Source organism: Gallinula chloropus (genome assembly GCF_964237585.1).
Source record: "Gallinula chloropus genome assembly, chromosome: 2".
Classification (NCBI taxonomy): domain Eukaryota; kingdom Metazoa; phylum Chordata; class Aves; order Gruiformes; family Rallidae; genus Gallinula; species Gallinula chloropus.
In genome coordinates, this window is record NC_140086.1 from 146,515,131 (window position 1) to 146,803,488 (window position 288,358).

The 288,358-nt window shown below is 40.4% G+C and overlaps 3 protein-coding genes across 4 annotated transcripts; 1 reads left to right on the forward strand and 2 right to left on the reverse strand.

The window, feature by feature from the left end:
* Window positions 1-22,979: 22,979 nt before the first annotated feature.
* On the reverse strand, window positions 22,980-168,594 carry MPP7 (MAGUK p55 scaffold protein 7; the record flags this gene model as incomplete). Its single annotated transcript, XM_084279945.1, has 17 exons — window positions 168,559-168,594; window positions 129,163-129,329; window positions 115,793-115,911; window positions 86,020-86,097; window positions 81,748-81,828; window positions 66,081-66,212; window positions 57,800-57,881; window positions 56,783-56,868; window positions 54,897-54,971; window positions 54,099-54,295; window positions 53,516-53,580; window positions 34,795-34,965; window positions 28,394-28,474; window positions 26,446-26,539; window positions 25,284-25,392; window positions 23,626-23,769; window positions 22,980-23,159 (listed from the first exon to the last, which is right to left on the reverse strand). Exons 2-17 carry the CDS (start codon window positions 129,197-129,199, stop codon window positions 22,980-22,982), a joined length of 1,731 nt encoding a protein of 576 aa, XP_084136071.1. The 5' UTR covers window positions 129,200-129,329; window positions 168,559-168,594.
* Window positions 168,595-209,405: 40,811 nt separating this feature from the next.
* On the reverse strand, window positions 209,406-211,142 carry LOC311205538 (microtubule nucleation factor SSNA1-like). Of its 2 annotated transcripts, none has more exons than XM_084279991.1 (2): window positions 210,965-211,142; window positions 209,406-209,997 (listed from the first exon to the last, which is right to left on the reverse strand). In XM_084279991.1, exon 2 carries the CDS (start codon window positions 209,926-209,928, stop codon window positions 209,584-209,586), a length of 345 nt encoding a protein of 114 aa, XP_084136117.1. In that variant the 5' UTR covers window positions 209,929-209,997; window positions 210,965-211,142; the 3' UTR covers window positions 209,406-209,583. The 2 variants fall into 2 exon arrangements, with proteins under 2 accessions (XP_084136117.1, XP_084136118.1); XM_084279992.1 differs by having other exon boundaries at window positions 210,969-211,141.
* Window positions 211,143-211,541: 399 nt separating this feature from the next.
* On the forward strand, window positions 211,542-270,015 carry WAC (WW domain containing adaptor with coiled-coil). The gene is made up of 14 exons (XM_084260842.1): window positions 211,542-211,933; window positions 212,071-212,107; window positions 213,502-213,700; window positions 235,315-235,421; window positions 236,196-236,311; window positions 236,804-236,916; window positions 238,306-238,638; window positions 247,443-247,688; window positions 249,668-249,790; window positions 250,796-250,944; window positions 255,648-255,766; window positions 262,539-262,725; window positions 266,184-266,311; window positions 268,533-270,015. Exons 1-14 carry the CDS (start codon window positions 211,893-211,895, stop codon window positions 268,600-268,602), a joined length of 1,968 nt encoding a protein of 655 aa, XP_084116968.1. The 5' UTR covers window positions 211,542-211,892; the 3' UTR covers window positions 268,603-270,015.
* The last annotated feature ends 18,343 nt before the right edge of the window (window positions 270,016-288,358 follow it).

Sequence of the window (288,358 nt, forward strand, 5' to 3'; positions counted from 1 at the left end):
ATTTTAAGCAAGAAGTCGGTGGAGAAAGAAATAGAATTCCTAACTGAGATCACTCTGTTCCACTGAACAGCAAGAAGGAAAGATATTTTGGTGGCGAAGATAAATGGGATGATTTGCCCTCAAAGAATATGCATCTCCAAAGAGTATGAAGCTCCATAAAAGGAGTTTTGCTAACTAGCTGAGGCTTCATTACCAGTGGAAATTCCAGTGGGGACATATATAAGTCAAGAAATGAAAAAGCAGAATGTGTCCTGCAAGCCAGCAACAAGGAATGCTGCTGGGATCTGGCACTGGAAGTTGAAAGACTACATACAGATTGTATAGAGGCTGGTGGTGTTTTTCCCCTTTCCTTTTTCCTTTGTGGTGGGCAAATACTGAGTTTGTAGCTCTGCTGTACTCATAGAAAGATTGCTCTAACCCTTCTGAAGACCAGAAACCATCTCATTTCTAATCTCAGTTTGTATGACTAGTTTGTGCCTTATTTGTTCTTGCACCAACACTGGTCCTTTCGTTATTTTTTTTCAACAGCTACTTTTCCTCAGATTTTATGCCCAGTTTCTAAGGTGGAATATTTTCTCTTAGACTTCACTTTGCTAGGCTAAACAAGTTTAGTTTTTGTAGTCTCAGCCTCCAAATTCTTTATTTCTCTTACCATCTTAGTATCCCTTATTTTTCTTAAATAAATTTGACAGTATTTGAAAGATCATTTCACCAGGACCTATTACAGTGGCATTAATGGTCTTCATCTCTTTTGGAAGTTCCTCAACTACTGCATTCTAGGATTGCATTTGTTTTTCAGATTTTAGGGACTGTTGCCACCTTGCAATTGAATAATAAAACAAATTTTAATCCATTATTTTTATTTTCAACCTATGAGTAGGTAGCTTTCTACAGGATTTAAGCATATAGTATTGCACTTTGGCATTATAAAATCAAATTCAATTTCTAAAGAAAAATATTTATAGCACACAGTATCTTCTGGTCCCCATCCTCATGCTCATTCCAAAGTAATGTTTGAACCTGATAGCAAGCATGAACTGTGTTTCACAGAGGGTTTTGGTGTTGGAAATACATAAGCATCTACAAGTTTTGTAAAACCTCAGGTAGCTGAATGGAGGGGAAAGCAGAATAAAGGCCCTTGCTGAGGTAATGGCAGGTGTACGTTCTGTAGCAACCAGCCAGCTAAGTGTTTTGTTCATACTGTGTTATTTAGACCTGAGTAGCCTCAGCCTTGTCCAGTGGGAGTTTTATGGAGAAGGGGGATAGCAGAAGGTTAAGGAATGAAGCACGTCATTCCATAAGATATCAGATGTCATTAATTTTTCTGCTCATGAACTCTCTCCTTGACCTTCAAGGTCAAGAATTTGTGGGCGCAGGGACTTCCAGGGGGTGCCTGTTCATACAGAAGTACTGTGCTGTGCCTGCCCTACACCTCACTGGGTTCTGGGAACTGTATTCTTCAGTGCCAAAACTCTTCACTCGTTCCCTTATGTGATAGGAACTATTTCTGTACCTGCTGTCTGCTCCTAGTCTCTGCTCTGTAGTCTTGTGTGTGTTTTCAGACACGTATTGGCTGCAGCAAGTCATTACTGCAGTTATTGCATTGGTACTTGAGCTCTGGGTGATTCCCTTGGTTGTGTTCAGGCTTGTCTTGCTGGATAACAAGAAGTCATGCCTTCTTACATCAGCGAGCACTGAAAAATAAGCACTTAAGAACTCACTTAGCCACACTGAAGGCTATTTAATACCGCCTTTTGCTTTCACCAGGTTTGATTGATCAATGCTATTAATACCTCCTAGAACAAGAATATAAATGGATATCTTTGAAAATTTTGTCTGAAAGCTAAAGTGTTAAGTAATTACTTAAAGAATTATGGAAGTATTCTCTTGGTGACTCAAAATCAGCATGCAGAAACTTCCAGGCAATACAGTCATAATTCTCAACAGCAGCGTGCGCAGGAACTGAGTCCACCCAGAAATGGCATTTGCATCATGTTTGGCTAATTGTATAATTTAGTGGCAGTACATTTAGGTACTAGTGACTTTTTACTGTAGGTTGTTTTTAGTTTTTAATGTAAAAGACATTTCATAAAACAGTAGGTGAAATGTTTGCTTGAGCGTAGTCAAAGATGAGATCATTTGTTACTGGCACAAAGAAATGGGGAATATGAAGAATTTGTTAACATGGAGAGAAGGGCAACTGGAAATTTTGTGTTTTACAACCTCGAACTTGCAGCCAGAATGTGTAAGCAATTTTTGTTGTATATTTTTCCTCACATTATTGTACAATGGGGTGTACATTATTACTGCTAAAGTAGAACAGTAATACAAGTTGTAAAAAACAGTTGTGGAAGCTTGCATAATATATAAGAGCCGTTCAAGGTAAATAATACCAACTATTCCTTCTGCGAAATACTTCAGTGGAACAGCTTCATGGGCCGTTTGTCCGACAAGTTGAGAATCAGGAGAGAAGAAGATAATATCTATCGATTTCCTTTTATTATTCATTAGCTTTCTTTTCTTGCAAAATCTGTATATTTTTGGCATTCACATAGCAAAAAAAAAAAGCCCTACTGTTTCGGTGAAAAGGGCTGAGCTAGAGAAATCAAAAAGTGCAGTTGTGCTGGTTTGTTTCATTTTGTATCAGTACTAATGCAATGCTGAGGTGCCTGGAGTTATTAACATATTTTTATGCATCTTAAAGTCTTGTAATCCATTGTTAGTTTGTTGTTTGTCTTTTTAAATTAGGGACTAGTGTTCTCTGGGAAGGCAGGGTTTCAGCTCAAGAGATGACCTTCAGGAGAACGTAAAAAGAGGGAGAGGACGTGATGAATTTGTTGACATCTTTTCTTTAAGCATGACTTTATGGAAAACAATGTTCAAACCTGATCCTTAGAAAGCAAATGGTTACCCATTTTTCACTGAGACTCTGATTTCTGTGTTGTGTTTGTTTTTCTGTGTTTTCTGAGTAATTATGTGCTTCAAAAAATGCCATGTGACCTGAAGTGTTTTTAAAAATGGGACATTGTGCAACATATTGTCTTGGCCCTAGAAATTAAAAAATAAGACCATTTTTTAAATGGGACTTAATGCAAGGGAAAAAGAGGTGAGCAGTGCTTTGCATGGGTGTCTGGCAAGGAGGCAGTTACTCCAGAAATCTTCAAGGAAAATAAAGCAGGACAATATTTTGGTTAATAAGTTATAGATTAACAATATCTGGATAGTTATTTTCTGAACAATGACAATAACAGTCTTTTTTAGAAATGGCTTCCAGATGGGAATCATGGTTTACAGTCCAAGACTGAATGTGTTTTAATAAGCTTTTATCAGTAAAAATACAATAGTTCAGAATATGAACTGTGTTACTAGACTGTACTTCCCCCTGTTCGTAGATGGTTGTTTATTCCCTTTTGTTCATTCTGATTACTACTGCCCTGGTCTTTGCAATATTTCTGAGTGTAATTTGGAAGAGGTAATTTGGGACTGTGACTGTGCCATAATAATGTGTGAGGTACCAGGTTAGAAGAGTGAGATTTTAAAAAGCAGTAAATCCATTCATGTTTTGTTTGTAGCATCAGAACAAGATACAGATCCAGTTACCAGGGGCCTTAACATGGTGTGATTTATTTTCAGTGAATCTTAGGCTGTTTTTCCGAGGTTTGTAATAGTTTAGTGGGGGATCATTGCATTCAAGGGTTTTTCTTTTTAATTCCTGCATTATTTTTCTGCATCCTCAGCCTCAGATCTTCATGTAATATTTTGTCTTGAAATCTCTGCTACTAAAAGATGTGTACATCACATCAGAAATTCAGAGAAAGATATTCTGGAATAGAGTTATGTAAGTATATGACTATAAATTTTGAATTGTTTTAAAATGCTGGCTTTTACAGGAGGAGTCACCAAGGTATTAATTACTCCCTTAGCCAGCTTAATTTTTAAATTTTCTTATTGATTCTTCCCTCCATTAAAAAAAAATCACATTTCATATTTTTTCAGTAAGAAAGAATATGCATACTTGATGTTTATATAAAATGCTTTTTCTGAACTACTTAATTATTCTGACCTTAATAGTATAGCAATTCAGTATTCATAGTAGCTACATAATATCTTTTAAAATTTGCTCATTGGTTAGCTGAATTAGTTTTATGAGTGGATTGTAACTACAAAGTTAATACAGTTTTTCTACAGGCATCAGAAAGATACAAAAGTATTGTAAGGCTTCAGCACAAATCAGGCATTCTGATTTATGCTATAAAAATTAATGGAACTTCAACAGTGATATTGTTCTCCAAAGAAGTAAAGGTTCAATTAGAACAAAACTAAGGAAGAACAACAGAATATTTATCCAAAATAGTGTGTGCCAGGTGGAGTGGCCAAAGCAGTCACCCTGAAAATTACAGCACCTTACTCTAAGTCAGGCATATCCAGAAACACTTTTCACTTTTGCAATTTAGAAAAGATTTTGACTTTCTGGCTAGAAAAACAAAAAAAGGAGAATTTTAAAGTGCAGGAAGAAAAACTACCAGCTGCACTTATGAGTTACATTTTTAGCCTGTGGTGCTGGACATCTGAGATAACTTGATATTAAAAATAATCTGCAGACCAGTGTGTCTTGTACTGTGATTGAGAACTCTGTCTTTAGTCTTCAAAGATAAACCCTTTGCAAGTGCATGTTACTGACATGCCCGAATGCCTTTTGCTTTCCCAGTGGCTTCTAAAAATTACCTCCTTTTCCAAGGGGGAAAAGGAAGAAAGGATCTGGCTCTTTGCTTTGGGGTGGGAGTGTGAAAGGGAGATTGGTTTACAATTAGAAATAGAATGTCATAAGTAGTCTCCATTTAGGAATTTCTCTTCCTAGAAGAAAAATGAGAAGTATTGGTGGAAAGTATTTTGGACTGTATCTTGGTGGTATAAGTCATGAAAGAAGAGTTTGGCTGTTTCCTGCAGACCGCATTCTCACACCAGGTGCTAAGACAAACATGCAAAAGATACTACATAGTTAAAGGGAATTTTAAGTCCTTTTCACATGTTCAGCTTCTGGTTATTACTGTGCTAGTCCTATTTCACTACTCAGGCAATCACCAGTAGTAATTCCGGGTAATTCTCTGCATAGCTTTTATGAAAAGTAACATAAAAATACAAAAAGATCCAAATCGTTTTTCCCCCGTTATATAATCAGAAAGAAAGCCAAGACTGACATCAGGGCGTTTTCTCTTCTTTGTAGGTCATTTTAAAGCAGAAATTCAAGCACCTTGGAGCAATCACTGGTTTTGAAGAGACTGCTTCTATCATTTGTGGTGGTACAGTAATATTATATGGGAAAATGTGAAATTGTGAGAGAAGCGGAGATCAGAATAAAGCCAAATGGCTACAGGGTTTGAGCAGCATCTGGCTGTAAAATTAATATGGAGCAACAGTTGGATGTTGTGAGGTTGAGCATTAATCCAGTGCCCGGTAGAACAATAATTTATCTAAATTTCTGGTTTATAGTGATGATACTGTGCAAACTGTTAAACAAAACAAAATAAAAGAGCAAGTCTCCTTTGAGTCCACAGAATATCTTTGACGATACTGACGTCTTCACAAAACTTGGATGGTCCTGTGTGGGTGAGAATAGGGATTGTAGCTCTATTCCAAATCCACTTATGGTAAAACTTCAAATCGGGGAGGAAAGTTGCCTTTTTATCAAAATTACTTCTATTGAGAGAAGCAGAACTGCGTGTTACGTGTACATGTCTTCTTGCATAGTGTACATTCTGATACAGTTAATTCAGCCAATTTTCTGGTATTATTCTCAAGATCTGTGCCATGGATATTAGAGTCCTACATATGGGTACATTTTTCCTCTGATTTTTTCCATTTCTTCTTCTGGTAATAACTGCATAAAATCAAGCATTTTAGTTGAAATTTAGGATCATTAAGGTTGTTCTGAAGGATCTCATGCTCTCCCACATTTTGCTAGCTAGTTGTTTTGTTGTAGAAAAAGTCGCATCTAGCTGTTACATCTTCATTTCTTTTTTAGCTCCAGCAGAAATAGAGATTAAAATTCTTTTTAAAAACCCTCTATTCTTTTCACATCCAATTGATGCATAAATGGATATTTCACTTTACTACGAGAGCTGTTGATTTCCAGCAAGTATTCAGCTCGGAATGTAAATCTGGGGGGGTGAAACAGGCCACTTTTTCAAAATGCATAGGCATTGGGAAGAATAACACTGAATGGTTTGAATGTAATTTGGGGGGGATCTCAAGTTAGCATCTATTGCTTTGATATTGAAAAGATTGCTGATTATGACACCCAAAAACTGTCTTGCTGGGTAGTTTGCAATGATTTCTCAGAGATGGAAGGGGATTCTGCCCCTATTGGAAAATCACACCTGACTGTTTCACAGTTTGGTCCATCAACAATACTGTCAGATAGCAGGAAGTTAAACTTGCTTCAAAAAATCCAGTCCCCATGAGATTCTAAAATGTACTTTAGTTAGACTAATGACATCTTTCTGCTGAGATTTTAACGTAAAAGTTTTGTTATTTACTCTGGTTTGGGTAAAGCCTTCACACTGGAAATTATGGCTTTAGTATGCTGGGGGTCAGAAGTAATTAGGCTTAAGATTCTCAAGAAATCTCCTACCAATTAGCAGTTTGCTACTGCTGTCAAGTAAATACAAGCATATGCAAGCATGTAAGCCCTAAATTATATGCTTTAGTGATTAATTTATAACGGCTTTTTATTCTTTTGATATTTTGGTTCAGTAACACCACTAAATTTGAAGCAATGACATTTAAGAATTAGTAAAAGTTTCATACCATTAAAATGACTAAGTGCAGAATAAAATGTGAGGGTCCAAATCTGCAAGCAGCCCTTTGTATCTCCAACTAGATGTGCTGTACTGCACAGTAAGTACGATGTAGAAATTGGTGCCAAAGCTGGCTCATGGACTGGAAGCAGACTAGCCTATTTGTGAAACGCTTTGCCAAAGCTAATTTACTTTGCTAAAAACCAGGGTAAATTAGACAGTGTGCAGCTTTAAGCAGCGTGGTTAAACTGCTTCCAGTTACCCAAGCTGGCTCCTTCTGAGCTGCTTTGGCTATCTCTCCTCAGCACTGTGCTGTGCAGCACGGGCATGCCCTGACTAAAATTGATGTGTGTGAAATTTTATTCATGTAAGGAAGGACTGACGAGGCGTACGCATCCTTTCTTCTCCAGAAGTGCTCTCCTCAGATACACAGAGAATGTACAACTAAGCATGTCTTCAAATAACTACAGTATAACTGTCATTGCATTTGACCTCAGAAATGTGATTCTCTGAGTAAATACAGAAAATGGAGGCACTGCAACTGATTATAATTAAATCTAAGTGGCTAAGCACAGATCTGTGGTATAAATAGATGTGTTACAGCTGACAGTTGAAGTTTGAGTTCGGCTTACGTGTGAGCCTTTGCATTACTCATGTAAATCAATGTTCTCACTTACAAGAGAAACCTCATAATTTACCACTACCCATAAAGTATCCTCTCTGTAATTGATAGTGATTCCTATATGGAATTACTGCGCAGAGCAACCTTTCTTCCATCCGTATCCTCAGCGTGATTGCTGTATGGTTTGGCACCACGACAGAAGAATATCCAGTGAGCTCAGTAGTTTTCTGCGTGGAAGGACTTAGCTATCCTAATTTGGTACAAAATTTCCACTCAGTTTGAAATAAGTGAAACTGGAATTAAATACTCCAAATGGTGAAGGATTGAGTAGTAGAATCTTCAGGAGGGGTAGGGAATTGTTTGGAGCCTCGCTGTATTGAGACTTCAAAAATAAATTCAGCCTAACTTTATTCTATGTAGAAGTAGAATACAGTAATTAGAAATAGTGTTGTCTGTCATGCTGGTAACAATAAAAATTTTTTCCATCTCCATTTTTAGTGATAATTAGATAAGCTACACTGTGGGACATATTCAAATTAATCTCAAAACATTTTACTGCTTTCTTTGCACATACAGATGTGCTCTGCTCGGCTCTGCTGAGCAGGAATGCTGAGCACAGGGGTGTTTCTGACCTGTTCCGCCCCCCCCAGAGCCTGGAGGTGCCCATGCAGGTGCAGGGCTCTGAGGACTCTCCCAGAACACCTGAGGGAGACACAGTCCCTGTCCTCTGGGATTCTCATCTATAAAACAGGCCGACCCTTAAAACAGTAAGGCAGTGGCTCTGCAGCACACTGGAGTCACGACTTTACTAGACAACCCCACGGGTTCCCAGGCAATCGCAAAGTAGCCACAAGCCCAGGACATGCGTGGGATCCTTCCTGGAAGCTAGCAGTGGTGTCAGGAAGTGGTAAGTGTGCAAACTTGGCTTTTAATGGGGTTAAAGGAAGCCACAGCTATAAGTTGGGAAATCAGTGTACTCACAGAAACCTAAGCTTTGGCGCTTAGGAGACTGACAGGACCAAAACAACGGAGCCAAGTGAATTCAGGTTTTACAGTCAGTAAAGCAGAGGTTTTCTGAATTGCTTTTGTGGATTTGGATTGCCTGAATTCCACTTTCGGTGCCTTGTGTGCATCCTGAGTGTATGGCTCTGTGTTCCAACAAAAATATAGGCTACATCTAAAATAAACAAAATTTAGAAAATAATTGGGTTTCCAGTTTAGTATGTGTTTGCAATTACTAAAGTAAAAAAACTTCCTGTAATTTTCTAGTCACCTATGTAACTAACACCTTTGGTGGAGCAGAGTGTAATTCTAGTTACATAAAACAGACACTTCCAAATGTAATGTTGTATAAAGCTGTGATTAACTAATGGGGGAATAGAAGAGTTTTCTCATAAAATATGGTAAACATGCTAAATAAATGGCACTTTAAAAAAAAACAACCCACAAATACTTTTCCTTGGCATTGGATTACAGCATCAAGGAGTGACAAAGCATATTTAAGCTAACAAAGCTACTTATGCTACAGAAATACGTGAATTTATGTGCTTTCCACTTCTCATTGCTACATTTCTTGTATGAAAGCTACTTTTTTTTGCTTTGCCCATCTTGATATAAGGATAACTCTGTACTTAGATGCTGTATGTTTTTCATGTGATTTTTAAGATGAACCATGTTGCATAAACCATCATGTTTTACTTTGAGGGTAAGCAGAAGAGTAACTCTTCCCTTCAAGAAGTATCTTCCCATAAAGTGTCTTATGTGTCTTTTTCAACTTCTAAGAACAGGACAGTGTAGTACTTTTAACTGTACGATGTTACCTTTTTACTGTACGATGTTATGACAATGGGAAAATACACACAGGCTGTTGAATCTCTAGTGATTGCTTTGTGTATAGTGAGTGAAAACATGTATGTACTCACAGTATTGCTTTGTTAGTGGGTTCTTCGGTGACTTTTTGCTCAGTGGTACAGTATCATCTCCATTGGAAAAACGTAAAGAAAGCAAGACATGAAGGACTGGCAAGTGCTAAACAGTAACTTTATTAATTCTTGGATTAACAGAAGTATCTTAAACTCAGCAATTGTTCACAAATACTGCATCTGTATTGGCTTGAAATTTGCTGTTCTTACTTCAGGATCAAAGAAACACGAGTTTAAGGAGGACAAGCCCTTTCAAGCTGTTCCCCTGCCATATAAATTGAACTCAGGAAGACTTTGTGATCTCTGCCTCTGCTTTCCTTGACTGCCTCATTGAGATGCACGGTGCCTGATTTCTCAGTATTCGTTGCACAGCAGCACTTGCAGTCACAGCACAGCCCCCTCCCTACAGCTGGCAGTTGCAAGTGCTCAGCTCTTCCACAAATTATACTGCGCTGTACCAAGCACCAAGAAAAACACAGTTAGCAGCCACATGCACAAAGTGACGATCATCACACGGGAGATCTGTGGCAAAAGCAGGGATACGATCCAGTTCCCTAGGGCTGCATTTGCGCCTTAATCATGGAAACATGTTTTCTTCTCTACAGTTGTCTACTTCATTCACTACGTACTTCCCACAGCTGCCACAAAGAAAGTACAGATTCCACAGAGCACGCTCGCTTTTACTACACAAGGATTCATCCTCCAGCCCAGGTCTTTTCTGTGTGTTACAGAACACACAAGACCCACGAAAAACTCTCTGCTCCCAAAGGAAGCACACGCAGTTCCCTCACCCTCACAACTCACATAATCCACCAGAGTCCTTGTCCCTCTCTCTGCCTCTTCTACCACTGAGACAGCCGGCTGCGCAGGAGTGACAGGATTCCTGGTCTGATTCCTGCGCTTAATCAGGCCCCCGATTGCAGCAGCAATGAGCAGCAGGATCAGGGAAGACCGTTTTGAACGCCAGTAGCCCCAGGGCTGGAGCACACCCAGATGTTTCATAGAACGGCTCCGGCAGGCCAGTCGCACACAGGTGTTTATAGGCTTGAAGTAAAAATCGGGAATACCAGGAATAATTCATCCACCACTTGGCTCTTCAAACACAACAGGAACGAGCACAGCGTGCAAATCTAAAAGGCAGATAGCAGCAGCGATCAGCTAACAGGCATGCTTTCCTCGCCGAGCTGCTTGCGCGATGGACTTTTCCTGGAATGAACTCCCTTTAGTACAAACACTGGTTATGCATAAAGTGTTGTCAAAGGCATGTAGCTGAGCAACTGTACAACTCCTCCTTTTACTAATACCTATCATTTTTAGGAAGAAAAGATGGTGCTTGCAGTTAAAGGCTATTTAAAAGCAAAACAGAGCAAACCAAAAGTAGCATTGCACATTACATTAAACATAATCCTTTTCATACTAAAATTACTTTCAGGAGAAAAAAAAAAAATGCAATATGTGGAAAATCAAGGGAGAAATGTAAGAAGTTGCTCCAGAGAGGTTCACTCCTTAGCACAGCAAAAGCTCTGCACAGCCTCTCGGTTACCTAGACCACAGCCAGCTCACACAGTTTATTGGTTATCTTTAATAAAGCGAAATCCAAGCGCCTTTTCTGGTTTTGCTACTTCCATTTTAACACTGGCAGTAGCAGACAGACAGACAACGTTTAGTTTTAGCCTGGGAGCTAAAAGAAATACTTCTAACATACATATGTACTGTTACAGTCTGACTTATTAATGCTCAGTAGTAAAGTCAGCAGGAACTGAGCACTAAAACTGGAGAAGAGTAAATGGAAAGAGCCCCTGCTGTATTTGCAGACTTGTGGTAATGAGGAAAGCGCTCCCGACTGCTCTTGGAAACTTGTTTTGTAAGTCAGCAAGGGGAGAGGTCAGGCAGTGACAGACCTCTTGTCCAGCCTGAAACAGGGGGTTGCACCAAGTCTCAAAAACTGGAAACAGTTCTAAACATGCATTTGACTAAGAATGAAGACTATTAGAATAAATTATAGCCATCATTTATGAATGTAATATGAAAGTACCGTAGCTCCTGGCTTCCACTCTGATGGTGTCTGGCAGCACGCTGTGTATCATCCACAAAGTATCTTCCAGAATCCCCAGCACCCTGGCTTCAGGGTTCACTCTAAATCTCACTAAATTCTGGTGATTCTGATGTCATTTTCTAAGCTTAAAGTGTTCTTTCAAATGACATCAATCATGACTCAACCTGGCCTCTCCTGCCATATATGACAAAGGCTCCTATTTTTAAACTTTCAGACAACTACAGCCTGTATTGCTTTTTTTTTTTTTTGCCAAAAACACGTCAGTTTAAATCTCACGATTCTGAGCATATTCTGTTCTTTTGGAATACTTGTCAGCTGGCCTATTTATATCAGGTTTGTAAGAAATTAGCTGTTTTTCTAGAACTAAAACAACAGCCTTGGAGAACAGAGCTTCCACCTTGCATTATTAATAGAATTCACGATAATCTGTCGTTATATTGTCAAGAAGCACAGAGACTAATTGCACGGCGCCAACAATTCACTCAGCGTGGTGGTTAAAATGGATAAATGGATAAAAATGATTTGTATTAGTGCCTGCAGTCTCTTGTAAATGTCAAATACTTTCTTGACATTCTAAAACCCAGGCTGTACAGCAGAAGTGGGAGAGTAGCATTTCGTATTAATCTAAAAATGCATAAAACTGATTATCCTCTTCTAGCACTCAGTATTTCACTGTTTTATGAAGACCCTAGATGCTGCTCATAACTGGCTCTACTCTTTCAACTCATCACGTCTCTCATTTTTCTTTCAGCAGGGCAGTGCATGTTCTGCTTCAGATAGATAGATAAATAAAATTTTACTTCTCTTGTAAGAAGATATTTACAGAGATTCCCCAAGACCAGTTGTCCCACGTGGGGAAAGTTGTAAATACTCATCTCCTCCATTTCCCACGTGTGGCAGAGTCACCATTCCCAGGCACTAGCTGCTCCTTTTGTGTAAATCTCAATCACACACGTGGGTCTCCGTTTGGTTCAGCACTGTCACTTTAGCTTTTTACTGTTCACTTTAATTGCCTCGCAGGGTTCAAAGAACACCTGGACATACCCTCATCTGCTGGTCTTTAAAGCATTCACAGAACCTTCTGATATAAAGGATTTATGATATTTCCTCGGTTCAGCCCGTTTGTGTACTTCCATACATCTGTTAGGCTCTATTTTGTTGCTCTGCTATCGTAGAACGATGCACAGGTGCAACTGAACTGACAAAAGTGTTAATATTTTTCTAAAACAGATCACTTATATTTAGTACAACTGACATTTTACTCATTGTTCTCGTTAGTACCCACATTTATTCCAAAAGAATTGTGAAATGAAATCATCAAAAAGCTACCAGCTGCACAAGTCTTCTGAAACCTCTGTCGTCTGAGTCTGTCTTACACATTACAAAAACATGCAAAAAGGCTTAGAGATAGTTTAAAAAAAAAAAAAGAAGAAAAGAAAAGGAATATCCAGGTGGCTTTTTAACTGTGGAATACAATAAAATAGAGTTTGGAAAGTATTACACAGAAATACAATAACGAAAAAACAAGATACGCCGTTTACAAGTTGAAATATATGGTGCTGTGCCTCTGCTGGAGCCGAAATCAGTAAAGCAGACAGAGCTCCCTTTGTACCAGCTCACTAGCTGCCTGACAGCCCCGTTTACAAATGTGTGACTGGCAGCTTACAGGCTGCTGATCAACACTAGAAAATCTTTTAAGGCTTAAGGTTAATTAAGGTTAATTATTCTGAAACACTCTTTTAGAGATTTCAGTAATAATTGCTTAAAGTGACAGAGATTAATTGCTGCCTCCATTTTGGGAGCACTTGGAACATTACTTAAAAGTGTGTGAAAGATTTATCAGGAACACGTTGTGGGTGTAAAAGAAGCGAAAGCTGGGATGAGCAGCTAAGCCGTAAAGGGCATGCTGGTCGAACACCATCCTACTGTTTGCAGTAAGACAAAGAGTCTGTAGATTTACCAGCAATATGTATTTACTCTCATGTGCTTGACAGGACTGGATGCATTTGCATTGAAATTCACTCCCAGATGCTAATCTCAGATATTAATCCAAAGATAATAACCAGGCGGCTCTTACATGTTTGATTACTCACAGAATTATTTATCATCTTTGCTGATGGCGTCTTATCTCAAAGCCAGACCCTCAGCCCAGAAAACCATCAACTTGGTTCCAGGGTCGGAGCTGCCAGCGCCATTGAGAGGAGTGTTACTGGAGTCAAAGGGACCACACATGAAACGAGGCACTAAAGCTCAACAGTAAAAGTCAGCAAGACCTGGCATTAGATTACAAGGTCTTCAGAGCAAAGGCATTCCTCATTTCCCAGGACAGAAAGACAAGAGGTAAAACCCTGATACTGTTAAAACCAAACCAAAACTTTTCTGCCAGCTTCGCTAGCCCCACGTTTTTATCCACGGCCGCCTTGTCTGTGCCACACGTTTAACCACACGAACAGCCCCGTGGTTCTGAGCGCTACAGAGGAAAGTCACCTGAGGCTAGCTGTAGGAAGAGCTCCTACTGTCACTCACTTAGGGGTTGAAGTGGTGTCAGCTCTCTGCTGATATTTCATGCTTGTCCCGTACACGTAATACAGAAAGCAGCAGCAGCCGCTAGGAACTAATAGTAAAGCAATCCAGACTAAGCGCTTTCCAATAGCACAAAATGAGGCAATTTAACAGGAAGAGAGGGAGTTGCATTAGCATGAAAAAAATTCTAAGTTATTCACAAGATGCTAAAAGAGAAGGAAGAATCATCAATCCTGAACACTGGAACCAGGAGGATCCATAAGGATTTTACATGACGCTCGTGAGCCCATGCCAAGTAAGCACTGCTGTAAGCGAAGCTGTGCGGGGAGCTGAGCAGTAGCCCTGCCTCCCCGCAGCGCTCTTGCAGATTTAGAGGGGATCTGGCCTCTTGTGTTTTCCAATTAGGTTTTGTGACAGGCAAGTTACTGGAGCTGGGAGCAACCCAGGAGTTCCTGCAGAAAATCTGAGCACGAGCGTCTCGCTGGAGGAGCTTGACGTGGTTGCAAGGACAGTAGCAACCACCACGTGTATAAATGCATCACAGTCAGTACTAGTCAACGACATCTCTCTGGTACCAAGGAGGTGAATGTGAAGGAGGCTCAGGATTAAGGTGCACCCACCTTGTCGGTGATGCACAGACACTTCAACCACGCACGTCTTGGGACTTGTTGCTTTTGAACAGACGCCATAAGTAGGCAGGTTTTAATACCACTTTTCAGAAGATGGCTTCTGGACACCACAAAATCAAGAGCTACGTTCAGACTGTGACGGTGTGCAGAGCCTGCCACGATGGAGCAGAGTGCTTTTCCTGGCACAGAGGGTGACTTAACTGCTGCCTGCTAAATGCCTTTGAGTGAAGGGCACAGGGGTGGAGACTGCTCTTTCTCGTAGTTCAGAGGGAATAAATGACACCTTGCCGCTCAAATCATCTTCCCATGCAGTTTTCACCTCTATGTTGCTCTGTTTTGCACCAGGTTTGCAGACTTCCCGGTGGTTCGGAGCCCAGCAGTGCTGCAGCATCTCCCTTCCAGCTGTTCTGGCCAACATCTCCGTTCTGCTTCACATTGCCCTGGTTAGACTCTTAGCCCCTGACATGGAGAGGCTTTTTGAGAAGACTGGCATAGGAAGAAAGAAAACCAGATTAAACAGGTCACCTGAGAACAGTTGCAGAAATTTGGTCTTTATTTGCTTGGTCTGGTAGCTTTGGAAGATAGCAACTCCACATCTTTTACAGTTACATTTATATAAGGAGTAAAGGCTTTAATTACAGCAACTCTCACTTTCAAGCAGGCAGTAGGGAAGCTGAAAGAAAACTATAGGAGTTTGCAGCCAGAGTAACAGCGTCCGATAATCAGAAGTGTCACATAGACTTCTGAAGATTAAAAATGGGCTAATAAAGTATTTTCCTCTTTTACTAAGTTAGTGTACAATCTTGTCACCAACAGCACTTCTCATTTAGAGCACCGTGGTATTACTGGTGGCAGTGTGTACCATGGCAAAGAGAGTGGCACCTCCTGCTTTGCTTGGACGGCTTCCCTGCAGCTCCCCTGCCATGCCCCCAGCATCCCCCCAGCCCACGCGCCTGGCTGACAGTCATGGAGAGCGCAGTTTCAGAAGCGGGGTACATGTGTAGTTGGACTTTTGAAGGGAAAATAGAACTTGATACTTCAGTTCCCACAGGATACCACCACAGAGACTGTTTTCTGTAAAACGAAACCAGTGGAGTGGTGTTTTACACCACAGTATCGCATAAAAGGCAAGACAGTTGGCCCAGTGATACTCCTACACAGACAAATCCCTGTGTCTCCTGACAGGTTCACATTTCGTTATCTGGCAAACATAAAATTATGGTCTATGTACAAAGCAGCCTTTTTATTTAGGGAACAATTAAGCTGATCCCAGCAAGACTTCATGTTTAACTAGGTTTGTAGTGAACAAGTTTGTAGTCTGCATTCAATCAAGTTCTTTTGCCTTTCACAAAATAGAGGCAAAACTGTGTATTTGAAATGTAAAATTCTAAGTGTCCTGAGGTGTGGGAGAGTCCTGCCTGCGCAAAGCTATGGATCTGTTTGCTTAAACATTGGTATTGTGTCAGTAGTGTTCTTTCTTTAGCTGTCATTAATCTTCCAATTAAGCAGTATTGGTTTTGTAAGCCTGCTTTTTTCTTTAAAATAAATAGTTATATGCTACAGCACTTGATAAATACATAAACGTGTGCATATGCACACATGCACAGTAAAATGAAGTTGCTGTTGGCATAAAGGTAACATCAGCTGCATTCGTTACAAGATGCAGAATCTTGGTGTTCAGAGTCTCACCTAGTCAAGAGTGCAGCCGGAGTCTGTGCTCTTTTCAGTTTGGTGTGAGCTGGGGTTGGATCCAGCTGTGGCCGATGATGATCTGAATTCAGCGAAGCCAAAAGACGACAATAATTCAGGTTCAGTCCTGGTTTTTGACAAAACAATGGTTCAAATCAATCTTTGGTTTTGGTTCTACTTCCTGCTTAATAGCTGTGTAAAGAAAAAACATCTGGAATAATACCGCAGCAGGGCCAATAACTGAAGCTGCACTTTCACACAGCCCAGATAGCACCAATAATAACAAAGTTTTCAGGCCAGTCTTCAACAACAACAAAACCACCAACCAAACAGAAAGACCCCTTTTGTGCCTTGTGATCAGGAGAGGCCAGGGCTGCAAACAAAATGCCTTCATCTGCCCCAGTCAGTAAAAGGGGCTGAGACCTGTTGTGCTGGCTCTGAAGGAGAGAGGCCAGAGAGCAGCCAGCACAGCACAGATATGTGCAGCTGAAGCCTCTGCCCCAGTCAGGCTGGTCTCACTGCTGCTAGGACCAACCTTTTGCTCCCCTTACCTGTGTCTGGGCACCACCAGTATGGGCTGAAGCCCTGCCAGGCAGCCCTGAGCCACCCGGCCCTCCTGTGAGATGCTGAGTCCCAGATCTGACTGCCCTGTTACGCCAGCACAGCCTCTGGTGCTGGCTTGGTAAAAAGACTTGTGCTCACTGGATCTCTGCACCTTATGCTGGTCTGCACTGCTTTGCCACCTCTTTTCACAGAGCTGCTTTGACTCTGGGACTACATTTTGGTTCCACATTCTACCTAACACAGGCCAATGTTTAGGAGTAGGGTTATTGAATTCCAGAGCAGTAGGGGTTGGAAGGGACCTCTGGAGATCATCCAGTCCAACCCCCCTGCTAAAGGAGCATCACCTATAGGGGGTTGCACAGAATCATATCCAGGCAGGTTTTTAGTACCTCCAGAGAAGGAGACTACACAGACTCTCTGGGCAGCCTGTCACAGAGCTCTGCCACCCTGAAAGTAAAGACTTTTTTCTCATGTTGAGATGGAACTTCCTGTGTTCCAGTTTGGGCCCATTACCCCTTGTCCTGTCACTGGGCGCCACTGGCAGGTGTCTGACCCCATCCTCCTGGCATCCACCTTTTAGATATTTATAAGTAGGTTCAGTGAGGATGTGTACCCTGTACAAGGTGTGCAAACCTCTCAGTAAAATCGGAGATGGCCTGTGTGCCCTCTGGAATCATCTCAGCCCATGCTTTTGTCTGTCCAATTTCCACACCATAAATGTGTGCCTTGGTCACGGAACATGGTGACTACAGGACCACTTGAAGCCTATCCCAGTTTCAGGGGAAATTAAGCCCGTAACTCCTATCTAGGAAAGGGGACTTGCACCATGAAATGGTTGGAGGTCACACACAGAACAAGAACTGCCCTCAACTGCCATTGCCTTAAACAAGACCCCCTGAAGCCACCCTGGCTGCGTGAAAATTAAAATCACTCCTGGCCTTTTTTACCAGAGGCTGCTCCCATGTTGAAAAGACCGTGGGACCTCTCATGGGACTAAATGCTCCTCCTTTGCTTCACCACCTGGGCCAAACACCTGGTCTTTGTTTCAGAAACACACCGCCTCTAGTATCCCCTGGGAGGGAAATAAAAAGACATCTTTGTAATTTTGTGTCTCACTGTCTTTCAGGACGAGTCAATGGTCCTGTTTCCCCCCTTGTATGACTGAGATGACTAAATAAAGCGGCACAAGGGCTGACGGGGGAAAGATAATGAAACAGCCAATGGTTAAATGCAGTTTGGTAAGCATACATGGAAGCTGGGATCTCTCTACTCTTGCTGCAAGAGTTAACGACATCAAAAGAAAGGCACAGCTCTGCCAGCATCACCAGGATCTGGACCCGCAGTGCTGCTTCTGGGCACTACATTTCAACTCGCCGTAATTCCAACAATTTTGGCTTTGCTTACCAATAAAGATTTACTGGCGCTTATTTGTATTTACCAAGGAGGGAACAGAAACCACAGAACATTCGCAGCCAACTCGCTAACCTCCTTGTTCAGAGGCTTACAAAAACAAAGAGTCATTTCCAGGGTAGTACTTGCATTTGTAATATTCCCAGTCCTTCTCTGCCATACCCACAGACCCTGCCTTCAAAACATCTACCAAATCCCTTAAAACTAAGTTTCCATGAGCCCCTGTATAATCCTACTGAAAGCCTGTAACATCTCTGTGAAACCTCAGATCTGAATTTCACTTGAGGGCAATTAGAGCATGCCTCATGGACTTTTAGCATATTCATGTTGTGAATATTAATACGACTACTGAGAAGAAATAGCTACCAAAGAAATTGTGACCTGATTTTCTCTATTTATTTATTACCAAGAAGTTTTCAAATACTGTTTGTGCCACTGCAGCCCTTTTGGAGATCCTGAAGGTATTTCTCTCCATTCATACGTTGAAATGTGTAGCTGCCAGGTTTGTGCCCCTAAGCCTTTAAAAAATGGGTTGAAACACATGTGTAAGAACTAAAATAGAAGCAAAAGCAAAGTCTCAATAATCACAAGGATTTACCCTCTTTGTTAAATGTTGGATGTCAGCTGCACAGAATACCACAGTATTTTACTATAGCGATATAAAATCATTCCACAAAGTCTTCCAAATATCCAACTTGTATTTCAGACACAGATACTAAGAGGGAAAAAGTCTCCAGCTGTCTAGAACTCCAAATTCTCTCATTTGTACTGTCATTTAACGTAAGACAAAATTTAAGACCAGACTTTAACTGTTTCCAAATGTGTATGTTTCTGCTGAAACCTTTAACCATTATCTAGCACCAGAGTTCTTTAACAACAAACGGACCCACTGGGTTCCTGTAACTTTGTGGTCAGACATGTTCCTGCGAATGCTCGGTACCATACATGGTATCATACCTGGTAATACACAATAAATACTCCATTTGAGAGCTAAAGGGTCTTGGGAAATTTCAAGTACAAAATATTTTAAGCACTGATACACAAAAAGCTCTTAACCCTGTGGGGAAAGGACTGTAGCAAAAATACACTCAGATGGTACCTCTTGCTGTAAATCTCTGAGGAAACTGTTCATCCTTTGAAACGATCTCGCAGAAGCTGAACAGGAGCTTTCCTGAGGAAAACATTCTCCACACACAGTGGAAACCTGACCCCAAGTACATGTGGGGAAATGCAGATACTGCACAAGCCAGAAGGGGCTTGAGAGTCTTCACACTAATCCTAGTACGTGTTGGGCCTCTTTTCTGGAGAAGACAACACAGCACAAAAGGAACTTAGTGTAAGTATTGCTGCCTTTGTGTCCTACAGATGAACACAGCCTCCCATGGGACTGCGAGTGGACACAGAGGATACGTGACCGATGAAACACTCCGAGTTGGTATCTCAGATAACGCTCCAAGCTCTTTACAAGCTGATGTCACAGTTTGACCCTCTGACATAAGTGTTCCTTCTCAGAAAGAAAATGGATGTTTGGGGGTGGGCTGCAGGAAAGGGTAAGCATCTGCTTTTGAAGGAGAATTCAGCAACAGAAATAGAAATTCCAGAATTTTAGTTCTTGTTCTGGGTCACTTTATTTTTCCGTTTAAAGATAATTGAAACATTAATTTAATAGAGGGACCTATGAAATTATTCACTACTAAGGTGCTTTACCTTTTCAAGTCATTAAGTCTATTTGTCGTGGTGCAAATTACAACAAAGAAGAAATACACCATCAGTGATATATCAATAATTTATTGTTTTGCATAAGAAGATCAGATTGCAGGTAAGACATCAACCAAGGACCTGATGGCAAGTTCAAGTATAGAGCTTGGTACAATATGAAAAATACTACCGATTGTTTGACTGTGGCGAACAGCTAAAACACAATAAAAACATCTGGACTTGACTGATTAAACACACAGTTCTCTAAAAACTCACACAGCACAACCTGGGTATGTGGAATATTGGAAACACGTTTAGTCTTTGTTTGGAAATTGTTGTGAGTGGAAGGAACGATTTGCCCCCCAGCCCCTGGTATGACTGAGGAGTTCAGCCCATGGGCCCAGTGTCCATCACGAGAAGCAGACTCCTGTCCTGTTGAAACTGTTGGGCCAAGACATTTTTCCTGTCTTGTCCCACTACCATCTGCCTGACTCACAGAGACCAGGGACTTCAATTTGATTTGATTTGATTTTTTTTGCACTAACGCTGCAGTATTGTTGCTTTTCAAGAGCGATCTTGTAATTTAATTTAAATGATTTCTCACTCCTGAAAGAAACATTTTACTTTGCTGGTTGGATTTATGTTTTTGTGATTCCCTTTTCTTTTGCAGGTGTTACAATTCAGGAATTAGCTCCTGGCGTGGAGACGAGGCAGGCAGCCATCCGTCTAGGGAACTCCTGCCAGGACTGTGCTGGGGATCGGAGGGTCAGTGTCTCTGTAAGCGCAACAAAGCACCGCGCTGCTTTCTGCTGCCCCGCACAGCCAACCTGTGGGGAGAAGGTCCTCCTAGACCACACTGACCCAGGAGTGGGAATGAAATTAATTTCAAAAGGACAAAAAACCAGCAGGACAGCCAGAACTGTTTCTGACAGGGATTTTGCAGATTATTCTAGCATCTAGTTCTTAAAGAGAAAAGCAGGTCCCTTACACGAGGGTTACTGCACACTAATGTTCGGAGACGGCCCGGGTTGGAAGCGGTGTCAGGGGTGTTTTGTAAGGACTAAAGCCCCCCTCGTTGGAAACAGCCAGGTCCTGAGGGACACCGCGTGCCCTCTCGGTTTGGGTCGGTTGCCAGAGGTGGCGAGGGCAGGCGGCGTCTCCTGGGCAAACAGACCCGCGGAACTCCGGGTCCCCTGAAAAGCAGTCTGAGTTGCAGTAAGTAAAAAAAATCCAGAAAATGTTCCCTCAACTCACATAATCGCCGTGCAATTAATTCAACCAACATATTTGTGTTATAAAAAGGTTTCAGTCTACCAGGAAAAGAGTGAAATGTGACAAAAGTTCCGTTACAGCCATTCAGGCAGAGCGTGAATCCGTACTGGGATTCAGGACATCTGTAACTCCTGCATAAACATTTCCAGACTCCCAGGGATTTTGCTGTTGTTTCTTGCATTTCATTTATTTGATACGACTCTAAGCCAAAGGCAGTGACCCACACATTAAATACACATTTAGAATAAAACTGCAAAATCTGATGGCTTTATCAGCGCATGAACCGGAATAAAGTATTTACATGGAATGTTGAGCTCCGTTTACACCGACAGTGTTTCAAACTACAGACTCTGCAGCAGAGGAACACATTGACAAGAAATTAAAAATCTTAACGTCCCTTTTCAACCCTTTCATAAATATATATAAAGCTTCACTAAATTCTTTTTTCTTTAAACGAGACAGCTATATTCTCTTTACAGCTTCACATGAAGTAACGGCTTCATGTTTGAATGCCTCAGATGTGATGATCTGAAGCCAGTAAGTTCCTAAACACATTCTGTACTTACAAGACATACTTACAACACAACACACAGGTGTTACTTGGTCTTTACAGCTGTACTCATTTCCTGCATTTCAGTAGTAAATAAAGAAAAATACCAAATTATCTATATTAAAAATACATCATCTAATATACATTTGCTTACACTGCCACACTGAATTAAAAATGAGGTTTCCGACTGACCAGTGACAAGGATATTCTTTACAACAAAGTCTACAGCATTAATTTATCTCTGAGTGGTGACAAAATATCTGTCACATTACAAAAAAGTATCAGTACGCAATGAGCAAGAAAAAATAATAATCTCTTGCAACTGCATCCCAGATCTCCAAGGTTTCCTCACTAATTGTTCGCAAATTTCTGATGTGAAAATTGTTCTAAATGATGCCAAAAATATCTGACATCAATTTAAAGAGGAAAAAAAGTTACTTTCTACTTTGTTGCTATTCCTATCACCTTGCCACTGATTTTACAGAAGATTAATCCCAAAGACTTTGAAGTTATATACACAGTAACTCACATTTCCCCATTTAAATAAATATTTCCATGAGTTTTCTTTGTTGTGCCACCAAGCATGCGTGAAAACCTTTTCAATCCATGCATGCCCCCAGCACAGTATTCCACAATTAAGCCACTGAATAAATCTTTCTTTCCATGACTATGCAAGTGCAAAGGAATACTAAAATCACTCTGTACATGTAAGACGAGGTTCACATCTAGAAAAGTAAAAACACTTATCCTGATATGCAATTAGAACTACGATGTCTTCCTCATAAAAATGTTGGTCACTTTTGCCTGTTTCAGTTCTCTCAAGCACTTAAGGGGTAATAACTTCCAAGTGCTGATGTGCTCTTTATGGGAGCAGTTATGCTTAACACCATCAAAGTGCTGATCTCCAGTGCTAATCAGTATTTTCTGCAAGCTCTCTTAAATGGTTACCTTGGAATGCACAGATGATGGTCAAGAGGTGTTTGGCAGTTTCGTTACGCTAGGATTAACTCACCTTACGGAGAACTGTAAGACTTGGGTTTAATCTGACTGTTCTGCCCCAAAACTGGGGGCAGGAGGACTGAAGACACAGGAAAACAGGACCAGTTCCAAGTGCATGAAGAGTGTACCTGCTGCTCAGGTAGAGCTAGAAAGCCCTCCTACCAAGAAAACGGCCATCGAGTAACGCCAGACCCTGCCCCAGATTCAGATGCTGACAACAGCAGATATTTGGTCTGTTGAACACGTTACTATGAATGGAGCCAGCTGACAGGAACCCAGAAGGTCTCGGTCTCCAACCTGTCGAAGGTTGTTTTAAGCTCACTGTAAGCTGTAGCGAGGTCATCGTTGACTATCACCTTGTCGAAAAGGTGGCCGTACTGGCTTTCCATCACATGGGCAGATTTAATCATTTCTTGAAAATCTTCTTCCTAGTAAGGTCAGTGCAAGGCACAGTCAGTCCATAAGCAAGCAGCATCACATAAGCTGCTTCTGAGGTAAATGCATGCAAAGCTACTTGCTTAATAATTATTATTATTATCCAGTCAAGGTTTAGATTGGATATTAGGAAACATTTCTTCCCTGGAAGGGTTTTCAAGCACTGGAACAGGCCACCCCAGTGGAGTCACCATCCCTGGAGGTATTCAGAACATGTGTAGATGTGGCACTTAGGGACATGGGTTAGGGGCGGACTCAGCAGTGGTAGTTCGGTGGTTGGACCTGATGATCTTAAAAGTCTTTTTCAACCTAAGCAGCTCTACAGTTTGCAGTGTGAGAGGAAGATACTATGTGTAAGCCCTGACAAGTACTTTTATTTTCACCTTTATTTTCAAGGTAAACCACTACAACAAAGCCCTTAACAAGTTCTCATGTGTTACCATGTGTAAATATACTTACTGTAAAAGGTTTTGCAGTTCCCTTATCATCTTTGCTTGAAATAATCTTGGCATTTTTTCTGGTTTCTCTCAAACGGTCAAGTGGTGGAGGCTTTATAAATATAACAAAGGGTTTAAATTCGTATGTCCGCAAGTGTTTCACTGTCTGGGAAGAGGGAAGATTTTAATTAATCTCACACCACGGAATTTACTGCAATAAAAGAAACTCTCCACTAACCAAAATAAACCCATAAAGCACTCCTAGAAGGCTACTTTCCATTTACTGCCATCCCACTCTGCTGATCAGCACTGAATCACGCCAGAATTTTCATGTGAATGGCAAGAAAACCGTTTCTCCAAGAGCGACCATTTCCCTTGGTTCCCCCATGGGATGCTGGTAAACCCCACCGGTCCAGCAAAGGCTGGGCTGTGCACACCAGTGCCACTGGCAGCAGGAGGATGGTGGGGAGCTGGAAAGTGTCCAGGAGGAGAAAAGTTCAAACATGTTTTATCTGGAATAACACTTTCTGTACCCATGAAAAGTGCTGGAAAAAGGAGTCTATGACAGTTGGTCACAACTGGTCAGTGATTCTTCTCTTTGATACTGTGTCCACCACATAAGCCCCGCTGTTCACTCTGCCTGAGCAAGTCGAGCGATGCTACCAACGGAGCTAGAGGCAGGTCTGTGATTTGCATTGCAGCACAAAGTGAAGTAGGGATGGGCAGCAGCTGAAGGTGAAGTAGGGATGGATGGCCAGAATCTTTGCATCCTCCTCACATGGCCAGGGCCCACAGAAAAATGCTGTGTTGGCAAGCGGGATCCCAGAATGGTTCACAAGCCCAGGTCCCCCAGGCAACTGAGTACTTCACTGGAAAACAGGGCTGTGCTGGACATGCAATGAATGGCCTGGCAGAGCAGGAGGCCCTGCCCAGCTCCCCTCTTTCCCTGGCATGGTGTCTGGCTTCCCCTGCCAGTGCTCTGCCAGCGCAGGCCCCCTGCCCTGCTATCGAAACCGCCCTGGGAACTGTTTACAACCTGCCAGGGTTCACAAGTCAGAGGGTGGCCACCCTTGCAGAAGAAATACTTTGGGTTTAAACAAACTAGTTCAGCTCCTGGAATCGCTGTGGTTATTAGTAGCATTAAAATTCCCTGTGGAGCTGTTCAGCGGGGTTAAAAGACAAGGTCAAAGCAAGAACAAATAATTGAGAGGGGAATGTTTCTAACAATTATCCAGCCCACGTCACATTTAGAGCGTTCCTTGACTCATGTCCACCCTGCATGTAAACCCTTGGCACCAACGGCCTGGTTAATGTGTGAGAATGTGTTGCTGGAGCAGGTGACAGCTCAAAGCCGTTCTGAGTCTGAAGTTTCAGAGAGAACATCTAACCCTAACTGGCAGAAAGAAGAATGGAAATACAGGAGCATTTTGTAATTAAATCTTTGGTATAATGCTGCAAGCTTTCAATTCACTTAATTACTGAGCTGAATACTTGCCAATATATATTGAAGTTTCCTTCCTCTCCTTTCAGAGAGCCTTGCTGTGACAAAGGCACCCAGCAAGCCCACTCAACAGTCATTCAGCATGGAATGAAATATACCTTTTCAGACACCATTTTTTCCCTGGAATCCCAACACACAATGTGGGGAACTACGGGTGTCCACAAGCTGTGCTTACTTACATGAGGCTGTACATCCAACAAGCAAACTTTGTTTTTAGCTAGAACGGATCGAACGGAGTCCAAGCTCGTACCATAGTAGTTGTTCTTGTACTCGCCATACTCGATAAACCTGCGGCAGAAAACAACTGGAATCGTTTCCATTTTCTCCAGGAAAAAAAAAAACCCAACCAACTTATCAGTTTGGTTTATAAGATCTAATTCAGGAGCAAAAATATTTTACTTTACATGAGAGTTTTACCATGTTTTATAAAGGAAATGCTGTCAAGTACTTCAGCATGTCAATTTTAAGAAATCTTCTACTTTACCACTTTCAAATCAGTAACACCTGCTTGTATTACAGTTAAAGAGAAAAAAGTACTGTAGTCCAACAGCCCACTAATGTTTTCCATCACCTCTTTTTCTGAACTAATGCAATGCAATAAAACAGTGGATAAGCTAAACAATAGAAACTACTGAAATTTCATTGCACTCCACAGAATATCCAAATTCTCTGTCTCAGAAGAGGAGGAGGAGCAACGATGGTGCTAATGGAACCAAGGCGGCTGGTTATGTGCTATAAAAGTACAAGTGCTATTTGCCAAAAAAGCAAAGCACAGTTTGAAGTTTCAATAAAACCCACAGCTTTGTGTCTAATACACTTTTGCCCTCTGAAACACTGGGGCAGAATTTCAAGCTGCAGGATTTTACAGGCTGCTAGAGAGCATGATGCTACCATTGTCTTCATTTCAGTTTAATTTCTGGAGGGTTTACAGGCAGGGGCTTCACTGTAGAGCTCTAGATTGAAAAGCAGAGGAAGTGCCTGGCCTGAAAGAGAGCAGAACTACACAAACATTGACTCAGGCACGTTTGCAGCGTTTCCAGGGCTCCCCCTCCCAGAGCTCCAATGCTTTACTGCTCTATTAAGTGCTCTCCCATCCCACCTACGATTTCAGGGTCGTCTTGAGGAGCTGAAGTACTGACACTACTTAGGAGCTTAGAAACAGTTGTGGGTTTGCTCTGTGTTTTATCCACCTGCTTATATATTAAAATGTAATTCTAAGACATCTTCAAATCACGGCAAATTATATCCACGTTGACTTATTATCTAAAATTACAACCAGCCACCTTTTATAATACAGCCATTGTTTTAACTGCAGCTCTAGTTAGAATCTCTTTGACATACTTGTTATTCTGTACGTCTGTCTCAAACAAGTGCTTGGAAATGAAAATGTATTCGACACCGTCGCTTTCCTGGCTCCTCCTGGGACGGGTGGTGTCTGCAGTTGTGTTCAATGGGAAAAGAAGAAAAAAGGAAACAATGCACAAAACAATTTAATGCAAAGCAGTTCTGGACACACAGACAAGCCTACGACCCTCGTGCAATACTAAGCAAGGGGGTTGCTTCGCCTCTGAGGAGGATAAAGCTGCCTGGGATCCAACAGGTGGCACAAGCAGGCGCCAGGACTGATTTTTAAAAACATGCAGGAAAAGCAGGAGAAACCCTACTGGACAAGTATCAGATGATCATTTTTATTAACGTGGGGAAAAATCCAATAATATGAGGAGAGCTGAATAATAAAAGGAGCAGCAGTCCATAACAATTACCCAAGCCTGGCCACTTGTTAAACTTATTAGCATATGAGACCATAAAGGGAAACAAAGTTCACCAACCTGATTTATAAAGCCTTACGTTCATTAAGGACACTTGTAGCTGTGGTATGTGAAGCACGACAATAAAAACAGGGGGTGTGAATTTTACACATCAGTGCTTTTCGCTTTCTGGTGATCAAAACCCAACGCCTTTTTCTTTCAGTAGCCCTGTACTATTCCCACTTCTGCCCTTCCCCCAAGCACAGGTGTAAAGGCTTTGCTTATTAATGAAACTTATTTGTGGGGTTGCCACTTAATGGTTAATGAACCCACTCAAAAGTCCTGTTTAATACAAGCTGTATGCCACGGCATCACGTATTCTCCATCACATACAACTACACGCAACCTGCTTGCAGTCCCAAATGCCATTTGATAGCATATGCTCTTCTTAGGTTGACACAAAGAGGAACATTCTCAAGGCAAGCACCCCAGCTCTCCCTCCCTCCAAGTCCTGACCCGCTGAATTTCAGGGAGAGGGATTTCTTTACATGTTTCTTTTAAATTATAACCACAAATTTGGAAGAGAAGAGAGAGAAAGCAGCTTGATGAATACTGGCAATTTTTAGAGAAATATTTTTGGGCAGAGCATTGCATATCCTTCAGCGTGTTAAATATTTGGGAACATATGGCTTTTTTTTTTGTTTTTGTTTTCAATACCCAGCTGAAGCAAATATGTGAAAATAAAATGACTTGCCAAAACCAAACATATTCATTTTTCTACCTGACAAATTAATTCAAATCAATACTTTATAGAATACCTGCACTTTCAAAAAGCCTGTGACTATCTCCCAAAATCAGAATACTGGACCCCATGTTTGCACAGGATCCCTCTAGGAGGCACAAGTACTGGCAGAATGAAAACCAAGGAATGAAAGTCTGAAACGTCAAGTTGTCCACATCAAAAAAATCAAGTATTGTAGATATTAAGATAGCAAAATGTTATTCAGTGGTATATAGAAAAAAAAAAAAGTAAAAATCACACTACTTGGTCAGATTGGGGAAAGAAAAAAAAAATCCCTAAATCAACTTTTCTGAAGCTAATCAAAGGACTTTAACTTATTTATTCACAGGATTAAACTGTTTATCATCAGTCTTAATTTTTTAGCCTGTCTAATATATAAAGGGCATTTTGCTGAAAGCAAGCATTGCTCACAGAGCACTAGCAGAGCACATTTCACTGCTGTGCAGCCAAATCCAGGGTGTTCTTCAGCTGAGTTTCAGTTGCTAAACCTCGCTGACATCAATCACGTTAAACTTGTTCTAAAACTCTGCTGCAGTGCCTCTGAGCCAAAATGCCCTATCAGTTTAATCAATGCTATTTAAAATACAACTGCAGCAGCACTTTCAAAAATTAGAAACATAATTTGGATGCCAAGCATGCATTTAGGGACCCAAACTTGAAAGTGCCTTGAAGTAGTGCACTAATAAAGGATACTAATGCAAGCCCAGCATTAGGAGAGCAGAAGCGTGTTTGTACTTACGTGGCACTGTTACCCCGTAATGCTGCGTGTCGCTGATCAGCAGTTTCCGTTTCAGTTCGTTCAGTCCAACCCCCACAGGGCCTGAAAGACAAACCCCATATGCTGTACCCCAGCAGCCCGCTCCCTCTTGTCCCCAGGTATAAGGACGCTCCGAGATAAGGCTGGCTATGTAGCGCAGAGCGACAATACACACTGGCTTTTAATCAGTCATTTGGAAGCACACGTGGTTCTATTCTCTCCTAGAACATACAGTGCTGGCAGATTTCAGGGGGTGCAGTGGGCAGTTACTCTGCTCTGACTTTATTCCTGAGGAAAAGAAATCTCTGAAAAAATGGATATCTAACTTTTCTTCTATAGCAACTGCCCTCAGTGCACACTTGCCTCCATCCTCAGCCCCACTACAGAGCCCTGCAGCCTAACCTGCACCTTTCCAGCCCAAAAGCTGTTTTGGCTGTTCATGTTGACAGAATACCCCCAACTCACAGACTAGAGCACCAGCCCCAGCTGGGATGCACAAAGCCCCCTAGGCCTCTGCATCCCTGGTGTCAGCACTGCCTTTTCCTCCCTCCATGTGGCTGTTGCATCCAGTGTCTGCACCCTGAGGAGCACTGCTCCCACCTTCTCCCCATGGCTCCTTTCAGAGCCAGCTGCAGGCAGGAATACCACCAGGTCACTGTAGCTGTCACTGTCTACTTTTTGATGGTGTGAGAGTGGCATCGCCTGGGGAGAGGAAGAGCATGCAGCACTCCCCAAGTCACAACCTGTCTGGGATGTTTGGGTTCCTTTCTTTTGTTAATTTTCTTTTAAACTATCCTCATCTCTTGCCTGCTGCCAGAACTGGCATGAAGCAAATGTTTCCATCTTCACACAGCTGCCAGAGAGAGACCACTCTTGGAAACAGGACGGCAGGAAGAAACAAAGGCTGCGCCAAAGTTTTTTGACCCACCTCCCCCACCTCCATTTGTGTACTGCCATCCTAGAAGCTAGGACATTCCTGATGTTTTTCAGGTTCTGCCTAATTCTCAGCCGTTTGCCAGTGATGCTTTGGGTCTCAGCAAGGAGCCTGTCCCGTGAGGTCTCAAAGGCTCCAGAGGCAAGTGCTGCCTGTCCCCAGGACTGCAGCCGGCCTGGCTCCTGGCTCCTCGCTGGCATGTGTGGAGGGAGCTCAGCTCTGCCTCCTCATGCCCTTCTGATCATGGCTTCTGCAGAGCCAGGTCAACAGCAGCAATGCACAGTGAGTCACTGGAACCACATTCCGAAGAATACAAAGATAATACATGTGGTTTTAAGGAAAATTCTTGCTCTTCTACTAAAAGTGAGACATTTACACATGGAGTGCTTTTTAACAGAGATGTTTTAGGCATGAGGAGTACAAGACCTAATAAACATTTTAATGAAGCAGTGATATATTGGTTAATTACCAGTGTGAGCCTGGTATCCAAAAGCAAAGGCTGATGCTTCAACACCTTCAGGTGCCTGTTTGTAAAAATGCCTATCTGCCCTGTCCGAAGTTAGAAACACATAATGATGAAAAGCAAATGCTTGCGACTTTCCTGCTACCCCCAGACTATGGTCTCTCTGTAAAATCTGAAGAGTTTCTGCATTTATAATTTTTATATGTTTACATAAGTTAAACACACAACTACATTTCAAGTTCCATCTCTGACCTGCCTGTAAATTAATCTATCAGTACGTATAAATGTTTATTTAATATGGTGTACAGCAGCCTCTACTGGTGCATGTCTGCAGAGGAAAGCAATGTGTCATGTAGATAATGGCATTACTTTTGTTCTTCCTAAAAAAAAAAAACCCCAACATTTTTCCTTGCTACTTAAGGCAAATTCAGATTTTTATAGGAAAAATAATTCGAATTCTCAATACATCCTCACAAAGTTGAATGAAAAAGTTTCTGTCAAGTGAAAAAAATTATAACTCATGGTATTCTGATTGAGCAAAAGATTTGCCCCTTCAAATCTACACAAATATTATTTCCTCTGTCTACATGCTGTCAAATCACCAGTACGCTTTCAGCTCTATTTATATCTAAAGAATCCAGGCTTCGCTTCCTGCCACAGATGCTTTGGAAACTTAGATCAAATCTGTTTCCAGACCACAACCTCACTACTACCCTGTCTCCCCTTCCAGATTACCATTTAAAAATCATCTTTAAATGTATCCACTGGAAGGTGTAGCTGCTTCTTCGTCAGAGCTGTCTTGGCAGAACTCTCGGAACTGTAGCATATGGATGCTGAAGGCTGAGACCTAATTAGCAATGCCATCCATTATGGGGGTGTGTACACTACACCTCCCAAGTGTAATGTACACTTCTATTCCAAATATTCACTTTGATGTAACAAAGATACCAGTTTCTAATAATTATCAACCTGAACATGATTTGAATTCCAGAAGAGAAAACACCATCGGGATTGAAAATGACAATCCAGATTCTTACAGTAAAATGCCAGGTGTGTGAGACCCATGACCATAGCATCATTTTGGTTAACTATAAATCACCCCAGGTAGCAATATTTAGAGGTTTGGGGACAGATTTTGAGATGTTTTGCTTATTTTTTAAAGGAATATCTACGTTGCTTGCTGCTGCATATTGAGTCAGGTAAGCTAAGTAATGGTCAAATCCTGCACAAATGCACTGTACCTACCTCTCTTTATTGAGGGATGCTTGCAGAATTAAACCACCAATCATTAAAACCCACATTAAATTTTGCACCATTCAGATATGTCTGACAGAAATGGAAAAAATTGTTTGATGGAAGTTCTCAGGAGGGTTAACCCAACCAGCCACTTTTCACCCACAGATACACACTGAGCTCCTAGAAGTCTATTTGAAAGGAGAAAAAGAAAAAAAATAGTGGTCTCTTGGAATACACTTTGTGAGTTAGGTGACAACACCCCTGCTGGGATCATAAAGACCCTGTAGAAAACATACCTTGACAGAGGTTCTGTGGCTCAATTACTAGGACAATGGATCACCACAACGCAGTGACTACACACACATGTCCAACTGTAGCTCGATGAGGCATGTGGTAGGACAGCCAAACCTCATTCTTTGGTGTCACAGTAAATTACAACTACCAGTGGGAGTGTACTTCAAGATTTGCTGTTCATTGAAGAAGGATTGGTGAGTTCACATGGATGTTCTCATGGATAAAGCTAGACAACACGTTGCATCCTATGTCAACCATGCTGACCTACCCATGCCTTCAACCAGGAAGTTTTAATGAAGATCACAATTCCACATCTCTTTCTTCATTGTCCAGATAAGTTTAGTTGAAGTACTATGGCCATGGAGACAACCTGCCTGCACTACTGCTGTAGTCTTTGCAAGCCCTGACTGAATACATATCAAAGTTAAGTCAGGACACATAGAAACTAGGAGCTGCTTCCATTTCATCCTCCCCCGCTCTGAGACAGACCTGGCCTCCACATAGCTCCTTCATGATAAAACCAAAAGTGAGGGATTTTTTTAAGGAACACATTTTTTAAAAGGATTTTTTAAAATATTCTTTTAAATAATGTATTCTTTTAAGGAATTCCTTTCCTTCACAGTGGTGATCAAAACACCGATTTGGGGATTACTGAGTTTAATCCAGAGACAGAGAGACTTTTCTGATTGTGTCACACACGGATAGTAACTGCTCCTTTGTGGTTACACACCTCTGGTCCTTGCCTGCTTAGGGAAGTCACATCACCATGGGTGGCCACTACATTGGAAGGGCTTTGCACGCCTCCAGCGATCACACTGCATGTACTAACTGCCTGCACGTGCAATGACATGCTCATGGTTTGATACTACTGAACTTGCTTCTGCCCTTCAGAAAGCTCTGACTTAGCTAATACTACACCCTGTAAAGTTATAGTATGCCTCTGTGAGCAGGATGTAAATGATAATTCAAGCGTCTGAATATTATGTTTCATATTCCTGTATTCTGCCCTTGCCTGACAGGGCTGAAGGCATCTTGCTCAGGATGCAGGCAGGGTTTCTGAAGGAGGACTTCAAGACAGCCTGGGGAGAGTAAGTTACCAGAAGACAACTGGTGATGTGATAATGGATGATTTTGGTTTTAGCAGACTCATTACATCCATAACACCCAAAGGCACAGCAGAAGCATCTGTATTATCACTGCTTCAGATGATTGATTATTTTAGCCCCAAGGAGATGCAGGACTTCATTCAAGAACCTACATTTGTGGACAAGGTAAAATCTTGACAAACTAATACATCCAGCTGAACCTAAGGCTAGCACATATCACACTATGGGGTGCTAAAAATTCCTGCATGTGCAATTTGTGTTCTGTAAATTAGACCAGACCACTTTAAAGTGAAGCCAAAGGAAATTTCCACTTCAAAGCTGTCAAACTTCCTGCCCCTAAGAAAGGACAAAACAAGCCCTAAAAAAATCTTCAGCAGTAAATGATATGTTTAGACCTAGCAAAACAACAGAAATTCAGCACCCCCAGCAACTGCAGCTATAAATTAATTATCTGTCCCTTTATTTCCTCGTACTGACGTCCAAATTATATTTGATGGATTATATTGAATGCCACTACTGGCACACAAAAGCTGTTTAAATGTGCTTGCTCCTACTGTACCTGCATTGCTTAGCTCTGCTAGTTTTTCCACATTTTGCCCAAGACATTTTTATGGTATTGGCCAGACTTAAGCTGCTCTTAATATCCAGAGAGAAACATTAGAATTACTGAAGTCTGCAATAAATTTCTGAACTGCTTTTGTTACTGAAAAAGCACACGTTCTTCACTTGATTTATTACAAAAATCAAATGAAATCTCTAGGTATTCCTTAGATCAGAAATATGCAAGTCATTATCAAAAGTCTACTTATCACACTTTTGCATGGCACTCTGTTGATGCAAGTGGAAAAACAGCTCAACCATGTTATTACTTGTTGTATATAGCCCACGATGTCACAGTGATCACACTAGTAGGGGGCTGAATTTTAGTGCTGAAGAGTGACAAAACTATTTATTAAAAACTAAATTTGATGTTCCCTTGGATATGAGCAATACAAAAACACAGCTACTCAACAATTCGCAACAGTCCCTGATAGAGGGTCCTATTTCTGTTCTGGGACTTGCAGAATGGAGGAAACTTTACTAATGAAGCATCAACCTATGTGCTGCTGCAAAAGAAACGAAGACGCACCGAGACATTACTCGTTGGTAGGAATGGCTACTCATTACTCATTGGTAGCAATGGTTACTCATTACTCATTGGTACTCCAACTGGCATTCATCGATAGCTTTGAAAAATTTAAGATCATGTACTTTCCATTTCTTAGGAGACTGCAGCAATGCATTTTGGTTAGACAATAAATCCTGTGGGGAAGCCATGGGAGTGAGATATTATAGAACAGAGAGTTGACTAAGGATGACATCAAGTCTTCTGTAGCTACATTTACTTCCACTCTTGGCCTACAGAAGTCCACTTCTCACCAACCTTTCTGTCTACTTGTCCATCTACTTGTTCTGACAGAGTAGGATGGATTTGTTGCTTTCCACTCATATACCATGGGTATTTATTCTGTTCTTTTTGTCTTCCTTTTTTTTCCCCACATAGATATATTGATTGATCTCTAAGAGCAGAACACTGACCTAATTCTTAAGAGTTTTAGTATAGCTTGGCTGCCACATTCAGACTCATAACTATGGTAGTTATATTTTAATGTCATCTGCTTCTGTTTTAGCAAGGCTTTAAACATGATCTCCTAAAGCATCATTATATGCCAGTTGGGACATCCTCTGGGCCAGACTACTAGATTGTTGAAAAGGGGTAGAGGTTATTGGTTCATACTCTACTGGGTAACTCATTACAAGTGGAGTTCCACAGAGGTCCATGGTAGACTCTGGGACATGCTCTGTTTTGTCTGTAGCAATAACCTGAAGGAGGACACAGGATGGGTCTTCATCAAATTCGCAGACACCAAACTATGTGATCCAAGTGACTTGCTCAAGGGAATGGCTTCCATTCAGAGGGACCTTGACACATTGCAGGAACAGGCCAGCAGGACTTTATGAAAATACAAAGTCCTGTATCTGGGACACATCAAGCCCCACAGCAGTATAGGCTGGGGACTGACTAGCTGGGGATTAGCTTGCATGAAAAGGACCTGAGGGTCCAAGTGGGCAGTGAGCCCAAGTCCACAGCACATGCTCTCAGCCATGAAGGCTAACAGAAGACCGGGCTGTATCAGCAAAAGCCTAGCCTGCAGATAAAGGGAAATGATTCTTCCCCTTTGCTCAGAACCCATTTGACCCTGTGAGGAATAAATTCTCTGTCCATGCTGGGCCCTGCACTACAAAAAAAGATGCTGATAAACTGGAGCAAAGCCAGTGGAGGGCCTCCAACATAAAGAAAACAACTTACCAACCAAAACTACAAGCCGGTATTTGTCATTCGGTTGTCGTCTGTATTTTGCAACTTCTTCATATGTTGGGATATCTGCTGTATCATACTGATCGCTCTTCTTGCACTCATACATAGATTTGTTTGTTTTTTTATCTTTTCTGCTAAGACGAAAGCTTCTTCTAAAACCAGCTGCAATAAGAACAGGGTTTTTTCAAAGTAAGAAAACAAGTCTTCTCAAAATATTTGAAAAGTCTTTTCCAAGCATTGGAGGATAGGTGCATGAAACAAAAAATGGTTTATATGTCTAAAAAAACAGGTCATTAGAATGGTATTTCCCCACAGTTTCAAACTATATCAGGTGCCTATTTAAACTGTAAAAATAAGATTACAAATAAAATCATAACGGCTGCAACAATCAGTTGTGAGATATAATGGTAAGAAGTTGTTAACATATTTAGATCATTTGAGTACGTTACACATTAGTAATATGTACACAAGGAAACGCATGCAAGCTGGACTCTCACACCACACTTCTTGCATTTCATGTAAATCACCTTGACACACAGTCATGAAATACAAAATAAGGTAGAAACACATCTGGTGGCTGAAAAAGTTAATGAGAATTAACTCCTTGAAGAATATTTTGTGCTTAGCTCCATGCCAATAGCATAAAAAAAAATCACACAAAACCTTTCCCAAAGGCATTTAAAAACCAAACACTGTTAGTTAAATTCCAAAACACTATGAGGCATCTTAGACCATACAGTACCCATATATGGAGATGTTAGCATGACATTAAAATTTAGTATTCCTACTAAATTCACATTGACAATTGTATCAATTGTGTGACATCTACAGTGCCTACCTAGCAGATTGGAAATTTCACACAGCTTTTAAGTATTCTCAAAAGAGATAATCACAGGCATTTTTCAAGCAGAATAGCATAAAAAACCCTTCCACAGTATATGTTACAAACTAATTTACTCCTCTGTTCATGATTACCTTACAGTCTTGCAAATAAGTCCTTTGCATTGCGTTATATTGCAGTTTACTGGTATCTCTGTAGTGCTGCTTTTGTTCTAGGTGGAACTGTAAGAAGGACTGCAAAGCTGATCTCATTATTTGGGGGTAATAAAGTAAAACACAAACTACACTTTTAATACTGGGAAAATCCCAACACCTTATTTTTTTTCCCCCAGAACATTTCACAGGACAGTAAACGTGTAAACTTCTGGTGACCCCAAGATCTTTCAGCAATATGTTTTCATAAACTGGTAAAAGCACTTACGTTTAGGTGTTTGAGAAGTAATCATATTACAATTTTTTCTTCAAAGGTTGTATCTGGCAAATTCAAGGCTCAGTTCTGCAAATATTTAGAGCTGTATCTGAAGCGAAATCCTGCAAGGCTTAGTTACAGGCTTAGCGTTTTGCACACACACAGTTCCACTTAGCATAAAGCTTTGCAGAACCTGGATCACGGAGGATGTTAACCATATTTTTTTATTGATGTGAGCCCCTGTACCTACTGGAATCTACAACACATGCATGCACACAAAATGGGAAGAAAAAATTTATTGAGAATACAGTGAAACTGACCTGTTCATATTAAAAATATGAATAAATAAAAATGAAAATCAATGAAAAAAAAGAGACGAGCTAGCATCCACAGAAAAAGCGATGGCGTGTTTAAGAGCTACAGTATTGTCTAGACTGAGAAAGACATGGGCAGGGACAAAAAAGGGACCAAAATGTGATATATGAGAACATAATTAAATAAAATGGATTAGAGAACACTAACAGTGAAGTGTCTGCAGTCAGTTGGAGCTGATGGCTGTGAGCATACACACCCGAGAGGGTCCAGGAGATCTTGTCTGCTCTAGGGTGAAGTCTGTCATGATACGATGTTGTTTTCTTGCTACATAGCTACACCTAACTGTACAGACAGTGACAGAAAGAAAGGTTAAAAGTAACAGCAGCAAGACGGACACATGAAGTACACTAAAAGTGTCCTAAGTCCTAATATAAAAGGCTCCAGATGGAAAAAACCAAAAAAATAATCAGTGCCCTAAAAGCAATCTGGAAATTGCTCTGTATCATCATGGGTGGGAGGGGGGGAGGCGGGGTAAGGCATTTTTAATCATTTGCCAGTAAATGGTTGACAGAAGAAAGAGTTTTATCACAAAAATCAAGAGTCTATATATCTGGAGAAGGTGAAAAGCAAAGGTAGAGGTGAAATGAAGCTAAACCAATAGTCTCCATTCCAGTTTGGAGCTCACCTTACAGACACCAAGAGCTCTGCTCTGAGTAGCTATCTTGTAACTCCGTTACCAACAGCTTTTCAAGCTCAGCTTAAACAGCCAACTGTGGAATCTTTAGGAGAAATATCATTTTTGCAAAACCTTCGTATGAATTCAGTATCCGCTGCTGCCAGGTTTTAGAAGGGCATTGCAACTTGTTTCTCTTTCCTCCATCCACTTCATTCAGATTTCATTACCAAACTACCAGGTAGTAGGTTAAGAACTTCTATTCCTCCTTTTCTTAAAAGGGTAAAAAACAAGCAAGCCAAAATAGATGATTTTGTATGTGTGTGTCAAAAGGGAGAAAGAGAAGAAAGTATTTCAGTGCTGTCTTCAGGCTGATTCATCCCATTTCACAGGCTGCATATAAAGCATCACGAAGGCTTGGGTGGGTGATGCGGTTCCACTGCTAACACAGGTCTCCTTGACACCTTGATATCCTTGACAACTTGATATCCTTGACAACTTGATATGCTTTTTCTGTGATAAACTCACCAGTAAAGTGAAAACAGAAATGTTATCCTGCATTTTAAGAAGGTTCAACAAGTTCAGCTAGGACTCAGACTTCACAGAAAAGCCTCTATAATGGTTAAAAAGAACAGACAGGGGAGCCAAGGATAACGAAGCAGATTCCCAGTATGGCTGATTTCTCTGCAGTATTCTGGTGAAGATGCTCTGTAAAACTACCGAATATAAAACCACTGCAATAATACCAATTGCTCTGTCACTTTAAGACTGTTGTCACTCTGAAAGATGTTTTAAGTGTTCCTCAAAGCCCATGTGAACAGCCCGACAGAGAAGCCCAAGAACACTTGCTTTAAACAGCTTTGAAAACCAAGGTAAACATACAGTACAGAGAGAAAAGATGAGGCTGTTTCAAATATATCCAACAATTTTATGACACTGCTACTGCATTCCTGGAAACATGATTCTCTGTCTCTCACATCTGCCATTCTTTATCCCCATGTATGCGGCTTTACTTTACTGTGACCTTCAGAAGCTCTTTTACAAAGAACCATTAATAAGTATTTCTCATTGAAATCTGCATTTATAATTGCATGATCGGTTGGGCAGCTCTGACTGTGCAAAAAGATTAAATTGAACTGCAACACCATCATACTTGCAAGGAACAAAGCCATTTATGAATAGAAATACTCTGCTAATATTTCCATATTTTAAAGTTTAGGAAAAATGAAATACCTTCATATATTTAAGTTAAAATAGAGCATTATTTAAAATGTAGTGAAAATTGCTACCAAAACCCCAAACTGTTACTGATACACAATAGAAAAACAAAGTTTTTATAAATTGATTAAGCCTAAAAGTAAATTCTAATAAAGAACAGAGTGGAAAAACCTGCTTGCCCAGAATATCCGATAATTTAAACCTCAATGAATACAAAAGGAGCCACAGGCTATACTGTCTGCAGAATATGGATATCAGCAGAGATTAAATTTAGTTGCCAAGTATTCAGACTATAAAATAAAAGGGGAAAACTCTGTCACTAAAGCCACGTAAAATTCTGAACGTTGAGAAGTTTGCACCAGCTCACTGGCTTCAGCAACATGACTAGAAGCTTACTGAACATGCAAACCCATAAACTACTGCTGGAATGTAACAGTTTGGTGCAGTAAGAACAGCCGCTGGGAAGAAAATATGAAGAACAAATGTTTTCAAGCTACAAATGTCTCCCAACTTTCTAACACGTTTCAAGATAGAATGAAAATTACCAAAAGCTGCTACTAACAAACTTAATTAAGGCCCAACAGCAATCCAAGATCAACTATGTAGATCTCTAAGAAAAAGAATGGAAAAAACCAAAACCCCTAGCAGAGAAGCACGACTATTCTGTTAGCCACTAGCAATATACGTGTGGCCATCTCAGAGCGCCATGCTTACATTTACAGAGAGGAACCCACTTGGACCTCACACAGAAATCCAAACTGAAAACAGGCAATGCATGAACCTGTCTCCACTAAAATATTTTTAAAGGGTGCTGAGGTATAAAGCTGCACTGATTTAGATTTAATTATGTAATTCCAAAGAAGAAGCAAGCAACAGATTGTCACTATGTTGTGTGACTTCAAATCTAAATATATTTATGAAAGTAGAAAGTTAATTTCTTAAATTCAGAGAAATTATAGTGATGGGAAATGCTGTAATTTAAGTTCACCTACGCTTCACAAATTCACCAGTACGGCTCCACTCACACGCTTTTGTTAATCTTCATTCATTAAAACAAATGCTGATGTTTAAATTATGTATATTCTTTGCTGAATTTACTCTGATCTTACAGAATTCACAGCAAACAAATGCTGTTTCTTTCTAAACATGCAAATACTTTTTGTATTCATATTACTGAGAAAAGCAAGTTTGGCACCACAGTCATTATTTAGGTTTATATGAATACTTTTACTAGATATTTCTGCATTTTTTTCCCCAAAATATTGGGGTTTTTTTATACTGGCTTGTATACTAAGTATATCTATTGTTACACAGGAACTACACAATCACAGAGCAGACTTGTTACTCTGCTTGCTTCTGGACTCATTCCCAGATTGCACATTTAGACTGGGTTAATAAAAATTTAGATTATGTCTGGGTTTTTAAGACAAAATTGAGAATAGTAAACAGATGATATTCATCTGCATTTACTGTATGTTCATAAAGGTTCAAGTAATGTAGCTAGAATTTAAGCTTGGCAAAGGCAAACTCCTAATGTTCTCCCCAGCAATTCCTCAGGAAATTACTGCAGAAACACACAACACTATATTGCAACTTAAATATTAGAATTTGGTGAAAAATCATGAAATTTATCTTGAGTCAATTTGGAGTGAAGGGTCAAAATTAATAGTAGCATAACCTTGACATGAAAAGAGCACAGACATTCTGTTTTCTGAAAGTTACTTCTTCTGTTTCTCTTCATGTATGTCTGAAGTACAGATCCTTTCAGAGAGGGTCAGATGTTCACAGAATATCCTGGTTCACAGATTGAAATGCTAACAAATACAGAGCCCTAGGCCCATAAGAAGCCATAAAATAAACTGAAAATCTATTATCTGAATTTAAAATTCTTGATGTGATTACACACCATCAATAGCAGCATGGAACATGAGTTACTCCTCTTGCTTTCAAGAAGATGGACTGTTTACAAGGGGATGTAGGGATAGGACAAGGGGTAACGGTCTTAAGCTGAAGGAGGGGACATTTAAGTAAGGTATTGGGAAGAAATAATTCTCTGTGAGGGTGGCAAGGCCCTGGCACAGGCTGCTCAGAGAAGCTGTGGCTGCCCCCTCCCTGGCAGTGTTCAAGGTCAGGCTGGATGGGGCTTTGGGCAACTTGGGATAGTGGAGGGTGTCCCTGCCCATGGCAGGGATGTGGAACCAGATGATCTTTGACATCCCTTCCAACCCAAACCATTTGGGGATACTATGTAGTAACTGGCATGGCTACACTTTGAAAACTCTTTCTACAGGTTAAGCAGACAAATGATCTACCATACTTCAACTTACCTCATATTAACTCTCCGTACATACAAGGTTATACAGGTCAACTTCTCCATCAATGGCTAATCTAATTCAGGCTGCATTGTTCTTAGAACAGGTTACACCATGTAGACAGGCAGTTATACTGGTGTCACTAAAACTCATCAAACTTCTTGGTGTGACCCAAATCCTTCAGTGACAAGGCTTCATTTTTTGTTTTCAACGTAATATGTTTACCAAGACTTTATGCTATAATAATGAAGACACTTGCTAGAAATTCTTAGTTACTTAGTAATCAAGGAGTGCCATAGAGGTCTATCATCCTTCAAGAACATGTACATTCCAAAAAACTGAGATGCTTAGAATTCACTCCTAAGGAGTGAGCTGGAGTGCATGAGAGTTTGAATTACAAATCACTGGGTCCTGTTAACATATGCAAATAATGATAACACAAACTTTAAAAGCCTACATGCTTGATCAATTCTCATTGAAGAGCTCCAAGGGACCTCTAATTTCTAAACCAAACAGATAGCTATTCACAACCAGTGAATATACTTTTGTCCTTGCCCCAAAACTGGTTCCAGCCTTAAGACAAGTTTTTTTCTCCAAGTTTTTCCATCTTCTTGTTCTCCTCTCCAACATCTCACTTCCAACAGCACAGACCCTGCATGAGAAGGCTGAAGGTATCATCTCTGGACCAATAGCAGCACTCCACTCCATGGAAGCTCTCAAGAGATAAACTATTGCCTGCACTGTACAGTATTACTTTGATAATTTTTGTAAAATTTTGCCTAAATAAACTACATTTTCATTTTTTGTTCTTGGCATCTGGGACAACAGCAGCTTCTTCCACAGGATATTCCTTTCCTAAATGATTTGGCCTTTTTTAGTAACTGTAGACCAAAATTTTTCACTGAAAGGGCTACAGCACTGCATATTCTGTTTTGCCACCTTCATTCTCCAATAAAGCTGCAGCCCACTAAGACTTGATTGCAAAACCATGATAGTCTCATCTTCAGAATCTGCATAAGGGGAGATGGGGAGGGGAAGGGAAGGTCTTTTCTGTTTCAAAGAGATTTGATAACGAAAATGCAGTTCATCTGGATCACATTCCAAGTATCATGTTCCAAGCATACTTCAGTCTCACAATACAATTGTCATTCAACATTAATTTAGTTGCTTATCTAATAAAGATAATAAGTTTATTTTCAGCACAATCGGGTGATCAACTAGTTCCACAAATACCCAATGACATTAGGCCACACTAAAGTTTTGTGGAAAGGCCAAAGGTGCTTTGGTTACATAGCTTGTGTGTTTGTAGCTTATATACCCCATTTAAAAACAATATACTGTAATATGAAATCCATCTCTACTAGTACTGGTCTAGGGTATTTCAGGGAGCCCAGTGGCTTGGATGTACTAAAGTGCTTTGACGAGTTTCTTCCCATTCCTCTTGTAGTAGGAGGATGAAAGCCTTGGGAAAAGGGCTGGTTGCCACAAAGTCCACTCCAGCCAGCCTTCAGCTGGCAGGATTTCTGGACAATTTCAACTAAAATATTTTTACATGGCCTTTTAAATGGCACAAATTAAAAAGTTGAAATGTATCGTGGAACATTCACCTTTTTTAAATGTTACTTTTGTTTGAAATTTGGAATCTTGAAGCTGAAGCCAAAGGACTCCTTCCCCTCCTCTTCCCCCTCCCCGCAATGATACATTGAGCTCAGACTAGCTTTAAAGCTAAATTTAAGCTACTGAGTTATTATGACTTATTTTATTTTGTAATATGGAAAAAGAACTGGTGCCTGCAAATTTGCTTTGTACTCTCACTGAATCCTCCCAAAATTGTTAGGTAGACATGTACAAAGAAAGTGTAAGCAGAACTTGGATAAAACCTTGGAAGTGTGTCTTTAAAGCACTCAAACTTTTCACAACACATTAACCTTTTGCTTCATTAAATACACTGCTTACTTAATGCACTTTAAAAGTCAGTATTTTTCCCCAATTTTTTTTTTAATTTTTATTTTGACTTAAAAATCAAACCAGTATTTTAGTGGTTTAACCAGATAAAGGCATACACTACATAAGGAATCCTTTATGTCAAATCCAATGAGCCATTTTTAAAACCTTGATATTCATGCTTTTCTCATGCAGAGTAAGGACGTTTGTATGCAGATTACCCCCAAAAGCAAAGTGGACACAGTAGTTCCAGGGAAAAGAAGCTGAAAGAAAGAAAGAAAGAAATTGTCTTTTGTAACCAATTGCTCACCTAGATAGGATCCACTGTTGTGACCAGCACATTCAGCATCTTCTGGACGAAGGGTAAAAGCATACAGAATAAGAGCCAAGAAATAAAGCAGAATAGTTAGAAGCCCAGCAAAAAATACAGAAGAAAATACTTTAAAAATGACAACTGTACAAAGCATAGCATTAAAAAAAGCCTTCAATAAGCCATTTTCTTAAAAACATAAAACAATGTGTATTGTTTTATATTTTAGCTGGAGATATTCTGGAATTTTGCAGCATGCACACTGATCTTTTACCTTTCCAAGCAAAAACTTGTGATGACAGCAAACATTCTAAAAAGAATTCTAACACTGTATTATTCACACTTTACCAGTTAATAGAAAATACGATGCCACTTAAAAGAAAGCAAAATGTATTTGATGTAAATCAAGCTTTTTTTTTGTAAATTATACATTATCAGACTTTAGCTTTAAGTTTTGGCTCACTGGATTAGACAGAAAGGTTTTTGATCAAAAACACATACTCTCATTTGATATAAAATAGCTATAATGTATATTTTTACATGCCAGAGGCTCTTTGATCAAAAATATGAGCTACAATTTCTAATGCCTTTATAAACAAAGGCCTCAAGTTAGAAAAAAAAATAAAATACAAGAGATCAGCTGCTATTACTTTAACATATGCTGCAAGCATAACAGAAACCCACTACACTCCGAGGGAAAACAGTAAAGATGATACTATATGGATGAACTTTCTAACATATCACAGAAATACTTTATCAATATTAATTAGAAAGGGTACAGCTCTCACGGCCACGTAATTATGTTGGAACAATTGTTTTCCAACCCAGCCCACCCAAGTTTTGCTAATTATTTTCTTTTATGATACAGTTTTTCTATAGACATCTTCTGGAAGTTCAAGAAAGAGCAAGAAAGCAGTTTAAAACAATAGACCAAATTTCTGATCTTTACGAGAAGCACCTAGGAATACTCGTATTTTTATCTACTTTGAAAAAACAACAATTCAATGTATTTGGTGGCAATATAAAAGCATTATATGTATAACATCTCTTAGAAATGCTGGACTGTATTGTATTTAATTCTAAACACATGTTCTCTAAATAAAATTATTGGGCTATGCAGGGAAACTTTTGTACATGTACCTTCAATTTCCTCTGAGAAGCACAAAGGAAAAATAGGAAAGGAAATCATTAAATGGAGTGAAAACATAACTTAAGAAAGAAAAGTTAAATCGAAGAAGAAAAATGCACCTACCACACTCAACCGCTTCCTCATCTTAGAACAGCCAAAAAAGCAAAGTAGTATTGTTTAATACTATATAAATAGGAAAAAAATTAGCTATGTAAGCTATTCTAAAATCCTCTTGATAGCACCTATTATATTGAGGCATATACCAACATACTGGCACTGAGTTTAACTTACATGTTTAACTACACTCAGTTAGGAAAGGACCTAAAAGTCATTAAAATATTATATGCACTTTAAATTTCCTATATGAGATTCTTCTGCTATTCATTTGGTAGCAATGACCTTACCCAGTTGTCATGGAAGATCTCTTTGATATTAAATGCAAAGTTGACTAATTCCATTTAATCAGTCTTAAATTAGAATTTCTAAGAATCACTACCATGAACACAATCTCAGTATTTTTCTGCCCTCACAGTAAACAGCTGCTACTGCCCTTGGAGCTGGGTTTTGGAGAGGGTTTTTGGTTGTGTTTTTTAATGTCTATAGCTGTAGCTGAAAAAATGCTGAAAGAATTCATATACTGTGTCATATATATATCTAAAATGAACTTTTGTTCGCAAAGATATTATGTACTATAGTCTAGATTTATATAGAGATTTTACAATCTACATCTCATTCAAATTTCCTTTGGACTCTGGATGAAAGTAAGTATTCCAATGTGTTTCCATGAAGCATGATGTTCCTCAAAACGTGAAGAAGTTATTCAAGAGACATTTTAAAGTCTTTCATGTGTAACTGATGTACCGAACAATGGCAAGGTCAAAACTCTCCAGCTTGATTACATAAAAGAGCTTTTCCCATTTCATGTCATGAAATGGATACAAGTGTCTTTTCTGTCCAACTGTCTTGTCTGCCAGGGGAAGAACACCGCTTTGCAGAATCATTTCTTCGTACCTTGTTTCCCTGAGGACTTATGTTTTATAATATTAATTTGGAAGACTTTTCTGAATCCTATTTAAAGTTTATTACTACACTCAAAGTGACCATACAGTTTTAGGAGGCTGGAAAATCCTCTAAGGTGAGCACTGCTTGGTTGACCATATTGGGTGTCTTAAACGTGCCGACAGCTTTGTGAGTTGGGAGTGAAAGCATTGGATCCTGTTTTCTCTCCTGACCTTAAAAGCTCACGGTTCTTCAAGAGACAAACACCCTAAAGCTGGGCCTACCATGGCAGGCTGGCTTCCAGGTACCATTTCTTTCTCCTTCTCTGTGCTGAGACATCCTATACTTTCTGACAATGTATGACAAGTTTTTCTGTTTTTACATTTGCAGCCCATTAAAAGGCATGGAAACTCAACGTCCTCAACACAAGAAGGACATGGACCTGTTGGAGCATGTCCAGAGGAAAGCTGCTAAAAAGATCAGAGGGCTGGAGCACCTCTCTTGTGAACACAGGCTGAAAAGAGTTGGGCTTGTTCAGCTTGGAAAAGAGAAGGCTCCAGGAAGACCTTAATAATGGCCTTCCAGTACCTGAAAGGTGCCTATAAGAAAGCTGGGGAGGAACTGTTCACGAGGGCATGTAGCAATAGGGCAAGGGGTAATGGTTTTAAAATAGAAAAGGGTAGAGATTTAGGATGGATATTAGGAAAGGATTCTTCTCTATGACGGTGGTAGATCACTGGAACAGATTGCCCAGAGATGTAGTGGAGGCCCCATCCCTGGAGATATTCAAGGTCAGGCTTGATGGGGCTCTGAGCAACCCGATCTAGTGAAGACGTCCTTGCTTACTGCTGGACTGGGGTGAACTAGATCACCTTTAGAGGTCCCTTCCAACTCAATACATTCTATGACTCTATGAAATAGACATTCTGAAAGAAAGTCACTAACAATCAAAACCAGTTCATGTCAATCCATCTAAAAAGTCTCCAGAGGTTAACAAAGGGCTTTGGCTTAACCTGTGACAGTGGATTTTAAAGCAGTTTGGTATTTCGTCATCAGTTACAGACATGTCCTGACCTATGAGCATGAAAGACTGCACCAGGAGAAAAAGACGTCTGTGTGTACACATAGGTAGACACTCATTCCATCCTGACCACTGCAGACCTTTGGTGAAGACCTGCAGGAATGGGAGCAGTGGAGCTACAGCAGCAGAGCTGAGAAACGCCAAAGGGAACACAGGCTTCTAGGATACCCCTGCTAGGAAAGGGAACGGTCTTATCCGTCCATACTATAAATTAAAGATGTTTGGATTGCCAAGTGAGCCAGCTGATGCCAGAGAGCACAATCCATAATGTCTAAATGCTGAGGTTTAATTCAGAGATAAAACAAAGGAGATTTGATTTTTTTTGTGTTCTGTTAAAAATCTTCCTTCTTAATACTGCTCTTGGCTTCTCTGGGCTACTCCTAAGGTTGAACATAACAGCCTATAATAAAAGATGTGGGAAATCAGTGGGTCTTCACAGCTTCATGCAGCTGCGAAAGTGTCATCAACATGCAGGTACCAATTTGAGCTTTTCCAGGGATTTTAATAGGGTTACTGCCTGACCCCAGTAAAGCCAGAGGTTATTTGCCAGAAAACTGTACTGTGCTTCACCACTGCCTACTAGCACAGCTCTCTGTCTGAAGCAGTTGTATGCATGCAGCAGATATATGCCTGAAGTTTAGACATGGAAAATTGGGGTAGATGTTCTCAGACCAATATAGTTTTACTAAATTAAAAGGGTGAGAAAGGAAAATATATGAGTGTTTGTCTGAAAGGAACAAGTCAGAGACTAAAAGAGGACAGAGTGTGAAGAAGAGGAAATCTGACAGGAAGCAGGAAAGTAAAGGCAGTGACAAAATGAAAAAAAACCCAAACCAAACAACCAAAAAAGCAACCCCCAAACCACAGGGCAGCATGGAGCAACTAAAGCACTGAGAAAAAAAGAAATACAATCAAATAAATGCTGTGTGATGAGCAGGGAGAGGCCAGTTACAAAGAAAATAGTCATGGAACATGCTTGGGAAACAACAAAGCAGTACCAAGACATGAATGGGAAAAAGAAATAGGAAACAGGTGCAGTGGAAGCTTAGGAAATAGGTTTTTATTTATTTTAGAAATATTTTGGTGTAGCAAATATGCTAAATGATAACAGCGTCAAACAGCATCACATACATTGTATTTCTATATTCATTTTAATTTAAATATATTTAAATTTTCTCTTGGGGGCCTCACCTAAACTACGTTATTTATGAAGCTCAAAACCAATGCCACTCCAGGAACTTCCTCAACTCTTTGCAACAGATTAAATTTTTAACTTTTGCTAACTTAGTTTCAATCATATTTCCATCAAAGAATCTTATTTAAATATTTCTCAAGTCTGAAGGTCGATCCAACAGCTCTGTTCGAGTTTCTTAGCACAAGCAATTTACATTATCCATTAAATTCTGTTTGACTCTAGGTAAGCAAGAAATTGTGATATACCATGATCTGCTTCACAGTGAATGTATTCAAATGCTTCTGATTGTTTAGTGATGAACAGCCCCACAAAGCAATCAACATTTAGACTTGGTTTGCAATTTTTTTACTCTGTAGGGTTTTGTAGATCAAATAATATATATATTCATAGTATAGGAAATTTAAGGTGATATAATTTAATCCTCTCTTAATATTATCAGATAACAGTATCTCTACACCAAGACAATTTTGAAAATGAAGAAGGATAATCTTGCAGTGAAGGACACAACAGGAGTTTATGAGATCCGTTTCCACTTCTGTCTCATATGACCTTGACTCAAATATCATCCAGCTTCAGGTTTCCTTAATTTCTCTGTGGTATCAGGAAGTTAATATTGGTAAGGACAGGAGACTTCTGAACAAAGGTGCTAATGTGCTAATTTAACTCTGTAGGTCTGGTTTGATTTTTTACTCATGACTACCTGCAGGTTGGCAATCAGGTTTCAAATATGAACACAGAAAAATACTGAGAAGAAAGGCAGAGTTAAGATTGTGCAGCAATTTTAACAAGCAAGAGTCCTACTACACACTTATCCTAAATGGTTCGTCCTGAAATACAAGTGGTACAAAGCATTCACTCTTTTAGCCTGTTTAAATTCTTTTGTTGGCAGAACACGATCTTCAATTCACAAGACATTCATCTACGGATAAACTGGGCTACATCTCGTTTGAGTGAACACCATTTGGCTGCAGTTAGATATTTCCTCTTGCTCATACAATGCCAATCACATATGGTAAATCAAAATTGAAAGTAAAATGGGTTTTAAGCTCTAGAAAAACTATATGATGATGGCTTTGCCACAGTAAGCATTTACTTTTAGCATTAAATATACAGAACAAATGTATTTTCAAGGAAAAGGCATCTCTGAACAGCTCTGTCATGTATGCTACATACATATACATATTTATATATAACTATACACACAGGGTATGGATATACACATATGCAGACGTTGCAGAAGTTAACAGAAGTTACGGGCTACACTAGTATAAAATATAAAGTTACCAGTAATTTTCATACCAGAGACAACACATATATAATGCAAGAATAAACACAGTAACCGCTGTGAAAGCAAAATTATGCTGAAGGAATATAATGTCTTGCCAGTTTATTGTAGTTCATAACAACTGCAGAACAATAAGTTATTTGGTTGTTATTCAAAGAATTGTTTTTTTTCCTCAAAAAAAAAAAGCAATCAGTGGTTTATCTACAAATTAAAGTGAGCTACAAGTGCAAGAATGTTCATGTTTGGTGGCAGTGACTATTACAGTCAGAGCATGAGCGGCCTCTGTAATCATGTTAACAGACTGGGAGCTATTAAACAAATGAACTTTCCACACGTCATTTGTAATTAGCCAGGACACAGTGGCAGGAGAACTCACAGAGTCAACTCTGGCTACAAAGTTGTGCCCAAGCTAAGATGACATCCTAAAGCCAAGAATGCTGTGCAGTATTATTTGGGAATACCAGGTGAGCAGGTTTCTGCAGAGCTGGCATCAGTTGTGGATCACAAGCTCAGACACAGCAAAGCTGCCTGCATGCAGCCAGGCACCCTGCGCCCCACCGAGCTTCCCACACCCCACATCAGGAACTGTTCCAGCACACAGAGGGTTAGTCCTACCCACGCCATGCATCTCTATTCCTTTACTTTCATTCCATTTTCCTTATTTTCTTATCTATGCTTCTATTTTTAATACTAGTATAATTTTCCAATAGTATTAATGCACAAGTCTCACTGCATTTTGCTGCAAAGTCACTGCTGCTATATATTGGAAAAAATGCTGAAAATGTTTGTTATTCCTTCATCATTTCTGCACTAGCTCAGAGCCTGGGATGTTAAAGAGTCTTATCAGTGGGTCAGTACATCTAACTGCCACCTATCTCATGCTTTTAAATCTCATCAAATATTAATATTGAGGTTATTGAGGTTTTCTCCCAGGAATATAAACCCCAAACAGGTCAGAGTTCCTATTAGTAATTTTTACATTTACCATCTGAAACACTTTGACAAAGCAAGTATGTTAGTGTTTGATTTAAACAGAATCAAGGAACAACTGAAAGTGCAAATAGTGACTATAGTAAAGTTCTTGCATAAGAGTTTCATAACTGCATTCATCGAATCATTTCAAAGCCCATCCTCTATGGAATTTTGCCTGTTGGGGTCTATGGGCAGCATTTGTCCATCTCTTCTTCCACTGTCCTGTTGCAATACTTTTTTCCTTTCTTTATCCTCAATATAAAATTTCCCTCCCCTGATTTTCCCTTTCTTTATTTCTACTTTTTCTGCATCTTCCTTTCAATGTGAAAATCATCTCTTGTCAGCACAGGCTCCATCTATCACGTTCCTGTGACTTTATTCCTGGATACCATCAAACTACAGACCTTCTCCATCTGCACACCCATCAGTGTGATTTCACTTACCTTTCAGTCCCAGTGAGTACACTGTTTTGCCCCCTCCTCCAGTGTACATGACAAATTAAAGGCTTTTCACTTTGACTGATGCAATATGACTATGATTCTGTATTGTCTCTCAAGAAAAGAGCTAAATGCTGGGAGAGGCATGTGTATGTATCTTCCACAAAGCTATTTACTTGTATTTATATTCACTTTACACATGAACAGTTGACAGTGAAACTAAGAATTGGCATTTCCAGTACAAATAAGTCTTCCTAAAAAAGTTCTGTGGAAAATATCCTCTACTCCCTTTCCTTGATACATGTATAGATCCCAGCATCAGCAAAAAAAAAGCCAGCTTTTCTTCTGCTTCCAAATTTATGACACACAAATATGTGCATCTATTACCAGCTTTACCTGGCATGCATTGCTAGGCTGAAAAGAGTAAAAAACTCAAAGTGGGAAATAGAAAGAAGGGTTCCCAAAAGTAATCCTGCCTAGCTCCTTGCAGGTTTTGAAACATACTTAATTACCAAAGCAAATTGTAACAGATGTTAATGTTACTGTAAATACAGTTATTGATGATGTTTCAGAGAGATCATTTTCTAGACAAATACGACAGTCCTTCCCAGTTCCAGAAATGGCTTAAGAAGAGAGGAAAAAGGAGTAGTTGTAGGATACTTCTAGAATGTTACCCGATTTTGACTAATTTTTAGATTAATTTCAAGTAGAACAACACTACTACCCTGAAAGCTTACCTAAGGAACCCGAGATGACTCACATCTGCTGGGTATCCGAGAAAACAGTATTTCTCCTTAATTCTCTATACTAAAAACAAAGACATGTACGCAGATTTCTTCCTTGTTAAGAAACATGGGATCTATGGAATGAGTTGACTGAACAAAGCAGGCCAACATCCAGTGCCACTTACCATATCTCAAGAAAGCTTCCTAGTGCAACACCCAGTTCTGTCAGGAAAGGGACTCTTTCCACCTGCTCTGCTGAAGTCAACAGGTTTTCAACTTTGGGAAGCTATGAGAGTATCAGTTGGCAAACTGCCCTTTCCCTTCCAACTGCCAAGGAAATTCAGATCATACGACTGGATGCATCAACTACAGTAGCAACAAACTTCCAATATACAGCTAGTTCAGGAAGATCTACAAAACTTCAGTTTCCCCACACAATTACCTTTCCCAACAATGAAGAACCCTGTATCTAGCTGAAGGCTTAAAGTAGAGGATTAAAAAAGAATCAGATGAAACCAAGCAGTTCCAATTTCCCACCTCCTTACAAGGGAATTTGTTAGATACAACTTCAGAGGACAATCATCACTGGGATGTACATACTCCACAATACATAAAAAGGAAAAAAGAATAAATCAGACCCAGCAGTTCTTTGGAGTTTTCTGTTCTCAATGTCACCTTCCTTACATATTTCTGAGATAGGTGGTATGCTGTTCATTCAGCTGAGCAACGCATGATTTTCCAGCACCTCCCATTTTTGGCAAGGGGATTGCTTTGCACAAATAGAGACACAGCCTCCACACCTCACAGCTTCACTGCCATGCTTGATAACACAAAAAAGCTGCCTGTTTTTAGAAAGATCATCGGGGTGCAGAGTTTCCCGGCTTACATGGAATCTTCTTGAAAGCCAGGCAAGTGGAAAGTTTCCCTGAGAGCAGCTCAAGCAACATCGTAGTCACAGAATTTTTTCTACAGCTGAGCTCTGTTCCTTAAAATGCTTCCTTTATGAGGGATCTGAACTCACTAACAGTACTAAACCCATGTTTAGTCACTGAGTAAAGGGTCAGATCTCTACTCAGAAAGACACTCCCCCTCTTCCCAAGAAAATCTGGCAGATGTAGCAGCAGATTGTCCTAAGAAATGAGGAAGAGAGAAAAATCACAATCCTACATTACTCTTCACTCTTTCCTCCTTCAAGAGGCACCACTGCCTCCAAGATGGTATTTCACTGGACCTTGCTTTGTCTAAGGAACATGATAGTAGGTATACTGCTTCACCCTGAGGCTCTGTCACATTTTAAAAGAGAGTCAAAGAAGAGAGAAACTCTTCTTCCATGTTTAAGATAATTAAAGCAGTCAGAGGAGACAGCAGAGACGACAGTAGTAGACATCATACTGCGGGTCTTCCGTGGGTTGTAATTTTGGCAATTCCCAATCAAGTTCAGACTGCCAATTTGGGTGGGTGAGATGCATCTTGTAAAACCTTTCACTTGAAGGTCGCTAAAAAAATGCAGTCCACTACAACAGGAACCATGCAGTTTTGCTGCAGGAGCAGATTTACCTCTTCAAAAGCACCAGTGCCACATTAATTGAAGGCTCTTGTTGAGGGTATTATCCAGATTCAACAACAGTGGACAGAGAGAAATAGCTATACCCTGGGATCAGATACTTTTCCAAAACTGGGGTAGAGCAATTCGACCTAGAACCTAGAAAAACAACAGATTTACTACAAGCTGGAGGAGCTCCTCTTTGTTTCCAAGTTCTGTGCAAATTACGAAAAGCTACAGTGCAATCATATAGTCTGTTATTGTAATTACAAAGCTAATCAAGGGCTTTGGAGTTAACAATAGCATTGGGGCACGCAATCAAACAATGAAATGGAATGAAAGATAGAAAATGCAGATGATTAGAAAACTAACAGTAATTGTGGAACTTCAGAACACAAAAGCCATAGCAAAGAGTTAGAAAAATTGCAACGGAAACCTCTGTGAGAAGTTTTAACGTTAAAAGCATTTAGTTTGGCTCTTAGTGTGCCAGCATCTACATTTTGCCATAGTATCCATACCTTTGTTTTAATGTTAGAGAATGAAAGATGGTTGGAAATTTTAGACCACTTTCTGAATATTTCTAGTTGAACTCACAAACATGTTTGTATTTAAGATTTAGATCCTACTGAAGCGTGATAGTTTCTTACATTGTACTCACTTTGTTATGAGTCTGTACAACTGAAAGAAATAACAGGTCAAGTAAAGTATGCAATAATACTTAAAACAGATGTTGATGTAAATTCCAGTGGAAAGAAAATATTTGTTTCAATGTATGCACTTTCTTAGAGCTTATTTTTCTTATATTGTGCAACTACTGTATTTAAAAGCAGGGACTATTAAGAATCAATTTGTTTAAAAACCAGTAAGAAGTGGTTCTGTGAAAGCCTGTCAAAGAACTGAATGTCCTGACTTTTAAAAAGTTGCATTGCATCGTAAGACACACAAAAATCACCAAGTGTATGGAGGAGGGAAGGGGAGACTATCTGACCTTTTATCTCACCCAGTATAAATTTCACTTATTTTTATAGAAACTGCTGAGCCAATTCTGTACTAATTCAACAGGAGAAGAATGCTCTTCAACCTTTAAAATATTATATATGAAAACATTAATTTTGCTCGGTGCTGCAAAAACAAAGTCAGAGGGTTGAGAAAAACTGTTAACTGCTTTTAAAGGTTTTCATTTCAGCTCTTATATTTATTTTCCTACTGGTACAATGTGATCAAGAAGCTATTGTGCCCAAAAGAAATGCATCCTGTCGTCACAGGGCTGAAACAAACTGGTATATAGATATCAGGGGTATGATTTCTATTTTGGGTTAACTTACATGATTTTCTGTTGGAAATTTTCAGTGGCTGAATCTGCACTTCTGGTCTTCTTAGTGCAAATCTCCTATAAAATGGAAGGTGGTAGGGAACAGACACAAACTTCTCACTTTTCACTGTAAGTTCGCAATTAATAAATACTTAACATCTTGAGACTACTGATAAGTATTCAGAATATTTTACAAGAAATTATCTTAAAACAATGCAATCTAATCACAATCTAAAAAATTAAATCCACAGCTTTTTTAAGCTCTCCAAAACCTGCTGCAGCTCTTATTCCTGCATAGAACATCAGGGTGAATACAGATACTGATGTGCTATTTTCCATATGCTTTTTCTTTCAATCTGGATCAGTGTGATCCTATCAGTTTTTGTCATTATTAATTCTAGCCAGACCAATAAGGAAATCCAAAGTATTTCAGCAACAGGTTTCCAAGTTCAGCTGTCTTACTACAAATGCAGGTTTATCATATCCATGTAATCTATGAGCATTAAACACAACTATGCTAACTTAACAAGCTGGCAAATAAGTGTCATCTTTTACTAAAAAAAAAAACCAATGAAAATTCTCTTGTCAGTACTCACCTCTCCTGGAAATGCTTTGAAGGGATCAGTCCTGCTCTGGGATTGGCATCACCTTCGTGTTTGGCCTGCCACCAGGTTGCATCATCCTGGCTCATGATCTGAAGGATATCTCCTTTTCTGAAAGCAAGCCCAGCTTCTTTACAAGGAATTGCTTTATCCTCATTAGGATCATAGTCAAATAGGGCTCTGATAAACATCTGAAAAATACCGTGTTTTTTCTTTAGAATCCAAATATTAAATGCCATCCAAAGGTATCTCCCTTTTTCGCTTTTACTGTTCAAACCAATTGACCTAAATGTAAAGCAAGAAACATTTACTGCTGTAAAACATCTTTATGGATGTCTAACATTAGAAGTTCATAAGGGAATGTTAAATTCATTGCTTCTGGAACTACCACCCCAATGCAGGGACTCTGTGATTCACCAGGGATAGGACTTTGCAGGTGAATAGTGTGCCCACACAGGCAACAGAAGATAACTGTGAACCAAGGTGCTATCAAGTATCTTCTACCCAGTGTATGATGGAAGAGAAGGAGTAATTGCAAGCAAGCCAGATCACTGCAGAAGACCAAAGATTACCTATGTCAACTTCACGACTGTAGAGTTAGGGCTTAAGAACCATGTTACACTCACCTGTAAATCCAGCACAAGAGTATTGAAGATTACAGTGCGATAGACATTGTCACATTAAACTGAGTCTGGAGGCAGAAATCACATTCTTGGCTCTGCCATCCAAGCAAACAATATGTATCCTCAACATAACAGTTACTGCAATAGCTTCTGAAATAGTCTTTCCTACCTTGCCTTCCTTCACTGGCATTTCTTCCTTCACACTGGGTATAATCTTAAATGTAATTGCTCCTTGAGACTGAGCCTGGTGAGCATTTGAAAAGAAAATACACTGAGAATTAAGCTGTAAATTTCAAAGGAATCTCAAAGGGAAAAACAAAATTAATTTTAAAATACTCAAATCTAACAAACCTGTCCTCTCCCAAACATGATCTATGGAGTTTGATAGCTTCACCATACCAAATTTTGCATTGCTAAGATTAAAATACCCACTTGAAATGTTCAGTTTTATTTGCTTCACTGGTGGGAAGAGGTGGACCATTAACAACCGGGACCTGCATGTTTCACAGCCCTCACTTCTGTACTGAAAGCAAAAGCGAATGCTACAGCTAAAATGCATGCACATTAGAAGTAACTGCTGGACTCCTGGCACAGTTTGGACATCCCTGGAAAAATCCAACTAACATTTCATTTTTAAAAAAATAGAAAAATTCAAACAGGCTTGTGCCATATTTATCATACAAAACTATTTGGGGGGATTTATTCTTTTGGCAACTTTAAGAAACTAAAAAAGAAAAACATATTTGAATAGACTACAAGTACTAAATGGAAAAAAAGCCCTCCACTATAAATCTTAAAGCTAGTTAGCCATCATCAACCACCTCATCCATTCATCTTTCCCTATATCCCACTTAAAGTGTGTCTGGCTGCATTTTACTTATTAACCACAATATATTCCCACTGCCTCAGTGACATTTTGCTATTGAAGGAAGTGCTAATCAGCTGGAGCCTCTGCTACTATTGCATGCAGCCGACAAGTTTCATAAAACTAGCAGAGTGCAACAGACAGCCAATGATTTAAGCAAAATGGAAACAGGCCTGTCCACTACCAAGCGAGACATACTTCTGCCGGCATGTCTGCGATCCAAGAGCTCACTGTTTGACAAGCAGCAGCCAAGTTCTTATTTCACCAGCCGTAGGACTGGAATCAATAACTGTTGCTTTTGAAACAAGCTCTAACTAGCTTTTGATGTTTATATTGCACCTCGAGGAGGTAAATGGGGAAATTATTCACACCTTTTCTAGTGCTATTGTGTTTCTAGAGATTTTTAAATATTAATTTCTGCAGGAAAATATGTTTCTGTAGGGAACACAAAACCGTAAAGCAAATATGAATATCAGCGGGCTAACATTTGAAATGAATCATCTCGGTTATTGAACCAAAACTCTGAGGCAGCCACTTAATTCAGCAGGACAGAAAGGTATTTATGTATATGGAAATGCCTACACCATGCACATAACGACCTGTCACGACCCTCACCGGTTTCTTTGCTGTAAAAGTATTAAAATTTAAAAATACCAGTTTTGAAAAAGTCTAAATTATTTAATTTGCAACACTGCTCCATAAGTGAGTAATTAGGCTGACTTCAGTGATCGTGTAGTTCAGAAGAACACAAACATAATCATATTTATACTGCAAATCACAATAAAATACCATGTCAATACACTGGTTTATTCTATCAAGTACATGTATTATGAAATAATTTTCACATGGAGTTAACGCATTAGTAACAAATACATTTAAACAGCTCGAATCCAACAGATCATGGTGTGCCTTGAAAATTGTAGTTTATATATACACTGAGGTCTGCAACTTTTTGCAACATATTTATAGCCCTATTGCTGTCATTAACTCTTTTACAAGTAAGCTGTAATATATATGTAGTGTGTGGAAAATCATTCTTCAAGAGAAAGAAAACAGGTTTGTAAATGATGGCACTGAAAGAAAAAGATTATGGTAGGATATACTTTTTTCTAAGAAATACACCAGAAATCTTAAGTCTAATTACTTTTTCTTGACTCTCTGAAATTAATTTTAAAATGTTTGGTATTTACCAAAATGTGTATTATTTCTTCAGGTTTTTTATCATCTACAGGAATCCCATTGACTTCCCTCAGTTCATCACCAACATGAATAAGACCTACAGAAGGCAAAGAGGAGTTCTTAAACAGCAGCTATGTATTTTACACAAACGTGAAGCTTTTTTCTCCCTTGTTCATACCCTTTAAGCTCTAACTTAAAAGCAGGAATATCTGGTAAACACAGCAACAGCTACTGTCCTCACAGATAGGTCTGAGATGGTTGGTTTACTCACCTCCCTTCCTTCCTCCTGAAAATTAGTACCATTTCTCTATGACTTTTCCAGACTGTCTTTCATGCAGATGTTTGAAAAACATCTGTGCCAATTCTTTTCCTTCTCGCACTACTTTCTTATTGCTACACAGCTGTGAGTACAGCAAAGATCATTTAGGCTGAGAGTGCTAATTTGTGGCAGAAACGCTTCCTAATTGAACAATGCATATCTAGATTAACTCCATTACCCCATCTAATTGTGAAACACAGCTGTCCTAGATTCTCCCTTCAAGGAAAAGAGGCACTTCAGAGTACAATTCAGGACTCTTGCGTGAATTCTTGCAGACTTCAAGCAACCCAATCCAAACAATGGCAGTCATGGATCTGCTGGTATTTTGAGAATTATCAGCTGAATGTCCAAATGACTGTACTAATATAAAACAATGCAGCCATCCCGAGTTCCTCCATCATCAGGTTGGAAACTTGACATATCCTATCATTTCTAACTATATCTCTCCAACTGGAAACAAACCATGATACATTTCAAAAATACCTTGTCTCTGCTAATTCACAAGATACCTGATTGCAACTGAACTGGGGAAAAAATTCAGCATGAATACTTCCACCAGTACTAAAACATCACTTTGGAAAACTGTCCAAACGCCAAGTATTTTAATTTGGGATAATGATGTATTTAATTTCTAAAACCAGGCCATTTTATTTCACCTTTTTTTGAAATATAGAACTTGAATGGCTAGTGTCAAGCACCAACACCTTACCACTTCTATCCGCAGCTCCTCCACGCATTATCCTGGCCACCACAATCGCACCGCTATGTTCATCTCTTTTAATAGTAGCTCCCTTGGGGAAGAATTTAAAAAAATATATATTTGGTTAATTTTACCATAATTACAATTCACCACTAAAATATAGACATAGCTCCAAGGCATTAAAAATCACTTGCTTTGCAGAACTGCAAAAAGTTGACATTGTATTGATAGGTGAATAAGCCAGAAATGGTACTTGCTCGTGAGAAGAATAGACTAATACATCCCTCTATTACCATCCTCTTAAAATGTGACTTCTTTTCCATTCACTCATGCATTTTGTATGTACACAGCTTTTAAAAAAGGACAAATGTTACAAAAAGTTTACTTTTCAACTTTTTCAATGTTACATACTATGGGTACAGAAAGCTTATCTGTGTTCACAACAGCTGCACTTTCTGCCCAGAACTGCCTGTGAACCCACTGATCATTTTGCTTTACAGTGTTATCAATAAATAAACAGGAATTTGAGAAACGACCCTGCATGTCAGGGCTCACCTGGAATACCTGCGGGACAGAAACGCAGAGGAGGGGAACATTTCCTGAATGAGTCACCACTGTTTTCATACATTACACAAACACAGAGCAAGACATTTAGGCAAAATGACATCATGTAGTTACATTTCCAGCAAACGGCTGTCTAGATGAGAAAAATGCCTTTGTAACTAGAACTGTGCTGAGAAGAGGCACGGGGTGATGGGGAAGCGGCAGGCAGAGACAAGACCGGAGGGAAAGGAAGGGGAGGCACAGAGCAGCTTGCCCAGGCTGGGGTGCCGGTCCTTTCAGGCAGGCGGGATGCAGTGGGGGGGGAAATGCTGGCCCTGCACTGGCAGGGGGGAAACACAGAAACATGAGGGGGGGTTGAGAGAGGTAAGTCATACTGAAAAATCACCTCCCAAAAGTTATTTGCCTCCGTATCTTTAAATAACACCATGAACAAAGCACCTCCTGCACAACAGCTTTTTACCTGCCAATGACGACTTTGCCATGTTAATGTCATTAGATACCTGCAATAGCTCTGTTAATCAACAGAGATGTTTAGGACCCTGACTGGTAAGTCAAATTTCTGAAATATTGGCTATTTGCAATTAGTGACTGAAGAGCACTATCTCACCTCTGAGCACAAGGCAGCAGTACGTGCACTCTGCCACCACAGGTTAGAATCTCCCTTCATTAGAGAAGTGTTGTGTTTGCAGTAACGTACATAAGTACTTCAAAAATTTCCTTGAATAATTAAATTATTTTTTATAGCTACCTTTCTATATTTGTTTGAATTAAATATGAACATCATGTCTATCACTCCTTCAATTATAAAATGTTTCATGAACATAAAGCTGAAATACAAATAGGTTACAGGGGTGGTATTTTCTAACTGACAACTTTACTGATTGTTAACAAACTTGTTTTCCTTTTCCTCTACCTCTAAGATGGAAATACAACACAAAACATGAAGACATACATCGGAGATTAATTTCTATTTCTTTAAATGCAAGCTGCACTTACTGCAAATATGGAAAAAATTAAAACAGTCACCACATGATAGTCTCCTTAGCTGAAACTTTATAAGTAACCAGCACTTCATGGCAAAATTGATGTGCTGTGTTTGTGCATTTTAGTTTATATCTTAAATTTATTAGCATGAAATTTTACCTGTAAGTGCAGTAATTCTGCAATTTGCCAAGCTCACTGTTATGTATTGTTTATAATGTAATTATAGTGGTAAACAGTTGTTTGTGTTCTTTCCTATGCCCTCAGTTTCAAATGAGTCTGGGAGTTTCAGAAAGATAAAGATTAAACTGCGGCCAATCTCACTTTACAAAACTCATAATCACATTTCTGTATGAAAAAAAAATTGAGTACCATTAGGAATATATTAAACTAAGCATTAACACCTCCAGCCTGTATTTCAATATTAGGTTCTTACCTTGAAGCTATTAATTTGAAGTGTATAATTAATACCAGAAAGGTTACATTTCTTTAAAAGTACAAAACATCTTTCCCCCCCACCCCTCCCAAATTTATCCATCAAAAAGAAAAAAAGCAGGATTAGGATGCTAGAGCTAAATATAAACACAGGGCATTTCCACTATATTGTCCACATAGAAACCAGAGACTCAATTAATTTTGGAAAAAACATTGAATAGGAAACTTTTATTCCTTCTACCTAGCAGTCAGCACCTTTAAATGCCACTGAATACAAAAGGCAAGCAATAACTGACAGCTTTCCACTGTCATCTCCCAGCTATGCCAGCCCCTAACACTGATGCCTGAAAACAGGTTCTTCACCTTGGCTTTAGACAGAACCTTGTGTGCGACGGAGACCACAGTATTGACCCAGCCAACATCTGGAAGCGACGGGCAGGCTCTTGTCCAAGTGGAATGGTCACTTCGTGCTTTATGCGATTATCACTCTTGGCACAAAGGGAATTTTCCTAGCACAGATTAGCTGATTTGAAAGACGCCCCAGTAAAGATAACAAGTAAATTGGAACTTTCAAACAAAGCACAAAATCAAGTTTGAAGTCACAGGGAAATTATTTAACCCAAGTCATCTCTCTGTTAATAACTCCACTACGGCAAGCTCGAAGTGAATGGGCAGGCCAACAAAAAGCACTCACTGCTTGAGAGTCAATATATCTTTGCTGTACCTTTCATGTACCTTTTGCTGTACACAAAGAAAAAGGGGTTCCTAAAATTTCTCTTCCCTCCAATTTAGAAAGCTTAAGAAGAAATCATCAAACACACGTGGATTTCTTTTTGAAAACCTGAAGAGTTGATTTTCTGAAAAAGCAGCTTCTCTTGTAGTGCTGCCAGCCCTGCTTAAACTATGAAGTATATATAATCTGGCAAGAATTTCTCCTTATGAGATGTTCAGCTCCAGTACTTTCAGTTACATGTGCAGTGCAGCTCCTCATTTAGAGCTTTAAAAATGGAAGGAGGTTAGACTGGACCTTGAGAGCTGGAAAATATTTTCAGTGTTGTTAGCCAAAAGTGTAAGTTACCCTAAATGAGACATATACAGATGTAATAGCATAGCTCAGTTTAAAATACTTTTAAAGGGAAAAATAAGGAGTTTGGGAGCCATATGGTGATCAGACCGAGAAAATGTTTAAAGGTATACCATGCAAAAGCACTAAAAATAATACAAGCTCCTTCAGCAAGGCTCTTTCACTGTTTTTCGTGTTGGGTTTTTGGTTGTTTTTTGTTGTGGTGGTGGGTTTTTTTCAATTTTAATGCCGTAAAAGTGATTGGTGAACATCACTCACAGTTTCACAGATGTGAGCTTTATTAGTTCATCCATTTATCTGCTGGTTCCAGAACATAAACATTATAAGCCTTTATTTCTAAAGAAAGGCAGACCAGCCTGTAAAATAAATTACTAATAAGAGAGTTTGAAACATCAGTAATATTTTTGCATACCTTTCTGTTAAACAAAAGCACATGCAGATGTTGAATGCAAATAAGTACTTCAATAAGTCTTATTTTAATTAATTCGGGATTGAAGGTGCAAATACAAATATCAGTATTTGTCTATGCTCATGTAGACTATGCACATTAAGGCTATCCCTACACCCAAATTAATCCCCCCTATGAGGTACTTGGTTCATTCACTAATAAGAACTGAGTTGTAAGTACTCAGAGCAAGAGGCAAGGAAGAGCTGTGGAATCTGCACGGGCAGAACATGTAGATGACTCTTAAATCACCACCATTCATCTCACCCAAGTTCAGCTATGGAAATCAGGTATCTAGTTCAAGTTAGGTGTCTAGGCTCCTCCAATAGCTAAATGACAAGAAATTGGCAGCTCTAGAGAATAAATTAATCCTTTTGTTAAGACATGTATCTTAAAGAGATGGACATGGCTCACTCTTTGGAGCTGCCTATTCTTCTCTTGACACAGCAAAGAGATTAGTTTGCAAATGGCTAAGTTTATGTGAAATGAATCCATGGTGAAGAAGCAACCCTCTTAACTTGAATAAGTATCCTTTCCTCTGTCAACTGCATGAGAACTCTAACCACGTTGGAATATCGTTTGGGAGCTGGAAATAGTGGGATGCCAGGAGCCAAACTCCTGGTAGTGTGCCTGTACATCTCTGATATCAGGAATGCCAACCAAGAAAACAGCAGTGGCTGGCAGAGCCCTGGAGAGGTAGGCAGAAGTAAAACCTCTCCAAGATATCTGATAAAAAGCCCTATTACAGCTGGGAGAATTTTGGACTATCTCTTCATGTAAGGTTCAGATAGTGTAAATTACTTTGTTCAGATAAAGTCTCCTACCACAACTTCACCTCACTTGAGTAAGATGCTGCTGGAATAGCATTTTCTAATAAAGCATTAAAAAAGCCCCTAACACAACAACAAAGAAACTGTGGGAGGATTATCAAAAAAAAATAAAAATCTTTGAAGGATCTTCAAAAAAACGGGAGGAAAGTTCACCACTTTCTTTTGAACTGATGAAATCTGGCAAACAGAAGGCCCTCCCACAAACCATGTGTTTCCCTCTCTTTTGAGATGATTACCCCTGGGAACTCAGTGTTCATTAACGTGTGATGAACACTGGCTCAGAACACTCCTGAGGTGCTTAACGTAGAGAAAAGCACGAACAAGTACAAGAGGAAATGTGAGGCAGTTTTATATAAAAATGGTCACTAGATGTATTCTAAAGAAGTTTAAGAGAGTGCTTAATTTTCTTCACAGAGAATACTATTGAAAGTCTTCCAAAGGTTCAAGAAATTCAAGAACTACCAGGGTGTGCAGCTGAGGTAAAGCTTATTATTATGGTGAAAACAGTCTCTACTGTTTATGTAGAAATAGAGAATGAGAACATATCTGAGGTGAAAGGGAAGTTCAGAGAGCTCAGTATCTTCATGTCAAGAAATCAGACAATGTCCATCTCAGAATAAATATTGTATGGTGTCTCCAATCTCATGTTCAGTAGTAAGGATCCTGATATAACTATGCCAGCAGAAGTCAGACTTTATGACTGGAGAATAGTGATTAGATAAACTGAGCAAGTAGAGACTCTTTGATCTGTGCTCCACTAAGAACATCTAAGACTTTAGAACAACCTCTGAAGTTAAAGCAACTAGACACGGAAATGAACAGAAAATAAAATTTTAAATTAGTTTAGTAAACACAGATCGTGGCATATCCCTTCAACAACTTCAGGAAGCATAGATGCAGTAGATCTAATACACTTAACAGAAGCCTGTCTTTATTTATTCAATCATGCCTTATTTGGTAATACCTTATCTGAATAACTATCCATGTTTCTTCTCACCTCTACCTAAGAAAACAGAATTGATCTGGAGAAGGCAAAGACACCAACAATAGGTCTGTTATGTGTTGCAGTAATGGTGTCATAAGAATAACTGACTACCAATCTGCCACAAAGAATGTTTGATGTTAACATTAATAATGTCAAAATGGACTGGAGGAGGGTTATGGAAGAGGAAGAGGAGACTATACACTATTCTTCAAAGTCTTCCTAGAGAACAAGTAACATGCAGAACAGAACTCACCATAAACTTCTCCAAGAGTAATAAAACATCAAGAAAGGCTGGGGATTTGGAGAGACCACAAATAGTCCTTTCCCCTGCAGATAACGTACAATCTTTGAAATGTTGGTTGAAGGGCAGCTTTTGGAAATCACTTAGGCCAATCTCCTGGCTCAGAGCAGGACTACTGTTAATGCCATATCAGGTCACCCATTGCCTGCCTTTAGGTACAGGCTGGAGATTCCACATCTCTGGCCAGCCTGTTCCAATGCTATAATTCCCACTTAAGGAAATACTTTTTTTAATTCTCAGTCTAAACTTTCCAGGACTGCAACTTGTGGCCAATGCTCTGTATTTTAGTACCTTTCACTGCTGAGAAGAGTTTGACTCTAATGCCCCTGTGAACTCCCCAGTCTCAAGGAGTTGTAGGCTGCCATTAGCCCTTTGCCTTTTCTGAGTAATAGGTCTTTTACAGATTCCATTGTAAGGGTATATTCGCCTTGGTAATTGCACTAAACAGTCCCGACAAACTGAAGACAGTTCTCTCACATTTTTTATATTTGCCATGGCTGTGTTCTGTTTAGTTAGAGAAAGTTCTAATAAAAACCTTTATTTGTTACCTCCTCAGCAGAACAGTTCTATTAGTTGGATGCACCTTTTAAGAGACTGTACTAGTTTTGGGTGGGATAGAATTCATTTTCTTCATACTAGCTTTTAAGGTGCTATGGTTTGGATTTGTGCTGAAAACACTGTTGATAACACATGGATGTTTTAGTCGATGCTGAGTAGTGGTTACACAGAGCCAAGGCTTTTTCTGCTCTTCAGCCCACTCCACCAGCTAGTAGGCTGGGGGTACACAAGGAATTGGGAGGGGACACAGACAGGACAGCTGACCCTGACTGACTAAAGGGATATTTCAGAACATATGGTATCATGCTCAGCCAGGGAAGAAGGAGAAGAGGGGGGACATTTGGAATTATGGCCAGTTGTCTTCCCAAGTCACCACAATGAAGCATGATGGAGCCCTGCTTCCTGGGGTGACTAAAGGGAAATTGTGGTTGAATTCCTCGTTTTACTTTGCTTGCCTGCAGCTTTTGCTTTACCTATTAAATTCTTTAATCTCAACCCACAAGTTTTCTCATTTTTACCCTTTTGATTCTCTCCCCCATCCCACTGGGGAAAGTGAGTGAGTGGCTGTGTGGTGCTGAGCTGCCTGTTGAGGTTAAACCACTACAGACACACAGGTACCTGGAAGAGTTTAGTGAATAGGCAAGACTGGAATTTGAGGAACAGCCCAAGGATAAACTTTGGCTTTGGCAACTCTTTTTATCCCTATAAAAGGGATAAAATATCTCAAAAGCCAATATACAGTGTATCTATCTCATAAATTTTTTGAAAATCTCTGTTTTGTTTTCAAAATTGTTATTTATCAAGTTCATTTTGAGATACTACTAACTTACAGCATGTAACTGTCTTAGTAGCAAATGATGTTTGAAACATGAAACTACGTAAATTAAGATTTTAAGATTTTTCTGACACAAATTCAAGGAAAAAAGTGATAAGGCTGTTTCCATTAACATTAAAAAGAAGTTGCTAAATTAGAATTCATACTATATGGTCAATTTTCTTTATCTTTCAGAATGATATATTTCTGATACTAAATTCTGAAGTAAGTTTGTTTTCTTTGTCAAATAATTTATTTTATAATAAAAAGGGAAAGTTTCATGTTGTGATTTAAATATTTTGGGGAATGATGTTTAATAAGTTAAAAATAAAGTAAAAATTTTTCCATATGGTGAAACTTTTAATTATGCCCACAGGCACCTACAGGCAGTCAATACCAAAACCTATTTCTTGTTTTTTGATGCAAGAAATGCATCAGATGTAACATGACAGAAAGATGTCAACTGTGGGACAAGCTACCCCTGCATGTCTAGCAGAGGCATCACTCTCCCTCTGACATCTCAAGTACAGAATCACGGCTTTCTCAAAGTAAGCTTCCAGATATTTCTTCAGGATTGCTAGCCATTAAAACAAATATCCAGTACAACATAAAACAAGGCTCTTGCTGGTTTGCAGGAGAAAAATAATATAGTTAAATTTTATACAAGATGACTCCCACTCTACAGCAAATAAAAATAACCAAATCAGTAAAGCATTTTAATATTCTTGTAATACAACCTGGTTTAGTCCTTTCATTTTTCCAGATATCCCCATGAAGATATTAACTTTCTAGTATTCATAATCCAAAGTACAACAACAGACATCTTAAATTTGCCCAGATTTCAATTCCAGTATTTTAAAGTATGTTTTTATGCTTTCTTTTTCAGTGTATTGAAAGGTCACATTTTTTTTACCTGAATACTAACAGGCACAGTTCAAAACAGAGGTCAAGATTTCTTTGGGGATTCATTCTTGGTCTCTCATTTTAAAACAAGTTCATGATTTGAATTCAAGATAAAAGATTAATATTTTTCTGGTTTAAATGCTCAGACTGGCCCAAATATAATGCTCAAACACCACGAAGGAACAAATTCTCCTTATTCATGACATGTGCTGCACTAACGATGACTGCGAGTGGAAGTCACAAGTGTATTACTGGATGTAATGAATAAACACACGTAACGTCTGTCTGTCCACATTTCAAGTTAACATTGCCCATTGATATTCATAAGCTGAACACTCCCCACTCCACACACAAACACAAACACCCCAAGCAAAAGACAGGCTCACTTACCAATGGTTCCCTGTTTTTGACAAGCCTGATTATTTTAACGGAATCTTCTTCCTCATCAATATCATCAGGCATGGGGGGCAAGACAGGATCGTAGTTCTTCTGAGCAACAGTATCATGCACAGAGAGCAAAGCCTGGAAACATTAATAGTCAGAGTATTATTTGGCATCTGGAAAGTTCATGAAAGACAAAGCAGCAGGAATTATTGACAGCCTAACTCTACTAGCATGATGCATGTAGACTGAATATAACTTGTATACAATGGTAACGCATGTCAAACTGATGATGGAACTTCATGAAGCATATGTTTTTATATATGTAATGTATGCAACATGTAAACTACAGATATAGAAGTGTCTTCATACCCATGAAAATATCGAGTGCTTTGCACATTAGCTTGAAATTACAAGAACACAGATCAGGAGAAAATGCAAATCTCCTGAAGAACATCACCCTCCTTGTTCTAGATAAACCACTTCAATACAGTAAGCAGTCCTATGAAATAAATGAGGAAAATAAGCACCTTCCAGTACTTCTATTCAAGCATAAGACACATGACATTGTGTTGTTGTTGCCCAACCATTCCCTTCAGAGGGGCCCTGGAAGCTTACCCGGTTACTGACCCCTTTCATACTAACTCCCTTTCATACGAGCTCCAAATTATTTTAGGATTTTTTAATTTATTGTGGAAGTCATGTTTGAGATTGAGGAATATATTGCTGAAACAATTTAGTTCAGATACTTATCAACCAATCTCCTGTCATGTTCGGCCTCCTTTGTCTGTTGTTTCTGCAGTCCATGCATAACTTGGACAAAAGGTTTTTCAAAGAAAACCCTAAAACATCCTGACAAGAGGTTCAATCTTAAAAATAAAATAATCTGTGAACTTGCAGAAATTCAAAAATCTTGAAGGTCAAAAGAAGTTAGAAGGCTTATACTCTTAAGGCTCTAAAAAAGTCTCAGCTATGATCCAAAATTCACAGCTTTTTCTAGATACAGAACTCAAAATTGTTTTCTATTTTGAAACCTTTATTATTAGTAACACCTCAAACTGGTGACAACTGATTAGTTTTGTAGTGGAAACCATGCATTCTAGCAGCAGTAACAGCAACAGCCATACATACAGTTCTATCTATTGCTTTCAATTGCTTCTATTTTGAAAATACAAGTAGCTGCTCCCAGACACTTGAATATTTTACATTTTGACCTGATGTTCTTTCACAGAATCACAAGGTTGGAAGAGACCTCTGAAGATCATCGAGTCCAACCATTCCCATCCTATGCTAAACCATATCCCTGAGTACCTCATCTACCCTTTTTTTGAACACATCCAGGGAAGGTGACTCAACCACCTCCCTGGACAGCCTGTTCCAGGCCCTGACAACTCTTTCAGTAAAAGAGTTGTTCTTTCCCAAAGAGTGAATATTATAAATTTCTAGTCTGAATAGCAAAAATAATTCATAATTTGATAACCTTCCTGAGGATAAAAAATAAAAGACTTTGGAAAATATTGAGATCTTAGGATGAAGCAGAACACATAAATGTTCTTGACATGGATGAGAGCAGAAGGTATTATATTGATGACTGTAATAGTTAATCTATTATAACAACGATAATAATGATTAAGAAGAATCTCCTTAATAAGGAACAGAAAATAGTTACGTTTCTGATGCCAGTTTGCGTAATACTAGGCTGAGTACACAAATGAGCAGAAATGTGTGCTCTCAAGGATGAAGTAAATATTTTGAAAAAGCGTGACACTTCCATTACATTATTCCAGGATTTGTTTTTCTTGAATGGAGGAGACTAACAAAAGAAAGCAATTTCCAGGCAATGCTACAAGCTATCATGTCAAAACAGAAGGCACCGAGTGTATGGTAATCTTGAAATTCTGAAGTTTAAATCTGAAGTTAGGTCTTCAACAAAACAAACACAGAGAAAGATTGTGCCTGCCTTATGAGAACTGGCTATCATTTTACTAGTTTCTATGCAAATTGTACAAATTGATAAAAAACATTTCAACACACTCTAATTATATCTGGTTTTCTTCCCAATACACAGTTATGAATTTGGATGATTTACCATCAGAAATTACCAGCTCCCTCCCACCAAAGATTAGTTTTACTATAGATCTGAAGCTAGAAACCTCAGGCTAACAATTATGGTTCCTCCTGGAAATGTGCATTATGAAGCATTACATATGTAAAAGCCATGCAATCAAACACAGTCCTCTAAAGATGTATGTGAAATATCAAAGATACACTAAAACAAAAGTAGTGTTTGCTTTTACTTCAGGCTACTTGCAGTTAAGACTTCTAAAACTAGTCTTCTGCAATTACGTTTTTCCACATAAAGCTAGGGCACATTCATGGACTGGTTCAGTTTAATGAGGTTCTATATTGCAGTTTAAAAACAATCAGGCAGATAGAGAAAACAGATGAAAATAATCTAAAGCACCACTTCCAGAGTAAAAGGCAGCAACTTAAAGCACGGTGAAAAGAACCTACCTTGACACTGAAACTTGCAGAACAGAATCTGTCCAACACTACACTGAATTATGCCACCAGGGTTAATGAGACACTTCCCTGCTCTGACTGAGAGCTGGGGCTCCTGGACGCTGCAGGCAAAAGAATGATGCAGCCCAAGTATCACAAGCCAATGCCAGTCAGTGTCTGGTATTTACAATGCTTTTCTTCACTTACACCAACTGGAACTTATCGACCCCTTCCCTCCTCATCCCCCAAACCATATTAAATTGCAATGTACTACTGTTTTCAATGTAAGATCTTTTACCCAAACTCTGTTATTACAGGAACATACTAAGACTTCTTTCCTGTTTGTCTTCCATCACTGCTTCTAACACACTACTTTCTGTCCACTGTAGTCACTCTTGAAATAGGCAGCAGCACAGACATTGGGCAATCATTAATCTGTAAGTAAGACTTATAAAGCTATATTGATGTCACCTAACATATTCAACTAAAGGTGATCACAGCCCATCCTCGAGGGAACTCCTGTGTGTCCTGAACAAACAGAAGGATGGCCATTTCCACAGAGCAAAGGGACATTTCTTGAGAAGCTTCTTTGCACTGTGCACTTAACAACACATACTTAGTCCATGCAGCAAACACACAAAGCAAAACAAAGGCAGCAACATTCTCTTTTTGTAGATCAGCAGCGAGTGGTTTCTTCACTGCAGTTTTATACTCCATGACACTAACTTTTGCCTATCACGAGAAACTGCAAGAAATGCAGATGTCATTTTAATGTTTCTTTCTTTTTTTTCCCCCAAGGTTTTGTTTTTGTTTTCAAATACACGACTCTTCAAAACTATGCACATATGATCCAAGATTAAGGTCGTGTATATTTAAGCACCTCTGGAGAAAAAGATTTTATTTCAGCTCTAAGTTCTGTGCTTATGATTCATTAATGTAAACATACTCCATATTTAGAACTTGAAAGAAGGTATGATTCAAACTCCTGCACTACCTAAATATAAATATTGATGTTCAGCTAAATTCTTAGACATGATCTAGCTAGAAATGAATACTTTCATCAGACCTCTGAAATGTCTAATAACTAGCGCTGTATTTTTCATGTTAAAGCTATCACTGATCATTTCACAGTTTATAAATTGAAATTTTACACTATCAACTTTCACAAAGAAAATGTGACATTGGAAACAAAGTGTTTTTTTAAACTGTTCTGAAATTTTAAATGTTTATTTAAATTGAGAATGTTATTAATGAAAACAGCTCTGTATTTTGAAAAATGTGTATCATTTAACTACACTGACTCATTTTTGCAACTCTAAAACAATGACAATTTTTGTATTATTTTTTGCTTCTGTTGAAATTTTGATATCTGTAAGAGTAAAAATACGCCATGTAGCATGTGACGTGTGCACACAACTCCTTATGTTTTCAAATTATCAGTATTTTAAAAAATAATTATATAACTCAATTTAAGCTTTACTTTTCAGAAATATTTTGCATTTACTAGTCTAGAACAACATTTTAGAACACAGCAAGTTAAAAAAAGAAGCAAAACAGAATGGGCAAAGAAACAAAAGCATCCTCTTTCTTCACAGTACTTGAAAAAACAAGATTAGAAAATTAATTAATTAGGATTACCGACATAAAATGTCTGGGACTGAAACCTACTCTTATGAAAGCCAACAGCTGCAGCAGATGGTGACACTGCCAATGCAGCTTGCCTATCGAGGAGATCACTGCCCTGATTCAGTAAAATGGAACAAAGTGTCAATCATTAGCACAGACCACCTTCTCTGGTAGTTCAGCTTGAACTCAATCAGGTGAGACGGAGACATTTTCCCACATCTTCGCTTTCCTATGGCGACAGGAACTTCCACTGAGGTTCACCAAAGGAGAAAAGTAACTCAGTCAGCCACCACAGAAACGTGTCTCTGACCTTGCCTGGCAGAGCGGATCCTTCTGAGAGCTCTAGCCATATTAGGTTTTCCTTTGCAATAAGGTTAAAAAAGAATTGTGGAAAGACAGGATGAAAATGTTGGTGGTAAAAAATATCCAAGAATGGAAAGATTGATTAACGATTAACTTGCTTAAAAAGTCATCCAGCAACAGACAGCAAAGCAGGAAAGCTGAAAGACCTGGGAGGAGATTGAACCCAGTGAAGGAAAGAGAATCAAACTGGAGGGAGAAGCATAAGAGACACGACACCTAAACATGTGCAAGAATTTAGAGAACAGGTGAATGAAAGCAGCAGAAAGTTGAAGCTTAATGGTGATGGCATACAGGCATACACAGAAAACAATTTGACTTGAGAACACTTCAGAGAAGAAAGGGATAAAACTGTAAAGTTTCAGAATCAAGCTGGCTATTTAAGAAATGGTAACTAGCACAAAATTAACAGGGGGAAGAAGAGATAAAAATTTAGATAAGAGAGGTAGAGGAGAGAACATCTTTTATTCTTCTACAGAATGAGTGTTTAAACCCACTATCTTGCGTACATAAGCTAGATTTTACATTGATGGGCTAACTAATTTCACTGCAACTAATTCTACTTTCCAGCAAATAGGTGTCAAAAGAGCCAGCAGAAAAGGGCTGTGCCTGGCAGTCTCTTCACCACCACCACTGCCATCTAAGGGAGGATGTGCAACCCGATGTACAATAAGGGTTAACAGGATAACAAAAGGGCCCAAGATGAGAACAGGCATCTAAACTAACAGGTAAGAACAACTGTGTTAGCTCAATTCTCCTGCCTTGCTCAAGCATAATCTAGAAGCAGAAGCAAGCAATAACACTACAGGCACTAGAATCTTGGTAGTGCTGCTGAAGCAACCAGAGGATGGATGGGATTTTTTTTTTTTGTCCTTTTTTCTCCAGTGTTGTCATGATGATGGCTTTCTGCTTGAAAAAATATTCCAAGAGGCTGCAGTGTTCCCATAAAGCATTTGGGAATGAGAACAGCTTTTCATCAGGGGCTCACGGAATTCTGTAAGTACAGAATCACAGAATCACAAGGTTGGAAGAGACCTCTGAAGATCATCAAGTCCAACCATTCCCATCCTATGCTAAACCATATCCCTAAGTACCTCATCAACCCTTTTTTTAAACGTATCCAGGGATAGTGACTCAACCACCTCCCTGGGCAGCCTGTTCCAGGCCGTGACAACTCTTTCAGTAAAAAATTTCTTTCTAATATCCAATCTAAACCTGCCCTGGCACAACTTTGTGCCATTTCCCCCTGTTCTATTTTCTGCCATCTGGCTGAAGAGACCATCACGCACCTCTCTACAACCTCCCTTCAACACTTGGCCATGTTAAACTTCATCCCATTGGTTTCAGCCCATCAGTCCAGTCTGTTCAGATCCCTCTGAAGAGCCTCACTAGCCTCAGGCAGATCAACACTTCCTCCCAGCTTAGTGTCATCTGCAAACTTACTGAGGGAGCATTCAATCCCTTCATCAAGGTCATTGATAAAGATGTTGAACAAGACTGGACCCAGGACTGAGCCCTGGGGGACGCCTCTCATGACCGGCCTCCAGCTGGATTTGGTTCCATTCACCACCACCCTTTGGGCCCGGCCATCCAGCCAGTTTTTAACCCAGTTGAGGGTCCACCTGTCAAGGCCAGTGGCAGCCAGTTTCTCAGTCAGAATGCTGTGGGAAACCGTGTCAAAGGCTTTACTAAGTCCAGGTAGACTACATCCACAGCCTTCCCCTTGTCCATTAAGCAGGTCACCTTGTCACAGAAGGTGATCGGGTTAGTTTGACAGGATCTACCTTTTGTAAACCCATATTGACTGGGCCTGATCCCCTGGCCATCTCGCATGTGCTGCATGATAGCTCCCAAGATGACCCTCTCCATGATCTTCCCCGGGACTGAGGTCAGGCTGACAGGCCTGTAGTTCCCCAGATCCTCCTTCTGGCCGTTCTTATATATGGGTGTCACATCTGCCAGCCTCCAGCCGAGTGGAACTTCCCCAGTCTGCCAGGATTTCTGGTAGATGATGGAAAGGGGTTTGGCTAGTACATCTGACAGCTCTCTCAGCACCCTTGTGTGGATCCCATCTGGCCCCATGGACTTGTTAGTATCTAACTGATAACAGTGACCTGTTTTATTTTTTTTCTTTTGGCAGTAGAGCCAGTGATTGAGCACACGAGCTACAGTCAGGACTTACAGGCAGTAAAATAACAATATTCCTTCCGAAGGTGAAATGATCTAACCACTTTCCTACAGAAATGTCATACTTTTTGTTCTGAGTAAAATTCCTAAGTTAAATACGTACAATACATAATGTTAAAGAAATCAGTTAACTTCCAGCTAAATGAATGTTTTAGTTTTGCTACTGAAAATACATTATGCAACTGAAAAATTATGCAATTAACATAATCAAAACACCTTTGACAGTGATGGTAAAGAAAAATGAAGTAAGGTTCTTAAAGCATAGCATAATTTTCAGTTAGTAATCAGGAAACCAGTGGGTGTACGAATTCATGGGGGAAAAAAAAGAAAATCAAGGTTAGTTTACTTTCCATATTTCATATGCTATATTTTTCCTACACATTCTGTATAAAATTCCCAGAATTTATATACTGTGTAAGATGAGAGCAGTTACGTATGCAGAAAAGAGAAACAACTTTCCCTACTTCTAATTGTCCCATCTGTACTTCAACCAGAGTTGTCCTCTAGTTCATGCTTGTCCAGCTGGCAATTAAATCCCTTTCTCTTCCAATTTGACTTTGATGCAGTTGGGTCACAGCAGTGATTCAAAAATATTTAAAACACGTACTGTACATGTGTGGTTTTGTGTGCTTAAATCTACCATATATTAATGTACTTAGCATAGCAACATGGATCAATATTCAGTACATATTACTTTTTCCTCCTTTTTTACTATGGTGGACTTTATTCATGACTATATGAACTTCCTTTCACAAAAAGGTAATTTCCTTTCCTGAAAATGCAGTTTCTTGATTTCCGATTCACCAGTCTGACGTGATGGGTTTACCTGCAGCTGGGAGCCAGACGGCAATAACAAACAGAAAAGGGAACTTTCTGCATCTTCAGACTCCTGCTTCCTCTGGCTCATTGTTCACAGCCCCTGGAGACACTTCCGAAGTCAAACTATTCTCACTGTTCACAGAAACATGCAGCCTGTGTCATCTGGTAAAGGTGTTAATACTCTTCCAGATGACAGCCCTAGATTTTTCCTCCATTGTGGATAATGGCAGAATAAGCTCTGATTTTAAATCAATAGTGAAGAATCTGAACAAAGTCTCCTTTACATTTCAACATGATTGATGTAGCTAAAGAGTTCTTGAGGCTTTAAGCCCTATTTTAGTAACTTCCAGGAGCACCAATAGATGGTTTTCAGAGTGGAAAATGCCAAGACAGGAGCACTCTTCCAAAATCGCGGCCATCATTAATCAAATCCTTTTCTGAAGAAGCGATAGAATCCTAACAATTTGGTGTCTACAGCAGCAGCATGCATCTTTTCTTGGTTGTGAGTGGCCCAAAGACCACTCCCTCTGCCCCAAGAAATCATGAAAATATAAACTGAAGAAAAGTAAAAGCTGAGCTTGCAGTTGCCCTTTCTGAAAAAGAATCTTTTAGACAGGACCCAGATTTTATTTAGCAACAGTATGAAGTCTAAACTCTTAAAAGAAAAACATCTACTGATCCACAAGGTTAAAAGAACCTGGATATATGTAATTCCTCCAGAAAATAACAATATGTATTTGTTTATGATAAGGAAGTCTTAAATTCAGTTACAGGGTACCCATACTACATAGAGAGACCTAAAGAAAAACATTAAACCAGCTTAGTTTTTAAGGCAATTACTTTGCCTGCTTTGGGTTTTTCCCAAATTGAAACACTAGAATTTCTATATATCAATTGTATTCCAAGTATCATTCTGGAGAATGGAGAAGCTGCAGAGAGTATTATCTTCATCATTACATATAAGTAAATTTTCTATAAAAGTAAATCTTCTATAAATACTTTTAAAGTTTAACTCAACATTTGTAAATTATTAAAATATATTTTGTTAATAGAATAAATCCTGACTCTTAAATGGTAACGTGGCTTTTACGATGCCAGCAAAGTAGCAGGTAAAAGAAAAAAGCTCACACTCATAGAATCATAGAATATACTGAGTTGGAAGGGAGCCATAAGGATCATCTAGATTTACCAGTTACATACATGGGAATAAGCCATAAGCAGTCTTGCCACTGACTAGGAACCCAGGAATAAGCAGAAACACGGCATAAAAATGGCTATGAGATCACACTGTAACACTGTTGAACAGATCTCCATCAATGAACTAGAGGAGACTCTGGAAAATGTGTATGGAGAGGTCAAACAGAATATGGGCTAGCAAGTGAAAGGGACAAGGACAACTGGAGGAAAAGCAGCATAAAAAGATGACAACTAAAAAGCCCAGGCTATTTTCTTCATATCGTAGAGTATCTCCACTTTCACTAGCTGAACAGAATTGCAACTCGAACAAGATACGATTACAGCCATGGTGGGTTTTTTCTTCCTGAGTTTCCAGCTTTGGTAATGTTGCCAGCTTCTACACACTGCATGTGGACGCTACTGTTCCATGCATGGCATACAAGATTCTTACATGGGCTGTGGTTGGTCCCTTCATGTGGGAAGGTCTGTATATGTAACCAGAGAATTTCTTTGACTTACTTTTCAAATCTTTTCTGCTGCCAAGCTGCCAGGCTTCACTTTGGTTTATTATACCTATCACTTTGTTTATTATGCTGGCTGCTAGCAAGCATCCTCATATCCATATGTCTAAGATGACTGAGAGACAAGCCTTCCATTGGACATCAACTGAGTTATCATGAGACAGATGTGAGAGCATTCCAGGGTAACATGATGGCTGCTACCTAAATACATTCATGCAGTACTCTTTCATCTCCTTTGTATCAAGTTATATCTACATTTATGATACACTGCATATTGCTGTATGTATGCTCTGTCAGCTCCTACCACATTAAGAGTGTCACAACTGCTTTCTGATTTTCTCTGCCCGTCAGATGTGAAAAATCAAGGTTTTTCTTGCTGTTTTTAAAAGGGCTATTTTGCAATTACATTTTTGTTTTACTTACTCCATTCCAGTAACATGCAGCTTCCAAAAATAAAGACAGTAACATATTCTCCCAGCACTTCCCACTAAAAAATGTTTTCTATAAAAAACATTGAATTACACAGGCAAGTGGAAATGGAAACAGTAAGTCAAGGTCTAAAGCTGAAAGAAGTTAAGAATAAAACCTTTTCTTCCTCTAACAAGGTAGCTAAAACGTGCAATGGATAGCTTCTAAAAGTAGCAAACAGTCTGAAGGCAGGAAAAATGGATCTGATTCACTTGTCAACAAAAGTCTCCCCAGCACTGTCCCCTCTACCCCTGTTTCAGTGCTGATATGCTCAGAACACCTATGGGTTGTGTCCATTAACTAGTGTTACCAAACCATCAGTACTGTGGTCCTTGCTTATTGCAGTGATAATCTGGATATATCACTTAGGTGGAAAACAAGTATCAAGTAAGTTCAGCTTCCTGAACAGGTAACGTAGTCTGTGTTACCATGTGTGAGCATGAATAATTCATGAAGATGAGGAGAACAATCTCCCTGGACATGAGCAGAAATAGAAAATAAGGGTGCATTCGGGAAGACAGGTCTCAAAAGGAACAGGGCCAAAAGGTCCTCCAAGAGCTTGAAATACAGTTAACAGCCCCAAAGTAGCTCAGATGTTAATATCAGACCTGATATTTTTATTTGGGTTTTCCAGATGCAAAATCCGAACAGTTGTAGGCAAATCCCAACAATTTCCAGTGGAAAATGCTGACTTTGCAGAAACTGTGTATTTGAACGAAAAAGCCCTGATGGAAAATCCTCAGCAAGTCTAATTACAAAGGAAACATTGGAAAGGGGACAAAGTTTAGATTAAGATTTTTTTAATTGCATGTTATAAGAAATGCTTCATGAGCTTTTCAAAGCAAAACCAGATTTTGTTTTATATTATTGTAGCCTGATATTGTCTTTGAGTACTTTGTACATTAACGTTCTTGTAGAAGAATGCCTGCTGTTTCCTGCACAGTAAATTATATTGTCAATTTCTACCAGTGATTGTAAGGCAGCTTTACAAGGCTCTGCTGATAGAGACTTCAAGTGTCTACAAGTAGTGCTCTGATCAGAACAGTCTATTAGGCCACCATGCAAATCCAGTAAACCACACGTGGCAGAGACGATGGCATCTGCAGTTATTTATGAAATAAAGGCTAGAATTTACAAATTTACCTAGAAACACAAACACAGAAGATGACAGGACAATGGCAAAGGTATGCTTCAAGCCAAAAGAAGCACTACTTCTTTTAAGAAACCTAAACACACATACAAAACACTTACATGAAGAACAAAGTGCCCTGGCTTCATTATCGGCAGATTTAGGTTTAACTCAGGGTTCTATCCTGGAGAAAAGCCAAGGAGGTACTTTTAGATGAAAGTGTTTACAAATGCAAATTGATTGTGCTTTGTGAAACTGCAAGTCAAGTACACCTCAGATGAACTGCAAATAAAACATCAAGAGTAAATCCTATTTATAGTTTTCTGGTGTATGCATCCTTGCAATTTGAATGCTATTAAAAAAAAACAAACCTGAAAATAGCTTTAAAAAAATCTGTATTTTCTCTGAACAGCACGTTGAAGTTGTCCATGGATAAATTAATCTGAAAACATTCCCAGTCATACAAGAGAGGTTTTCCCTTCACTCCAAAATTCTACTCATGCTATGGTAATGAAAGAGAAGCCAAGAAAAATACTTCAAGTATGTCCACTGCTTGTTCCCCCTACAGCTACAGGTACAGTGCCCAAAGGGATCCACATACTTTACATTCTCGTGTTCCATGAGCCACTGAAATCATTCACAGCCCTGCCTTGTGCCCGTGTTTAGGCCCCTGGTTTATGTTTCAGATGAGCAGCTCACAAACCTTTCTGCACACGTAAACAGAAGATAAACCCCACTGAAACAGGCAGAACCTCCACCTTGCACACTTCAGACATGGAAAAAAAGCTTAATTTCCCCCAGGTCAGAAAAGGTATAAACATCCTTCAGAACAGTTTTAGCACAGTTATGCCCATTGCACTGATGGCCACAAAGGACATATTTTATATGACTTGAAAACATACTAATTTTACCCTAATTGGCATTAACTTCAAATGATAAATTGCATTTCAATACATAATGATGAAGAATGTAACGGCTGTTACAAACATGAAGTTAAGGGCTAGTTAGATCTGAATAATATATCCCAAGCCTGTAAGTTAATGTAACTGGGATAACATCACTCAAGCGACTAACAGATTGTCCATTCTTTTTATATCTTTTTCTGTTTACAGACACACCAACAAAATAAATGCCTAAAATGTTGATTCCAATAGTTAATGGTTTAGGTTTTCAAACTTCAAATAATTTTTAGAATAAATAACAATTATGTTCGTGTGCTATGGCACTGTTCCAAAAAGAACACAGCTTTTTCCAGCTTGTTAGAAAAGGAAGTGAAAGCTATGATTCAAGTAAGCTTTTTAATTAAAGTGGAAGAGAATTTGAAAGCTTTTAAGTCTTTCATGCTTAGTTTGATCATCTGTCACATTTACTTCTCCTTTCTCACACTGCCACCAGGGTTCTGCCCCCTGACTGACAGAGCAACTCCAGCACTCGCTTCCCTTCCCTTTTGTGTCCCCACACACGGATAAGACCCTTTTGCTAACCTGACTGTAACATGTACATGCTGGCATTTCACATCTCCCAAACATGTTGTCCTTAGGTCCAAACACCATTCAGACTAGAGCCACACAACACTGCCTGCCAGCTGACCTGACCAAGAATTTATACAACTTTAGCTGAATAAAACTAATCAGTCAGGCCTCCCTCCTGACATACCTCACAGGTTTAAGAAACACAAGCAGAGCAAGAGAAGTTTCACTACATTTAGTTCTGGTCATTTCTTGTCCTTCTAACTTGGACGTGTTAAACTTTTAAGCTGTCTTTTAACAAGCAAGTTAGTAGACCTTTTAACCTGTGTCCGTACACCCCAGAAGCATAAGCACTCATTAACAGCTATCTTCTGGAAAAAACAAAAAGAGCTGAAGATCCACATTGCTGTACTGAGGGTTTCTGAACAAGAGAGAACAAGATGCTTTTCAAAGTGTTAATTTCCTGGTCTGCTTATAAATAAAATACTGCGTTCAACTGAATTTGGATCCCAAGGTATGGAAATACTGTTCTACTTGTTGGTATCTTTAACAAGGTATAGCAGGATTATGGAATGTGCACTCTTAAGTCTCTATTCAACGCTGGAAATTAAAGCCAATAGATTTGGCTGGCCTGCATCCACGGGACTCTGCAATTACATTTTAAATCTAGAACACAAATACAATGTCTCATAGCAGATAAACAAATCCACTTGATTTCACAGAGCTACGTGCTCTGTTCTACTTCCAGAGTTCTGTTTTAATCAGTAAAGATAAACCACAACCACTATTAGTTCACTGAATTATGGTAAAGGTTGCCATATTTTAGAGCAGGAAAGAAAAAGCACTCAGTGTAACTGGAAATGGCATCCAGTTTTTAAAAGACTAGAAATGACCAATTTGTTTTTTTCCAGAAGAAAGTGCACTTGACAAAACTTTGGAATTACTTTTAGGGCATTTTGAAAATCTCAAGTCTGATAAACATAACTGCCTCAGAGAAATTATTTTCTTCTTTGAAACACCTCTCTATGGATTCAAACCACAAACACCACAAACCTGTCAAAGCTTTACTCATCAGATGCAAGCATTCAGAAATATATTCAACAAAGCATTTTTGTAACATAAAATGAAAATATAGAAATTCTCATTAACCAGTTGCTGGAAAACGTCTCCCAGCCTTATTTGGCATGTCAACCAAACCTGTTAAATTGTAATCACCTTTGCACCACCAAACTTATGGAAGCAGTGATGTAGGACAATAAACTAATTCTAACCATTGTTGTGCCCCGGACCTTAGAGCTGAGCTGTAGGGAAGCAGAAACTCTCCTGCTGGCTCCAGCTAACACTTTAGTTATAAGCCAGGTCAAGAGAGAAATGTTTCCCCTGCAGAATAATATACACCCAGCTTAAGTCAATCCCAAATTAAGCCACATATAAGTTTTTAGATAAAGTCTATGCAACGTTGGAAAAGAGGGACCAGTCCTCCCAAGTAACTTCAGATGTGTGGGAAAAGCTGTTCTAGACATCACAGTGTCCCAGGAATCCAGAAGAAAAAACCCAAATGTTCTCCAGCCATCAACTTAATAGCCAAGAGCTAGAAAATCTTATGCAATGTACAGCATGAGCTCAGATACAGCTGACCAGACCTGAGGGCATCTCTGGAGAAGAATTGGAAATATTGAGTCCCAGCAACAACTTCTCCTTCCTTTTCTGCCCAAGTGACAGCAGGGGAAATCAACAGAGGAATCTCAACAAAACAGTCTGACTCAGCATGCAGTACAAACATGCCTGGTCACCATGACTGAGGAGGGAGCAGTGATAATTTACCATCCCTCCTGGGCATGTTTGCCATGAGATGGCAGATGGAGAAGATAACGAACAGGCAAAAACCTCATGCACACTTCCAGTTCTTTCCCCTAACTCACACAAACACCTGCCAGCTCTGCAGGGCAGGGAAACGTGTGCCTTAGGCAGTCTGGCCATGCAAAGGGCTCTGCGCCCTGCAGCTGGTCAGTCTCCTCCAGCCAAGAATGACATTTGCTAAGTTACTGCAGTTGTTCAATCATCTTAACCACACTGAGGGGAAGGCACTTGTTTCCCTGAAAACCTGCTAAGATTATCACATTGCATTTAACCACTTCCAAGCAACAGACAATGGTGAGAGTGAGTAAGAGAGAAAGGGAGCGATGGAGGGGGAGCAAGAGAGCGAGGGGGTGGGGAAGGAAAGCAAGAAAGGGATTGGGGGGAGATGCAATTGTGTAAATGAGCTGCCTTCTGGCTCAATCCACTCAAACTTCAGAAGCATGAAACACATGTGGACAGTCACTAAGGAAACACCTACAGTGAAGCTTAGGATCTCTGGAATTTGGTGTTCCTCATGTAATACACAACTGTCACTGCTTCACCCTTCAGCAAAAAACAGCTTGTCACCTTGCAAGTGGCGGAATAACCAACTGTGTGAAAGCCTTTAAAAAGGTGACATAATGGATCTTTAAAGTTTTGTAGCACTTTGAAGATATCGTCACGTCTCAGGTTTTGAGATCAGGGAATATAAAGAAGCAACTATCTTAAAAAGGGCTCTTTTCCACTCTGCAGTTTTCCACTAAAATTATCAACTGCTACATATAATTCCCATTGCAATATGCATCTAGAACACCAAGGTCTCCCTTCTCTTTATAATGGAAAAATAACACCATAGTGTGCATTAACAGTGATACACAGGGGAGGTTCTGAGTGGATACAAGGAAACAGTTTTCACTAGGAGGATAATCCGGAATTGGAAGAGGCTGGACATAGCATTTATGGAAGGGTGTTCCGAGGAAATTTCAAGACCTGATGGGAGAAAGCCTTGAGCAAACTGCTCCAGACAAAATGTTCACCCTGCTTTGAGGTGCACATTGGACTAGACAACCTCCTTTCAACTAATGACTCCATAGTCTACTGTCAGATGTATCAAGTTCTGTGAATGCAACACAGAGAATGCCAGAAGTCCTCAAATTCAGATTTTTTTTTTCAAAACAATCTCCATGAGAAATTTTGTTCCAAGTAGCAGCTTCTGTTTTTTATGCACAGTGCAATTAAATCACTGGTATGACTGAAAAGCTTTTAGTAAGACCCCATTTTGAGCAAATTTATGAAGTGCAAGCAAAAAAAGTTAGCAAAAGACAGAAAAAAGAAATCAAGTGTCTACTTTCTGAAATATGCATTGTAAATAAATGACAGCTTTCCACTGAATTCCTTTTATAAATATCATCAACACGCATAATAATTTACTGGCAACATTAAACATGTTACTTCATAACAGGTATTTCCTATTGAACTGGCATCCCTTATTAAAAGCACTCATATTCATTAAAGCAGCCCAAGGAAGCAGACGCAAACACCCAGGGAGAAAGCACTTTGCAGGTGCAACACATCCTCACCTTGAGATTGGGCTTTGCGAGGAGTTTCAGCAGCTCTCTGATCTCGCTGCTCAGCGGCTTGCTCTGCAGCTCCTCAGCCAGCTGGGTGGGAGATGGAATCAACACAAAGACCATTAGGAAAGCCTTGTTTTACCCAGTGCATCAGTGACAACCCAGAATCTATCTTGTTCAAGGTTATTACTTTCCAGCGTGTTCAAACAGAAGCCAGCATGAAGAAAAACACCATCAATCACCGTGCTTCTTTTTCTGGCCCTCGGTGGACCAGATTTAAGCCAGGCCTTTTGGCTCAGTTTAACACAAGTAATCATTTCTGGCAAAGGTGCAGCCAGATCACATTCTGATTTATAGCGATGGGGGCAAATCCCAGCACTTCATTTTAGTGAATGGTCCTTTGCGTGCAGACAAAGGACTGCTTGTAAAAACGACTGGATCAAACTTTGACACTGTCTATAAAAAACAGTTTTGAATGAGGTGGTGAAATCCACACTGCTTCCAAAAACCCACAGTAGCTGTGCTGTTTAGGACCGGGATAAGAAAGCAAAGTGCCCCTACAGTGCAAGCAATCTGAACCTTTTATTATGTTTACACATACACTGGAAGGAGCTTGTTAAACGTGAAGCGGGTTAATCATAATATCATTTATAACAGGTCATCAGCAATTCAAGCCCCTAAAACACACAAACTATGTCCTAACAACAAGATCAGTAATTTATGTTTGGTTATACTACAAAGCTGTGGTTTGGTGAACAATAGAGCAGCAGTCTAACATTTAATCCCACAGCTATTTGGCTTCATGTCTTGAGTTTTTCTTATCATGACATTCTCAACTAATTTGGACTCAAGAGGCATATTTTACTGCAGGATTTCAAACTCAAACTATTTTTCCAGAAGAAGGAAAAGCTAAAACATATTTCACAACACTGAACTTCAGTTTTAAAAATCCTGAAGCTACAGTGCTCATAATCCAAAACGTGATTTCAGATAATCACTTATTTTCTTTGCATTAAATCAGTATCATAAAAATGTCTCAAAGAAAGATCGGTTATTTGCAGCAAGTAATTTTAGTCATCTAGCCTAATTTTAAATTTGTACTTTCATTTTGTATAAATTTTCAAGAATAAATGGATTGAAGTATATTTTGCATAGTTATATGTAATAGACAATTCTAGATTACAGACATCAGACATGGTTAGAGTAACTTTTTTTTAACCTTCCAATTAATACAGGGTTAACAGGACCAAAATAAAAATTCATCACCTAAAGTCCCACAGCCTTTTAGCTATAATTTATAGGTAAAAACAGCCATCAAATACATGAATGCTAATTTCAACAATATTTGTCTCTAAACACTGAAAGACTAGAAGAAGATCTCCCTAGGAAAGGTGAGAATTAAATATTTTAGGCACATAAAGCCAGGCATTGAGGTAATCTGACTGCAATCTAGTCTGCATGCTCTACAGAAGAGCTCTGCAAAGCTGAAAATAACCTGTGATGGGAATGACAGCAGGTATATGACGCAGGTTCCCCTTGGTTCTCTTTTCATTCTTTAGTTTGTACTACTCTTCACTAGAGAGTAAAATCTATTCATTCGTGCTTCATTGATGAGGACTACTAATCACTCAGGAAGCACAACTGCTTCAGCATTCCTCTCAGATTAATTGTGCAAAAGGATCTATTAACTTCAGCAGAATTAGCATTTGCTTTGGTGGTGCAAATATAAATGCAGGTACATAAGGTTTAGAACTGCAAGGAACAGAAAGAATTTTTTTATTGCTTTAACAAATGTTTTAATCTCATAGTTTAGAAAATATTTGTTCAGATAATTGAAAACTGTTTTCACTCATACAATTTACAACATTTCTCCAAATATTTGCATGAGTCTTAAAAGTACAACTAGGGCCTTTAACAGAAGAAGAGGAGGAAGCCAAAGATTGATAGAGAAGGAGGACAAAGCCATGTTTAGGCACACTAGATTGGGTACACTGACATTGTGCCAATCACTTCTTATGCCAAAACCTGCAAGAAAACTGTCAGAAGACCTCTTCTATGATTCTCTGTTGAGGGAACTGTAACATTTCACCAAGCTCTTTATGGAGAGCTGCCACTACAGAGAGGAGAAAACAAAGTGGATTGAGGCCAGTGAGATGTGGGTCTGGGGCTTTAAAACTTCTGGAGAAAGTTCTGAAACCTCTGCCAGAACAGTCTTTCTAATAACCTAGAGGCCTTATTTGCAGTATATACCTATACTGCCAGAAATGTTTTGACCCTTGCATGAAATCTGGAGTCTTATGTCAGACTTTGCTGCTCCAAAATAAGACGCAAACAGAATCTGTGATGGGAAATTGAGCCTGAAAGACACTAAGGGTGAGGAGAGCAAAGTCATGGCACCTAGGAAAACGAAAATGTTTAGAAAAGAAGCCCCCCCACAATTGTTATCTCTGACATTGCTTTAAAAAGTAACACAAGAATAAAAACATGCTCCTTAAACAGTTTTTAGTTAGATGAGTAGCACCTCAATTTTTTGCTTTAAATCCAACAGGAAATATTAAGTTACAAACCCCACTGGATGTAAATTTACTTCCTCAAAGTTTGCTGATAGCTACTGAAACAGAGGAACTCCTGCAGTGTGCTAGCCTGACTTCAACTGCCAGAGGACATCCTCACTCTGTGGGATGGTGCCCATAAAGCCAGCTGTTCAGCTACACATAAGCAAAAATGAAGAACCAGCAAAAGGATATTTGAAAAAAAGCTGTGCTTAAAAGGTGGGCAGATGTCTAGAGACACACATATCCCAACATATGCATATTTTTAAAATCCTACCGTATATACAGATTAATACATACATAGGGTTAAAAACCTTGACTGCTCTCAGTTGAAGAGTGACAGAGTACTTTAATTTGGGGATTTCCAAAACTGCAAGTTTTAAATGGGGCTGAACAAAGAATGAGATTGCTCAGCATTTTTGAAAATATCAAGAACTAAGTTTTGCATCCAAAAATAAGAAAAGTTTCTTATTAAGAATTTTAGCTCAGAGATCCATAACACAAATGTTAACAAGGATTATTAATATGTCACCAAGAACTTAATGAAGAGAATTTCAACCAGGTTTCTAATTTTCAAAATTACTATCAACATTATTCAAAGCTATTTGAAGGTTAAAAAAATATTACTAATATATGCCTGATGTCAAAGCTAATGCATTATTATATTTGGTATGTTACAGGATATAGCTCTCCTCCTACTGAAACATGATTAAATTACATTATATCCTTTTTTCAATAGGCTACGTATGTTTAATTTAGTTTTTCGTTAAAATGTTCTAATTCTCAATTCATAACTTCTACACATTTGTAAAATTAAAAAAATCAAAAGTTATTAACGATATAAAAAGATATTTAAGACTTTAAACCATCTATAAAGCGTGTGAAGTTTCAGACATGCTGTATTTGAAATGGATCCTGATACATACTGCCTTTTCCAAAAATCAACTTGAGATAATCAACTGCAACAAAGATTTCTGGATTTCACCTAAACCACAGTTTATTAAACATTTCTCTATCCTGGTCTACCTCAGGTTCAGTCATGGTTTATACAGGTGTGTGCGCAATTCATCGGAATCCCAGAATTAACCAAAGAGCAAGAAATGTCAGGTTGGATTTTTTTTGTTAAAATAAAAATTATAGTAACAGGAAATTAACTACTCCATCAATGCCCACCACTTCTACAATTTATTTTTTGGTTATGAAGGTAATTTGGAAAGCTCCAATATCAATAAATCACTACTGAATTTTTTCTTAAAGAGTTTTTGGTGGGGTTTTTGGGAGGTTTTTTTAAGCAAGCCTCCTTCCCAGGCATTTCATATGCTTCATTTCTGTAGCATTATCTGTCGTTTTTCATGTTCTGTCAGCAATGGTGCTATCTCATTTGTCTTTATTTTTCCAAAGCATTCCTGGTGTCTGTGACTTTCGCAAAATACTAACAGTTGACAGCTTTTCCCCTCCCAGTAGAGTTCCAACCTGTAATTTCTATTACGTAGTTACTAAAGCAGAACAAGAGGCTATCTAGATGCAATGTTTTTATAACAGGCAAGTGAATAAAAATCAAAGTAATATCAGCAACAAGCCCGCTGATGACAGCACCTTTGGAAACATTTGCAGCTTCTTATGATTTAGCTCAGAGGATTACATTCATATGTTTGCACTATGAGGAGTTCTGCTTGCAGACAGTTTTTTAGGAGACTTGGTACCAGTGATCTCAGCGGGGGACACTTACATCATCTGCCAAGGCTGCTGCACCGTGCAGTATAGGCACGGGGTTCTGTTTTTCATAATAATGCAGTTTTTCATGAATCTGGAAGACAATAGCACAAAACAGTAAGTTTATTGAGCAGCATGAGAAATGGTACAAAATAACCCTGTCGAGCTAACTGACCTGTTGAGTGTCTGTAACTAAAGAAACATCCTTATAGTAACCTACAGGCAGCAATCATGTACATGTAATTCATCATCATCCTCTGTTGAAGTGCTAAGAATATGAAATCAGATGGAAAAAATGCTCAGCATGTAGACCTACCCACAGAAAAACTAAACATTTGTGATTTTTCTCTCCTGGCTTTCTATGTCCATATTTCCAACATATTGCTTTAAGTATCAATTACATTTTATATTGCTGCTGAAAACACAAAGCATAAAGTGTTTATCCCCAAGATGGATATAAAAAACCCTGTAAATTATGATTTATGAAGTGAAATAATAGCCTGCCACCCACATCTTGACAGACAGCTTGGTGGAGCGGCTGCCGTCATTAAAATAATTCAGAAACAAGGGCAAACTAGTGCTAATATGAATTCTAACACATCTGAAAGAAAAAAGTAGTCCTTCAGCAAGTTCAAGTCATTTAGGAGCATTTAAAGTTTTTAATGGGGAGTTATCAACATGAAAGAGCCAAAGCACACTGCATTTTTTAAAAGGGGAAAAGATACACTATCGTTTACACATTCAGCCTCTTCCCTCCCCCACAAGTCATCCATTGCAAAATTTAGATTTTTCCAGTGTGAAAGCTTAAAAGAGGAAAATATTTTAAAGCCTAACAAGTTTTTTCAAAAGTTATTTGAGAATGGCATACAATATTAACCATTCAATGTTATTTACGTTATTTTCCTGAAGATACACAGATGTACAAATTCCAATTAAAATCTTTAAAAAGGCGACAACAGTAGTCTGAACTGATGCAAACACACCCCATTCTTAGATTTCCACTTTAGTCCCACTGCTCTGAAGGAGGCATGGACTCCAGATGGTTGGAGGAGTTGCAGAAGGAGCTAAATCGGGGACTTCTGTGCTTGGCAAGGAAGGGAACACAAGGTCTGGCAGAGGGGATGGGGCTCAGGACTTGGCTGAGGAGTCCTTCACATCCTTGGGGCATTGGGCACCCCAACGGTACCCTACTCCTCCCTGACACACTTGTGGGGAGAGGAACGGGATGGATGGCAGCCAGCAAGGACAGCCATAATGAGCAACCAAACCAGTGGTCTTTGCACACTGAAAATGGTGTTGACTGGATCAATACATGTTATACACTGACTGTTTCCTTCAGCCTTCCCTCTTGTTCCACACTTGCTTTTCTCCACTTACTTTTACCCTCGGCAGCACTCACTCCTCTCACTGCCCGTGACCCCCTTGGCCTTATTCCCAGCCCTTTCTTTTGAATTCAAACTGAACTCCCAACAACTACACTCAAAACAAGATAATGCCATGTCAGTCACATATGCATGTGCCATTTTTCTCATCTTCTGCTGCTTCATAATACTAAGTCCAGGCCTGTTTCTACTCATTTAGACTACAGGTTCTTTGAAGTAAAGGCCATACAGTACTCTGTTAATGCAACATGGCACAGCAAGACCTCAGTGTTGGTCGATTCCTTCTTCCTTTCTGTAATCTCAACAGGATTTCCGTATATCATTGGTTAAAGGATAGCAAAGTTCTGAAATGTCAAGATGAAGTGTGAAGACAACAGTTGCTCAATTGCTAAGTTGTAAAACGACTCATTCTGAACTGAGAGCATTTGCACTTCATCTGGATACTAAGTGCAAAGCACTATTACCTCCAGAACATGAGTCTGAATTTTACATGGCTTATATAGACATTGTTTACTCAGCAAAGTAAGACTAATTCATAATGGATGTCACCAAAAGTATAAATGACTGGAAAACTTCATATTTCTAGCTCACAAAGCACAGAAACTAAACAAAACAAGGAGCTGCAGCTCCCTGAGTTTAGCAAAAATTTGTCATTTACTTAGACTGTGAACTTGAATAACTAAAAGGCATAATAAATCAAAAAGTCGCCAATCCATCATTCTTTTTGATTGCTTCGGCCAACATCTTGATTTTATCCAGGCTGAGCTTCCATCAACTCTGAGGTTAAAAGCAGCTGCCTATGGTACCTTCTACTTTCTCAAAGGAAATAGAAATGCCACTGTCAGTGAAGCTGGTTTTACCCTGGACAACCTGCAGGTGTCTTTAGCAGTGAAATAAAAAAATAAAATTAAAAAAAAAAACCCAAACCAAACCAAATAAAAAACTTACTAATCAAAAAAATGCTGAGACATTCTCGCATAAGCCATCTTTGAAAAAGCATTCTGAAATAGTAAATTCATGCAAGAAAATATAGGATTTTAAGAGGAGGCAGTGTGGAACTTCAACAAGGTATTGGCTCTACCTGTAGCCAGCAGATAATTGAAAACAAATTTTTTATTTTCCTAAGAGTGGATATTGGAATTCGATTAAGCATTTAAAGAAAAATCATTATGTTTTTATTTGATTATGGTGGAGTTGTAAAGAGTAACTGCCTAACCAAATCTGGAGGAAACAACACAAGCTAACAGAGTAAACAAGAAACTACTACAAGACAGTTCCAGGTATTAGCTTTTGCTAAATCAGGTTGGAAGTTTTATCAATTTACTGTAGTGGCACAAGTGACTCTAGGGATAAACAAGTGACTCTAGGGATAAACATTACCTGTTCTATGGTAACAGACACTGCAATCTCAGCACACTTCCAATTGAGATGCAACAGACATGCTGTGTTGGTTTTCAGCTTCAGCTGTTGGCTTTTTTTTTAAATATCTGATTTTACTTCATTTAATAGATAGCATTTTTTTTATTAGCTGGTTGTTTGTTTTTTTTTTTTTTAATAAGACCCATGTGTCTTCCATCTCTGTGTAATTTCAAGGATTTACCTAAAAAAAAAAAAATTAAAAGCACAGGTCTGTGCACAAAGCTGTGCTCAACACAAGATTTACCTTTCATATCAGTATAAAATTATCACATGTAACATACAATGCTACTTCCTACTGCTGTCCTACAGTCACTGCCTACCTCTAACTTCTGATTAACTGACGTGCTCATAGCGTATGCAGCACTTCTCTAGAATAAATTCCCGAATGCAGTAAAACAGGAGATTTGGTGCAATTCAACTGACAATGCAAAAATTTCAGTGATGCAAAAATGAATTTTCAGGCAACTTCTCTCTCTGTGTCCAGAAATGTGTTCCAAGATGACTTGGCCCATGATTTTCCCACAGATCACAGCAAGGCTGACTGGCTTGTAGTTTCCCACATTGTATTTTTGGCCTTTTTTTGAAGACAGGTACAGCACTTGGCTTTCCCTAGCCACTGGGGACTAGGTCATCTCTGTGGCCTCTCAAGATGACAGCACACTTAAAAGTCTCATCACATAGCCTCTGAATTTCCCAGACTTCGTGGTGCTGAATTTTATGACTACCACCTTTATAAAAACTACCGTGGACAAAGCCAAACATTTTGGCATCTACTCCACACGCTGTCCTTCAGCTACTTCTGTTCCCAAATCTGAAATCTGTAAATCATGTTAACATGCACACAACTAGCATTGTATTTCATAAATTAAATTCTTATACAAGTAGAATTTGAAATTTAAATATCTAGGTTAAGTGACCACATTGATGAACATGAGGACACCATAAGCTGGGCAAACACAGAATTGGAGAGCAAAACAAGACAAGGTGGGGTAAGTACTTTGCCTCTTTGCAAATCTCACTCAACAAAATTAAACTGTAACAGAAATTAAAACCATCCTGAAAAAAAAACTGTAGAAGAGAAAGCGTTTACCTATTCAAGATACACCAGTTCATATTTGCAACCATTCATTTGAGTTTCATTCTAAAGAATTCTATTTAATTAAAAAAGTCAATTTCTCATATATTCTGTGGCTACACTGGATGTGCACTAACTTCAATGCTATCGCCTTCTCTCTAGTAGAAACGTATGGAAAGTATGGAGGGTATAGAACTGTACCACGCTTGAAAGGTAGAAAATAGAGTACACCTGTTTTAAGTTCTTCTGACATATAAGCACCAAGCTTGAACCCTGAAAATCTCTTCACCAATGAGACTGAGTCTGTTAAAGCAAGAGTTATGCATGGTAAATAAAACATATAAAGCTGTTCTGCTGAACAGATGACTAAGTTGCTAGGGTTTTGAAGTTTATTTTCTTTTCTTTATGACTACCTATCCTTTTCACTGTAGGGTACTTTGTGTAGACTTATGAGGTTTTGTGAAAACTGACAATCGATGGTGAAGATATGCCCCAGAGGGAGAAATAATCATTTGCAAATTTATATATTTTTGGCACATTTGTAGACAAGGGAAATTGTTTCTGGATTTTCCCACAGAGGTTGAATTAAGCTTTCTACAACAAAGTACAGCAGAAATACACTTTCTGCAGTGTCCCCAGTTCGGACTGTTTTAAAACCCAACAGGAGCTTTCTGAATCAGAAAACAAAAAATTTTAAGTAAAGAATCCTACAAAATAAGCTTAATTTCCCCTTTTAGATTTCTTTATATTCAGGTACAGTTTCAGTATCAGATGGCTGAAAACAACACAGAGGAAGGGGATAAGCATGTACACAGAACAGTATCAACCGTTTCCAGTACCTCTGCTCCTTCTGGAAAGGAATCCCCTTAATACAAGGATAATTTATTGGTATTTAGTCGACTATAAAATAGTTGTGTAAGCAGGATGTTTCCAAAAGGCTCTACAGAACAATACTACACATCTACAAACTACATCCCAAGCTACAGAAACGGTAGCTGGTTACAGTCCAAGATTTACTAGCAATCTTTTTGAAAGTTATCCTTCAAGTTTCTGGAAAATTTCAGACAGAGCTCCAAAATGGACTATTTTCATCAGAAGATGATAGAACCAAAGAGACTATTTCAGTCGGAAGGGACCTACCTGGTGTGGGTATGGTTTTACTGGTTGATATATCCTTTATTATGCAGTTAAAAGTACCTGAAAAAGTTTGTCTAATCATGCGCGTGCATGAAACATGCAACACCATCTTTGTTTGATGCACTAGAATGAACGGCACTGAGGACCTAATCACCACACCCTACACATTTCTGGGGATCTAGTCTGGATGAACCTAGTCTAGGCTCATCTGCTGAATACTCATTAGCAGGTAATCTCCTTGTTTGGTTTTGGCAGAAAGGAATCCATCCCATTTACTGGACTGCTGGTGCAAATCAAGGCAGCACAAGTGGAGAAGATGGGAAATTGCTCTAGAAAACGCAGTCCTGATCTGAACTGGAATGCCAATATAGACACACACACACATAAAAAGCACCTGGACTTACCAAGAAGACAGGTATTGAGTATATTGTTGTAGAAAGTCCCTAACAGTAAGCAAAATATCTCCCCTAACTGGTCCCTTCCAACTTCTAACATTCTGCGATTCTGTGACCTGCCTATATTATATTCTTCATAATGTAGCAACAACAAGTGTGTCTGAAGTCAAAAGCCATGCACCTTCTGTATTTACTGGCTTAGTCACTTGCAGGGATGCATAATGAAAGGCATTACATGGAGAACCTGCTAACTGTCCACCAAGGTTTCAGGTTCACCTACCATTTGGCAAAAAGAAAGCAAAGTCTTCGATTCCACCAGTGGCACCACAAGCCATGGACATGCTACTACAAAGAGGATCATGTTTACATTAAGAAGCCACAACAGGTGAAGACAATGGAAAAAGAGAAACTGGTGAGGCAGTTAAGGGCTAGTTTTGATTTCATGTGTAATATCTGGAGCAAAAGAAATCATTCCAAGGCACTCGTGACTGCAAAGGATACATTTATGAATAGCCCCAACATTTACACAGAGAGACCTTTCAAGATGACAATTAAGGTTTTCATTAGATCACTACTGGTACCACTTTAACTCTGGGTTTTAGACAGTGAGTTCTCTCACCAACAACTTTGAGTCAAGGTAAAATAAAGTAATTAGAAGGAAAAAAGAAATTACAGGCTACAATGAATCATGAAAATAACCATAAAATCATCCACAAGCTGTAATTGCATACTATCATCTATGCTATAAAAGTATGCATATTTTGCTCAGTGTAGCATTTTATTTAAAATATTATCATGGAATCACAAAATCATCAAGATTGGAAAATACCTACAAGGTCATCAAGTCCAATTGTCCCCCTACCACCTATATTACTAACTAAACCATGTCCCTGAGTACCTCATCTAACCTTTCCTGGAATACCCAAAGGGACAGTGACTCCACCACCTCCCTGGGCAACCTGTTCCAACACCTAACCACTCTTTCTGAGAAGAATTTTCTCATAATTTCTAATCTGAACTTCCCCTGGCACAATTTGCAGCCATTCCCTCTTGTCCTATTGCTAGTTATCTGTGAGAAGAGTCTGGTCCCCAGCTCACCACAACCTCCTTTCAGGTAGCTGTAGAGAGCGATAAGGTCTCCCCTGAGCCTCACACTCCCAGTTCTCTCAGCTGCTCCTTGTAAGACTTGTGTTCAAGAACATTCACCAGCATTTTTGCCCTTCTCTGAACATGCTCCAGGGCCCTCAATGTCTTTCTTGTAGTGAGAGGCCCAAAACCAAACACAATATTCAAGGTGGGGCCTCACCAGAGCTGAGCACATGTGCAAGATCACCTCCCAGGTCCTGCTGACTACACTAGTCCTGATACAGGCCAGGATGCCATTGGCTTTCTTGGCCACCTGGGCACACTTCTGGCTCATGTTCAGGCAAGTGTCAACCACCTTTTATTTCCCACTTCTTCTCCTCCCAGAACCCTACTGTATCAGACAAAAGGGCCTTTTTGATTTCACTGTTTAGGGGGTGTCTGTAGGCCTACTTACACAACAAAGAAATATGGATGAAATGCAAAACTATTAATTTATTCACAAACCTTCCTATAGTACTTACCACTGCATCTTTGGCACTATAAGGAACCTGAATATATGAACAACTCTGCAATAATATGGTACAATGAACACATGAGCTGCAGGAAAACTGAGCAGCAAATCAAATGCCAACTCATTTCAAACACCCAAAGCAGTGTCTTGAAAACTGACTTTCTCCAAACACGTACAGCCTTTAAATCACATTCTTTTCAGGACAATTGACTTGAATTGCAGTTAGAGGCATAGAATATTGCTGAGAATTTAGCATTATGTATTTTAGAAAAGACAAACAAAATAAAAATGCACAAATCATAGCTAACTACTCAAACTTTTCAGAGAGAATTTCATTCCCCACAGTAATATTAAATTGCCTCAAATATAAATTAAGTGACTGCACAGTACACAAAGGCTTCTGAGGGAATCTCACCAGACTCATAGCAAACCTCAGAAAATGTAAAACCAGATATTCAGATATCTCAATTCTGGCCCAATTTTCCGCAGCAAAATTTTAATCAACAGATGAGCAATTCTCTCTTTCAAGCCCTTGTTCCAAAGAACAGAAGCATTAAGTTGATATAAATGGTGGTGTGCTTTACATCTGTAACCAAAACCATATTGGTAGCACACCAATGTTTCAGCTATTGCTGAGCAGTGCTGACACAGCATCAAACGTTCCTCCCTTTCTCTCCCAGACCTCTCCAGCAAATAGGCTGTGGGTGGACAAAGGGCAAGGAGGGAATACAGCTGGCACAGCTAATGCCAACTGATCACAGAGATATTCCATACCATATGACGTCATGTTTTTCCAAAGAGGACTGGATGCCAACTTATGTCAACACTGCAGGAAACGTTCCAGCTATCACAGAAAAGAAGCCTCAAAATCCTAAAGTTGTAAAAAATTGATGGAATCTCTGCAGAGATCGTTTTTTATGCTACAGCAGCACACGTGAAACAAAAGAAACTGCCAATACACTCTCTCTTTTTCAGGTCACGTGCACACTTGAAGTCCGTTATTTGAAAAAAGCCAAGAAATAAACATCCAGACTGAGACCAAAGTGCTCTGAGACAATCAGAATCTTTGTGTTAAAAGAATATAAACCAGGCACCAAACACAGAATCCCTGGCTGGTTTGGGTTGGAAGGGACCTTAAATCTCATCTGGTCCCACTCCCTGGCATGGGCAGGGACACTCTCCACTAGCCCAGGTTGCCCAAAGCCCCATCCAGCCTGACCTTGAACACTGCCAGGGAGGGGCAGCCACAGCTTCTCTGGGCAGCCTGTGCCAGGGCCCCACCACCGTCACAGGGAAGAATTTGTTCTTTACGTCCAGTCTAAATCTACACTAGCATCTCTTCAGCCCTTAAAGATAAGTTTCCTAAGAATCCAGGATTATGCTGGATGACAAAGTATCCTTTGCCCCACATTCAGAAGACCCTACATTGCAAACAAAACTCCTCCAAAAATTTCTAATTGCATTGCAATTTCAGAAATAAATTTTCAGAACTATATGCACAATTACAGTAATTTTCTAAGTTACAAAATGTGGCAATAGAGTTATACTAGATCACATTTAAGGGCATTTTTTCTTGTCAGGCTGCGTTTTCTAAAAATTATACAATGGTGTGTTATCTACAGATTTGCAGAGTTTTGGAGTAGCATTTATTTTAAATTAGGTGCTATCAACACAAATCAGCAGTGCTGCCTGGAGAGGCCGCAGCTTCAACTTACACTCCCAACAAGCACTTGCTGCTTAAACTTTGATTCGGCAAGAACTTGGCTATGGAGTGCTTGTCTGTGTGACAGTGCTGCTATGGCAGAAGCGCCCAGTTAACAGTGATGGCAAATATTAGGCATTAGATTGTTAAAGCAAATAGAAGCAGCACAGCATGCTAGAAATGAAAGCAAGCAACCTTGTGGGAAAAGAAGGCAGCCCTTTTCAACAATATTAAGGGCAAAAAAGAGCCTTGCTAGAAGTTCAAGTCATGTGAGTTATTAGTCATTCCAGCCAAATAACTAGTTTTTATTGTCTAGTCAGAAATTGCAATGCAATTTACTGCCCATTGCAGTAAATTGTAGAGTAAAACCCTATTCTCTGTGGATTTATTTTTTTAATCTGCGGTTTCAGAATTTCCTCCTCAGTCATTTAACACTGTGCCTTACTACCTCATTTGTCTGTCCATTCCCCTTGATAGACTTTGACAAGCAGAGAACATGCGAGGAGGATGACCACGACAGGGAAAATGCAGTGCTTCAGGAAAGGCAGCACAACACCTGCACGTGGGCTTTACTTGAGGCAGTCTCATGGCTTTGCTAATCTGGCATGGTCAGGAGGGCAGTGTCAGTCTTGATTTTGCCTGAAAGAGATCTATTCAACATCTTGTGCCTGTAAGGACCCATCTCTTGATGGAGTTTTTATACTAAAATGATGACACAGCTCTTCTGCTCTTTCTGTTTCTTAACCAAGACAGGCACTAAGTGAGCAGTTTGTGATTCTGGTGATCCCGCTCTTGCATCTCTGTGCTGCATATGATATGGGGACACATGTAGTGTTTATGTGTTTCTACACTCACCTCCCCATCACATTTCTTTTTTGATTGGAAAAAGTACTTCATTAGGCTTCAAGTACATAGCTATTGACATTTTTAACAAACACCCTTCATGAACAGCAAGGTACACCTGCATGCCTGTGTCCTGTGCCCTACATCTATGTCTTACAATAGTTCCAATTTCAGGATTTCCTGTTTTCATTCTAGTATCGCCAAAGCATTTGAAAACCACTAAAAGCCTCCACTGTGCATGTATGCTGTACCTTCTCCTTATCTCAGAAGAAAGAGATGAGACCCATTAAAATTCATTTGGAACATTTCACACCAACAGCTATAACACCAGAGAATCAATTTTTCTCATCTAGAGAGCACAGTGTAAGCAAGCCATTGCTCACCTGTCAATAAGACTTAATGCAGAAAAAATGCACCTAACAGGGAGGACTGGTGAGGTTGGTTTCATTTGGTTTTATTATCAGTGTTGAGTAGAGAAGGGAAAGGGTGACTGCAGTTAAGGGTGGGATTACTGGCAGGGAAGTCCAGGAGTAACATTTAGTCCCGACGCAGTCATTTTAAAGCTGTTCTAGGTTGTGAGCTTGTTACAATGTGATGAACAACCAACCTCTTGCTTCACCACCACCTTCCTGAATGACAGTCTGTCCGTTCTCTAGCTGTACAATGGAAAGAGCAGCATTTCAGTGCTTAACGTGTGGTTAAAAGCAAGACCAGGTGAGTAACTTGAAAATAGTGTGCTGCATATTTAAATTCATTTGGGTGTTGTGGGAGTTGTTGAGGTAGCTGAAGACCAGACTTTATCAAGAAGAAAGGAACAGATGAATCCTGAAGGTTCCAGATAATGTGGAAATTTGACGATCACAACATCACCCTGTCCAAACCCTTCTGCCCATAGCCAAGTAACCAGAGATAAGTTCTATAGATTTCTAGTGACATAAAATGCTCCAAGTAAGGCTTGCTCATGAAACTATTCTGCCAACAGTTTTGTGGCAGCTCCTCAGGAGCGTGAGCAGAGCAAGTACCATGCTCAGAATGGGCATGACACCTCAACACAGCAGGAACCAGACATCCCTGCAACACACAGGATCAAACCACTGCTCAACAGATCAAGGATTTGGACTACTGCCTGAAAGGGAGAAATTTCTAACCTGGCTCCTAGCCCTTTTTTGAGATCCTACAGCCATAGGAGCAACAGCCTTGTGTTGGACTTTGCAAGCTGCTGTAAACTGATTTCCTGACTTCTCATCTGATTCTGGAAAAAAATTTAAAATTGCTTTGATTTTGTCATGGCCTCTTCAATATGAAAACTTCAGGACTTCTCAAGTCACTTTTAAGATAAACCCACACTCTTTCAACCTTCCCCTCAGATTATGTTTAGCAGCTCTCTCATCATTCTAACCAATGGTCTCCTGGAATTTCTAAAGTCTACTTAATTAGTGGCTGTACCTGCAATCTGCCTATGATCAATACATTTTTTCCTTAACTACTGATAATGAACAGCATGCCATACACTTGATAATTACTATTCAAGTGCTCAAAGATTAAAATAGCAATTACTTAAATGTTCATTTCTTAATGCATTCCCATTTACAGAGCGCTCAAACATGCTTATTTGCCATTCTAACTCCTTGAGAGCTTACCCCATGAGGTGCTGCCCTTTTTCTTTCTTCATTTTTAAAAGCTTTTTTAAAAAAATATTTTAATCCTGCAGTGATTTATTATATTTAGTCTGCATCACAAAAAAAAAAAAAGAGAAAGGATAAGAATAAATAAGCAAGTTTTGGTCTGAATGAGTATGAAAGCATATGGTAATAAGACTAATGTATTAGCTATTTTATTTTTGCAATGTTAAGCAAAACAGATTAAATATTGGCTACAAACCAGTTATTCCTTGCAGAGTTTCTTAAAATGTTTATTTTTCTGTAAGAAACACTTTTCACTTTGAATTCATTGTTCCTTATAAAATAAAATAAAGCTGCTATTATATGAGATTTCACAGGCTTCATTCAAATATACTTCTTTTTTCAGTAATAAGAAAAGGTTTTGATGACTTTGCTTATAGGAAGAGGGTCCCTAGGTAGACAAAGGAAGTTCAGACCAAAGCCAAACAAGTTGCACTTGCTCCAAAATAAATTTCCCTGCCCCTTTAGAGCCAAACAGCCTACATGGCTACTGTATACAGTATTTTCAACATTGTTTTTCTGTACTTTTAACCCCATTTCCAAAGGAAGCAGCATCAGAACAACTCCAAATTTGAATGAACACTCTCTTGAGTGAGCTAAGGACATGAACTCCTTGAACAGAAAGAACAGAAGACCATCAAGCTTTTTCTCCTTTGAAACAAGCAGGCTCCAAGCTAGAGTCTATGGATGCTGAAAGAGCCCTACAATTTTTATGCACTACCCCTCAAAAATGCATTTACAAGTATAAACAAAATCTGTGCAGTAAACCCATCAAGTGCCAGTCCAAACTGTACCAATCTGAATTTGCTAAAATAAAGTATAGCCATTCTTTTCTCCAACAGCACACACTGACCTGTACAAAACCATCTCAAATTTGGTGAAAGTTTGAGGAAAAAATTCAGAAGAGCAATACTGAACCCTGAATTCCAGGTCACAAACTGCTCTTACCAATTTATGTCTCTTCACCCTTCTGACTATACACTCCCACTCAGTGGTTATCTTTGCACACCCACCCCAGTATTATTACTTCAGCAAACACTCAGATTTAAATGAAAAAGCAATTCGAGGTCTATTTTTCCCTCTTCCTTTCATCAAAATAATGATAATGATTCATCATTCCGAACATAGAGGACGAAGTCTTCTATTAAAGAAAAATTTTATCTCTTTCTCTGTATAATTTACATTTCTATTTATGCTTTATAAGTGACCCGAGGAAATACTTCTGTGCAGTACTGCAGACATAGCAAACCGACCACACATTCAAAGCTTTCAAAGTCATATATAAAGGATAGAGTATAAAATGGTCACATTTATCACACTATTTTTTATCCAAGGATGTCAGAGCACATTACCACAGGAACTAAGTATGTTTCCTTATCACTAAAACAAAGACAAGGACTAGTCAGAGACATAAAATGTACTTAATTTTTCAAGCCAGTACTACTAAAATGATTTCTGAGCTGAAGAAAATTGTTATAAGTTTCAATTTGGTTTTGTCTTCCAACTACTGATAACAAGATACCAATAATCAATTGCAGGATTTTCCTAATATAATTGTCAAATAAACAAAATGTCTTTCTAAGCAACTTTTAAAATATACTTTTACTTAAAGAATAGTACATGTATGCAAGAAAGGAACTGCAACTCTCACTGAATGAAGCCCCTCAGTTTTGAAATCCAGCACTCAGTAAAGCTCCAGTTGTAATTAAATACAGATGGAAATAATCCTTACTGTGCTGATCAAACAGCTGATGGTTTTACAATGATTCTAAATACCAAACCTGAGTTAAAACTTACTTCATGCGAGACACTAATGAACTCAAATTGGTCAGGAAAAAAACTATACATGTGTCTACAGTATTTCAATCCCACCTTCTAAAACCAAACTTTTTCTTTCTTTGAGGAAATCTTCCATTATTTTCCCCACTTAAACATTGTGTTGATAGTTCCTTTTTAGCTATCACCTGACTCTACGTGTAACACAACAGAAACTTGCAAAATGTATGCCTAGCTAATTTGAATTAGCATTATGTGTAACAAATAATCCAATAGATTGATCTAAAATGTTACAACTTCAAAACTTAAAAAGTGTTCCTATTGGTCAGATTTTAAAAAATTTACAAGTTTCTTTAGCTTTATGACAAAACTTTTTCCAAAAGTGCAAGTATAATGATACTGTTAGACACTGCCAAAGTGTTTCTCCTCTTGAGGCTTAAATTTAAAAATAAATTTAAGAGGAAGATTTTTTTTTCTCAGAAAAGTCAGCTTTCTGTACTACAGAACATTTTTTCTTGCTCTTGAATATCAGATTTCAGTATTTCAAAGAAAAAGTTTATCTAAGAGAGATAAAAGTGACTATATTACTAAACCCAAACTGAAAAAGAAACTAAATGGATGCAGCTAGAATGCAAGGAACAAAGACCATGTCAACAGCTGACTGATCGAGCTAGAGCTGCAAACCTTATCACTTCATGTCTTGTGATTAAATTTGATCATCTAATTCAGCAATTAAAAAAAAAAACAAACCAAACCACAACATTATTTCCCAGTGCTTTATGCTGGTATGTTGATTAGCAAAGAGCCATAAAGTGAATTTGAACACAAATTTACAATACTTTTTGCCACTACTACTTCCCATTCATATTAAGTAATTCCCAGGGTCTGCATTAGAGGACTGAAGAAGTATCTTGCTAAGAATATGGAGATGGCACCCTAAAAAAAAAAACACTTTTTCAAATAAAGAAGCTACTGGGACACGTTTTATATGACCAACTGCACAGTCCTGCTCTGTCAAATACATGCAGCTGAAGAAGCAGCTTTAAAGCAAGACCGAACTGAAAGATGAGCTGTATTTGGAAACCTGCTAAGAGAAAGTAGCACCACACACTAAGAGCAGGTAGTCTCAAATTCACTGCTACCTAAGCACAAAATTTCATTTAGATGCTAGAAACAAAACATATATGTGCTTAGATTTAATAGTTTTCTAAAGAAATGCCTCACCTGCTCTTTCAGAAAAAAAAACCCAAAACACTTACAGAAACATTAAAAGGTTTTCATTTGCCCACAAGTATTGTTTACTTGCAAACAATTTGCTTTGTAATCTTCATTTCCCATGATACTAGTTTTTAAACACTCATCACAAATTTGAATCAAGATCTTTACTTTTACATCTTTATGCAGAACCTGATTCCCAGACATTTTTCCAAAAGCAAGTGATTTCCACTCTTCTGTTAACAATATAAATCCAAACAAAAGAACTTTCTTAACCCTGCTCACCAAGTGAACAGATTGCCAACATGATGGAAAACTAAACTGCTCTTCTCGTCAGATTATTTTTTTTCCACCAAACTTCATTCTCTGCATAACTCAGATTTTACAGAAATGCCAGTTAAACGTTAAAGAAAATAGACAAAAACCTAGGATTCGCTGCATACAGACTGAGAAATCTTGGCACAGACTTGTGCCTTTTCACTTTCGCTATTCAGGCAGAACCTGCTAAATTTAAATCACGAAGAGTTTGGTTTACTGCTGCTTAGTGCAGTAAACGCCATCCTTACAGACTCTACTCTATGCAAGTTAGTCCAGGATCCAATTCAGGTTCCCAGAGTTCCTAATAATATTTAAGAGATTATTTCTATATGGCTCAATGATACAGAACTAACCCATTCAAACTCCCAAATTTAATCACAGGCAGGGACATCTTTGAGTTGAAATTGTGTGTACATATATACACATGCACACACACACCCCAGACATACATTTATCAATTAGCACCATCTAGTGGGGTCAGTACAATTTATACAATATGAGAAATACGTAGCTCACTGTCAGGTTTTCCTACATTCAGTAGAAACATGTTATACTAAAGCACATGTAAGGTAATTAAGAAAATTCAGTTGCTTAAAAAAAAAAAAACCCCAAAAAAAACCCCCAGACAAACCCCAAACTCATTTTAATTCATACCATTATGTTATTCTACTATAAATTGCATTTTAAGAAATATCATAGAATCGTAGGGGTTGGAAGGGACCTCGAGAGATCATCGGGTCCAACCCCCCTGCCAAAGCAGCTCCCTAGGACATATCACTCAGATAGGCGTCCAGACGGGTCTTGAATATCTCCAGAGAAGGAGACTCCACCACCTCCCTGGGTAGCCTGTCCCAGGGCTCTGTCACCCTCACTGGGTAAAAGTTCTTCCACATGTTGGTGCGGAACTTCCTGTGCTCCAACTTGCAGCCATTGCCCCTTGTCCTATCCCCGTAGACCACTGAAAGGGGGCTGGCCATTTCTCCCTGCATCCATACTTCAGATATTTATAAACATTAATAAGGTCCCTCCTTAGTCTTCTCTTCTCCAGGCTGAACAGTCCCAGCTCACTCAGCCTTTCCTCATAGGGGAGATGCTCCCGGCCCTTAATGATCTTTGTAGCCCTTCTCTGGACTCTCTCCAGGAGATCCCTGTCCTTTTTTATATCAGGGAGCCCAGAAGTGGACACAATACTCCAGATGGGGCCTGACCAGGCCAGAGTAGAGGGGGAGGATCACCTCCTTTGACCTGCTGGCCATGCTCCTTTTGATGCACCCCAGGATCCCATTGGCTCTCAGCCACCGAGGCACACTGCTGGTTCATGGCCAACCTGTCATCCACCAGGGCCCCCAGGTCCTTCTCCACAGAGCTCCTCTCCAGCAGGTCATCCCCCAGCCTAACCACACAAGTGGTTATTCCTTCCCAGGTGCAAGACTCTACACCTGCATTTGTTGAATCTCATCTGATTTCTCCCTGCCCAGCTCTCCAGCCTCTCCAGGTCTCATACACAAGAAAGGCTCAAAATAAAAAGCACATGAAATGCAACAGGCAAAATCACTGCCAGCCTCTGCCAACAGGCAAGTGAGCTAAAAGCATTGCTGTTCCCTTCACCCCCTGCCTGCTTACAGCCTGGGTTAAAAATCAAAGAAAACAAATAATCACTAAAATTAAGTCCATACTTAAGGGTATTAGGACAAGTCATGAGTGTGAAATTAAGCATTTGCTTCACTGCTCTTAACGAAGCCGTGGTGATGAATGCAAAGAATGACTCGGAGGACACGCTCTGCAGCGTTTGGGGTAATAATGATGAAAAGTAGGTAAAAATTCAGGCAAATTAAAAAATACGGACAAAATTTGGTGTGGGGAGGTGTGGGGTGGGTGTGTGTGTGTGTGTGTGTGTGGAGGGGGGTTGTGCAATCATGCTTAGTAAAAGCCAGCAGTGGGAGAGACTTGAAGTGACTACAGAAGTCCCAGAACTAAGAACAGGAGATGCTGAGGACTGCACAGTACAGCCAGGTGCCAGGCTACAACTGAAACTAAGTGAAATCAAAACAAAGAGATTCTAATAAATATATATCAAATCCCAAGATTTATAGTAAGAAATTAAATTTTTTAAATGATTAATATATCATCTGGATTTTATTTAGAGGGACAGAAAGATGCGTTAGAGGTAAAGTGCCCCACAAGTACAACCAGATAACTGTATTAGTTATATATATACTAGTTATATATTAGTTATATATATATTAGTGTTAATGCATAACACTAATTCTCAACCTTCCCTGCAGAGGACAGAGAAACACCAACACTGAAGTGGAATGTGTGTTATGGGATAAAGAGGAATATGAAAAATAATGATAAAATATCAGGGGGAAAAATGCAGTAATTTAGGAGAGATTTACTGCCATTTCCCTGTCCCTTTTCAGACCACTGCACGTCAGGCTTTTGCACTAAATCATCCAAACATGCAATCCCATTTTACAGGAAACTTCAAATGAAAGCAAACATATTCATTTCTTATTCTATTGAGAGGAGTAGCACAAATGTATTTGTACAGGTGTACAAGATTACACCATGCCATATCTTTAAATTTTGGAAAGCTGGTAGAAAACAGCAGAAATTGCCTAATGACAGAGGAGATGACAGTAACAAAGATAAAGGAGCTGTACTGGCAATTCCACTTTTACAAAAAAGAATACAGAAATAAGTTCAGCCACCTTATTCTTCAAAAAATAATGACCTACGGAAACACAGACCAGCAACACCAAAGTATCAAATACCAGGATGCTGCAAGATTTCCAGAGCATTTCCAGGCACTGCCCACCCAGCTCCCCCTTTTCAAGAAGAATGCAAGAAAAGCATTAGCATGACCTAACCTGATTTACACTGCATTTGAATATGAATTCAGCAAAATTTTAAGTAATACCAGGAAACAGGGGTGGTTTATTACATTTTTATGCCATAGATGAGTTATAAAATTATCAAAGCCAAAAGGCAATGTATTTCCTTTTAGGTGATGCAAAAATTTCCTGATAGAACCAGAAATTACAAATGTTGATCTAGCTTAACTCAGTTGGGCTCCCTCAGTTCAAATTAAACACACTGAAGTACTCTCCAACTGTATCCATCTTCAGATGATCAACCTCAGTGTATGAGAGGTCACTTGTACCTGCATCCTTAAGGGTTTGGAAATCAGTGGAAAAGATGAAATCATAAAAACCAGCATGACATCGCCACAGAGAAGCTATTATAGAATGGCTATGGAAGTGTTAACAGGAATAATATAAGGAGAATAAACGCACATAACACAAAGGGAATTAAACGTGTCTTGTTTGTTAAAAATTCACTTAGCAGTAGAAAAGTAAATAGAAAATAACCCAGTTCTAATAAGTTAAAAGACCAATGTACATACACAGAAAACACAGACACAGAGTTGAAGCAGAACAGAAGATACGATGATCAACCCATAGGTCTTACTCAGTGGTTACCCAATATGCAACGAGGAAAATATTGCTTCCCCTTTGGGAGAAGACAATAATAAAACTTGGTCAGATTATTAGGTAGAATTATGTAGAAATTGGTAGAAAGTGGATGTTTCGAGATGAAAGCGCACAGGCTCTCAACTACAAATATTCTGTTGCTTGGCATGTGCTATGGTATGATTTGTAGTTAGCCTTTAATGACATACTAAACGTCAACATGACCAGCTTAGTATTTCAGATGCCGATTAACATGATTACAATCATGGGTTCCTTTTTTCCTATAATGTTTGAAACTTGGAAATTCAAAATTGCACTCTGATTTACGGTTTGATTCTGATTAAAGCCATGTATGTCTGCAGTGTCATTACTGGATTATTTAATCACTAAATCTCAACAAAACCTGCTCTTTTCCATGAAACGCAATCTGTAAAGCACACTAAAATTCAAGATAGTTTATGAAGATGATAACCATACTAAATGTAAAGCAGTACTGAAGCTATCCCATACATAATCACTACCATTTATAGCTGGCACGTCATCTTTTTCTTTTAACTCTTTGTCTTGGTGCTCAGCTGCTGTTTGTGCATAAACCATGACACTCTTTAATGTCAATATAATTGAGACAAAGTCATGTTTGTGAGTAATTTACACCATTTGCACAGGTTGTGATTTCTAGCAAATGTCAACAAGAAAAATTAGAACTTGAAAAGGAAACAATCCAGATTTACTTTCCAATGGACAGCAAGCAAGACTGCTTACCCCACACCATCCCCACCACTCAATAAAAATATTCTTCAGGAAGGACCACGCTGTACCAAAACCACTGGGGCAGAACAGAGGCCATGGCTTCAAGGCTCAAAATCTCCTCCTCTTGGGACCAATGATTTCATGTCAGAGGTCTATGAGAAAGGGTGAAGGAGGGAGGCAGCAGGATGGAAATCAGAAGAAAAGCAACCTAAAATTGAAGGGGAGAGGACAGTGCCAACTTGGCATTATTTTCTCTGAAAGAAATGGTTCTGAAGCAGAAACGTGTTCTTGCTAACCAGCTGATCCATCAGGAGGGGCATACTAGTGCACCTAGTACAACGAGTGAAAGTACAGCTAATGAAATTAAAATAAGAAATGGAATTGAGAAATCAAACCAGATTATGATTTTATTTCTTTTGTATCCATAACATTGGTGGGCGTATGTCTGTGTGTGTGAGAGCCAAGTCCAGTAACCGATGGGAGCAGGGTGTGTATTTCTCTAATGAATTTAATCATGTGTGTACTTTGCCTGCGATCTTTAAGATGGAGTAGCCAGCAGGTAAGAGGAGACCCATATCTGGAAGGGCTCAAGGTCTTAACCAGTGGCTGGGTAAAGGGCCCAGGGTCCAGGCCTGGCTATTCAGTTGCACTTAGAGACCATGCTGGTATTGGAGGAATTTGTAAATGTGGTGGTTCTTAGAAATCTAGAGAGCAAAAAGGGGTGTGTTTTTAGCTGTGAACCTTAGCCCTAGTCAGCTGCAGAGGAGAAACGGGACCAGGCTGTCTGCCTTTTGTTTATACGAGTGCCGTTGGTGATGATGTGTGTAAAGCCACTGCTTTTCCTGTGGCAGCCTTTCTGGCCAGGTGGGCTAGTGACATAAATGCTCAGTCTCGCTACTGATTGGACCAGCAAATGAGAAGAGCAGCGACCACATCCATCTCTCAGTCCACCAGACTGGGCTTCTGCATCCCAGAGAGGGGAGTCCTCACATCCTGGGGTAGCTACCTGGGATAGTTCTCATAATACCTTTAAACTTGGGTACTGATGGAACATGAAAGATTAAATATCTCATCTCGTTCGCATGTAATGAAATTGTGTAACTTTGCAAATACATGCAAAGTGAGTAATGTTTTCACTAGGAATTTATATGGCAACATTAACATGGCATACAAGTATCTTAATTTTCCCTAAGTGGCAAGAAATTAACCCAGTCCTTATTTAGTAGATGAGAATTACAAGAAGCCTGCAGACATCCATGGGAGGACACACCAAGGGAAAAATGGGGTCTTAGTAAGGCAAATGGAGCAGGGAAAGACAGCTGCAAAATACATGGCAATAATGCATGTGTGTGCAACTCTGAATGGCCCACTGAGGCACCAGTGCTTTTCTGAAAACAAATCCAAGACAGCTCTAACTTCAGACAATTCAACGTTTTTAAAACTGTCACTACAGGAAAGATTTACACACCACAGGTACCTTAAAGCGGTTCAGCTGGAGGAAAAAAGCACAAACCCCTCCTCTCTGTAGCATGGTTGTTTCCGTGGCTACATGTCACCACCCTGGAGATCCTATGTCAAAGGGAACCTGCAGAAAAACCTTAAGTTTTGCTATTGTATTGAAGGAGTAATCAAGCTACAGTGACTGCCCATTGCAAATTACTCATCCTTGATTTGCACAGACAAGAAAGGCTTATGCTTTGCATGTTTTTAAATCTTAGCTCTTCAGCACCGTACTGATTACTGTGCAGTGACTGAGCATCATGTGGATAGCACCAGTACATTAAACACTTACATACTGTGGCTCTCAACGTAACTTGATGTTTGAAGTGAACTTGCTCTGACATCACCACACCTGCAAAGTGAGTACTGGACTCTAGGACTCTACAAAGATACATGGCATTAGAGAAACAACCTGTGGTTAAGAGAACACTGCTATACAAACAATGCTACCCGTGAGCCTCCACCAATAGCCCACATGGAGAATACTATGCTGCTCTCTTCTTTCCATGATTTAAAAAGGAAAAAGAGGTTTACAAGAAAGATGACTGAAAAAAAGTTTGTTGTTTTTTTTCTTTAGAGAAGTGCTTAAGTCAGCACAAAAGAAAGAAAAGGGATCAGAAAAAAATGTTAAAAACTGTGCATGCATGCCTGTATTTCATGCAAAGGGGTAATATTGCATGTTACCAAACACTACAAATTAACTTCACGAGGATTAGCTGGAGAATTGACACATCCAAGATTTCAAAAAAAAGAAGGAAAGTTCACGTAGACAGTAACAAAATCTGCTGGTAGGAAACATCGGCAAGCTTTTTAAATATTTCTAATAAATCTTATTGGATCAGTTTCCATGCTTCAGAAAGATTTTATAACTATCACATCCCGTCCTTAGCTCTTATAATATTTTTACATTGCAGAGGGTTGTTTGGGTAGTTATGACTTTCTATTCTTAAAAGGAAAACAGTCCAAGACAGTAACAAAAAAAAAAAATAGTTTTAAGCACTCCCTCACATGTTCTGCCATGGAACTTCTGGTCCAAGGGAAAAGAACACTGTAGAAAAACAGTTTAAAATTACATTATCCTTGGATTTATCAGACTACTATTACTGAACAGCTTACGAGACCTTTGATTGGCCCCAGTATTGTAGAACAAAAAAAAATCTATCACTTTGGTTAAATAAATACTGTACAAGCTTCATAAGGCAAGAAAAATCTGGGTACGAGCACAGATTTGGGTTCTAAAACTTCTCTTCAAACTGTTGTGCCAGTTTTGTCACCATTGCCCCCTCAGTAACAATGAAATTACAAACTGTTTGTCTTAGAAAGATTGATTTACTTTTATGTCCAGTACATCTTGGCTGGATTTCTGCTACTCTTTGGAGATTTCCCAGCAGAAACTTTAAATCAATTACCACTGACCCAAAAAAATGCCTCTGTCTGGATTTTAACCTAAACCAAAGTTTTTTCACATTCCAAAGCACTGATTTATTCACAAGTTTCAAGTAATAGTCATAGACTAACACTTCACACCTCTGATTTAATAAGCTTATCTGCATTATTTTTTCATTTCAAAAGTTTGTTGGTACACCATACTTATAGAGACTTCTGATACCAACCCAACTTCTACAGCTTTTATGAGACTAAACTGTTAACAAGAAAATTTAATTGATACTTTGGAAACTGATCTTTGATTGGACTAGTTATTATTATTTTTAACAAAGTGGGCTGAAAGAAGGAGTTGATGACAAGAACTGGACTTCCTTATAAAAATCTAGATGAAAAAGCTGCAAGTGTCTATTACTAAACACATTAGCAACTCTGGTGTAGAAACCACAAGATGCTGGACAGACCAAACTTCTGACAAAGAAGTTAGCACCAGACATCCAGTTCAACTTCTACCAAAAAGTACAAAATAAAAGCAGATGAAAAAAACTACAAGAAAGTATTTACCACAGGAGAACCCATTCAGTAGACATCAGGACAAAGCTATTATTTATTTATGTCCAATAGCTGCCCATGTCCTAGGAAATGATCTACTAGCTACAGTTATTACAAACACTTTTAGCTGAACAATCACACAGAACCTGTATTTCACCACATCTGCACTAACCGTCAATTTTTGTCTTTAATTGGAGCAGAAACAGTAAATCTCTTCCACGTTACAACAGGTGGAAAGTTGGGATACCTAGCTATGCTTTCAGACAGGAACCTGTTTTTATTTTTGCTAATTTTTGCCCAGTTATAACCTGATGTATTGCATTTTTATACAATAAGAGCACAAACAAGCCAAAGGGTTCAACATACACATCAACCAGAAGCCCCCCCAAATCTCAACAAGAGAAGCAAGTTGCTCAATGCCTAGCTGCCGGCTACCTTTTCCCTAATATTTCCATGGAAGCAATACCAGCCTGAATAAAGTAAAGATCCTGCACTATTTTCTATAAGACTTCAAATACCTTATTTTGATCAATCTGATCGCTGTTCCCATGGAAATTAAGTTTAAAGGCAGCTGACTGCCTCCAGCTAAGAGCGATCTCTTTACTCACAGATTTCAGTTGCTGGCCATTGAGCAAGTCTCAGAAAAAAATCACTTTGGCTTCAAAAGTAACACTTTAAATTTATGTGGCATTTCATAAGGAATAACACCTTACATTACACTTTTTTTTCAATGCAATAATTTTGATGGAAGCAAAATGACTCATTGCTTCAGTGGTAATTACTCCAAATACGAATGCAGTCAGTCCAAATTACTCCAAGTCACTCCAAATACAAGTATTGTCAGTCATCAAGAGGCCTTCTTACAAAGAACTATTTTTTTCAATAATTTTCATCCTCAGGTAAGCAGAAAGCATGTAGAAAGTTTATACTTCAGTATGTGAATTAGACCATTACCTACAAATATTTTGGATGAGAAGAGTACTGAAATTCTAGCACTCCTCCATATATATTCTTAACATACAACTCAAGCAAAAAGCTGCAAAAATTCACTGGAGATCAAGCTTCTTCTCCAAGCAGTAAGAGAATATTAAAAGCCTCAGATTTTCTCCATGCAGTTTGAGGCAAGACTGCACCACGGGCCTCTTTCAACAAAGACATCCTTACCAAAAGAAAGATTTCCTAGATCTACAATGATCCGGATTTAAAGAATGACAAGTAACTAACATCTATTATCTTGTGCCTCAATATTAGTGAATTCATTTATAGTAAATTCCTTCTCTCTTTGCCAGAAACAGAGCAGTTTTCAAACCACCACAACGGACCACATCTGTGCACCGTTTGGACGGTCTGCATTACAAGAGCGATCGCTTTACTCTCGCCATGGGGAGGGTTTGTGTGCTTTCTCTGACTGAGAGATGTACTCCATAACGTAAGAAGCAACGCTGCCCGATTCTCCTCTAGAGCGTGAAGAACAATTATTTTTCATTGGCCATGAATTGCTACCAGCTGCCAACCACCACACTCACACCTCCTCCTCCAGATGGCCAGGTGGGAAGTGCTTACTCACACCACCTTTTCCTTCATGTTTCCCATCTCCAAAGCAAACAGCACTTCAGACCTCCACATGAATTTACAGAATTGTAGCCTGTTCCACTTACTGGGGAGTCACAGCTTTTTAAAAATAAATATGGCTGAGAACCCAGCAGTAAAGAACCTTAAGGACTTCAAGTATCAAAGCAACTCCTTAGTGAATGAGCTATCAGTTTCAGTAATTCCACCCACTCCAAGGTGGTCCGTACACTTCTCCAACTCTACAATGCTTTCCCCCAAAACCATAACACACTCCCTCCGTTTGATTTGTGGTTAGGTGCCACCTATGGTCTACCAATCCCCAGGCTCTCTTCTAGTGCAATTTCCAGGCTTGCTGCTCTGGGGAAACACAGCTCCTCCAAGCTTTTTCTGAGGTAGCTGGTTTTGTCTGCCCTGGAATCAGAAACCCTTCTCAGCCTTATCAGGTACAAGCACAGTAGTCATGAAAATCCCCTTACAAACACACCCTGCTCTCTCCATCCACTATGGTTAACAGAGAAAAGAGTATTCTTGTGACCTGAGGAATCAGGCAGGTCCAACAATAAACAACAAAGACTGTATAAATATTACTTCCAGAGAAGGTGTACATGAAGAGCATAACAATGAGAAAGTAACTAACTTTCTATGTTCAGAAAAAAAATATTTCAATATCAGCTGCAAAAGTGCAGAAGCAGTCAACATTAAATACTCAGGCGGCCATGAAGAAAGTCAACTCCATCTGAGCACAATCTCCAACCTTCATTCTGTATCATTTGTGTTACGCTCAGGTCTTACACTAAAACCTCCTCCTCGGCCAGCATCACCCTCCCAGTGCTTTGGCACATACACAGATACCATCCTGCCTATGGGTCACCCCCATCAAATGTTCAGAACGAGTTCAGAACAATTAGTTGTCACACCCAACACATCAGAACAACTCATATAATCTGAAGTCCATTTTCTCTACATTCTTTTGTGAAAATCCAAATGCAGGGATGCTCGAGCCCGTGTCCAGGCAGCAGCATTCATCACTCAGGTGCACGACATGGAGGTGAATGCACATGATCAATGCAGCAGTGCTGGCTGCAGAATGTCTGGTAGATCATAAGGGCAAGGGAAGCTGCAACATATGACCCCTCCATGGGTGCCAAAGGAACCTGCATGGCTCTCCCCAGATGAAAGCTGGACAGTTATGAACTAGTCTATCCTCTAACATAAAACAAGCCATGAAATCTTATTTACATTCTCTGATTCTGCACTGTAGATGCAAAGTCATTCATCCTACAGATTAACAGCTTTTTTCATGAAGCTTGTGAGTAAAGCTCTGGTAGAAAGAGCATTTATAAAACTACCAGTACCAGTCCAGACTAAAGATTTAGCACATCATCTGCAGATCGTTGATTTTACCTCCCTAAGTATGTGTGAAAATCAATCCCTTTTGCTTTGCCCTAGTCAGCTCACTGTTTTTTGAATGCTATCTTTATTTTTCTCATTACCAACAAAGAAACCACAGTAGCCTGAAAACATCTACATTTACATATTGAAAAATCTGAGTCTTCACACTGAAAATTTCCAGTACACCACAATGACTGTAAAATTTGGGCTATGTAATCATATGATTCAAGTTACATGCCAAAGAAATTACACCAGGATACACGCAACTTTTTATTTTTAGATATGAGATTTCTTAGAAAAAGCTGTTAGCCATCGACATGGACAAACATTAGTCCATAAAAGTGATTTCTCAGAATTTCAAGACAACTCATATCTAGGTGGAGCAAATAGGAAATTAGCACAAATTAAGGTCTTGCAGGGCCAGCTACCAAAATACAATGCATTTATTAAAAACAAAACAAACCCTCAAAAAACCCAGACTAGATTAATGTAATATTCTTTACTCTTGCAGTAACTTTCTTTCCCAGTGCCACATACTGCTTTTTGAAGGTTCAAACTCTTCCTTATCAAAGGAATAGCACCACCACTTGCTGTGGCTTCTTTCATAATATAAAGTACAGTACTAAAGGACTGTACATGTTTGGAGCTGGCCAAAATCAATCAGTACAATGCAATTCATTAAGAAATCCTTGAGCAGCAGCCCAACAGATAAGCTTACTTAGTTCTTGAGCATTACATCCACAACCAGAAATGTTTAAGGCAACAGTGCAAGTAGAAGCTTCATCTTGGAGCTAAACAAACAGTAAAACATGTGTCCAGTGTGCTAACAGCAAGCAAACACAGACATGGAAATTCTTGCAGGTCCTCTAAAAATAAGCTACAAGAGTTGTTAGAACAGATCTTTATTTATCCCTTCTTTTCTACTAAAAAGCAGAGCACACAGAGAGGAAGTTGTACAAGGAGAGGCTGAAGTCCCTCTATCTGTTCTGCCTGGGGAAAAGGAGACTGAGGGGAAACCTCACCGTGGTCTATGGCTCCCTGATGAGGGGGAGCAAAGGGGCAGGCAGCAATCTCCTCTCTATGGCAACCAGCAATAGAACCCAAGGGAACAGCATGAAGCTGTGTCAGGGGAGGTTCAGGTTGGATATTAGGAAGAGGTTCTTTTCTGAGAGGGTGGTCGGGCACTGGAACAGGCTCCCCAGGGAAGCGGTCACGGCACTGAGCTTGACTGAGTTCAAGAAGCATCTGGACTCAGACACATGCTCTGACTTGGCTGGCCCTGTGTGAAGCCAGGAGTTGGACTTGATGATCCTTATGGGTCCCTTCCAACTCAGAAGATCCTATGATTCTGTATGTACTATTTCAGGTTTCAGCTATGCTACTGCTTATAATTACCCTGAAGGATTTCTTTTCTTTATGTTTCTTTTCTATAAATCTCTACAGAACTACTGGGATCTCTGCTATATAACAAGTAATGAAATGGCTGAAGATTTTTGGTAGAACTTAAGAGAGTCGTGTAATAATACAAGGAAGTAACAAATTGAGGGAAGCAGAGAAATTTTAAACATTCACTACCTAGAGCCAGATTTCTATTCCAAACTGTCAACAACAGTTGTGGGTTCCCTCTTCTCTATACTTCGCGAACTAAAATCTAATCAACAGATTCCTTTACTGAGAAAAGGGACAGCAAGAACAGTTGCATCAGTTTTTGCTGGTTTTACTTACTACAATAGGAATGTACTGTAGGGAACAATCCAGTATTTGCAGGGGAATGGACTGGATGATCTAATACAACTTTTCCATTTCTGACTTCTTAGAACAGCTCATGCTGATCCAAGTTCACAAAGAGATTTCTGTCCAACAATACTGAATGAAGAGAGCTCCAAGACAAGGTTTGGGGCTTGTTTTTGTGGGTTTTTCTTCTTTTTTTTTCCACCTCCTCTTTTTTTTCACTATTAAGAAAGCCAGAATAGCAAACCATATGCCATAGTATACAACTATATATAAAAAACCCTATGACAATTAAATACCCATAAAACAGAGTATCTGTAGAAAAAGTAGACTGTTCATCTTATACTTAAACCTTTCAAGCAATTTGGAGGATCTTACCCATTTTACAGCTTAGGAAAAAAGCTCTTTTCTAATATTTGAAATTATTATACAGCAGGGTAAGACGATCAGCTAAGAAATTTGTACTAAGCAGTGTATCTACCTTAAAGAAATATTAGTGCCTAATTAGCAATACACTCATGCTCATTTTCTTCCAAAATTGACACATAACAGGATCGCAACATCCTTGGCTCTAAACTAGCACTTTTTTTATTATTATTACAAAATATCTGTCATCATTCTCTGCCTAAGGAATTAAAAACATTTGTCTTTGCAAGTACAGTTGACTTTAAGAAGTTATTGCTAAGAAAAACAGTCTTTCAAATACGACACCAGAACCCAGAAAGATTTGGCACTTCTGAAGCCTTGTAACAGGGAAAAAACTGTGGCAGATGGGGTTCATTCTTCTGCTTCTACAGCTCTCTTCCAAAAAAGCTATGGACTGCCTTTCCTGAAACTTGATAGGATACTGAATAACTCTTCTTAAAAATGTGTTAAAGGTCAAGCAAGTACCATTTGTCTCGGGGCAGGGGTATGAATCAGGTAAACTCTTGAAAGATCTTTATGCCCTACTTTCTATATCAGATCACCACAGAAATGAAGAGTTGAGGTTCTTTGATACGCACTGGGTCAGACCAGAAGCTCTTAAAAGTCTTAATTCTTATAATTAAAAACTTTGTCTTTTGAATGAAGTTAGCACAGTGTATTAAAGAAGTGCCCCTAGTAAACCCTAAAGATACAGTTTCGAGAATTAAGTCATTTTAAGATAGTGTGAGACTATCAGTTCCATTCACAGGATTAGAGTTAAACACATGCTTAATATTTGGGGCTAAACCCAACAAGATACATGATAAATATGGTTGGAATACTTCACTGCCTTCTTGTTGTAACTGCAATAATGTGACCATTCACAGATCCCAAGACTTTCTATCTGCCTCAAGAAAGCTTTCTTATCAATTCTTTTTCATTAAAATCAGAAAGACCATTCTACCCTGCAATAACAAACAACGTGGTAACTAGAGCGTTTAACCAGGAAAGCCAACATTTCCAAATCCAGAGGATACTTACGGTGTGTAACCTAGTTGCTGTTGTACTACCTTTGTTTTCTTTTAGAGGAAGAGACAAAAGGGAGCAAGTGAGTTTGATACGGTTTAGGTTTTGCCTCAATAAAAAATTAGAGCAAATGTTGAAATGCCAACATTTCATGGATTCACACTTATTTTCTAGCCAGCCTTCTTCCCAATCCAGAAAGAAAACTGATATCACAACTGCCCTAACAATTTGCTTTGATGCACACCACCATTAACTTGTATTAGAGAAACAACTGGTGTTCCCCTTGCAGTGATGATCTAACCACTGGAAACCATGGCCACATCAGAGCAGTACAGAGTCTGGGAATCACTGCATTTCAGAAACTTCAATTAAATTCTTTAGACAAGGAAGTATTGCCAACACTGTTGCCCTGTTTGTTGTTTTTGTGTATCAACCACCAGAGAGTACTTGTGTTTACTTTTAAATGTAAATTTTCAGCTTTTTTGAAAATAATTTTGACCAAGTATCAACATTGTTACATCTTTTCCCAGAATAAGATAGCTGAAAGAAATGGGAAAAGGTGACTCTCAAACACGTCAAAATAATGCCAATTTTAAGCTCCCCCTAGGTCAATGACTGACAAGAGTAACAAATTCTACTCAATTATGCGTGATTCTGGATATATTCACTACCACCTAATGACTCATCTGAGACCTCAGAATTTCCTTCCAGCTTGAATTAGCTCTGTAGTAGAGACCTGAAGACATACTTACCATTTCGTAGGAGTGGAACATTTGTAACCAGCAGATTGGCCCCATTTTTCTGCTATAAGCAATTTTAACATTATCAGGGTAGCTCTGCATACTCCCATGGCATTCTTTGATTTCTTGTTGCTGATTGTTTTCATAGCAGGACAGTTTACTCAAGTATTCTTCCAAACTTATTTTAGGTTTTACTTTAGTCCAACATATTTATGTGCAAAACACAATTTTAAATGGAGGGAAGCCAATAAAAGAAACAGCTTACTAGAATTTCAGTTGACTTCGTTAAAGGAAATTATTTTAAATTAATGTGGCTACTGAACTGTTGCCATACTTGACCTCAGAAAATATATTCCTTCTAATTTTTGCTGTGAACATTTATTTATTTAAGCTAAACTCCAGGTCTTGAATGTTGACCATAAAGAAGTCTCAGATTTCCTGCTACTATTTTGTACTCATTTTTTTTTTAACTAAACAAGGGCAAACAACATATGTTTGCTGCATTAGTGTTACACTGCCAAAACATCACTCTTAAATGAAATCATCTATGTATTTTTGGTAGAATCTTATTTAACAACTTCCACCCCTGACAGAAACAGAGTTAAAACAAGGCTGTTTTGTTTTCACTGAGCAACAGTTTGATCGCTGGTTTACTAGATGGCGCTCAAAACTTTTTTCCATATGCTCTTCTCAGAGAGAATCTGACTTAAATGTGGTTTACCTTCACCAGTGAATGAAGGCTTTTTTCACCAAACATATCCCAGAGGAAGGTCAGGTCTTCCTGGCTGTCCACATGTGGCTGCAGCTGGGCTGGCAACGCAGCCAGCAGCTCGTACAGACCTATAAAATGAAAATAAAACACAAAGTGTAATCTAGGGGTGATCTCATTAATTTCACTTAACAGTTCTGTGTAATTGGCTGCCTGGAGCATGTCATTTTAACTGAACAAGGAGTCTGGAGTATCCAGCATAACATTAACTTGTAGAACCAAAAGGAACATTTTTTAAAAATTACTAAGAAGCAAGTATTAGAGCTGTACTTTTTACCTTGTCACAGTTGTCAAGCTTCTATATCCATATATATTTACACAAGGTTATACAGAAAATTCATAAAGGTTTTGAAAAAAAAGGACAAAACCAGAAAAAAAACATGCATTCCTTTGCTTAATCGTTATTCCATTTCCCTTGATGTTAGCCAAAGAGTGAAATGAGTCATGAATAGGAAAAACTTCCTTAAAAGAACAGAAACTGGATAGGGTGGTCCATTAAAAAAGAGTTCGTGGTTTCTTTAAATATTTCTTGCTAATATATCGCTTAATTTTTTTTTTTAATCCCGTGTTCAGGAGGAATCCACAGCAAGACAAAAGGAACTGCTCTGTCTTGCAGGATTAGGCCTTCAAAAACAAAATCAACATGGTTTCCCCAGACAGGCGTGCAGAGAAATATTTTAATAACATTTTTAATTTGCAGGTATTTGAGATTCTCTGTCGGGTTAAAGCAATTGCTGTTCCCAGTTATTTGTGGCACACCTCACCAGCGGTCTCCGAGGGGCAGACAGTAGCACACTGTTCCACGGTAGCGTACAGCATAAAATATCCATCATGCACACAGGCCATCAAACCGCTGTCCAAGAAATGTAGCAACAGTGTTTGCAGCAGCCCTCTTTAGGGAGGTAACCTGGCATGAGTTGATATCAATTCATAGCACATGTTTAATTTTCCAGTGGGATTACTTGGGGTAAAAAGGACAAAATGCCTTTTTCTCCTGTCTGCTGTCTACAAAAACACCAGTAGTCTCCTGGGATCCAAGATACACGGTCCTGCTATTATTTTTAGTCTGAGTAAGTGCTGCTGTTCATCACAAGGACAGATTTACAAGATAATCTACTGGTAAAGAACATTGCTGTAAGTAATAGGTTACCCATGGTTATTATGCCTATTATCTCCCTATAACTTATGATTTAGAATATTTATTAGTAAACATAATTTCACCTTTCCAGGCATTACGTATCCCTTTCAAAATTACATACAGCACCTTCGGGATCTGATTATTTAACATTTTTGGGGTTTTTTTTACAGCCTTTCAGTAAAATATTCTGGAAAAAAAAGTTCCTTCCAGATACATTCTTTTTGTGGTATAAGTGTTTTTGGTGGTTGATATTCATTTCTCTTCAAATCTTGCTTTTATTTAAATCTGTTCTTGTTTATGCTCCAGAAATACTGTAAAAAGAGGATGTAACTCAAACCACCATGATTTTGCACGGACTGAACATGAACGCTGTGCCTTGCCTAGTAAGACACAGTCAGTGATTGAGCTGACACTCAGAGCAGAGAAGTCTGAACAGGACTTTTTGGCTTCAACTTTCCAGACTATTAGAACTTCGGCACTTAGCAAAAAAGGTTACTTTTATGACACAATTCATGCTTCAAAACCATTTCAATTTAGAAAATTAAAATCTTTCTTTTTATTTACCCTTATATTTCTGCACATAGCCACTTTTGTTACTGCAAATACATTTACCTCAGAATAATCTGAAAGTTGTTAAATAATTGAATTGAAATTTAGTGTAACCCTACACTACAGTATAGCTGCTTAGGAACAATTCATATGTGCTGTTCAGAAGAAAGAAAACATTCACTTCAGCCACTCCCTTCAAAAAGGAGATGTATAAGAGCCCAAGCTATTTTTTTTTATCCTTGATCCATCAGAGCTGCTTAAATTTCACATAAAGTCCACTATAAAACTATTCTATCCTGTAACTATTGCTCCTCAAAGCTTTGATAATTAAGTCCCCAGTGAAAATAAAATGGAAGTTCACATTTCCTGATGGATTAGCTATTACAGTAGAGACACAAGGTGAGACTGAATCCGCTCATAATGAGACGTAGTTTTTATGCACAGAACTCCCAGAGAAAATCCTGCCTGCCGGCCCTCCCCAGCTAACCCTGCAGGTGCTTTCACACATTAAGTTTCCCCATCCAATTCAAGTGCCTGTGGGTTTCACTTGACACAGTTTTGAATTGCCCCTTCCAAGGAAACTGGGGTCCACATCCCCAGTACACTACTGATAGCTTCACAGCAAGGCACCCAACCAGTGCAAACCTCTGGGGAAGTGAGGAAGATGAGACAGTCGCTGATTTTATGCAATAGCACAGATATACTTCTAGTCCTGCCCTGATATGGCTCTACAGTCCAGTAGTTATAGCTTCAGCCAGAAGTAAATCAGGATCCAGCCCTTCCCCACAGCCCCAGAACCCGAGGACTACACCCCGCAGTGTGCTGAAGAAAATCAGGCAGGATAATCACTTGGGGTATTTAGTTGGGGAGAACAGAAGACAAAGATAAAGAATAGGTCTACAGTTAAAATTGCATCATTCCAGATCATCTGCCTCAGCTATAGCCTCCTTCCAAAGAGAAGGGAACGGCAGCAGAATGTGGTAGCACTTTTAAACGCTTACCATTACCAAGTCTCACTTTTCCTTTTGTAGTACCCAGTACCACAGTATCCAAAATTTTCAGATGGCATTCACATTTTTATAGATGAAGAAAAATAGTATGTAGTTCTTCTAAACACAAACCCCTCCAAGTAAAACATGAGGTTTTAGTTGTCTCTCACAAAGTGTGTGGTTCTTATTCATTGTAGTGTGAAGAAACAGTGAACATATGATTTTAGTAGCAAATATGATTTAAAAGAAAGTGGTTTTAAACCAAAATAATGTAGGGACAAAATAATTTGCCAAGTTACTGTATGCTGGTAATGAAGCTGAAACCACTATGCTGGCAACTATGCATTGACCTAATTTAAATTACCAGATCCGATAACTTGTCACATCCATCTTTCCAATGCCTGAAGGGCAGCAGCTCCAATCTCTACAGCCCTATATGGTGTCATTGTACAGAGATGCTGCCATGCAGCAATAGAAGTAATTCAAATTTAACAGAAAGACTTCTTAAGCCCAGCCTCGAAACCCCTGCAAACACTCCAGCTAGCATCTCGGTGGTTCTGCAAGCCAGGCCACTGAAATCAATGCAAGTTTCTCACTGGTTTTCAAAACAGGGTTGGTTTTTTTTTTAATCTTTTCAGTAGCAATTATAATAACTGAAGTGATGCCATACTGAACACTTTTGATCAGTTCTAAAAAACGAAAGTTAACTTATATTCAGATGAACTGCTATTAAAATAATTTACTATGGTAAACACATGTTCATCACATAAGCCACAGAACGAAGTGTATCTCAGCACCTCAGAGCTGAATGCTGAGTTGCTGCCAGTCCTCAGGCTACCACTCGTGCTCTTCACCTCAATCTCATAATTCTCTGCAAGTCCCACCTCCTTGAGTCATATGACATGTATGGAGCTCGTATTAAAAAAGTATTTTGCCCACATTTTTTGAAAGATGTCCCCAATTCAAATCAACATACCGAAAGTTTTCTAAAAGTATCTAGAAGTTGTGTTTAAAAAAATCCTGAAAAGCCAAAAAAAAAAAATCTTGTGGTTTTTAAAGCCTGATGTTGGCAACACTGTAAGGAGCTTTGCCTAGAAAAAAAATTATACACTGTTGCTATTCTACTCAGGTTCTTGTAATTTTTTTTTCAGTCATGTTTGCCTAAATTTAACCAGCTTTTAAAATTAAAAGGAAGCCCATGCCCACTGGGATTTTCTAGTATCAAAATACTTCAGGTGTTAGAATTCAGTAAAGTAAACATGACTTATACAAGAAAAACTGATTTACATCCATTTTTAAAAGCAGAGTATTTATTCGAAGGTCCCCAAAGACCTGAGCATTCACACACACAAAAAATTAACAATGAGCATAAACATGGACATACAAGACTATTTTGCAGTTATAAGAGAGGAAGTAAGTCTGGTCAGTTCTACAACTTGGGATAAAAAAAAACCCCAGATCACGTCATCATCATCATCTCTGGACATTCCCAAATCATTGAAACAGAGGACAGGAAAAGGCCCATTCTAGATTAAACAAGGTCACATAAGTCAGTGACAGTAACAGGAGTCAGATCCAGATAAACATGAGAGCTCCTAGTTTTACAGTCATAGAATTGTTTCAGCTAGTAAAGACCATTAAGTCCAACACTTAACCTGGCACTGCCAAGGCCACCACCAACCCACGTCCCTCACTACCACATCTACGCGTCTTTTCAATACCTCCAGGGATGGTGACTCCACCATCTCCCTGAGCAGCGTGTTAACAACCCTTTTGGGGAAGAAATTTTTCTCAATATCCAATCTAAACGTCCTCTGGCACAGCCTGACGCTATTTCCTCTTGTCCTATCACTTGCTACTTGGGAGAAGAGAGCAACATGCACCTGGCTGCAACCCCCTTTCACACAGGTGTAGAGAGCAGTAATGCCTCCCAACAGCCTCCTTTTCTCCAGGCTAAACACCCCCAGGATAGATACCAACATGCTGCTATTTATACTCCCGTACATCAATGAGCTATGGTATCTCACACTTACGTGAGCCAAGTAAAAGCCTATTGCATGGAAACATGCATAAATTAAGGAGACAAGCATTGCACATCAGAATACTGTAAAACTCCTGTAATGGTGGGCAATTTGTTTGAAGATGCTTATATAATTAGTAAATCTGATTACCTGATTCAAGAATAAATTTAGAAATTTAGAAGTAATAAATTAATACTGGACATAGAATAAACTCCTCGTGAAATTTAGTTCAGCCAAGAGAAGTGACACAGGGAATTAAAACCCAGAGACTAGATCACCTTGCCTATAGAAACAGTCCATATAAACTACAGACATGTAGATAATCCAGATACACATATGTAATCTAAAACTAAAATTTACAACAGCTTGTCACTGATAGAGAAACTACCTGAAGACTATGGATTTGTTGCAAGAGCGAGTAAGATAAAATGGCTGCAGAATAAGGCTTGTCATATTCTGCCAGCTTGGACTAAGGAAATAATTTCAAGGGAAAATCCAGCTATGTTTGAAAACTCTGCACTGTCCCTGCTTATAAAGGTAATAGACAAATTTCAATTTGTCCTTTCAACACACTTAAGCAGTTCCTGTCTTGAGAGTATCTTCAGCTTCTCCTAAGCTTAATTAATACAGTTTATTTTTATTTGATCTGAATAACAGAGTGTATAATAATGGTAACTCAAATTTTAAAAAGTGGATGTTTAATTGGCACATGCAATAACATTTAAGACTAAGCGGCAATGGAAAGCTTTTAAATCAGAAACTACGGGACAAAGAATTTTTCCAGTTCCAGAAAATTGCTTCCTTCATTGTGTTATATTCTGTAGAAGGCTGCCTGCTCCTAGGAGGAGAATGGCTGAGCAACTGATTGAAGTGTTCCCGTACTGAACCACTCGCACTGCAGATTCCAGATGCTCTACATTCTTGACATCAGAATGGAAAAATTTACTTTTAGTCTAGAGAAATTTAATATCGCCATTCTTGTCATATCCTTCATAGCTTCATTATTAGGACAAGTCTGTGGAAGCTATAAACTAGTGCTAAATGATAAAAAATATGGTCTCTGCATTCCATCACTCTTGCATATTACAAGAAAACATCAACTTTGTTTTGGTTAGAGTAAAGAAAGAAATGGAGACAAACGGATGTGAATTTGCTTTCATATGTTAATTAATTTCCTGAATTAGCATTCTGAACAATGATGCCAGACTTCAAATCAAAAATTTTTACAGTAACTGAGGGATAATAAACACTAAAGAACATATATCTAAGCCCAGAACAACACTGTAAAATTTTATTGTATTAATAAAATAGGACACACCAACCTTTAAATTTTCCACTTTGTCAAAGGTAAAATAATCAGCACCATTTGCTGCCATTTATAACAACCTGACATTTTTTCACATTTGAACTGTACTTTACAGTTCTATAAAGCCTCAGACAATACTTGCCTTACACAAAAGCAAACAGCATTGCAGTAGAAGCATTCGTTCTGACATCCTTGCTGTTGGATGACAAAAATCAGTCACACCAAATATTGAAAATTATTTCATTCTGAAGTTTGAGATCAATGTTCATGCACAGGTTCAAATAAAAACACATGCAGTACACAGATTCATTAGGATAGACATACAGCACCATGCTGCCCAGTTGTGAAAAGACCAGAGAAGTGGTCACACTGAAACGTGCTCAATTCTATGCGGTAGAAACAGTTCTTTATGTTCTCTTAAGTAATTTCTACTGAATGCATGGGCTTCCTGACACTGCAGAAAGTTCAAAAACTTAATTTTTCTTCACAGAACCGGAGTGATTAACTCATTCCAGTATTTACCTTTTAATTCTGCGGTTTAGTGTTTAAAATAAAAACACGTTTTCAAAGGTATAGAACACTGAGAACTACTTAATCATGACATGACATGCAAGCAATTAGCATATTTAAAAAGGGTTTTGATTTATTTGCTAATTCGCAAAATTAGCAAAATGCTGAAATCCTTACAGATGGCACAGCAATTGAAATGTCAATGTTCTATTTTTTCCTAATGAAAACAAGAGTTTTTTCACAAATGCCCTCAAAGAACAAGATTACATGCTCACTAAGGGCAACAGAGTCTTTTAACTTAAAAGTCCTACCTAATTTTTATTCCTCCAAGCTACAGTAATTTGTTAACCCACCTTAAAACAATGTTATGACAGAAAACGTTGAAAGCGAGCAATCATTTAAGCCCAACACTTTTAAAAATATTATTTCCTTCAAAATGGAAAAGTCTTTAGTTTTGGAACTTGGCTCCCAGAGCTAAAGAATCTGCAGTTGTTTGAAACAGTTATTGGTCTTTTAGGATTTGTCTCAACATGTGTATTTCAGATTTAGCACACCACATACTGCTACGTTCTGACGCGAGTTAAACCCTTGATCCCTATTTGCATTCACACAGGGCAGGACTGTTGCTGCAAAGTTCTTGCTTGTGCAGCTCAAAGCTGCTTCAAAATCGAAACCCCTCAAAACAGTTACTAGATGCTGGGTCAACAAGGATACTTGGAAAGCTCAGAAAATGTACTTTCATGAGTATTCAAAAGCTTTCATGTTATCTGCAGAATGGCACATACATAAAACTGATTTAAAGTGACCTGCCAAGCACAAATTATTAAGCAGCTTGTGGAAAGCTCAAAGATCTTCCTCCCCACCCCCCCCAACCCCACCTCCCCAAAAATTCAGCTCATCCAACAAAGCCAATGTACTACAATACCCTGAATAACCTTGACTAATTGATTGGTCCTTCATATAGACATCAGTTTGGTGAGTGTTTAGTATTTCTACCTAGATCTTCAGCGCTAGAGGCGGCAGCAGTAAGCACCTGACAGGCAGGCAGGCAGGCAGGAGCGAGCTCATTCCAGCACCAGGATGTCAATGGGCACACTCACCAGGTTTAACGGTTTAACTCTTCAGTCGCAGTTTGCAAGGTTAAGAGATTTGGCACTGGAGAGAGGTGGCAAGGAATACCAAGTAGGGTGTTTATAGGTGCAAAAGGAGGACACAATACCTCCTTGAGAGACTGAATAAAGACTTCTAACAGAAGCCAAAACTATTTTCAACTCCGTTTTGCCCAAAACTACTGGAAATGCCACTTGATTACCATGTATCTCAACCTTTCATGTTGTGTCTTGAGAGCAGAAGTGAAAGTCCTACAATGATAGGCAGTACTGATGTCAGAAATATGCCAGCGTTACTTCAGTGCTGTAATTCACCATATGACTGAGTTTAAAGCATAGCAAGTTATGCCACTACATGAATCAGCCACATAAGCACGCAGACCATACACTTGATATACAAGTCTACAGAGGTATTTAGGAACATACAGAAGTTTAAACAATCAAGTACATCATTGTCTTATCTCAAAGGTAAGTTTAGAAAATTAAACTGATATACTTAAAACTCTTCCATAGTTTATCCTTAAGATTAACATTGAGATGTTTTGGGTTTTTTGTTTGGCGTTTTTAATCAATGTTTTATTTTAAACGCCAAATCGTATTTGAACTCGCACTCCACAACAGGCAGCCAACAGCTAGCAGGGAAGCTTCTCTATATCTCAGCAGTTCTGAGTTTCCATCAGATTAACAGCATCAGTTTTACTAAATCAGCCAATACTTGAGATGATGTTGGGCTGAGAGGCCACAGAACGTTTCATCTGACAGTACAGGTACACAACATGCACACTCTGCAAGTGAACCTGGATGCTGACACGGCCACACTTGAGCAGTACAGCATGGCAGTCTGCTCCCAGCAGAGGACATGAAACATCCCTAGGAACTGTCAACCATCTGTGGACCAAAAGCTGTTAAGTACAATAAACATAGCTGTGCAATTGAGCCTTTTGTTAAAAACAATACAGGCTTGTCATACTTCCAAATTTACCACAAAACTACTCGTTGCCTCCCCCCCTGCATCCCCCCCACCCCCAAAATCAAAATACCTCTCTAAAAATTGTTGCAGCTGCCAGACCATTTGAATTTAAGTTTGTGTCCAGGAACTGTAACAGTTTTAAAGAGTTTACCATCAGCAAATATAACTGCACATATTTTATGATTATTCCTGAATTTCTGAATATATATTCCTGAATATTAACACAGAACAGAAAAGTTTAGAAAATTTCATCCTACTTTGACCAAGTTTACCAGCAGTCACCATAAATACGTTGATACCATAATAAATACCTTCTGCAACACCAGCAAGTTACATTTTTTAAAATTAAATGTGATAGCAATTAAAGCTAGCCATACATCTCATACTTTCCCAAATCTTTCATGCTAACATTAGCCTACAAGACATTTAATGCCTCTGGCAGCTGGAGATGGGGAGAATTCAAGAATGCACGGCAAAATATTGGCTCTATTCATTAATTCAGTATAAATTTTGCCTCAGCTAGCTTATCTGTTTTTATGAAAAACTAGACATATCTGTGCATTTCAGCATGGTGAGAGATTTAAGTAGCCTTGAAATCACATTTACATACTATGCTTGCAGCAGCACACCTATGCCCAAGTCGTAAGTAAGGGCGTGAAATAGCTCGAGTGAAGGTTTTCCCTCTGCTCTGTTTCCACTGCAGCACGTCAGCAGGGCAGCTTGGAGCAGGATTCCATCACCCTGCAACCCTTCAGCCTGGCAGCCTCTGACAGAAGAGCTACTCCCAGAAATCTTCCCTTCATCACTCTCTGAAATTCCCCTTCTCTTCAAATCATAACAACCAACCCAGATCTTTGGCTACCATTTTAAGTTATTACATTTTTTAAAACAGGCTGTAAAAATAGAACTCCCTAATCTCCGCCTCCCCCCTCATTCTGAAAACTGGTTTAAAAGGCTAAAATCTTTAGCCACTTCAGCTTAATTCATCCTCCTTCCAATACAGGTGTTTTCGATGTCCCCTTCTCAGCTCAGCCAACTTGTCAGCTTTTACTTTGTTATTACTGTTTCTTTTTTTTTTCCTCTCCACCTTTTTGTCCTTTCATTACCAATTATTCTTAGAAAAGATTATGTTAAAACTGGCAAGCTGATTAACGTGCATTAGTAGTAAATTAAAAAAAAAAAAAACAGTAAAATCAAGGATCTTTTGGTCTTCAGAACTTTGCCTTGCTTGCAGTGGTCTCACTTCACTAGGAGGTAATCTGCATGGAGAAGGGAGCTATCATATCAACATAATAGTCTAGCACAGTATTTCTACCAGTATTCAGCACATCCACATCGACAGCACGCAGCTTCGGAGATCGAGATAATTCTTAAAGAGTCACAAAAGACGCTACTAAAAATGCAGTTTGGAAAAATTCCCAACATCTAGAACAAATTTCATAGTTTTATTTTGTATTATTACAAACCAGAGAAGAAAACACTAAAACTGGAATATTTTAAAGACCACATGAATTTACAATCTGATTAGTAACAAATGTGTTAGGCTTTTTTAATTTAAAAACTAATGTTTTCTGGTTTACAAACTTGCAATACTGAAAAGTCTCCACTATCTGGTCCAGCATTAGCTCCCAGATGTACTCAAGAAGAAACTAAAGTAAACTCCACGCATATTTTTCTCTCCATAATTTACAATATTCAAAATCAAGAACTGCTTCTGACTTTCACTAGATTTATTTCACTGTATTAATTATACCTGGTGGCCAAGGTTGGCACATAAATGTGATTTTCCCCCTGACAATTCATGAATCAAAACCACAAAGCCTGCTTTGCTTTGCTTGTGCACTAGTTTTTAAGGACAAACAGAAAAGCATTTTTAAACTTGTCAGCTGAGCAAGCTTGATACAGGGTTGAGAGGAAAGAAATCTGTAACAATTTTATGATGTTTTCCACACTAAAACAACATTTATGATGTCATCTTGGCTTCACCAGAGTCAGCAACAAAGCTGCCATCAACTACGGTGAAGCCAGGACCGCAAACAAATCTTCCTAAATAGAGAGTAGCGAATGCCAGATCTCAGACTTGCTTCACCTGCAGAAGTGCAGGTCTTCTTGCTCAGCTTTCAAACTATATTCGATGGGCTTGTGTGGAGTTCAAGCAGACCTTTGCAATACAGAAAATAGTTAACACTTCAGATGCAGCCTGAGGCAGGAGCTCAGCCTTCCGTTCAAGATCGGTGCTCTAAGATAACTTTTGACTTGAGACTGGCAGAACTATAAACCTTAAGGGAAGAGCAGGATCATGCACCAGTAAGTTTTTTGTTAGCATTACTATTACACAAAAACAGAGTAGAAGAGAAACAAGCATGTACACATAAAGCCTTTCTCCTCTGTCTTAGAGTTAGGAAGCCAGATAGAAATTTATCCTGTACCTCACAAGTATAAGTCACTTAGTGAATCTAAATTAATTGAAACAAAATTTTAATGCAAATATTGTAGCCATCCTTTTGATTTATCATATTTTAAAATCTGGTAAATGCCTCAAAACGGATTTGAGAGACATGGTCTGTGTGCAAAAGAATATACAGGTTAAAAAATGGTAAAACAAAAGCACATAAGTCTACAAAGGAAGCAGCTGCAAGCTCAATGAATTCTGTCACTCATTTTTAAATCCAGGTTTACTTTTACTTTACCAGGGTAAAACGGACACAAAAATAAGCTATGTTGGGGGGTTGTCTGAATGCCTTTATAGAAGAATCTTAGCAGACAACTTAGCATAAATTGTATCCCTCACCTAAAGGTGCATTTTTGTTAGGTCCCCACTGAGTGAGTTACTAACTCCACAGCATCCCAGATAGTCCTCTCGTGGACTAGAGCAGTTTCAACTCATTATACGTCACACCACCAGTTTACGCAAGCCAGGCAGGAGGAAGACTGGTCTACCCACTGAGGAACAGCAGAGGCAACAGAATTCAAATTTTTTATCTTTTGCCTTTTTTATTGTTGTTAAATCTGAGTGCCACTACTAGCAGAAAAACAGGGCTCTGATTAAAAATCACGTCTATTATAACCAGGACAGAAAGTAGGTTGATATAATCTATCAAGAAATACATCATCCTCATCAGAAAATACCATAAATCAAAGAAAACAAATAATTGTATTATCATTCCGCATGCAAATTTTTATTTAAAGAAAGAACACACACTTTTTGGAGTCCTTTTCTTTCTTTATTCAGAGAGTACGTTCATGATTATTATTTTTGGACATATGAACATTCTTTAAATGATAAAAGCAGCAAAATAGTCAGTATCAGGCACCAGTCATCACACACTCCCCTGTTGTTCACTGCAGCACGTTCTTAAAACTTCTGGAACAACAGAACACATTTGGCCAGGAAATTGGGTTGTTTTTTTTGTTTGGTTGTTAGTTTTTTTTAGTTAAGGCGTTTTTTAGAAGGACATAACAAGTTGCATGATAAAGGAAGCAAAGATCCAGAGTGGAAAATCAGCCCTGAGTAGACCCTGAAAAAATCTTCCAAAATTCAGCTTTAGAATACTAAGCAGCTTCAACTGCACTTACTACTGTGGGGAAGTGAGGAGGGGAAAGAAAGGTACGTAGAGGTAGGGTTTCGTGAGATGACAGTCAAATCCATTAAACAGGAAGGAGACAAAAAAAAAGGCAAATAAAACAAGGACAATTCTCCCACCCCACAGTAATAACGAAAAACACACAACTCTATAAAGATCAATCTTTTCCTCTGCAAGAAATTTTACATGGACCTGGTAGGGGGGAGAAGGGGAAGAAATTAAATCACTGCACTGTACAGCATTTGAAATAAGAATGAAATGCAGTTCTTTATATACCTATCTTCTGGATTCCTGACTTGAAGCCTCCCTCTCTGCTTTCAAAATTCAGCTGTTATTTCTTGTGCATGAAACTACATGATCTAGAGTAACAAGAGGAAAGCAGGACTCTTTGTATTGTAACCCCAGAAATATCACCTAGTTACCAAACACCTGTGAGCAAAAATACTAACTGTAGTTGCCCCTGAGCAGGGGAAAAAAATACTGTCAGAGAGAGAATGTACACGTAGCAGCAAGATGAGATTTCACCTTTGAATATAGCTGATATTGTGACAAAGAAGGTTAAAGCTATAGAGAGCCACATGCCTGCACTCCCACTGCCTGCAGTCAGTGATAGGATCTGGACTCTGACGTGGAAGGCAAGGGAAGGAAGAGAAATCGAGACAGTATTTTTCTTCTCCTAATTTGTTAAAGAAGTGTCAAAACTGAATAGTCTGTGTTCAGAAATAACTCCGCTGATAACTGTAACTCACAGAGGGGATAGTCTAGACTGCTGCAAATATTAAGGCATGTATGATATCATTTTTTTTCCCTCCTCCTCCTTTTTCAAGTTAACATTGTAGGAACCATGCTCAGAGGTGAATCCAAATGCTTTAGATCCATGTATCTGTTCGGTATTGTTCTTGTTTGGAGGGTTAGGGATGGAGGAGAAGATGTCAATGGTGGGACCTTTAAATATTAATTGTTATTCCTGGGGCATTTCATATATCTAGATTAACTTCAGGGAGAAAAGGTTATGTTTAAAGCGTTAAATTAAGCATCTGTTGAGACCATAATTAATTATCTTATTTGATGATTTCTTGAAATAGAGACTGCAGACTTAACAAATGAGATCTGGAGGAAACATGCAGTCCTCCTTGGCTGGCGTACCTGTGTCACTTCCAGATCCAGTTGATAACGCTGGCATGATTTAGTCTGCAGAGGATCACGCAGGAACGTCAGACTAACACTCTGCAGCCAGAAGGCAGAAGTTAATTTCGGTTTAACTGCTTGCAGCCAAGTTGTCTACGAAGATTTATGCTATCTCCCAGTTTCCCCTAGAAGGAACAGAAACGGAATTTTACAATTATGAACATTGCTAAACTGTAAATTACTGCAGCTAACCAAATCCAATCATTATCACAAAATAAGCTTTTGATTTAAGACTCTCAAAACAAAGTGCTTTGCATTTATTTATGACTGTTAAGATTTTTTTTTCCACAGGTGAAACAAAACTTGTTTTCTTCAGTCTAGCCTATAATCCCATTCTGCTGTAAAAATAATTTAACACATTTCTCTCGTGTAAATTACACTCTCTAGAGTGTCAGGTCTTTTGGAAATAAAGTCTAGGGTTATTTTATTAAAGCAGTGAATAATTTAAGTCACTCAAATTTTGCTACTTATCCCAGGGAAAATAATAAAAAAAATTGCTTACAAGAAGCGCATTTTATTCACTGTTCCTACTTAACATCCTTTCAGTTGTTTTCAGTTCATTTAAGATCTGACATGCTATTTGTATTTGCAATATGGAAATAAAATTAAATTTTAACTGAAGTTGCAAAAAGCAGGGCTGAGGCAAACACTTCTCTAGGGTAAATAGCAGTGTGATTCATGGAGTTCTGGAGCTACGATCATGCAGACCATGTCAGAGATTTTTTTTTGTAATTCTTTACTACAAAAATCAGTTATTTTTTAAAGTAATATTTTACAATAAGTATGCACAGGCCTACTGATACTAAATTTCGGGCCTTTCTTTTAACCAGTTCTTGACGAAAATTCAGAGCAAATGTAAGAAGAGTAAAAACCAATTCCAAAAGCAAGTGGATATCTTTAAATCTAAGTTTGTTAAAATATCAAACTGGAATGCAAACTTGTGGAAGGAAATTCAGAGTTAACAGGAGAAATGTTTACTAATAGCGGGACAAAGAAGGGAGAAGCTGAAGCTAACACAACACAAGGGAATTTTTTTTTTCCCCAATTTCAGTAAACAAAAAGGATCCTTGAAGAAAGCAAGCAGCATAGTTCTATGTTAGCATAAGAAAATAAACAGAGGAGCATTTTGCTGCTGCTGTTGCTGGTTGGTTTTGTTTTGGGTTTTTTTTTTTTTTAAACACATTCATATTAATCAAAATGACTTTTGAAGTCATCTTGGCTCTGAAAGTGCATATTTTGGACACATTTGTGCTTGGCAACAGTCTGGTGGAAGAGTAATATACAGGTGCTGTAAACACTGTAAGCTGTTCAAAAGTTTGTTTTTCAACCCCAAAAAAACTCCATGTTGCTAGAAGTATTGCGACATATTAAGAGACATCCACAAGATTTTGTTTAGTAAGTTTTAAATCAATTATTAGATATAAGCTAGTTGTTAACACACCCGTAGGTACAAGCCTACAGTTTAAATAGTCTGGCAGCTTTAAAAAGTTCTTTTTTTTTCCCCTCCCCTAAGTGTTTACCCTAAGAAAGATTCTGTATGTCAGCTTTCAAAACTGTGAACCTACATTTTTATTATTTTTAACAGAGGCAAATACAGCATGGGTTACAGCCCTGGATAAGATCTTCTATGATGAAATGGACCAAATAAAACTTCAAAACCCATCTATGAAGATTGCTTTAGGGTTTGGGGTTCTTTTTTAGTTATCAAAGTTTGCAATGAAAAGAAAATAAGAGTGAATTTTCACTAAAAAAAGCATCAGTTTCCAAAACAATATTTTTACATAGTCTAATCAACTTTAAGAAAGAGATAAGGAAGTTAATTATTTCAGAGTGAAAGTTCACCTTACGATGACAAAGTTGTAAAATATCTATGTCCAAAGCTAGGCAGGGTGCAGTTTAAAAGTTAAAGAAAAAGAGAAAGATACTGTAGCCAAGGACACGCTGTGCCAATGAAGAAGAAACATATTCATTCTGCATTAATTCTGCTTGTTTTCTTTTTAACACATAGAAGCACCATAACGGAGAAGTCTGTAAGCTCACTCACAGTCCCAGCGTGAGCACGCGACTACAGCCGTACAAAGGACGGAGGCGTTTTTAGTTTTCATACGTGTAAGGAAGTGTTAAACCAAAACGATTTACTAATAATGGGGCATCTTTTGATTTACGTGCAGCTTAAAGTACTTTCATCTGTTAAAAATATCCCAAACAAACGAACACGCAAGGCATTCTCACTAAGGGCACGTTATTATTAATCAGAAATTCAGGTTCCTTAGAGTTCACTGTGAAATATAGAAAGTCTTGTTGATCTACATAGATGTCACGTATTTAAACTCCATCTGATTTTTTGTTTTTACTTCACAGTAAATCATTCAATATTAAAAAAATTTAAGCTCCTTATTATTTAAGAAACTTATACACAGCATAAAGTTATTCCCCCCAGATCCTAAATATATATTAATGAAAAATAAATGACCTGATGAAATCCTTACCAGTAAAATGCTTAATATTTTGCTGGAATGGAACAGGGGGGGTTTATATTTTTTTAAACTTGCAAATTAAGCTACATTTTTGCAGTGATGATGTTATTTTCTTTGGCTGGCTTTATTTAAAATGCTTTGGAAGTTTTTGCCGGAGCCCAGCCATAGGCACTGCTGACTGCTGTATGGAATCGATTTGCTGGGACACAGAAATACCAGCTGTTACAGTATGTCCTGAGAGGGATTACCGAATATTCTTAAATTGAAGTTCAATCCATCTTTCCATAAAAACGAGAAGCCAACGCCAGGAACGTAACAGCAGTATCAAGTGCACCTGAGGCATTTACAATACCCAGCAGGGCTGTTACAACCGGCCCTTAAAAAGGGCTTATTTTTGAAATTTCATTATTCCAGCCGTACCTTGCTTCTATATATCACACTGTATCGGGTTCTGCTGGCACCCGCCGCGTGTGGAAACCGTGGAAGCCGCGCAAGCCCCGCCGTACGCCGCCGAGCTCCCGGCGGGCCCCGGCCGCCCGGCGCGGCTGCCGCGCCGCTCCTGACACCTAGCGGCCGCGGGGGGCGGCGGGCCCGCGCCCGAGGCCCCGCCCCGCCTCAGGAGAGCCCGCCCCGCCGCCTCACGGCGCTGCCCAGCTCCGAGGGGAACCCTCCGGAGGTACGGACGCGCTTCATTCGATTCCTTCGGCTGTCAACCATGTAAATTCAAAGCTAAGGAATTAAAATGTAATAAATTAAGTAGTTTTTAACTATTTCTGCCTGTATTTGCTTGCAGAACGAAAAGAGTTTCTCGTTCCAGGGCCTGGGGCTCGGACAACAGATATTAAAATGAAACTAAATTGTCTGTCCGAGGAACGGAAACGTTTCCCTGCCCTTCCATACCTCCTTCACGCTACACCAGCACGTCAACCGTGCCAGATGCAGCTCTAGTCAGCCTCAGTGCCAAGCTCATTAAGGTGACATAACTTATTGGGGTGCCAAATCCCCCAGTTATAAATAGCCAGGAGCAGGGAAGAAGCCTCCTGGGAACAGCTTCCAAAAACTGCAAAGTCCTAGAATTACAGCTCTCCAAGGGAACCATTTTTCTGCATATCCCACAAGTAAAAGAGGCCCCTTACCATGGGATGAGGGGATAAATCTTGTTCGTGATCGCCCACGTTGTCCATACAGAAGGACTAGCAACAGTGGACACAGGCAATCAGATCAAACAAGAGGGCAGGGGGCAGCCAAAGAGTGCCAAGCTGAACAGCCTTCCACATAGTTTTAGATTTAATACCTTCTTTCTAGCATCTTCTACAGCCTTTGAATGGAAGTGACTTCATTAGTCCTGCATACGTTCTATTGCAGTAAAGTTCATTTTTCTACTAAAGATGAAGTAGGAAAACTGATTCAAATCGGCCTTTATGGCAAGCATCCTGCATTTGGAGACAGCACACACGAAGCCTTGGTTCTCTTTCGACTCCCCATCCAAACCTCAATAAACTGCATAATATTTATTGCTGAAAGGTCATTTTACAAGTTACTTAATGTTTTTGGCACTTTAATGAATATAAATGTATTTTCTTCACGATTAAAAAGCAGGCTGGGGACCTGATTTAAAACAGGTAAAAACATAAAAAGTATGAACCTAGCAATGTTCCAAAATGGGGGGGCGGGGGGAAACTAGGTTGCTTGATACAAGAAACACTCAACCTGGTTTTCTAAAGGATGCTACAGTTATGAAGACTATAACCTTGATTTCCAGAACTAAATCAGCAGGCCTGCAAATGGTACTTGAACTACCAGATAGAGATTTCATGTGGAGAAAGGAAATTTGACAAATTAAATTACTAGGGACAGGTATACAAGTCTCCAAAACCTAGTCATTACAGGAAATTGCCAAAGGATGTTTTCTAGACCAGGAAAAGTAAATCTGTTTCTGTAGACAAAATCTGAATTGAAAATGGTGGTCTACTGTTTTGGAAGTTTTAATATTTTAAGATCTACTGAATCCTTAAACTCTTCTGAGGAAGTTTTCACCTGCTCAATCGTAGGTCTCCCACAGGCTACCAAAACCCCCTTGTGGCTCCTGAAGGGCTTCCAAATCTGGTCAGCTGCTCTTGCAGGTACATGCACATTGTCCGGAACCCTCAAAAAGATCTTGGATTGGAATTACTGCATAGAGGGCACACAAACATGATGGGACTTCAAAGGCACTGCAGAAGAAAGAAGCAACCTCCCTTGCTCAGCTATGGATATAATGGAAATTAAGAGTATGGTACAAAATTATCCAATTAAAAAAATAAAAGGACTATCCATGACAACTGCCAAATGTTATAACTAATACATCAACATAGAAAACACGGACTGCCCCAAATTGAAAAGGGGAATCGTCTCCCATCAGAAGAATTTAAGGCTTCCGCACAGTATTTATTCCATTATGTTCTATCAGTGTTCTCCATTTTGTTTAGCTTACACAGAATGTTATCATACACCATGGCAACGTTAGAAACAAATCTCACTTTGTTAAAAGGCTTTGAGAATAGATGAGAACTTAGACACTCCTAAGCATCAGTCAATAATGTAACTGCCTGACCTTTAGTTTATACATTGGCAGGGACATTTTTTAACAGATACTCAGTCTGGGGAAACCATACCAATGAACTTGGATCTTGTTGTGTGCCTTGAACTTCCATAGGTTACGTTTAACTGTGAAGCCCCAGCACATCAGAAAAAAAGCTCTCCAGTTTCTACTTACTGGAAAAAATTTACTGATGGAGAGAAAAGATGATCTAAACGGTAAAAACTACAACTATTTAAAAAGTGAGTATTAAGTCATGCTGAAAAACGTCAAGACATGAAAAATTCATCCTCATTAGTCTGTGGAGGTTATTTCCAAGGGTGCTCAGGTCTCATTGTATTGTAGTATTGTATTACTTGTTGTAATGAGTAATACAATGACCAACACCAGAACAAAGCAAGGCTGATTTCCAGCAGTCTTCCTGACTGTGGTATCTCGGCTACGTGTATGGGCCTTTATAATTTTATTCTATTCTGCTGTAAGGATGAGTTCCTACTAGACTCTGCCCTGGTCAGACCCCACCTGGACTACTGTATCCAGTTCTGGGCTCCCTGGTATAAAAAAAGACAGGGATGTGCTGGATAGAGTCCAGCAGAGGACTACAAAGATGATTAAAGGACTGGAAGATCTCCCCTACAAGGATAGGCTGAAAGAACTGGGGCTGTTCAGCCTTGAGAAAAGACGACTGAGGGGGGATCTGATTAATATTTACAAATATCTCATGTGTGGGACACAGGGGGAAATAGGCAGCCTCTTTTCAGTGGTCTGTGGAGACAGAACAAGGGGCAATGGCCTCAAGTTGGAGCACAAGAAGTTCTGCACCAATATGTGGAAGAACTTTTTCACAGTGAGGGTGACAGAGCACTGGGACAGGCTGCCCAGGGGGTTATGGAGTCTCCTCCTCTGGAGATATTCAAGACCCGTCTGGACACCTACTTGTGCAATATGTCCTGGGGGGTTGCACCTGATGATCTCTTGAGGTCCCTTCCAACCCCTACGATTCTGTGATCCTTCCCTCACAGGATCATTCATAACTTCAAATCACTACCTGACTACCCATTTCCAAAAACATGCCAGAAACTCCTATATTGAGTTTTTTCTCTTTTGTCATGTTTGACACAATTTATTCAAAGTGCACAGAAGTCAGGCAGGAAAGGGAAAACGGTACAGCACAGGATTTGTTTCCTTCACAACATAAATGAAAAGGCTCCTTCCACCTGAAGAGCTCAATTCTGTGTCAACTGGGAAGATCTCACCTAGACATTCTAACAGCTACACTGAAATCAATATCCTGATTTTCTTCAAGACTGTTTCCCCCTATTTCCATTACCAAATGGGCACCATATCACAAAACTTGTGTAGATGCCACCTTTATGTGAGTCCAATAAGTCAAGCAAGTGTAGAACAAAAATAGAAATAAACCAGATACATTAAAACATAAAATATACTGTAGGTAATATAGTTATTAATCTATATATTAATTACAATCAACTTTACATCAAAAGGTTCAGACAGATCCTTGCTGCCTTTAAAACATAGCCATGCTACATTCAATAAGCAGCAAGATCACAACAGTGGCAAGACTGTTTGCAACCTGCACCTTCTGTCTTTAACACAAAAATCCCTACATGAGCTCTGTCCAGAATCAGATTTTAAATGTCAGTGTTGGAATTGAGCACATTCCTTTAAATGCAAGAAAACATTCTTTTACATACATACACTAAAGCTACCAGTTTAATTTAAAACAGCATCAATGTCAGATACCCTTAGACAGGTCCAATTTTCTGCAAATAAAATGTACCAACTGACAGAATAATATTAGTTTAATAAACTAGTTTAATAAAGCTATTCATTAAAATGTGACCTAAACTATGTCTTGGATCAAAGGTTGCTCTTTCAGTTTGAATTACTGGTTTGGGCACACTTTTAACACTTTTCCCCTAGCTGCAAACCATTCCTTTTCTTGGAAAATACCTGTCAGCAGGTACCACAGCCTCTCCATTAATTACATGCACAAACAGTTTTGTTCTGGCATGGTTTCTTGACAGTTTGTTTGAAAAATGTAAGCAACTAAAGTAAATGATAAACCTTAACTGGCCCCTCAAAATACTGAAGAAAATGACATTTAACATTTTCTATAAATGAGAATGTTCAGCAAAACCTGCTGCAATAAGTCATCTGATAAACTCACTCTCTAACAGCTACCCATGCTGTGCACACCAAAGGGCTCCAACTCCAGTTTCAGACATAGACTTCATATTTTATTAGTACTATTAATGCAGTTTGATCCCACATCTACAAAAGCTGACAGAAAATACCTGATAGAAATAAAACCAGGATTAAGGCCGTGCTTAATAAATCATAAATATTTAATTGATTCAAATAATTTAGCCAAGTATGAGTCAATAGCCTATTTTACTTGATAGTTCCATCGCTCAACAAGACATGCATGTACAGATTCTGAGGTCTGTTAAACAGACATGTCAAAAAATCCTCCTCAGAAATATGTAAATATTCAAATACAATTATTTCAAGTTCAGAAAAATCCCCTACGATGGTAGAATGTTATTGTTCAAGCTCAACATTTTATACACCTCTAGAGGTAACTATAACAGAATTTTTACAAAGCTTCCATATTTTATTACCAAAGATGGATGTTTTGACCAGTCTTTAAGATTAATTTATCTTCTGAACACTTCTCCTTTGTTCAGCACAATTTTCCATAATCCAATTCTGTCAAAGTGTGATGATTTATTTTTTTGATGGAGTAGAAGACCGGTAAGAGATGAATGGGTAATTAAACAGTATGTTGTGGGGGGGTTTCCACGAGCAAAAGGAGAATAAACTCCACTTTAACATATTTTTATTAAAAACTCACTACAATAATTTTCATTTTAATCAGTTACAGACTGCTATCTTTAATGTGACATTTGAAAAGTTAGTATGAGCAATCCGAAAACTATATACCTTTAGCTCACTTTTGGAAAAAGTTTTGATTTATTACATGATAATTTATTAGTTGGATCTCGAATGCAAGTAACAAAAAGCTTCCTTGCATGTACATGTGCACAGTAAAAACAAGTGCTGCACATGGACAGAGCGCTGGTCAGAGAAAGTACCTGTGTTTGATTTCCAGAAGGTTACAAGCTTTGCAAGCCAGATTTCTCTCGGATACTAAATTTGTAGAAGAACACAAAGGTGAAGCTGAATAGCTAGGCAGTCATACATTCCAATAGCTGACAACGACACCCTCCAGACCCTCTGCACTGCTGGTATATCAGGCACACCAGACACTCCTTGTAGTCACCTCCTGTTCCTCCCTATAAGCTGCCCATGGCCATTCTTCATCCTTGATTTCTCCAATTCAATCTAACTCCTAAATGCCACCACAAAGCTCTCATGCCTCAAACCCTGCCCTCTGCCTCTGCAAGCTCTGGGATCACCATTGCATCCAGCCCACTGTATGATTTGTCACAGAAGGCACATTTCCTTCCAGTTTTGTTTTCATTATCTTTATTTTCTCTCCATCCCTCTTTCTAGAAGTGAAGTTTCCCCCCCCACACACATACCCCCCAGCCCCCCCCCCCCCCATCCTCAGACCTTGCTGGTCATCAATTCATGATCCTCCACTACCAAAACTAGTTTTAACACCTCTCTTCACAAACATTCCCACCTCCTGACACTTTGCTTTTACTTCCCTTATGGTTTTTGTTCTCCCTCTATTTCCACTCCCATCATTCCACTGCCACAGCCCTAATCATCCTCTATTTCCAAACCAAGATTCATTTTCCAAACTTATTCTTCAATAGCAAGTCCTTGCCCTACTACTCTCTAAATACCTCCTTTTAATGCTCTTTCCCTTCTTCTAGAACATGGATTAGCCCAGTTCACACAAGCAAAACCCCTTAAGTTTATGACACATGCAAACAGTCACCGATAGGAGTAGATCACACAGGGAGATCTTTCTGCCTACAGCTCTGTCCCATCTCCAGGCTGGAGTCTCCCTCAGAACAGGACTTTCCCATGTGCTGAGTTACATATAATCAATGCTGAATAATATCTGTAATACTCTCTCAAAAATTTGGAGCCAATCATATATATATTATCCAAAGTTATATATTACAAATCAAAAGGGATACAGTTAGATCACTGCAACACTTAAAGCTTGATTTACTCCATGACACAGTCACTCTGCATATTTTAATTATGCATGAATTTAATTAGCTGAAAATAGATCATTTAGAAAGGATGAAGTTCTGTCTTGCCAACCTATACAGCCTAAGCTCCATTCCCACCGCAATCGGAGTTCCAGTCTCAGATTCAAGTCATATTTCCAAATTTAAAAGCCACTTAATTCAAGTGTGAGATACTGATGAAGAAGTGTCAGGTTCAAGGTAAGGGGTAAAAATGTATGTCAAGTTCACCCAGCAGTGACGACAAGCTCTCAGATGTCACTTCATGTGGCCAAAAACTCATGTTCAATCTTTACGAAGAAAATAATTTAAAATTATAACAGATCAATAAACACAAACAGTAGCAGCACTTAACTTGGCAGTGTTACCTACACAAATTTTTTCTGGTTTTCTTGTTCAATGCACAGCTTAATACTTACTTTATGCCTTAATGTATACCCGGAAAACACAGGCTGCGCAGAGCCCAAGTGAATGTTGCTGTTGGAACCTTACTGTTTGCGTTTCCTGCATTTTGCCTTTTTAGCTAGGTGAACAATACTGCATTGATTCTACTTTGGCATTTGCTACAAATACTGAAGTAGTTTTTTCTTATTTTGTCTGAAACTGTATAAATCAGAGTTAAGCAGTGTGAGAGTGAACCTTTGACATTTTTCGCTAATCCTACAGGTCTCCAGCTGGCATATCTTGTTGCAGTTTATTAGTCAATGACAAGGTGATGCTATACAGACAGGTAAGCGTAACTTAGCAAGTATAGCAACATTTAAAAAAACCCCTGATGCTTTGTAAATTAAAATGCTCTTTCTGTGTTCTTAAGAGACCCCACTTCTCCTTTCTGAACATCTGATGATTTATAGGGCTTTGTACCAAGTGGCCATCAAGGACTTGCACTGCTTTTAACAGCTGTGAAAAGCTGAGATGGGACTTAAAGGAAGATATCATATTAGGATTGCAACTTAAACCTACAATAACCATTGCTGTAGTGTCCATACCAGCAATACCATGCTGACAGAGAGGAGCTCTAATGTCTGTAACAGAGCAAGGCTACAGAAACACAGATATTGTACTCAGAACATAATCCAGATGGGAATCTAAAGGTCAAATTACATTATATCACAACTGCCAAGATGGCAGGAAAAATGTTTCTGCATGAAGTATTAAAAATAAGATCTAATTTTTTTAATGTGATGAATGTTGGCAAAATCTCATTGCAAAGCGCTCTATGCCAGAAGAGGGAGCTCCTGCACCGTTCAAATAAATCAACAGGGATTTCATCTTGTCCGTGGTAATAGGAAAGCAGTAATCCTCACCTCATGCCACACACAGGTCTGCACCTGGTTGCTTAAAGACCAAATACACTTATTTTTCTGCTTTTCTAATGAAGATAAATAACAAGTATTTCGCAGATCTTTTGGCCTAATTCCTTACTACAAAGGCAGTATTTACCCAAAACAAGAGTAGACCACAAAAATGTTGAAGGGGACAAAACACATTTTCATAGCATGCTTCACTAGAACATGTCCCTTTTACCAGATTCACCTCTGTGATATCAGATGCATTTTTCTAGGTTGAGGGGAAAACATATGGAATAAAATGGATTGGATATTTAAAAGAGCATGCTGTGGTGAACTGCTAAGTTCAAAGTGCATGCACATAGTGAATTGCCTGGTTTGGAACTGAACTCACACCTTAACCCTGGCTATAATTTGTGTTCTCTTTAAGAGAAAATTAATTTATCCATATGAGATTCTTACATGCTTTTTTGAAGAACTGTTTACTGAAAGTGGAATAAAACCCAGTAAAGGTTTTCCAAGACTGAACCAGTGCTTACTTTTATCTGCAGAAGTCTAGTAAAAAAGGTCCAAGAAATTTGTTTCCACTGAAAGAAGTTAATTATGAACTTTTTTCACTAGAAAGCATATGCCCATTTGCAGAGAAAAGATGTCTAAGATGTGGTGAATATAGGAAATCCAGTATTCCCATCTTCCAGGGGCTTGAGTAAGCACTCTTGGTTCCTAACTTTGCATCCTTTCCTGCTATTTTGATCAAGATTCTTAGCACTCCAGGTTCCCAGACCAGTGCTTTGGATCTTGATATGTGGTTTCATTTTCCCATGGGAAAAGCAACAATATTCTGGGTTGCTTCCCAAAGAACATGAAGCAAATTTCTTCCACTCCTTACTGATGACTATATTAGCATTTCCTGCACAACTCCCAGCTTAATCAGAAATATAAAACAGCATCATCATATTCCAGCAACCAATTAGCCATCTGGTCTATGTAACTTCCAATTTGATGATCTTAATATCCTTGAACTAATGCTTTGTGCTTAAAAACCAGAATTGATACACAGCAGAATCTACTCAGCAATGACAAAGTCAATCTGACTGCAACAGCCTCTTCCACAAAATCTGGAAGTTTGGGCTCATGACAAAAAAAATAACGATGCACAGAAGTTTCCTATTGCATCTGCTATGACCTTCAACTAGAGTGGTGAAGGAGGAGAGGAAGAAGTGCCATAAAGATAAAAAGCAGGTTAAAAACAGCAGTAGTATTTGCTGCTTTTCACATCATTGACAGCTTTTACAGTATAGCAATATAATTACATAGTCTAAATTTCATACAGTTTCATACTTACTCTTCTCTCACTCATCAGTAGGCTTCAGATTTGTGGAAAACATTACAGTACAACCAATTTGCAAGGTATATTATTTGCCAAAACACCACTGTCACAGCTCGTTTCAGGTACAGCAGTATGATTAAGGCATACTAAGAGGGTTTTGACATGTAACTTAGTTTTCGTAAATAGCCTAGTTGTTACTCATAGCATTATGAAGTATTTTGAACATCAGGACTTAGAAGTAAATTCCCTAGAAGTTAAGTTGATACCAGAAGACATTTCACCATTATGTAGCCCACTAGTTTGAAACAAAACAAAATACCACCTTTCAACTGAGAGTAATATAGCCTTCAGCAGCAAGGGAGTGGCAAGGAAATGGCAGTACAAAAGCGCATAAGCTTTTGTACTCTAGAGGAGCTTTTCAGTGCAGTTTAAATTTTTTTCTATTGGGCTTTTAGATGCAAGAAAAATCAACTAAACACAGAGCATACAACGACAACACACATCCAGTAGCTTTTACTGTTAGGTAAATGGACCAATGAGTTTGATTAAGACTGGTCAGATAAAAAAGTCAATGTAGAATTTTTACTGGCTAACATTTTGAGCAAAACTTGAGAGATTCAAATAAATTTTTCAAATGGAAAGTTACCTTTGTTTAAAATGTTGAAAAATATTTTGAAATAACTCAAGCTTAAATGTTGTTACTTAAGACATTCTTGAAGCCCAAGGCTGTGCTTCTCCCAGGTCAGCTCCTCTGGTTGTCCAAGTCTCTGCTGCAATGCCATTACCTCTGCCCTGTCCTTAGCTGGGAAAGTACAACAATACCAAGAAGAAAGAAAACCCTTTTCACACTGACTTCTAGTGTGAAAACAAGTAGGAGTAAGAGTGACTCAATTTCTCAGCTTGTAGATAGATTCCCAGCTTTAAAAAAAAAAAAAAAAAGTTATTACTTTAGTAAGTGCCACATCCCACTATTTCAAGTGGAGAACATACACAGAAATGAACAAAATAATGAAATTTAAAACCCCAAAAATGAAAAGGCTCCTCACACAAAATGTACTTACTTCTAAGTGATCAAATAGTGCATTTTGAGTATCAGCACACCTTGCTTAATATGTATCACACATGTCAACACAAAAGAGTATGAACATGAGTTATTTCTCCTCTTCTGGCCACACACACCCCTTCACGCCCTCATGAACTGCAAACTTATCTCCTCTGCTTTTTGAGACTTGGTTGGACAGCCTCTTGTGTCTGACAAACACCAAAAAGCAGCCACCCTGCTCTATATAACCAGCTGCTCCATGAACAGGCTGAGCCCGAACTCCAAAGGCCAGTGATGGTGCTTCACCCTCTTCACTGATCAAGATAAGCAAGATCTGTCTGTGATAAGCAGCTGCTTGTATATTATTGGTTTTGTCTTATCTTTCAAACCCCAAATAAATCCACCTTTGCTTATGGGCTTAAGGCAATCCACAAAATGAAGTGTTTATGTGTTCAAGGCGGAAGAGCATGAAGGTAATAAGGGGTGGGGAGGGAGGAATTTTCCCAGCCCTCACTGAAGGCCAAAGGAAGCCCTGAAAACACAGTAAAATCAAGTATAATCAGTGAATTTGCTGTCAAGCTTACTTCCAGACTCTGCTAAAGATGTGTAATATCCAATAGTGTCACCATAAAATCTAGCTTGGAAGTGGAAGGTCCTTTAAAATAAAAAAATCCAGTAAATACATCTTGAAACAGCTTATGTTCTCTAGTAGCACTGGAGTTACTCCACATTCCAGCCCTTCTCACTTCTTAAAATATACCTCATCTTACTCATTGCTCAGGACAAGTCACATTCACTGTTTGCTTTGTCCTTACTGCCTGATGTCTGCCACAACCCCCCCGAACACTGCTCTCCTCCTGCACTTCCACTGCACTTGCTCGATGTACCACACGACCCTGAAACATTACAGAAGTTAATTCTCATTTAAAAAAAAAAAAAATCTCAAGGTAAATGCATTTCAGAGGACACCTGTTATTCCATGTACCTAGTAATGGTCCAAACTGACAGAAAGAAAGAGTCTATAAAAATATTAATACAATTGTCTAAATTTTGAAGCCTAACAGTAGGCTACATTAAAACAGACTCCAATGGCCAGTTTTCTGGAGCACCACACCGGATTACTAGCAGCCTTCTTACATATTCAGAGACTATTCCATTGATCTTAAATTACTCAACCAGTGCAATTCAATGACTAGCCTAAAATCCAAGTGTCCAAGTAAGAAAATCAACATGGGAATGTTTGCTTGCATTTTCCTGTAAACAAATAAAGAAATAAGCATAACAGGAAAATCTGCTTAAAAGAGTAAATTGGATGTAGTCTTTCAAGTTATCACGGAGATTCATATTTTGGGGTTTTCAATGAAACTATTTGCATATATACTAGATAGGTGTTCCCATAGGAATACATACCTGCAGGTTAACCACCATATAAAATTATTTATTATATTCTTTATACTTTCAATTCAGATACTTACACAGAAATTAAGAGAAAAAAAAATGACTAGATTAAAAAATTATCAGTTCCCCCATTATTTTCACAGGTAAAAGTACAAAGAAGAAAATTAATGAAATCTACCCACTCAAACTAGATTGTTAGCAAAAAAGTCATGTTAACTAAAAGGAATTAATTTAGAAAAAGCCAGGACATTCCAGGGCAAGTACAGTTAGATTTTACTTGAAAACAAGTTTCCAGATTTCTACAGAAATTGTTGTCAATTCTGGTCATTACAAACCAACTTGCATTATATTGTTGTTTTACAGTTGACACACATTTCCAAAATATTGATGCAAGCGAGCATCACTCTACTTCATTCCTAAACTCAAAGAAAAGGCACACATGGGCTTAAGTCAGGAGTACTTACTAAACTGTGCTGTCCTTTTTGAGATCTTTAATGTAGACCTACATGTGCAACAGCACTTTTGCAAGCCAGTTTCCAAAGACTTTCAGGGAACTCAAACTCAGGTATGCCTATTTAGCAGCATCCCTTCATTTAAGTTACCTAGAAACACTAATTAAAGTGTGATTAATCTCACTAGAACAATTCAGTTAAAGGCAGGAACGTGATGCACATCTCCATTCCAGTTATCCAGTGCCTTAACAACACCTGACCTTCCCTTTCCCACAACCTTCTGCAATAGCTCTAAGCCTTTCATCTTCAAAAGGAGCTGAAATTGAGGCATCTGTTCAAAGAGCACATGGTGACATGAAGGACCGTCAAAATATTTATTCAAGAACCACCAAATTAACTGTAAGTGCACATCTTAAAACTCCCCAATTTCCGTGGACCTGACAAGAGTTTTACTGATACTCTTTCAAATTTGGGTGAGGAAAAAATAGCTTCCCCCAGTCTTCATACAGAAGATACATGCTTTATCATGACAAATCATGAACACCTGTATAGTTTGTTAGCTGAATGAACCAGAGCTTTCTGAAACACTGCACAGGTCTTTCCCACCTGAGCTTACAGTAACCAGCAGCAATCAATTGCCACCATCTAGTGACAAGCAGCAAGCAGGCACAGCACCTGGACAACCAGAAAACTGGCACTACCAGCTCTGCTCTGTGTCGTTAAAGACCTTCTAAGCCCATTTACATTCGGCAGGCTATGGACACAAAGCTAGCCTAGCAGAAAGAGTGAAATACAGCGTAATCTGAAACAAAATTTTCCTGGCCCACTGATGAACAATACACAGACATTCAAAAGTTTGTTTAGCATAAATCCCTTTGTCTCCTTGCACTAGGAAGGAGACTCTTTCTGAAGCGGAGCAGAAAATGCAATATTTTTGCCCCTGTCTTTCCAGGAGAGAATACACATTTCAGCCTAACACCAGAGGGAGAACTATATCCAGATTTATGTACCATGAACTTGCTGTCTTACTTGTCAGCATACAATGCTCTCCTCACTTTCAAGAAACTGCATGTCTTCCTTAAAAGACCAGATCAGAAAAAACAAGTCATGGACAATCAGCAAAAAGAAAGTCACATGTAAAGTTATGAAAGGAGAAAAAAAAAACCAAACAAGGTGAAACTTGCTGTTTTATTAATCTGCAGTAAAGCTCTGGAAAGCTGCCAATTTCATTAATCCAAATACGCAAACCAGTTAATGATGACCTGAGGGAGCAATGCCGGATTTACACATCGAAGGAAACACCATATAGGAAAATGTTAAGAAACTACATGTATCTCAGGCTCTATGTTATTATTTCAAAAGCTCTTTAATTCACTAGATGGAACTGAGTAACAGAGAAGGGGAGCCTCCCCAAGGAATCCTATTGTGGTTCCATTCCCATCACAGGATAAGAATTCACACAGAAACTTCAAAGTAGTAAAACTACAAAGTACCCTGGTTGTAAGTGCTTTTGGAATCCCCTACATGCACCTTCTAAGGACCAAATGGCTGATTGTGTTCAGCAAGTTCACATGATCTCAACAAGAAATATTTCACCTTTTTTTTTTTTTTTAATTAATCAGAGTGCAATGGAGAGATAAAATCATGACTTGGTCCAGTTTCCATTCAACCTAGAATTTCCACAGTTTAATGCCAGACAAAAGAACACTGAATTCTCTAAAAAGGAAGGAAAGATACTTGTTCATTCCTGGCTTTAAAGATGCACGTGAAAAACATTTTGACTCACAGTCAATTGCTGATGTTAAGTATAAAGAATGTCAGCTTCTGTGAGGAGTGAAATTATCCACTTTCTGAAAATGTTTTCAAACTTAAGAGTGAAAAAAGGCATTACTTCTAGTTTCATAAGTGGATAAATCAGTTTACAACCTAAAGACGGGATCAGACTACTTATACAAACACAGGACAGATAAGTCTACAAATAAACCGACAAACAACTCCTAAAACAATTGTAGCATGTATTGCATTTTTACGAAGCTCTCTGTTAAAAACAATTCTCCTAAATCATGGTAAAAAGATGACAAGTATTCTGCTACTTCTCCCCAGAAAAAAAAAAAATCCAGAAAACATGTGACAAGCAGAATCACTACGTGCTGTTCTGCTGCTATTCAACCACATTCGTATGCTCCACTGTGCTTCTATTCCATTTTGAAGATGCTGTAGAACGGAAGCAGAATTGAATCCAGCACTGATGGGTGATTTATTATGAATCAAGTGACTGCACTAAGGCAGCCCTTCCGCAGAATCAGGATGTTCAGAATCCAGCTGCAAAAAAGGACTCCTACGTTACACTGCGGACAGGCTACTCAGTAAGAACAACTGTATTTTTAGTCAACACAATCTTTTTATTGTAGGACAATCTTGAGTACTCTTAAAAACAAATAAACATTTTACATGATAAACAATCACCCTTATAAAATAGACCCAAATATTAGAGGAGTCTCTGATCTTCCTTCTCACTGCTATGCCACGCATTGAAATACTCCATAGCTCAATTGTTCTTTAGCACACGGGCATATTCCAATGTTTTGGGTGCTATAATTTTGCTTAGTATCCTAGAAACAGGTGTCCCAGTCTTCTGTATTTCACATAATTCAGGTAATGACATAACAACTTTTGCTTTAACAGTTAATAGAAGCACCACAAAACACTCTGCGAAGATCTCACAAAGGTACACCTCACCCAATGATCCCACCAGACTTCTCCACACCTCCTAAAAGTTTTCATCTACATAGTTCTATTTATTTGTGTAGAGACTCATCTGTCATTCAGGAGAAGTTAATTTGCCACAAATCAGCAGTGGTATAATTGGCCTGTAGGAATGATAGTTTTTAATAACAATACCTAAAACATTGTTTCAGTGAGGGTGAAACACCCACAGTGTCTGTTTAGGCAATGCTCATCAGCCACCATCAAGTCTGACCCACAACTAATAAAATGACAATTACTAGTCTTTCCTGAGAACCTGCCTGTCCCGATTCCTAGCACAGGGTGTGTACAGCAGGAAGGCTGAGCAAAACCTTGTCACCATACTGCATGCTCTGCAGTTGCCTCTTTGGTCCCACCACAAAAAATTGGAACCCAAGGATAACAGACTTGTCCATTCCATGTCAACTGTAGAAGTGTTCAATCTCAATCATTCTTATAATACTGTGTTGTGATATGTGATACTTCATGGAAACAAAAATTAAGACAAGTAGAACACCTGGGAAAGTACCCAACTTCTAGTTTAGATAAGTCAAACTTATTTTCAGTCACTTATTTTAGGCTTCTATCAATCCAGAATGTATCCACAATGCCACCCTACTGTGTGTCTGTCTTGCTGCTTTCTGATCCATCAGCAAACAACATGCACAGCCTGAAAGAGTTAGCTCTGTGTCCTAAACATGAAAGCAAGTTATTGATAATCTAAAGCTGATGACCAAAGCCCACTAATTCACATTCTTCCTCTGCTAGCAATGGCCTGACACCACATTCCTGCTTTTCAGCCCACTTTACATGGGAGGTAACAGTAACTAAGAAACCTCCCACAAACCCTTCAATCCTTAGTCAGAGTAAAGGTCCAGGACGGAACACCCAACACACACTGAAGATTACTCAAGTAAAAATTATTTCCTCACACAGTGGCCAGCAGCACAGCATCTGTTTGAGTCGCACTGACCCTGGACTATCACCTGCAATACTAACAGATTTGTAAAGTTCCTTGTTGAGCCCTTTTCTTTCGTTTTGACAAAAGACATTTTTTCATGATATCTTGTGAAAACAACCTCTATAACTTACATCAGATAAAATGCAAACAAATGCTTCACATCTGGTACCTCAAGTTCTCAGAAATAGTAAATAATTTCCTGTGAATTTCCTCCCAATATTTATAATTATCTTTCATGCCTGCCTTTAACTACCTATGTTTCAAGAAAAAATTTATTTTCTTTTTCATTTAACGGGGAAGCCATTTCATATTTCTGATGTTCTCTGTTACTTCTCTTTTCATTACAGTGGCTAAATATCCCAGGAGATTTAGAATTGTATTGGTCCCCAAAAAAGCAGCAAATGTTCAAGCATTCACAATTTTGGGGGGAGGAAACAATTTTGCCCAGGATTTTGAAAAAAGGCTGTGGATTCTTCCATGTCGTTTCTGTCTGTACAGAAGCTCAGGAACTTCCCAACATTTGAGGAAGCGTGTAGGAGTCAGGGCCCAACCCCTGCCCATACACAATTGGGTCACAAAATTCAACGCCTACCACATCCTATGACTTGCACTGGGTGATGGAACAGGGGCACACGCTCTACTCCTGACTGCAAGATGCTGCATCTCTCTTGTCTTTCTTGATTAGGGAAAAGAGAAACCACAGCCTCACCGCCCTGCTGCAGTTATCCTCCCAGTCTCTAATTTCTTTAAGCCAAGTTATTTCTTGATGCTCAAACTTTCAAAGTAGGCTTTTTCGTCGTAGGCTAATTTTAAAAATATGCTTTCCTAGTACCATATGTGAAAAGAAAACAGTGCTTGTAAAGCCTAATAGATACACACATTTCTCTATGCCTATCCCAGATAAGAGTGAAACAAAGCCATTTACAGCAGGAGGGGACATGGCCTAACAGTGCCAAGTGCAGTAACTCTGACATGCATATGAAAGTAACCCCATTCACAAAAACTAAAACGTGAGCAGCATCGTACAGGTTGTAGCAGTCAGTTAACAGCTATAAAAAAATGTGCAATAAAACCTATGATGTTTAAGCATAGATGTGTCTCTTTTCCCTGGCATGCCTGTTGAAAGTGACAAAGAAAATGCAAGATCCCCACCTACAGCTTGCAAACACACCAGCATGCGACAACCAAGGTCATTTATTACAATATTCTTCCCAGAGTATTTCTATTTGGGGTATAACAAGGAAATTGTTATTTGAAAGCAAATTAAAGTTTTGACATACATCTAACTAACTTAGAACCCTAGAGCTACCATTTGATACTTTGTATAAAATGCTCCTGCTGAAGAAGATTTTTGCCTTTTAGGAAAGATGTTAATAACCTCACACATTAAACCACAACTCCATCACATAATTGCGTCCTTCAAATTCAGCACCTCCTTAAGCTAGTCATTACAAGTTACACACAACAGTTACTTCTTAATTGATCTAGAAATAAATACAATATTGATGAAAATGCTAACAAATGCACTTAAGACAGCAAATATCTAATGGAAAACAGAAAAACAAGAAAGGATTCAGAATGTTCTTTAAAAAGAAAAATGCCTTCTGCAATTACTCAATAGGAAGCTGAATACCACTATTCACTGGAATTAGCAAATTAAGTTTGCCTTCTTTTCTCTGAATTCTATTAATATACAGACATCATGACGCAGAAGAAGTCTGCACATGCACTTGTATCCATTTTAATTTTGCTTTGAACTGGAATGTCTTGTCTTTCCCAATATATTTGCAGAGGCACAGGAACGTGTCTCCTGCCTTTCTCAAGATGCATCTTCTTTCATCTGTCACTTACCTACATTTAATTTGTGACCAATTCCTATATAAATTTGTAGAAGTTTATGCACATTAAAAAGAATTAAGAATGTGTTAACTGTATGACTGTTAGAAAACAGATTGGAAAATCCTTGGGTTTGGTTCTTTCTTTGTTTCTTGGACCTTATATAATCATAGTTTCTAGTGCCATCATACCTTCACTTGTTTTCTCTATACCTGATGAACTTGACTGTTTGCAAAGAGCAATTTAATTTAGATTCAGGAGTTGTAGTGCTAAAGTAATTACATTCTATCCAAGAAAACATTCAGATTCTTAATCCTTTAGCATCTATTACTAACACTATGGCCTGTGACTCCGGGTCCCTTGGCTTTGAAAGATTTGGTTTGGATACAGTGCAAAAACATTGTGCATTTGGTCAACAGTTTCAAGAGTGCTCCTTCAGAATTTTACTTGTGATGAGCACCTAATTCCAGGCTCACTAACTACCTGCTGCCCATCTCTGAAGACCTGGAAGGGTTTTAAATGAAACTACAAAACTAAGTCCATACCCTGAAAGTTACAGTGCAATGTTACTTGCAATCCAAAATACCTGTGTGCTCTGCAGTAGTGGTTAGAGAGCAACCATGCAACTATGTGGCACAATTTGGGGACTGCCAAACAAAACAGATGCTTTGGAAAGATGCAGAGATCTTCCCTCAGTACTCCACTGCAGCAAGAGACCACCATTCAGCTGAAGTCAAGCTTGCCTTTCAGTTTAAGAACAGCAGCTGTCCTGCCTTCACCAAGGTCTTTTTTGCATGAGGAAAGGAAAACACCACATAAAAGAAAACTATCAGAAGAAATGTATTCATTCTACTTTTATCTCACAAACATACTCCTTATGGCAGCATGAGAAAAAGCTTCAAGACATTCATATGAAGACTGAAAGGCAGTCATTAAGGGCTGATGGGAGGTTGACCCCTATGTAACAACATATTGCTGGTGAATTAATGACAGGTGGGATAGGAATAGCCAAAAGGACTCCGAAGGGAGGTCTGGTACCCTGTATATAGCTCAATAAAAAGAGAAATCCTGCAAAAGAAAGATGACATGGTACAAGCAATAGCTTCATAAAAGTCTTTGCAGAATTGTGTTGCAGAGGAAAACACGACAACATGCTGTGTATTACAAGAGATATAAACACTGCAGTAACTGACAAAAGACATTATGTGATCAAAAATATTTTCAATGTTTAAACCCACAAGAAAGAATCTATCTTGTAGCTATTACAGAAGGATTGGAAGTGACTAAGACTTAAATATAGCCTTGACATGATGTGATATTTGGAAAATATTTTCCTGTTTAAGAGCTCAAATGAGAGAGAATAATGGCATCATTCACAGAAAATCAAGAAGGGACATTAGAGGAATTTTAGAAATGGTGATAAAATTATAGTATAAATTATATTAATCAAGATAAAGTAGTGTGCTTCTTTAAAGTTACAAGTTGAGTCCAATAATTTGCTTGAGAACTAACAGTAATAAAACAAAGAGCAATTTCACACAGTTTTTTGAAGTTGACAATATATATTCAGACACTGCAAGCAGTGAAAAATCTACTTTATGCTTTTCTAATTGATACAATCACAGTTTTAGCTACTGACTGTATGTCATAAGAATTAATATTAAACAAGATGGCAAGGCACAAAAAAGTCTTCAACAAATTATTTCTCAATCTGCACTCAAAACACAGATGAAGAGGTGAACATGCTAGTGTTGGTCCAAGAAAACAAGGCATAATTCATCCTCTCTAAATTAAACCTATTTTTGTCCAAACAAGAACAGTAATTATTATACACTTTTTAGTTTTTCACTGAAACCAACACGGTTACTAAAAAGCAAGGAATTTTTACTTCCCTCTGATCAAACTAGAATTCATTGGCTTACTTTTTTCTGTAACCCAACAGGTCAACTAATACAGTGTTTTCATCTGCTATTGTGTCTAGTGAGTGAGCAACTGAAAAAATAGGAAGAGGGAGCCCTTCCATTAAAATAGTCTTAAAATAGTACCATGTCTAGAATGATCCATTTCAATTTCCAAAGAACAGAACTGTAGCCCAGTGTTACTTCCAAGCAATGATTTATTGAGGAGGATGCCTCTGTAGCTTCTAAGTTAGGACTGACATTTGAACAAGACACAACCAGGCATGAGTAAATTGAACTGAAGTAAGCATAGTTTTTGATGAAGACAAGAAGAGCACTTCTATCATCACATAAAATTTGCAAGACAGTTTTTTTCTAATGCATGGATGCCAATGAAAGCAATGCACATTCACAGGAACTTCTAAAACAACGCTCTTCCACTAAAATCACTACTTCCCCTACTCTTTCTGATCATTTCAAGTGTTTTTCATTATGGTTGTAAAGAGACAAAGGTATTGAAGTGTCATATGAAGAAACACAATGGGCTCTGCCCCATCATCTCGGTTCTCCCCAGACAACTTCCTCCACAATTAATCTGCTGGAGAACATGTCACAGAAATCATGTTTTTCAGGGCAGGGTAGGCATACCCCAACCTCTTTACGATCCATTTGGATCTCTTGGTCCTTGACAACCAGCTGCCCCTCCTTTCCCATCTGCATGTTTTGAGTGGCAACGCAGAGCATTCCCCAGTCACCTCCGTGCCCACGTGCTAATAAGGGTACCACCATCTCTTTGCCCTACACTTTTTCCCATTCAAATCATAACAGTGCTTTGATCACCATAGTCCTTTATCTACCACTCTTCAGAGAAATGCAGTTACAGAGTCTGGAACAGGTTTATTTCTTTTCTCCCCACCTCTCCCCCACGATGTTTTTCAATCTTAAAAGAAAATACATTATTCTGAAACAATATTCCCAAAAGGCAGCTATAGTGCCAAAAAAAAGCCATTATGCATCTATACCATTACCCTACAATCTCCATAGCAGTAACGTTCACAGAACAGATGTTCCCTGCTCTGAGTAGTTTCAGTGCTGTCCAAAAGCAGTACTGAACTCAGCAGAGTCAGTAATGTTCACTGCTTGCAGCAGGAAGAAATCTTTTTTTTACCTTTCCACTGCAGAGCACCAGAACAGATGATTGCTGGCTGCATCGCGCCAGCCTCAGACTAATGCTCATACTTAGGGCTGCTATTCTTCAGCTGTCAAACTGAAGAGGAATAGCAATAAGCCTCACAACTCTGTTAAAGCTGATTTAAACGCAAATGAGAGTCAGCCAACATGCAGAGGAATTACAGGCTTCCGGAAAAAACACTTATCTCCCAGAAAAGAGAGTGATGTTCCAGCGTGTTTCAGGTTATTACTTAAAAGCATTTAACGATACTGAATATCAGCAAATACCGGCTCATGAAAGAAGATACTAGGAAAGAGGTGTGTGCTAACATTAGAATACCAGTTCTGGCTTCTAAATAAAATGACAGAACACCTCCACCTGAAATATTTAATTAGGCAGGAAAACTAAATCTCATATCCAATTTTCTTTCACCGAAAGCTCTTTATCCTCAACATTACAGTAACCTCATTTAGTCTTAACATTAACAGGTGCTGTTTGAATTCAGTGCCAAAGAGAGGATAGGACACAAGCATAATATTACATTTGGAAACATGAGTGAAATTTGGCAGAAGCTAACATGTTGAGGCATCTAAGACACTGCACATGTGCTCCTTGCAGTGAGCTGTGCCAGCAATGAAAACTAAACCACTTTAAGGTAAGATGTCCTGCAGATCACATGTATGGTCTGTACTTACTTCATATTTCAGAGCACAAAACCCCAACCCCACAATGGTACTCCAGGGACACATGTTTTCCTCCTGCTTTACAGCCAACCCCAAAAGGGCACAATCATACCCCCATTTGACATGCTGTTCATTATTGCTCCTTTATAGCACCCAGGAACTGTAGATCTAAACCAGTCACTCATGTGTGAAGGCACTCATTGTCTCACACTTTAAAATGGGAAAATTTAGCGGGCTGTGGATAAAAAGCAACAGTTAATGTAATTATATTTCATTGCATCATTGTTTTTAACAATTTTTTTTTGCTTTCTTTTCACTTTCAAGGTAACTCATTCATTAAGAGCCAAAGTTGGCTACATTTCATTCTTTTATAACTTTGTTTCATTAGAAACACAACTTCTGAGGGTTATCACTGGCACATGGACCAAGCAACATGGAAACACACACCCTAAGTTTATTTTTTAATTAATTGGAAGGCAATCTCCTTTAAGATATCTCATTTTCTGTACTCTTGCCCCCTTTATCTGGAGAAGGAATTTTATGCACAAGCGTTACCCTACCACTTAAGAACAGAAAAGAAAAATCTTAACATTGGAACCAGGTCTCCCAGTGTAGCCAGCACATACAGAAAACATATTTTCTTATCTATTTTAAAATAGAAACAGCTACAAATTCCCCTTTTTCCTAGGACAGACATTGTGATTTTGAATCCTGATACAGGAAAACAAATACACGCTTTTTTTTTTTAAAACCCTGAACTGAAACTAAAACTTCATCCCCAGAAGCAACAACAATGACAGACACTATTATTCCATTTCCTTATTGCTGTATCTCAGGTTGTCAAAATATTTTCTGGTCAAACAGTAAGTAGAAAACAGGACTCAAACAACTGCTAATAATATTAAATCAGAATAAAACCAGATTATTTAGATATAGATTCTACTATCCTCCAGTAGTAGAATTTCCTTTCCTGGAAAGGAAAGAAGAATTAAATCTGTTTTCCAATACAATATCCATCTCATCAGCCTGCAGGGTACTTTACACAGGACTGCCACATCCTTCCTTAAGGAAATGACCATAATGCAGCCAGAAATTCAAGTTGATGGATACAAGTCTAGTGGTTAGGACACCTACCTAAGCACGAATTACTGGGTAATGGCACTCCTGTAAGAGAAAAACGTGGGCTTGAGCTCCCCCAGGTTGAGAAGAACAGAGAATCAGGGCCTCCTACCTCTTGAACAAGTAACTAACTGCTACTCTACTATATAAGAGATAGTTATCTAAAGCATCTTCCTAAGAGAAAACGGTATGAAATTTATTTTCTGATTAATATAAGGATTATATATAAGGATTACATGAATGTTTAAGGTTATACCCTGGTTTCATACCTACCACCTTCACTGCATCAGCACTCTCCATGATGGATTTCAAATTCTAGCCAGGAAATCAGGATCTCATCAGCATATGGTCCTTAGGTGTCTGCCTCCATACTTTCTTAGCCGGGAGCCTAATCTTTATGAGCTGCAGTGTTGAACATTAGAAGGCTTAAGTTCTTTTTTAAACCTAGGATATAAAACCTTCTACTGTGTTTTAAACACTGTTAAGTGTTTGTTTTATTTTTTCTAACACACAAGCCATTAGTATTTTAAATGAGAAGAAAGTAGGTCAAGTCTTTCCTACAGAAGCTTTTTCCAAACATTTTTCTTTTACATTTTGCAGTTAAATTCTGCAAAATGTATCCACCTTTTATCTCTTCCATTAATATCTTAAGACTTTGAAGAGTACTTTGATTTATCAAGAACCTTAGCTGCAGCAAGTATCTATAAATATTAGTCAAAAAATATTTAAACATAATTCCAGTTTTGATTCCTTTGTAATAGGTCTGACTTATCTTTGATCCCAGATTTTTGCAGTAACTCATTAAAAATGCACAAGGAATTTGTCTGTGCACCGATCAGCCACACAATACTGATCTGAACATTTAACAGCCTGAGGGTGAAAACAAAAAAACCCCACCAAACCAGAAAACATAGAGTGGAGCCCATGCACTCCAAGCAGTCAAACACCTGCCTGCCTTTCAACACCACTTCCATAGGATTGTCTGCATTCCTAAATTAGAGCGTATACCCTGAGTCCCTACTGTTTGAACAGCCTCATCACTTGACAACAACGTTCAGAGAGTTTAAAATACAACATTTTCTGTGTGTCTGGCTCTGTTGGTGCAGTGCAATAACAAGGAAGCTGCTATTCACTTATTTTATCAGCAATAATACAAGGAATAAGGCACACCCTTCGGGGAACTGGAAAAACCTGCTAAGCAAAAGCTGGAAAGTCTGAGTGCCCATACCTTCCTTTTGCTCCACATCTCACCAACAGAGCTGAAGGGAGACTGCAAGAACTTGGTCTTAGCTGAGCAAAAGTAAAGGAGAACAGAAGCACAAGGGACCTGTATCAACACAGAGTTAATTATAAAACAATAATTAAAAAACATTTAAAGTAAAAGGGACAGTGTTGGCACAAGAACTGGTTATTACCAGCTGATGATGAATAAATTTAGGTTGAACATTACGAGCAGCTTCCTCATGTTTAAAGCAATTTAGTGCTGGAACAGGCTTCTAATTAAAGAAGCGAGGGGAAAAGGCCCAGATGCTTTTAAGACAACGCTCCATATGGCTATGACCGTATGACAAAGCCTACAAGAGCATGAAAATAAACTTGATGAATAGGGAGGTCTTTTCCTGTCCCACATTCCTAAGAGAACAATAACTGTCAAGCAAATAACATCATTCTGATATAACTCTAAGATATAACCATCTGTCAAGCAATATCCAAGAATAATTATACCAAAGAAAGCAAAACCAGATATTAATACCACAGCAGAACAAACTTTGCCAAGAATAAACTTCACAGAGTATCTTTTAATAAAATGTCTTAGACCCATGGCCTCACCTCTCGTCATCTCATGCTACAGATCTGCTCCCGCTGCAAGCAAGAGCTGCAGAAGGCACACATCTGATGCAGCACTTGCTCCCAAACCTGAAAGAGCTCAGGTTATTTGGTTTCCATGCAACCAGGAAGTCCTATAATCTGCACCCCTAGCATTCTGCAGACATGCAGCACATCATCTTACCTGAAACATCTAACAGCTCAAGGCGCTCTTTATTTGCTGCAGTTGTTACTACCTCCTGCTCAGTCAGGATGATTCACAACCATCAACTGCTTTGCTACCACCACTTTTGCCTACATATTATTAATCAGAAAACCTGCAGCAACCACGATGGTCTAAGGCAACTGGGTAGAGACATCAGTCCACAGAAATAACACTCCTTTAGCCTAAGCTTTATAGTTTGAAACAGCAGAGGTCTTTCAGCCACGCCAGCCTTTCAAATTGCTGGACATCTAAGGATATGCGTAACAAGAATACAAGTTGGTCTAATAAAGGTTATTGCCTGCACCTACAAGTCTTCACTTCACACTGACAGGCACAGGCCTGGCCAAGTGTGATGTTCTGTCCTCATTTTATTATTACAATGTATCTGAAATTGAAGACAAGCCACAGAATATCCACCTGATTCTTTGCACCCTCCTGGGCCCCTCTAACGTCCCACGCTAAAACGCCACAAGGAAGAGTAAGAGTATGAGTGCTCCTCAGCAGTTGTACATCCAAGGCAAACCAAACACAACCACTCCCTGCTTCTCATAACACACAGGCTCAGGACACTCAAGAAAATTACCCAGCAGAGCAAATTGCAGAACTGTGTTTCTCTATACAATACCTGGTTAAGTTTTGGCTAAGTGCTTAAAACACATTTTCAGAACAGGTTCTTTGGCTGCCAAACAAATAAATGGTCCAGAATCTGTCAGAGAGACAAGTCTTGATATGGATCTTTGCCAACAGCTAGACTGCTACACCAAAACAAAGGCCACTTTACAGCTATTTGTTATTTTCTTTTCCTATACATCCTCTCGGTCACTTCTGAAGAAACTAAAACAGCTCTTACAGTCTTGTTAGCAGACCTACAGTATATAATTTTTCCTTAATTAGCACACAATTTCACTTTAAATTTAGAAGCCAAAGATGTTTCCTTTTTTCAGTTGATTTCCACCATCCACACCACACCCCCCCTCCCCCCCCCCCCCCCCCATCCCTTGCAAAACCATTGTGGTTAAACACAGAAAAGTTTTGCAGAACAAGAATAAACTTTGCTGCTCAGACACAAGTTTTACATAAATTAGTTTCAGAATGTATTCGCTTAGCGAAGGACAGAGCATGGTATCTGCAAGACAGCATTACAAACCATTTTCAGTTAGTTTATATCACACCACATTTTCCTACTAGAGTATAAATGTTTTTTTAAACATGTCATCAAAATAGCATACACTTTTATTCACTATGAGAGCCCACAGACCTGATCTATGTATATTCCAGACATGACTGTCTAATTCAGAAGAGTTTAAAAAAAGTATGCTGAAAGAAGATACTACCAAGGACTTCCCACTAGCCCTGCTGAGTGTAAGAGGACATATTTTACTTGACCTACACTACTAATCTCAGCAAGCTGGTCCTTAGCAACAGATGCAAAGCTCAAATGACCACTTTTAAATCCTTGGTGCAGCTCCACCTCCAGCCTTTGATCATTTTTCGTCTGGAAGAAAGAAATGGATTTCTGCTCCTTGGCCTGTGTAGCAGTCTCCTCGTAATCCACCAGCTGATCTCTAGTACTAGGAAGTGGGATTACCCAACTCAGCTTTAACTGCATTTCTCCCCATCACATAAATGGATATCTTGGATACTAACAAGCTAACTGAAATTTTATTTAGCTGCTTAAAGGCCTTTTATATTATTTTGCTACAGGACTGCATATCAAAATTACAAAACTACAACAGTACAACATGTACACATCCTGACATTTAAATTCTGACATTCACCAGTCTAACACAAAAGTAGCTAACCCATAGAATGAAACCCACCTGAACCGGTTTTCATTCCTCTAAATAGCACAAAACTGTAAACACACAAATTGCTTGAAGTGTAGTTCACTTCTGCACAAACCTATCTTAAAGGGGAATAAAGTAAGAAATAATATTTTGTATTACAAAAGGTCTTTACCTTAAGATAAGCATCAAAACCAGTCAAATTGGACTCTTCAGAAACACTGTTACCACTGCAAAGATTACAAAACTAAAAGCTGCCTACACAAAACTAACTTAAAGCACTCAGAAAACATGCAGATGTTAAGATCTGCACCTATCCTAAAATGCACTCGCTTTCTGTATTCTGCTTCTTCCAAGCTGCTCTTGCAGACAAATTAACAGAATTCCCTGACAAATACTGTGATGACTCTCCTCCATTCACCCCTGGCTGGTTTCCAGGCAGCCTGAACAATCTTGCTATGCCACTGCAATGACAGCAAAGGAATCCCGTGTCCCAAGTAGCACAGGGGTTGGGCTTTTTTAGTATATTATTTTGAAACAATACTTTTAAAATATTATCTTAGAACTATGACTGGGATGATTCCTGTACACAAATTCACGATCTCAAGTGTAGCTGTTTATGCCAAATCACAGGGTGCAGTATTTTTTAGTAAGTGGTTGATTTTTTCCCTTTCTCCATTTAAATTTAATTTCAATTTCATGCATAGGTCATTCTGGCAGCTGGTGCAATCACATGCCAAGTCATAAGCCAAAGACTCCCATGACAAAATATCAAATCAGTGACCCTCTGATAAAACACAAGCAATAGAGAAAGAAAACTGTCTGATCTTGACTGCCAGAACACAGCCTGGCTGAGCTACATTGAGACATGTCAACAAGTATCATATCCCCCAAACCACCGTGACAATACTATTCTCTCTTCAGTATTGTCCAGCAAAGAAAGAGCAAAGCAGAACAAACACTGTGTCTCATGACAATGTAATTTACTGACAGGAACCAGTGATGAGGCAGTGGTACCATGACATTAATTCATATGCTAGGGATGAAACCAGTTTCTTACTTGAAGACCAGAATATGTCATCCCTTCACCGCCTAGAAAAACGCCTATAAAGTTTTTACCATTCCTCATTTACTTACAAGATTCCTGTATGATCTACTAAATGAGATGAGTTTTTTCCTTTAGCTTTACTGTTTCAGAGGATACAGTAATCTGCTACTCTATTCCCTTCCAACAGAAGGTCAGGAAGAACGTGCTGGTATTACTAGGAGAGAGGTGAGCACCTGCTATTTTCCTTTCTTCACCTCATCATTCTTGTTGCTTTTTTTCCTTGGCCTAAGAAATGCTTCCCTGTCAAAGGAGATGGGGAATACTCATTAGTGAGAGAGGTTTGCTGCAACAGTTATCTAAAATTCAAGGTCAAGTGTTTCTCTTAGTAACAGTTGTAGACACCTGCTCATACAAATTCAGTCTTCTTGCAGCAAGGTCTGTCTTGTACTTGAGTACATACACTATAAAATAATTTATATACAGCACTGTGCATACAAAAGAAAGCTGGTGCATAAAAACATTCAACTTTCAGAAAGAAAAAAAAAATCTAATTACACATAAGAAGAAATTTGTAGCTTCCCATGTAGCTTCTAGTTCCTAAATGTAGGAGTGGCTTTGCAATAGTGCAAATACTGGATTTTAGATTTCCTTTCCTATGGCATTCTACATCCAGCACAGAAAGCGTAACAGAGTGAAAAATATTACAATGTCTGGCACTAGGTAACCAGACATGAGGCTTTCACTCAGGCTGTGGCATATTCTCACTTCTCCACTGGGGAAGTAGGGCTATAAATGCATCTGCCATGCCTGCCCATATCAAAACTCATCTCTCTACTCAAGTATTCAAGCAGGGAGGTAATCTCAGCATGCTACTCAAGAATGAGTTTTGGAGAAGAGGTCATGTCACTACTTATGAATTCAGAGCGGTGCATTACTACAAACAATGCCTCTAAAAACTGTTCCAAGAACTACAGTCAAAATGGTTTCTTTTTGAAGGCAGCAAAAGGATAGAGGAAGAAGACACAATTTCCATTATGCAGGAGAAGGTATAAGGCAGCAACAGCAGCGAGGTGTTAACATTTAAGACAGAATAAAAAACTCTGTATGAAAGACAAAGAGGATAAAGGTATATGCTTTCAATCCACGTACAACCAGTGAATGAGAAGGAGCCCACTTCAAGGAAAGGGATGGAGACATACGGTCTCTGTACAGAGGACTCTGTCCTCATAGACTGGGAGCCAGGAGCAACAGAAGTCTACTGGAATCCTGCAACAGTCCACAGCAGCTCTGATTGTCCTGTGCAAGCAGCACCAAGAAGACATTCTCTATTCTCATTCCAAGCCTGAGGAACCACATCAGCTGCAAACTAGCAGCTAAATAAATATTTAGCTGTAAATACCATGACACAATATGAGATTTGCTTTTGGACAGTCAGGAAGAATTTATTATTTAGATCTTCATAATGTGAGCAAATATAAGAAACCTCAATTAACACATGTAGCTGCTCTGACATACTGGAAACTTAATACAAACACACCAAACAGCCCCTGAAGGTCCAAGTGCTTAATACTTTGCTGTTCCTATAGTCTGTTAGTCTTAGATCACATTAATGTGCATGCCATGTTTTCTTTGCAGGAATCTGGAGATATTCCATATAATCAAGATATTTCTTCTTCCTGAAGTACCACCACCATCTCAACATACAATGCACCTGCTGGCACCACATGTCATTCCAGAGACTTTTTACCTGTGATGACAGCGGGTTTATTTTAATAAGCTGCAGTGTTTTGGTAAGTAATACACGTGCCTATTGAACTGATACATACATTTTAAATATTAATGCTATATCCAAGATAGATGAAAGCATTAGAGAAGACAGAATAAATGATTTAATAAGGTGGGACGTTTAATTCCCTGCTGTAAGCTAGCAGCCCGTAAAATGGCAAGTTCAGTACTTGGATAAAGCAACCAGAAAGCCGCCTGTTTTCTTTCAAATTTAATTGCTGTCACCCATAGGAAGCCAAAACCACTAGCTGGAACTCATTAAATAACGTGATAAAGCTGAAAGTCTGAGGAGTAAAATGTAAATTCAACATTAATGAAATGGCATTTACTCAACTGTCATCATAGATTATCTTCGTCCACCTACACAACAAAGTTACAGAATTAAACATTGTGTTACAGCTGCTGTCTACCTCTATTCATAGAGCAGCAAAAAGAAAACCTATCTTCCTATAGGACTTTTTTTTTTTAATTGTTTCAAATTAAAATCTAATACTGCTTTTGAATTGCTGAGCCAGAAGCCAGCCAACCACTAGTAAGGGAGTTACTGGGACATACCAGACCATCTGTCTTCATGCTTACAGATGTTGGTTATTATATTTCTCCATTCTTTGTTTCAGTCATTTTATGGATAATAACAAAACAGTAATTATTTGGGTCACAGTCTACCATCTCCTCTCTACCTCTGAGAAGTAGACCATATGACTGACTTCTACCTTGCCTCAGTACTCCGCTGCTGCACAGCCCTTCTGCTCTCCATTTTAACCATCAAGATTTCTTGAAGCTGGAGTAGTCTTCCCCAAGAAGCACCCAGGATGTCTCACCCAACCTGTTCCAGGTCTCAGGGCCCAGGCACATGACTCTCACAGCAGTCAGATGAGGGACCAAAGGCACTACTCAGCACTTCCCTCAAAGCATGCCATACACAGTTTTATCCCCTGAGGTTTGTTTGCCATTTTGATACCCTTGCTCAGAATGGTGGTGGCAGCTGGAAAATGGTCCAGGTCACTGTCTGTATCATATTTCAAACACACGATGAGCTTTCAAGGCAGGGAGCTACACACCGCAGCACTGCTGGGGCAAGACTTGCTGGACTACAGTGCTGTAGTGTGTTCTTAATACAAAACTTCTGGCACATCTAATTTTGATGCTATTAAAGTAACAGATTTTGATCTTTGGAGAAATAACCAATCTTTGAATAAGAAGCCTACAACAGCTCTGCGTGGGAAAGTAAATGCTTAGAATTTAAATTGGTGGGATTGAAGTTACAGGTTATCTACACATGTAGTGGAGGTAACACTTACTGAAGCAGTTAATCTCGGAGACTGGGCAGCAAGAGGCTCATTTCAGGCTTCTAGGGTCTACAGATGGCAAGGGAGCAGCAGTGGAGCCAAGACAGGGTGTGCCCTGAGAGGCAGCTAACAAAGGGCTGCTGTTTGTCCTGGTGGGAGCAGCAGTGACCCTGCCTTGGGCTGGCAGGACAGAGGGCACGAGGGGAGGAGCAAGGACTTGCAGATAGGACCTACAGATTAGAAGTTCCACATCCTCACTAACCTTTAGCCTCTATTCACCTTACCAAGGGAACAAGCTGCATGATCAGAAGTTGATTTTGGTCACTTCTCTAGCACTGCTAGTCTCAAGACATGCAGCTTCAGTGCTTCCCCTTCCACAAGCACGTTTCACTTGCAATGCAATCCTAACACAAGAGCTAATTGTGATCACAGTTTCCCAAATGACCCAGATCACAATGAGATAATTAACTACTCATGAACAGCTAGCTATTCATTGAAAACCTCTATCTCACTATCTGTTAAGCCATTGAAAACCTTCATTCCTGTAGCTGTCAAACCTCTGAGAAGAAATTTAAGACTGTTTCTTTAGATCATTTTTCTTTCTGTAACTCTTCTGGACCGTGATAAAAAAAGCAAGGCTTTCAATCAGCTGAACTTGCAAGGTGTTTCCGATAAACACAAAAAAAACCTTCTCCATCTGCCAGCTGAAGATTCTGATTTGGCCACACAGTGTGTGAAATAGTCCTATTCTACTATCATTTTATTTATTATTTTAATAATTAGCAATGCCAAGTCCGTTTCTTGATATATAATTCATGGTATATTGTCTGTGAAACAGCAGCTCTGCATTTCATGTCAAACTACACTGCTCCTTTTGGAACAGCTTCATTTGCAAAATGCAAGCTCGGTCCACCAAACACCACATTATGAATGCAATATTTCTATGCTCTTTATATAAATGGATACATACATTTCAACGTTCTGAGACATAATTAGTAGCTCTAAAGCAATTTTATTCCATGCTTACGCTTGGTATATAATTTCTAGTGCAATGTGTTTTGTAGTCAGTCATCATTAACTGTTGGCTGTATTAGCAGTACACTGTCCTATTTTTGAAAAACTTGCACCATCATATAAAATCAAACGACATATGAAAATTTAGTCATTCTTGACTCAGAGGCTGTCTTTGCAAGACGAAGAAAGCAGCACACAATTAAGAATACTTAGATCACATATTGGTACAATGGTGTTTCACAGCTTGCTTTGATAATACTAAACGTGATATAAAATTGTTCTTGGTCTCTCACGCTAAAGTAAATGCTGTTCATAACCATAGATAACAAATGACAGCCTAGTCCAGAATCAGAAGACTGGACAAAAGAGCAATCATAAGGTAATCCTACCTGAATGACCTCAGCAGGGATTTAAGATACGCATTTTCCGGACTGCAGAGCTGAGAATCTACAGAGCCTGAAGAAAAAAGGAAAAGCTAACCATAACATCACATTGGATCTAGTCTGTGTTGGAAATACTAAGTACTTTCATGCTTTGGTTCTAAATGTTAGAAGTGTAAGTTTAGCTAACTCCCCAACAACTGTTTCTCTTTGACACCTTGCAGAAATAACCCAAGTCAGAAAATACTTTTGCCTAAGCTGAGGGAGAGTTGCAAATTTGTTGTGCCTCCATGCCTATCCTAGACAAATTTGTCTTAAAGCAGCAATTAAGCAAAATAATTATTTCAAAATGAGTACAGGTAAGCTTTATCTACCTTAGAAACATCCACAAGGCTTCACAGACATATAATTACATTTCATACACGATCAAGTTTTGGTAAAACAGTTTACATGCAAGCCTTCCCCCACCACAATTAATGGGTCCATACAGAAAACCCTTTGAGCACACGTAGTAATGATGCTCTTCTCTTTCCTTCATGATAGGTAATCACTTGGCTTTGGAAAGCCAGCAGTAACCTCAAAGCCTTTGCTAGCTGTGCACACTGACATTCAGCAAATGTCTTCTTTAACACTCCACCTGGTGTTACGCACTGCCTGCTCCTTGTACAGACTGGGAGCACCTGATCTGGCCTCCTAGCAATAAACTGTGGGAGCAGAAATGGAGCAGCAGACCACACACAAGGAACAGAGGCACAGCAACCCCATTACACGTATGGCAAGCACCTAACAGGAGACACAGGGCAGAAAACATTACAACAGGCTTGCTCTTCCCCTGTTGAAATGCCACCATCTCCTCTGCACGCTGCAGACCACAATGTTCACTCTCCAATTTCATAGTTCTATGGTACAGTTTGTAGTTACAGTTTCTCGACTGTTTCAGTGATTACCTTTAAATACTGATGTCACTGAAGATGTAAATAATGAGTTGATTTCAGGAGCTTTTATTTGCAGAATTATTACATCACTGGCTGGAATTATTACATATACTGCCACGGTTCAAAAGCTAAGAACAGTTTTTCCTTTATAAAACTAGCAAGCTAAGAACACTGTTTTTCTTTTTTAATAAATAGCAAACAACTGTCAAAGTTGACTTTTTTCTTTTGTTAAAATTTTCTTTTATTAAAATACGATTTAAGGGGTACCAGTTAGGCTGGATTTTTAACTTGATCTGTTATTTCATCTAAGTAACATAAGAACAGCAATAGTGGGCTCATCACATTAGCCTTCACAGCTCAATGGAAAAGCGACAAAAACCAAGATGTTGGCCACAGTAACAAGATGTGATCCCAAAAGATTAAATGTACCAAACCCCTTTTGCATTAGCAGCTCATCTTTTCTCCAAGACTAATAACTGGAAGATAAGGTTGATGCTACCCATGATTTGTAATGTAGCCATTTTCAGGACAAATTGTAGAGTGCTGAATCTGGTCTGCTTAATGCTACTGCTTAAGAACACAGAGAATTTTATTAGCCTTCCAAAGGGCGAGGGAAATTTAAGTCATGTTCTTTGGTAGCTAAGCATAAGGAACATAAATATTCAAGCACCCCAAAGTAAAGTTATATGTATCTTCAGACATGCTTTCCACCGGTTTTCCCCTAAACACAAGACTGCTAGCTGAAATAAAGAGCATGTCAATCTCTCCATCGTTTATTACAATCTTTGGAAACACTCTTGACAAAAAACTTTATTGAATGCCTCATGGTAAAGCTCAAAATGTTTCTATAAAATACACAAACACAGAGTCAGCGCTGTTCTCAGACCTGCCATAGAGCCAGCAGGACATGGGAGAGAGCTACTGGCCTGAATTGTCAAGGGGTGCCAAGGATACTGAGCTGTACAAGTTATTTGAGGTCTTTAAAGTAATGCTTGCTCCCCATCTCTCTACTTCTGCAACACAGGACAAAGCACTGTATTAAGGACAATCTCACTTGGTGATGTAAACCCACACAATCCACTTAAAGCAAGTATAGAAGAATTCTGTTATATATTGTTATATTTCTAAGACTAAAATTAGGAAGAGACAAGTTAATATACTGCATCTGCTCCTCAATGAAAAAGAAACAGTAGCAACCAGGAAGAAAACTTTTCAGCAGACAAGGTCAGGAAGATAATAAACACCACAGGCTGGGATTAAACTGCATTAGCACAACCATGTGGGAAGTTTTCATGAGTCCCACACATAATTACTGCAGTTCTAGATAGTGAAACTTGCTCAATTCACTGCAAAAGTTTTCTAAAAGCTACTCTAGAAGACAAGGAACAGATACTTTGCTAGAGGCGAGACCGGCCTTTTTTCCTGTTTCTACTCATTATCATAGCAAGTTCTACAGTAAACCTTAATGCAGAGGAACCAGCTTAGAGGGAAGATGCCACTGGACTGCTTTTTATAGGTCCCTTCTGCTCCCTTCCACATGCTAGAGACAAATGGAAGGCTCACAGGTGCCTAGGTGCTTGCTACATGAAAAGGAAAGATTCAGCACAGGAAAACAGGACTAAGACTGGAGTTTCAGTGAAAGGCAACGTTGCAACATCATAAGAAGAGACTGGAATTGCAGCAGATCCCAACAATGTTTTCGTGAGAAGCACAATACTCCCACAAGGCACTCAGGAAAGGGCTGGAAGCTGCCACTTAAAAAAACAACATAATTATTACCATTTCCTATCAGGTGTCGGGATGTCCTATAAGTGTTAACAAAAAAAGCAAATAAGTATCTAAAGCAATAGTATATTTATTAACCCGCTTTCTCTGTGCCTGGTATTGACTTTAATACTGTAATCTGAAAAATTTACAGCTCTGATCACTGCCTAATTTCAAATATAAATTCCAAATTGCACAGAAAGTATTTTATTACAAACACAAAAATGCTGTACAAGCTCAGATTCAAGATCCATCTAATGTAGTATCCTATCTCTAACAAGGACTGCTAGTGGGTGCCTAGAGAGCAGAACAAGAACAGAATAAACATACAACATGATGCACTCCGCCAGTTTACATCAGTCTGCAGTTCTGGGACTTCCTCTGTTTCCTTTTAAGTGTACACACATTAATATAAATACATTCCCATTAAAGCCCAAAGCTATTCTGAGCATGAAATTATTTAAATCAACTTTTCACCGTTTAGGTTACCGCTTTACTCCTTTTCATTCAGATGAATAAAGAGGCGCAGCTGAAACCGATGAGTCTCATTCATTCCTTCCCCTCGCTCAAGATTAAATCCCAAAACCTAAATTAACTGGTGCTTTAAGTCAGCTTTTAGAAGCTACATGCAATTACTCATTCTGAATACAAGAAAACTTACACAATACAAACAGCGATATCTAGCAATATCCTAATGTTAATTGTAAGTGAAGTTAGATATTTGATTATGCATATCAAGTATGCAAATAACCTAGTCACAAATTCAGTAAGATCTTTCTTTAGATCTAGCCACAACGTAGACATCCCTCAGTAAGAGACCTGAAGGACAATGAAAACACCTCATACCAATACATAATTTTAAATTAGCACCTAAAAAAGACAAGCTTAACAAAAAGCATGCCTCATTAAAATGGGACTTGGTCTAAGTAAACTATGAACCTCATTTAAAAATAATCTAACTGTAAAAAACAAATGCTGAATTCAAGTGCTGAAGAGCGACACCAGGTCTAAAGATGCTGGTCATCACTGTCCAGACTATTCAGCCTTTGTGAAAAAGAACAATCCCAATCCCACCCCTCCCACAAAAAAAAAAAACCTTAATTTTATTGCTCCTGAGGATGTTCCACATATTTAGAGTGAAGGAAAGGCAAAGATGCGGTGAGCTGCTTACAAAATCGCATCAAAGAAAAAGCTCTGGAAACGCAGAAAGGTGGTTTGTTATAAATACAGATGAAATAAAACGAAGCTAGGAATTCAGAGGTGAAAGCACAGAAATAGCATGCAAAGGCATCTACTGCTCTTCTACATGAAGCATCTACATGCTTCATGAAAAATTAATAGCACTATTCACTGCTCAACACGGGTTAAACGCAAGCGCTATCAAAACCAGCAAGGAGCTATTTTCACAGGTGAATCTAGTTACTCTCAGCCAAACCATAAAAATACCTCGCGATACTGATAACCTATAAATTAAAGTTTACAGGTCCCCGGAGCCCAGCTGCGCAGCCTGATGTCACTCCACGGTCTGGTCACATCATCCCTCTCCACAAACCAGCTCTCCTCAACTCCTCCCGGCAGGTTTCAAACGCGAGGCGCAGCCCGGGCGTCAGCCGAGATTAAACTCGCCTCCCCCCCGCCCTCTCACCCACCGGCCGGATTTCAGCGCCGTGCCGGCGGGGAGGTCTCCGCCGCGGGCCTGCCCCCCACGGGCGCGGATCGCCACCTCCCCTCACGGTACCTCCGCGGCTGCGAGTGGCCGCGGGAGCCGCCTCAGCCCGGGGAAACCCCCCGCGCTGGCGGCGGGACACGGCCCCCACCCGGAGATCCTGCGCCACCCGGGCGCCTCGCACACGCCCCAGAGGGGCTCGCCCGGGCGGCGGGTGGCCGGGGAAGGGGGCGGGGGCCATCTTGGAACCGGCGCCCCGCGACGGGGGTACAGAGCCACACACACACCCCCGAGGCGGAGCCCCTGCAGCCCGGCACCTGCTGCATCCCCTCGCTTGCCCGCCGTCCCGGCGCAACCCCAACGCGCCCCTCGGAGCCACCCACCTCGGGGGAGCACGAAGCCCCCCCGGCAGCCCGCGGACCCCCGCGCGCGGCGCCGCCAGCTCTCGTCCCGGGGAGGCGCCTGCGCAGCGCGGCGGCTCCTACCTGCGGCCAGGCCTTCAGGGCAGCGGCGGACGCTCCCCAACCTCACTCTAACCGCGGAACCGCGCGCCCCAGCTCCCCATCGCCGCCGCGCTGGGCCGGGCCGAGCACGCCAGGCCCCTCCTCCCGGGGCGGGACTCCGCGATACGCGGAGCCTCTCGGCAACCCCAGCCCCCTCCCTCCTCACACAGACACACACCGAGGAGCGGCTCGCGCTCCATTGGCCGGAGGAAGGAGGACCGCGCAACGCCGAGCGCCCATTGGCCGCGGGGGAAGGCGGCGGCCCGCCCCGCGGCGGTCGCGTGACGCCAGGTGGCGGGCAGCTCGGCGGGAGCGGGTTGTGGCGGTGCCTTCGCGGCGGGTCCGCGGTTGTCGCGCCCCTCCCGGGTCCCGGTGGCGGTGCCCGCTCGCAGGCCGGAGGCGCGGAGTTTCGGCAGCGTGACGGAACCTGGGGCTGGGGGCGTCCGCGGGGAGCCCCTCACGGAGGCCGCAGGAAGGGAGACCCGCCGTTCCCGCTGTGTAGCTGCCCGGTGTCCCGCGGCCGGGGCGCTCCGTGCTGCACGGCTCACCTGTGGCCCGGGCGGGACCGCCTGGCTGGGGGACGCCGCGTTGCTCCAACGTGCCGGGGGGCATCAGCAGCCGGTGCTGTCGGTACTTGGTGCGGGCCTCCCGCCGCAGGGAGCTCCGAGGCCCCACACAGATCGTTTCCCGAATTTGGCAGGGGGCAGGCGCGGCGCAGGGGCGGGATGAGCGAGACCGCCAGGTCGGGGTGGAGAGACGGCCAGGGCAGCGGTGGCTGTGCCAGAGGAGCAGGCTGTGCGTGAAAGGATGAGACTTGATTAATTCCACGTGTCTTCTTAATCCTTCACCAAGGATTCTTCCGGCCTTTTCCAACGCTGATGTCAGAAATACGTGTGTGCCTGATGTCCCAAAAGACCAGCACTAGACTGTAGAAGTGCCACCCCAGCCTACGCCGGGCTGCACTGACACTAGCTCTTGGCTAATCGCAACATGTGTCATTACAGGGGGTTTTGGACAGCTTTAACTCTCCTGTGCTTGGTGGGACTTTCCTGCGTTGTCTTCAAGCAGCATTCCAAGTGGACTTGGTCAGGCTTGATGGGGCTCTGAGCGACCTGACCTAGTGAAGATGTCCCTGCTTACTGCAGGGGGTTGGACTAAGGGTCCCTTCCAACCTAACACATTCTGTGATTCTATGAACAGTAACTGTGACAAATATTCCTGGAGATACATAACCAGTTCCAGAAGACTATTAGTTTCTTACAATTTCCTCTCATTTCTTGGGCAGCTCTTTTATTACGAGACACTGGCAGTTGTGTATAATGCAACGAATCTCACTCAGCCTCCTCTGACACTTGTTACTGTTCAGTTTGAAATTATGGGCGTTTTGACACATCACAGGATTTCAACATGTTGTCCATTTTTTGTTTAGATCAGCAAATCATTAACAATTACTTCCTTCTTATCCCTATCTTCAAAGGCTTGGGACATGATCCTTCCGTGATCCAGCAGCAGCTGAAGCATTCCTGAACGGAAACCGGTTGAACATAGGTGGTTAGTTTTGGCATAAATTATTCTCAAAGACAGTAGGGTAATTACAATGCCTAGAGGTGCTAGACACCTCAAAATGTAGCCCAGTTTCTGGATGAATACATTTCTTTTGTCTGTTTTTTGAGATAATTTTAAATATTCATCTTGCTTTCCTTTTAAATAAATACTTCATAAGATTAAACAAATGCCAAGCTACTAATTTCCTTATTTTAATGCTGAGTATCACCCAAGTACTTTTTCATATCTTAAGACTTAACCTCATTTGGAAAATTAATTTTAAAAAAAGTTCCGAGTTCTGATGCTTTATATGCAAACTTTTAGTTGAGGTCAGGCTGTTGTAGTCGAAACTTAAATTCCCCAGTCTGAAAGTGCTGACAGACACTAAGCAACAAAACTCCAAAACAAGGCTTCTGGCCAGGAAGACGAATTGCCATTGTACCCATCCAAGTATTGCCCTTCTTTTCCTTTTGTAGGGTTTGGCAGGAGTGAGCGGAGCCCTCCATTGGTTTTGAAACAGGGCGTATCCTCCACAACCCCAAACCAAAGCAGCTCCTGCAAGCTGAACACTCCCATGTGATAGCAGGCAAGATGCAAGTAAGGAGAGAATGCAGAGCTTTCCACAGGTCAGGGCTTTTTCCAAACCCGAATCTCCAGAGGCTGTTCTCCAGAGGCATGACTACAGTTAACTAAGCATCCTGATGCCTTTAAATCACTCTGAGTCTGAAAGTCTAAGAGACAAACTAGCAAAAGATAGCTAGGGAATTAAATTTAGGCAGGTTAGATGCCCTTCTCTCTCTAATTTCCTCCCAGGGATTTCTCTGGTGAAAAAAGGACAGGGAGTAGTAGGATACTTAAGAAGCTGTTGTAACCCACTAGTCCCCAAAACACTTTAGACATGACTGATGTGGCTGGGGGATATTCTTCCATTTTGCTGACATGGTTGGAAATCAGCAAAAGCAGCATCAGACATCTCTCTCAGGGGAGTGCGGGAGTTGAAAGTCATCTCAGGTGGTACCACACCTCCAGATCACTGTAGGCCCACAGAATCTTCCTGGTTGCTTCCAAAGACCTAGCTGGTCACAAGGTGTTGGCACCCCTCAGTTGCTAAGTTGTTGTTACAAGGCAGCTCAAACATATTAAATACTTTCCTAAAATCATTTTTCCATGCAGGCAATTGCTGCGTCTGGCACAAATACGTTGCGTGATCATTAATTGGAAGAGAACCTGAGCCAGTTTCTCTTCAAAATGTGGCCAGTTCTGTGGGAGCATTTGAGAACTACTTTAAGTATGTTCAGTGGTGTGTGTGTAGAGGCTGCTTTGGTCGCCTTCACCTCCTGACACTGCCACTTTTGCTGTGCATAGCTGAGATTCTTGCATAATTTAACGGAGCCATCTCAGGTGTCTCTCACTCCATTCAGAGCACCAGAGCTGTGGTCTCCAGATTTTGGCACACAGTTTGTATCACGTTACATCAACAGAAGAGTTTATTAGACTTGCTTGTTAGAAAATTTCCTAGAGGACAAGGTAGTTGGGTATTTTTCAAATACATATATTTGAATGGCTCCCACAATATTTATTACAGCTGCCTCCAGTCAAGTTTTTTATTTCCTTGATTTAATCTAATACGAGTATCATCAATATTATTCATTTTTCTGTCTCAAATTCCAGCATTGTTGATGCAAGTGAAATAAATAAGGTAGACTTTTTTTCCTGATGCATTGTAAATGCTTGCTGGTTTTTTTGTATTGCTGTTTCATCTTCACTGTGTTCCAGCAGACAGCCTTGTGGCTAGCAGGAAGGACTGGCTGACTGGAACTGGAACCAGCGAAAAATCTGTTTCAGTCATTGAAGACTGAGGGTACTGGAAAATACAATGTTTCAGTCATTGTAAATTGGAGATGCTGGAAAATATGTAAAAATAGATTCATTTATTAAAAGCACATTTATTTTTTCTCACTTTTTCCTATTATAATTGCGAAACCTTCTGAAAGTTGTTCAGCAAAACTGTGAAATATATCTAGGTACAGTAAATGAGTTATGCAAATTATCTTATTGAACATGCACACTCATGTATACGTAATATTTGCCTGGTCTCCCTATTACAGATGCAACCTGTAGTAAAATCCTAGTTTGTTAAAGCAAAGACTAGACATTACCAACTGCTGTGCTAGAAATCTGCATTGTTTGTTTAGGGTGCGTGGACCATGAATATATTAATAAATATTAAAATTTATTAAACATTATTTTTCATTGGGTTAGGTTGTTTTCCTGATGAAACAGGGCTTATGGTACAGTGATACTCATGAGCAATCTGTTCTTTGAGTTTCCCTTAGCAATTTCTGAGTTTCTCTAGCTGCACTTTGGGTAATTTTAACTGTCTTTCGTTGTATTTATGAAAATCTAAAAGTACATCAGGTATTTTCCCTTCAACTTGTAAACCTTTTCTGCCTACAGAGTCCTCTGTGCTTTTCTGTGAGACCACCTTTACAATTTTCTGGTATCAGAGAATTTCTTCTCAGCACCCAGCTATCAGAAAGGTATGTACATGATGTAGACAGACAGTTTCAGCTCCGACCTTTTTATTCGACTGTGTGCTCAATGAGCTTGCCATGGCCACTTTTGCTGTGCATAAGCTGTTCTGAATATTCACACAGTGAATGGCTAAGTAGCCAAGGTCAGTTTTGTCCCTTCACCAAATATCTCTTGTTCTTCTTGCTCAGTCTTAACAGTTTTCCTTACTGAAAACCATGTTGGTATCCCTTCTGCCATTCATACCACCAACTTCAGACTTACAATGTAGACTCCGAAGTTGGTTGAGCAGAAATACAACAATTTGTCTCAACAATTTACCTGTTCGATTGATATTTCAAATTCTGTTTTATTTTTAATTCTTTCCTGGATGCCTTCTCCATGATCTTGCTTCCAAACCATATTAGATAAGCTGTTCTGTAATTTTTATGCTCTTTCATTCGTTTTCATGCTACCAATATATCAGCTTGTCCAAGCATCAGGCTGCAGTCCAATTTGTGGAACTTTGCAATACATCCATTGTCGCTATTCTGTCCAACTTGAGTTCTGTTGGAGCCTTCTCTCACTTGGAGTCTTCCTGTTCTGAAAAGTTAATTATGTTAATTATGAATGATATTTCAAATCTGATGGTGGTAGTTCTCCAATCCATATAATTCAATAGTTTTTCATACAGTTCCTCAATGCAAAATCATTCCCTGATCATCCCTTGCTCTTCTTACTAGAATCTCACTCTTTAATGATTTATTAATTCTGCTTTGCAGGTAAAACGCTTTCATTACTGGTATGCAGAAATCAAACATTTCCTCAGAGTTTTGCTGCCACCTCCTGATCTCTGGCACACCCACTGATATCTTCAATTGTTTGGATTTGCTTAACTAAGCCACCTACCGCCACCAAACTGCACTGAACCAAAAGCAGACATGTCCTTCATACTTCCTAATATTCATACAGTGTTTGAATACAGTGCTCTGAGGAGAAAAGCACATACAGTTGAAACTTAGAGCAAAAAAAATGAGTGTTTGCAATATACTTCTAACCAAAGGTGTACTTACAAGTTATGATGCTGATGTTGACTTCGGGAGTTGTGGAAGTGTTGTGAAAGAATTAAAAATGTAATTAATGCAGAGTTTAGGATGTACCAATTAGGCTTCCACTGTATTTTGCTGAATTCCTGAAAGGGTGAAGTGTTTGCATCATGGGATAGTTAAAATGTCACTGCTTTCTTTGTCTTCCCTGGCAGCTCCAGAAAACTACTATTATTAATGAATTTGGATGTGGCTGCAAGCCAGGAATGTGCTGTTTTGTGAGGGTGATCCTCCTTGTGTGTTTTAGTCTTCCACTCTCAGAGTGATCTGTGAGCTCAGAGCTCAAAGTCAGAAGCTATGAAGCGTGATCCACCAGTCACGTTTCTGAAGGGCAGACAGAAGTGTGCAGAAGAATAGAATTTTGTTGGATAAGCAGCTATCCTTTTTTGTTTGTATGTTTGTTTTAATTTGCTATGTGGTTGCCTGATCTCATTTCCCTCCATTTTCTCCCCCAAACCCTGTCTATTCCCCCCCCACCCTTCAGTCCCAAGGCAGAGTGCAGAGCACTTCTGCAAACCGGAGCTGAAACAACGAGCACAACCTGCTGCTCCTTCCCTTTGAGCAGTGTCTGGCTGTAGAATGGAGAACAGCTGGCCCTTGGGCAGTATCCTAAGTTATCATCATGTACATTTGACAGTACTGAGTATAACCTTTAGGGAAGGCATTAGGAGAGAGGCAACTGTTGAGGTACGGATGTGACACCAAGAAATATACATCCACAGTCTCACAAAAACACATAATGTAATAAAGAAGAGGGAGCCAGGTGTATTTGTTCATGACCTAGCATGCACTTATGGCATGCTCTGATTTTAAAACTTCTCTAATAAATCAGTGACATCATGCTGACAGGAAAATGGGACAACTGGTGCCAAGTGCCTCTGGCAAACAGTCTGTTTGGGAGGAAAGAGCTTTGCTTTGGAGGCAACCTGGCCCTCCCAATTCACAAATGTTGTTATGTATGTAGCTGCAAACTGGGGAATATCAGAGCTGAGGAGATGGTAGTCTGGAAGAGGCAGAAGATACCAGCCCTGTGCATGTCTCTAATTAAATAGTATCACTGCAGCCGTAATGCCTGAGATGCACCACCAACACTCATGCATTTAGGGAGAAGTAGAGAGGATCTTTGTAGGCTGATAAAAGAGCACTTATTACTGATGAGATGCTTATTATCAATCCAGCTGTTATCAGTTGTTATTAAGTTGTTATTGTGACTAAAGTTGTAAGTAATTCTCTATCAGATTGTTACACTAATGTTTAGTAGGATTGCCTGACAAAAACTGAGCACCACATACTCCTCCAGACATCAGGAAAGACATTGGAAATTTATATAAATTTTCATCGAAAAACTAGCAAGATTGACACCTTCCTCTTAGGCCTAGCAAGGTGTGGTCCAGCCTGCCCTTAAAATGGGGGCTGCACTTGGTCTGTACCGAAAGGCCACAACAGTACAAGCTGTGGAGCTGGCTGATATGCACCAGATGCCTTAGCACAAGCTCCTGTGTGTGCTCAGTCCTTGGATCTGGATGATCTGAGCACAGGCAAATGCCTTGAAGACAGCACTGTGATCATCTCAGATTTGCCTCTTCCTCAGAACAACCAGAGATGTTTTGAGCTCAGGCTGCAGCAGAGCTCAAATCCAGAAAAGGAGTGGGTCACAGGTGTCTTCTGTATAAATGCACTGGCAAACCTGTTCTTTCTGCTCAGGTGGAGCAGTCGTTGCTTCTCAGACTTTCCAGAACACCTCCCCTGTGCCCAGGCACAAGCTCCTACCCATGAAAGGCGGTTTAGACTCAGTGGGACTATGAGCCGCTCAGGATCAGCAGAAATAGGGACTGTGAGTCTGCCCAGAGCTGGTGAATGCCACACTACTCCTTTCTCGTGCTCTACTCGCGCCAGCTTTGGAGAGGGCTGAAGTAGGAGCTCTGCTCTTTCTGTGACTGGAGGATGAGTGCCTTCTTAACATGACTGGGAGAAAGGCAAGTGGCTGCAGCTCAGTTCTGTCACTTTGTGTGAGCGGTGGTCTTACCAATTCAGCATTTGTACCTCTCTAGCCTGGATAATGCACTGCTGTCCTTTGGTTTCTATTTTTGGTCAGCTCATCTGGGGTGAATTGTAAGCAGGCTGGCTGTGCTTGCTGCCCGCCAGCACAAGCCAGCCAATCTAGTGCAAAATCTCATTATCAGTCTTTTATTTTCAACTCAGTTAAACTCTAGTAACGTTCAGGTCTGCCAAAAGTGCTGTTCTCTCTCTATGGAGGAATGGTCTTTTCCATCTGGACAGTTCCTTTCTCCCCGTTTTGCTCATTTTTTGTGCATGTGTGTGTACATATAAGGGAGGGTTGGGAGGAAGGAACAGCTCCCCTAAGAGACAAACATCCATTTCTCTCCCTAAGCTGGAAACCTATTTAAATCTGCTTGCTGGGAATCAGCCCTTCAGCTGATTCCCAACACATGCAGAAGGTAGGGTGAGCGGCTCTGCCTAGTTTTTAAAGAGCCCATGCAGCCTGTTACACAGGGTTTGACATTTCCTACGCCAGACCCAGCTTCCAGCTGTTTGTGCCGGGCGACACTGATTCACACCGGAAAGCTCTGTACTGATTGTCTGCATCATTTCTTGCCCAGAGAAAATGTCAGCTGAAGAGTTTAGTCATTTCTGAAGTGAAATGTGGGAAGGGTATACCGTTTTTCAATAGGAAAAAATCAGTCAAACTTTTTATGGAGAAGGTTTGTTTTGAAATTGAGCAGAGGGGGGGGGGCTGTGTCAGATGCTTTTCACTGCACTAAAAGAAAGTCTGCTCTGATTCAGGTTATTTTAAATCTCCATTTATGGAAATACTCGCTACTGCTTACAGGTTAAGACTGTCCCAGAGCAAGCTCATGCCTCTCACGGTTACCATGCTGTTTGTACGGTGTTCACACAGTTCAAATAAGGCTCTGCAGCCCCTCTCAGCTCCCAGCCTGGGCATGCCCCCTCCGTACAAAGCCACTACACATGCTGCAGCCCAGGGTTACACGATGGAGGCAGAATTTCCTTGTAACGGTTGTTTCCAGCTGCTAGACGCTGAGCTGGAGCCAAGCAACGAATGGAGAGGAGGGACACTTCCCTGCACTTTCAGTGACCTCTCTGCTGGCATCTAGGCAATGTGAGGGAAGAAGCTAACTGATTCAGAGGCAGGCAGACCAAGAACCAGATCCCAACACCCTGCTGTGGAGAACCAGCAGGCTGCACTGGAAGTAAGGGCATGTGGGATGAAAAATGGGACTTGCATAGAAGCAGATACTCAGAACTGTCAGGACAGGAATACTGTTTTGAAGCCAGCAAAGTGAATGACAGCTGGCAGAGACTGAAGATCCGGAACAAGGATATTACAGTTGCAGACTAAAGAGAAGGATGGAGGAGGCAAATTGCTGAGAAACTGGGGCACAAGAAAAAGTGACTGGCAAAGAAGCTGGGATGGAGAGAGAAAGCACACTGAGAATGCCATCCCAGGGAAGAGACTGGTGCTAGAAACCAGTGGAGGTGGGTGGTGCTGGCAGCTGGTTGGAGTGAGCAGTCCCAGATGGGAGAGAGCCAAGCAAATAGGAGGGAGTTTGGGTTACCTGAGCAGGGAGATGGGGAGTGTAGGCTCAGCTGGGACTTGGAATATGAGTGATTGTTTTTAATGAATGTCAGTGATCAAAACAAATAGGGCAACATCAAAAGAAAAAGCAGCAACATAATCTTGTTGTCCAAGGTCTCTGAGTATTCACCCTGAGAAGTCAAGAGGGAGCCCAGGACACGAGCAGACACCTAGCCTGAACACAAGATCCACCTGGACTGGCTGCTGCAGCTCCTGCCAGTGCTGTCAGACTTCATGGGGGACTCTACCATGGCCACTCAATTGGCTCTAGCAGGGATGTGGGAGCCCATGGTGGGAAGGTTTATTGGCGGTGGGAGCTCCTGGAATTGGCATTCCCACTGGTATGGCAAATTGATGAAGTCCCCAGTTATGTGTGCATCTTTTCCAGGGTGGAAACTTTAGATCTCTTAGTGTGGTTTTTACTTGCTCTTCATTTGTCACAACTTGGTAGTCAGGCTGTTGGCTGCATTCTGATGCTAGATATTGGGCAGAGAGTTTTTACCTGTCTCAGGTAACAATATGGCTTTTATTGATTTTTAATCTACCAATAATAACAGCCATGGGAAGATAAAAATGGTGAAATCTGCTGCAGATTAAATGTATCATGGGCCACAACACCATGAGTAGCAGATAGTGATTATTATACTTAGCACTACCTTCTTGGGTAGACCCTTGTGCTTGTTTTGGAAATAGTTCCTGATCTTCCTCCTCTGACCAACACGTATGGCCACGACTGTGAGTGCTCAAGCTAGGCTGATCCTCTTATTCTGGATTGTGTTTAACAGTTATTATCCAGCTGTCTCAAAGTCTTCTGTGTGTGGAAGGTCGTTAACCCACACAGCCTTTGGCAGACCTGATGCTGGTCTTCATTTCTCTCTGCAGCTATCTGTCACGTTTGGTTTGAGCCAGGGTACTGTCATTTAATGTCAACCAGGTACCATCAAAATTTAGGAATCTCTTGTGTGTGGTGTTTTGTAGACCATGAACAAATACATCACTAAGGCTGGTGCTGGCCCAGCGTTGTGGAAATCACTCTTCTGGAGCTCCATGGGTGGGCTTGTGGCCCACAGCCCCATGAAAATTTTCACCACAGAGTAACACCTCAGCTGCCATCAGTAGTCCTTCTGAAAGGATGACTGAGGCTGGACCAGTGGACTAGGATGTCAGATGGTACTGGGGTTATTTGAGCTGAAGTCAGCTATGTTTTTTCTCTTGACAGTCCTTTTTAGCATACTTAGCAAATGTGATCGTGTTGATGTTTCGTTCTGGCAGATCTCACAAAGCATCACTGATGAAACCGTACCAGGGCATGCCAGGGATGCCCTGTCCTGCCAGGCTCCGGGTGCAGGTGGCTGCCACTCAGGAGAGCTCTGGGCAGTGCTGTTCAAATGGCATCTTTGTCTTCAGGAGCTTTCGGCCTTATCATGGGAGTCCTGCTCTGCAGCATCAGGTGGGTGTGGAGAGAGGCAGACAGTGCTAACGTTTCTTTTCCAGTTTCTGCAGCAATTACAGCATTACATTGTCAAATCTTCACATTAAGCTAGATTAAAAGTGTTTCCTAATTTCAGTTAGTGATTCTTATGATCTCCTTTTCGCTAGTAGCTCCCAGCACTAAATATCAGTTTGTATATTCAAAGCTCAGTCCCTGGCTATCTCAGCTACATCAGAGTGTGTCTGCAAATCAGCTCCTAGGTTATCGAGTCAGGACCCAAAATGAGGGATATGAAATGAAAGACTAACGCAATAAGACCCCCTCTGCAGGAACTCTCTAGCAGAAGCAGAGCAGACTCCAGTCCCCCAGGGACAGCGTTCTGCTGTCTTAATTGTAAAGCAATCTTGTTTCTTCATGCGGTTGCCTGGGTTGTTCACTGTTCGTTTTCCAGTTTCAGCAACAATGGGAACAAGGCTTTGGCAGACAACAGATGCTTTTGGTTTAGAAACTGATTCATACCCACGGCAGGACTGAAAAACAAGTATGCAATGTTGTAAGTAAAAACTATGCTACAAGTTAAAATTACAAAATTAGCTGTGCCGAGTTTTAATGACTGACCATGCAACATTAATGTTGTTCAATATAGTTTGTTCTGAATATGTTTCTGTGTTTGTCAGTGCATGTTCTTTCTTATCCCAGGGGGTGTTGAAAAAAAATTGCAGGAGATAGATAGGAAAAACAGGAAAGTTAATTTGGACTAGTCCATGCAGGCAGCTGGAACATGCCGGAATTACCACTTCACTTACATTTAGAATAAAAAGGCCCAACAGGAAGGGTTAAAGGACATTTTGCAAAGAAACTCCTGGAAGCAGCTATGTGGAGATAAGCATAAGACTATACCTACACTGTTTTATAGGAAAGGTTATGGTCCCTCCACATAAGGCTTCTGCACCAGTAAATATTACTTGGCTTTATAAAGAAGGATTGAAAGTTGACTAGACTTTTCTGCAACTTGATAATTCACATGTAATCTGGAAACACCAGATCTGATCTTGCAGCAAATAATACACGTGACAGCACTTTCCCTGCAGCCAGTGTCCCAGCATGCACATGGCCTGCATCAGGTACTGTCTTTTTTGCACCGATCCAGTGTGAGCTCAGGACCGCTGTCCTCTCCAGGGCACTTGCCAGACACAGCATTAGAACTGAAGAGTTATGAAATAAACAAATAAAATGAGAAGACACTGGGGAAAACTTGTGGACCAAGTATGCTGCTTACTGAACCTGTTTGTCTTTCTAGACACCAGCAAAGGCTGATGAAAAAGACTCTCCTCTAAAAACAAAAACAGCTTGTGCATGGTATGTAATATTTTTCCTTTCAGACTCAGGTTGGCAGTGTCTCTTTAATGTGCAGCACTGTGAACTTAAAAGAAATCTCATTATCAGCCTTCCTAGCCTTAAGCACTTCATTAAGTATTCCACCACTGCTGGCTTGCAGATGCTGCAGTTAAGGTGCTGGGTGATGGGGGGTTGTTTGCGTTTCCTTAGGCCCTTTTCTTGGCTTTGTAGGTGGCTATAAATATCTCGCCCCTGAGAAAAGACATGAAAGTAATCACATAGACATTAATTAGATGCCATATGATTATGCTTTTTTTTCAGATTCTGGAGTCACAAAGCGTAACTTTTAATTACCCATTTTTGTTTGGGGAATAGTAGTTTCTTCTTCAGACATATATCAACACGATCACAAAGATGTATAATTTCTTCTCCAGAATTCCTGATCTCCCCAGGCCAACTTTTAATAAATAAGGAAACATTTATGCCAGAATCAAAGAGTTATGCACCCCTGAGTAAAAGTTCCAGTTCCTCTGTTGTGGGTTTCAGCACTGTACATCTATCATGTATTGTTCACAGAGATCCTCCAGATAGAGATGAAAAACTTGTAGTTCATTTCAGTTCATTTTTAAACTTCTAAATTAAAGACAGAAAACTTAATTCCAATGAAATGATATGCAACTGACAAGGCAAGTAACCTTTTTAATCCCTTCCCTTGCCTGAAAATAGTTGGTACAACACTGAATCTAAAGTACATCCAGCTAATATGACACACTCTGCTTGTACATTCAGAAGACACCATTTTTGGAAGTATTCTTTCAAGGTCCAAGCATGTGACTTCAGGCTGAAAATTGGTGTGGTATTTTGGGTAGGTGGCTTTCAGCGAAGTAGAAACTGGTAGTGATCCATTGGTGTTGGAAACAGCTACAGAGTGCTGAGGCATGGAGTCTTCAGCCAGGATCCATTGTGGCCAGGACTCACTGGTTGCATTGTTTCAGTTTTCAGAAGTTCCTCTTGCCTTTCCATTCCCATCACCGTGCAGAAAATTATTACAGAAGTGCAATAATTTAGAATCATTTTAATAAAATAATTTTGACAATAATAAAAACAAACAAATAAACAATTAAAATAATTAAAATAACATTAATAAAATTAATTTCAAAATTATTGCATGGCTGCACTCCACAGCAGCTCAGCCTTGGCTACCTTGAAGCCTTTGAAATAGCTGAGTGGAGGAGGATTTTGCAGGGACTTCTGAAGGTATCCTAGTGACTTTTAGCCTTTGATGTGCTTGGGTTAAGCCAATTCGGTTTCTCACTACAGACAAATTATTAAAAGATTTTCTAGTGCCCACTTTCTTTCCTTTTTGTTTAATTTCTAAAGAATCAAGGCTTAGGTGTCCATATCTTCCCACTAATTCTTGGATTTGTTAGCCAGTTTCAACCAGAGCTAACATAGATCTCAAAGAGAAGTTTGAATTTACTCAAAGGTAGGTCAGCATTCTGAAAGCAGGTGTCTGATACAGGGAGAAATCAGAACTGGCAATCCCACACCAGAAGCCTACAAGAGCTTAGCAACCTGGTCTAGTGAAGGGTGTCCCCACCCATTGCAGGGCTGGGACTAGATGAGCTTTAAGGTCCTTTCCCATGCAAACCATTCTATGGCTCTGTGATTCCATGATTAATTATTAGACATCAGGGAGTTTCTGCAGGAGAGCCACATCTGTCAGGCCCAAGTCATTGTAAAAGCTTCCATCAGAATTTTGCATGGGTAGAAAATGGAGAAACCACAGTCTGGATCCTTGGTGCAGAGGGTGTTGCAGCATGACCATTTCTTTGTCCAGTATGAAAGCTGAGACAGACCATTAAATATGACATGTGTGCCCTCCTTTCCTCTCTGTCCTGTGCTGTCCCACGATTCTCTAAGCTGCATGTTATGGTTTTGCCTCCCAACTTACCCGCCAGAGGTTTCTGGAATCCAATTTGAATTTCATGTATTTGCCATCCAAAGCAGCAATTCAACTACCCTACTGCTCTCCTAAATATATACTGCAGAAAAGCTGTCCTGTGGTCATATGCCATTTGCCATTTTAATTTGATTGCAGAGGTTCCTGCGCTCACCTGAGGATGCCTGTCTCTCCCACCTGCTCTCATTTCCTTTTCCAGCCTGTATTCTTACCAGGAACACATTAGTCTGAGTTGGTGGTGCCCCCATCCCTTGGCCATAAACTGGCATTGTCACTAATTTGATTCTTACCTTCAACTGAGAGTCCTCTGTTTCTCACAAACACTCTGAACCTGCTTGCTTGATGAAGCCTTATGTCTTCATAGAAGTCTGGAATGCAAGAAGTGGCTTTGGGGGTCCTTAGATCAGGTTTGGATGTCACAAATCAATATTTTGCTGTTAGGAATGGCTACTGTTGGAAGCTCCAGACTTGCAAAGATTATGGAGTAATCTGAAGAACGAGCTGCATCCTGGCAGGGCAGGGCTGCTGAGCGCCATGCAGATCACTCAGTTTAAGCTGCTTTAGTGATAAGAGAATAAACTGCTGGGCTCAGAGGGAGAACGGGTAGTCACCTATTGTGCAGGATACTCACTGTGGTTTTCCTCAGTTTCTAATATTGCAAATTATTAAATTATTTGAGTGCAGATGTAGAATACTGGGAATATACCAACTAATACATGGATGGTTGTGGAAGTGCTGGCTGCCCTGGTCACAGGCGGCTGTCTTTGGGAAAGACCATCATTTAAAGCTGTATAAAGGCATCTTGGGGAGTATATGAATTTTCAAGGCATTGAGCAATTGTATCTCCCACCCATGAAGAAAGAGCAAGAACACCAGTAGTGCCTGTTGTCAGCTACAAAGTCATATTTTTATGGATGAGAAGAGCCAATTACCAATGTTGCAACTCTTCTCATGTTTTAATATGGCTATATCTTGACATTCCAACCTTTCCATGGCTGAAAATGAGCTTGAACTATACTTTCTGCCCCTCTATGTGCTTTCAGTGAATGTGCTGTCAGTGAACACCTACATCTTCCCCACCAGCAAACAAGACTGCTGCTACCTTATCTTGTGGCACACATGTTGGTCATCGACTGTGGGTATGGCTGCCACAGAGCATCTGATCCCTTTCTCCCAGCCTGGGTCTCTTTCGCTCCATCATTGTCTTGCACCAGCCCTGCTACATCACTGTCTTTGCCTTCTGATCTCAGCTTTTCTCCCATGTCCCATGGTGTCTCTCCAGACTGCATTCTCTCCAGCCTGTCCCTGCCTTGGGTGACCATTTCTTTTGGGTTGCCCCAGCCCAGCAGCAAGGTCCAAAGGAGAAAAGGAGAAACTAGCTGGAGAAAACCAACTTGGTCAGCCCCAGCCCAGTAGAGAAACAAGGAAGGCAGGATCTTTGAAACACCAAGCTGTGAAGCTCTATCAAGACCAAACCAATCTTGCTCAGGCCTGTAACTCAGCCAGGCTGAGATGACTTTCCAGAGAGGCTCAAGCACTCCTCCTGCCAAATTTCAAGCTTTCCCTCCAAAGTATGGGGCGGTTGGGACTGTCTAAAGAAGAGATTGTGGCTTTTTTTTTTTTTTTAGTATGAGGGAAAGGGCCCATTTTTTCTTGTTGAAGAGCAAACCCATTTTGGCTGTAATTTTTATACACAGTCTGAGGCAATTCCTGATACACACACGCATCGCACGTATCCAGCCTTAGGCAGACACCTGCCATGGAAAATGTGAGTCCTGGTGGCTCAAGTCGGACAATGGCATCAGCAAAGGAAAATGTGGTCTCATAGTGGGAATTATCAGGCAGCATTTAACAGGTGAGTTTTCCCAACACCACCCTAAATTATGCCTCTGCTGAAAAGCTTTTGAAAGATTCAACAAACTTATCCTTTGCGGTAATTTTCCTCTTACAAACTTTGGCACACACTTGTTCATATATAACAACCATTTGCGGAAATGGAGGAAGTTCAAATCCCACCCATCCTTTTCTCTCCTGGTTTATTTATTTTCCATGTGAGATTAATGAGTTTCCTGCAACAGGGCATTGTGCAGATAAGTTAATATTTATTTCCTTTTTGAAAGGCAGGCAGACACCTTCGTGGTCCCTGGTTTTTAGGAGCAGAGACCAGTGTGCCAAACGAACAGTACTGAACAAAACCATCCTCAACAACAGACCCCCAGTTTTACATTGCCTAACGCTGTTCAGCAGCCTGGTAAATGAGGCTGAGCTGTACTGCTGGATGCTGACATGGAAGCTTAGTTTAACTTCGTTTTACCAGCAGCTGCTTTGGAAGGAACCCATCTGCTGCGTTAGAGGACTTTCTCTAGCTTAGCCCCTGTCTCGTGTCAGGCTCAATGCTCTGTGCAGTGGAGCTCCCTAAGGCTGGTTTCCTACGGATTTCTCTCCCATGTCCCGTTCCCCCTCCCAGTTCCTTCCTGCATCCCGGTGCCATAGCTCCTTCCTGCAGCATCCCTGGGTGCCTGGGGTCCTCTCTGACAGAGGCGCTCTGCCTCGGGGCAGCTGCAGTGGCTGGAGCCCCCTCTCCAGCGGAGGCCCTGGCTGAGGAGGCCAGGCATTTGTCTCTCCAAATAAAATGACCAGGTTTTACGTTTGGACTTGCACTGTCACATCAGTAAACGGACAAATGGTGAGTGGCAGGAGGCTGTGAGGGGATGTGGCAGGAGGATGATGTGAACATACATGCTACATTTCTCAGGGAAACCATGTAAAAAGAAGCTCCATATTGCCAGGGCATTATGTAGAAGAATTATATGTGGGAAATGCTCTTTGTGATTTGGTTCAAAAGCCAATGGATATTTATACTGTTATTTGACCTCTACTTCTCCCGAGGACAGCCGCAGTGCATCCCTTCCAGCTCCTTCCTTTCTCTCTTTCTCTCTCTGGTCAAGTGCTCCTTAATAACCCAGAGGAGAAAAATCCTTTTTTTCTCTGTAAATGATTTTAAATTTTCTGGTTTAAAAGCAATATGAAAAAGTTACGGCTGTCTCAGCCCCCTGAGTCCCTAGCTCCCTGCTGCTGGGAGTGTGAATCGGGGCAGTGCTGCAGCAGTCGGTGGAGCTCTGCCAGTGTAAACGAGAGGAACTATTCCAACCATGTGTGCAAACTCCACTAGAGATTTACTCACCTTCTGAAACCAAAGAGCTGAAAGTTCATTCCCATTTCACTTATCTGCCAAGGCTTGAGTTCAGTAATTCATACTTTTACCATAATAAATAATGAAACAGCTATAACAGAGCAGGGAAGGCTTTGATTAGGCATTTTATACCCAGTACAAGAAAAACATTCAATCTTGAGCTCAGGAACTGGCAGTTAGGAGGAGCAGGAATGTCTTGGTTCAAACATGTCTGTACTTCAAAAAAAAAAAGAAAGAAACCTGGAGTGTTTCTTTCCTATGAGTTTGCAGCAGTACAATAACCCCGGCACTTCAGTGAAGGGGCTGTCATAGATCCAGCTCTCACTGTCTGCACTCCCACTGCCACAGATAAAGAATAAATGAGCCTCTGACTCACAGCACCAGAGCATCACATCCCTTATCCGACACCCTGGTCTCAGCTAAAATGGATTTTTCAAGGCACATGCTAACTGCAATTGAGAATTTCAGAGTGAATAACAGGCAGGGAGTGTTACTGCTACAGTACCTGTGTACCTCACACTTCAGAAGCCCGAGTTTGAAAAGCAGACCTGCTGTTCTGAGCAGTATGAGCAGTGAATGCCTTATTATATAGTCTTGTGGAGAGCATCCTGCACATTCAGAGGGTTGCCTGAATCTCAGCCTTTCTGCTCCATTAGAGGCAGTGGGATTTTGGAGCCATCACTTTGCACCTCTCTGGAAAGGGGCTCCTCCTTCCTCTCTCAGAAACAACGGACAGGAGGAGGTTAGGAAAGGAGGACAATTCGTTTCCCACTTGCCATTTTGAAAGGAAATAAAGCCCAGATGACTGCGGAAGTTCAAAGAGAGGACTCTGAAGTCTGTCAGAACTGCCCTAAGGCTCCCAGGAAGGATAAGGTCTGACAGGACTCAGTATTATGAAGTCAGGCAAGGACTCAAAAAGATGAAAGCTTGTCGTACTCTCCTTTCCTCTCTTCCATACTCACCAGTAGCACATGATTGAGAACTAATGGAGCAGCTCAAGAATGCTGCTGCTCCAAACATAGAGGCTGGGAGAGAATTTCTCATTGAGAGAAATATGCCATCCAAATTCTGGACATGCATCAGTGATCCATGAGGGAGGTTGCAAGGATTTTCCCCATAACAAGCTTTTTGGATTTTTCACCCTTAATTACAGCCTTCTTAGAAATAAGTTCTCGGGCGCTTTACTTTTAAGATTTGAAAGTTGTAAATGAAAACAAACGTGACCCAGAAACTCTCTGCTGGTTTTACTACTTCCCTTTTACTGACCTGGAAACTTTGACTAGCAGCTCTTGAAACTGAGATATGATGGGGCTGTCAGGGATGGAGGTGCTGCAGCACTGCAGAGCTCTCAAGGAGCAGGAGGGGGACATGGTCAGTGAAAAATTAACTCTAAGGTCAGGGGGTTTGTGAACTCTGGTTGCCAAAGGCGATGGAGAAATACCTCATATATGAGACTAGTTCCCACACCTCTTTTGCTTTGAGATTACACCCCCAGCGAAGTGCCCAACTGGTGGACTGCAGACTCTGGCTCCATTATGCTTACTCTCCTTCTGGCCACGTCACTCTCAGTCTTGCACTGAGCTTCAAAAAGATAAATGGATTTTGTTCTCTTCCCACATCATTTTGTAGCCTACTAACTCCCTTTCATTGGAACCAGTTATTTTTAGCCCTTTCTCTGAAACCTCCCTCTCTTGTCCTCTACTGCATGCCAAAGCCCAAGCCTGGGTGCCAGTCTGATGTGAGCACCTGATGACAGTGGTGCAGGTACCAGCTCCTTCCACATTTCCCACCAGCAGACTTAGAGACTTCTCTGAAAGAGATGTGAATTTTAATTCCTTCTGGAACATTCTTTAGTAAGAAGGGCCCAGGGGGGCTTTTTGGCCCTGAGACGACAAACCTGGAAGTGCCTTATGGGGATGGAAAGTAATCGCGAAGGTAGTAGCTCCACCTCTCCATGGGATTCCTAGCATCAAAAACTTCCCTGGATGCTCTGAATGCTGGAGGTTGGGGCTTTTCCACCTTTGTGTCCTTGATCTTTAAAGACAGGCAGGAAAAGAGATTTTCAAGTGAGAATTTGTGAAGTTTCTCATCCTTTCTAGGTTTGTGGCAAAGTATGATGGGTTTCATGCAAGGAAGGTTTTATCTTATAGTCAGCAGACAGGAGTATTCATAAGAGTATATGATGAGATTATTGCAGTGTGCAGACTGGCAGGTTTATAGCTGTAGAACACTGGCAAGAAAGAGCTAAAGGAGGGCTTCAGTGTGAAATAAGAAATCAGTTTGGCATTCTCTGTGTCCTTGGGTTCCCCCAGTGGTGTTCTATAGTTACCATCACAGACTCATCCCACAAGAACAGAAAAGAAAAAAAAAAAAAAAGGTGGAAACTATGCAAGTGGAAAGAACATTATCATTGCACAGAAGTGACCATGAAGAGAAAAAAAAAACCCTTCCTTTCAATTGTTGCCTCTTCAAAGATGCTGCTGGAGAAGTAAAACACTTTAACAGAAATTTGGTAATTGCCAATATCCCTTGAAGGTGTTTTCCACTAGCTTCAAATGTAAGAAGTAAATTAAAGGCTCATACTTGTCATGAACTGATGTTTGTCAGGAGCAAGCTGGAGCGCCATTGAAAGTTGTTCTGTCATGGCCACACACTGAGCTGCAAGGAAAGTTGGGCAATCCTGGGAGGTGTTCAGGCCTCACCCCCTGCTTCCCTGGCGAGCTGCAGGGCATGATGCCATACCTCCCATTGGAAGCCATGTCTCCCTCTTTCTATCCGCCTTTGTCATTTCCCTAATGGTCATGCTCATCACCAAAGCCTTCTTCATCAGCGTCGGCCACATCCTCAAAATACCAAACTTCTCATTGCAAAAAAGGAAATGAAATATCAGTGGATTTCACTTTTTTGCAAAGAAAACAAGGGCTTACACAAAGCAGGAGCTAAATGAGACTTGGCTAACATGTGGTCCCTATGCAGGTTCCTGTACCACAACATGTTTTGTTCCTGGTGCAACGAACACTTGCAGGCTCTCCACACCACTGACCACATGCACTTACCAGCTTTTGCCAGCTAGGAGTCTGCTTCACACACTTGGAGACAGTTTTTTCTGACTTAGGGAGCAAAGAGAAAGTAAGGTCTGCAATTGGTATGAGCAAATACCGACCACTTCCTCTTTGAATTCCCATTTTCATTTTGACCGAGTGCTGCTTTCCTTTTTCCATGGCTGCTTCTGGTGGCATCCCTGCTTACTGTAACCAGCAGGTCAATGTCAAACAAGAGACTGCCCACCTCAAGTTCCATAGGGCTTCAGGTTTATTCCGCAGTTGGTGGGACACAGTGAGATCTGATGCCACAAGAGATGATGTCCTGTGACATGGGATGGTTTTGGTCCCGTGGAAGTCCAGTGCTACAGCTGGAAGGTCTGTGAACCACCCAAGAGGTCTGAGCATGCACCCCACAGCAAGCACAGCTCCTTCCTGCCGAGCAGCTGCCAGTCTGGACTGGGTCTGCACAGTGACCATTTGCCCATGATTTCCTCTCCTCTGGTGAGTTCCCCAGTGCTGCCTGTAGCCAAACCTGCAGTGGAGGCTGTACCAGTAAAATATGTATTATCCTGATCAGGATTGCGTTTACCTCCAGATGTTCTGCCCCTGTTCTTCCTGGCTGGAAGCTGTAGGTTGTGTTCTTGCAGCCATTCTCACAGATGCTGCTGGATCAGGCTGATTTATTGGACCAGCTCTGCTGATGGCTCGTTCTCTCTCCTGTCCACCCTGAACTACCTGTCTTGACATTGGTGAGGACTCAAGGGGATGTCACACAGCTCCTTGAGGAAGCCAGAGCCCATGTCACTGAGGACGATGCTGTTAGCCAAGTTCTTTTTATTGGTTCAGGAAAGAACAAATGTATCTGTGGGCAGAATAAGAAAAGATTAAATATAACAGGTAGAAAAATCTCAAATGGAAACAAAATGTTGAATGTGTCAAAAAAAGTCTGTCCTTCGAGCAACACACACAAGGTCCTGCAGTCAGGCTGTCTGGAGATTTAAAACCTGATTTGAATCCTGCTTCATCATCAATTGTCTGGAGGAACAGAGTAGCAAGTGGCCAAAGCAAGGACCAAATTATGAAAGGATTTTAGGTGCCTGCACACGCCGGTAGGCATCCTTCTGGACTTTTAAAAGCTCCTGTGAAATTTGGACTGATTTTGTTGAGCTGCTGAACACCTTTAGGATTGCAGCCATGAATGATCCTAAAGGCATATGCAGTACTACAGGAACTGAGTTGTAAAGGATCAGCATTTCAAACATGTTTGCTCTGATCCCAGAAACAGCAAGGAAAGTGTCAAACCAGAAAGGCTCGAGGAATCCCAGACAGCAAAGGAATCTGTGGGGCGGCAGGGGGAAGCGCTCTGCTCTGCCAGGCGGGAGCAGTTTGCACAGATTGCCACTCTGCCCTTGTCTTGGCCCCAAAGTCACCTTTTGCTTATTATAAACATTGTTAAATGTAATGTGTGAAGCACTCGGTCTGCTTTCAGCAAGACTTTGTAGCTTAAGAGGTTTCTGAATTCCTGAATTCCTCCCTGGGTTTGTTTGCAGGCTTTGCCGGTCGAGCGATGATAATTCTGCCACGAGAATATTTCCGTCACTTCTTAACAGCTGGTCCCTGGCAAGTTAGATCTAAAGCCACCTTGTGTGTGTTTTAACATGACAAACGAGGGGGTACTGATTTTTGCTCTGCCATGTGCAGTTTGAAGGGGCCTTTAAGCGTCACAGGGCTATGCAAAAAGTATGTTGCATTTTATTGCCGCCAAAATCTGAATCTTCTTTCCCCACCCCCGCCCCAGGCGTGGGACTAACTGCATGGATTGTTTCGATAGCCCTGTGTGTGCGGAATCACTCTTTGGAGACGACAGATCTATCCATCAGCTCCAGAGGGAAGCAAAGACTAGCGGGCTCCTCACTAGCCCTCTCACTCCGATGCCTTGGGTGGGAGGAACGCGGGGCCTACGCCCAGTTGTGTCCTTCAGGCCCTGCTTATGGCAAAGGGCGCGGCGATTCTGCCCTCGCCGGGATGTCCCAACTTCAGTCTCTGGCGACAGAATAAGGAGAGAAAGTTCCAAAAAAGCTTAAGACACTCGTGAATACCAGCTAAAGCAGAGATCACTACGGCATGCCGCACATGCTCACTCCTGTGCGTGTTAAATCAAAACAAGACAGGTCCGGCTCTGCGTGCCGTTCCCTCGCCGGCGCTCGCCGGGGGATCGGCCCCAGATCAGGTCCCTGACAGGGTGCATCTCCAAAAGGAAAAAAAAAGGTGCTGGAAACGGCCCCGCGGCTTGTGAAGCCTCCTGCCGCTGCGGGCTGAGGGAGGGCCTGGCGCTCTGCAGCCAGCTCGGGAGGGACGCGGGCGGCAGCGCCTCGCCCCGGCGGCGGGCGGGAGGCGGGAGGCGGCCGGCGGCAGCGGCGGGACCATCGTGCCACCTCCTGGCAGCCGGGGCAAACCGCCCAGTCCCGAAGAAGAAGGGACTCGGGAAGAACAAATTGTAGTTATGATGTCAGTTATTACGTCACGCCACCGGTGTGTATTTTTTCCCATCCTAAATGTACTGAGAGCTGAGGCCCGGCTGCCAGGCTGCGCCATCTTCATCCGCTCCTTTGCAGATGTTCTGATTTCAAAATTAAAGGCTGGAGGCAGGAGAAGCATATTGCAAGTGACAAAATAAATTGTTTAATCTCCTTGCTTGATTGCAGATAAACTGTAAATCAGATTTTATCTCTTCTCAGTGAAGTAGAACTGATGGGAATGAACAGGCTCCTAAGAATACCGAGAGCACTGAAATCTCCACGTTCTCTGGAGCAAACGCAGCCCTTTGGGAAAGTGGAAGAAATACCATCTGTGTTTCCAAAGCTCTGCAGTTAATTTATTGCAGACATCTCTGTATTTACGGTAAATGGACATATTTTGAGTTGCAAAACAACATGTTGCAGTGATGAAAAAGTAGCCTAAATACTCCCATCTGATCAACTCCAAAGGGTTTTCTACCTGGAAAAGCTCGGTTTAAAAGATCAGTTTGTTTTGCATCAGACACCAAACCTGTCTTGTTTTGAGGTTGTTGGTTTGTTGGGGTTTTTTTAAAGTTAGTTTCATACACATACTCCTGGTTGTTCACAGAGGAAGTTGAGAGGGGAAACTGAAGGAGTTGTGACGTTTATGACAGATTCTATTTTCCTGATTACCAGACAAGAAGAGTTTTTTAGGAATAGCTACTGTCTTGGTGAGAGATTTCTTCAGAATGGACAATTGAACAGGTTTTCCCAACAAACTGCTCTTCATCGCACCCACTAAGCACCGCTGTTCCTTGCAGCTCATCTTAACTGTAAGGCAGAACTTAAAAAATAAGCTTTTTCATCACAAAAGTGTTTAATTGGGGATTTTAAAAAATTCAGAACACAAGTCTGAGATTGTGAAAGTGAGTATTTGCTTTAGTACAGCATATCCTATGGGAAGCCAGGGGAACCCAGTACTTGACTTCAGCTGATGGCAGCTAAGCATCATTGTTTCAAATGATGGCTGGAATGGAGCCACAAAATACAGATGGAAATTGGGATCTGAATTTCCCCAAACCCTAGTGTACAGTTTGGGTCCATTTCAAAGATAAGCTTGGAACTAGATTTTAATCTAAACTTTTTTGAAGCGCAGAGGGTCCACAGTCAAATGCTACCCTGAGAAATATAAAAGGGAGGCACTGCATGGGAGGCTGAGGCACCGCGATGCTGCGGGTTTATATTTGACTGCGAAGATCTGATATTTATTTTCCCTTGTAGTGCTTGGCCTTTGAATCATGAGAACTCCTCCAGACACCAACTGCTCCTATGGCAGCAAAATCCCCTTGAAGAGTTTTTATCTCGTTTCTCTCCCAAATCCAGACAACTGGGTTAAGAGAATGCAGAAAATGTGGAGTTGTTTAGGCAAGCGATGATGCAAACACAAAGAAACGAGCCCCGGAAGGCAGTGCCGTGGCAGAGGGGATGACAAAGCCAGGCACTGTCACTGCTCAGAGGCATTCAACTCAGAAAAATGTTTCAGGAATGCATACGTGATTCCTCATCCCCGGCTCATTGTTCAGGAGCCTCGATCGATTCTGCTGCAGCAAGGCTTCCCAACGAGCCGAAACAAAACAAAACATGCATTCATGGGAGTGTTGCCATTCAAGAGCACGCACTTCCCAGTTAAAATGAAGGTCAGTCATAAATTACATCCCTGGTGCCCTCGGGATTTCTCTCTCTTGCTCTGTTTTGGCAGTTTAAGACCCCTTTGATATTTGAGCAAGGCCTTTCCCTTTGCACATCTGACCCTGATTACGGTTTATGGCAATGGTAATTCTGTACCTCCCCAAGGCAGCAGTTCTGAGAGGCGAGAGGGAAAGCGAGTACAGTGTGATTGTTCAGGGGAGAGGCTCGCTGCACAGTGCTTTAACCATTTCTCCATTTTATAGCTGCGTCTCTTCCCCACGGATTGGATCGCCTTTGCACGCAGCACCACTGATTCCGAGCTCTTCCTCCAGGAATGCCTCATGCCCATCAGTGAAGTCACTGTGTCTGGAGGCAGAAAAAGAAATCAGGCTGTGTATTTACTTATCAAAACACTGACTTCTGAACAATAAAGTAGTGGTTTTGATAGGATTTTAGATGCTTTCTGTTTCCTGGTGAACACTGAGTAATCGGGTATCAACAAGCACCAAAGTTTTTCTTCTGGCTGCAAAGCACAGTGGCTGCGTCTTGATGTTACCCTCCCACCTCTCTCCAGCCTTACAAAATGAAGGGGAGCGTTCTTGCTCAGCTTCTGGAATGCAACTTTGTCAAAAGAGGGTGGATTTCCACATGGATCAACTTTATACTAGTCAGGACTGCCAATCTGCCAAGCCAAAAATACACCAAGGCTTGGCACAAGGAACGGGATGGGTGAAACTGGGCCTTGCACTGCTTTTTCCTGTCTACAAAAGACAAAGGCAAATGTTCCAGCCACGAGAGGTCAGGAGCATTTGGGACAATGTGAAGGTGGCAGAAAATGTTGGGTGCCGTTGTGCTTTTTCCTATGGGTGGTATCAGGCACTTCACGGTGCCGATTCAGTTGCAGTGATTGTCCACATCAGTTTGCAACATACTTCATTCCCATACTTGATTCCACTTCTCTGGCTTGGTTATGCTGTGGAGTTTGCAATGTGAAGGGCTTCTGAATACAAATAACTGCACCATCAACCTGCTCCCAAACAAAAAAATTCTTCTTACAGACCTGGGGGGTGGGTGATTTATAAAATGATTTAATTGCCTTTCAAGCAACACAAACACCATTCTGTTAGAAAAGATAAATGGTGGATGTGGTTTCTTTAGTAAAGGCGACCACAAACATGGCACTGGGAAGCACAAGAACCTGGAAGGAAACTTTTTCAAGTTTGGTGTTTGATTCCAGTCACTGGCAGAATTGGGAGTGATCTTTTTTTGTCCATGCATAACACGTGTTAAAAATCTTGAATTTTTTAAAATATGCCTAGGTGCATTGTACATGGGTCTTCCAGCATACAGCAGAACTTCCCACACGCTGTATTTTGCCATGAAGGTACCAAGGAAATGTAATGAACAAAGAACGCTCATAACATTTTCCCTGGAAGAAGGACATTCTGTAACTCCTCATACATCAGCCTTTCCTGTAAGTGACGCCAAACTTCCACAGGGCAGGAGAGGAACAAAGCCGCACCAGCTCTCCCAGTTCCAGTGAGTGACACAGCAAACCTGCTCGAGGAACGTTTTACAAGATGAATTTTCCACTTAGCTAATGCTAAGGAAGGGTCCAACACGGGATTTTCCCCTTTGCTTTATTATTTTAATTACACTTTCAGTGCCACCTTGGAACATACAACTTGTGAGGGGTACCACGTGAAGGAGAAAAAGCGTTGATTATATCGATCTGTACATTTACACTGAGGTGCAGAGGGCGAGGAGCTGGGGGCCCTCAGCCTGCCTGGGTAGCTGGGAGTGGGAGCTCTCCTAAGTCATCCCTTTTATTCTAGGGGGAGCTGCTGCGTCCCTCTGCAGCGAGTCCTGCTGGTTTACAGAGAGAGGGGAGTAAATAAAACCAAACAATGCTGGCTGCTGCTGCGGGAGGGAAGGAGAACAATAGTCCTGACTCTCCTACCCACCACCGCCTGTCCCGTGCGGAGGGGAGAAGCAGCGGGATGGCTTCGCGCACATCCCTGGAGCTATTCCAGATCAGAACTGAAATCAGACGCTGGGCTCGTCAGCATCTCCTGAAGGAAAAAGCAAGCAAAGCAGACGGCAGAGGCATGTTGTTTTCCAGGCTTCAAAAGAATGTTGCCAAGAGGAAAGGAAGGGATACAAGGCTTCCCAACATCCATCTGAGTAACTAATCCACTATAAATAGGGACCTGGGCTGCAGTGACAGGATCAAGTCCTAGCTGTGTGCCTTCGGATCTATTTATATTTTTTTAGAGTAAAAAGGTAGACTTTAGATTTTGAGTTAACACTTGTACAAACTTGTGTCCCAAAAGGTGTATTTTAGTTCCTTTTCTTGCTCTGTTTTCTTGCAATCATGAAAATTAGAAACCCATTTTTCTGTAACGAAATCTTAGATTCTTACTTACTCCACAAATCTGGGAGCTGACGCTTTAAGCAAACCACAAACTACCATGAGAGTCAGTATAAAAATATCAGAGCCAAAATTATGTGCAGCCCTATTCATTGTTTTCGATATTTTTGTCATGTTCCCTCTTATTGTCCTCTCATTGTGATGACTGAAACAAGTAATTCAGGTCTAAATCACATACTCTGATACCCACAAAGCCTCTTTGCTATTGTTTGGGTCAAATTAATAGTGTTTGTCAAGGATAATTGTGGAATGGCATGAAAATTAATCTCCATTTTTAATTATTTTATTTCTATCATAATAAATTATTCTTGATGTTATATATTTATATATTTTTAATTAAAAGCATTTTAAAAATGAGACAATTTTGGTAGTTGTTGTGACTTTCTCCTTTCAGTTTCCTATTGATCCATGGATGTTTTCAGCAGCTCACCCTCTCTTTTTCACTATCAGTTTTACATGTCTTCATTCTGCCCTTCACACAGCAGACTTCATGAGCTAAATATATCACGATGTGAGGAGATCCTGTCCTCTAAGACCCCCCTTTAGCCCTGAAACGCTCCTGCCTCACCCTTCCTTGTTCCTCTAACATTTCTCATTCTGGGAAGCCTTGTGCCAGGCTGGTATTTCTTCCGGCTGACGAGGGGCTGCGTACTGCTGCCAGATGCGCTCTCTCCCAGGAGCCAGCAGACTTCCTCTGCCATCCCATGGAGCTTCCAGCTTCTGCTGGCCTGGGAGCTTCAGATCTTGCTCTATGACACTTGAAGAACACGCTGTGGTTGGCTTGGAGCTTCTGTGACACATCTGAGTGCAACTGCAGAAAGCTGGGTGAAGTTGCTAGAGGTATTAAGAAAGGAATTTAAATGTTCCTATGAAGATAGAAAGCAAGCGGTGTGCTACAGCAGCTACAACCATGGATTACAAGTCTGCCTTACCTAAAGTCATCGTAACTGCATCTTCTGTGATTGAAATGTAACATGGGGTGTCATTTTCAAGACTTTGACCATGACCGGTTTCCAGCCTTCAGAGACACACATCAGGCCAAGCACGAACTGTGAGGCTGTTATTAAGTCATGAAGAAGATCTAGAAATATTTATATTTGCGGCTTATGTCTGAGCCTTTCACGTTTCCTCACTTCTGTGTTTTCAACCTTTTCTTTACAAGGAACAGAAATATAACTTCAAAGTGGGGGGAGGGAGGAGAGGGAGAAAGAAGAACAAAGAAAATGCCTTGACTGCAGGAGCCAGACTTTTGAGAAACGCACTGAGAATCCTGAATCTCGAAGTCCAGAGCATCAGCAAGCAGAGCACAAGACCCGCTAGCTTTCAGTAAGACTTTTGGTACAAAACCCTCTCAGGCACTTCTTAAATTGTTATCATTATCTTGGAATTATTAGTCCAGAAATGATTCTAGAATTTTAAAATTAGCTTTGTTACCTTTTTTTGCTGCCATGCAGGAGACAGGACTGGAATCAGAAGTCATAAATGTGGAAACTCAACACATTAAATCCAGCAACACTGTGCAACTACTTTGTTCGGTTGATATAACCACAGATTAAATCATTAACTTCCCAATGTAAAAGAATCCCAGTGTAGCAGGAATAGCATCAAGTAGTTTGAGCAGCATACACACACACATATTTAATTTACACTTCACACAGAGTCGAAACAGACAAGGGACTCTGAAGTCTTTCTGAGGCCTCCGCATGAGCCTGCCTGGGGAGAGCTTTGTGCAGCGCATGGCACCTTCATTTATTCCATCAACCCCCAAGGTGACCCCTTGTCCCATGGACCTTGCAAAACCAACCGGCTTGTTCAGGTTGGTGGGAATGATGGGCTCGGGAACTGGAAGCTGTGCTGTGCTGAGGGTCCAGGCTCTGAGCAGAGCCAGCAGTGTGCTCTTGCAGCTCGTAGGGCCAATGGTATCCTGGGCTCCATCAGGAGAGGAGTGGCCAGCAGGGACAGGGAGGTGATTGTCCCTCTCTACTCTGCCCTCGTGATGCCCCATCTGGAGTACTGTGTCCAGATCTGGGGCCCACAATACAAGAAGGATGTGGAACTGTTGGAGAGGGTTCAGAGGAGGGCCACAAGGATGATTAGAGGGCTGGAGCACCTGCCCTACAAAGAGAGGCTGAGGGAACTGGGCTTGTTCAGCCTGGAGAAGAGAAGGCTGCAGGGGGACCTCATTGCAGCCTTCAAGTACCTGAAGGGAGCTTATAGGCAGGAGGGGATTCGACTTTTTAAAAGAGCAGATAATGGCAGGACAAGGGGGAATGGACTAAAGCTAAAGGAGGGAAGGTTTAGATTAGATATTAGGGGGAAGTTTTCTACAGAAAGAGTGGTGAGGTGCTGGAACAGGCTGCCCAGAGAGGTAGTGGATTCCCCGTCCCTGGAGGTGTTCAAGGCCAGGTTGGATGGGGCCCTGGGCAGCCTTGTGTAGATCCAGGCCTGGAGGTTGGTGTCCCTGCCTGTGGCAGGGGGGTTGGAGCTCTATGATCCTTGGGGTCCCTTCCAACCCAGACCATTCTATGATTCTATGAACAGGTACCACACTTTATATCCCTCCTGGATGAGATTATGCAGGAAATGTACTGTCAGCCAAAACAAATTCATTTTGATACCTCTTTAAAACATTTGGCCATGCTTTCCCACCAAATAACCAAATGCAGAGGTTATTTAAAACAAAAACATTAATGCAAGGCAGTACGAGAAGATTTAATTCTGCAGAAGTCACCTCATTGGGGTCACCACTGAATTCAACAGCCCCTGAAACTATAAAACACACATCAGCCCAATCTAAGTCAAAAGGATCATCGCAATGTCTGCGAACCAAGCGTCACTCCAGCTACAACAGTGCAATAATACATGGTGTGATGATACACAGCATGCTAAGCCAGTGGAAAGGACTTTTAGCTAACAGCTATAGACAAGTTTCATACTGATCCAAGCACCAGTATGTGCACTGATTATCTAAAATAAGAACTGAACAAGTTTCAGACAAAAACATCTGTATTTGGGACACGCAGTATTTGCAGCTAAGAAGCTGCACCCAGGAGTGCAGCTGCTGGAAGAATTATTAGTCCACACTGACAAGGAAGCAGCATTTTGTTGTTTCTCCTTCCCCTTTGATGGCTGCTGGCTTTTAGAATTTGCATGATGAAAACTTTTTTCTGGGGGGAAAAATAGAGCTCCCATGGGACAGCTTTAGCTTCACCCTCCTGCTTTTCTTGGAGCAGATTATCCCATTTATTATTATTCATCTCTCTAAAGAGAAAGAAAATTCTTTCCCTACTCAGGTCAACAGAAATGTAGGAGGGAGAGAATTAAAAAAAATAAAAATGAAAGAAAAAAGCCCTCTCACTCGCTACTTTTGCAAGCGACCCCGTTCAATTCAGATCAAGGCCAGCAATTTTGTCCTTTTCCTCCTCTTTGATGGAGGCAGCACCAGACACCACTCTGCCCCAGGTTCTTTCACTACATTATCAGAAGCCTGGCCTTTCTTTGTCAGAGGCAAAATGATGTGCGCTAATAAAAGAAAATAGAATTTGTCTGGTCTGGAGGAGCCAGTTTGTCACCAGTACTTTGGTATCAGTAAATAAAACCAGAAACCATGCAAACCAGCAGGATTTTAACCAGTGTGAAAATACCCAAGCTACTGCCCTCTTTCAAAACCTCTGCTTGCATTCGGTCACCCCAGACAACAGGAAAACCGATTGTTCCTTAAAACGTTATGGAAAGTCCGTGCAGACACTGTCAGTACCCAGAGATTTCACAGCACGCAGCAGACTTCTGATTGCCTCTCCTTCCCCTCTGCAGATGAAGGCATCTGGCATGTTTCTCTCCAGTGCACCTTGCTGGGGAATATATTAGTTTGTAAAACAGAGGAGGATTATACAGAAAACTGCTGAATGCATACCACGTCTTGGTGTAACTTTTCCCAAGTAGCCTTGCTGTCAGCACACTCCAGCCTGGCTTCACACATCCTTGTTCTTTTGCAGTATCGATCACATTCAGATCTTTGAAGAGCTACATAGCTGACCTGCACCCACTTCTTCAATGAGCAAACTGTATCTGCAAGTTCCAGCACTACATCCCTTTTCCCTCTTTTTAATTTCAAGTTACAGTCCTCTCTCACACACAGTGCAATCATTTCTGGAACAAACTCAAGCACTCTGCACACAGCCTCAATGCTAATTGAATTACAGCATCCCATATAGACCTTCTTTCTAAACAAAGCCTGCATTTGCTGGGATAAAGACATTTTCATTGACAAACATAATAAACTTGTGTTCCTTAATCTCCACAGCATACCAGGAACATTGCATTCCATTCATCCATCATATCAGCTTAACAGTCTTTTTTAGGATTTTTTTAATGGGATGAAACCCCTTTTAGATCAGGTGTTTGTTGTTGCTCAACCATACAATATTCTTAACCGCACCCAACCATAATTCAGGTGGCACCATTAAACTCAATGAAATCTGTTTATCTCTGCAAACACACCCAGGCAGTACGGAGATCCCGGAAGTATTTCCGACCCATCACCTGGCAGAAGAGCTGCGTGTTTCCAGTCAGCAGCTCAGGATGGCTAAAACAGGGTAAGCAAGGGGCTGGGAAACAGGGACAGCAAAGGTTGCTGCGGCAGGAAGAGGAGGGTAGGGCTACAACTCAGGGTTTGTGTAGCAGCAAGACTGTGGGGCTACCGAAAGCAGAGGTACCCAGCCTAATGCAGTTGTTAATGACCAGCCCATTTAAACTGTACTGTCCAATAGCAGACAGCACTGAAATATTGGGCAGGCTTCTACCAAGACCGTTCTACCCCTCTGAAAATTCTTAGTGTATTTATATATAAACTGTGAGTGAAACCAAGCAATAAGGATGGTTATTCATCTAGCTTGGAGATGTGGCTGAAGTTAGGCCAGCCTGCACCCTCCATCAAAACTGCTTCCAAAAAGAAAATAAGATGGGCACTGTCATAGGAAACTCCCTTCTGAGAGGAACAGAAGGCCAAATAAGCAGACTGGACCTGCTCTTCAGGGAGGTCTGGGGCTCAAGTTAAAGACATGAAGAGAAAGCTTCCTATCCTGGTACAGGATTATTATCCATTACTGATTTTTCAGGCAGGCAGTGAAGATGTTGCAACAAGGAGTCTGAGGGCAATCAAGAGAGATCCCAGGGCATTGAGATGACTGGTCAAGGGATCAGAAACACAAGCGATGTTTGCCTCTACCCCTCCAGCTGCAGGGATTTATGATGAAAGAAACAGGAAAGAACAGCAGGTCAATACCAGGCTCCAAGCCTGGTGTCAGCAGCAGAATTTTTTGATCATGGGTTGGTCTACAGGACACCAGGCCTGTTGGTGCCAGACATGGACACCTGCCTCAGATAGGGAAAGGACCATTGCACAGGAGTTATGTGGGCTTGCTGACAAAGCTTTACATTATATTTGTAAGGGGAAAGGGATAACACCAGGCTCACTAGAGATTAGCCTGGGGGCACACCGATGTTTGAGGGACAGTGTGCTAGTGAGGTTCTCTGGTCTGCCATCTCAGTGGAGGTAGGGAACAGAGACCCATCCAGCAGAAAAGATGTTACTGATCTGTTATTGTTATGTTATTGATGTGTTAGAAACCACAGAAGCACCTGAGAGTGGTCATGTAGGAATTAAGGCTTCTGTTCCCAAAAAGGTGGTGGGATCAGTAGCCCTACTGAAGTGCATCTACATCAATTCACACACCATGGGAAACAAACAGGAGAAGCTGGAAGCCACTGTGCAGCAGGAAGCTATGATACAGTTGCCATCATAGCAACATGGTTGGATGACCTGTACAAGTGGAGTGTTGGAATGGATGGCTACAAACTCTTCTGAAGAGATAGGCAAGGAAGGAGAGGTGGTGGGGTAGCCCTATATTTTAGGGAGCGTTTTAGTTGTCTAGAGCTCTAGATGTAACGGTAATGGTAATGTTGAGGGTTTATGGGTAAGAATCAGGGGAAAGGCCAATAGGACAACTATAAGGGTTGGATGCCCCCTAACCAGGATGAAGAGGCAAACAAAATATTCTAGAAGCAACTGGGAGAAGTGTCACAATTGCTAGCCCTTGTTCTCGTGTGAGACTTCAACCTACCAGACATCTGCTGGAATCATAATACAGCAGAAAGGAAACAGTCTAAGAAGTTTTTGGAGTGTGTGGAAGAGAACTTCCTGACAGAGCTGGCAAGGGAGCCAACTAGGGAAGGCACCTGCTGGACCTGTTTGCAAACAAAGAAAAACTTGTGGGCAATGTGACAGCGGGAGGCCATCTTGGGTACAGTGATCCCAAAATGATAGAGTGGTTTTGATTCTTGAGGAAGGAGTGAGGTCAGCAGAACTGCTACCTTGGACTTCCAGAAGGGCAGGCTTTGACCTGATTAGGAGATCTGTTTGGCAGCCTCCACTGGGAGGCAGTCCTGAGGGGCAAAGGAGTCCAGGAAGGCAGTACATTCTTCAAGAAAGAAATCTTAAAGGTGCAAGAGGAGGCTGTCCCCATGTGCCAAAAGAAGAGACAATGGGGAAGACTGGCCTGGCTGAACAGAGAGCTTTGGCTGAAACTCAGGGGCAAAAAGGAGAATTTATGACCTTTTGAAGAAGGGGCAGGCAACTCAGAAGAACTACAAAGATGTCATGAGGTTATGCAGGGAGATAAATTAGAATGGCTAATGCCCAACTAGAACTTAATTTGGCTACTGCTGTAAAAGGTAATAAAAATTTTTATAAATACATTAACAACAAATGGAGAGCTAAGGAGAATCTACATCTGTTATCAGATGATGGGAGGAACATAGAGAAAAAAGACGAGGAAAAGGCTGAGGCCTTCTTTGCTTCAGTCTTTAATAGTAAGACCAGTTGTTCTCTGCGTACCCAGCCCCCCTGAGCTGGAAGACGGGGAGCAGTGAAGCACCCATAACCCCAAAGGAAGTGGTTAGTGACCTGGTACACCACTTCGACACACACAAGTCTATGGAGTGGGATGGGATCCACACAAGGGTGCTGAGGAAGCTGAAAGAAGTGCTCACCAAGCCACTTCCCAACAGTTTTGAACAGTCCTGGCTAACTGGGGAGGTCCCAGTTGACTGGAGGTTAGCAAGCAGAATATCCAAGTACAAAAATGTCTGGAAGGAAGATCCAGGGAACTACATGCCTGTCAGTCTGACCTTGGTGCCAGGGGAGGTTATGGAGCAGATAATCTTGTGCCAGACAGCACATCCAGGACCATCATGTGATCATCCCCAGTCAGCATGGGTCTATGAAAGGCGGGTCCTGCTTGGCTAACCTGATCTCCTGTCACAAGGTGACACCTGTGGGTGTCCATAAAGACAACTATCCAAGTAAGGTTAGGCTTGTGAAAAGTAAGTAATTAGAAACTATCACTAAAAGTTCTTTCTGTCCCTCTGACCCACCTCCTACAGTCAGCTCCCAACTACCCATGAGTAGGAGGTTGGAGAGAGCAGATCTGCAAAGTCAGAGCAGCTGCTCTGGAACTGGGATACACCCCTCAAGACAAAGTATTCATGGAGAGGTGAGTAATGGTTTTAATCACAATCATGACCCTGCATGCAACATAAAGTGAGTAATAGCAAACAGTACGCATCTAGTCAGTTCTATCCCTTCCCCCAACACACAGGTTGAGAATGCATAATCCAGTCAGTTTATGTCAAACAGGATGTGAATCCCTGGGAAACAGTCCAAGTCAGGGCATTCAGTTGAGGCTGAAAAAGCAAAGCCTCCATTCCCAGATCTGTCCCTGATTTGGGCCAGATTACTACCAAGTGTCACTATTTATCGAGGGGGATAAAGACATTAAGATTCTCTGTAAGGTACTTCATGATCTCTCGATTGGAAGCACTTGTTTGTATATCCTGTATAAACACATATACACTCAGCATTTTAAAATACTTTAAAATAAAACCAGCATGGCATAAAACCAAATATTGTTTCAGTTGAATTGCTGCTGCACAGGTAGTTTCTTTTTGACATTCCCAAAAAAAACCCATATATTCGCATGCACATGAATCCCTATGGCAGAGTGCCAGGGGGCCCTCAAGGGAAAACTTCCTTCAAAAACAAACAAACAAAGACCTGAAAGTACCTTCCAAATTGAACAAGCAACACTTGTTACAAATTGTTTAAAGCACTAAGGGGAGCTACAAAACTTGCAATTTGAGAGAAGGAGTAGGCAGCATTTGACCCTGTAGAGCACTACACAGTGAATACAAAAAACTACAGGTCTGTAAGCCTTCCTGGTGCTTGGGCAATTTTAGGGTTCCCTTTGGCCACAGGTTTTTGAACAACCTGAATCTAAAGCAAGAACACTTTAGGCTCCAGAGAAGGGAATGGGATTTTAAACAAATATCCTTCTCATGAAGTCATATCTAACATTGCATATCACTAAGAGACAGAATTCCCAGAGTTCAAGAAACAGAAAGAGGTTACACTTATCTAGCAAGCCCAGCGACTCCTGAGTGCACAAGATGTCATAAGTGTGTCCACATGGTCGACTGCATTTTGGCAGGGCAAGTTAACCCTTGCTTACAGCACTGCTTCCAGCTGTACCTGAGCTCTGCATTTAAAACTGACCTGACTGCAATCAAGTACCATGTTCCTTGTGACTGACCAAACTGCTGGGTTCTCTGTTTTTCAGCTTGTTGCAACATTAAACTATGACCACTTGGTTGAATCGTCTCACAAGCCTTTACCATGAGCCAGGCTAACAGAGATGCTCCTCTCTTTCCACGGGTAGGTGGTCTCTACTACAAAGACAGCTTCTCTTTTACCCCATGTCCCTGCACTGGGATGAAGTATCCATTCCATTCATGCGAACAGTTCTTGAGGAAGGGTCAATATTTAATGAAAAGTACCTTGGGTTCACCAATTACAGCAAGTAATCCCACTTACTATTGGACAGTAAGCAGCACAAGTCTCCAGCAGAGACTTTCTGCTATTGAGCAACTGCATAAGCACATGAAGCATTACTGTGAGTTGTTTTGCTTTCAGTCATCCAGAATATGATTCAGCTCTGAAAAACAACTATATTTAAAAATGCATCACAGGAATTTAACTGTAATGCTGATTTTCAACTCAAAGCATTCTTAATGTAAAAAGAGGCTTAAAAAATTAAAGCTTGCAGAACACAGAAAGGATTTTCTCTCTGGAACTTCTGAGACATCCCAGTCAGAATGGGTCTCTAAAACGTATCAAATTCTGAATAACCACATAACAAGAAAAAGAAAAAAACTACAAATAATAAGAATTTGATCTAATTCTGAGTACAAACAGGGAGTTTTGAAAGCATTTAGGAAAGAAATTAGCTATTTTATTATATTCAACTCAATCTACTATACGAAGTAAGTTACAGATCTATCATGAACTACGATGGAAATTTTTTTAATCATTCCCATATATCAGGTATCAACAGAAAATCTCAAGCTCGTTAAAAGAGCTCTCACTGGAGCAAGAGAGCTTATAAATATGAAGTTCAAAAAACACCTATGAAAATTTAACTTTAAAATGCTCTATGATCAGTCTACTCAGTATCAATAGTTTGAAAAAAAAAAATGTTTAACATGAACAGACTGAACAGGTTTTAACAGTTACTTTGTTTTATATTCTCTACCTAACATTTCTGTCTTCTTGATTTAGGCTGGCCTGAATTGTGTTGTGTGTCTGCCTCTAAAAACGTAATCAAAAATACTCAACGCCATTATAAATCCTTCAGGGCCAAGTACATATTTTCTCTAAGATGAGTGGTGGCAAGCAGGCAGAAGTCATTCCACATAACTTCATATGCCCTGAAGTGAGGTCCGAGCAAAAATGAAGCTCCCATCCCACCTTCAGACCGAGAGGACTTTTCTCAAACGCTTTTTCTTGAATGTGATCTCTGTCTATGGGGGCCTGTTTTCCTCCAAGACAGGTAAATCCTAATCCAATAGCAATACTTTCCCATTTATCACATTCAAATTAAACATACTAACAGATATTACCGGCTTTGAATCCAAATGCAAAGATTTGACGCCATTATTTTCAACACTGCTGTTAAATAAGACATGCAATTTGTACTCAAATTTACTGTAGGGGTTACTGCAGCACATCCATAGTCTGGTCTTGCACAAATAGACAAACAAAGACACTGTTCTACCCCCACAAGATCTTGTGAAATTACTTTTGAAACCACTACAAAGATTTTTTTAACAACTCTACTTCTATCATATTTCTGTAAAATCAAACTGTAACACTGAACTACTTTTCCACACAAATCCCATCAACTAAGGCTATGATTGACCAAATAATGCACAGCCCTCCTTTCTGCAAGCCTGAGCCTCTCCATCACATCTCGTTAATAGGTAACGTACAAGTTGTCACCTGCACGCATCTGTTTTTTACAGTAAGATACTGTACAAAACTTCACCTGGAAGCCAACTGAGGAAAACAACAATCAAGGACTACTCTGGGGCAACTGAAATTAAAGACAAATAAATCAATCAGTAAGGGGCAAAGAACAAAAAGACTCCATTCCCAGTTTAAAAGAGGTGTGGGTCATCAGAGAAGCAGCCACAGTGCCAGATTCCCTTGCCCACAGTAACATGTTAACACTGGCAAAACAACTGGTGCACAAACTAAAGGTTAACCTGTCCTTAAAGGAAAAAAGAGAAGGCATTTATATCTGTATTTAAAAACACACACACTAAAAACCAAGCTAAGTGAACACACTTATTTTAGAAAAGGTTGTCTATCCATCCATTAAAAAACATACACACAAATCAGTGTTAGAGCATCTATTGATACTTCTTCCCTCACTATGAAAAAGGAGGAAAAAAACCTTAAAAAATTTGAAATTTTATCTACTTCTTACCTAAAAACCCAAAAGCCCAGGAGCTACTCGAAGTTAAGGATAACTTCAGCAACTGCCATGAGCTACATCTTTTAACTAAAATTTCTCCTAACAAGCAACATCATCTACGGAATAATAGATCTTAGTCTTCTGCACAGAACTCATCTACTTCATGAATTAACTGTAGACATCTGATCATTTTGGTAACACTCTTTCTGAATGTTCTTGTTCCAGAATTGAGTACCTTGTTTCAAGTCAGCTTAATCCACTTGGAGTGAGACACACTTGTACCACCAGAGCTACTTAATTCTGAAATTGCAACACAAGACAGAGTCATCTGGGTTTAGACTGTAGCTTGCTTCCCTGCTGAATGGACAATTCCCTGCGTATCTGAAGATGCCTCATCTTCCTAGTCTGCAGACTGAAGAAACAAATCTCTTGCGTTCAGCAAGAGCCAAAAATTTACCATCTTTCTGCATAAACTCCCTAAGGTCAATCTGACATAAACACAGAGTGCAGCAACTACACTGATGGGACTTAAGGTTATTTATAAAGCCCAAGTAGTTCACCAGTTACTGTTCCCAGCAGAGTTACCAGACTAGGAAACAAAAGCATTGCATCCTACCTGAGCCTGGCAACACCCATACCCAGCACAGGGGAGGCTCAGATTCCACATCCTCCTGCTGGAACCAGGCACCGTGGAGCTGAGCGTGCCAGTTTGTGTGGCCAGAAAGCAGTAAAAGGCAGAAAGAGGAAGCAAAATGTAGGAGTGTCTGTAACTTTCTTGTCAGTGGACTCACAGAAGGGGGAGAAAGTCTGGACTTAGATGAACCTCAGATGATTTCTCCAATTTGATTTGTTGAGTAACAGGAACTGTAGGCAGTAGCTCAGCATAAGCACGCTTAAAGCAGAGAGAAGTTAAGAAGCCCTCCACCTCTCTCTCTGTATCATACTCCCTCATGCTCCAGTATTCCCAAACCAGGTCTCCACATCCATACTTTATTCTCCACCCCAGAAATCAGGGCCTGCCACAATTTGGCACTACAATTTGATAACCTGAACTTTTGTCATTAAGGCTCCTAGATTGAGCACTCAAGTAAATTACTGGATCGAACCCAGTAAGTCATACAAAATTAATATAAAAATAAAGTCAGGAAAAATTATGATGCTTTAAGTTTATAACCTGCCTTATGTCAGGCAAACTTTCTGTTGCAGGTTAACCCTATGTACAGAGCTACTGCAATCTGCAAATTATTCACTTCTGTTTTAGCAGTACTGTGTATTAATTTAGCTTGCATGTCTTCTATTCTACACCAAAGCTGCTCCAGAAAAGCTATTTACATCAAGATTTATACTACCCAGAGTGAAAAAGGCTTGCCACTTCAATAAAAGTCACTTACTTCATGAGGACTGCCACACATGGGAGTTATTCTACAAATCAGCAAGTCCTAGAGATATGATATTACTACTCTCCATTTGTTAATTTGAACTTGAAAAGAATGTTAAAGATTCGGATCCTTAATGGAATTCTAATGTTTCAACTTTTTATTTGAAAGCTGGGAGGACCCAGTGGGTGTAAATACTACCCAAGTTACATTTTCCCTTAGTTTTGTAACTTAAAAATTCATACATCTCCAGTATTTTAGTTATGACACTGTAATAGCTACACTTAGATGTAACAATGAAGTAGACTTTTTTTAGTGACTTAAAAGAATCATAGAATAATAGAATTGTAGGGGTTGGAAGGGCCCTCGAGAGATCATCGGGTCCAACCCCCCTGCCAAAGCAGCTCCCTAGGACATATCACTCAAGATAGGCGTCCAGACCGGTCTTGAATATCTCCAGAGATGGAGACTCCACCACCTCCCTGGGCAGCCTAAAGGCTTCTCTGAAACTTCTTTAGTTTTAACAGCCTAAGCAGAGCAAGAAAAGGTATTATTTATAAGATTATTCTAAGGCAAAGAAACCTGTAATTATTTTCCAAGACACAAAATACAAGAAATTAACGGTACTGTTCTCTGAGTCAGCTTTCTATGATACAATTTTTTTTCACATAAAGTTCCCTTTCAGACAGCAAGCAGCAGCAGTTTACAAATGCAACTAAAAAAGGTCCTTGTTCGTCAGTTAATACCTTTACCTGAGCTCCTATTTTGATGTAAAGTAGTTACTCCTACCAGACTAAGGGAAAAGATAATGCCAAGATGCCTTTAATGAAATTAATCACTTTCTGGTAAATACTTAAATATAAACAAGGCAGTCCTGAATACTGTGGTACTACAACAGCAGCAGCAGCACCCCTGAGATTATCTAATTTTATCACCTCAGCGTTACTCGAGGGAAGTGGGTGGAAATGCTATAGGAGTAAATGGTGGATGAGCTCACACTAATCCCTGATGTAGCATGGCAACCCAAGCACAAAATTTGCTTTCACATCATTGGTGTAGTGCTATTACTGAAACCATTCACATCTACATACCTTTTATACTGATACCTGAGAAACACGGTTTCCAAGTAAGGAAATTACAATTGCATTTCTTTCAATTTAGTTAATTGGTATAGAATGAAGATCTGACTACAGCATACAGCTTAAAAATAAAGTAACTGCTGTAACACCTGAACAAGTAGGACAAAATGCATGCATATGCACACACACAAACACAGAGAGCTTTAGTAACTACTAGAAATAGAAAACAGGATTATATTGAGATTTCTGCCATGCTGTTACCTCCTCCCTGATCTCTAAACTAGGTTCTATTTTAACCTCATCTGTAAGAATGCACAGCAGCTGACAACTACTTCTAATCACATTTTCTACTTTCATCTTTCATTTGTATTTATTTCTCTCCATTCCAAATTGCTTGCTACTCTTTACAATCTTATTACAACTATTTAACACATCAGTATAGAGCTAAAGGGCACTAAAATAGGATTTCTGCAAGTTTCATGGCTGGCTTTTAGCTAAGATTATCTTCTCTGACCTTGTATTTATATCTTTTTTTGATTAAACCCCAATATTTTTTCCAGGACTTCGAGGTGCTACTGAAATACAGCCGTATTTTCCTTATCCATAAGTGGATTAGTTTGTCAGAGCTTACACACAGTGTAGCTGCCTGCAGTGCTGTGTCCTACCCATGAGAGGCATGCAATTGCACCAAAGCCCATGTTTTGCTATAGTGTGCCTCCTTTCTAAACAAGGTTTTTGAGTATAGCTTCAGAAGATCCATGAACTATATTTAACCTCATAGTTTAAGCCGCCTTGCCTTCGATTTATCATGTTTTCTCAGGTTATCCATCCATTATTCCAGGTAAATAAGATGATTGTAAACAGGGGTTGCCTTTGTACATGCATCTGACAGATCTCTGAACTTGAGGAGGCTAAATACCTGGTAGAATTCTACTTGGTCTTTAACCAGTACGGAACCTGTAAAGTGAAGAAGTAGTATCAAATCTACTTGCATCCACCGGTTTTCAGCCAAACTGTAATGCACTGGTAGCCATCTGAACCACAAATAAAATGGGCATGTCAAAACTGACAGCCTCCTTTCCGCCTCAACTACCCACGTGCAGAATTATACTATTTTAAGTAATTACATTTCTTTTTAGAGAACAAAACAACAACTTTATTCATCTAATTCCTTGTGTATTTAAAAATAATAAAACATTCAGAAAGGTTGGAAGAAAATGCCTCTCTGCTTACACAGTCATTGTAAGGGTCTGTGGCCAACCAGTTCTCACCTACTGGAATTAGAGCACTGTGGAGTCCAAACATTTGACTGTCACGTTACATTGGTTTTCAGTTCTGGTGTATGTTTTAAGCTGCCCACTTCCTTCTTCAGGACACTGAGCAAAGTTCTAGAACTATCCAAAATCTTCATGTAAGCAGCTTCAGTTTCAGCCAGAATTTTGTCGAGCTCATTCCGTGAAGCTATCTTCTGGGCCAAGTTTTCACATACACCTTCAAGTTGTTCACGGAGGACTTGGATTTCATGCTGGAGTTTATTTTTTTCCTCCTCTGCTTGCTGGATCTGTTTGTTCAGCTCTTCTTTTTGCATACACAAGTCTTCAATGCATTTCACTAGCTCATTGTTGTAACACTGAAGAGCAGCTCCCTGCTGAGTCATCTTCCACTCCTCTCCCTGAACTCTGCCGCTATTCCCTGAAGTTCCCTCTTAGCAAGAGCCTTCTGCACCCTAAAACAGACAGAAAAATTCTCTAAGAGTTATCACAAATAATGCGAAGCTAGAACTTAGCCAGGAAAAGAGGTTCTGTTTAAGGTTTATACTCTAGTTCTGAGTTGTAACACATCTCTTCCCTTTTCAGAGAGGGGGCGAGACAAACTCTGGCATCTCTACTATACCTTCACTGAACGTTGGTCTCTCCTGTGATACCCTCATAGCAACGGTCAACTCTGGCATCAAAAGACTTCTATTATATATCGTAACATCTTAACGTTATTCTGAATGGATGCTGCTTTGTACCTCAGACTTCGAGGGCTTGGTCAGAAATACCTAAGGGAGCCTGTCCCAGGAGAAAGCTCAGCAGTCACCGCCCGCAGCGGCAGCCGCTCAGCCTCCGATGAGGGTGCTCCTCCTCGCCAACCGAGCGCCGGGCACCCACCACTTCACAGAGCCCGAGGAGACCTGAGGCAGACCCATCTGGCGCTGGCGGCTACTCACGGCCGCCGGGATGACAATTTTACGCGTGTGCCGAGTCGCGGGCGAGCCCGCCGGCCGGCCGCTAGCGCCCGCCACCCCCCAGCCCCCCCGCAGCAGTTTCACCGCGCCCGGGTCGTCCCGCCGCCAGCGCCCCGCTCCCTCCGCGGCCGGGCCCGTGGCAGCCTGGCGGCATTTCCTCAGGGTGCGGGAGCAGAGTCCCGCCACCGCGGGTTGGGAAAAAAGCGGCGCCGGCGGCAGGGCTGGGCCCGACCCGTGCGGCCGCCGCCGCCTCCCCAGGGACATTTTAACAACCTCTTCTCCACCGAGCGCTCCCTCGCAGAAGGCGAGCCGCACACAAAATGGCTCCTGCCTATACATCAAGTCCCTGGGCGGAAAGGGAGGCGGGGGTAGGTAAGAGGAGGCCTTCCCTTTCCTATCTTGCGGCCGGGCGTCGCTCCCCTCGCCCCGCCGCTTCTCTCGCAATTCCCCCTATCGCCCCCACCTGCCTGGCGTTCCCGCCCCGTCGGCTCCCAGCGAGAAAGCCGCCTGCCCCGCCGCGGCCCAGCTCCTTCTCGGCCCGGCTCGGCTCGGCTCGGCCCGCCCGCGCGGGGCAGCGAGGCGCGGAGCAGCCCTCGGGCGGCGGAGGCTCCCCTTGGCCAATCAGCCGGGCGCGCCCAACCAACGGCTGCTCCGACCGGCAGTGCCTCAAAGCTGTTGGGTGAGGGGTCACGGAAATACCCGAGCGGTTCCGAACGCGGCGCCGCTCTGACGAGAGCGTGAAAACATCTCTACGGAAAAACCCGATGTTTTCCGAAGACAGGTAGCGTTCGGGAGAGGAGAGCGAGGCGGGCCGACCGGTGGGAGGAGGAAGGAGGGAGGGGAGTTACGGAACAAGCCGATGTTTGCCGAAGGGAGAGATTGAAGGGCGTTGGGCTCGGCGGAGGCAGCCGATGTTTCCCGAAGGCAGAGTCGCCCGAGAGCAAAGGGGACAGAGGGGACGGAGCGTGTCGGAAACAGCCGAAAAGAGCCGACGTTAACCGAGCGCGGCGTCGCCCGAGTTTCCCGGATGTAGTTGGAGGAGCGGCGGCGGCGGTGGCGGCGGGCGCAGCGGGGGGAGGAGGCGGTCGCGGCGGCAGCAGCAGAGCGGCGGTGGCGACGACGGCGGAGTCCGCGCTCCCGGAGTGTCTCAGCGCGCGCGGGGCCGAGTTGCTGGCGTCTCCCCTCTCGCTGCGCGCGGAGGAGATGGGCCCGTGAGCGCTGCTCCCAGCCGAGCTGCCTGAGCCGCCCCCTCCCTCCCTTCCCCCCTCCCTGCCCCCGGTCGGCGGCGAGGCGGAGCGCTGCCTCCCCCTCCTCCCCCCTCGGCGCCTGTGGCCCGGCCGCGGCCGTCCCCTCCTGGTCCCCTCACACTCAGACACACAGGCCGGGCATTGATGGTAATGTATGCGAGGAAACAGCAGAGACTCAGTGATGGGTAAATCCCTTCCTCCTCCTCTGGCCCCTGGCCCCGCGGGGTCTCCCCCTCCCCTCCGCCATGTTTGGGCCCCCTTCCCCGGCGGCCGGTAACGGTTGTTCACTAACATCTCTCTCTTTCTCTCGCTTTCTCTTTAGCTGTCACGACCGCAGGGGGGACTCGCAGCCCTACCAGGTACCTCAAGCGCCGGCCGCTAGGCCCAGGAGGAGGAGCAGGGGAGGAGAAGGGAGGGGGGGGAGCTACTCTAGCGGAGGCTTCGGCCGCCGCCGCAGGCCGCGGTGCAATAGACGCCTCGGTCCTGCCTCTGGGCGCCGTTTCGGACACGGGGGGAGCGGAGGGGGAGGCGGCGGCGGCCGCCCGGGAAGGGAGCAGGGTGCCGGCGCGCTTCTGAGGCCTGCGGGGCCGGGGCGAAGAGGAGCGGCCTAGTGCGACCCGTGTAGGGCTTGGGCCTAGGAGTCTGGGAGGGTAGGGTACGAGGGGCAGGAGAGCGAGCCAGGGTCACTTGCAGTGGAGTGGAGATCCAGGGGGAGGTGAGTGTTTTCCTTTTAAAAACAAAAGCCATTTTGTTCTTCCCCCACCCCCCTCCCCAAGTTCTTTCTTCTCCCCAAAACTGCTGCTGTGGACTGTAACCTGAGCAGAGCATGGGTTTAGACCCTGAATAACTGGGGTTGCCAGTAAGGTTTAATTTCTGCAGTTGCCAGCTGCTAGGCATGTTCAGAAACCATCAAATCCTTAAGCTGCTGACAATAACCTCTATCTTTAAGGTGGATACTATATTTCTCTGCTGTGTCTACTGAAAAAAAGAATTTTCAGGGTGTGAATCCAGGAAATGGTATATATTATGGTATTGTACTCCTTATGGCACCAAATTGAACTGTTTTAGTACATTTATGCGTATTTGTGCCATTGTAAAATGTAATTTGACAGTCCAAGGCAGCTGTCAGTGACAGTTCATGTAAATGTAAACATTTGCCACTGAAGCTCACACTGCAAAATCAAGCAGGTCCAAGTGAGGCACAGCATGTCATTTGTGGTCAATGCTTAAAAATTACTTCTCAGATTACGTATTTTGCCCTCCTCACCCCTGAATTCTAGGGGTTTTTACTACATCTGCTACAGAATTGCTAGTAGTGAAAAAACATTGGAGAAGTTTCAGGTAGCAGTGGCTGACTACATGTTCAAAGTTTTCACTGATTCATTGTAACTTTCTGCTTATGGTCTTACTATTGCATGGATGCTTGCACTTTTCCCAGAGGTGCAGAAGACTCATGAAGACGTGTAGTCCATCAGTAAAAAGAGAGATAAATTAGTTTTTTTTTAACAGCAAGTGTTATGTTGGATGTAACAGTGGGAAAAAATGGTGTGAAGTCTAATTACAGAACTTGTTGCTTTAATGAAAATAATTAAAATCAGAAAGACTACATCTGGTTGTTTAAATAAGAAATGAAAATTAATTAACTTTTCAAAGTGTTTTAGAAAGACATCTAAAGTTTAGAAGTAACGTTTTTATATCAGTTCTGTAACTTTGTATCTAACGTGAATGCCTGTTCTCTTGTGATCTGTTCTAGGCTCTTAAGTACTCATCCAAGAGTCACCCCGGTGGTGGTGGTGATCACCGTCATGACAAGATGCGAGACGCCACAGATCCTTCACCACCAAATAAAATGTTGCGACGCTCAGATAGCCCTGAAAACAAATACGGTGACAACACAGGGCACAGTAAAGCAAAGAGTGTGCATACTCACAGAGTTAGAGAGAGGGATGGTGGTGAGTTATCTTTAACCTTTATTTAAGCAATTACTATTTTCTCATAAATACAAAAATGTAGCTGTTATCACTCAGGTGATGGGAGTGTTACACTAAATGTATTTGGAAGACTGCAGTGAAATCGAAGTGCAGGTTTTTCATTGGAAGCAATCATTTTGGCACTGCACTATTAATTTCTTATTTTTACAAGTACAGTAGTTTTTTTTACAACCACAAAAGTTAAATAAACTTTTTTTTTTTAGCTACTATGTCTCTCTCACTTTACCCATACTGCAACATGTGATAACATGAAATAGTGTTCTGGATTTTTCACTAGCAATAAACATTAGCTAGCTTAGAAACTTTTTAATATATATAACTTTGTGTATTAGGTGCAGTACTGTGTAATTATGTGCTTCTTAGACTAAATCATAAGAAATAATAAAAATAAAAGCTTTGTATTTAGCTGCTGTGTAGAATTCTTAGCAATCAGAAAATGATAATCAAAGGTAGGACTTAGCCGCTGCCAAGAAAAGCTCTATTAAGAGAAGAGTGTCCACAGTCAAGTCTGTCTTCTGTGTTTTTACAGGGTATTAGAGAGAAATACTGTCCCCAGTATTTTTTAAATGGTATTATTTTTCTATCAGAGATTCCTAGAAAAAGGATAATAAAAAATGGTAACAGTGCAGGTTAGGAAACTGGTTACTGACTGGGTTTGGAAGCATGTTTCCTGTTTGTAAGTACAATATTTGGTCTCTTTTTATAAAGGGAAGTTTTCAACTGTAGAACTTTGAGCTTTAAATCAGTGCTTCTTTTGTTCCTTGTGAAGTTAGCTTGTGATATACAGGTATACTGAACTGCTGCACTGTTGCTACTTGTTATAATAGTGAATGTAAAATAAAGGAAGTATCTGTAAGTACGTTTTAGGAAGTACTAGTTCTACACCACAAATGTCTTTCTGGTACCAGATTGTTCTTACAATTCCTATTTTGTTTTTCCTTCTTTAGATTAATATGGAAGCTCTGTAGACCACTAGTAATGTAGTATTATGGAGAAGGGTTATAAAATCGGGCGTCTTTTGAGAATACACTGATGTTCATTATATCCAATCATACTTTCAAGTATAGTAATCTCAGAATTAAATGCATGTGCAGGCCCAGTAGGCTGCTATTCCATGCTGCTTTTCAGGACACAGAGGTGTCCTCTCTTACTTCCCATTCACTTGTCCAGAGGTACTCGTCCTACATACTCTAGCAGTTCTGTCTAGTTTTTGTACAACCGGTAATTCTTTCTGCTTCACTTGAGTTACATTTAGTGAAGTTACATATGTGCAAAGCTCTGTGTAGGTAACATGTTGCAATTGTTTTTAAGATAGGAAAGACACTCTGAAGTTCTCAGTCCATCTGGATTTAGTAGTGGGGAAATGACCTGAAGGATGGGTGTATACAATAACGATGAAGGAAAAGGAATTATTTGTAACTTCATAAGTGGAAGGAACACTGTCCCACTGTACCTTCTCCTTTCCCAAGCTGTTAATGCAGTGGAAAATTTCCTTTACTCTGATCTGAAAGTGGTCCTTTGCACATTGTAGCTTAATAGACTGGGAGAAGGAGGTAGTGGTCAACAGTCTGAGGGTAACTACTGATTTTAAAAGATGAATATTTGTGCTATTTAATGGAAATAAGAAGTGATCCTTTTTTCTGTTGGTAGGGTTAGTTTGGCCCCAGTTTCGGCTTTTTAAAATATACTCAAAACAACCAAAGTTATGTTAAACCCTGTGTGTTGAATGTAGCAAACAGCAAAGCTGAGCAGACGTGAGCAGGAAGGTATCAACTTTGACTTTGATTTACTGAATCTTCCTGTTGGTATGAATTGAAGGTAGGTGTTAGAATATAGGTGAAATACATGGTATTATGAACATTTGCATATTGCTAATATGCAAAAGACATAATTAATAATTTGTCATGTTTGTCTGTTGAATTACTCTAAAGTACTGTTACTGATGCAGTATTCCCTTAGTTTTGCAATTACAGACATACAGTGGAAAAAAAAATTGCTGAAAATATTCATTGAAGTCTTAATATGGTTGAAGAGTATTAGTTGGTGTTGATGCAACTGTAGTTTTCTTGACTTGTTTTCTTTTTACAAATGACATTTGGTGATGGGGGTTTTTTGTGTAATTTCTGTGCATTTCATTATTTTAAAATCAGTGGTGTTTTATTTGGAAGTACTACAAAGGTGTTACTGCCCTCTTATAATCTAGCTGAACTTAATAAACCTCATTAAAAAATATCCAGTATTTATTTTTCCAAACTGCATTAAAGTCCCAAACAAATAATCTCTCTTTCTCTCATCCCTTAGCAAACAAAGCAGAACAAAAATCTGGAGTATTACTACTGAACATAAAGCCGAATTAACCTAATCTCTCCCTTTCAAGTCAGTGTTTTAAAAGTTGCTGCTGTGTATCTTAGTGATTTTTTGCTCTGAAGTGAAACAGGAAGATTTACTGGTTTAGCTTGCTGGTACTTGGAACCCATTTAGTCATGACTGGTTCACTTTTTTGTGGTAAAGGCATCTGGCTAAATGTCATTTAAAGGTTTAAGTGTTCATGTATAAAGTGTAAAAGCTATAATTAAATTGATTGAAAATTAATAACTCAGAAATGGTAGAACCTCCCTCTGTGAATACCTTTAGTACTTTTATAAAGGTATTTGTTGTTCCAGCTTATTTTTGTAATACTCATGGCAGAATCTTTTGTGTTTGTAGAACTGCAATCCATGGTAAGAAATTCAATTACTTTCATTTAAAGTTTTAAAACATGTTTTATAGGTAAGCCCTCCATACTGCTGCAGTGCTAACAAAGCATTTTTCAAAGTGACTTACTGCATGGTTTCTGTGGAAAGAGACTATGTAGAGAGGCGATCCTCTTTCTGGAGGGAGACTTCCAAGTTTACCTTGGACTAACCAGAGTAGAGTACTTGCAAGTTTTTGTTACATCCCTGGTTTTCAAAGAGTACTTGTACATCCAGAATATCAACAAACTGCAGTTACATTGTTCTTGCCTTTAGGTCCTTGTGGGTGGGGACGTTGTTTCTGTATACAAGTGTTTAAAACATAATGAACAGCTACCCCCCTCAGTGCATCTCTTATTTATAGGTCAGCTGGTATAGGTCAGAGTGGAGTTTGAAGAGATTAGGGGATCTTATGAGACCAACTCAAGTGTGAAGTTCTTTAACAGCAACCAATAAGGACTTAAAGGCTAGCATTGTTTACAGGAAATAGAACTACCAAGGGCCTTGTGGATGTGGAAAAGTGTTTCCATTAAAGAAAAAAAGAGAAGTACAAAGATTTGAGGGCTCTCATGCTTGAGGGTGGACAGACAGGGTAGATGATCCTTGTAGGTCTTTTTGAATGCATAAAAGAGGTGATATTGTTGTACAGGAAAGAAAACAAAGAGGTCAGATGAGTAGGGTAGCTCTGGGAATGCTGCAAGGGAGATGTATATATTATTTAGAAGTAAAAATTGTAAGATTAAACTCTTGGTAAGACAGGGAAAAGGAGATTTCCATACTTGAATGTATGGACCAGAATGATTAAGATACATGGTGCAACTTTGTGCAAAAAAAAAAGTTCAGTAAAGCCATGTGTACTCAGCTGTTTCTTACTGTGAAGACACTGAGTGTTTAGCTGGATTTGTTAAGCCTCTGTAAATGTGGCTTCTTTCATGGCTGTGGTCTTACAGAGATCTTTAATTTACTGTTAGTGACTGTAACACAGGTCCAAAATTAAAAATTCTACTGCTGTTAGAGACTGAATGAAGTATTTTAAGTTATTACTTGCTAGTTTTATTGAAGTAGTGGTGGGAGTTACTGTTGTGAAGTGTTGGCTTGCTTTGTTTCCAGTGGGTCCTGGAGGAGTTCAGAGCCCTCGCAGCAAAGGGAGAGCGAACAGCCGGAAACAGAGCAGTAGCTTTTCTTTCCTGTCTTGCTAACCCTCGCAGCAGAGGAGGACAAGAGGCTAACTGCTGATAAAATTAGTGTGATCGTTGACCAGCAGTCAGAAATACATGGGGTGTTAGGGCAGGTGCAAGAGGGTGGAAGCTGCCTGGGTCATGTGCCTTGGAAAGAGGAAATTGCAGGGTAGGTGGAAAGAGGGAAGTCAGAGAGTCATGAAGCATATCAAAGGGTTGAGGAAGAAACTGGAAAAGATTCGATCTATTTGGTATTAACTGCTGGTAATGCTAAAGTAATTACTCATTAATATGGGAACAGTTTCCTCACTGTAACTATGGTCAAAGCTGGGAGAGGGGAAGATAAATACAATCCAGGACCATTCACCTCTTAGAAGCTTTTCTCTGGAGAGGAAAAAAAAAACCCAAACCCTAGATTTCTGTGGTCTTCTAATTTTGATAAAAGCTTTCTTTCAAGCCTCACTAGTATTAGTACCTTCAGTTGAGGGAGGAGTTAATTGTTTGCTTTAGAAGTTTTAGGTATGAAGTAACTTTACACAGTGTATTTGGTGATGTATCTGAAGTGAGTTTTTGCTTGTTCAGTTGTATAACCATTCTTTTAATTTTTTTTTTGTTACTCCGTGAGGATTTTTAATAGAAAAGAAATTGGAAAGTATGTGATCATAGAATCACAGTAAAGGTTATAACTCATGTCACTTTTAGATTTTAAGATTAAGAGAATTGATGTTCAAACTGCAACTTCTTTTGAAAAGCAAAGCTTGCTTTTAAACATGACAAGATGGAAGATACAGATCCCTAATTTTATCTTACTGATATTAGGAAAGAATTGTGATATTAATATGATATTAAATGCTTTGTTTCTTTCCATGAAATTCAAGTATGTGGTGTAGGTTGTGAGATTAAAGAGGTATAATGGAGGACTTTGTCCAAATTGGAAGCTGTGGGAAATGGCAATAAGGAATGTTGTTTGTACCCCATTGCTGCAGCCACTTCCCAAAATGCATTGCTGTTAGGACTTTGACATTGGGAACTTCCAATTTCCCTAACTTATTACTTTCTTCTGTTTGCTAGTATATAAAGTACAGTCCTGTAAATAGGTGCACTGAAGGTTCCCCTTTCAGTTGATCTGGTTTAGGAAATAGATATCTTCAAGTATTTTAAGCATTCACAGACTCAATTTTTGAATTGTAAGTATAATATGTTCAAGTCAGCCTAATAACTAGACCTGGGAAGCTTTTGTATGTATGCTTATATTATGATTCAGAAAAAGGAAAATCCTAGCTATATACAAAATGTATCAAATCTGCTTATCTTTGGTACATAAGGGAATCATAAGGGAGTTATTTTTACGTGGCATCATGCTTTCTTAACATAAGCCTCTGACTTTGCAGGAATTGAGTATGCAGCCTATTAAGTTTGTACTTTTTGGTTGTTTTTCTGAAGCAGTGAAAACTCCTTAGTTTCTGATGTGCTGCCTGCTAGGGCATAGTAAAGAGAGCATTTTAAACTAGGATTACTCTGTATTCTCTAATGACCCCTGATTAACTGTAGTTCCTTAACCACTGTTTGAGACATAGCTACTTTTAAGAAGTTATATAATTGTTTATTGACAGTTTAAATATGTTTTTCCTGCTTTTCCTACCTGTTCTATATAAAGTATTGAGTAAATCAAGTATTAAAACTCTGCAGAATTTGGAAGAGAAAGCTTTACCTCTCTTTTGGCTGGGAGAGGAGATGATGCTGTAATAATTTTGTTGTGGAAAATAGTAATTTAATGGCACCCGACTTGCAGTGTTAACTGTATCTTTTTATGAAGTCAGGCTTTTATACAGTTTCATAGGCATTTCCAGAGGAAAACCTCTCAATGCACTGAGAAATTTTTCCTTATATAGTTCTTCAGTAAGGAAAAAAATTATATTGGCAATGAAAGGCAGTTCTCAGCACTGATGCTTATAGGCTTGTGCTTTGTCAGTAATTTTTTGTAGTGTAGAAATGTATCCTTTCTGGACTGAAAAGCAATGCTTGAAAAGAGAGAAGCATTTCTTTATATTGTTATCCTCTTAATGTCTTCTCTTGAGTTATGAAAGCATCAACAAACTTTGTTGTATTTGGCTGCAGGTGTTCCCTGCTGTAACTTCAGTATTAGAAAATTCTGTTTACTTTCTAGAGGACCTTTAACAGACTTCCCAGCTTTTAACAATAAAACTGCCCTAGAGAAAAAAATCTAAGATCACTAGCTGCTCCTTTATCCCAGTAACGTTTTGCTAGTAGTAAAAACATGCTGTTTAGTTCTGGCCTTGTATAAACATTTTGTGCAGGTTTGCTTTTTTACAAAAGTGCTCCATTTGAAAAGCTAGCCTAATCATTCAGGGAATTCATCTCTAAATTTTTACTTGAACCCGTGTTTGGTACTTTGCTTATTAAAAAAATACTAACCAAAGCCATTCTAGCTTACCAAACTTTTGCTGAATATTTTATTCCTGTTTTGAAATCAGCTTTCTGCCTGCAGTTGTATGGACAGAATTATACCATAGGCTAGAATTTTTATTTCTTGACATTATTATTATTGGAATTGCATCAATTTCTGAAGTGTAAGCTTCTAAAATAAATTGCTGATTTTGTAAATTTTTAACACTTTCTAAATTATTCAAAGGCACCTCTTGAATGTGATATTCACCTGTTTTTCTGCTGCAGAACGGTTCTTTTTCCAGACCTTCAACAACAACAAAAAACAACCCCAAAATGCCAAAGCCTTTGTCACATTGAAATAGCCATGAATTGTCCTATATCTAAATTTATATCCCTCCTTTTCCTGTTGGGCAGTATTTAATATTTTTCTCTATTTTTCAGGCTTGTGAAGCAAGATGCATGTTTTATGGCACAAGTTGTACTTGCCTGATGACTAGAAGTAGACCTGAAGGGGAGAGTGCAAGACAGCTGGGAAGGGACTTTTTAGAAGGGCATGTAGGATGAGGGAGAATGGTTTTAAATTTGAAGGGGGTAGATTTAGATTGAATATTAGGAATACATTCTTCACTATGAGGGTGGTGAGGCACTGGAACAGGTTGCCAGGGAAGTGGTGGATGCCACCTCCCTGGAGGTGTTCAAGGCCAGGCTGGATGGGGCCTTGAGCAACCTGGTCTAGTGAGCGGTGTCCCTACCCATGGCATGGGGGGGTTGGAACTTGGTGATCTTCCAGCCCTAACCATTTTATGGTTCTGTGATTAATGTGCAGCTGGAAAGTATGTCTTCCAAATTTCTTGAAAAGGAGATACATTTTTGCACAGACAATTGACAGGGGACACCACCTAGTCATTCTTTTTATCAGATGGGTTAGGAATGCCTGGCAAGCTTTTGCAGCCTTGACTTTTATTTCCATGCATACAGGAATGTTATATTCTGTTTGAGAGGAATATAAAACGAGTCCTACAGACCTTTGTTGATTAGGCCCCATATTACTTTGGGATAATCATGTTGTTCCTTACTGTGACTACTGTAATGAGAAGAGTTGCAAAGGATACGTGTCCACTAACTTCTCTGACCTGCTATCTTTGGTAGACATGAAATTGGTGATTCCTAGCCATTGAGTAAAATATTTTTAGGTTTTTAACTAAGAAAACATTTTTTACACTGTATGTTTTGTAGATCAGAAATGAATAACTCATACATCCCAAAAACATTAAAACTTGTGATCATCACATGAGATAATTTGTTTTTACACGTGCATAGATTTGCTCTGGACCTAAATAATAAACTTCATCTACAAGGAAGAAATCATAGTGTCATTTACACATTGAGTAATTTGAGACTGAATGGCAAATAATAAAAACTGTTGACTAGTACAGAACTAGTCAAGTTATGCAAAAGCAAAAATGCCACTTAGTCTACAGGAACATGTAAAAGTGGTTCACTGTGTCAAAAGTTACAGGAAGATGATTACAGGAAGGCGATTACAGGAAGGCAGCAAGGCTTTACAGAAAGTAGATACTGTGCAGAGCAGTAACTCTTAAAACGGGCATGAAACTCATACACAATTAAGAGCATAAATATTGAGTGCAGTGTTAGCCAGGAAAGATCCACAATCAGACAAATATCAAGTAGGACTAGAGAGATTACCTCTTAATGCTAATGTGACAGCTGCTGGAACATGGTCTCTGTTTTTAGGTCTCTGTTTTTCTCACAGTTCAGAAAGTATGCAAAACTGGAGATTTCCAGAGAAGAGGCAAGAAAATGACTGCAATTGAAACTTATGCATAAGAAGGAGAGACTTGAGCTCTTGGTATAGTTACAAAGAAAACATTAAGTGTTTATTTGATTAATAATGACAGGAAAAAGAAATGGCATACATATGAGTTCTTGTGTGTAGCAAACAAAGGTGCAAGATTCAGTTAGCTTAACCTAAATATTCAGTAAGTAGAAAGTTGGCACACATTTTTTAAGGTTGTTAGTAACGATTGGAGTACCTTATGATGATGATTTTTGCAGGTGTGGAAGTTTTGAAACTAGATGATTTAAAGACAATTTTCTAAGGTTTGCTTGGTGCAGAAAGTTGAACTAGTTGTCACTGATAGATAAGAGCCATGTGAATATTTCTAGTTTAAACGTACATTAGGGGACTTCAAATTGAAAGGGATTAAAAATTGTGAATTAATTTTGTAAGTAGTGTTCCAGTGGTATTTATTTTTTTTCCCCAAGGAGTTGGTCTTGGCTCTTGTCATGTGAGGATTATGAACCTGTGAATGTGTTTCATAGGGCATTGTAGGATTTTCTGTTGCTGAGATATTGTTTCAAGTGCTGCTGTGATGTCAAGAAGAGCTGTGATACATTCACTGGCAGCAGAATTCGGTATTTGCAGGTGCTTACTGCACTGGTAAGGTTTTAAGTTTTGTGCATGCTTCTTTTTGTTTGGTTGGTTTTAGGAGTGGTTATCCTAAAAACTTTTCAGGATTTAATATAATCTACATGATCTGATCTCTGAAATCTCTTACTGTCTAAATTGTTCAGAGTTTATCTACTGCTCAGTATAATTTATACCAGACTTAGTAAATAGCACTTCTTAAAAGGTGATAGCACGCTTCCACTTTAATGCAGATTTTTGATGGTTTTCACTGATGCATATGTTCACCAGATTGGATTTTAGTTTGTTGGCACTAACTGCATAGTATCATCTAGTTGGACAATATCTTGAGTATCCTCAAACTGCTTTGCTGGTTTAGATTTGCAGAATTTGCATAAAACAGAGCACAAATTTATTTGTGAAGTTCTTGTTTTCTTTGACAGAAAGCTTGTTACAAAAAGGTTAACGTGCTTGTCTCTGCTATTTAAAGTGATTTATAAGGCCTTTCCCTTCCTTCCTCACCACCTCCCAGAACACATTTGTTTTCAAGATTAAATTTGTTAAGATGAAAATTGGAGAGTAATTGATGATTCCTGTAGATAAAGATTTCTCTTTGGGATAGAGAAATGCTGAGCTCCTTAAACTTACTGTGTGTAGATCCCAAAAGTATAGGTTACATTTAAAAGCTCATTTAGATTTATTAAATTCTGTTTCCATTTCTACATTGTATTTACTGTAGTTAAGGATTTAGTGTAAGTGTACTGAGTATTAAAACAGATTTGGCATCTATTTTCTTCTGAATTCTGATACAGAAGATTTTACTCACCAGAAATTAGTATTGTGTTTTGCATAACTTCTTGAAAAGATGTGTTGTAGGCAGAAAGAACTTGCAGCATTAAATAAAGCTTCCCTTTAAATAGTCAACAGACTTCCAAGGCAGCTTTCAAATACAGAAGATAATCAAGTCAAGATACACAATGAATTAACCGAAGGAAACACTTTTTTTTTTTTTTTTTTTTTCTCCTTCTTGACTCCCTATGAAGTCTCCTGACCTAACTGGATATTCTCCTGTAATTCATCATGGCCATTAAGGAAGCAGAGAGGCTAATTGGACATAGGATGAGGGCTTGACGGTGACATCTGGTTCCTTGCTATCCGTTTTTCTGATTCCTGTCCTTAGCTTCAGCTTTGGCTGTGAATGTGAGAAACAGATCTCGGCTTAGAGACTAAGATGGCTACAGGATGAGATGAGAGGCAGGATAAACCAGGTTGCTTCAGCTTATTTAAAGATTAAACCAGTTTTATTTAAATCTTAAATATGCCAATATTGAATGGAAATCAGTCACAGATCCTTTTTGCAGTAATTTTACTAACGTGTTGAATAGTGATAATATACAACCTGATCATGGTTGAAGTAGTACAACTTCTTACTGGAGAGAAAATGTAAAGAAATTTTAAAGAATTTCATAAAATTACATTTTCCTGTTTTTAAATTGTGATGTTTGTTTAAAAAGGCTGTATGTTATGAAACATTGTGTCATTTCAAATGTTTATATACTTGGTTAGAAAATGTTAGCTGCATGGGTTTGATCAGTTCATGCTTTCTCTGGTTTTAGGAAGTGGTGGTTGAAGGCATACAAATTTGTGGATCAGGAAATACCTACTATAAAATCAGTGTGGAGTATTGGTGCTTTGGGGTTTTTTGTTTGTTTCTTGGGGGGAAATTTCATTGGGGTTTTTATGGTGAGTAGGTGGGTCGGTTCCTTTTGTGACATAAAATCCCTTTTACAGTTTTTTTACTTTTGGAGAGTTGACATAGCTACTCAAAATTTAAACAAAAATGGCTCATGGGCAGGTGATTAAAACCCCAAATGCTGTATGTGGAAGAAGAGAGCTTGGAGGCACATCTCTGTTTACACGTTCATAGAGCTCAGGTTATAGAATAGAAATTCCCACTTAGTGAGCCCTAAAAAGGGAACAATGGTGGATGACTTTGATAAATTAAGAGGAAGAAAGTGTATTTAGCTGTGCCATCTTTGTATGTGTATGTTAATCCCAAGTACCATGCATTTTGAATTTACTAGTGCTTGTTGTTTTCCCTTGAAGAACATACTTCAAAACTGGTGCTGTCATTACTCCCTCTGAGTTGTCTACCAGAGAAAGCTTGTGAAAAGATGCACTGTGAACATGCTTATTAACTTCTGCAGAGGCAAAATGCAATCAGCTGATTTGTAGAAATGTTTATTAAAAGATACTTCATCTAGTAAAAACTTGGATGATTTCTGACCTGTTTTAGTGAAGTGAGAGCTTCAAATTTATTCTTTAACTGTGCCTAAAGATTTGAAAAGATATCAGTGATTTTAGTTTTGACAGTAGTGCTCTTTAATCTGCTTATTTCGGGTATCTGAAGCTTAGCCTTTTTATTAAAAAAATACGCAGAGTAATGGGCATGTTACTATTAGGCCTTACTAGATTGAAGCTGCGTTTATGTGTTAAATTCCCAGTATTGGTGCTTTCATGTAGAAAAGAGCTTGGCATAGTTAAACTTTTCAAAAAATGCTTCCTGCCACTGTTTCAAACCTGTTACATTTGTTGCTATAAGAATTTCAGTCTCCCTAGTAAGATTAATTTTTTTTAAGCTTTTTTGGGTTTTTGAAGAGAAGCATTCTGACTTTCACAATATTATCATAGAAGTCGGATATACTTAGGCATGTCAGGCTTTCTGAAAATACTTTGAAGAGGCAATATTTACAGCTCCATACTAGTACACAGATTAGTTCCTCTCCCTTGGGTTTCCTAGATTGCTGAAACACCATGCTGTTTTATGTCCTCCAAAGCAACAGTTTTCATCGGTGCTTTCCCAGGTAAATTTGTTACTCAGTTTATTAGAGTAACAGAGTTACGAAATACTCATATCTATCAGTAGCAAAACCGAGGAAAGGAAATTAATGATCTGCCTTGCTCATCACATTTATTGTTTCAAACATACCTATTCACTCTGAAATGTGGAAAAAAAACCCAATATGGAATACTTTTTTTCCTTAAGGTATATAATTATAAAGAATGCACATGTGTGCATAAACTCTTATGTACAAATTATATAATATGCTGTACCTATTTTTTTCTCCTGTGTTTATTTCATGTGATTATATTCTTTGGGATGACGTTGTGTTCACATCAGGTGTCCCTCTTAATTAACATCAGCAGGAGTTCAGATCTCTTCTAGTTAAGTCATTTTGAGTAGTTTGCTCATTCATACACCTGCTACTGACAGGTTAACACACACTTAATTTTCAAAACCACTCATTTATTTTGGAATAAGACTATTTCTACTTGATTAAATAATATGAAATAATATGTTCCTCTTCAAATTCAAGGAGTGTGAAGTTCACCCCTTTTACTGACAAAACACTGCCTGTACTAATGAATGCAGTGTCTATATAGTCCTTTTGAGAGTGTTAACTGGGGAAATAAAATGAGACACTTAGGCAATCAGACAATTGTAAAATAGATTTTCAGTTTGTAAACATGACTTCAGCTTTTGTGGAGCGGCGTATTTTCCTCTAGTATGGAGAATCCAGAAAAGACCAGTCAAATTTTAAGAATTATTTAATGGTAGGAGGGAAGAATTGTCTTGTCACCTGCTGTGCTTTAGATATTTGAAAATACCGTTGCACCTTTATTAAGCCATGCACCATGCTAAGCATCCAGCCTGAAACTAAGGCTGTGAATCCATCATATTTAACCCACAACACTGTGTATGTGGATCCCTGCTTGCTGCCACCCGTCCTGGGCCAACAGAAATTGGGTTTTTTTCAGAATGTTGTATTAGCATCTCTTCCTCTCAAAACCAGTTTCTGCTTGAAGTTTAATTAAGCATAGAATCAAAATCCTTGTACTTCAGTGCCTATACTGTAATAAATATATACATGGTATAGCCTGTTCTGAAATTAGAGTAGTTTGTCTAAGCCTAATGATTTCACAAGTTACCATGTAAAAGTTCATTGAGCAATTGCTCCTTCTAGTACTAAATGTTTTTAAGTTAGCTTGCCCATTTGTAATGAGTAACTAAAAGTTTTGTGGACATTGCTGTAGTCTTAGCAGTGAAGTTCTCTTCAACTGGCAAATAGTAGTAGCACTTCAGTAGTGATTTTCTATTAAAGTGGAGTTTGGTTCTTGTCAGACATTGTCATTAAGTAATAGGAATAGGAGTAAAGTTTTCTTGTGTTATGCTACAAAATAAAATTAGAATAGAACTGAATGAGACTTTATTCAAGCTAGTGTCAGCGGTGGCCAGTTTATGGTGTATCAGTCTTTCATTATATTACTGTGCTGCTTGCTCTCTTAAAACATTGGAAAACACAGCTTTTAGAAAGTGTCTGCCCTGAAGCAATTCCTATCTGATGTCACTGAGGTGTGTGTTTTTAAACATCAGTGCTTCTTCCAATGTCTCTATGTTCTTTGGGGAACTCCTTAAATGAAAAGTAAATATTGTGACATGCAACCCTCCTCTACAATGTCAAGGGATTAATTTTTCCAGTTTTGGTAACCCTTAAGCCTAATTTTCAGAAAGCATTGGAGCATGTGTCTATTGGTAATAATTAAAAAATACCCCACATAATGCATATCAGTGATTGCAGAAATAGTGCTGACAGAAAGGAAATACTTTTTTGTGACATGCACTGAATATATTTTTATACAGTTTTCTATTAAAGTGAACAGGTTCTGTGCCTTTGTAGTAACTGCTTATTATCAGGTCCTTAGCCATAAAGTTATTTTCCACTTATGACTCATTAAAAAAAACATTGATATACTTTATTTGGCATAACAGGAAGTCCTGTTAGCACCTTTCTTGTTGTACTTACTATCTTACCAGTTTGAGGTAGGAACTGGTGGCAGGCAATCTCTTTCTTACTCGGATTTGCTCAGGACTGTGGAATTCCTGCTACCTGAGGTAGGATAGTGCATCACTGCAGTTCTGTTAGGCTTCTGTTACAGGAGGGTTGTTAATTTGAGTTTCATGGTGTATTCCTGGAGAGCACTTGGAAGGGGGAAATTCTGTCTGTTGCCTGTATGCTGTGCTCGGAATAAGGATTTTGGCTGTCAGTGTGATGCTCCTCATTTTGTGTGTCGTAACAATTAAAAAGCCCCTTTCTGTATGAACCTCTCACTTGAGGACAGGAGAACCTGTCTTGTGCACTCTCTCACACTGTATGATGTAAATGTTTTCTGAGCTACAGTCAAGAATGAAAGCATAGATTAGCTTTATTCTCAACTACCTCTAGTTTATTTTTAGAGGGATGTCCTACTCAGTACAAATGTTTCAAGATTTAAAAGATGTTAAAATTGACTCATCAGTGATGCTGTAGCAGGGAATTTGTGTTTTTCTTTAATACATTGAGATCTTCTGCAGTCATGAACTAGAGAGTTGGGAATATGACTCTGTTGGTGAAGTTCATCACGCTTTTTCATATTTGCCATGGGTAAAATTGCTTAAGCTGCTTTTTCAAGCTGATTTATCTCAAAAAAAAAAAATAGGTACCTTGGAGATGTTAAGCAGTGTTTAGGATGTTACTAGATTATTTTTTTTTAATTAGGTAACCTGAATGCAGAGGGTTGCAATAGCAAGTGTAAATTTGTTGTCTAACAGTACTTCCTATTTTCACTTAAATACAACTTGCAGATTTCAACTAGTTTAAAAGTATCTACTTCAGTAACCTTCATGTGTTTCTAAGGTGTTCTTATCAGAAAGGCTTATTAGAAGCTGGTTGGAACTTGTTTTAATTTAGAGGAAACAGGCAAAATCTTTCCAATTATATTTTTTACTGTTCTTCAGAGATAAAGAATAAACATTTTTACAGTGGTGGTAAAGTTATTTGCCCAGTCTTTTGCTTGTTTTTGTAGTTTGAAATAGCAAGCAAACTGTCAATATACTGGTTTTCTTTGAAGAAGTAAGTTGGTAGGGATTTGTCTAGAGGGAGTGGAAAGGATTTGTCTGGAGTACAGTGGAAGTAACATTTCATTCCTTAGGCTTTTTTGAAGGATCTAACTTGGGACATTTGAATATTAGATCTTCCAGAAATTCATTAGATTCAGTGGACTTAGGTCAGTGAACGTAATAATTGTGTGTAAGTTAACAAGTGATTTCTTGCTGCTACTAGGAGGTAGACTGAGGGAATGAAGAAAGCAACCCCCAAATTACTGAACTGTTCTGCTGTAACAAGGAAAGGAGCAAAGTAGAAGGGGATGGTTGGACAAAAAATAAGTTTATTATTCCACCAGCAAGGACAACCAAAGCTGTTACAGCCATTTAGGCTGAAGTGCAACCCTGGGAGAACAGTCTGCCTGTTAGCTGCTAGAGTAATAAATCACTAAATTGTTATGTGAGAACCCAGAAGTTTCAATTTAATTTGAGCCATTTTATTACTGCCTCTTGCTTCCCTTTTTGATGGCCCTTTCTAGAACAGTTTGTACCATTTGCCCTGAAATTAAACTTTGGTTTCTGATATAAATTGGGCAGATCTAATTTAAAGTAACAATGTAAGCAGAAGACAGCAAAATAGCCAACTACTGTTAAATTAAGGAAAGTGTAAGATAAAATTTGAAGCTAATCTCTTTCATTTGAATAATTGGTAATATCTTGGCGTCCTTGAGTATTTAGTAAGTTCTTCATTTTCATTAGTTACTACTCCTGGCTTTTACTATTTGAGGTTTCATTTACTTACTACCATTTTAGAAGAAAAATTCTGTTATGAAGAAAACTGTATGGTTATAGTGTTATTTTAATCTGTTACTGGTCATTTCTCCTACTCCTTGTATGCATGACTGTTTATACCAACATTTTGGACTAATTTCCATGAAACTTTGTGTAAATGGAAACTTGGAGAAAAGGATGAAAACTTCTTTACGCTGGGATGATTATCCTGTGAATAGAACATTACAGAACAGCACAGACTTTGCTGTCCTGAATAGGAGATACAGTAGGAGAGGAAATGAGGCTTTGTAAGCTTTTTGCTCGTAGAGCTACTTGTTGACTGGTATAAAACACTTCTTTTGGAGGACATAATGAGTCTGTAATTGGGTAGTTGGGCAGTTCAGTGATCAGGCTAGATTTTTCTTTTGGCAGCTTAGTGTTCATTCAGCTTAGTATGTTATGAAGTTCTGGTAAATGTTACTGCACAGTTGTCTATTCTCTGAGGCCATTGCTCTGCTAGAAAAATTGCAAGTTTTTGTGCTTTTAGTTGCCTAAGGAAGGCAGTCACAGTTTATTTCAATACAGCAGGCCACATAAAAAAAGCAATAAAGAAAAATGGTGTTTTTTCTTATTACTTTTGCATGTGGCAATTAAAGATGGCCATGATAGGCTGTTCAGTTACCGCTGAGATGTTGGATATGGTGTTCCTATTGTGTTACATTCTTTCCTCTCATATGCAGAACTTCAGAAAGTGGTCTGCACAAAGATTTGCACTGAAGTAACAAAGATATCATTTGAAATGCACTTTAGACTTTAATTCAGGCTTACCATAGATAAGTTTCTATCATCTTCACTGTTTAAAAAAGCCTTAATTAATTATTCCCATAAAATATGGCTACTAAAGACTATCTCACTGTTAAATTTTCTCTTAAATAATTAGTGCCTGGCTGTTGGGCAGTATTTGTTCTGTCGCGGCAGTTCAGGTTCTCTAGTTAAATGAATCTGATTGCATATTAGTTGAGGGGTGGAGCATGTTCTCATAGAACAGTATGTGTGCGGCTGAAACAAGCGGAATTAACTTGCTTTTTTTCTGCTGCACAGTGTTTCTTTCCGTATATCTGGTTTGTGGGCACAGAAAAGCCGACTTTCCTAGAGCCCTTCCTGAATCCCTGTTCCCTCTGGAGGGAGTGAAGGGGAGGACTGCTTTTGAGTTCCAGTTACAGCACTCATCATTGCTGGGGAGCATTTGTAAACTTTCCTTTATCTGCACTGACACTCTATTATGGACAGAAGGAGAGTTAGGATATTAATGAGGTGTTTGATGGAAAAGGAACTGTACCTTTGTACAGTCTAACTCAGAGCACCATATCTATTTTATAGTGCAATAATATACAACTACTGTAATTTTACTGTTTGTGTCTGGCTAAAATATGGGTCTGAGTGGAGGTGTGTGAACTTATTTACTATCTAATCTCTCAGTGTAGATTTGTTTGAAGAGGATGAAAAATAGCATTTTTTTTTTTTTACTCTTTGTTGATCTGGGTTGTAGATTATCTTTTGAGGGTAACTAATGCGTGTCTCGGTTGGAGATTTTATGTTTACGATACTGTATATTGTTATGAGCTAAACAGAGGTTTAATTAGGCTAAGACACTTGGATGCCAGAGGATAGTGTATATATAGTCTGCATATACAGTGATGTATTTAACTCTTCAAATCAAGCAGCAAGAAAACTTATTTCAGCTGGTTATAAATGGATGCTGTAGTTGCTAGTGTAGGTATAGTTTTGGGAAGGAAAGTTTCAGCGTGTCTTGAAAAATGGCAGGGGAAAAGGGAGAGAAACCAGCTGCTTTATTAGAGCAATCTGGTCCTTAGCTAACTCAGAATTTTAACTTTTCTTAATTTCACAGAGTTAAAGAGGTGTTAAGGGAGAGGTTAATTAAATGTGATAATTACCGGAGAAAGTTGGCTGTTGCAAAATGAAATTTTGCCCTATGTTATGTTTTCCAAGTCCATTGTAGTGTTGAGACCTTGTTGTAGTACAAACTGTATGGGATTCAGCAGTTTGGATCTGGAAAATACTTTAAAAAACATTTTTAAGTGATCTGTGGCATGGTGGAATCTCAAATCTGTAGTAGGCATTAAATCACAGCTTGTTGTTTGTTTTGGGGTTTTTTTTAATTGGTTCCAGAACCATGCTTTTTGTGGTTTCTGTTGATTTCCATGTGTTAGTGAGGAAGATGTGATTTTTTTTTTTTTTTTTTTTTCCAAAGACTTGAAGTTAGCTATGGTAAGTTAACCTTGACTCTGACCTGTCCTGTGACCTGTTCAGCACTAGAGATAGTGTTAGTGGAGACTTGCTCACATGGGTGCACCACCCCAGTTTTATATAACTGTAGTGCTGATGCCCTCCTTGGCCACCTTCCAGTTAGGAATAGCTCTTTCCAGAATTAACTGCTTCCAAAATAATGATTAAGCTGAGGAAAGTCACAGTGATGGTGCAGTAAACATTTCCATGGGAAGTTCTGTAACTGAGTTGGCGGATTTTTAACAGAATATGAATTTTCCTGTGGTGCATCAAAGATGTATATTTGCAGTTGCTAAATCTTAAGCTAATAAGCATTTTAAAACCAAGGCTTTTTACCCCTCTTTCTTGAATAAAGTGGGACTAGTAAGGAAGGTTTAACTCTAAATGAAAGGGTGAGTGAGTAGGTGCTGTAAAGGAACATCTCGAGGCACTGTCTGCCTTATCAGTCCTGTTTAAGGAATATGGACTAATCTTAGTGATCCTGTTCTTGACATCTACTTTGCCAGGCACGCAGCTAGAGAGACAGCTGAGTGCAAGTCACAGGCACCTTAAAATGGCTCGGGATTAGACCTTGCTGATGGTGAAAGCTAGCATGTAAGTAAGGGGAAAGACAAACACACGCACCCCCTTCTTTTTAGAAGTAGAAATCCACTTGCTGGTTTCTCTCTGCATACTGCTTTAATTTGGTGGCCTTTTCAAGATCTTGAGCCACTTTCCCTGGCAACTTGAGCTGGCAATGCTTGCTTGGCTGTGTTGTCAGAATTCCAGGAGACATCTGCCCAGGTACCTACCTTTTTATACTGTGGCAGCAACATTTTAGTTTGCTGCTAATTTGGTGATACCGTTTTGGTGTTTACATACAATCTTTAGGCCCTTAACTTGTATGAAATACTTAAAACTCTTGTTCTCCAGAGTATCATCTGCTTTAGTCTTGGAAGCTTCCCAACAGCAAATGTCAGTTTGGCAGTCCTTTCATATGCTCCTTCCCTTCAAGTTTGGGTACTGATCCAAACGTATTATGCATAAAATAAAAATGGGAGGTATGGGGGTGAACCTGCACCTGTAATTACACAGTGTAATTGTCTTAGACACCACTGGGTGTGTATTTCTGGTTGGCCCTTGTAAAAACCCACATAGCTCTTCTTGGCAATCCAAGGCTATCTGTATTGCTGAAGCAATTTTTATGCTGCTGAGCCTGGCTCTGCTAGGCCAGGATTTCTGATCGAGGGCAAGCCTGAGGGTGTGTGGGCTGGGAGTTCTGCTAGGAAGACTGCAGCTCAGTGCAGAGGCCCAGGGGCTCCTTTTGAAGAAACTGCTGCATAGTAGGCGTTTCTACTATCAAGGCCAGCTGTAGGTGGGTGTGACTGTTGCAGCCGCTTGATACCGGCTCTGAAGTGCCTTGTGACTCAGTACCAGGGCTGGGAACAGTGTGAAATGGTGAAAGTGTGCTGCTGAGCTGTTAGACCACATGGGGGCTGAAAGCCTGCTCCGTGAGTTTGAAGGGTTTGCTCATGGTTGGGTAGAATTGGCTTTTAAAGGATTTTAGTGATTTAATATGTATATTGTTGGGTCTTACTTGTTTTTGGAAAGCGCCTGTTAGATTAGAGTCACTGTGGCAGAGTGTGTAGACCACCACAATATTTGTAAATCACCGACTACATCTTGAATATGCTGAACAAAGTGTAATGTTACAGCAGCCATGGTACCGGATTATGGTAAATTAATGACATTAGTGTCTTCTGAAGTTTTGAGTGACTAATACCAAACTGTTAAAACAAGCCATCTGGTAAATTTTTATCCTTTTTTTTTTTTTTCCTTTAAAGAGATGATTTTTACATCATATAAATGAACCAATATCTCTGCATTAACCAATCTACAGAAATAGATGAAGAAATTCAGTGATTTTGTCTCAGTAGAGTTTGGGAAGGCAGTAGTAAATAAATACATAACAGAATGATGAATACGAAAATATTATCCAGCTATATCACTACATATTTGGTGTCTAAAACCAGAAATTAAGACTGTGACTGAGGAGTACAGTCTACTTGCATGCATTTAGGGGAACTGTTTTTATAATGTATAATAGTAAATGTGTATTCAAGTCTAAATTGTGGAGTTTTCTAATGTACGTAACATGTAGTCACATCATTCACTAGAAGCTCACTTTGTTGTTGTTGTTCTTGTGCATCACAAGCATGTAGTGTTGTGAGTATTGCTTTGACAAACTTAAGTTAGCCCTGAAGTAAGTCATCCCACCCAGCTCTAAGCATGCCAGATACTTTTGATGTAGACTGTTTGTCTTGCTTTTGGAAGGCTGAATTTGAAGGCAGGGCTTTCTCCTTTTTCTTTTTTTTTTCTTTTTTTACTTTTTTTTTCTTTTTCACTCCTCATATCTTTAAAGAGACTGACATATGGTTTTAGCCAAAACAGTGTAGGAAAAGGTTCAGAGCTACATATGGTTCAGGTTGCAATAACTCATGCATGTGCTAATCATCCTTTAACCTTTGTAGGGTGCTAAACAGATTAGTTATGGTATACCTTTTTGCTTTTGTGATGGACAATTTTTCTAACCAGTGTTAGAGGTGGGGAGGAAGACATTTGAAATAGTAATTTTGTCAACATTTGTCTAGTCAGGAGGCCCAGAAGATGAATTTGCTGTATAATTTCTCCCATTCTACACCATGCTATATCATTTAGTCATGTTTTCAATGTGTGACTCTGAGAAGACTTAAAAAAAATATTTGTGTTAATGGCTCTATTCACTCCCACCTATCAGTCCACTGTCAGTGGACAGTTCTCTATTGTAGTTGCCTGTAAGATACAGCCTTAGCCATGTGAAAAGCACATTGACTTCATATTTAGGTGGCTACACAGTATGTAAAGCTGGTGGTGTCTAATGTAGTAACATGTAAGAAAAATACTTTTCTTAGTCTGATGTGATTTATGTGAATATTTAAAACTTAGAAAGATGAAATAATGTAAAGAATAGAAGAGTTTTTACTTGCTTTAAAAATTTTGAGAAATGGGAGGCCTTGAGAACAGGACACTTAAAGTAAGATTGTGAGGGGTTTGATTTGTAATTAGAACTGTTCAGGTGTAATTGGTGACTTGATCTTAGACACAAATGTAAGTGTAAAAGGTGTTAAGCATTATCTCCCTCCTCATTTCCAATTGTTCTTTTGTGTTAAAGTGTTTTCATGGCAACAAAAAAAATTGATTACCTTGAAAAGCAGTTGTTAGAGAGGCCAGAAGCAGGTGGTGTTTTGGGAATGCTGCTTTTGGTATTCTAGATGTTGATTCTTATATTGCAGAGACTGAGGTGCAGGAAAAGTAATCTATGTGCATAAACAGAAATTGCTGCCTAGAACCAGTGAGAAGTAGTGTCAAAAGGATTAAGAAAATGGCATTGCTCTAGGGAACATAAAACCTGATTTTGTGTATCTAACTCTGTAGGCTGTTGATAAACACATTTAAACTTTCTGACTTAATACTTAGGAGAAAGTGTCTCTTAATTTCTGAACTGCCATGTTAGGACTCCTTCAGTGATCAAAAGACATAGAGGCTATTTGTTTGTAGAGGAGTGAAGTTCGAGAGTAAGTCTAGTGAAGGAACATACTGCATTGTTGTAACTAGAAAGCCAAATTGAGCTTTACACTTTGTGAGAAATATGTGTATGGTCTCTTGAAATATTTCTGTGTCTGAACTATGCTGTGATCCCAGCTGTGGACAACTTCTCCCCTCCCCTTTTCCCTTCCTCCTCCTTAGAATGCAGATGGTTGATTTCTTTGCTAACATGCATGGTAAACAGTCGTTCTTTTTTCCTTTAGGGACCAGTTACTCTCCACAAGAAAATTCACATAACCACAGTGCTCTTCATAGTTCAAATTCACATTCTTCTAATCCCAGCAATAATCCAAGCAAAACTTCTGATGCAGTGAGTATTTGCGATCGGTGTTCCTCCCTCTACCGCCCCGTCCATGCACACTTTGTTTTCATTGCTTTGTCTGAAACAGGTGGCATGTACGTTACCTGCTTCATTGAGCTTTCCAGCATCAGTCTTTATTTTATAAACACTCTATAAACCCAAGCCCCTTCTGTTATGTTGTAAAACTATTCTAATTGATAATCATTAGAGCTTTGGGATACCTATTTTGAATTGTAAAATACTAGATATTTAAATAAAGTAGATATTGAGAGAAATATTTGCCATGAACTTTGATAAGTCTAAAGAAGACAGTATAGTTTTACTTAAGATGTATTACACTTTGTGAGTTTTAATCACTTTTATTATCCAAGTTTCAGTAGTTAGGGTAGGTAGTGTTTGATTAAAAATTGCACTGAAAACAGAGTAGATTTGTGCAGTACAGAAAAATTTTGAGAAGAAAATTATTTTTGAGAAAGTTTTAGGTGCAGAAAGCTGAATTTATCAATATTAGTATTACTGTATCCCACTAAACATACAATTAGTGTTTTGGGGAGCGGTTGATGACAATATATCAGAGCAAACTATTGCAGAATGCAACTGGAATGCAGTGGTCACATCTTTAAGGTACTAAAATGAAACAGGCATTTAGAGATGGTATAAATGGAGAGCCATGATGTGGGTACACATGAGGATGTGTGTAGCTTTCAAGATGGTGAAAGCTTTTAAATTTGTATGTTAAAACTCTCAAGTAGTCCTCTGCCCAACACTCTTTGTATTTTAAAGGCTTACGATTCTGCAGATGATTGGTCTGAACACATCAGTTCCTCAGGCAAGAAATACTACTACAACTGCCGAACAGAAGTCTCACAATGGGAAAAACCAAAAGAGTGGCTGGAAAGGTATGTGTGTCTGTCTGTTTTCATTATATAAAGAATTACTTCTTACAGCTAATTGCAGAGCAGATATGCTTATCTAATAGAAAAATACTGTGGTCCAAGTTGACTGCATTCCTACTCAAATTGACTGCATTCCTACTCTTACTATGACCTCTGGCACCTGTGCTGTCTCTTGATAATGCAGGGAAGGGAGAGAAGGGGAGGAAAATTATAATTGATTTGTTGTTCTGGGTTTTTCTTTTGATGGGGTGGGTTGTTCGGGTTTTTTGTTTGGGGGTTTGAGGTGATTTGTTGCAGTGTTAGTGAGCTGAACTGGTATACTGGCGGATTCAACAAGCACTGGTGTGAGGAAACAATGACTGGAGTTTGCCTGCCCTATCTGTAGCAGCGAGTTGTTAGGATGGTTTAATTTATCTCATGTAACTTCACCCATATAAAGCATTATATTATTAGATGATGTAAATTCTTACTTAACCTGTGTTTTCTTTTCTTCAGGGAGCAGAGACAAAAAGAAGCAAGCAAAATGTCAGTTAACAGTTTTCCAAAAGATAGGGATTACAGAAGAGAGGTGATGCAGGCGACAGCTGCCAGTGGGTTTGCCAGTGGAAGTATGTAGATTTTTTTTTTACAGTAACATATTCTTACCTTGTTTGCATTACTGTTTTCTTTTTCCTTAGCTGTTTTTCTCATCTTTTATATAAAAAGGCCAAAGCAGATAGCACAGACAGCTCTCCCAAATGTTGTTTCTTAAAAAAGGCATCAAGCCCTTACTGGTACAATGTTTGCTTAATGCTTTTCATGGGGGTACTCCTTTATGCAGCTTTTACTGCCTAATTAGCTTTGTAGGTAGCTGTTGAAACAACTTGCACAGTTTATAGTATAGTTGGACTGTTGTGATCATTGAGACCTGTCAATTTTATATTCTGAGCTTAAAACTCAAAAGAGATCATGTCTGAAAGCTTGATTTCACATTTGAAAACAATAAGCTGATTTTATGGGTTACAATATTGGGGTTTTCAGAGGCTTGTGTACGTTACTGAAAGAGTATTTCTACCATGCAACACAGTTCCCAAAATATGGATTTCTGTTACTTGGAATTTTTATCCACAATACTTTTAATCTTTGACAAACTTTTCTGGGAAAGTTGTACTGTGAGACTTTATGTTGATGTAGTTTGGGTGAGTTTCTAGCATGGGTCTCAAGCTGGTTTAAAAATAAAAACCAAAGTATGAATTTTTGCCCTCCCCCTTGCTTGGGACTTGACAAAGCAGAGATATAAAGGGCTGTTTTTCTGTGTATGGTGAAACATACTGTATGCTACATGAACATAGCAGAAGTGCATATTGCAGTAACTGTTTTGTGACAGGTGAAAATCCAGTAATCAGTAAAAAGAATTCCTCTGCATTTGTTTGGTATGTTCCCCATGTAGCATGGTTTAAAATCTGCAGTTGTGTGACAAATGCAGATTAGCCACTCATTTAATATATAGTCTTGTAGAATTAATTCAGTGGGAAGTCATTCTTTGTAGTAGTACTCAAGTGACTTGAAGTGAAATTCTTTGAAGGCTAGAATCTGAAACGATTAAATTCTACTCAGTGTTCAGGATTTTCATTGATCAAAGGAAAAATGGCACGAATCATCTTTTCATGCTAAATACGAGATGGAAATAATAGATTTTGATTTAGATTTTTTTAGGAGACTTCAAAAGTTAACTTGACCGTAACAGTTGTTATAAAACAGCTTTTCATCAAAATACAGTGCTTAACCGGAGCTCTAAATCAAGCAAAGGTCAGAGAAAATGCATTTTATCAGTGAGTAAAATTAAATTTTGCCTTTTTTGATGCTGATCTACTTGAGGGGTTTTTTAATATGAAGAAGTTCAGTCAGCTGTAGTTGTTGATGTGCAGCTGTATTAATCAAAGCCAGTGCAATCTTGGACAAGTTTCTAATTATTTTTTTTTTCTTATTGCAATGTTACTTGGGAATCCTGAAAAAAGTGGAAGACAAGCATTCCAGTGACACCAGTAGTATGCTCCCACAGAATATATTATCTCAAACAAGCAGGCACAATGACAGAGACTACAGACTGCCAAGAGCAGAGACTCACAGTAGTTCTACTCCAGTACAGCATCCCATCAAACCAGTGGTTCATCCAACTGCTACCCCAAGCACTGTTCCTCCTAGTCCATTTTCTCTACAATCTGATCACCAGCCAAAGAAATCCTTTGATGCTAATGGAGCATCTACTTTATCAAAACTGCCTACATCCACATCTTCCATCCCTGCACAGAAAACAGAGAGAAAAGGTATGTCTCATGAAATTCCTTCTGGTATTTAAGATGATGCATAGCATTTGTGTTGCTTGTTCAAAGTATGTTAGTTCTAGAACTTGAAGGGTTTTTTTCTTGTTTGAGTGTGCTTAGAACCATTTACTGTTTTTATGTGTTTCTTTCCCTTTAAACCATGTTTCCTATGTCTTACACAACTTCAACTTGACACTGCAATATTTGCTGTTTACTGGCTTATTCTGCAAATTATAATTTCAAATTATCATTTGGAAGATGTATTTTAGTAGGGTGTATTTTAGTTTTTGTCCTCCCTCATGTTGTTTTGAACCTTTGCCATTATTTGCATTCTTAACCTAGATGTAGTTGCATCATTTGAAAGTCATTTTGGACCATTGTATTTTGTGAACTGCTATTACTGTTTGGCATGCCAGTGTCAAACTTTTCAATAAAGACAAGCATATCTACATGTCTGTAACAGCAACTCTTCTGTTTTGATCTCTGTCTTGTGATATACTGGATCTTCAGTTCTAAAGCTGCTGAAAGTTAGTATTTCTGTATGATATATACCAGGAACATTTAGAGCCATCAAATGAAGATTGGGACTTTACTGTGCATTGTTTGGGACCCTCCAAAAGCCTACATTTTAATTGGATTTACTTTGTTATTAGGGAAGAAGAGCTCAAGAATATTGTGAGAATGGAGATGTATGTTATTAGTGATAGTGTGATACTTTGGTGTAGTCCAGTTCTTGGAGAGTAACATTGTATAAGAAAATTCTACTTTGGAGGCATTGGGAGGGTCTGACATTGGTCTTATATTCTGCATTTGCTTTCCTGCCCTCCAGTTTTCTTAATTAAAGAATTCCAGCTTTTACACAGAGATAAGTGCACTTGGACATCCCAAGTATCTGCATAAAACCATACATTGGCAAGTAATGTGATGTAAGAAAATTGTACATGTGAAGGAATTTTGTGTGTCTTTCATGAGATTTTGTGCAGTTTTTATATAACCTGGTAGGTGAATGTTGACTATAAAATACAGAGGAGCAGGGGATTTTCAGCAAGACTTTTTGTATTCAACACAGTAAAGCAAGAAGTAAGGTGCACTAGTTAATGCATCATTCTTGTACTGAATTGAACAGCTACCTGCTTCAGTTCTTCCTCTATATTTTGATTACAGTTTGATGCACTTTTAAATAGGACGGTGCAAAAAACATCCATGCCAAGTGTTCTGTCCTTTAGCAGATCCTCTCTATTTTCATTACTATCTTTAAAATAGACCTAAAGAAGGTCCCTATTATTACTTAATACTGGCACGTACTTGATTCCTGTTTGGTGTCTGATCAGATTTCAGACTGTATATATTCTTTCTCTGCTTTACTGCAGACCTTTATTAGTTGCTTCCACTTAAATTGAGCAACTGAATCTTACTGCAGTTGGAGGAATTTCCTTACTGTGACAACTGCTACAAACGTTGGCAGGGAGTTCTAGTGTTTCTGACATCTGATACCCATTTGAGGGCATTCGGTCGGGTATGAATAGTGGAAATGATCGCTCGGGGCGATCTTGACGCTATAAATTTTACTTTGGAATCTGTGTTACTTACCAGGGATGGTTCCATATTAAATAATCCCTTAATTTACGTTTTCCCATGTAGTGTTTTTCATTATATATGGGTTAAATGGGTAGACTCTCTCTAATACTTTTGCATCAACAAGGCAAATGGCATTTCGTTGTGAGCAATATAATGCTTCCTGAGCTTCAGACAATGTGGATTACAGAAAGTTAATAAGTTAATGAAGAATTAGAATAGAGGAATGTCAGGCTTGAAATACTTATTCTAGAAAATGTGAGTTTTCACATTTTGCTTGAATACCTCTTACAGCAATAGAAAAATTCAGTGCAGCTTATATTATGAGATACATGAGATGATTCAAAGAGTACATTCCATAGTCTTGCATCTTTTTTTTTTTGAATGCTAGACTTTTTATTTTTAAAAGATATTTGACGATAATTTCTGTAGTATTTTATGTATTCAGATTTATAAGGGAGGAAGCAGTGCTATACATTGGTGTGTTTTTTATAGTTTGCTTCTGCTACCTATTTTCCCAGAGGTGACTGTGAATCTGTAGTACTAAAGGTATGCAGTCTTTAAAAGTATTTGTAGCTGTTACACAAAATGAAAAAAAATAATACTCTGAGACATTCAATTCAGACAGTCTTCTAAAAGTATCTCTGTAAAATTGGAAAATGGTTTCAGGGGGTTATTTTTAAACTACTAGAGCAAACAGCCTTTGATCTTTTTCTGCTTGCTAGCTGTGCCATCCCTCTTTCTAAAAAGAGGTAAAGCTGTATTTTTTTGCTTATAAAAATAGCTTGGTCCAAATGACTGAACAGTAATGTGCAGCAGTCCTTGCCTAAATGCGTTCTTGCTTCTTGTCAATGTGTTGCTGGCAGCCTTAGGCCAGCATATATGTACCACTGTTTTAATAGTTCTGTTCTTAGTGTGTATTTTTAATGCAGTAACAGTTGTGAAAAACAAAACAACAGAAAAATAAAACACAAACACCACCAACAACACTTTTTCAGCTCAATCTCTTTTGCTGCAGGGGTATGTTGTAGTCCCACAAGGAGATTGAATAAAATCCCTGGCTGAACTATAGCTCAGCTGTTAGCAGTAGTCCTCTGCCCTGAATGACTGGCAGTAGTGGAGAGTTCCTGGGGAACTATTTGACCTCTACCCTTTGGTTTGAATGTTCCAGTCAGAATCTACTGCTTCTGTTTGTGCTCACTGTGAGTGCTTTATGCAGGTAAAGTGTGGGGTTGCTTTTCCTACTTTTTGGCTGCTTTATCTGTAGGGCACATCACATTTTCCTATTTCTAATTCAGTTACTGAATGAAATGTTGTATTGTCCATATCTTAACAGTGTGTCTGTCTGCAGGATACTTCTTCTCACACGTTTCCTCCAAGTCCCATCAGGCAGCACTTCTGTTTCTAGTGCAGCAATACTCTAAATTTTCTGACAGAACTCACAAGCTGACCAGTGAAGTGCTGGGTAGGTTGTGGCCTTTTTGCTGATGAAGTGGTTGGTCAGTGACAGCAGAGCTTCTTCCTCATTCTTTTCTTACCCCCGTGGTTTTCTTACTTGTAACACTTGCTAGTCATCAGCAGTCAGTTATTAACATTGCTCCTGGTATCGTTGCATCTTCAGTTGAGTTTTGCAGTTTTAAGTGTATTACTCAATTCATACAGTGGTTAGGAAAAATTACTCTAGCGTGACTGTTAGAGGTTTCTTCCAGTACTTTATACTTGTTTGCTGAGCATTGCTGTTACATTTATTTTGGCAGCAGAGATAAAAACCAAAAATTCCATTTTAAGACTGAAATCCAAATGAAAAAATACATGGAATTTTTTTTGTATTTTCTATAATTTTGAGTGTATTTGAGAACCCAGTTACTGTTCTTCCCATAGTTTCATTTGGCCAAATGTGTTTACAAGATGCATTGTTTTTATATAAAAATATATTTTATATAAATATTTCTATATATTAAGTCTTTAGTAGATTGGAACTGAACTATGTAAAAAAGCTATATATGACTGTTACAGCTCAGACAACGTGGTTGGTAGACTGGCCGCCTAGGGGGACCTCAGCACAGATGAGTGTTGTGGTTCTTAATCATCATCAGTAAACCAAGCAGCTCAATTAGCTGCGCTAGGTGGTAGTTGTTTAATCAGTATAGCAGAGATGAGGTTTATGGGGCAATAAGGCATTGAGTTTCTGAAAATTTTGTACTGCAGTTTTCCTCCCACAGAAAGCATGCTGTGAGAGCATGCATGCTTGGCTGTTGCTAGCAGACCAAAAAGACAGCTGCTCACAATAGAGTGATTGAGTAATACTGTAGGGTTGAATCTGAAGGACTTCTAAAGCAAAACCAGTACATTCCAATGGCACAAAAAATTACGTGAGTAGTAAAAGCTGTTGGAACACTCGGGATACTTTGTGAGTTATCTACTCAACAGTAGTGGGGAATTTCTGTGTCATTAAAAAACCCACTTTGTTTCAATAAAACATTTGTCCGTATATGTGACAGAATAAGAGCAAGCTATATATAGCAATATTTTAAAGCTACTCATATACTCTTTGTTTCTATTTTCCCCACTCAATTCTCTGTCACACTAACATGCCTGAATAACTCAGTACACCTTGGCAAGAAGTGAGCGAGCAAATCCTAGGAACAGGTACTTACAGGACTCCAGGTAGAACAGGGTGACCAATGCACAACAGAGGAGTGGGTGTGTTAGTGTCAAGAGCTCTTTGTTGAAACAGTGGCTGAACTGTTAAAAGACGGTATTTCCCCCGCCTGCATTAAACCTAATCTGAATAGCTTTAACTGTAACGTACTGAGCTGAGAATTGCCTTTCAGAATGTGATTCACCAGTGGATCAGCTATTTCCTTAGGAGCAAAGCTCTTGTCATGAGGGGTAGAGGTTGGCAAAAGCAAATCTCAGCATCATTTTAATTTACTGCCTCAAACTCTGAGAAATGTTTGACACCTTGTATCTAGGTTGTAATTGAAGAATGTTGTGGCACAACTGCTGACAGTGATCTATGGTGTTTTTTCTGAAATGGTTACTTGGCCTTGTTATTTAAAAAGTCCACACTGCTTGGAAATACAGCGTAATGCTTCCATTCTGATTTGACATGATGTTTCTGGGGCAAGCAGTAGCTTCCAGTTTACTTCAGTTGAGATACCTCTTTGTGAAACCTGCAACAAAGATGCACCTCTGTCATACAGGTTCTAGTCACAGAGAATAATACCTGGTAACTCCATCTTCTCTCCGTTTTTGTCCAAAGGATGTGATCCGGCAGAGTATGTAGGTCATGAATAGAAAGCTCTTTCCTCTCTTACAGCTTAAGGCTGTTACCCCTTGTCATATCAGTCCATGCCCTCTCCAGCTTTCCTGTAGGCCCCTTCAGTACTGGCAGGCTGCCGTAAGGTTTCCCCAGACCCTTCTCCAGGCTGAACAACCCCACCTCTCTCAGCTTGCCTTCCTAGGTGAGGTGCTTAAGCCTTCTGATCATCTTTGTGACCCTTCTCTGGATTCACTCTAACAGCTCCATGTCTTTCTCATGTTGGGGACCCCAGAGCTGGACACAGTACTCTAGATGGGGTCGCACCAGAGCAGAGGGGAACAGAGCTCCTCCTCTCTCGACCTTCAGGTCACACTTCTTTTGCTGCAGCCCAGGATGTGGTTGGCGTCTGGGCTGCAAACACCCATTGCTGGGTCATGTTGAGCTTCTTGTCCACCAACACCCACAAGTCATTCTCAGGGCTGCCCTTAATCCACTCTCCACCCAGCCTGTATTTGTACTTGGTAAATGTTTTTTTCCTAATAGGTGTTTTAGAAACTAGGAAATAATGTTTAAATGCTGAAAAGTGAACAACTGTGTGGCAAAGCATATGATGAAACAACCTCTCAGAGCATATTGGAAAAGGGGAATCGGGGAGGAATAGGGGAGAGAAGTTTCTGCGTCTATTTGTGGAAAAAGCAGGGGAAATGCACACACACCCATGAGTGATCTCTGAGGAGTTTTGACTAGTTGGGCTAACTTCCAAGATGAAACTTGCATGTTCTGCATAACAAAATAAATGATGATTACAAAGGTTTAAAATTAGTTTATTATACAAAAATGGATCTGTAAATATTTGAAAGCTTTGTTTATTGGCCATGTTTATTAGATTTACTTCTGTGAAATCCAGCATCCAGTCTGGAAGCCATGGAGTAAGATAGATTGGTTTAAGGTAATGAAAGCTGTGATTATACGGAACTAATACGTAGTCTTTATTTTTTTAGCATGATTGTTTTCATCACAAAGGAACGTCCCTTTGTAGAGGAAAAAAAAGAGCCATTCAGTCATAACTTTTGGACCATTCCTTCTGTAATGGTAACCATTGCAAAAGATTGCAATGTTGGTGTTACCATCATTTTTTCCTATCCTTTTTTCTAGGTATTTAATCTGAGTGGTTGTACAAAAAATAGCTTTTGTGTATAAATTTTAACACGTAGTTAAAATACCTGCAATAATACAGCTTTAGAACAGTGCCTCCATATTGTCTAAAAGAATTTACTGGACTGTGTTGTTTTGATGAAATCCAGTTGTGTTTTTATAGCAGAGAAGAAGCTTACTTAAACTAGAGTACTTTCCACAGACCTTTTGGAATTCAGTTGGCTTTGTATTACATCTTTTGAGTCCTTTATTCACGAAATGAGTAAACACCCAGATCTGATTTTAAGGTTTGACTTCATGTTTTATTAGCTCAAGTTTGCTTTTGATTCAGCTTATTTCGTGCTCAAAACTACAGCATGTGTGAAAAATACTTTCAGCTCTTTGGTATGGTGGTGTGGTTTGAAGCTCAGGTATTGCTTATGTGAATTAATAATACAGTAGTGAATTGCTGCTTTACTTAACTCAGTCTAACTGTGAAGACAAGCCTAACTACATTAAATGTGTTTTGGAATTAGTGGTGGCAGTTACATTAGGGGTGGTTTATTTGGTGGGGTTTTTGTTTTGGTTTTTATTTAAACTGATTTTAGAGTGTTTTGTTGTTTGGTTTTGGCTTGTTTTTTTTGTAAGGTTCTGAAAACCATAGGGTAGGACACTTGTACATGTAAGTGTTAACATGCCCCTCTGTGCTTAATTTCCATGCTTTTGTCTGCCAGTGTATCCCGTTGTCTTTATTTGGGCTGTGACAGATTCTAGTTCAATTTAAACTGGTTTTGTTCAGTAGGATAAGGTTCTTTTTTGCTTGACATGTCTTGCCTTGTGGTTGTCTTAATGTCTTAATAAGTGTACTTTGAACACTGTAGTGTAAGATTTTATATGTAATAATTCTGTAACAGAAACTTATACTAATGACTTACTGTTGGAGGAGCGGGGGGGGGGCAAATACCTAATCAGCTGTCCTAGTGAAGTGTTACTGAAAATGAGATATAAAAATTTTGTAACTGCTTATTTTTTTTTCCTCTTCAGTCTTTATAACACTTCTTGTGCCTTTGTAAGATCTCCTTATGAAAGTTCCTGGCTGAATGACCAGGTCTCTTTACATATACATTCAAAACCAACCCCTTGTCCTGAGGAGCTCATAACTAGATGAGGCCACCTCTGTTTTAGTATTTTGCCTGAAACATCAAAGTATTTCTGTGTGCCCTGGCTGTTGCATCCTTGCAAGCTGTCAGATTTGGATTCTTCAGCATATTTTGTTTTCTGGTTTAAATTTCTTAGCTACCTGACTGGAGAAGGTTGGGATTTTTGAATATTTGTGTCCTGTTGTGAACTATTTCTACTGTAACTGCATGGAAGTAGAAATCCCCTTTCTTTTCACTGAAATTTCTAATCTGATTCATGTATTGAATACTGCAGTAATTTATTTTTTAGGGTTCTTCTCCAGTTAGTTTCAAAAGTTTCAGTTCAGGTTGGCAAGAAAAAAAAAAGGCTTTCCAAAGTTTTGTAATGCTTTATTCTTACATAGCAAAACACAAGACCTTTTCATTTAAGTCAGATACCTCTTGCCTTGACCATCACTCCAAAGGGGATGGATGGGGTGGGAGAAACAAAAACCAAAAAAAAAAAAAAACCACAAAAAGCGAAATATACCTCAGAATAAGAGTTTCCCAGCTAGCTAATTACGCTTTAGTTTGGATTTTTGCCTGAAATGTGGAATATCTAGGTGACTCTAAAATCCAGGTCCTCAATATTATGGCCAAGCATCCTGGATGAGATCTTGGATCATCCAACCTGTTTGGTAGACACATTAGTCTTAACTGATTTTGGGGGCAGAGGTCTTTTCAGGGTTTAATGGGGATGAGAGAAGGACAAGCTAAAATTGAAGTAGAGCAGGCCAGGCTTCTTAAAGTTAGGATGATTTAATTTAAGCAACTGATGGGTCACCTGTAGTAGGTAGAAATACTTTCAGTGCAGGAGATTCTCACAGTACTGAAATGGAGGAGAATCTTTAATGGTAAATGGAAGTAAAATTTAAAATTAAATAATTCATATTAATTAGAACAGATTGCCATACAGTATAATTGACTTTAGGTACTAAAGGTTTCTGTGGATAATAAGTGTTGCTGTTTGCTCAAATGAGATTAATAAACTAAAGGATATGGGTCTTGATGCTTCAGGAGAAGTGAACAAGTTTGAAATTAATTATGGGCAGATAAATTTTTAGATGTTTTTCCACTCTGCTGTGGGGATGTTTCACATTTCTCGTACAGCTCAATATCCTTTGCATGAATCCAGAGCAATATAGCTGGGTTGTGTAGAATAGAATTGGTCTTTATTTTGTAGCTCCTTGCAGTCCTGTCTCTGAATAAATGAAGTATGGTTTCTACCCTCCCCATAAATTTGACATACTAGCTTATCTGTAAAGTCTGTGGTTTTGTTCATAGTATACTTTCCAAAGAAAGATTGGAATCGTGGGTAAAACATAGATTGGAATTACATGTACAGTAAAAGAAAATAAACACTAAAGAGTTTTTGGCCCATATTTGTCCTAAAAATTATTGGGGAAAAATTTCCCATTTGTAGTGCTGACAGCTTTCAGTCCAACACCTTGAAGCAGGAAGATAATTTTGTGTGTGTTCCTAATAAACATTAGGTTCAGTAGCCTAAATTACACTAGGTATTTGATAATTCTTTTTTATATATATTAATGTATTTGGGTTTTTTTCTTGAGCAATGATAGTTAAGCATTTATTCTTCTGAATTTAGTATGAATGTTGTACTAATGAGAAGTTGTCGGTTTATGTTGGAAAAACTGAGTTACTGTCTGTCTTCTGTTCAGAGTCTGCATCTGTGGACAAGTCTGTACCCCATTCTTGCACAACTCCTTCTACATCTTCGGCTTCTGGACTGAACCCAACTTCTGCGCCTGCTTCATCTGCTCCTGCAGTTCCTGTCTCACCTGTCCCACAGTCACCGATTCCTCCATTACTTCAGGACCCAAATCTCCTTCGACAGCTGCTGCCGGCTCTGCAAGCCACCTTGCAGCTTAATAATTCTAGCGTAGATATATCCAAAATCAATGAAGGTAAGGATTCTTCAAGTTGATGTAACCTTTTATTTACACACATTAGTATATTGTTGGATACTTAGCTGTAGTAAATGCAAGTCTTTATGTGAAAAGTGAATAAATGAATACTTAGGTAAAGTGGGGATTAGTTTTGTTTGTTGGGTTTCTTTCATTCTGTTAAATCTTTTTACATTAGCCAAGTAACAATTAAGAGTTGTTAAGATGATATATGTGGCAGTCTAATTGAGACTGGTGACTTTATAGCTGTATCAGCATTCACCCCCTGCACGAAATTTAGCTAAAGCTTTTTGTTCTTTTGTTTCGTGCAATGTTCTTTGTTTCGTGTAGTTTGTGCTGCTGTTCTAATAATACATGTTTGCAAATACTGAAACTTCCAGGGATTCTTAAAGCTTGTTGCCTATCAACTTCTTTTCTTTAACAGAACACGTTAGCCTTATTGAATAAAGATAGCATAATGGTATTTTTACTGGCAGGTTAAATTTTTTGAGTGTAATCAGTGTATCCTTTGAATTTTTGCCACACTGACATAGCTTATTAAAAGAATGCTTAGAACTAGCTGTAGTGCCTTTTGCTGCAGGACCAGATAGAGTTGATGCATTTTGAAGGTAATTTTGTCTAATGTGATGTGGCAGGTTACTGTTGAAGTAAGTGATGTGGGATTTTTGTTTGCTTCTTTGAGCTTGTACACTGATCGCCAATTTAAATAGGGAGCAAAACATTTACATGCAGTGCCCAGAGTTAATTATCTTCTAACTTTTTATAAGTACAAACCATGAAAGTCAAAATGTATTCTACAATTATTTATAAGGAAAAGCTCTCAGTTGACTTCCTTTTAGTCAGCAAATATGTCTTCATTCAGTACTAATAGGTGGGTATGGGGTTTTTTTTGTGGAGAAAGAAGCTTTTAAAATTGTAGTCCACTAGGTTGGACTAAAAAAGTATCATGGTTGTATTAAAAAATGAAAGAATCAATCAAAACTCCAATTGTATTTTATTAGAAAGCTGCCAATTTAAATTTCTAGTCATTTTCTCTTGTTATAGCTGAGAAGCAACTGTGTCTGTCTTGGAACAAGAGTGTTTAGTGGTATTCTGGTAGCATGAGGGTCCAGCTGGCAGGTCCATGTGGGTAGTGATTTCACCTTGCACAGCACGACTGTCCTTACTGTGCACATGGTGCAGAGTTACTCTGTGTTTGTGCTGGTGAGTGAATTTTTTCAGCCTTGTGCACGGGTCGTGCATGTTCAGGAAGTATTCCACAGAGCCTGTAGATCTTGAACAGTTTAGTTTAGAAGCTGGGTCTCATCAACTCACACTGTAAGATGTTTTTTTTGTGTAGTGCGGTTTTAAAACGGTTGAAAATTAGCTATTTTTTAACTGTAGGAGGGAGGGACAAGGTGGAACAGCTAAACTCAGAAAAAAATAAGTTCTTTTTGTTTGGTTGGTGTTGGGGGTTTTGTTGTTGTGTTGGTATGATTTTGTTCGTTCATTTTAAGAAGAAACACTGAGTGGATTTTTAACTTGAAATGTCTCTTCCTTGAGTAGGAAGTCTCCCCTCACACCATATCTTTTACTGAGTTAGTAATAAGTAGTTTTTTGCCCTTTTTTTAATTAAGGAAGCTTTAAAACCCCTATACGCATTTTGCTTCCTACAATAACAAACTCAAACTCAAATGTTCCCTTTATGTTTACAAGAACAATTATTGATCCATAAGGTCAAGCATAAGAGTTATTTTCTAAACAATTTTTCAGTATATATCTCAAAGATAAAAGATAAAAGCCCACATAAAGGGCTTGGTGAGACATGCTGAGTATTCATGAATCAAATTCAAGTCATTGAAAAATCTTTCAAGTGGCTCTTGGGTCTCTGTGGGTGTGGGAACAGAATCAGAAAGAAAATGCTACTTAAATGTATTTAGCCAGTTTGAACAGTTTAAAGTCATCTAGAATTGCCAGTAAAACAGAATGTTTGTTTTTAGTTCTAACAGCAGCTGTGACACAAGCCTCTCTGCAGTCTATACTCCATAAAATTCTTACTGCTGGACCATCTGCTTTCAATATCACTTCCCTAATTTCTCAAGCTGCACAACTGTCTACACAAGGTATTCAGTGTCTTCTTTTCATTTATGTAAAATTGTTACATTGCATTTTGTAAAGGCTGATACAGTTGACACTTGCAGAAGCTGCCTCTTTTCGCATCTTTGGCCATCTGGTGTGGAGGATGTCCAATGACTTCTCTTTCCAAAGATAGGATAAAGAATTATTACTTGGGGAGAAGGAAGCTGACAGGCAACTAAGTTAATGTGCTTCTCTGTCTCTCCTTTTGGTATTTTCTTTGTATGTTAGATAGCTATATGAATAGTGTGAAACATGTGAGATCCTTTCAATTTATTCTGAACCTTAATGAGACATTGCTTAATCTTCAATACAGTACACAGCTCCTCCTTGGTTGAACACCTGTTTGTAACGCTGTGCAACATTACAACTTAAGGGAGGCCTTAAGTTCTTAAAAGAAAGTTTATGCTATCTGATGGGCCTTTTTGTGTAGCCTTCTGTAAAAAGTATTTTTCAGCTTCCAGGCAAGATACTCCTTCAGGTATCTTCAATACATTCTGGTTTGTAACTTAATAAAGGTAGAAACTTAAACCAGAACAATTAAATGCAGTCAAGTTACTGAGTAGGTAAGCAATATTATGTTAATGATGATTAACCTGTAGTTAAAACATGGGTGAGGAGACTGTTGGTAGATGCCTAGAATGGCTGAATAGGTTGAATGGGTTTCTAGATAAATTGTTTATGCATTCTTTAGGTTAAATTAAGCACTCTAGTTTCGTTTGCAATTCCTATTTTAGTATAGTCTCTTCACATGAAAAAAGCATTGTGTAACAGCTTCTTCTCTTTGCCCCTCTCCTGAAGTCTTTAAAAGTGGAGGGCTTGGGGAAAACTCCATTCTTTAGTTAGTATTGTTTTTAAATGTTTGATTGTTCGAGTTGTTCAAATCCCATCCCCAACTATGTCATGTTCTTATAGTATCTGATAGAGCATGCTGCTAAAGTACAAAAATGTTAAGATTTTATTAAAAACCTCTTCTTTTTTTTCTTTAACAGCTCAGCCATCTAATCAGTCTCCAATGTCTTTAACATCTGATGCCTCATCGCCAAGATCATATGTATCTCCAAGAATAAGCACGCCTCAGACTAACACTGTTCCACTTAAGCCTTTGATGACTACGCCACCAGTAGCATCGCAGCAGAAGGTAAACTCCTTTTTTATTTATGCTGTACTGTAGTAAGAAACCAAGTATTGCTGCTGTATATCCATGTGCTAGCAGTTTTGTATAGGATAATAAAATATGTATGTTATCTTCCCCAGTAGAAACAGAAAAACTGGAAGCAGTTGCTTGGCTGTTTTGTTGCAGATTTTTGGGGTTCTACTCTGCTTTTCTGTTCTTGAAGAAAATCTTGTGTTTATCTCCAGACAGCATCTGAAGCACTAATAGGAGATCAGAATTTTAACATACTTAAATGGAAACAAAAAGTTACTCCAAAGGCAACAGCTGATCTAGTTCTCTAGACTTTAGCCAGTAATATATTTTTAGAATGGGACAGAAATTCTTGGGGAAGTTGACTTGATGTAGTTTCAAAATCAGTGAAGAAATATTCTGGGTGTTTATGAGATCAGTAACACTATATCTCTTTCCCTCCCACCAGCTCATTCAGAATTCCTTAATTGAATCAGTGACTAGGAAACATTAATCGATGCTACAAATAAACTCCTAAGGTGCTTCCTTAGAAGAAGGAAACATAAGAATAGTAGAAAACGTAGAAGTGTGTTTTGTTTTTTTTCACTTTGCATGTGTGTGATGCCCCTAGTGGGATCAAAACAGAAATTCAGCAGTTTATGGCTGTGAAATATGGAAGTTTGTTTGCTGTTTTCATGCAATAAGAGCTTGCCCTGTCTATTCATTGTACAGATCTTTCTTTTAAGATTGAGATTCTCAGATTTTATCCCAGTCTATCAGTATGTTGCTCAGTGTGTGTAGTAGCTTTTGAGTGTAAGAAGCATGACTCTAGACTTTGAGATGAGACTGGTCTTGTTGGATTCCACCCCCCACAATGCCTGCCCCGCTATAGCTAAGGCATCTTTCATTCAGTTTTCTGCTCAGGAGAGAATCCATTATGTCTGGAAAGCTGTTAAGGAATAATGTTATCTTCAGGAATATTGCTTTCCTCATTCTAATCTAAGCACATAATTTTCTTAGATTTGAGTTTTTTCATGGGTACAAAGAAAACCAAATGATTCTCCCAGTTTGTTGTGAATGACAGTGACTCGTGAAAGCCTCACGTGTGTACTAATCCTGCTTCTGGTCTTTTTTTTACTGCCCTTGGGGTGCATCCTGAATCTATGTGGTCACATCCCATAGCGAGGTGACAGGTAGTGAAATTATCAAATAGCATAAACTTGAAACAAAGAAGGGAGGTGTCTGGCACTTTCAAATCCTGGGATATGAAAAAGAATTGTCTTAAGTTGGTTATGGTCAGTAACTGAAAGTTGATCTCTTCTGGTCTCTAGAAACCAGAGACTTAATCAGACCTTTATAAATAAAGTAGATCCATCAGATATAAGCGTGGCAAAAGGTTTATCCTTTTGATCTTCTTTATGTACCAGGTTTTCTGAAAGAAAACTTGAAGGAAGGGCTTTGTTATGACCAGAAACACAAGTTTTATAAACTTGTTTAGTATTTATCATCCTGCTACATATGTTTTCCTAGAACTGTGTGGACAAACTTGAACCCACTGCCTTTCACCCAGTATAAAGGCTAGCATTATACCGGTGAAGTAAGTGGTGTGGTAGTAAACTATGCCTTTAGAGAAAGTGAAGGCAAGCTGAATGTTCTAAGTAGGGCCAGTCTGTCTTAGCAGACCAACCATATGATTGAATATGGTTTTGAAAACACAAGCTTTCCCTCAGGTTTTCAATAGAAGCAAAAAACTTTAAGGCTAAGTGCAGGTTTGGGAAGAGTTGAACTGAGTTTAATGTAAACTGTAACTGTAGCAAGGGTGCCACTCCTCAAAAAACAACAAAAAAAGTGTTGGTTATTTTATGCTTTGTCTGATGTGACAAACCCTCCGCTTACCTGCAGGGTTCTGTGATTGCTTTGTGGCTTGTCACAAGGTGTTAGTGACTTGGCATGCAGGATTCCACCTCTAATGTTTTCAAACTAGGGTATCATGTATTTTATTGATAGATATGTAGATATTCTGAAAATGTTGATATCTGTATTTTGACGAGCATACTGTGACACATTTTGAAATTACTGTATGTTAATCTGTCTTTAAGATTGTACTGTAACGAGGTGAGGTTTGGTTTGGCTTTGAACTGCATATTGTGTTTGGAATCGAAGTGTTAAATGTAGTGAGGTTGAGTTACTCATTCTAAGCTCTAATGTCTTTGCTTCAGAGGGCTGTTAGCCCCAGTGGACTGTTGTGCATTATTATGTACATGGGCAAGTTTTCACTCCCATGCCTCTGTGGGGAAGTTGCAACTCGTTACTACACTGGGATATCGTATAAAAGCTATTTTCTAGGTACCTCAAGTAACTTCACAGAGAAGCTGAGCAGAACTAGTAGTAATGCTCGACAGCAGGATCTTTTTTCGAATCTGGTGCTGCTAACAGAGCTATTGAAATATTAACGTGAACTGTTTGTTGGTCCTAGAAGTGACAAATTCTGGTTCAGATACTTTTCTAGTTCAGTAGGAAAAGAACTTTCTTGATGGTTCTTGCATTCACATAACTTCATTCCATAAGATGGGATTGAGATGAGAATTCAGGTAGCAATAGCTGCAGTGTGAGCAAGTCCGTCTTAGTACTCCTTTGGATAGGTCAGTCAGGTTAGCTTACCCTGTTCTAAGAGTTTGAGGTGAATTATGCATAATGAAGATGTGGTGCTGTGCCAGGGCGCACTGGTTTCAGAGCACAAGCTTAGGGTGCTTCTGTGCAGCAGGTGTGCAGACAAAGCTGACCTGACAGCTTGGAAGCAGAGCCCAGTGCCAGATGCATGGACACTTAAGCTGGCTCTGGGAGCCGTGCAGTGCCATTTGTGCACTTTCCTTCAGGCTGCATGAACTGCTTTCAAACCTAGGCTTGTACATCTGCCTGGAGGTGGGCTGTATGCACATGGGTGCTCAGGTGTCGCAGACTCCAGGATCATATGTGTCACATTGTGCTGTTTAGCTGTGCCTGTGTTTTATGCTTAGAAAGTATTCTGAATTTTCTGCACAATAACTGTGTAAATCATGCCACACACACCTGTCAAGCTCAGTGAGTATATTGCTTATGGAATTATTAAAATTTTTTTAAACACCCTCCCCCCCGCCCTTTTTTGGTTCCTTTTACACTTACAGTCTTTGAAGCACTTGGAAAATAGAGAATGGTTAAGAGTTTTGTGGTATGTTTATCTCACAAATCCCAGTTTTTTGTTTTGTTTTTTTTTTACCAGCCAAGATGCTGGTTAGTTTTGCAGTATCTGCAAGGTGATTGTATTATCTCTGATGCACCTTCTGTTTATGCAGCCTCAATAGGTACATGTGCTCATAGAGTGAGCAAAATTCTGGCATTCATAAAGTTCTTTGTGTCATTTTATGGATATGTTTGGATAGTCTCTCTTTTTTTACTACTTATTTTTTTGTAAATAAAGTTAAAACCTCCTACTACTTCACTCCCCTCAACTATATAATTCTGTTGATTTCAACACAAAGTGATCTTGAAATGATCTTGTTTTACCTTACCGGAACTACGAGCTTTTCATGTGCTTTTCAGACTTTTTTGGGGCTCTTAATAATTTGAAAAGGTGTTTTTTCCTCTTAGACATATAAGTAAGTTTGAGATTACATTGAGATTTCCTGTATATTTGAATAAATGATGTCTTGAGATTTCTTTAGCAGATACTGTCTGACTTGCAATCTGTGGTTTGTTTCACAGGAGTCTGTTTCTGAAACTGAGAGAATTTCTGGAGGTTCAGATGACCACTAGTTAGTAATGTACACCAACCAGCTTGATGTCAGCAAATGCCAGACAGGCTGCCTGATTTATCTTTTTGTCTCTATGAATCCCTAGATCCCATTTTTCTTCCCTCCCGCTTATTTAAAATTGTTAGCTTGATTTTCCAGAGTGGGGGCTAAGTTTTGGAGCTGCTTCCTCTTTTGAACATACTTTAAAAGGAACAGAGGTATGCAGAGTATGGGGTAAAAAAAAAAAAAGTATCTTGAACTCCATGTACTGTAACTTAAACACTACTATTATTCCCACTTTTCATCCTGTTGTAGTTCAGGAATTCACAGAAAAAAGACCATATATCACTGCTGGGATCTCAAATGTGAATATATACAAAGGAAAAGCAAAAAGCTACCGGTCTCTCTTCTTTCAGTCATTCGTTAGTTTAGAACTAAAACAACAGCTAAAATGGGGGAGTAGCAGACTGATAAATATGCTTTAATTTTTAATTTTTTTTTCCATTTCTGGTAGAGATCATCTAATACTGTTATGACCTAATTCTGCTCTTGACACTAATGTATTTTCAAGTAGGGATATTTTAACTAAAGTGAAAATTTTTATTTGGATATAAACAGTTCTTTGGAGGTTGAAAATGAGCTTGGTGCTCACATAGAAGATACGGTCAAAAATGAAATTGAGTTGAACTATTTTACTTAATAAACTTGCACTATTTTGACAAGCCAGATCTAAATTTCCTTTATTATGTCTAAGTACTCTTTCTATGTAGTATAAAAAAAGCTATCACAGCTCTGGAATTAGAGGGGTTTTTTTAAAAAATGGCGTGAAAATTCAGTCAAGAAAAGATCTTGTAAACCCCACTGATCTTGTAATTTCAGTGTTTTCCTGTGGTTCTTACACTTGATATTTATTGTGGAGGAAATCTAATGAAACTCTGAATTTTCCAGGTTGCTACTCCGGGCGTTAAACAAGGACCAGCTTCACAGGCAGCACCTCAGCAGCCGGTAATAGCTGACAAGCAGGCGGGTCATGAGCCTGCCTCTCCACGAAGTCTTCAGCGCTCGAGGTACATTGAAATGCTTCTCTGTGCTCTCCTCTGGTTTTGCTCTGTATCCAGTGTTTGCTGTATGTGTTGCAATTTGTGGATTCTTCTTTGGCCTTTGTATTGAACATATGATTTACTCTGCTGCTAGTGACAGGATGCAGCTAAATACCTTTGTTACAGAGCTAACGTGGTAGATTCTGTTTTAACACCACCACTACAGTTCCATGCATGGAAGCAGAATAGAATTAATATTTCTATCGCGTCTGTCTGAAGTCAATTTTACAAGTGATTGCTTGTATTGTGATTTCTGAGTTTAGAGGTTTTGTTTCTTTATGTGCAGTTATGGGATTAAGCACTTTGTGATTTGTGTTAGATGTTTGTGTGTTTTACTGAGGTATGATTTGATTTTTAAATGAGTAAGAACTTTTGTCTATCAGATGATTTTGCTGCTTTAATGAAAAACATTTAAAAACGAAGCAAGTTTCCCAAATGGTTTTCCTTGGCTGAGCTTTATCAACACTGCATTGTATGCCAGGAACATTTAGCCATGGATTTACAAGGTGTGTTTAGAATCTGTATCTTGTCTGAAATTGTTCTTTTGGGAAGATGGGCTCTTTATTGTGTAGGATGCCATGTGCTTTTTCATAGTGGCTCCGGCAGCTGGAACCAACGATTCACCCCAGGAACTGTCTGTGGTGGAGTCATGGTCTAGAATTGTGGCAAGCAAGATTGCATGTTCAGTGATGAACATCATCGCAGTGGTTTCACTGCAAATCTAAGTAGTGTTGCACTTAAAAGCTGGAATTATAGCTTTTAAGCTTAGCCGATTTAGGTTGAATAAGGTGTCTGGTATGATGTTCAAAACTGCCAAACAAGCAAACAAAAACTCAGCACGCTTCCCTTTTAGCATACCTGAAGCTTGGTGGTGCTTTCCGTATCATAAAGTAATGAGGTCCTTGTGTTTGCCCTCCTGGGAGTAATAATAAAGGGGACCTTGGATTATGTGTCATTGATGCACTCACTTGCTTTTAGATTTTTCAAATCTGTGTTGTTTTTTGTTTGGGGGGGCTCTGTTTGGTTGTTTTTGGGGGGGTGGGTTTTTATTTGTTTGCTTGGTGGTTTTGTCCCAGTGACTGGTTTTACTGGAGACACTGTGCTGTTGAGCAGTTTGAGGGCACAAGCAGCAGTCAGAAGTTTTTTGTCTTAAATGTCTATCTGTCCTAAAGACTAAAATCAAGTGTCTATAGCAAATATCTAATCTACAGCTCATATTCCTTTATAAAGACAGTGTACCAGCTCCAGTCTCTAGTAATTTAATGGATGGTGCTGTTTAAGCCTTTCTGAATTATAATAGCAAAAATAAAATTATACTTGGCAACTAGTTAAACCCTTTTAATAAGGGGACTAGGTCTTTTGTAAAGACTGGTGAGGTTTTGGGAAATAGCTTTTGGTCACAGACCCTTTTTTGCCTTTTGCTGATCACCCTTTCCCCATAGGCTAAGGAAGATAGTCTTATCCTTGGAAGCAATTCACTGTGGCCTGGAGCTTGTCAGATGCGATAGTGCTGGGTGTTTGGCCTGCTAATCCATACACCGTACCATGGCCCACCACCTTTTGGGTTACAGGACTTCCCACTCTGGCAAAACCCTTATCCATATACGTGTCTGCAAAAGATTTTGTGTGTCTGGGCAATGTTTGTGAATTGCTATAGAACAGATTATTCCTTTGTAGGTGAAAGCAGTGAGTTGGATTGGGGACTGCTCTTGGGGCTAACTCCCTTTACTTTTTTATAGGAATGACCAACAGCTTACCTGAACTGTAGACAGGTGGTCCTCAAAGAGAGGCTCTGTGAATTAAGGTTGCTTTTCTTCTGCAGCTTAGACACAGATCCAGCGTACAGAAGTTAATCACAACAATATTTCCTTTGCTTTTACTGTTATTAAAAACTTCAAGCAACTGGAGGTAAAATGAGTTTTAACTTGTTTGGCAGGAAACACTGTCTAAAAACTATGTGGATAGCTATTGATAACTTTAAATTTGTGAACATTTCAGTCATGTAAATTAGGAAGTTAATGCGTCATAGGCATGCAGTGAGTCTTTCTGTAAGATAAGATTCCAAAGGCACACCATGAATTATGGCTACTTTAAAAATGGAGCTAAATTAGTGCTTTCGTAATTAATAGTTTTGTCAAGTTGCTGGTTCCACTTTATTTCCAGAAGGGACTGGGAATGTTTTTTCTTTATTTAGAGAATGCAAAACTGCTGAAAGGGGAGGTGTTCCCTCATGTTTTTTAGTAGGTTGTGAAATTCTGTAGCTTGCAGTAGTGTATTTCAGAACTGTCCTGTTTTCATACTCCTGTACAGATAGATGTTTTTGCCTCTCTGGAAGCGTTCTGTTACCTGTGGCATAGTCAGTCTTTAACTCATCCAGCAGCTAAGGCAGGTATTTAGTTTTATTTTGAAGCATTTGAAAACAGCAGTGGTTTGGAACTGCCTATTGTTGCTGCATTCATAGCTCCCCCTGCTGATAACATAGCAGTGCTAGGTTATTGTGAAAATGTTAAGATAATGTTAAGATACAACTTTATTTTTTGAGAAGCCCACAGATTTTTATCTAGTTTCCTGAAACTTTTCTGATGTGTTAGAATGATGTTTGCTGATGAAGTAGGACTCAGAGAAGCCAGATTGATAAATGGAAGGGAAGCAAGTCATAGGGGAACTTTGATCCCGCTAGTACTAAGGAGTAAATAAGCATTGAAGGTGATGCCTCAAGGCTACTTCATTAATAAATGCAGACTTTCTCTGCTCCATCAGTATCCTAGTGCTGTATGAATACTTAGAAACAGTAGTTTAGGTTGAAAAGGACTTGTAGTTGTGGTCTAGTTCATGTCCAAACTCAAAAGTAGGGCTAGCAAGTTTGTATTGCTAAGGGTGTTGTTCAGGTGGATTTTAATACTTGTTGAGCATCATCTTCTAAGGTTTGACTGCCCTTATAGGGAAATGTTTTTTCTTTATATCTAATTAGAATTTCCCTTGTTGCAACTTGTGTCTCTGCATCCTTTCTTATCACTGTGCATAGCCGAAAAGAATCTGGCTTGTCTACTCCTCCCATAGGTAGTTAAAGTCAGTGAGAAGATCCTTCAGTCCCCTTCCCTCAGCCTTCTCTTTTCCAGACTGAATACACCCAGTTCTTTTAGGCTCTCCTCTTACAGCAGGAGTTCAGACCCTGTGTCTGCTAGATTCCTTTGGTGTGGCAGTTTAGTTCTCTGTGGACGCCCTGCTATACAGTACTTCAGGTACTGTGGATCTCCTAAACTTTCTTAAACCATGTTATTGCTGATACTGCCCAGCATGTGTTTTTCTGACTCACATTGAGTCTTTTTCTTCAAAGCTACTTTCTGCCCACTCAGCCTGTGCTGCTCTATGGGGTTGTGCCAATGTTGTTGTATGGAGGTGCAGGGGGTTGCATTTGCCTCTTTTGCCCATTTGGGTCCTTCTGAGTAAGAAACTTCCCCACCAGTGTATTGAACACTGCCCCCCGCCCCCAAGTAGGTGTCATCTGCACACTCACTGAAGGTGCACTGTGTGCCACTGTCAAGGTTTTTATGTTTTTATTAAACAGTATTGACCCCAGTATTAATCATTGAAGGGCAACACTACTCACTGGCTGTCAGTGTGTCCTTGCACTTCTGACTGCAGCCTTTCAGCCCAGCAGTTCATTTGGTTTTCCACCCACCTTACACAAAAGATGTGTATTGGATAAGTGAACACTTACAAGAACATTGTGAGAGATGATATCACAAGCCTTGCTGAAGTCAAGGTAAGCAGCATCACTGCTTTCCTGTTATCCTGTGAACTCACTATCTCATCATAGAAGTCCAAGCAGGCATAATTTGCCAGTAGTAAATCTATGCTGGCTCTTTTATTTTGCCTTTTATTCTTTCATGTAGCTGGAACTCCTTCCAGGAAGACTTGCTGTATTAACTTTCCCAGAGACTAAGGTCAACTGGCCTGTGGTCCCCAAGGTTGTCCTCCTTGTGCTACTTGAAGGTGGCTTTAACATCTGCTTTTTTCCACCATCATCAGGAAGCTTACCTGTCTGCTGTGCTGCTTCAAGTGGATGCAGCATCTGAGTTACACTGAGCAGCTCCCCAATTACCCCTGGGTACATACCATCTGGCTGCATGGACATATGTCCAGTTGGGTTAACTGTTCCGTAACTTCTTCCTCTGCTGGAGGTAATACTTCACTCACATTGACTCTGCTGCTGTGCCTTGGGCATGTGGAAGGCCTCAGGGCAGACTGTACCCATAAAAACCCAGGCAAATGAAACATTGACAACTGTCCTGGTCTTTTTCATGTCCTTTGTCTCTAGGACCCTGTACCTTGGTCCCTAACCTTCCATTTGCTTCTGATTGTCCTTGTGGCCCTTGGTGTTGTTGGCTGGTTTCAAACACATCTTCAAAACCTAAATGCCGTTTTTTCCTAATCAGCCAAACATTTCTACAGTTTTGAAGTAGTTGAGCCAATTACTGAAGAGAATGCAGAACACAAAACCTAAAGAATCCCTTCCCCCCATCACCCCCAGTTACATCATATATTCCCTTTTGCAACTTCTGAAAGGGAAATTGCCATTTACAAGTCTTAATGAAGCTGCCTACCAAAATCTTGCTGCATAATTTTGGGGGGTTTTCCAGTTCTTAGCTTTTAGACAAGTTTGGGGGTACTGAAAGGAATGAGGTTAGAGTCTTTGCTGCAGAGGAGTGTTTGTACCTGATTGGTTGGTTGGTTGGAAACCTGCTGTAATTCTTTGCTACTTTGAGGGATTTGGATAGATGTCTGGGCATTGGACTGTAAAGATAGTTGCATTATGCTTGGATGTTTCCAGCCCTCAAGGGGGTAAGTTAGGTGATGAATTAAGATTCCTCTCAAATTTGTTTTTTTTTATATTACTTGCAGGCAAGTAGTAAAAAAAGTTTTAAGATTGACTGAAGTTATGGCCTGTGTCAAAAAGCTGCTGCCAGTGGGAGAGTGTCAACATAATCTTAAAAGAAATGGCTAGGTACTTAAATAGTACTCCAGTTTCTTGGTTATATGTAGTGCCAAAGAACATCGGAACTGTGAGGGACCATCACACCTCTTCCCTTACAAGGGTGGAGAGAGGAGAGCAGACTGTTTTCATCCTGACCTGTTCTTATCCATGTTTGCATGGGTAGCTCATGCTGCTCCCATTTCTTAGCAAAATAGAACAAAGGCCTTTGGGGTGGGGGAGCAATTGAATGAATATCAGAAAGGGAAGTAAGAGTATAGCCTTGTTTTTGCAATGCATGGGAGAGTAGAAAAGCACATGTGCTGAAATTCCAAGCGTCCCCACCATGGGTTAGATACCCGTCCCAGTGCATGTTCTAGTCTTCTACAAGATCATATTGCCTGCCCAGCAGGTGCTTGCTAGGAGGAGACAAATCCCAACATTCCAATCCCTCATTTGATAATGGTGATCTACTGAATAGCAGTTTTGGTGCTGGTGTGGCAGTTAAGTTGTCTATTGCTGATGATATGAAAGTTGAAGAACAGCAGTGAACGTTTGACATAGCACAACTGTGTAGCTGCAGCTCTGGCACTTGGGTCAGATGTGGTTGGAACCCTACAATATGAGAGTGTAGTGTTCATGCTGGCTCTGTACTTGTGCTACTGGACACATCAAGTGAAACAAAACCTCTGCTTCTTTACCTAGACAGCTTAGCATCTGAGTGTAAGGTGGGGGAGGAGTATTTGCAAATTGGGAGTACAAGAGTTCTTGTGGTTTAGTTGGTTGTATCTGTTTACTAAAGGTTTACCTAAGCTGAACACACCTTTCTTAGTCATAACAGCAGGAATAGGCCTTTATAAAGAGCTGGGATTCTTAAGAAAGCCCCTCTCATACATGACAAGTATCATGAGGCAGAGAGGAAGAGTATCTTGTAAAGTTGAGTGAGAGGGTAATTACTAGAGTAATGCAGTTAAAAAAAAATCAGCCGAAACCAACCAACATTGCTTGAAACAATAGGTAGAATACTTTGTAAATAATACAAACTTGAGCACTGTGGATGGCAGAAGACTGCTACCCCAAGATCAGCATGAAAGTGTTTTAGTAAAAATTAGAAATATTGTTGACCAAGAATTTTAGTTGCAAATTAAAATTGGAAAAGCTGTGGTTTGGTGTAGTGTTGTAAGCCCTGTGTTTACTTGCATATGGAGGTTTGAAGGAGGACAGTCAAAGGCTTTTCCCAAGGCACAGAGTTTTTGATTGATTGTACAGTACACATCAGCTGAATATGTCTCCATGCATCTGTTCTCCAGCAACAAGTTAACACATCAACTGGAAAAAGGGCAGCATGAGTATGTTCCAGTAAAGCATTTGAGTTGGTAGCTACCAACATACTGCTGCTGTGATACTTCTGTTCTTGAGTGCTTTAAGTGAAGGTGCACACGGTTGCCTGTGTGCTTGGCATTAGTAAATGGTTGTTCTCATAAAGCCCACATGGCTGTATTGTTAGATCAGAACATCAGGCTTTGTACTTAAGGATTATTCTGACCCTTGCTGATACATTCCATTGAATAAACCTGCTTGACTTAATGTTTGCATTTATTTGAAGGAAGAATATGCATGTCTGGTCTACCAGAAGCATTTTCTTGTGGTTTAAATACTTTATATATTTTTGTGGCTGCAAACAATGAATTTCAAGTGCTTACTTCTATGTGTGTTTACATATGCTTTAAAATGCTCTTTTTTTTTTTTTTAAAATTCTTCTAGTAGTCAAAGAAGCCCATCACCAGGTCCAAATCATACCTCTAGCACTAGTGCATCAAATTCAACACCTGCACCGCAGAATACATCTGTACGACCCACTTGTTCGCTAACCCCTACGCTAGCAGCACACTTCAATGAAAACCTTATCAAGCATGTCCAAGGCTGGCCTGCAGACCATGCAGAAAAGCAGGTGAGTACACTCGTGCACTTTTTCCCTGTGAGAGCACAAAGTGTGTAGCTTGAAACCTGGGGGTTTTACACAGATTGTATTTTCTAAGAATTGAAAGTATTTTAGAAAACCACGAAGCTTGTCCTTAGCCAGACAAGAGGAGGGGAGAGAGATTAGGCCAGACCTATAGCTTTTACGGGTGATTGCCCCTTAGCAGTTGAGTATTTTCAATCTCAAAGTACCGGTGTTGTTGAAGTTCTCTCAGGTGAGTAGCTCTCCTCATAACTGTTTTCTTCTTGTCAAAGTTCTGTTGAAATTGACAAAGAACATAAATTTCAGCAATTTTTTATAATAAAGGTGGTTTTGTTACATGGAAAATGTTATGAATTTGGCGACAGAGTTAAACTATTTTAAGACTGCCCCACAGTTTGGGTCACTGAGTTGATAGCTCTACACAGTGGAAAAAGAACTCTTCCTTGGTTGTTGTGCTCACTTTTTAAGATGATGTAGAGGGCACAGACTGAATTTGGACTCTTTTTTTACATAATTTAGTAGAGTTGCCACCTGTATTTTATGGGTAACTTCATGAAAACTATCCTGCTGTGGTAATACAGAGAAACTGGATGTATGTCAGCTGCTTGGAATAAGTTACTCAAAGGGTCTGTATTGGTTGAGTCTAGTTCAGGTCTTTTCACAGACAACCCTGTCTGACATGGGTTGTATGTGAGAGATTTATCTCACCTGGCCCGGTTTGTGTGGGTGTTCTGAACGGTGGTTGCATGTTGGCTCAAGCCTGTGCTGGGGGTTTCTGGGTGCTAATTTGCAGGATTTATCTTAGAAGTGCAGTCTAGACTGATATCCCTTTTGGACTTCGTTTTTTGATTAATTTTTAATGCAATTTTAAGACATTACCAACCTGTATTGGGTCAAATGACTAAGCCATTGCTGTGGAATGTGTGTTTAAGGAAATGGTGTAACAGCACTTCTTTCTGTGGTCTTGGTCCATAGTTTTGATAGTGTTCTTGTCCCTGTGTACTGAATTGATCTGTATCTTAGTGTGGAAAAGAGAGATTTATGCAGTTTATAGGTGATTTTTTTCCCCACTGTCTCTAATAAAGAGAGTTTTTAAAAGCTGTTCATGCTAGGCAGTCATGTACTCACTAACGCGACAGTGTTGTTTATAGACCAGTTTTGAACAGTAGCACTTGAAGAACTTCAGTCAGATATTTGATTTTTTTAAAAAAAGTGAATGACAGTATAGGTATAATACATAATGAAGAAAGTAAACTAGATCAAAGTGGAGAGGCTAAAAATGCCTTCCAATCAGAGGCATAGCTTTAATTGAAATGAGGGCATAAGAATACTGACCAGAGAATGCTGGAAAATAAAGTAATAAATTTGGTGAGCTGGGGCAGGTATGTGTTTAAGCAGTCAGACTTGAAGTGCAATAAGAAGTTGCTAAACTAATTCTTGAACCACTGGCAGTTCTTGCATAACTCATAAGAAGCAGATAATGTGGGAAATTGGAAAAAAAAATCTAGTAATGGGGTTAACTGGAAAATAGCATAGCTATTTTATCTTTAAGGAATGTGAGAAACAGAACCGTAGGCGGTCTCAACTCAGTAATTGTAGAGATACTTTTGAGTATTGAACAATATCTGAGCAGAAAAAACCAATGAATTTATCTTTTTACAAATACCTGAAAAGAAAACCCTGATAAAAGTCAGCATGGACCTTTTAGAGAGAAAGTAACATCCAGGTTTTTTTCTTTTTTCTTTTGATAAATGTTAAGGCTTTGTAATATGGGAAAGCAGTAAATGTTATATCCTGATTTGCAGCAAGACTGTCAACACTTTTTAACAAGAATTTTGTATGCAAAAATTATTCTAAGGCCTTTTAAATAAGATTGCTTTAAGATGGGTAACTGGTCATCTTAAAAAGAAATACTTTGAAAGTTATTATTGGTAATTTCCTATAATTCGTAGGGCTTTGGAATTGTGTAGGAAGGACATAACAAATTATGTCCTAATAGAGATGAGGGTACTCGTGGATGTCAACACATTCCAGAAAAGAAAATTTTCAGTGCAAGGAATTAGAACACCAAGTGCTTCTTTGAACTGGAAAAATGCCAGAAGTTAAGACCTGTGTGAAATACCATTGTTTGAGGGAAGGAAAAATCAAGTATAGAAGTACTTAAGCAGCCAAGGACCACCCAGCTCACTCACTCTCACCCAGTAGGATGAGAAGAAAAGAGATTTGGAAGGGCAAAAGTGAGAAGACTCCTGGGTTGAGATAAAGATAGCTTAACATGTAAAAGGGGAGTGGGGCAGGGGGTGTGGTATCTGTGATGCAAAAGCAGTCATATGCCACCAGCTGACTGATGCCCAGCCAGTCACTGAGCAATGGCAACCCCTGGAAAACTGCCCCAGTTTTACTGCTGAGCATGACATTGTGTAGTATAGAGCACCCCTGCGGTCAGTTTGAATCAGCTGTCCCAGCTGTGTTCCCCCCCTTCCCTTTGTCCATCCACAGCCTATTTGCTGGGGAGGTCTGAGAGAGAAAGGGAGATGATGCTGTGTCAGCACTGCTCAGCAGTAGCTGAAACATCAGTGTGTTACCAACAAGGTTTTGTTACAGACCTAAAGCACAGCACCATATAGGCTGGTATGAAGAAAATTGACTCCATCCCAGCCAGACAGTACAGCAGAGAGTAACGTTGCTAAACAAGAATACTGTGTGGAAGGAAAAAATCTTTTTTTCAATGTGCCACTTGCCAGAAGTCTCTTTCCTTATTGCAGTGTGATACACAGGACCTCAGAGTAGTTACACTGGTCTCCTTGGTGCTGTTGAGGAGTCCTCTGGAGTCATATATCTAGTTCAGTGAGAAGACTCTAGGAAATGCACAAACTGGGGATAGGTGATGCCTTTTAAATTTATACTTCTCCTTGTCTCCACCTGACTAAGTAGAGATACTAAAATAATGGGAGTTTGTCTAGAAGAGAACACCTGAAAAGGGCTGCAAAACTGTGGGTTTGTTGGGCGGGGAGGGCTTCCTGTAAAAAGTAGCTGGAAAGAAGATGGCATTCAGTTATTTTTGTCAATAAGGCTTAGTTTAGATGTGAAATTTAAGTATGCCATTGAAATAGTGGACAGGGACTTTGAACAACTTGAACAAATTACTTTGGAAACTCGGAGCTCTTGCACGATCTTTGAAGATGGTTGGGTAAACATTTCTTAGGATCAAGGAAATCTAAACCATCCCTGCCTTAGCATGGGCCATCTCTGGGCAGCCACTGGTGTTCATTTCTGGATTTAAACAGGCTTTTGTACAGAATTGAACGTACTTCAGATTTAACATGCCCTTTTGAGGTTAGAATGCTCTGCTGTTTGAAGATTGCTTATCCAGCAATCCCTCTAGATACAGCCAGTTGTTTCCAATGCTGATTCAAAATCCTAACCTTTCTGTGTAACCGTTGCAGGCATCAAGATTACGTGAGGAAGCCCATAACATGGGCAGTGTCCATATGTCAGAAATTTGTACTGAATTAAAGAATTTAAGGTCTTTAGTTCGAGTATGTGAAATTCAAGCAACTTTGCGTGAGCAAAGGTAAGTGTGTACTCTGTGTTTAATTTCAAAATGGTGATTTTCAAGGTGGGATTACAATTCTCATTCTGACATTGTTCTACATGAGCTGTGTTTACTGATGGCTTTGCAGATAGTTGCCAGATTTTACAAGCTGTCTTCCTTGTGTATTTTCTACCTGTCTCCCACACAGACACCTCATAGTCTCCAGTGAATAGAACCAGATAGGAAACTTGTGTGTATTTTCACTTAGAAAAGAAGTAGCTTTCCAGTTAAATTAGTGCATTAGGAGAAACCGATTAACTCACACAAGTTCAACATATTTCTAAAATATCTGTCCATACATGATGCAAAGATCACATAGGTACACATCTGCACGATTTATACTGGTTTTAAACACTACAGGTTGGCATGACACATTTTTTAGATCTAAAGCCAGTGCAGGTTTGAACAGATGTTGTGGCTACCATCAGCTAAGGAAAAAATACTTTTTGCTGTATAGGTAGGAGGTGTCTGAGAAGATCTTGGAGTTCTTTTGTGAGATGTTGGTTATAGCAAAGTAGACTTGTGCTTCTGAAGTCAGTAGTAGCAGGTGTGTCTTGTATGTCACTGAAATAGTACACATCCATGTTGTTGGAAGACTGTTGTGCAAGAGTGAAAAGCTTAGTCTTAGGATAAATACATGCTGAAACTTCACTGGTAGTTGTGGTCCTGAATATACTTTCATAATCAGTTTCCTTTTTCAGTGATGTTATCCCATTTATTAAGTCACATCACAGTGTGAATACAGCGATTCTTCTTTACTAGTTTAGGCTACTTTAATAGTGGCTTAAGTAGACAGCTTTATCCTAGAAACTCATGCTTTTTGGCAGTTTGTAAAACAGTCCTTTAGTCAGGTGTAGGCTGTAAGATAGTTGTAAATCTCCTAATAAAGAATAAAAAATATTCTTTCTGTAATTTTATTTCATTACTTCATTACGTAAATTACAGTTGCTGTAGTATATTTAATGAACTGCTTGGTTCCTACAGGTTTCCTTTCTTAAGTTTTGTTTCTGTCCCAGGGTGCCCATTTGATCGGAAATAACATGTCGAATGTCTCACTAAATAGCACCTTGTTTCTTGTACAGTGTGTATCCTTAAGTCATCAATTAATAATGATTATTCTGACTTTGAATCTATGATAACATGTATCTCTTATTTTTGCTGCAATCCCAAAGATGTGGAATACATGGCATAAGTAACAAGTTGGTGGGGGGAGGCTTTTGCAGAGGATGGGATTATCAAAGCCTGGTGCATTTGAATGATGGTGTTATTTCTGTATTTGTGCACAGAAGAGAACCATTTAAGTTTGTTTTAAGAGGAAATTTTAACCCTAGGCAAAGCCAGTATATTATTTAAACCATAACTGGCAGCATGTGAAAAGGCACTTTGCAGTGGCTGATGCATTTTAAAGGCCCACACCTCTTAAGTTTAATGGTTTGGGGTTTTTTTCAGTGGTTTATCTTAATCTTTGTTCACCTGCTTTTCAGTAGAAAATTAATTTTTACTGAATTGGATATGTACTTGAAAAGTGTTCTACAAAAGTGCTGAAGTGAACTAATCTGCATTGACTAAAGTTGCTTCAGGCTTTTATAGACTATTTATATAGAACTTAGCCTTCCGTGAATGTTTTCTTTCTTCATTCCCATGCTTATATTGCTCTTCAGCATCATGAAAAGTTGTTTCAAAACATTTGTTAAAATTTCTAGGAAACAGTTACGTAAACCAAACATTCATTAATCATAATAATTGTTTATGTTCAGTAGAAGAAGGAAAAATGTATAAGGGAATTGCTACCAATGTATTTTGTTTCAAAGCCAGATACAGTTACAATTTCTTTTTTCCTTACAAGTCTTTTAACGATCAAACATTTTGAAGATTGGAGCTTAGCATAACTAGAGGCTACTGGTAGCTACAGAGCCAACTACCAGTGTTGCACCTAGAAGAAAACTTGCTTGCTCAAAAAAAATTGAGCAACTTAATTTTCAGAACTAAGGTATCAAACTTTGCACAGCTCTGTGCCTCTGCATATGGTGTTTGTAGGTGGTTGAACAGATTGGGAAATGATTCTAAAATACCTGAATTTTATTAATGGAGGTTAAGGAGCTTGATCTCTTTCACTGAAACTCTAAAAGTGCTTGTGTAGATACTTAATATCGCTGTACAATGGAAATGTTTATACTAATTTATTTCTTTTCTCTTGCAGGATACTATTTTTGAGGCAACAAATTAAAGAACTTGAAAAGCTAAAGAATCAGAATTCCTTCATGGTGTGAAAAGTTGTAAACAATTGCACATGGTTTTGAGTACAGGAACTATTAAACTGATGCCCAGTCTTAACACTTTTGAGCTGCATTTGAGTAGACTTTGGACCGTTGAGCTGGGCAGAAAAAAAGTTGACATGGGGAAGGGGACAGGAGGGAGTCAAATTCAGGGGAAAGATACAAGAATGATTTGTAAAACCCTTGAAATGTAGATTTCTTGTAGATGTATTCTTCACGTTGTAAATATGTTTTGTAGAGTGAAGCCATGGGAAGCCATGTGTATCAGAGCTTAGACATCCAAAACTAATCAATGCTGAGGTGGCTAAATACCTAGCCTTTTACATGTAAACCTGTCTGCAAAATTAGCTTTCTTTTTTTTTTCTTTTTTTCTTTTTTTTTTTTTTAGTTAATTTATCATTCAGAAATCTTGCATTTCCTGAAATTCAAAGCAAGCGCCAGGCGATCTGTGTCTAAGGCTGCAACAATTTGGGTAATGTACAAAATACCATGAAACAACTGTTTCCACACTTGCACCGAATCGAGAGCAGTGCTTCTCCAGTTCTGTTTTACAGAGAAATGTTTTTAATTTTCTGTGTTCCATTTCCCCATGAAATCCTAAATCTGATTTTATCAGTTTTTTAATGCTTCTAATTTTCTCTTTTCTTAAGGCACTGTTGCTATGGCACTTTTTCTATAATCTTTTCATTCCTGTGTACAGTAGCTTAAAATTGCAGTGATTGAGCATAACCCACTTGTTTGTATAAATTATTGAAACGTATTTCCATTTGCACCCTGTAAGAATGGACTTATAGTACTGCTGGGCATGTGTGCTGAAAGTACATTACTTGCTCAAATATAAGGAAATAGCCCAATGAACATGTTAACATGGTTGTGGGAGGGGAAAGAGGAATTAAAAAAAAAAAGCTAGTCAGATGTGAATTGTATCTGTTGTAATAAACATGTTAAAACAAAGAAACACTGGTTTTCATTTCCTTTGGTCCACACATATTAAAATTCGGTCTGTTTGGGGACTCTTTATTAGAACTGTTCTTGTTGAACATTTTTGTACTTAAATAATTCCTCAAGGGAGGTTTTGTTTAAAACTTGTAAACAGGAAAATGTCTATAAAATATTTAATGAAATATAAACTTCAACAAGAATGATTTGAGACACCTCCCCAGCGGTTGTCATATGTTAACTCCTGGTTTACCTGTCTTGATATTATGACATTTCATTTCGAAGGATGTTTGTGTTGTAGCTGTTTAAAGTCTGGTGCTGACTGCTGTTCTTAACCATCACAAAACGCTGAATTTGTGTAATTGGAGCAAACCCGCCGTTTGAAAATGGTGGCAAAGCTCAGCTTTGTATATTGTTTCCTAAAGTATATTAAAAATAAAAAAGAAACTATTGCTACTACAAAATAAACCTGACTTTTTCTTTGCTTAAAAACAATAAAACCTAGAGATGACAGTACTAGTCTGGTACCTGCAGAGGTGTCCATGTTACAGTCTGTTAAGAAAGAAAGATTGTAGGTGATGGATTATAAAAAAGAACTTAAAAGGTGTTGACATGTGATGCTCTATGTCTTATTCCTACAGAATACTGTCTTTCAGCACCAGAAACATTACATGATTTTTATTCTGCCTGTAACGTGTTGAGTGGACTGGTTTTTAAAACAGTTTTTTCATCAGTGGGAGCTGAATGCTCTGTCTGAACAGGACACTGCAAGTGGAGCAAGTTAAAATAACTAACAACTACAAATGAGAAACCAGGATAGATTAGCCTGTAATTGTTCCTCACTCTTTAACCCAGGATGTGCAGCTGTTTCCTATCATGCAGTCATTTTCTTCTGCTCAGATGATGGGAGTAGAATCATTGCAAATGAACTAATTTTAACTTGCACTGTTTCTGCAGCTTTGGAGACCCCCGGCCAGGCGCAGGAGGCTGCCTGAGACTTGGGTTTGCCTGACTGACACCTGTCTCTTGTAGTGCTTGAGGTTACCCAAGCATAGGGAAATGGCTGAACTGCGTGGACCTACAGGTGATCTTTGACCAGGGGTCATCCTTAGTCCTGGTATTGTGCTGTTTAGTTACTGAGACAAAGGTGGCTTCTGTCTTAATAGATAATGTTGGCCCAGTTTTTCAAGGGCTTCTTTTTCCTTTTGAGTTAAATATTGCCCTCTGTAACATCCTGTATTGATGAACTTCACAAGTTAATTTTCTTCTGTAGAATATTGCTTTGGATTATTTTTTTAAACCTCTGGTGTGAATGTTCTTACATGCTCAGCTGCTGCCTGTTCCTCTTCTTACTCATTGTTTCACAGAAGAGTCTCTCTTCCAGCCTCTTTATTACATGAAAACCTTCAGAATGTACCTTGGGAGTAACGAGGATTGACATGCTACTTAAACCCCTAAGAAATACATGCCTATATACACCACAGAGAGGTGCCCACCCTCACTAAGGCATGCAGGCTGCTACTGTGTCAGCACAGATGTCCTGCTCTGCATGTGGCTCTAAGGGGCGGGGTAGGGGGAAAGATTTTTCTCTTTCTCTGCTTGGAGCTGGACAAGGGAGAAATGGGCAGGTGCTCTGAAACCTGTTACTGCGTTACCAGCTGATCAGAACTACACCCCTGCTGGAGCTGGGGCTCTGCTTTCAAACAGAGCTGACCTTGTTTAATGAGAGGGGCTTTATTGGATTGTTCTACACCTTCAACTCAAATCCAGTGAATTTCTTCTGGGGTAAATCTTGGTTTATTCCTAGGCAGGTGTTCAGAAAGTGTTTATTGGAGTTGGGGGATGTGTTTTCTCAATTAATTTGATATGGGTGGTCAAGGAATATTGATGATAAACTGATTAAAGAATTGCTGTTGCCCACATTGCTCTTGGCTTTCCTCTTCTGCATTTGCTAAGCAACTGTTGAGTATATAGAGAAATGGTCTGTAGGTACTGGCTGCAGCTGTGCAATCATACTCTGAGCAGTGCAGTTGGGATAGTATTTTATCATCTGGGGAGGCGTGCTCCAGGAACTCCAGCTGAAGTTCTTGTACTTCTAAAACCACATGACTAATCCAAGGGACTCCTGTGTTTGACATTTTGATAATTACATCAATTTTCTTTACTATTAAGGTGCTCTGTTATCTTTGAAGTACTGTGTTGTGGTTGTTTTTTTTTCACTGATCTGGTTCCCAAGATGCTGTGGCCAACTGCTCAACTGCGACGTAGGGGGTCTCCTTTTTAGATTTGTTTCATTAATTGTCTTCTTTGGTAGGAATCAGAATGGTTTAGGTTGGAAGGGACCTTAAAGATCATCAAGTTCAACCCCCCCTGCCATGGGTAGGAGCATCTTTGTCTTTTGGTGGACTCTGGTGCTGTCTTTACAGCTGCAGTTCAAAACAAACTCAGGGTGTATAACACAGCCTGGAGAGAATTAAAAACATTTCAGTTCGTTCCTTTTTGGATCCACCTTACTGCAGGATTGTGCCCAAAGATACTTGAGAAAACACTGGGTAATAACACTGTGTCTCTTCAGTCTGTGGGTCAGAGACAACCATGTCTCACTGTCACCCTTTCATTGCAGTGTCACCTTGCCTGTGGTGAGATCCTGGGGCCTAACCAGCGTCCTGTGGTGCTGTGAGTTTGGCTGCAGTGGCCAGTGTGGCACGTCCTGCTGTAAGGCAGGAGAGATGTGCCCTAAGCATTGCCCTGTCGCTGTGCTGTGGGGGCACTTGTGAGTCAGCTGAGCATAAGGGGCAGTCACCAACTAACCCTAAATTAACGTTTGATTACTGTATGTACACTTAAGTTTCTAGTCCACTTGTGGGATTGGGATCTGAATGTTTCTGTGAAGGCATCATCCCATTTCTGTTCCTAAAATAATACTCTGTCTTCACCCAGACACAATCTTGTTTACAGGCGTGAGGTGTAACGAGGCAATTCTGGGTGGTTTAAAAATACTGCCTTGGCCTTTGAAAGTTTCCTTTGGATGAATATCTGATCTAAAGTGCTCTCTCATGACATTATCACTGCTCTTCTGGCCGTAATTACTGATTAATCACATGTAGGGGGTTCTTTTGTGCTTTATTTTGGTGTCTATTTTACATTATTTCATAAGAATCAGAGCTTTTGATGTAGGAGGAATTTGTTTCTTTGCCCAGCCTAACATCTTTGGCATTGTTTTCTTTAGCAGGTCATCAAGCATTCATTTGCAACTAAGATCCATATACATATATTCTTTTACAAATAAAATTGTTGCCAGCTGTGATGCAATTTGGATTCCAGTTACACATCACTCTTCAGATATCTGGTCAGTTCCTCTATCCTCTCTCTTTGGTCCCCTACAACAAGCGTTTGTAAAGGTTGGCACCAGCTCTACTAACCTTCCTGGCTGCCTGTGCTGCTCCCGCTGTAAGTTCAGCTGGAATTGTTCCTGGAATATGCTCCTTGCTACAGATTTCTACATTTCCCAACCACAGCTTTTTGCTTGAAGATTGTATCTGAAGGGCAGGTCTGATGTAGGCTTTCTAGCAATTAGGGCTCCAACTAGGTGAGGATCTGGAAGTCATGAAGCACCCTAATAAAGACGCTGACCCATCTGATCTAGTGCAGAGAAAGACATGTCAGGTTTTGTCTCTCAAGGGAACCAGTAGCATCCTGGCAAGTTGCCTTCAGTTAGTCCCAGGTGCCAGAGGGCATTTGCCAAGGGATGCCATCTCCTCTGTGTGCAGCGCCGCGCTCAGAGATGAGTCCCTTCCCTCCCCTTCAAAACCGCAGAATTTGGGCTGAGTGAAAAGGGTGTGCTGATGTGGGGAAGCTCAGAATGGCCAGATGTGCTCATCATCCCTTCTACTGTGTGTTACAAGAAAATTCATCCTACTAATGATGGAGAATACTGTCACAGTCATCTGCAGCAGTAGCTAGAATGGTGCAAATCACTTAAACTGATTCTCTCCCTCTGTTCCTCCCAAATTTCTGAAGTTGGCACACGAAGGTCTGTTAGCGTGTTGCCTTTCAGAGCTGTGAACAGCCTGAACAGCTTCCTTCTCATGCCTGGCCAGGCACATTTGCTGTCAGCATCTTACATGTTTCTCTGTCCAAAAATCTGTTATTGGATCTTTTTTCAGTGTAATTGGGATGCTGTTGGAGTTTGACCGGGATTCCTGTCCTCCTGCTAGATGTGTCCTCATTAGCAGCAGAAAGCTTGTGTACTGGGAAGAGTTATTTGGCAGAGTGACCAGAGCCTGTGGCAGATGGTGCTACAGAAGGTGAACGTGTTGTCAGCAAGTCTGGACTGCATGATGGTGCCAAGGAGCTCTGATGTCTGTCAGCTCCACTGAGGTTCCTTTAGCTGCTGCCTTCATCCTAAAGTAAAGGCTTTTAGTGGCAGGCTGAGCCTGGCTGGGTGCAGGTGGCCCCCAAAGCTGCTCTGCCACTGCCCTCCTCAGCTGGGCAGGGGAGAGAAGATACAACAAAGGCTCTTGGGTCAAGGTAAGGACAGGGAGAGATCACTCACCAGTTACCACCACAGTAATCAAAACTCAGAGTAGGACAATGAGAAATAAACCCAAATCCCAAAACCCTTCCCCCCACCCCTCAACTTCACTCCCCATTTCTCTCCCTCCTCACCCTAGGAGGGCAACGAGGAATGGGGTTTGGAGTCAGTTCATCATATGTTGTCTCTGCCACTCCTTCCTTCTCAGGGGGAGGGCTTCTCACACTTTCCTGCTCTACTACATGGTCCCTCCCACAGGAGCCAGTCCTCCATGCACTTCTCCACTGTGAGTCCTTCCCAGTGGCTACAGCTCTTCATGAACTGCCCCAGCATGGATCCCTTCCATGGGTGCAGACCTTCAGGACTGGGCTGCTCCAGCATGATCCTCTGCAGTGTCTCAAGTTCTGACAGCAAACCTGCCCCAGTGTGGGCTTCTCTCTCCATGGGACCACAGGTTCTGCCAGGAGCCTGCTCCAGCATGGGCTTCCCACGGGGTCACAAACTCCCTTGAGCATCCATGTGCCCCAGTGTAGGGTCCTCCATGGGCAGCAGGTGGGATCTCTGCTACACCATCATCATCCATGGTCTGCAGGGGGACAGCCTGCCTCAACATGGACTTCTCCATGGGTTGCAGGGTTCTCTGCACTCCAGTTTCAATTATTTCAATGATTTCATTGAATCAAAAGCCCCAGCAGAAACCTCTGCTGACCTGGAGCCTGAAGAGGCTCACACCATAGGGCCAGGTGAGAGCAGGACTGACACCTTCTGCCCTTGAAGGGCAGGTTGGGATCACTTGGGGCAGCAGTAAGCAAAACCGGTAAAGACAACCTGCTCTTAACCCTCTGAGGACCATGTGCAGAGAGAAGGGCTCGGGGAACAGAGGCTGCTCCAAGGCAGACATCTCTTTCTGGGGTTTGAACACATGTATGCTTTCATCTGAGAATTTCATCTCTGTGAAGGTTTACCTGCTGCGCAGCCTAATAGCATCCTAACCTGACAACCAAACAGACATGTTAACTGCTGTGTGAATTTTCTGTAAGTGTAAGCACAGGTCTAATTAATTATTAACCATGCTCTCAATAATCTGTTTAAAACAAAGGACCCCTCCCAGAGCAAGCAGAGGACCTTTAATAGGTTTGGAATACAAATGGAGGAGTGTCTCCAAGGAGATACTATTCCTCTTCAACTATTACTCCCTGTAAAACTAACACTGAGCAGCTATTCTCACCCTGGATGTTTTCTTTAGATACCAACCCTTTCTCAAGAAGGAGGAAAAACCAGCCTGACTGTCCTCATCTGCCATCTGATGAGTTTGGAGCATTTCCTGAACTCCTTAGTTGTTCGGCGAGGGTTCTGCAGGCTCCCTGTGGGAGCCCTGTGAGCAAGCACACGTCCTCACTGCGGGTCCTGAGCTGCCTGCCAAGCTGGGCATCTCCCATGGCTTGCAGGCCAGCTCGGGTGCTTGGCAGACCTCTGCCTTGTGCCTGCACACAGAGAGACACACAGGCTCTTTCTCTGTGTGTGCTTTCTCTCTCTCTCCAGACAATCTGCCTCACTTCTGTGGCAGCTGAAGCTGAGCTTGGTGCCTGCTCGGGGAGAACGCAGCATCTGAGCTGGTCCAGTGTTGCCCCTCGGCTTAGCACGTGGCCTTGTAAAAAGCTTCTGCTTCAGCTGGCATTTCTTCACTCAGCTGGAGTAGCTGAGGAGGATCCAAGGTGCAGGAATGTCCCTGGCATCCCCAAGGGATCCCACCCTGGAGGGTCAACGCAAGCGAAACACCCAAATGAGGGCTCAGAAGAGCACAGCAAGGTGTCAGCACTCACCTGAACTGCATCCAGCACTGTTGTGGCAGCCAGCTTGGATCTCAACGTCAGGCCAAAGCCCTGTTCCTCTGGAAACTGTGTTCCTTTTGCTTAAAAATCAATGCCAACATGTTATTTTGGGGCTCTGATAACCTACCTAGAATAACCTTGGGTATAAGCCCCTGAATCTCAGTGTGTTTCCCCCAGGTAACATGCATGGCTTTCTCTCTTAATTGTTAATAGATTTGAACTTTTTTAATTCTCCAGCATCCAATTTTGGTACTGATCATCCTGCACCAATGCAAGAGTAAGTGCAGTTTAGATGTTAGGTGTAGATTTCTGCCTGGTTTCTTTTTTTTCTATCTGAAGTGTCAGCAGTTTGTCCAAGAGACCTGGGATTGGAGAGGTAATTTGGAATAGTGTCTGGAGCAGAGAGCAACGTGTTGGTAGCTGGTTGGGGGGACTGCTTTGGCAGTTTTACGTGGCTGATAGTTGTGATATTGATAAAGCAGAATGGTGACCCAAGTTTAACAAAACCCTGTCTTAGGCAGTGGAGAATGAGATGATAAACATCCCTGGGGAGGGCTTAGTAGGAGACTGTGCTTCAGGTGCGCTGTAGATTGATGATTCAGCATTTTACAGACTGAAAACAGGTTTCCATTACCATGCAGTCACAGGAATAGCTGCTACTATTTTTAGGTAAGCTATTCATATCAGAAGAGTAGCTTCTGCTTACATCCAGTGTGTCTCACTGTGGGCACTAGATTTTGGAGGATCTAGAACAAAAGTGTCAAGAACTGCAGAGCTTTAAGCCTACTTGTGCAGTTACACAGTTACACAGACAAGGACTACCTAAAAGAAACCTGCTTAGTAGTTTTAAAAACCCCTGTTTTGTAGTGTGTTGTTCAACTCACGTGGGATTTGGATTATTAAAAGGGTTTTCACAAGGGAAATCTCGTTCAACACGTCTTTTTTCTTCAGCCATGGCTTCCCTGGCTGGCAAGTAGAGATATCAATACAACCTCATATTTCATACCCCTTCATAGCTGAGGCTGTGAGATTTTCTCTTACAGTGGGAGGGGTTAATTCACAGGGACAGAGTTACTCACGAGGGAGAATTTCTACCCAACACAGTTGTAATACACTTCTGTAATGCCTTGATCTTTCTGTGGGCATCAAGGAAAGCAGGCACAAATGAGAAACATCTTAACAAACAGTGTAACCTAACCCCCCTCAACTCAGAAAACGCTGTGAGGATCTGTAATGTTCCTGTGGGGAGGAGGGGGGCAGTTAAAAATTAAATCAGATTTGCCTGTTCACTTTGTTACACACTTGAATTCTGTGCAGGTTTGAAGTCTGCAGTGAAGTTGGATTTGATTTCATGAAATCCTGTCTCTTCTGTGTGCTTTTCCTTTTTGTGGAATTTCCTGGGATGAGTGACAGGACATTTGCCAATTACAGGAAATAGTTTTAACTGAATCTGCTCTTCAATATTACTCTAAAACTCAGAGATTGCTAATGTGTTTCAGTAATTGCAGAAGTCAGCTGCCCTGGCTTTAAAGAGACTTCCCTGAACTGAGAAACTGATCTGTTAATTTTGTCCATTTTGAACCATCCAGGCCATTTTATATGAAATGTTGCCCTTCCTTTTTAATATTGAGGCTTACTTTTCTTCCTACCCCCCTCTTACACCTCTGAAGATCCTTAATACACCCTGTAGTACTGAATCTTCATCTTTGGTCACAGATTTTGTCCCCTCCTAATAGCCTGTGATAAGTGCTGTGATATTTCAGTTTCTTTTCTTCCAAGTAAGATTTCATCATCCATCACAGGGTTATAATCTTCATACTGAAGTTTTGACCATCATGGCCTCATCTTCCTCTGCCTAATTTTGTTTCCTTGCTGCTCTTCAACTCCTTTGTTCTATGTTTCACAGAACCCAAGGCCCTGCTGTCACCTAAGGGCAAAAATTCCCTTATTACTCCCTCTGGTTTAATCTCTCATTGAGGATTCAGCATGTATGTCAGTCTGTAAGGAAAGTCCCTTCTCCCCTCAGTGACTGCCAGCCCTCACAGCATCAGTTCTCATACACAGAATGCTGCTGTACTGGGTTTGCGTGGCAAGGTTTTGGTAACTGGCTTCAGAGATGGCTTCTGTGAGAAGCTTCTGGAAGGTTCTCCCATGTCTGATAGAACAAATGCAGCCAGCTCCAAGACAGACCTGCTACTGACCAAGGACAAACCCATCAGGGATGGTGGTAGCACATCTGGGGTAATGTAGTTAAGAAGATGGGGGGGGGGGTCACAGGGAATGGGAACCACCAAGAGCAATTGGAGTCAGAGAGAGGGGTGAGAGTGTGTGAGAGGAACAACCCTGCAGGTCAGTGCAGAAGGAGGGGCAGAAGCTGCTCCAGGCACCAGAGCAGATTCCCCTGCAGCCCCTGGAAGATGATGGCAGATATCAGGAGCAGATATCCACCTGCAGCCTGTGGAGCACCACACAGGACCAGGTGGATGCTTGAATGAGCCTGTGACCTCCTGGGAACACCACACTCGAGCAGGCAACTGCCAGGGCCTGTGGTCCATGGAGAGAGGAGCCCACACCAGAGCAGGTTTGCTGTCAGGACTTGTGTGACTCTGGGGGGGACCCAGGCTGGAGCATTTCATGAAGGGAACCCGTGGGAAGGACTCACACTGGAGGAGTTCATGGAGGACTGTCTCCTGTGGGAGGGACCCTGTACTGGAGCAGGGCAATAGTGTGAGGAATCCTCCCCCTGAGGAGGAAGGAGCAGCAGAGACTACATGTGATGAATTGACACCAAACCCCATTCCCGGTCCCCATCTGTCCCCCTCCTGGGGAGAAGGTGGGGGGGTGGGGGGTAGGGGTGTGGGGTGGCGGGGAGAGAGAAATGGGGAGTGAATTTGAGCCCAGGAAAAAAGGAGGGGTGCGGGGACAGGTCTTCGGATTTGGGTTAATCTCCCATTGCCGTGCTCTGTCCTTTGATTGGTAATTCCCGTGGCGGTAACTGGGGAGCGATCTCTCCCTGTCCGTATCTCGAGCCAGGAGCTTTCGCCGCATCTCCTGCCCCTGCCCAGCTGAGGAGGGCAGTGACAGGGCCAAACACCGCCCCTCCCCCTCCCTGCTCGGCACCCCAAGTGTCTCGGGCAGCACCAGAAATGTTCCCGTTGGGCGGAAGATGACGGGGGTGTCCCCGTGTCCCCGTGTCCCGGTGGCCCTGTGCCCCGGTGGCCCGGCGTGCCGGCGCGCGCCGCTAGGTGTCAGTGCCCGGCCGGGGACCGGCGGCGAGGCCCGGTCGCGGCCCGGCCGCGGCTCGGCGGGCGCACGGACGGAGCTGCCATGGGACAGGTTTCGGCCCTTCCAGCCTTTTGCTCAAGGCAGCAGCGGGACTTGTGCTCCTCAAGGCCATCCCATCACGCGGGCGGGCGTGGGGCGTGTGGCGGTAAATGCCGTCTTGGACACCGCCGGGCCGGCGTTTGCTGGGCTTATGTGCGCACCCCCCCCCCCCCCCCCCCACCTCCTTCGTACTTCCATGGTATCTCCCAGAAGCAGCACGCAGAGGGTCGTGTTGAGGCCGCTTGTTTGAACTGCTGCAGCTCTTCCCCAGGCGCAAACCCCACCAGCCACCCCCCCAGCCCCGGGAAAAGCTCCGTCCCCTTCCACTGCCGCAGCCGGCCCGTGTAAGCACCCCCAGGGAACCCAACCCTGTCCTGATCGAGGCCGGCCTGAGACACGCCTGGCTGAAAAACCAAACGGGCTTTGCTTTTATTTTCACAGAGTCACAGAATCGCAGGAGTTGGAAGGGACCTCGGAGATCATCGGGTCCAACCCCCCTGCCAAAGCAGCTCCCTAGGACATTTTGCACAGGTAGGGGTCCCAGGAGAGCTTTGGTGGGATCTGCGCTTCTAAAGGGCACGTCATAAAACCAAAACCATCTGAAGAGTCTGCACTTTGTGCGTGAGAGTGTTGCAGGTGTGTCAGTACCTTGGGACTGGAGGGAAGGCTGATGTTCTGCCCGCTGCTGGTGGTCAGCCTTACCTCTCCTCCTCACAGTGCTCATCTGAATCTGCCCCCAGACACCCTGGACTCAGCTACTGTGAAATAATGGCAAGAAAAAGCCTGCTGGGAAGGAGCAGGGCTCTGGGTTCTCCTATATCATCCTGGAAAAGATGCCTGATCGTAAATCCTGTGTTTGAATTGGTTTTGCAGGTTAGTGCACTTTTTTCCCCCCCTCCCTTAGATTCCCCCCTTTCCTAGCTGACATAAACAGAATGTTAATGTGAAATACAATAAAAATATAATAACACAGCATTTGCTAAAACAATAAAAGGACCCAGCCACGTAGGCTTTACTCTCGCTGCAGTTAATTGTCTGGAGCGGGTGACACCATTCTGCAAGGACAGCTGCTTACAGCAGGGCTGCCCCAGCGGTGCTGCTCCGCTCTCCGTCTCATCTGCCTGGATGCTGCTTCTGTCAAGAATTTGATCTACGTGGGGACACAGTTGGGAAATTACTGGGGAAAACGTTGTTTTCCTGTTGGTTGTTTTCACTCTAAGTGTTGACACATTCTGTCTCTCCAAATCTCGGTGATTAAATGAGGAGGCTTTGGACCCTGGAGATGGCAAATAAATTCACGTGGTTTGCCAAGCTAGAAACGGAGTGTCTTGTGACGAGAGGACGGCAATGGGTTTTTTATCCCTCCCTTAGCCTTGTTCTCCCCATCCGCATCCGTGCTGCTTCCCCACTTCTGTACAGTGCAGGGCCACTTTGTTCCCTCCGTCAGCAGCCTGACAGTTCGACATACAAGAGCTTGCACAGGAGCGCTGTGCCTGGGTTTGGGTACCCAGCCCTAAACCCCAGTGAGCCTGCACATCAACGGGTAATTTTAAGACTTGCTTCTACCTGGAGGAACAGGGTTTGAGCTTGCTTCTCTTCTCACTCCAGGGCCTCAAGGGTCTCCAGCATCAAGCCCAGGAAGGGAAACCATCAGCTTATTTCTCCCAACTACCAAACTGAGAAGGTGGCCACTGCTGCTGGAAGGCAGATCTGAGCAGCTCCAAAATGGCACAGTTGTTTGGTACCCACTCCCCTCTGGTCACACACCCTCCTGGTCTGTTTCTAGGGGTAAGGCAGGACCACCCCCATCCCCCTCCATACGCAGTGCTTGCCCTTCAGAAACCCCAGAGAATGAGGTAAAAGGACAGGAACCGGTCACCCAGGACTGGCCTGCCCTCCTCCTGAAGAAATGCAGCTTGACTTCCAGCTGACCTTCAGGCTTTTACAAGCTTAAAGAGCGAGTTACAGAATTGTTAACAGCTATTTTATTACTCTTACAGATTGTGCGAGTTGCGTTTTATTGGAACGCGGCACTTGGCAGGTTCTGCATTTGGCTGCGAGGGGAAGTTGAAGGGCTGTGGTTACTCTGACACGTTAACCCCCTGCTTCCAGCGTCTCCTGCTGCGCAGAGCTGAGCCAAACACTCGGGCACAGCTGCAGCCTCTTTCATTACAGAGGTGCCATGCTGAAAAACAGCGACGTGCAGCTTGCAGTTTCTGACCACGAGAGGATATACCAAGGGCTGAAGGTATCTAGGGACAGAGGAACGCTTTTTGATCGCAGTGCCAGATCCTAATGCTACGGCTTACTGCTCAGCTCCAGCAGAGGTGATGCTCTTTAGAGCTTGCAGGGTCAGGCTCCAAAGCTACTTTTTCCTGAATCCCTTTTTGAATAAGAGCTCTACTCAGAGCAACACCACCTAAGAAAGAAAACCTTCCTTTTCCTTCCATAGGCATCAGTTTTCAATCTGTTTTGCTTCATTTCTTTCGCTGATGCTTGCATCGATAAAGGCACACAGTGATGTCCTAAATGGCAGTAGAAGGCCTGAGCAAAAGGTGTTCTGTGTAGTAAGAAGCTGAAGTCTGGGTGGCAGAGTATGTCAGTGATTGGGTGATGCCCTGGTGCTGCTGGCACTTGCTGGAGATGCTTTCATGGTGTGGAGGAAGGGGAACCACAGGGTGAGTGACTCCAGAGAGACAAGGTCCTTCCATTCATGGAATATTCTTCTTTTTTTCTGAAGAAAGGTGGATACATGCTTTGAAAGCGCTGTTGATGAATATCCATACCAGGTATAAAGCAGGACTATCCCCTTGGACCTCGCTAGCTGTGTCTGCTTTCTTGGAGGTTTCTTCTCATTTAGCACTATTTGTTGCTCCATAACAACAGATCTCCTCTATGTTCCTAAGTGTCCCTTGCTCCTTACAGAGCTGCATAAGTCCATTTTATTGCAGGCCTTAGCAATTTGGGAGGCAGACAATTTGGACAAGAGAATGGGAATGATGTAGTTGCCCCCTGTCTTTGCTCTCTGGCCTGATTTTGCATCTATCTGTCTTCACGAAGGAAGAAGCTTTGGCAGCTCCCACAAGACATTGTAGCCTGTTTTGCTGGTCCCAGTGTATATTGGAGAGAAAACAAAATCTGTTGACCCTCCTAGCTTGGCAGCACAACCAGAATGTTGCAATGAGGTGATTAAGAAGTCTAATTGATTGATTTTGATGTGAGAACTGAGACTTGGCTCCTGTATGTTTGACTTCCGAAATCTGCTTGGACACAGGCTTGTTTCTCTGCCAAATACCTCCCCTGTACCATAAACCCATGCCTAGCATTAAGAAACTGTTTTCCTGTGTGGAGATCCTGTCCATTACCTGTTCATTCATGGGTAAAATGAGCCATGCCATAGCAGCTGAAAGGGTCATGAGGGTCTTTGGTGGCTTTGGGTTGTGCCAGTAGTTGATCAGTGCTCAGGCTGAGTAAAGACTCACCTAGACTTGGGAGGAATTCTGGGAATTGTCCTCGTAATTTTAGTTGAGACTAGGAAATAGCTGCTTCTGAGTTCCAAAAAGGAGTTGGGGCATTTCAGAAACTAGGAAATGACTTCTCACTCAGCTCAGGCCAGTTATAAAACAAAAAGCACTGACAGCCACCAAAAGTACTTGAGCCATTTTTTCCCATTTCTTTGGTGATGACTTTGAAGCATCAGCTGATAACCATGGCTTGGCAATGGCCCTGTTTTGGTAAGCTTGACACTTGTCCCCTTGTCCACGCTTGGGCTGAGGAGATTTAACCTTGTTCTTAACCCAGTCCTTCTGAGACTGAAGAAATGTTGTGGCTTTTAACACCCAACACACACACTAACAGCTAACAAAATTGATGGTGTGCATGCTGAGAGAAAAAAAAAGTCTCTCTGAAACAGACTTCTCTTACCCTTATGTAGATGCCTACTTAAAGGAGAGACCTGCTCACCTAGGTGAATCTCAGCTCTCTTTGGGACAAGACAAACCTGCGGTGAGAAGAGCTGGTCACTACAAGTGGTGCAGTTAGCCCAACTTCTGTGGTTGTAAGACAAGGTGCCCTGGCAGCCAGAAGCAATACCCTTGCTCAGACACTGATGAAGGGCTTTTATTATTGCTCTGATGCTCCTCCGCTTCACCTGCTTGAAGAGTCTTTTTCTTTTAGTCTTTCCAGATCATGAGAAAAATGTTCTGACTGAGCTGAGTTCATAGGGAATCCCAGAGCAGCCATGTCAGAATCCCCCCCAGCCAAAGCCATCTGTTGCTTCTTCTCCAGCTGCATCACTTCAATGAGAGGCAGCATCTCTGCCCTCTTTTTGCAACCTAGTAAGAGAGCAGGATACAGCCAGGCTGTGAGAGGGTCTGTGAAGTCTCAGCCCCAGCAGCTGAACTGGGGGCAAGAAGGGGGAGTTTCACATGGGTCAGGCTGGGTCATGGTCTGTGAGACAGGAATGATGGAGCACATTGCTGCTGGAACTGAGACCTTCCTTGACCTGCAACCATGAAGGCCAGGTGCACATGGTCACCACAAACAAGCCACACCAGCCTGGGTCTTGGCCTGGGGTACCAAGGACTGAATCTGGCACTTCTCGGGTGCTGTGGGTGAGGAGAACAACATCCTCCATTGTGGGGAGTAGTGCTGGGGCAATTTATGTAGAAGTAGACTGCAAGAGCTGGACAAGGAAAGGTCAGATGGAGACAGGACAATTGTTCCAAAGACCCAGACAGCGTGGTGGGGTGGTTTTGCCCCAGCCAGCAGCTAAGCACCACACAGCTGCTCACTCACTCCACCAGTGAGAAAAAAAGAAGTGAGAAAACTCATGGGTTGTGATATAGACAGTTCTATAGGTAATGTGGCTTTGCATTTGGTCATCGTACCTTCTCCTTAGTAGGGAAGATTGACTACATCATTGCCAGGACACAAACTGAGGACCAAGCATCATTGGTGAGGAAGGAAACACCACACAACTTCACCTCTGAGCAATTTGTGGCTATTACAGCAAAGAAGATACAAAGGGTGGAGCTGGGGGCTCCTCTGCTGCTTTCAGAGGGGTTTCTGGCTCTATCTATGATGACAAAAGCAGGGAGGAGTGCTATGGCTGCACACATTTCTGCAGGCTGCCATAGCAGGAAAATCAGGTGGACCACGTTGCCTCTCAGCAACTGGCGCTGTCATCCAACGCACTGAGCACGATGGTCGTGGAGGGCTGTAATCAGCTGCACGTCTGCTGGGAAAGGGCGAGTGGGATGCAGAGTGGCAAGAAATTCCAGTGCCTGTTGCCATGAGTTTCATACATACATGTGTATATTCCTACCTGCATGAATCAGAGGGATAATTCATTTTTGTTCCACCTTCTTTCTATATATAAAAACTAATTAAGAAAGAAATTCTAGGTTTGAGTCTAAGCAGTGGAGCAAAACAGGCTGAGTGTGGGATAAAAGGCAATGTTTGTACTGCTCGGGAGTACAAAGTGAGAGAAGAGCAAGCCAAAGACAAAAGGCTTGGCTAAAACCAGAGATAATAGGTAATTTTAGGGAGGAAGCCTAAAGTAAAAAGAGGTCAAGCAAAACCAGTAATTCCTATAAATATTCCTACAAATTCTATTCAAAAGAGCTGAGAGCCCCGAAAGAAGTGGTTCTGGCATGGATGAGCAACAGAAAAAGCAGCAAGAGGCGATGGCTGGCTAAATCGGGATCTCTTCTGTCACACAGTAGCAGTGTACAGCAAGGGAAAAGCAGGTTTCTGGAAAAACTTTGGATGAAGCTCATCAGTGAAAAGAAGAAACGTGCAGTCAGTCAGCAGAGCCTCCTGCAGGAGCGTGGCTGGGGAGCAGCCTGCAGAAAGCACATTGCAGGTTGTCTGAGAGTCTGTCCTGTGGATCACGAGCTGACCCTGGTCACTGGTAGCCTATCTGTCAAATACAGCTTGCCTTGAGATGCCAGACTTCCCAGACACCCTCTCTAGCCAGTGGAGCCTCCTCCTACAAAGAAAGTTGGATTGTCTTAGACAACTACTCTGAAACGTCTTCCAGTATAGCCTCTGTGTTTGCAGCAGGGACACTAGTGGCTTTTTTAGGGAGTGACTTCCAGGATGAGTCCCGGTGTGTTGCTCTTGCATGGTCAGAGGGACAAACCATGTTCTTGTTTGCAAGGTGCACGAAATCAGGCAAAGATGTTTGCTTTCCCCCCTTGCTGCAAGGAGGGCCTGAGTTGTAGCATGATGTCCATGTAGACTGTAAAGCAAATATCCTTGGAAAAAACCTGGAGGAGAACAGGACAATGACCTCCAAAGCATGACCAGCTGCAGAGACCAGAAAAAAAAAAGGGGTTGTTTAGCCTGGAGAAACCTAAGGGGGAAAGAGGGGAACACACAATATGCAAGTCTTAAAATGCATAGAGGACTGCAAGAAGAGGCTGTACCAATTAAGACTTCAGTTGCTGTTTATAATAAGGTACAGTAAGTAAAGAGCTGGGAAGAACTGCCAAAAAAAGTTGTGGTGCCTCTGCACCGGGTACTAATGGCCCAAGTACCTGCTGAGATGTGAGATGTGATCCTGCTCTGGACAAGGAGAATGGCCTGGATGACCTTTCCTTACCCCATTTCTCTATTTAGCTTTTCAATCATGCATTACTTTTATTTTTCCTTGGTTCTAAAGTGACAGTGTATGCTGGGGTACTTCTGCCTGCAATTCTTTCCTTGTAATTTCTGTAGAAGTTGACAGTTTCCATTTTGGATGCTGAACAAGTCTCACACATTATTTTATGTACTGGAGCAGGAATCCAGTGTGGGGCAGGGCAGAACCTTGTGTAATTGAATGTTTTCTGAAGCTGGATTGAGAAATGTGGTTCATTTCTGTTCCTGTCCTCTGTTCTTAAGAGGCCAAACAAGATGGTGCCTGATGACTTCCAGGGGGATGCGGTCAGTATTTCCTAATGCTCTTCTGGTAAGGGCACTGTTTAAGAGAAAGCCAGGAAAAGAGAAGGTCTTGTGTACTGAAGTCTCCTGGACTCCTGCAGCACAGCACTGTGCCCACAGCGTCCACCTCACCCTGAGGGAAAGCCATGGGTCGAGGTAAGTTTCGACAGGGATACGTTTGTGAGTGTTACCCCTGGGCGTGCAATGCACCAACTCCTCCCACACGGCTTTCACTGACAACCTGCTCTGCTTCCCGTGCCTGCCACGTTCAGACCTGGTGTGTACGTATCGCTCCTTGGCCATATATGAGAGTGTTTCTGTGCCAAACAGGAGCTTAGCGCCATAAATTCCCCGGAATAATACCAGTCTTAATTGTTAAGGTTGGAAGGAACGAGCTGCTCGTGAAGGAGTTACTGTGCTTTCTGAATCAGCTGTAGGATTGGTCTTGGTAACCTTCCAGTGAAGTTTAATACTGTGATAAGAGCCATGGGGACTGGCGACAGAATTAGGCGGTTCACAGTTCTGCAGAGAACCAATCGCCAGTTATTTCATCTGCTGCAGAGCTGGCACGTGCATTTCTGTTCGGGCTCGTCATCCGCACCGCAGCTGGGAAGGCACAGGGCTTTTAATCACATGTCACAAGAGTTAATCTTTTTGGCTTGTTTTTGTATGGAGCGTTGGGGATCTTCTGGAAGAAGTGTGTTTTATAAGCAGAGGGTATCTCCTTGCAGATTATCTGCCAGCCCCTGCTGGTTGCTGGTGGGAAGTCACTGCATACCACCACGTTTTCAAGAGACCTGCACCCAGGGACTCAGAGGCAGCTGTGTGGTTTTAAGGATTAAGGTAGGACCCTGGCACAGCTTGCATTTCCAGATTTCTGACAGCCCCTTCTTTCAACACAAATGAAGTAAATCTCTGACACAGATGTAGTGTGGAGGACTGCTCCAGATGTGCCAGCAAAGAGGGAAGGAGCATGCTTTCTGAAAAGGCCACGTCCTTTGTGCTTTCCTAGTTATGTCACTGAAATCAGAAAGGAAAAATCTCAATCAGCCAGGGTGAGATATTCCTCATCCAGGTGTTCCTGCAGAATGGTGAGAGAAGGAGTAGGCTACTGAGAGACTGGTTTTCTGGGCACAATGAAAAATCCTGAGCTTGGCATGCTGGAAATAATGATTTGGTTTTGGAGCAAGTTATCATGTTTTGGGAATGAAAGTACACATGTGGTTGCAGAATCGCTTGGAAGGACACAGAGGGTTCCTTTCCACAGAGAACAGGGGTGTCCATGCCAGGCTCCTGCTCTCCTGCCACCACCCAGACACCTGCTCCTTAAACTTCAGGTGCATCTCAGCCTCTTTGCACTCCGTCTGCACCAACACCTCATCCCCATGTATCCCCAGCACCTCTGCAGTGCCAGCCAGGCTTGTTGGCTTGCCAAGCTGCAAACCAGTGGAGAGCTTTACAAGGGCAATTTCTCACATGAGGATGTTTGGTTGTGCCAGTGACCATCAGTCAGCATGTCCTTAGCCTTCATTACCACATCCCTGGCACATCTCACCTTGTTCCCTCAGCACGGTGCTAGGGCCAGCTTTTCTCACCACAGGGTTTGCACTCAGTTCCACTCATTTCTTTTCGCTCTGCTGGCTCATTTCTCAGCTTTTTTTCCTGCTAGCTCCTCTCCATTTTGGCCTGTTTTCACTCTGCTTCACTGTGTTCAACCACTTGGTACATCTTCCTATTGCTACCTTCTAGCTTCATGTACAGGTACAGGGGAAAACAGTTTGAGCAAGAGGAAAGGCAAAGGTCAGGGTAGGATTTTGGGGAGCGGCCTGAAAAGCATGTCAGTGGGGATGATCTTGAGCTCCTTCGGCACTGACCATATGTAAAGAACACAGATTGACCTGGGAGCCCATCAGCACAGGGAAAGGGATGGATAGGTCAGTCACTGCAATGGCTCCAAGCTGAAGACACATGGTTCCATGCAGCACTTGGGATTCAGAGCAGCCAGCACTGGCTGGGTGGGCTTTAACCCTGCAAGAAGCAGGAGCCCTGATAACCCTTGAGGTCAATTTTTAATCTGTGAGCTGTCCTCTTCCCTGAGTAGCTGCTTGGCAGTGCCTGTGGAGCGAAGTCTTCACAGAATCCAGACCAGAGCTCAGCAGAAGGGGCAAAGACCGTCCTGGTTCTGCAGCAGAAG

Bases quoted from the DNA above. Each gene is read 5' to 3' on its own strand.
- WAC (XM_084260842.1), top strand. From the start codon at position 211,893: ATGGTAATGTATGCGAGGAAACAGCAGAGACTCAGTGATGG. The intron at 211,934-212,070 runs GTAAATCCCTTC...CTTTCTCTTTAG, and splicing joins CAGCAGAGACTCAGTGATGG to CTGTCACGACCGCAGGGGGG. The intron at 247,689-249,667 runs GTAAGGATTCTT...GTTTGTTTTTAG, and splicing joins TATATCCAAAATCAATGAAG to TTCTAACAGCAGCTGTGACA.
- LOC311205538 (XM_084279991.1), bottom strand. From the start codon at position 209,928: ATGACTCAGCAGGGAGCTGCTCTTCAGTGTTACAACAATGAGCTAGTG.